At 41.1% G+C, this 248,947-nt stretch overlaps 2 protein-coding genes and 1 long non-coding RNA gene across 13 annotated transcripts; 1 reads left to right on the forward strand and 2 right to left on the reverse strand.

Annotated features, from left to right (window-relative positions):
* The first annotated feature begins 21,818 nt into the window (after positions 1-21,818).
* LOC137503134 (uncharacterized) lies at positions 21,819-48,435 on the forward strand. Its single transcript, XR_011019073.1, has 4 exons — positions 21,819-21,909; positions 21,994-22,045; positions 43,641-43,725; positions 48,025-48,435. It is a non-coding gene; the product is annotated as an uncharacterized lncRNA (long non-coding RNA).
* On the reverse strand, positions 26,476-183,391 carry LOC136886302 (calmodulin). Of its 7 annotated transcripts, XM_067159032.2 has the most exons (10): positions 183,364-183,391; positions 169,355-169,443; positions 163,228-163,336; positions 129,264-129,374; positions 69,024-69,092; positions 51,507-51,654; positions 39,373-39,626; positions 34,240-34,330; positions 29,234-29,290; positions 26,476-26,770 (listed from the first exon to the last, which is right to left on the reverse strand). In XM_067159032.2, exons 3-10 carry the CDS (start codon positions 163,228-163,230, stop codon positions 26,679-26,681), a joined length of 825 nt encoding a protein of 274 aa, XP_067015133.2. In that variant the 5' UTR covers positions 163,231-163,336; positions 169,355-169,443; positions 183,364-183,391; the 3' UTR covers positions 26,476-26,678. The 7 variants fall into 7 exon arrangements, with proteins under 7 accessions (XP_067015133.2, XP_067015138.2, XP_067015135.2 ...); XM_067159037.2 differs by lacking the exon at positions 129,264-129,374; XM_067159034.2 differs by lacking the exon at positions 69,024-69,092.
* Positions 183,392-197,219: 13,828 nt separating this feature from the next.
* Positions 197,220-246,692, reverse strand: LOC136886106 (rhomboid-related protein 3). 5 transcript variants are annotated; one of them, XM_067158846.2, is made up of 11 exons: positions 246,627-246,641; positions 235,834-235,911; positions 231,642-231,815; positions 231,422-231,436; positions 224,071-224,259; positions 222,378-222,563; positions 220,041-220,214; positions 213,681-213,817; positions 210,918-211,131; positions 202,605-202,718; positions 197,220-198,822 (listed from the first exon to the last, which is right to left on the reverse strand). In XM_067158846.2, the coding sequence occupies exons 5-11, from the start codon at positions 224,128-224,130 to the stop codon at positions 198,622-198,624; spliced, it is 1,086 nt and encodes a 361-aa protein (XP_067014947.2). In that variant the 5' UTR covers positions 224,131-224,259; positions 231,422-231,436; positions 231,642-231,815; positions 235,834-235,911; positions 246,627-246,641; the 3' UTR covers positions 197,220-198,621. The 5 variants fall into 5 exon arrangements, with proteins under 5 accessions (XP_067014947.2, XP_067014945.2, XP_067014944.2 ...); XM_067158844.2 differs by lacking the exon at positions 231,642-231,815 and having other exon boundaries at positions 246,627-246,692; XM_067158843.2 differs by lacking the exons at positions 231,642-231,815; positions 235,834-235,911; positions 246,627-246,641 and having other exon boundaries at positions 231,422-231,537.
* Between the last annotated feature and the right edge of the window lie 2,255 nt (positions 246,693-248,947).

The raw sequence follows: 248,947 nt of genomic DNA on the forward strand, positions 1-248,947 counted from the left end.
TATTAGAGTAGTCTCAGGGGAGTCCGTCATTATCTGTGTGATATCTGCCGTTGCTACGTTGAATAGTAGCGGGCTTAGCGGGTCTCCTTGGGGTACCCCGTTTGTTTGAATTACTTTCCCGGATGAGGATGCTCCATCTTCAATTTTGATTAGGTTGTAGTCTAGTATGGTCTCAACGATTCTCACGAGCGTGTTGTCACCAATCATTTGTTTCAATTTTCCTATCAGAATATCTCTGTCGATAATATCAAAAGCCTTCTTATAGTCAACAAAGACGACGTAGTACTTCCCTTTTGGATGCCTCAGTGCCTCTTCAATTTTTTCTTTCAGGTATGCTGCGGCTTGTAACGTGCTTTTTCCTTTGCGGAAGCCTAGTTGGCATTCTAGTATGAATGGGTCTATTTCGTTGTTCAGGCGATTCGCTACAATAGTTGCAAATGCTTTGTATAAGTTGCTTTCTAGAGCTATACCTCTATATGAGTCGGGGTTGTCCGTTTCTCCTTTCCCTTTGCACAAAATCTTCAGCGTTGCCGTTCTCCAAACTTCCGGTATTTTGCCTAAATTTAGACATTTGTTGAATAGTTCTGTCCAAAGCTGTAGTAAATGGTCTTGAGTACTTTTTAAGTGTTCTGTATATATGTTGTCCGGTCCTGCTGACTTCCCTTTTTTTCCTTTGCTGATTACCATCTGTACTTCCCCTGTGGTTAGTCTAATTTCGTGTTCTGGATCGATAGGGTGGTTTGCGGTGTCACCTTTTGCTCTGCTGTCCCTGTTTAGAAGCGCTGAGAAGTGTTTTTCCCATGTTTCCATTGGTATTTCCCTCGCTCTACACTCTTGCTTTTTCTTGAGGGCCCGAAATGGGTCTGTTTCTGCTTCGACTGCAATCTTCTTGGCTTCTGCTTCCAGGTATTTAGCTCGCTTCTCTTTTAGAAGTTTTCTGTAATTTCTTCTTTTGATGGCATATACTTCCAAGTAATCGGCGGTCTCCATTTTTCTGGCTGAGTATAACGCGCGTAAGGTGTCTTTTCGTGCTATGTAGCATAGCCTGTCAAACCACTTTTGCGCTCTCCTTTCTTTCACAGGCAAAGCGGTTTCCTGTATCAGATTTGTAGCAACTTCTACTGCTTCATCTAGGTGTCCTCGAGCTACAAGTGCTCTTGCTTTTTGTATATTCGGGTGGTTTTGCAGTTTCGTTCCATCAATATTTCTTGAAATTGTGATGCCTTTATCATCGGGTCTTAGTGTTTTCCGTGACTCTTTGTGTTCAATTTCTGTGCAGATGGGTATGTGTTTTCTGATTGGCGTTGACCCTGAGGACCATAGACCTTCCTGTTTCCTTATCATAAATTTTTCACCTCTGTAGAATAAAAGATCAATTGCACTAGAGCCATTTGGTGCAAAGTATGTTTTAAGGCCTTTTCTGTTTATCATTGTGTAACCTTCATCCCTCAGGATTTGAATAACTAACTCCGATTTTGCGTTCGGCTTGTCTATCCTGCAGTTGAGGTCACCCGCGATTATCACTTCTTCCGCAGTATTTACTTTCCCTATTGCATTAAGTACTGATTCTACTACATCTTCTATTGAATTATCTGGTGCGATATATATTCCTATTAATGTTAGGTCAGTGGTCTTAACTATGATTGTATTTTCACTTCTCTGGATTTCATGTACTCTTCCAACAGTTGGTTTGAAGAAGCATGAGACTCCTCCAGCCGGTCGACCTCCTGTTGGCGTTTCAAATGTGTGATATCCATAGAATTTTGGTAGGTCTGTTGGTTCTAAAAGAAAAGTTTCCGTAGCTATGATGACATCGAAATGTTCCATTGTCTTTGGGGGTATTAATGGTAAGACGTTTTTTAGTCCTTCGATGTTCCAGAGAAGAATCTTGATTGTTTTATTATTCGAGGAACACTCCAATGTTGCGTCTTTGGCCTCGAAAAGAAAATCTTCTAACTACAATACCTTTAGGCCAGAAATCTGGTTTTTCTGTTGTTTGTAGAAACTCAAAAGGAATTCCCAATTTGCAGGCTTTCATGGGCCCAACTGTATTAAGCATCTCACAGGCTTTTATCTCTGTAATGCCATTTCTTAATAAATAGTTTTTGATGTTATCTTCTGTGGTTCCTTCTTTTATCTTTCCCACATATAGCCATGCTGTTTTGGCTGCCGGTTGTAGTTCTTCGTTGCTTTGTTTCGTCCCGATGATGGTCCTACGATGCTGTTTCGATTTCTTCACCACTGTGTTCCAGGGTGTTTTTTCATCGGATCCTGCGTCTTCGGTCAGTGTTGGTAGGGTGGATTCATTAAGATCACTCGTTTTCTCCTTGTCTCCGAAGTCAGTATACGAGCAAGTTAGAGGTCTATAGTTCCGGACTTGTGCTGTTCCATCCACGCACTTTTCTTTGGAATTTTCTTCCTGTCCAATCAAGTTGTCCGTAGGTGGATTCTTTTTTGAGGTTTTTCCGGGTCTAGTAGTTGAGTTCTTATTTTGGATCGGTATATCTGAAGCTGTACGATCTTTAGAGGAGTCCGTTTTCTGTTCTTCTGGTGGGGTCTGTGGAGTTTGGTTTGATTCTACCTCTGGAGATGTCTTTGATGTCTGCTCTTTGTTGGTTTGATTGTCTTTGCAGGTGAGGTTTTCGACGAATTTCCTCATTTCTTCTCTGACTCCGGCTAGGATTGTTTCCTGTAATGTTTGCATTTCTCTTCTGATATCTTTGAGTTCGCTTCTGCTTCTTTTGAGATATTCTAGTTCTCTTTTACACGGTTTACAAAGCCATAACAATGTGCAGCTAGGTTTCTGGAGAGTAGTATAGTCTCCAGCGCTGATACCGACACAGTCTTTGTGAAACCATTTATTACAGCTATCTATACAACAAACACCGGCATCGCTATCTGTTACTTGTTTGCCGCATGTGCCGCACGGGGCGTTGTTGTTGCCTTTCCCAGTCATGTTTCTTTGATTCCTTCTCTTTAAATATTATGATAATATACTCTTTGTTAGCACCGAGCAACAATGGCGTTGAGTTCACTCACCAAATGATTAATGACTATATCTTATATAGACTACCTAATGTCCCAAACAACTCAATAATTCGTTTGCTATAAATTTGTTCACAGATTAGTGAAATATACAAATCATTTTTATATATAATTCTTTTCTAAAAATGTATTTAAGGTTACTTTATCGTGGAGTTACACCACATCTGACAGTCACCATTTTCTTATCTAGTAGGCCGTGATTTCAAGTGTTCAAATTTTAACAGTCACTATCGATTGTTCACTCTCTTCACATCAACAACAACGGCACAGAATAAAAGGTGGCTTATCGAAGTAGGATACGTAGTATACGTAAGGCAATAGTTAACGGTTTCAAAAACACAATATTTACACTGATTTTTCTATAACTAATATTGCTTGAGGTGTTTCTTTTTATGCTAATATTAACTATTTCACTTTCATAACACAGCACTCGATATAAATTTAGAAACACTTCACTTTGTAACTTGCATTGTTGTGATGACGGTTACACTGCATTTTTTAAAGAATTCCCTTATTAGTGAGAGATACACTGTTTAAGCACAGTTAGAATGCACTGTTATAAATTAACACGTAGCACTTTTCACTCTTAAAACACGCAATATAATTTATAACAAATTAACTAATCAGTTCGAGCATTTGGCAGTTTATATAATGTCGTATAGAAGAGATTTTAAAGACACAAAACCAGAACACTAGGTGACTCAACAAAAGATAGTTGTATACAATAGTTGTATACAAACCAAAAAAAAAAACACCATGTATTACTTAAACATCAAAACATGATCAACGTCAAACCATTCAGAACTTCGCGGCGGAAATCTAACACGCAGTTCCTACGAGATATGCGGTTCCACGAGATATTATTTTGTTTTAGAGATGGGTAGTTCGTGAACGAGTAGTTCAAATCGAACTAGTCGCTAAAGTGAACTATTGAACTGTTTATACTGCTTATACTGCCTGCTCATTACAACATTTTAACATGGCACTAAATGAAACACTCTCATCATAGTATTTTATAGCGACTTAACCTAGACTCAAGAGACATCTGGTGTTTTTCTCAAGACACTTAGTGCAAAATTTAAATAAATAGCGCAATGTAAAAACATCTGGAGCCTTTTGAGAACAAACGTGGAAGAAACGTATTTCTTTCTTTCTTTCTTTCTTTCTTTCTTTCTTAATCCGTTTACCATCCAGGGATGGTTTTTCCGTCGGACTCAGCGAGGGATCCCACCTCTACCGCCTCGAGGGCAGTGTCCTGGAGCGTGAGACTTTGAGTTAGGGATAAAACTGGGGAGGAGGACCAGTACCTCGCCGAAGCGGCCTCACCTGCTATCCTGAACAGGGTCCTTGTGGAGGATGTGAAGATTGGAAGGGATACACAAGAAAGAGCGAAGGAAGCGGCCGGTCTTAAATTAGGTAGCATCCCGGCATTTGCCTAGATGAGAAGTGGGGAAACTACGGAAAACCACTTCGAGGATAACTAAGGGGGGAATCGAACCCCCCTCCTCTACTCAGTTGACTGAGTGGCCCCCGTTCCAGCCCTCGTGCCACATTTCAAATTGTGTGGCAGACCCGAGAACCGAACCCGGGCCTTAGGGGTGGTAGCTAATCACATTAACCACTATATAATTTCATTATATTATTGCCCAGAATAAGGAGTGTCGGTTCTAATCCCAAATGCGCAATAGTGCACGATTCCTTTTCATTTATAGCAAGTTTTCGTTCGCATTAGTGCAGGAGAATATAAAACCACGGAAAACCATTCTCAGTACAATTTACGAACTTCATCGTATAGATCCGTATTGATACAGTTAAAACTAAGAAACAATGTTAGGTTTTGGTCCACCCAATCAATACACATCACTTTACAAGTGAACTATTTAATTAAAAATCATATTAAATATATTTAGGGACATGTTCGTCTCTATTTGAGACTTCATCAGCCATAAAATCACGTGGTAGATTACAAAACTTAAAATTCAGAAATAGAAAAAAAATGGAAGAACCCAATGCCTTTTTAAGGACTATTTGAGAAACGCACGTTTGGCTTTGGTGGCCATGGCTTTAGCGTGGCTTTACATCTCTACACAAACACTACATGTGGGGTGGTGGTGGGCTAGTCCCACCATCATCTGTCCTGAGAATGGTTTTCCGTTTTTCCTGCTCTAATGCATATGCCGCGACAGGTTCTTTTATAGGTCACTGCCGCACCCACCTTACGTTCTTCGCACCTCAAATCACAGCATCATTCTCCTAGCCCTCTAAGAGGCCGGTCGTACCCCATCAGGGCAAGGATTGAAAATATTTTAATGATAGTAGTAGTACCGGTATATTAATGAATGGGTACGGTAGAACTTTAGTCCATTTTTATTCAATCTATAATTAAAATATATACTGTATAATATAATTACAGTATATTATAATATAATATTATATACCTGTAATTTTAAGAAAATAAATTTGCTCACTTCAAACACTGATGTAGGAATTAGAAATACTTTTCTAAAGACTTTCATCTGGAGCGTGGCATTGTATGGACGATAACCAGCTCAGAAAGAACGAGAATAGACGCTTTTGAAATGTGGTGTTACAGAAGAATGCTAAAGCTGAGATGGAGAGATCGAATCACGAACGAAGGGATACTGAATCGAATTGGTGAAAGGAGATCGATTTGGCTACATTTTGACGAGGGAATCTGCCACCTGGGCGACTGCCCTAAATGCACATCAGTATTGATTGATTGATTGATTGAATGATTGATTGATTGACGAGAAGAAGAGAGAGAATGGTAGCACACATCTTAAGACACCCAGGACTTGTGCAGTAGGTTTTTAAGGACGTGTAGGCGGTAAGAACGGTAGGGGTAGACCAAGGTAGGGATATGACAAGCAGATTAGAGCAGATGTAGGATGAAATAGTTACGTAGAAATGAAAAGGTTAGCACAGGATAGGGTGGCATGGATAGCTGCACCAAACCAGTCTATGGACTGATGACTCAAACAAAAACAACAACATGTAATTTTCTCCATTACGCGTTTCTGAGACTTCCTTCCATCGTCAGGTAGTGAAATAGTGAGACATATATTTGATGTTTTACTTCATACACAATTGTTTTCAAAGAATATTACACTATTGCATTTAAGAGCAGAAGCTACGTGCATTATGATTGTACGCAGTTGTAAACCAAGCTTAATATTGTTTTTAAATATAATTTTCAGTGTTATCATTGAGTATGTGTTGTTGAGTCCGCCTCTGTGGTGTAGTGGTTAGTGTGATTAGCTGCCACGAAATTTGAAAAGTTGTACGAGGGTTGAAACGGGGTCCACTCAGCCTCGGGAGGTCAACTGAGTAGAGGTGGGTACGATTCCCACCTCAACCATCCTGGAAGTGGTTTTCCGTGGTTTCCCAATTCTCCTCCAGGCAAAAGCCTCCTGGAGCGTGAGACTTTGAGTTAGGGATTCAATTGGGGAGGAGGACCAGTGCCTCGCCCAAGTGGCTTCACCTGCTATGTTGAATAGGGCCCTTATGGGTGGATGGGAAGATGGGGAGGGATAGACAAGGAAGAGGGAAGGAAGCGGTCGTGGTCTTAAGTTAGGTACCATCCTGGCATTTGCCTGAAGGAGAAGGGGAAACCACGCAAAACCACTTCGAGGATGACTGAGAAGGGAATCGAACTCAGGCCTCCGGGGGTGGTAGCTAATCACACTGACTTCTACACCACAGAGGTGGACATTTATAAACCTAAAATTGTATACATATTCTATGCTGCAAATTACATTCATCTTCTGCCAGCTCGTTCTACTGTTAAACACTGAACAGTTTATTGTTTTTATTTATGGTCTTCGTCCTTAGGCGTTTGGCCTTCAACAATGTACGATGATTAATATATGACAGCAGAGAGAAAACAATTGGATAGCAAGAAAATGCATGAAAGGTCATAGAAAAGAAAGACCCCTCCCCTCCCACTTTCGTTTCTTTAAATATTTACACCAGTTTTCTTCGAGTATGTTGCTATCGCTCTGTTCACACGTTGTCTCCAGTTGCCATTGTAGAGTTCCGCAGCGGATAACAAGCGGCCGCTCGCCCAACAGATGAGTCATCAAAACTGCCTGGCAGGCCTGGTGTATGATCGCGATGGCAGTGTATTAAAACTCATTAACTGAATATGAAGTTGGTTGCCCTGCACCAAACAGTCAAACAAATGAAGAAAGAATTGCATGTTTTTTAGACCAGCGGTGTTTATAAACTGTGCTTCACTTCGCATGTAAGAAGGAAGTGAAAAATATTCACAGCAACAACTATTTTTGTGGTCCATTTATAGCCTTTAGGCAGAATTGGTAAGTTCTGAAATTACTGTAAACATATCTGTAAAAGCATGTAGCAGATGTAATTAGCCATTTGAGACGTAAAGCAAATAACATTATGTTATTAATTAGCCATTCTTATACTGAAAATAAGAGGTTTACGATACTTATTGGACAAAACCGGTTGTTACAAATTTAGTGCTTTTTAAACGGGGTTAAATGTCAGGTTGTGAGTTTCAAAAATAGGAAAAGTCCTCTCACTTTTAATTACTGCGTTGATGAGGTGAAAGTTCCCTTTGGGGATCATTGTAAATACCTAGGTATTAATATAAGGAAAGATCTTCATTGAGGTAATCACATAAATGGGATTGTAAATAAAGTATACAGATCTATACACATGGTTATGAGGGTGTTTAGGGCTTGTAGTAAGGATGTAAAAGAGGGCATAGAAGTCTCTGGTAAGACCCCCAACTAGAGTATGGTTCCAGTGTATGGGACCCTCACCAGAATTACTTGATTCAAGTACTGAAAAAATCCAAAGAAAAGCAGCTCGATTTGTTCTCGGTGATTTCCGACAAAAGAGTAGCGTTACAAAAATGTTGCAAAGTTTGGGCTGGGAAGACTTGGGAGAAAGAAGACGAGCTGCTCGACTGTAAGTGGTATGTTCCGAGCACTGCCTGCTCGATCCGCATCCGATGGCTGACGAATAAGTTTGAGTGGCGTCTTTAAAAGTAGGAAAGTTCACAATATGAAGGTAATGTTAAAATCTAAGAGGACAAATTGGGGCAAATATTCATTTATAGGAAGAGGAGTTAGGGATTGGAATAACTTACCAAGGGAGATGTTCAATAAATTTCCAATTTCTTTGCAATCATTTAAGAAAAGGCTAGGAAAACAACAGATAGGGAATCCACCTAGGCGATTGCCCTAAATGCAGATCAGTAGTGAATGATTGATGAAGACTTTAGAATTAATATTTCAACTCTAAATCTAAAGGCGATATGTGAGTTTCATGATATTGTCTGACTTTACGGCAGTTTTCCCTCGGCAGTAAACACATATTCCAACACAGTGGTTAGTGGTGTTGGTGGTGATTATTGTTTTCAGAAGAAGTACAACTAAATAGGCAACGGTAACCATCCTGTGACACTAACCAGTGCAACAGTGCAAGTGCCGGAAACGGTAGGAGCGGGTGGATCAGTTGCGTTTGTTAAACCCTGGGAGGTCTCAGATTGGACCCCTCCTGTGGGCGAGGGCGGTAGAGTAACACCCACGGTAATCTCTGCCTCTCGTAGAAGGTGACTAAGAGGCCTCAGGGGCTCCTAACTTGGGACCATGGGTTGGCGAACGCAGTTCTGCTTGGACCAGCGTGCGTGCAAGTCAGGGCAGCTAGTGAGCTCTCGAACTGAGTGTACGGTCTAACGAGTCTGTTTTTACTTGTGTATAAGTGACTATCTGATAAACTCTTGACAGTGGTGACAGATAGGGTTGTTCAAGATATCTATGTGTTCATAGTTGAAAGATCATCATGATAGTGGAAAGGAAGAATACGATTGTGATCAACTTCACCGACAGAGACACGCCCCGACCAGCCCCATACGAAGTGCATGACTGGATTTTTGACACCTTGCACCTAGAAGAAAGTGACATCGAGATGATCCAGCTTAATGGTGTATCGCGGCAAGTGTACATAAAATGCAAGAAGCAGGAAACAACTGAAAAACTGCTACAGGATTATGCAGGTGAGCACTCCTTCTTGCACAGTAATGGGTTCCGTAGCAAAGTGACTATTGATTCTGCGGGTCTTGGTACAAAGTTGGTGAGAATCTTTAATCTTCCGATGGAGGTACCTCATAGAATAATTGTGGAACAAATTAGTAAATATGGGAAAATTTTTTCGATTCAGGATGAAACGTGGAGCTCAGGTTTCCGGTACAAGGTTCTTAATGGTGTACGAGCAATTCGACTAATGTTAAAGCAACATATACCGTCTTACTTAGATATTGGTGGGCATAAAGCCCTGATCAGTTACGAAAATCAGCCTACTACGTGTTCGTCTTGTAATGCAGTGGGCCACTTACGGGGTCAATGCCCACGACGTAAACAACCTGTCCAGCTAAGCGAACAGCCTGCTAGTCCTACCTGGGCGACCTTGGCCAGTGGGAAACTGCCGACACAGCGCAGTCCGCTGCAAGCTACGCAGTTGACTCCTGAAGACAACTTACACAGTTCATCACCTAGTGACTTACATGAAGCTACACAGGAAACACAACATGATCACCAGAACACGATGCCGGCCACTTCTGTGACGCACAGGGAGACAGAGTTATTAGGCCCACAGGTGGGGGATCAGATAACTGAGAACGACAATTCTGATAATAGTCATCAAATACCGCAACCGGAAAGGCTAACTACGCTCGAGTCAGATGCCGTACGGCCAGCACAGCTACCCCAAGAAACAATTCATAACCAGTTACCCCCTCCAATAACTCCGGATATGGAAACAGAGGGCGGAGATGTATTGCCACCGCCAACATCCGTCAAAGACAGTAATATGCAAAGTAGGGAAGAGCATAATATATCACCGACCTTCGAACATGAGGGACCCCCGTCGGTGGAAGAAATGGAAATTACGGAAACAAAACTACCTCCAGTTAGCCAACGGGATCCTAGGTTAAAGCGGCCGGTAGATGACACTGGCAAAAAGAAAGTCACTAAAATTATCAAACATGTTCCGAATAAATAACTTAAGCACTCGTCTCCATCTTCAAACACATCATTATGATTGGCGCTGTGTTCTTTTCCTTTAGCATTCTACTTCTTCATACCGTAGCATCACTTAATGTAAATTGCCTGAGAAGTCGCAGCAAACAGGTCCTCTTACAAGAATTTATTAGAGATTATGACATCGATATCCTCTTTCTACAAGAAGTTAACGTCTTTACTTTGCCTTACCTGGGGAATAATTACCAGTATATTGCCAATCCTGGGGAAGACTCGAGAGGTACTGCAATTATATACCGATCTGGATTACACATTAAACTTTGTGAAACACATCCTAGTGGGAGGATCACGTCGATATTAACAGAAGATAACACACTGTACATAAACATCTACCTGCACTCTGGAACACATCGTCGTCACGAGCGAGAGGAATTTCTGACCACACACTTACCATTCTATTTACGACATAACTACAAAGACTTAATTTTCGGTGGGGATTTTAATTGTGTTTTACACGCCAAAGACCAGAGAGGAGAATTCAACCCTTCTCCTGCACTTGAAAGGATATGTCAGGCCTTAGAGCTTCGTGATGGATGGGAAAGTAAACATGGCAATTTCGTACAATTTACATTTTTCCGAGGAACAGCGGCTTCGAGAATTGATAGATTTTACGTTAACAGAGACCTAGAACCGCATGTACATGACATCAGTGTTAAAATATTACCCTTCAGTGATCATCACGCTGTCCTACTGAAGGTTCGTACCACTAGGAGAATACCTGTTATCGGGAAGGGATATTGGAAACTAAATAATGCGTTGCTTGATGACGAGCAAGTGAAAGAGAGCTTTCAACAGATGTGGTCAAATGTGCTCAGTCGTCTCACCCAACAGGGACCTTTAACTGTACACAAGTGGTTGCATAAGGTTAAACCGGCGATTCAATCCTTCTTTAAGAAACATGGAGCAGAAAAAGCACGTAACAGACGGAAAACTCTGCACTCTTACTACACTATACTAACTGACCTTCTGGAGCGTCAACAGGCAGGCTACAACGTAAACAGTCACATAGCCGCAGTTAAACGAAGAATAACAGCTATTCAGGAGAACATCCTACAGGGTTCCTTAGTTCGTTCGTGTTCTAATTCACCCTTAGCAGAAGAAAAAGCTCAGCTTTATCATGTAGCCCATGAAAAAAGGAACGGGAAGAGCAAAGTAATTTCTACTCTTCATACAGACGACAACAGACGGCTCTTATCTACTAAAGACTGTCTAAATGAAACTGAGAAATACTTCCGTGAAACGTTCCGGGACTGTGAGAATTCCCCGCTAGATCAAACGAACATTCTGTCTTTCGTCGATCAACAACTCAATGATAATGATAGGCAACAGCTCCTCCGTCCAATTGAAGAAAGTGAACTATTCGAGGCCCTACGATCGGCCAGTAAGAGATCAGCTCCCGGCCCTGATGGTCTGACTTACCTTTTCTACAAAAAGTACTGGAACATCCTGAAAACACCCCTTTTAACACTAATGCAACTATTGTTCGCCAATCTACAAGATTGCACAGGCGTTAATGAAGGCATTATAATCCTTATACCCAAAGTCGCCGCACCACGAACTGTATCGGATTTCCGCCCGATAACACTCCTCAACACCGATTACAAAATCTTCATGAAAATACTGGCGAAAAGAATACGTCCCTACCTTAATAACATCATCAAAGAAGGGCAAACATGTGCTATACCCGAAAGGAAAATTACCCACATCCTACAGGCAGTAAGGAATGCAGTGTTACACTTTGAAGCAGAACCAACTGAAATGGGCGCGATTCTAAACCTGGACTTCCGAAAAGCTTTCGACAGAGTGCATCATGGGTACTTGTTAGCAGTGCTGCAACGCTTGGGTCTCCCAACCGCAATATGCAATCTTATTCGAAACCTGTATAGTTCGGCGCATTCTCGAATCCTTCTTAATGGACTCTTTTCCAGACCAATTCCCATTAAGACATCGGTACGACAAGGATGTCCCCTCTCAATGACTCTTTTTGCTTTAAGTATTGAGCCCTTTATTCGGGCAGTCCACTTTGTACTGTGCACGATTCCCAACCCCCAGAGCCTGTTCACGGTTGCAGCCTATGCTGACGACGTCACCATATTACTGCAGACACCAACCGTTGCCCCACAGTTGAAGAGTATAATAACAACTTACGAGAAAGCCTCTAATGCCCAAGTCAGTTATCAAAAATCCGAGATACTACCGCTTGGTAGCTGGTCACAAGAGATGACAATTGCGTCCATACCAATGAAAGATAGAATTAAGATTTTGGGATTAGTGTTTACCCCTAATATGTCCCAAAATATTGACATAAACTGGTCAACCATAGTTTCGAGTGTACGCGCCACATTGTCAATCAGTTTGAGTCGAAACCTGAACATCATCCAAAAGGTGTGGCATATAAACTTGTATGCCTTGTCTAAATTGTGGTATGTGGCACAAATTCTACCCATGCCGGTAAAAATAAGCCAGCGAGTTGAACTCTGTATTAGTTATTATTTGTGGCGCGGATATATGTTTCGTGTAGCAAGGTCACAAGTGAGAAAACCCGTAGCGCAAGGAGGACTGGGTCTCATAGCAGTCGGCGAAAAAATGCCAAGCGCTTTTAATGCGAGAGATAATGATTGCGAAGACGGGAGTAGGAGCTGCTCATAATACTTACTTTTGGAATATACATCAGCAAAACCTGAAGTATTTAGTGCCGACTCGATATTTTAGAAGAGCGCTGCAAGCGATAGATACGGTACGAGTGACAGGAAACAACGTTCCTCCTACACGAGTAATATACAATCATCTATTACAGAAGAACGACACACAACCCCAGATCACGGAGAAGTACCCAAATCGGAAATGGAATGAAATCTGGAGAAATTTCAAAGATCCTCTTATACCAACTGACTGGAAAGTAGCCGCATATAAAGCTATAAACGAAATTATTCCCACAGAAGATAAAAAATTCCGTCACAACATCACCCAATCCCCACTTTGTAAAAAATGTCTGGAGGTGGACACACAGAGGCATAAACTTACTACCTGTGGAAATGTCAAAGTTATCTGGAAATGGTTTTGTTCTGTGCTAAGACAGATGACAGGATCGACAAATCCTAATGCAGCTTACAGAGCAGCCTTAGAGCTCGATTTCGGTACGCAGCACTTGAAATTTGCGCAAACCTGGCTTGTCATGGGGTATCTTTATTTTGTCCAGACAAACGAACAGTGCTCCCTTAACACGTTCATTCGTCTTCTAAAAGATGCCAAACGAACATTACTGAAACGTGTGCCATCGAGAGAGAAACATCATGTTCAGGAACTCGAGAGTGTTTCATTATAACAGTCGACTGGTCGTGTAGTGGATAGTGCAGTGTTTTTTACGCAATGTGTTTTGTGCCAATGGCTTTTTTTTTTTTTTCCTCTCAGTTGAAATGACTACTCTCTAGAACAATCAGGACAGAAGGACTTGTGACTAGTGCACATTATACTGTAATAAGAGATTCAGTGCTTTGCTTGATGTGTTACTTTTGTATGTTGATACTGTATCTTGTTATTTGTGAGAAATAAATGATTAAAAAAAAAAAAAAAAAAAAAAAAACACGGGGCCCTTTTAAACATACGTCTAGCAACGAAATGATCTGTTAAAGACATTACAACTGATAGTTTAAATTTAAAAGAAAATACAATACGGAATAATAATAATAATAATAATAATAATAATAATAATAATACAATGGAGCTGTACATCATTTTGGCGTTGAGATCATATTTGTCAAAATACGTACCGGTATTTTGCTTTTAAAAGGAAGTGTTTTACTGTTTCGGAACCTTGAAATAGAATTGTATAGCTCTCTGATATCAGTGTTATATTTACTCTACGGTAAGTTTACAGAATTATATTTTAATGTTCCACGTCAAGAGTGACTAAAATAGCTGAATATTTTTGCATTCACTTTCTTGTCTGTGAAGGGTCTTCAACACGATACTCGGGACGTTTCAAAGTAACAAACGGAACAATTGTCAAAATGGGAGACCTCAGAAAATCATCTTCAGGATTCCGAATGCAAGCAAACGGGCAAGTCGCTCGTACAGCATGTCAGTGAGATACGAAGAAAGAAGGGCGAGAACGAGACATAATAACTTACTGCCTGGATAGGAGAACAAGTAAGGTCTAGAACAGGGGTTTCCCATTTGTAAGGAAATCTTAGGCATAATAGCGGGTCGTACTTTAATAATAGGCCAATTTTCGGTAAATTCTGCAAATAGTACAGAAGTACCATTATAAATAATGTGCATAGTTCAATTGAAATGAAGGTTTGATAATTTTAATTGCTTGAAACATTATTTTACAATTACATAAAAGAGTGAAATTTGGAGCCGGGTTAAGTGGCTCAGACGGGTGAGGCGCTGGCCTTCTGACCACCGGTTGGCAGGTTCATTCCTGGGTCAGTCCGGTGGTTTTTAAATAATACAATTATTGGCTGTACGTCCCACTAACTATTTTTACGGTTTTTGGAGACGCCGATCTACCGGAATTTAGTTTTGAAGGAGTTCTTTTACGTGCCAGTAAATCTAACCGACACGAGGCTTACGTATTTAAGCACCTTCAAATACCACCGGACTGAGCCAGGATCGAACCTGCCGGCCCGGTGGTATTTGAACGTGCTCAAATGCGTCAGCCTCGTGTCGGCAGTATTACTGACACGTAAAAGAACTCCTGCAGGACAAAATTCCGGCACCTCGGCATCTCCGAAAAACAATCAAAAGTACTTTTATTATTTGAAATTCGGAGTTTACATTTTTTTTAAATAAAACATCATCTATTCAGACCAAGTGAGTACTTAAAAAGACGAAATAATATTACAGAATTAAATTAATTAATTCATTAATTATTGTATAAAGTCCGCCTCTGTGGTGTAGTGGTTAGTGTGATTAGCTGCCACCCCCGGAGGCCCGAGTTCGATTCCCGGCTCAGCCACGAAATTTGAAAAGTGCTACGAGGGCTGGTACGGGGTCCACTCATCTTCGGGAGGTCAACTGAGTAGAGGTGGGTTCGATTCCTACCTCAGCCATCCTGGAAGTGGTTTTCCGTGGTTTCCCCACTTCTCCTCCAGGCAAATACCGAGATGGAACCTAACTTAAGGCCACGGCCGCTTCCCTCCCTCTTCCTTGTCTATCCCTTCCAATCTTCCCATTTACCGGGCGAGTTGGCCGTGCGGTTAAAGGCGCGCGGCTGTGAGCTTGCATCCGGGAGATAGTGGATTCGAATTCCACTGTCAGCAGCCCTGAAGATGGTTTTCTGTGGTTTCCCATTTTGACACCAGGCAAATGCTGGGGCTGTACCTTAATTAAGGCCACGGCCGCTTCCTTCCAACTCCTAGGCCTTTGCTATCCCATCGTCGCCACAAGACCTATCTGTGTCGGTGCGACGTAAAACCACTAGCAATATATATCATTCTTCCCATCCCCCCCCCCCCACAAGGACCGTGTTCAGCATAGCAGGTGAGGTCGCCTGGGCGAGTTACTGGTCATTCTCCCTAGTTGTACCTCCCGACCCATAGTCTGAAGCTACAGGACACTGCCCTTGAGGCGGTAGAAACGGGATCCCTCGCTGAGTCCGAGGGAAAAACCAACCTGGAGGGTAAACAGATTAAGAAGAAGAAGGGGTATAAAAATGAATACATTTTTGAGCGAGCTATAAAATATTTTTTGTAACTTTTCTTCGCATTATTTCTTAAAAATGCTGTCGCAGGCCGCCATTTGGAAACCCCTGGTCTAGAGTGTGGCTGTGGTTGAAGTCGAGGAGACGGAGAAGTATGCGCTAGTTTCATCAGTATTCATTGGAATATATTGCAATCGTCACCGCATCATGACTTGCCAAGTTAAATTGAGTTACGACCGTTAGTCGAAAGAGAAGCTTGACATCTGCATTGCGGCGAGTCACCACTACGATAAAGCAACTCTACTCTTGAACGCGTCCTCTGTGAATACAGTATTTCTGAATATGTCATCTTTTTGTCCCAGACATGTCCGCTTTTTACCTTCAAAATGTATCCGAGTAGATATATGGGGAAATGTCTTTTAAATTCTCAGGCGAAAAGCACAACTCTCCAATTTTTTTTAAATTAAAAAAAAAAAATGAGGCAGAAAGAAATGATGAATGTTGTGATACAGACACCAATCGTTCATTGTTGGCTTGACCAGTCACGAAGCTGTTGATGGTTCTGTCATTGTTTATTTTCTTGTAGATGTGTTTACCAAATTCTTTTCACTGAACGCCCCTCTTTTCTGGTATTTGTAGACTATGTCTGGTTAATGGTTCGATCTCGGATAAGGTCTGTCAATTTTTGAAGAGTGAAGAAAAGTCCTACTGAGCTCAATAGCTGCAGTCGCTGAAGTGCGGCCAGTATCCAGTATTCGGGAGATAGTTTGTTCGAATCCCACTGTCGGCAGCCCTGAAGGTGGTTTTCCGTAGTTTCCCATTTTCACACCAGGAAAATGCCGGAGCTGTACCTTAATTAAGGCATGGCCGCTTCCTTCCCACTCCTAGCCCTTTCCTGTTCCATCGTCGCCACAAGACCTATCTGTGTCGGTGCGACGTGAAGCAAATAGGAAAAAAAAAGTCTATTGGACACTCCGCGATATTCGATATCGGCGTGTAAAAGATCTGTGTTCAGTTAATTGAAATTGAGCTACAGATCACAAATCAGAAATCAGGTTCATTCTAACATATGATAGAGTAAAACGGATCATCGAAATTGCCACGCAGGCAACCTTAATTGCATCATATTAAATCCCTGCACACGGTAGCCGAAGCCATTAGATTAATAATAATAATAATAATAATAATAATAATATCGCTTTTGATTCGTGAATTTTTGACAAACTGAAGACAAATCTGTTTTCCCATCCTCCCTACTCATCCCCCTGTGGGTGGGGGCGGTAGAATAACACCCACGGTATCCCCTGCCTGTCGTAAGAGGCGACTAAAAGGGGCCCCAAGGGTTCCTAACTTGGAAGTGTGTGGTGGCGACCACGGGGCCCTTAGCTGAGTCCTGGCATTGCTTCCAATTACTTGTGCCAGGACTCCACTTCCATCTATCCTATCCGACCTCCCTTGGTCAACTCTTGTTCTTTACCGACCCCGACGCTATTAGATTTCCGAGGGCTAGGGAGTCTTTCATTTTCACGCCCTTCGTGGCCCTTGTCTTCCTTTGGCCGATACCATCATTTTTGAAGTGCCGGATCCCTTCCATTTTTTCTGCTTGATTGGTGTTATATAGAGGATGGTTGCCTAGATGTACTTCCTCTTAAAACAATAATCACCACTACCTCCCTACTTACCTGACTTGGCCCGGTAGACTTCCTTTTTCAATTTCCAAACTGCAATTCACCCTGAAAGGACGATGATTTCTTTCAGCTGACGATATCAGATTGAAATGGCAGCGGGAACTGCGCGCTGTCCCCCAAATTGCCACCCAGGAGCTTCCAATAGCAACTTGCCTTTATCACGTTCAGCCCATAGCAACACCGTTACACGGGCCGGCTGGTGGGTTTCTGTCCCTGCGCGACATTTCCAGTCGCCAAGAATATGAAACAAGCGCTCTTTAAGAAATGACGACAGCGGATGGCAGTGCTTTACGTTTCTTATACTGTCATCCGGAATTCGATATCTTCTTCCATGCTATAATCTTTCAGGAGTTCACTGTTTACTTACGTCATCAATTGCGGATCTTCTGTCTGTCGAAACTACATTTAGAAAAACCTTCAAAATATATCATTTCATCGAAACCAGAATGGTTCCCTTTTTATCTACCCTGAATTAGTTTGGACAGACCGAACAACCTCACAGTACATAAAGAGTTGAAGCTGAAAACACTGGGCGAGTTGGCCGTGCGGTTAGGGGCGCGCAGCTGTGAGCTTGCATCCGAAAGATAGTAGGTTCGAATCCCACTGTCGGCAGCCCTGAAGATGGTTTTCCGCGGTTTCCCATTTTCACACCTGGCAAATGCTGGGGCTGTACCTTAATTAAGGCCACGGCCACTTCCTTCCCACTCCTAGCCCATTCCTATCCTATCGTCGCCATAAGACCTAACTGTGTCGGTGCGACGTAAAACCACTAGAAAAAAAACTGAAAACAAATGGCTTCCACTATAACAAAATACGATTAGTGTCTCGTAGAAGCCTCCGTGGCTCAGGTGGCAGCGCGTCGGCCTTTCACTGCTGGGTTCCGTGGTTCAAATCCCGCTCACTCCATGTGAGATTTGTGCTGGACAAAGCGGAGGCGGGATAGGTTTCCATCCGGGTACTTCGGTTTTCATCTTTCATTCCTGCAACACTGTCCATTTCATCTGCCAGTCATTTATCATTGCCCCAGAGGAGTGCGACCGACTTCGGCAACGGGCACAGTTCCTATCCTCGCCGCTAGATGGGGGCTTCATGCATTCCATTCCTGACGCGGTCGAATGACTGGAAACAGGCTGTGGACTTCCATCAGTGTTTCGTGTTATCTACTCTAGCTAATAAGTAACTATCATACAGAAAAAACAAAGTTATCTTGTGTCATTTTAGAAAAGTGGCTCATGTGAACAATAAAGAAGTTGGTGATGACCAGACTGCGTCCAACGTGCAAACACAAGCGTCTCTGGAACCACATCTCTTCCGTGAAGTTGTCAAAACATATATATCTCCAGTTAATAGGGAATGGGACAAGGTTTGGTTACGACTAATCTCGCAGCGTGCAAATATTGCAAACAGATGCCGTCGAGTATTCGTAGCAGCAGGCCACGACTGTCTCTGGCTCGTTTTAAAACGAACCCTTCGTTTTGTACAAGGCTAGGGTCACACTAATGTGCAGAGGTGTGACAAACAGTTATTTTTGTGTAACTGCGACACACATCACTGCTACAATAAATAACGAACAACGTCACTCACCTTTTATTGGTCACAGCCTGGTAATGGCTTCAAGCTTGTCTCCTCACAGGTGTGTTGCGAAGTTCCATTGATTCACTCGCAAATGCGCGCACACATCAGTACACTGTTGAATGTGGGTGCAGCAAAACACGCATTCCTATTTGCTATAAAGTTAACGAGAGGCAGACAACGTATGAAATGAGAAGACAGTATAGCGTCTTTTATGAAATCTAGAGGAGTGAGTTTGACAATGCCCCGATCAAGGATAGAAGACAAGGAATCATTATGGTCTGTCTGCCAAACCTCGACACAAACCGGTACAAGAGGATTGATTAAGTAAAATGAGGATCAAGGATAGAAGACAAGGAATCATGATGATCTGTCTGCCAAACCTCGACACAAACCGGTACAAGAGGATTGATTAAGTAAAATGAGGATCAAGGATAGAAGACAAGGAATCATGATGATCTGTCTGCCAAACCTCGACACAAACCGGTACAAGAGGATTGATTACCGGTAAGTAAAATGAGGTAATGTTATGTTATCTATAATATCAATACGGATAATTAGCATACTAATTTATTTATGGTACAACAGAAATAATACGGGTGAAGCTTATAATAATATTATAATGTAGGTAGCCCTGCGCGATGTCTTACTCAACGATTACCCCTGAGCAGTTGAATGTCATAACAGTGTACACTTTAGTTACCAGATGACATCAAATACACTATAGAGTACACTGACTGACAGAGCAAATGCAACACCAAGAAGGAGTGGTCAGAACTTTATGCCAATTGCAGGGTAGACTGACGTCACTGAGGTATGCTCATGATGTGAAATGCGCCGCTGTGCTGCGCACGTAGCGAACGATAAATGGGACACGGCGTTGGCGAATGACCCTCTTCGTACCGTGATTTCTCAGCCGACAGTCATTGTAGAACGTGTTGTCGTGTGCCACAGGACACGTGTATAGCTAAGAATGCCAGGCCGCCGTCAACGGAGGCATTTCCAGCAGACAGACGACTTTACGAGGGGTATGGTGATCGGGCTGAGAAGAGCAGGTTGGTCGCTTCGTCAAATCGCAGCCGATACCCATAGGGATGTGTCCACGGTGCAGCGCCTGTGGCGAAGATGGTTGGCGCAGGGACATGTGGCACGTGCGAGGGGTCCAGGCGCAGCCCGAGTGACGTCAGCACGCGAGGATCGGCGCATCCGCCGCCAAGCGGTGGCAGCCCCGCACGCCACGTCAACCGCCATTCTTCAGCATGTGCAAGACACCCTGGCTGTTCCAATATCGACCAGAACAATTTCCCGTCGATTGGTTGAAGGAGGCCTGCACTCCCGGCGTCCGCTCAGAAGACTACCATTGACTCCACAGCATAGACGTGCACGCGTGGCATGGTGCCGGGCTAGAGCGACTTGGATGAGGGAATGGCGGAACGTCGTGTTCTCCGATGAGTCACGCTTCTGTTCTGTCAGTGATAGTCACCGCAGACGAGTGTGACGTCGGCGTGGAGAAAGGTCAAATCCGTCAGTAACTGTGGAGCGCCCTACCGCTAGACAACGCGGCATCATGGTTTGGGGCGCTATTGCGTATGATTCCACGTCACCTCTAGTGCGTATTCAAGGCACGTTAAATGCCCACCGCTACGTGCAGCATGTGCTGCGGCCGGTGGCACTCCCGTACCTTCAGGGGCTGCCCAATGCTCTGTTTCAGCAGGATAATGCCCGCCCACACACTGCTCGCATCTCCCAACAGGCTCTACGAGGTGTACAGATGCTTCCGTGGCCAGCGTACTCTCCGGATCTCTCACCAATCGAACACGTGTGGGATCTCATTGGACGCCGTTTGCAAACTCTGCCCCAGCCTCGTACGGAGACCAACTGTGGCAAATGGTTGACAGAGAATGGAGAACCATCCCTCAGGACACCATCCGCACTCTTATTGACTCTGTACCTCGACGTGTTTCTGCGTGCATCGCCGCTCGCGGAGGTCCTACATCCTACTGAGTCGATGCCGTGCGCATTGTATAACCTGCATATCGGTTTGAAATAAACATCAATTATTCGTCCGTGCCGTCTCTGTTTTTTTCCCCAACTTTCATCCCTTTCGAACCACTCCTCCTTGGTGTTGCATTTGCTCTGTCGTTCAGTGTATATTGCACTATAGTGAATTTGACCTAAAGCGACCTCCTACGAAAGCGTTCTCACTTGGAAGACATGCGTACTATCTGAACTCTGAAGGTCACATTCTGTGTCTGTAAGCTGCTACTAGTGACAGTTCCCAGTTACTGTTTTCACTAGTACGTTATTCTGTTGTCGTTACTCGGTAACCTGTTATTTTTTGTAACAGTGACAGGTATGTAACTGCGACAAAGTAACTGCTACGTTATTTTCCAGCCATCTCTACGTTGTGTGGTTTTACGCTGCGTTACACGTAGCTGGACGACAGGGCGCGTGGCCACATTTGCGTAAGTAGCAAAACATCGCCATTGCTCTGCACATAGAAGGAATTGCATTATGTTGTTCGTCGTCAAAGAAAATATTGTATCCATCCACTTATAAGTGACAGGTCATCAAGTGCTCCTAGACAATAAACTAAAAGGCAACTAAGATACATTTTTGAGTACCGGTACTGCAGAATGTCCGTGACTTTATTTGGAATGCTTTTCTGTTTGTTATAAAATGCTATCAGCAAAAGAAACACAAGGGAATGAATTGCTGCGGAAGAAAAACGACTGCAGATGGCCACGGGCAGTATTCAAAAAAGGACACAATACCCGGCACGCAAACAAATTGGACCTCGGACCATTCTGGAGCGGGCGACCTTGTGCCGCGGCGGGAAGTTATGCTGTATGTGGCCGATCCCGTGCAGGTTAGTGCTGTCCATTTTTTGATGAGAGATTTCATGCAGCGTGTTGTTCATCAGATCGTCATCTGCTCTACCTCTCTCTCCCAGAATCTAGCAACCGCGCTCTCTTGTGTGGTAACATCGGCGTTCCTCCTGCAAGGTAGGCATTCTTCTCTTCTTCGATTTTAGCCTATACTGTCAAGTCTACGTGCCACATCGCTTGTTGCAAATTGTCGCGTAACAAGCAAGACTGCGAATCTTCCTATCAGTTATTTCCCTTAATATATTGCTATGCTGTCCATCAGAACAATTTTCGTTATGTTCATTTCCCTATACTTACGTCTAAAGGAAAACGAACCTTAGCTTACGGTTCTGTAGGTTTGCATGACGTGTTTACTCACTCCTCCAGTATGCTGGATGATATAAGGTTTCACATACGAAAATAAACACAACGGAAATTGTTCTGATGGAGTGCCCTGTCCATATGTGGCTGGGAGGCGTGACCAGTCATAATGTATACGAACACCATTCTTAGATACGGGGTATTGTATTTGGCTTGTTTCAAATTCCCTTTTGTTAAGTAAATGTTCACAACACTTATTTAAACTTTGGGATTTTAAATAGTAACAGAATCCTTCAAAGTTTAGTAACTTTGTCAAGTTTAAGTCAATCAGTCAAGTCAATCACAACTGTGTATTTCATGAGAATACTTCAATGATCACAAAGACTTCTAGTTTAAACTAGAATTTTAATGTTTTCGGAATTCGTAATTGGGACCTTTGATGATTGTGAACTGTACATACGAGCGGTTAGGCAGGTCTCCCGTTCCTCTCCGTTTGTGCCTCAAGTTAAATGCTTGCATTTCTCTCTTGGACTTAGAATTTTGCTAATTAGTTAATGCAGCGCATGGTATCTTACGAACCCCCTCCCCCTCCGTTTCCTTTATAAATTGTTTGTTTAACTTGTTCTTCGTATACATCTCGTTTCCCTTAGTTCAACTGCGCTTTCTGCGCCTCATCGTTGGTTGGCCTATCGCTATCTCTTAGTCCTGTGTTTAAATTAAAAGGATTTTTGTTTATGTTTTATGTGTATGCAATCTTGTATACCTGCAACTTCCAAACAGAGGAATCCCGAATTTTCCTGCGCGAAAATAAGAAAAAAAAAAAAAAAAAGCACAACAAAAATATACAGTTAATAAAGCCATGTCACAAAAACATATTTCACTCTGCACTTTAATAATTTCGTGTGGCTATTTCTAGCCAGGTGCAGCCCTTGTAAGGCTGAGGGTGGGCGGCATCCGCCATGTGTAGGTAACTGTGGAGGATAGTGTTATGTGAGTTGGCGACAGCGCAAACACGCAGCCCCCGAGCCATTGGAATTAACCAATGAAGGTTAAAATCCCCGATCCGGGACCCTCTGAACCGAAGGCCAGTGCGCTGACCATTCAGCCAAACAGTCGGACACTCTGCACTAAACAGGCAGATCTTCGTGCCACCACAGCGTATGTTTGGGAATTTCTGAAGATGCAGATATATTCCTTAATAATGCACCCGCACAATCGGCTGCACTTATTGTGTACAACTCCAACCAAGAAAAATCAGTCAAAATCAGCCCCACAATGAATAAAAGAAATGTTGATCTTCTGATTGCTTTCCTCCGACTTCGTATTAGAAGTGTGTTTAATGTATTTCGCATTGTGCTATGCTGATTGTTGATATCACACACTCAAGCAAGAAAACACAAATCTATCTCCTGTCCTCGACCGAAAATTACTGATGATGTACTCTGTCCAGATCAAGATTTTACTTGACGTTTAATGCCACGCCACGTTGGAAAAATGAGCAATCCTATTGGCTCAGACGACCCTGTATAATGCTTACAGCACGTGGCTTTGTTTGTGTGTATGGTTCTGGCATATCATATTCATTGTGGTTGACTATACGGTGTAACCTTGTTCAAATATTTCCTCACCACTTACATAGTAAATAGACATAGTGTAGACTTAATGTCTTGGTACACTATGTACATTTTGTAAGAATTTTAGGGTGGCGTGCACCAACCAAGAGTAAGTTCTACTTCCGTAGAAAAGTAGGCCTACTCTTAAAGTCAGCATTCGGCGACTTCCATACGAGAGTAAATTACTTCCGAAGTATTTTAGTCCTTTCAGATACTCCTGGACTAAATTACTACAAGAGTAAAATGTTGAAGAGCACCATCTTGTAGTATATTACTAAAGAAGTAAATAACGTACGAATATAGGTTAGAATTCACTCTCACGTCGTGCCTGGAGTAAGCTAAGTTTAGACTTGTTGACTAATGATAATATCGTGCCGTGTATGAGAGGAAAGACGTTTCAAACGTGTTTATGGATTACTTAGATTATATTGACGATCTCGGCGCAGTAAACGATGGGAAATATAATAGTGCGTAGGCCTACAGTGCGTGAAAGGCGAGAGACGTGTAATGTGAACACGGCGAGTTGCAGGAACGTTTTTGGTCTTAGGAAGGAATCCTTTACTTTCCTTCTAAATCTACTTGGAGATCACTTACAGCTGAATTCTTGTCTTAATTTTGTTGTATCTCTCAAATTACAGTTGCTGTGTGTCCTACGAGTGTTTCGTACCGGAGCATTTCAGTACAGTTGCCGGTGATCTAATTAACGTTCACCGTATCATTCGTCGTGTGGTTAAAGCACTAGTTGAGGCTAAGAGGGAGGTGCGCCTGGAAATGATGATGATCGTTCGGAAAATAAAAGGATATTCTTCACGTTGGCAGGTTTCCACACATCGTGGGTGCAATTGACTGTGACTGCGCGCATATTCCCATTTATTGCCCTCTCGGTGACAACGGTGAACTTTTCAGAAATCGGAAGAGGTATTTTTTTGTTTTTTTTTTCAATTTGCTTAACGTCGCACCGGCACAGATAGGTCTTATGGCAACGATAGGGCAGCAAAGGCCTAGCCATTGGGAAGCGGCCTTAAGCTAGGGCCTACAGACCCAGCATTTGCCTGGTGTGAAAATGGGAAACCACGGAAAACCATCTTCAGGGCTGCCGACAGTGGGATTCGAACCCACTATCTCCCGGATGCAAGCTCACAGCCGCGTGCCCCTGACCGCACGGCCAACCCGCCCGGTACTGTTTCTTAGTAGATTTAATAATATCACTTACAGTTACAAACAAAATCATCTCAAGAACACACGCTAAATACAACCGCGAACCACAATACCACGATAAGCGACGCTAAAAGCAGAAGTTTACGAAAACTACCATCGAACGATTGACCATTCGAGTTTAGAAAGCAATGAAAAGTTCGATTAGTAATCGAACGAAAGAAACGAGCGATTATCGAATATAAAATAAATCTTTTGAGATAATTGATCACCATCTATGGGCGGGATGAAAATGAAAATCCACAGCCTGTTTCCAGTCATTAGACTGGGTCAGGGATGGAATGAATGAAGCCTATCGCACTCCTCTGGGACAATGATTAATGAATGACAAATGAAATGACATTGGAGAGTGTTGTTGGAATGAAATATGACAAGGGAAACCGGTGTCCCACCTCCGCTTTGTCCAGCACAAATCTGACATGGAGTGACCGAGATTTGAACCACGGAACCCAGCGGTGGGAGGCCGTCGCCCTGCCCCCTGAGCCTGGAGACTCTTATGGGCGGCATGATAAAATATGTTTTAAGTCAGAATATTTGGAAATCGTATAATAACACAGCTCATCCGTACATCCGTAAAAGACACCAAAAGCTCGAGTATTTTTACGAATAGGTGTCAGGTACGATTTGCTCTTCCTCATGCACAGTATATTTGTTCCAAAGCTTGAACAGGCATTTGTAAATTCTGTGTAACGTACCTTTGTGTCTTGTCTGTTTTATGCACCTCCCGCCCTCATTTCGTTTCTAGTTGCGTGATTGAATTATTTGTTTAATCTGCCTTAACCAGGATGGTGTCCGACTCGTTGGCTGAACGGTCAGCGTACTGGCCTTCGGTTCAGAGGGTCCCGGGTTCGATTCCCGGCCGGGTCGGGGATTTTAACCTTAGTTGGTTAATTCCAATGGCACGGGGGCTGGGTGTATGTGCTGTCTTCATCATCATTTCATCCTCATCACGACGCGCAGGTCACCTACGGGTGTCAAATGGAAAGACCTGCACCTGGCGAGCCGAACCCGTCCTGGGATATCCCGGCACTAAAAGCCATACGACATTTCATTTACCAGGATGGTTTGTGTGACAAGATAAGCTGGTCACTGTTCTCCTTTACGCACAAACGTGAATACTTTTCACAGTATTTTGTAAACTGTGCAGGTGTTTAAATAACATCTAATTTGAAGTTGCCTGTAGGTCTAGGGTAATATGACACCACGGGGCTTGCCCTTTCTCTGTTCTGTTTTCAACTGAGGTAAGTCAATGATACTAATACCGGTACTCACCGATCCATGGTCAATTGCGGGGCTAGCTGTCTGATGGTGAAATATGTTGGTGGGAGGGCCTGGAGGCTCGTATGGCTACTTAACATTTCATGACCTGGCACTGCAGCATATGAGAGGAGATGAGAGGAGCACTGATCAACAGCACACTTTACTTATGTAGAGTATTTAATGACAACTAATTAAAATCTTGACAGGAATATTAACAACATTGAGATAGAAAATATGAGTGCTCGAAGCTCAATGTACAACACAATGGAACAAGCGTACGTACATCATTGAAGATTTAAAAGTCTGAAGTTAAAATGAAGGAATATTTAAAAGAGATTCTCTTGAACATGAGTGTGTAACATTTAAGCTGAAGTTGGCACTGGAGACAGATCCTTCTCTTCTTCCTCGTCATCTTCCTCGTCGTCTCCGGGCTCTCCCAAGGCGTGGACGAACTCTGCAACAGACACACGGCATCAGATAACCTGTATTACGAGTGTAGAAACCGCTCGCACAGTAAATTAAGAGTTCAAATAATTATTAGAAGATGAAAACTTGGGAATGAACACAGTAGGAAGCTGCAGTGAGAAGAGGGAGGAACAGAAACAATCTCCACATGCTCCTCATCAATCCCAGTTCTTCTCAGACCTGTTTCCCAGCTTCGTCACGAGGGTCGACTTCAACTCACCGAGGAACCATCTTAACAGACCTTCAGTCTTCATGTTGGAAGTGTGGGACAAGAAGAAAGCTGGATAAACACAGGAAAGGGGAAGATAAAGATGAATACAGGTTGTAAGAGACTGCAAACACAGAAGAGGAAACGGAACCCACCACGTAGTAGAAAGCACCCTATCACAAGAGCTGAGCAAATACGGGAGAGAGTTAAGGCCGCCACGCACAGAAGGCTTTATGTACTGTCGAGGTAGATGAATAAAGAGGAGTCGTGTAATTCGAGGAAGAGAAGAAGAAGAATGCATCATTTGATTCAATCATTGTATTTGTATGGAAAGAATGAAGAATTTAACAGTTACTTTCATTTAAATTAGGAACAGTTTCATGAACTTCTTTCTATTATTGGGGAGGATATTAACAAAAAATAGGTACGCCGGGGTCGGGAATTAGCTCAGTGGCTTACCTACTGACTTCCCAACCGAAACGATCCTGAGTTGAGATTTTCATTTTAAAAATCATGTGGCGTCAGAAGGGCATCCTCCCTTAAACCGCCGGCCAAAACCACGAACAACTGGGATAAGCTGACGAAAGAAGTAGACCATCCAAATTTTAGAATACTAGGGGACCCTTGCGAGAAATCTCGCATGTTCATACACAAATCAGTACAATATTACACAGTCTACTTACCACTTAATGTAATCTTTGATTTTTTAACATTTATGGTATCCACTTGAACGGAAGCAAATGGAAGTGCATTATTAAACTGACGAATGTTCCAGAAGTAAAGTTTGGTTTTACTATCATTCTTTTCTTAACTGATAATTACAGTAATGGAGACGTCTCAGCGGCCAAAATGCGAAGTGGACGGCAATGACGGCGCGTATTTTCCTACAGCAACAGTATGTGTAAATCGCATACTTTGTACATTTTTTGAAACTCATTTTAAAAAGAAATTATCGATATTTGTGAAATGAGAGTGTAATTCGTCACTGCTAATGTCTATTCTCTTTGTTTTGAATGATCACTTATCACGATCGGTTACTTGTGAGCGGCGCAAAACGGATCTATACTACTGAAATAATATATATGATGATAGAGTAAAAAATGTCTGTAAAATCAATTTCGAGAGTTTCACTTATTTCTTGCACAGTTTCTTTCATGATTATGTTTGGCTTTGTATCGTACAGACAAGGATATCTTTCTATCTCTTCCGACTTTATTTCGTGATAATTAACAAACACAGAAACAATTAGGGAATACAGAAGTTAACATATAACATGACTGCTACTGGCTGTGCGTGGTGGCTGGTCAAACGCCCACGTTGTACGAATGACGAACTTGGGATATGCTGCTTGTATTTCAAGTGCAATCGCAATGAACGACAAGCAGACCTGAACAGTATGTTTTGTGGCAACTCGTCCTTTCTGGGAATACAGTGGTAGAAGCTGTTGCACACATTGAGAATACATCATGTTAAACTGCACAGAATGATTAAACTCTGGCGCACAACACAAGTCAGCTCCTACAACCAGGTGGCCGTGAACTTTGGGAAACTTCAAGCGAGTGAGTTACGTTATAACGTAAGTGTTGGTAGTGTCTCGTGTTGAACGTGCGCAATGATGCCCTTGTGGACAGACTATTCGGGAGCACCACTGTGGTGTTGACACTCCCCGTAAGGAACTGGGCGTGACCATGTCATCGGCCCCTCAATACTTCAACGACGGTACTCTCAGCTCACGATACGAGTGTTGTGCTCTGCACAGACTGAACTCCACCTTATCACGCAGATCTGAATATTATCGGCACACTTTTTCTGGATAGATTTACACCTAGGTAGTGCTGAATCGATAGACGTCGGCAATCTTGGAGATTCTAAGAATCGCTTATGCATCGTGGTGCGGCATCTAGCGTACACTTTATGTACTAGTACTGTTGTTGTTTACACAGCAAAGCCAAACTATTGAATGCATGCTAGGAACAAGATTCGCATCGAGAAATGTTATATAATGTGTGTGTGACACAGTTGTTGGCTTAAGATAATAACGGTTTAGAAAGTTTATATCGATCAATCAGATTATCGATTCAATTCAAGATTTCATTTCCATTCAGTTGGCAGCGCTACCGGAACCTGAGCGCCGTACACAAATCTATCGAGAAAAAGTGTGCCGATAATGTGTGTGTTTCATGCTAGAAGTATACATTATAGTAACATACTCTGAACAGTTATTGCATCGAGAAAGACTCTTACCGTAGAAGTCAATGCGGCCATCTCCGTCCACGTCCACCTCCTTGATCATGTCTTCAACTGAAAAAAATAAACAACAAACACATCAGTCACTAGTTTTAGTTCAATTCTTATCAGTATTGCCCCTGTTGGGAGTGATGAAACTGCACGTTCTCAACCGTTGAAAACAGTCACATGCTCAAAACAGTCAGCAAAGTTTGTATATAACAGTTGGGAGATTTTTCGGTGCTAATATAAAGCTAATCTATAATAATAAAAGGAAGTGTTTGTCTGTCTGTCTGTGCGCGATGCCCAGAAAAATCTACAGCACACAGAGATCTGAAATGTTGAACATAGGTAGATGGAAGGGGGTCCGAATGCACCTCGAAGCCGGAATTTTCATTTTCGCTTTCGTTGGTGAGTTATGAACGAAAAACCATCGGAAAACGTGTATTGGGATATGACTATCCAACATGCTGTTACCAAGATTGTATGCATAGAGTCACTGTCGCTAGGCAACGTACATAAGGTAGAGAACACAATTCAAGGACCCATTTTACGTCCATGGGGTAGGAAGCTGTTTTTGTTTTGGTCTTATATGGTGTGAGGGCATATGACGCTGTTGATGGTGATTCGCCCGTCGGATGGGGACGTATAGTGTTGAGCTATTCGAGAGGAGTCGGCTATGTGCCGGCGCCGGGTTTCATCCTCTTCATTCTTACTATCATACAGTATGTCTGTGTCTGTCTGTCTGTCTGTCTGTCTGTCTGTCTGTTAGGTCATCAGCCCAGAGGCTGGTTGGATCCTCAAATAGCATCACCAAAGGCTATGCAGTTATAGGGAAACCACAAAAACCAATGGCAGTACCAAAATGAGGCGTACTAGGCAAGATGAGGAGTGAGGTAGTTTGCCATTGCTTTCCTCACTGGGCCAGGCAGAGCTATTGTAGCACAACTAACCCTATGAGCAACACCTTTCATGACACTCAGACACACTGGCTGTGCTCTGAATGTCATTAATCAGTACCACCCATACCCCAGCAGCTCCCATATTGTCACAGCCATGGATGAGACTGGGACTTCAGTGGAAGCTACACTTTGCTCTGGCCTGTGCCAAGAGATGGATGCAAAAGTACTGTATATCATGTCATTCTTTTCATCTCACTAACTCATCTGATTAGGTTGACGTCATGAAAGATATCCGATCGTAAAAGCTCGCTACGAAGATTCATCTCACTTCACATCCAAACCCCGTAGGGAAAGCGTACAAGGGTTGGAGACATATATATTTAGAGGAAATTTATAGGACACAAGATAGATGATAAGAATAAACAAGGAATAATCCATATATCAGTCAAGATGCTATTTTAAGTCCGTGGATTAGGAAGCCATTTTCCTTCGGTCCATGATGTCTGTCTGTCTGTCTGTCTGTCTGTCTGTCTGTCTGTCTGTCTGTCTGTCTGTCTGTCTGTCTGTCTGTCTGTCTGTCTGTCTGTCTGTCTGTCTGTCTGTGTGCATGTGTGCGATGCCCAGACAAATCTACGGCAAACAAAGATCCGAAATGTTTGTCATAAGTGGGCACAGGTTTTCACCTAAGACGCATGGCTGTGTCCAAGAGCAATTCTTGTACCAAGACATGAAGCTGTCAACGTCATCAATAAGCAACACTCACAAGAATTATCCGGTTACCATGTTTTCTTTCAACTAACTCAATCTCATGTTTTATTATTTCATTTAGAGAAAACATAGGCTATAGTAAAGAAGATTAGATTATAATAAACACACACAGATCTGAAATCTTTAACATTCGTGGCCACAGCATTTCACCAATCATGCATGGTTATGTCAAAGAGAAACTTTTGCTCCAAGAAGTGAAGCTGTCAACGTCATCAACAAGCAACTTTTACAAGAATTAAGCGATGTTCTACAAAGTTACAAGTCTATCGACTACACGGCAGAGCTTTTGAAAGACTTGGAGTCATCTGGAATACCCTCGAACATCTTAGAGCCGACGATTGTGGCACCGATTATCCTTCTTAAGAACAAGAATCCTGCCCCCTGCAATGAACACGACTCTGAAGCTGATGACTAATATTTTTGAAGCCATTCTCATGATTGGGCATGCCGCGAGCGAAGTAATATTCATTCCTCGGATTCGAATAATTTATTCGGGTATACAGTTTAAGTTTAGATGTCTGCAGTTCCCCGTTTGTTTCAGTTTCGCTATGAACATCAACAAGCCATAAGAACAATCTCTTAAAGTTGTAGGACTCCATCTTCGAAAAGGCTGCATGTCCCATTGTCAACTGCACGTGGTTTGTTCAAAAGTTGGAAAGGCAAACGTACTATATATATTTTAGCTCCACCTGGAAGGGCACTAATATAGTTCAACCGGAAGCTTTATAAGGAAAAAATAGTTTTTATTATATAAAACAGTTGAATTAATAAACGCGGGCAAAGCCGCGGGCACATGCTAGTACTGAATAAAATTCACTCCTCAGAAAAATAAGACTATGGACATAGATCGGAAGTGTCCCGTATTTTTGTTTCGGAAATCTGGCCAGTTTAAATAAATACATGCATGCAACTTGCGCGGCATGAATTTGTTTGTACTCGAAATTCAATCCACATCTTTTCCACTTTACGCACGAGTTGCAGAATAGGCAGTCTTGTGTACAGCTGCGTGACGGGCAGTGGAATTAGAAACGATGTCGGGTTCCTTGGGCTGTAGAACAACACGCACGGCAACCACCACCACCTCCCCTGCCGATCGTAATAGGGGACTTAAAGGGGCCCAGGGGCTCTTCAAGTTGGGAGCGTGGGTTCGCGACCTTGGGGTCCCATTAGCTGAGTCCTGGGATTGCTTCCACTTGTGCCATGCTCTTGACTTTCATCCATCCTCTCCGTCCTCTCGTGATCAACTCTTGTTCTTTTCCGACCCAGACGGTATTCGGTATGGAGACCTAAGGAGTCTTTCATTTTCAGGCCTTTTTGGCTCTCGTCTTTCTTTGTCCGATACCTTCATTTTTTCACAGTGTCGCGCCCCTTCCATTTTTCTCTCTGATTGGTTTTAACAGAGGATGGTTGCTCAGTTGTACTTTCTCTTAAAACATTACCATCGCCTTGGCTGAATGGTGATCGTAGTGACTGGATTGGACTGGGTGTCCTCAACATCGCTGCCTTCACTACAATAACACACGACAGATACCGCCCATCCTGGGTCTGCCTTACAACAGCTACACGAAATTAAATTAGAAATGATAAAGAAGTTCAAATTTTTACCTCGTTATTAATATAAATTTGTATTTGAACCATGTTTAGCAGTTTATCAACATTTCATTGAACAATATGCCGTCCTTGGGGACCCGAGTTCGATTCCAGGTACTGTCAGAAATTCAAGAATGGCAGGAGGGCTGGTTGCAGCTCTCCTCCATTGGGGGCGTACCTGAAAAGAGCTGGATCACATCAGAATAAGGACACGACTTTCTTTATTTTATTGAATAATATTGTTTCACTTGTACAAGAGGCCAGCAGACGGGTTCCCGTAGTCGTCTACTTCGTTCCGCAGATGAACTTATCGAATCCTTGTTGAGTCTAATTTTCTCCCGCATACGTTTTATACAGGCTTTATCCGATTGCTGTCTTACATTTGGATATTTTTGTGAAGAATGCCAACAGTTACAAAACATTCAATATTTTCTTTCTGCTAGAGCTCGCGCAGACATCTACACACTAAGGTACTGCCATCTCGCGATAGTGTCGACTCTCCACATCATCTCGTGCCTTCATCATTCTACTTTAAAATGTTGTATCTTGACCAGGAGAGAAATATGTCTGGTCGCTGTCGCTCGCTTAGCAGCACGTGTAGGGTACTTTAAGGTTAAACCTACGGACGTGAGCAACAATGTGTTGTGTCTGTAAAGCCATACGCTAAATACATACTTTAAAATCATATATGAAGCGCTCCCTTATATAGATTATTTATTGAACTATAATATTTTGAAGTATCACATCGATAGACCTGAACCCCAAGTGAAATAAGTTTCATGTAAATAATGTAGCAATAGAAGAAGTGTAGGCTACTTGACCTCTTAGGATTTAAGAGAAAAGTGCTCCTAAAGGATGATTAATATGTCACTTTCAGAAATGTAATGTTGGTAGAGTGCCGCCATATTTAAATAACCACATACAGCACACTTGTGTAGCAGGATCATGCTCATATTCTATGTTTTTGTATTCACGACAGCTTATTGAAATAAATGAAAAATCCACAGTTGTAGCCCTTCAGGCAAGCATCCTAGGGATATGAGCTACGAATTTTACGTAAATAAAATATAATAAAGTATGAGAATATATTCTTTATGTATTCCTAAAAGTTACAGTCGTTTTTTACATCACCGTTTAGGTTAGCAGTTTGCTTTTTTTTCTACCACTACGAGCGCTAATGTGAGTCATTGGAGAGTTTCACTGAAATTAAATGAAATGGCGTATGGCTTTTAGTGCCGCAAGTGTCCGAGGACATGTTCGGCTCGCCAGGTGCAGGTCTTTCTGCGCGTCGTGACGAGGATGAAATGATGATGAAGACGACACATACACCCAGTCGTCGTGCCAGGGGAATTAACCCTGCCGGGAATCCAAACCGGGACCCCTGTGACCAAACGCCAGCACGCTAACCATGGAGCCGGACAGAGTTTCACTTAAGCCCTTACAACTACATTGGGTGTAGACATTTTTCGAAAAATCAAACAAAGCCTGAGGGTATTGAAAACACATTACAGGACGACTTATGTAAATAAGTTAATTTTGCTAGAATTGGAATAAAAAAGAAAACGAGTAAAGAAACAAAGGATTTTATGCATTTTTTTCGGAAATGCGTTTAGGCCGGACGTGATTTTCAAAATTTGTTTTGTTTAGTTTGATAGAGCTATCCAAGACTAAGAATTTGCAATCTTTGAACTTTCGGCACAATTGAGCAAACTGCTTATGAGGACCGCTACTTTGTTTTCAATGTTAAAACCATGCTCTACTCACTCTCCTCCTCGGACAAGTCCTCCCCCAGGCACTGCAGCACGGCGCGCAGATCAGAAGCGCTGATGTAGCCACGGTTGTGCTTATCGAACACCTGCAAACAAAACACAGTTATAAAAGTAATTACAACATTGTGCTGTATATCCCTTCCACAGAGATGAGAGGCATTCGCAATCGCGATAACTGCCAATTGTACGTGTTTTCACGAAATACAAGCACAGTTACATATTCTCATGTTTACTAAGAAACTACCCAAGAGGTAGGAATATCTCCAGCAAAGAGGTGTGCACTGTTTGCATCTGCAATAGGCTTGAGATCAGAAGTTTGACGCAGATACTTAAAACTTTTAAAAGCCACAAGTTTACTTGATCAGTTTCCCCTTTTTTCACTTTTATTATGCACATTTATCAAAGAATTAGATACACTTAAAGATAAGTGACAATTTTGCAGAGATAATAATAATAATGAGCGAGTTGGTTCATGTATCCGTGAGATAAGATTCCAACTCCATCGTTAACTACCTAGAACCTGTGACACGCCCTACAACCTGTTCGCATATTTTTTCCAAATGTCATTAGTAGGGCTCGGATGTTTAGAAAAGTCATTTTTTCTGTGTCTCTATTTTCTTGTCTGATTGGATTTCGGTGCTAATCAGGTGATTATCGTCACAATTAAGTGATTTTCATTTGTCATATAAATGCATATTTTGGCTATTTTTTGCCATAAGGTCATATTTTGAGCTATTTTAGTAGATACGTCATATTTCGGCGGTTTGACGACAGCAGTAGGTGTGCAAAATCATCTTCAACTTACCGAATGCGAAGTAGTGTTCAAAAAACTGCTTCGCGGTATCACGCTCTTGATATACACGCTTTGTATACAACGAAGATGTCAACCAACCCGCTGTACTCGGCAACCCGGTCTCCCAGGTAGAGGCAGAAATAATCCGGAAAATCCCTTCCCAGCAGTGGGGTAATTACTTATGGTAATCGCGCACTTGTCTTGGTTCACATATTAGAATCTCAACTTCCTTTCACTTACACAAGCGTCAGTTTACAGTAAATCGTATCCCAGCATACATTCAAGTATGCCTAAGGGAAAGTCTTCTACTAGTGTTAAGTTACCAAGCTTTGTTAAGGAATTTGGAGAAGAATATTTCTATACAGACGGTTTAGTTCTATTTTGCAAGTTGTGTGAAGTGAAAGTCGTGGCAGCACGGCAAAACACAGCAGCAATGTTAAACGCCAACATGTCGATAAGAAGAGGCTGTTACATCTTCAGTGATGGACAGATGTTCGGATTTTTCAAAGGAACTTTGTGAGATGATGGTGGCTGCAAATATTCCTCTAAACAAGGTGAACAATCCCCATTTCAAGAATTTCCTAAAACATCTGTTCCTACAGAATCAACACTGCGAAAAAACTATTTATCGTGTTGCTATGAAGATACTCTAAATCGAATACGACACAATATAGCAGACAATAAGATTTGGATATCTATTGATGAGACGACGGATACTCCAGGTAGATATATAGGGAGTGTAATTATTGGAACACTCCGTCTTGATCGCCCTGGGGACATTTTACTACTAAGCTCAGAAGTTTTAGAGAGAGCAAATCATTCAACGATTGTAAATTTTGTGGAAGGATGAAATTAAATGGGAAAACGTTCTTCTCTTTGTTACTGATGCTGCTCCGTACATGGTGAGAGCTGCTGAAAGCCTCAAGCTGTTTTATCCAAGAATGATTCACGTCACTTGCTTTGCGCATGCACTGCATAGGGTGGCAGAAGAAATTCGTGGAAATTTTCCTGAAGTCGATAAATTAATACCTAACGTCAGAGAAAATAAATTTGAAAGCACCACTGCGGGTTGCGACTTTCAAGGAGTTAGCTCCTTCGACACCACTCCATCCACAGCCATAGGTGGGGGGCGTGGCTCGATGCTGCCGCGTATTATTGCGAAAACTACTCTTACTATCAAACACATTGTTAACGGCTTCAACAAAGATGATGCCTCTTCTATCAAGATTGCGCAGGAATTGTTTTTCAACAGTTTGTCAGGCAGTCTGGCATATATTAAGTCGAACTTTGGAATTTATCGAGTGCAGTTACTCGTTTAGAAGCTGCTAGCTTAGAACTTCATGCAAGTATTGACATTGTGAGAAGTGTTGAACTTTCACTACAACAACCACGTGGAATAGTTGGTGATAGTGTAAAACGGAAACTTCAAAATGTGCTTAATCGAAATGATGGTCTTCACCGTATGTGCAAGATAAATGATGTTCTTAAAGAAGAAGGTACCAGTACACTTCAAGATGAGTGCATACTCGAGAGCAGTTATTTAACATTCTTTAAATATGCATCAATAACGTCTTGTGACGTAGAAAGAAGCTTCTCTTCTTAAAAGAATGTGTTAAGTGATAATCGGAGGTCTTTCGCGCCTAATGCTTTGAAGATGAATCTTGCACTTCAATTCCACCCGCGGAGAAGAATGAAAAAGGTATGTGAGTTTGCACTATAGGCTCTGACGCCCTATCATAATGTATTGTCCGGCTCCATGGCTAAATGGTTAGCGTGCTGGCCTCTGGCCACAGGGGTCCCGGGTTCGATTCCCGGCAGGGTCGAGAATTTTAACCATCATTGGTTAATTTCTCTGGCACGGGGACTGGGTGTATGTGTCGTCTTCATCATCATTTCATCCTCATCACGACGCGCGGGTCGCCTACGGGCGTCAAATCGAAAGACCTGAACCTGGCGAGCCGAACATGTCCTCGGACACTCCCGGCAGTAAAAGCCATACGCCATTTCATTTCATAATGTATTGAAAAACATCTACTTAATTCGTTTCTTGGTGCTCAATTTAAACTTTAACGCATTTCAATAATCTTAATGAAATCTGGGCTTAAACGTTCCAAAATATATATTTTTAAATATATTGATTTCTAGTTTTCTCGTATTTCGAACCACCAATGCAGGGTGCAAACATGTTTTGACTTTTAAAATGTTGTGTGATCTGATAATCTTAGCGAACTTAGTACTCTATAGGCATGTATTCACGAAGGTTTGATAAGTGAATCAAGGATAATAGACTGAATAATTGCTGCACATGTATATTCAGAAAACTAATATTAAAGTAAGAATAATGAATTTATATAACAAATATGTTTCAGAGGAATTGACGTTTCGATTTCTAATTTATTTTAAAATGTCCATATTTTGATTAATCGTTTTCGGGTCATGTTTTGTAATTTTTACGTGCTATTTCGTCACTTTTGAGGTCATATTTGCTTGCTTATTTGGGCTATTTTTAGGTCTTACACATCCGAGCCCTAGTCATTAAGTTAAAGCAAGACCTTAATTCACACGCTAATCGGTAAAGGTTTACCATCCGTGGCCTAAAAGATGTGTTGCGTGGATGTGTTTCCATTTCACTCCAGCCAAATGCACCTTAACTAAGGCCACGGCCGTTTCCTTACCTGTCCTAGCTTCTTCCTTTCTTCCGTCGTCGAAAACCTCTATTGTGTTAAGCCATAAACGACTTGCAAGGGAAAAAAAAAATGTGAAATTCACTTCTTCACGGCGCTGGCCTTCTAACAACAACTTGGCTCAGTCCGGTGGTATTTGAAGGTGCTGAGATACGTCAGCCTTGTGTCGATAGATTTACTGGCACGTAAAAGAACCCCTGCGGGACTTAATTACGGTATCTCCGAAAACCGTTAAAAAGGAATTTAGTGGGATGTAAAGCCAATAAGAGAAAATCTTCAGGTAGTACCTTGTTGCCAGAGAGCAAGTTGGCGAGCGAGAAGGTTCGGGTGACAGTAAAATTGTAGATGTTAACATTAAATCAGCAATGAGGAAATAGAGGTGGTTAATCTTCGTTGGCTCTAAAATTAATCGCGAAAGCTCTGTACCGTTGCAGTCATACACGAACATCAGTGTGAGAACCAAATGCTGTCGTTGAAGGAGACCGACAGGAGGAGGACCGATGTATTTCAGCTTTGGTGTTGGCGACATCTCCTGAGAACACCCTTGACAGCCAGAGTTGGTAATAAGAACATCTTAGTCAAGGGAGTGTTGTGAGACGTAATGAAAAGTCCATCCAGATGGTTAAATACTGGCATGACTATGACTGAACTGAAGGCAATCATACCACTTTCGCACCTTCCGTCGCCGAAATCTTCGATGTGTTAGTGCGACGGTAAAAAAAAAGTAGCCTGAATGGGGGAGAAATGATCCATAGGGTGAACGAGAGCCGAACTGAAAGGTGGTGCCATACGCACCTCCTGCTCACCAACTCAACCTCCTCTAGACACATCGACACCAACTCACCCAGAAGACTTCTGCACACAGTGTGACCAACTCACCCAGAAGAACTCTTCACACAGTGTCACCAACTCACCCAGAAGACCTCTCCACACAGTGTTACCAACTCACCCAGAAGACATCTACACACGATGTTACGAACTCACCCAGAAGACCTCTACACATAGTGTTACCAACTCATCCAGAAGACCTCTGCACACAGTGTTACCAACTCACCCAGGAGACCTCTACACACAGTGTAACCAACTCATCCAGAAGACCTCTGCACATAGTGTTACCAGCTCATCCAGGAGACCTCTGCACACGGTGTTACCAACTCACCCAGGAGACCTCTACACACAGTGTTACCAACTCACCCAGGAGACATCTACACACAGTGTAACCAACTCATCCAGAAGACCTCTGCACATAGTGTTACCAACTCATCCAGGAGACCTCTACACACAGTGTAACCAACTCATCCAGAAGACCTCTGCACACAGTATTACCAACTCAACCAGAAGACCTCTGCACACAGTGTAACCAACTCATCCAGAAGACCTCTGCACATAGTGTTACCAACTCACCCAGGAGACCTCTACACACAGTGTAACCAACTCATCCAGAAGACCTCTGCACACAGTATAACCAACTCACCCAGAAGACCTCTGCAGACAGTATTACCAACTCACCCAGAAGACCTCTACACACAGTATTACCAACTCATCCAGAAGACCTCTACACACAGTGTTACCAACTCACCCGGAAGACCTCTGCACACAGTGTTACCAACTCAACCAGAAGACCTCCACTACTGCAGTGTGACCAACTCACCCGGAAGGCGTCACGCAGTTCCTTCTCCTCCTCGTCAGCAGTCTTCTCGGTGGCGGCCCCCATGTTAGCCACGATCTGTACGAACTCCTCGAAGCTGACGTTGCCATCACCATCAATGTCCACCTCATGTAACATCTGCTCCAGCTCGTCCTCGCGAGCGAACTGCCCCAGACTCCTCATGACGCGCCCCAGCTCGTCCTGGGTGATGCTGCCGTCGTTGTCCTTGTCGAACAGACGGAACGCCTCGCGGAACTCTGCAACACCACAAAGCATTCTTCCAGGAAGGATTTTTTTCTTTTTTGCTATTTGTTTTACGTCGCACCGACACAGATAGGTCTTACGGCGCCGATGGGACAGGAAAGGGCTAGAAGTGGGAAGGAAGCGGCCGTGGCCTTATTTAAGGTACAGCCCCAGCATTTGCCTGCTGTGAAAATGGAAAACCACGGAAAACCATCTTCAGGGCTGCCGACAGTGGGATTCGAACCTACTATCTCCCGAATACTGGATACTGGCCGTACTTAAGCAACTGCAGCTATCGAGCTCGGTCCAAGTAGGATCTGTTATCATAACCCCCTCCCAAATGTGACTATGGACTCATTTCAAAGTTCTGTACATGGTAGTTCAACATAACACAAACAACGCTTAGTTCGTTGTGGAAGACGCCAAAGTGATAATTTTTGTTTGCGATACTATCAAGGCTATGGTGTACGGGACTCCTTGTGGGGTTGAACGTTTGAACTTCCCTTTTTTCAGTTGAAACATAAAACAATATATGGGGTAAACAGTAGCCACGGAATATCGCTTTTAACTTAATTTTGAGATTTATAAAAAAATGTTAAATACTACAGAACACCGGGCGAGTTGGCCGTGCGGTTAGGGCCGCGTAGCTGTTGGCTTGCATCCGGGAGATAGTGGGTTCGAACCCACTGTCGGCAGCCCTGAAGATGGTTTTCCGTGGTTTCCCATTTTCACACCAGGCAAAGGCCACGGCCGCTTCCTTCCCAATCCTAGACATTTCCTTTCCTACCGTCGCCAAAAGACCAATCTGTGTCGGTGCGTAGTAAAAAAACCACAGAACTCATTACTGATATTAGGAAACGTTTACTCGGTTAAAGGCGTCACCCATAACGCGCATGCGTGTATTTCAGTCAATCAGTCACCACTGATCTGCATTTAGGGCAGTCGCCCAGGTGGCAGCCTTTTTTTAAATGATCGCAAAGAAATTGGAAATTTATTGAACATCTCCCTTGGTAAGTTATTCCAATCCCTAACTCCCCTTCCTATAAATGGATATTTGCCCCAATTTGTCCTCTTGAATTCCAACTTTATCTTCATATTGTGATCTTTCCTACTTTTAAAGACACCACTCAAACTTATTCGTCTACTAATGTCATTTCACGCCATCTCTTCCCTGACAGCTCGGAACATGCCACTTAGTCGAGCAGTTCCTCTCCTTACTCCCAAGTCTTCCCTGCCCCAACTTTGCAACATTTTTGTAACGCTACTCTTTTGTCGGAAATCACCCAGAACAAAACGAGCTGCTTTTCTTTTCTTTTTTTTTTTTTTTTTCAGTTCTGGAGTCAGGTAATCCTGGTGAGGGTCCCATAGACTGGAACCATACTCTAGTTGGGGTCTTACCAGAGACTTATATGCCCTCTCCTTTACATCCTTACTATAACCGCTAAACACCCTCATAAGCATGTACAGAGGTCTGTACCCTTTATTTACAATCCCATTTATGTGATCACCCCAATGAAGATCTTCCCTTATTAACGCCTAGATACTTACAGTGATCCCCATACGGAACTTTCACCCCATAAACGCAGTAAATAAAACTGAGATGACTTTTCCTATTTGTGAAACTCACAATCTGACTTTTAACCCCGTTTATCGTCATACCATTGCCTACTGTCGTCTCACAACATTATCGAGGTCATCCTGCACCCGCTCACAATCTTATAACTTATTTATTACTCTGTACAGAATAACATCATCTGCAAAAAGCCTTATCTTTGATTACACTTCTTTACTCATATCACTTATATATATAAGAAAACATAAAGGTCCAATAATACTGCCTTAAGGAATTCCCTTATTATTTATTACAGGGTCAGATAAAGCTTCGCCTACTCTAATTCTCTAACATCTATTTTCTAGAAATATAGCCACCCATTTAGTCACTCTTCTGTCTAGTCGAATAGTACTAATTTTTGACAGTAGTCTCCCATTATCCACCGTATCAAAGCTTTAGACAGGTCAATCGCGATACAGTCCATTTGACCTCCAGAATCCAAGATATTTGCTATATCTTGCTGGAATCCTGCAAGTTGAGCTTTACTGGAACAACATTTCCTAAACTCGAAATGCCTTCTATAGAACCAGTTATTAATTTCACAAACATGTCTAATATAATCAGAAAGAGTGCCTTCCCAAAGTACAACGCATGTCAAACTGACGGTGTAATATTAATAAGACAGAGGGCCACTTATGTGGGACATAAATACACTTTTGAATAGATGGTACTCTGAACAAGTGAGAGTTTCTCTAAGAAGGGGTGAAAAAAGTCGTATAATAGAATATTATAAGTGAAACATGTACATTACATCTTTATGTCGTTTCGTTAAACTTAATAAAGCGTATAATATGCATGATATTTTTATGAAAACTGTTGACGGTATTGTTTAATCATGGGTAAACATTTTATCGCACTCCTAATGCGAATACAGTTAACACACAATGTTTTCTTAGGCACTGAGTATACTGCGCAAATGATAATATCCTCTTATAATTTGCTATTCTTTCAGAAAGGTACAGTAAGCCCATTCAATTTTTTCATTAACTTCTCTCAGATTCGTTCTATTTTTCCAATCACAAAATAAATTATACTCATGTAACGAAGCAGACTTCTTTGGAGTGAATGAAGAGGTAACCATTTTAGCATTTTCAGGTGTGAATATATCATTTTGTTTTAAAATTCCCACCTCTAACGTTTACACGTCCACGAACATTCAAATGTTCCATACATCTCCACGTCAACTCGCATTATTGGCATCAGTAACTAGAGTCCCGTTGACAAATGTTTCATTGAAATAAGTTGTGTAAATATTGCCAGTAATGGATGTCTCACTCGTAGAAATTGCCTCGGAGGCTAAACATTCTACTGAGAATTAATTCCTAATTTGCTGTCTTATAACTATTATCATGACAAATATAAGTCCAAGGGTGAGAACTCAGCCAATATAGCATGGTAGTTCGTGGTCCCGCCACTGCAAGCACTGCCCAACACTAGTTCCCGCAAGCCGGGTATAGAAAAGTGCGGGAGACGTTACTGTGCGAGATATTTCAGTGAATAAGATTAATTTTCTTTGCTTTCAGTTCCTAAACTCAGTGTTGTGTACTTGAAGCATGCATCTTATATGGCTCGATTAATTTATTAGTTACCGGGCGAGTTGGCCGTGCGCGTAGAGGCGCGCGGCTGTGAGCTTGCATCCGGGAGATAGTAGGTTCGAATCCCACTATCGGCAGCCCTGAAGATGGTTTTCCATGGTTTCCCATTTTCACACCAGGCAAATGCTGGGGCTGTACCTTAATTAAGGCCACGGCCGCTTCCTTCCAACTCCTAGGCCTTTCCTATCCCATCGTCGCCATAAGACCTATCTGTGTCGGTGCGACGTAAAGCCACTGGCAAAAAAAAAAAATTATTAGTTCAGCATGCCGTGGTGTTTTGTGCCTGGCTTGGTAGAGTAGTTGATGATATGCGATTTGTTCACCACGGAAGGATAGTGAGTTAACGCGTAATAGCAGAATTTGTCATGTTCATTTTTTGTTGATTTGACAGTAAAATAAGATCATTTTTAGTGAATGTTGAAAAAAATGGATATCTCTCGTGTGAGATGGAAATTACGTCCAGGAGCAGTGCCTCATCACTCTTCTAAATTTAGTGAGTGTTCGCCCTGTGCCCAATCTCTACTTGAGAATAATCAAAGTACATTTTCAGTTTTCACCGAAATAAGACTATGGTTCCAGCAACAATGAAGTGTTTTTAACACGTCCTTCGAAAAGTGCATGCGACATTCTTTTCCAGGTCGAGAAAGTAATTAATGGAAAACTGAACTCAAAATCGATGTGGGCGAAATTTTTTTGGTTGTATCGATTCCATAGAAAAAAAATCAGTTGATCCTTCAAGAGCTGGCTGTTGTCCTCAACATATTATGGATATAATCCACAGACTTGTTTATCATTATCTGAAGTGCCGATTTTTTTTTCAGAACGAAGGTAATTCGGTGAGATTTACAATCTTGAACATCTTCATACGGAAGCTTTTGAAAGTGCAGTAACCAACAAATTGAGTTGGTAAGTAGAGTATTACCTTTATTTTAATATGCTGTGAGTTAGTCTGTGTGCTAGTTATGTACACGCCAGTAACCTGCCCTGTGATGATGAAGGCCGTAGCTGTTATTTCCATACCGAGCTCGACAGCTGCAGTCGTTTAAGTGCGGCCAGTATCCAGTATTCGGGAGATGGTAGGTTCGAACCCCACTGTCGGCAACCTTGAAAATGGTTTTCCGTGGTTTCCCATTTTCACACCAGGCAAATGCTGGGGCTATACGTTAATTAAGGCCACGGCTGCTTCCTTCCCACTCCTAGCCCTTTCCTGTCCCATCGTCGCCATAAGACCTATCTGTGTCAGTGCGACATAAAGCAACTAGCAAAAAAAAAAAAAAAAAAATTACTCCATATATAATTTTTCCATTGTACCCTGCCGTGGTATTTTAATTGTAATGTCCCATTGTTTTTTACAAGATAGTGTATTATATTTATCAGTTACGGAGTAATGAGTTTCCCAAGACGAGCTGATCGGTACTGCGGACTTGCGGAGTGTTGCCTGGCGGGGCGCGCTTGAAGTCCAGGAGTCCTCACACTTGTTCTTATAATCTTCGACATGCTATTGCGCTACCATGACAAGAAAGGAATCTTTTGAACTTACTGTACGTACGTAGAGGTGCCTTTGTTTATTAAAATACGAAATATTGAAACAATAGAAGAATTCGGATCTTTATTTCAAGCCATGCGTCATGTCTTGTGTATTCTGTGAAGTTCTTCAAAGCTATATTGTTCGTTCTTTAGTTATTAAGGGTTTAATGAAAATTCAAATCCTCGACCCGGCCGGGAATCGAACTCGGAACTCTGTTTTCTAAAGGCCAGCATTGTAACCAGTTAGTCAATAGGTTTATGAAGATGATTATTTATTTGGCATATTCAGGACATAGAATTACAGAATGTCATGAGTGAAATAATAATAATAATAATAATAATAATAATAATAATAATAATAATAATAATAATAATAATAATAAAATCGTAGCAATAGTTATTTAGCCACGGAAAGTGATCTTATACGTTACTAGTGAGATGTCGGAGTTTCGAAACGAGAAACGTAAATTCATTTCTTTAGTGACTGTTGCGTACAATATTTTATTTCATGCTGGGATGAATTTACTTAATTTAAATTAAGTGAATGATAATATTGATAGTTGGCATGCAATTCATCCATGTTTGACTAATGCAGTGTGTGTGTGTGTGTGTGTGTGTGTGTGTGTGTGTGTGTGTGTGTGTGTGTGTGTACATAATTAAACATCGAAATGAATGTTATTTGAAGCAGTGAACAGTTCACTAAGCTATCAGACTGTGAAGTGTGAACATCTTTGTCCAGTGTCTCTTGTTTCAGCTTCAAACGATTTTGATCTTCTAGTGTTTCATAACCCCGACCGTTGGCTAGCCCTCGACCAGTAGTACGAGATAGACAGGAATCGAACCGATCAACCTCCTAATCAGTTCACACAGAACAATATTTATGACAATGAATTTTTTATGCTATGTTTTATTGTTATTTTTCTAGCAAGCCGTCTGTACAGTTCGAGTAATTAACAAATTATAACTGTATCGTAGTCCTGCATGTCGTCATTTCCAGAGTCGATTAAGAAAACTAAAGCAAAGAACTTCATAAGAGACAGACAATTAAATCTTGCGAAAACTGTAACAAAAGACATGATTAAGCGCATTGCTGTAGTAAAGAAAGTCATTGGTATATATTAATATTATATGTATTTATGGGTACCAAATTTTACTCTTGATTCAGCTTCAACCCATTATGATGATCTATTTAAGACACAAAGTCTGCGTAACCTAATTGCCTTCTTTAGCGGACTGTGATTCCTTACCGCACTCTTGTATTAGAAGTCGTCTGATTGATTGAACTCCACTTCACAATAATGTAAACACGGTGAATAAGCAGACCCCAAACTTAACCTTGTTGAATTGTTTCTCGGCCTGATTACAGCGCTGCGCCGTGGTTCAGCACCCAACTACAGCAAATTGCCTAGGTTAATCCATTTCCGACCGTATATATGACAGTACCGAACATCATGAAGTTCGTCTTACCTTCAATAAGGACCATGTTTACGACTCTAATAGCTTAGTTAGTTAAAAATGAAGCCATTTTTTCAGAATTAATACTAGACATTTTTTGTTATCAGTTCTGGACGTCAAAACGTAACAAAAGACGACACGTTCAAGCGCAGTACTACTGAAGAAAGTCGTGGGTGTGTGGACCCGTGCTGCTCCGTGCTTCCACCATTCGACTGTATCTGTATCTTAACATTTTCAAACGATCTTGATGCAACATACTGTTTCGGGTAAGTAGACACCCACGTTTTCAAGATTTTGTCCCTGCGCTTTATTAATGGTCATACAGAAGGCTAGTCGCTGTACGTACGTAGAGTGTTTTCCCTTAGCAGCATATACATCAGGAACGTTCTGCCAAGGTCAGACAATCAGAGTATCTGCCAGAGAATAGTATTCTTCCGTCATTACAGGCAGTGTATACCGTTCTGGCTTCACAGGCTGCATGCAATGAATTTACTTAGGATGAAAATCACATAATTATATCAGAATAAAAGTGTCAATCGCATAGCAACCTGCTAAGTGCAGAATTAATTGCGGGTTAGGGTAAGCCTTCACCTGCAATTATTGGAGTGATCATTTTATGATTACTCAAAGAAGGCTGAACTAAGAGACCTATTCACGGGCAGGTAATTTCGGAGAGAGAAATGAAGAAACTCGGTCCAGTAGACCGGACGGACGGACGGATTTGGCAAAGCTGATTTTAGTAAACTCTTTTAATTATAGATTTACTCATGATTACCAAAATTAATGTACTCTCAATTTCCCCGAAAGTTATTATGATGTTCTATTTAAGAGGTAAATAAACATAAAATTCCACCAATCATTTGCGTCTACATAATTGGTAATTAACGTCAAGTACAAATAAACCGTACCTGATCACTGCTGTCATCAGTTTCACGCTTGTTCTGATGTCATATGAGCTTGTAGATTCTTCAGTTTCCTCAAGGTGTAACTTTGATTCTGTTCTACATTCATGTTTGTACAGAGTGATTTTCCACACTCATAGTCACGCTCTCGCGTGCAAAAGAACCACACTCGTTGCATAAATATTCAACTTTCGTAACCAATGTCAGAGAGAAAAAGGAAGCGTGTGTCAAAGCCTGCTTGATCGTTTCGTATCGAGTTCTTTGATGAGATGAAAGTGCGATAAGGCACGGGCTAGAGACAGTAGCGTCCTCTCCCAATCGATATATCGAAAACGGGCCGGACGCGTCTCTTTTGTGAGCAGTGCTTTAAATACCAACCACGCCCGTTCGTACTACTGCCCCTGGATCCGGGGGGTTCACAGAACGAATAAGAATAATGCGTCTGGCCTGCGGAGAGAGTTGACGCCTGAAGCGCTTCTGTGAGAATGAGGCCCTACCTGTGATCAATTCTATTGATGAAGACAGGGCACACACTCACCACCGATTCTCCTGTGGGTGGGGGCGGTAGAAAAACACCCATGGTATCCCCTGCCTGTCATAAGAGGCGACTAAAAGGGGCCCCATGGGTCTCAACTTTGGAGTGTCGGTTAGCGACCATGGGGCCGTTAGCTGAGTCCTGGCATTGCTTCCACTTACTTGTGCCAGGCTCATCTCTCTCTCTCTCTCTCTCTCTCTCTCTCTCTCTCACACACACACACACACATCTATCATGTCCGACCTCCCTTGGCCAACTCTTGTTCTTTTCCGACCCCGACAGTATTAGAGCATTCGAGGCCACGCCCTTCGTGGCTCTTGTCTTTCTTTACCGATACCTTCATTTTTGAAGTGTCGGATCTCTTCCATTTTTCTTTCTGATTAGTATTAATAGAGCATGGTTGCCAGTTATACATCCCCTTAAAACAATAATCACCATCACCACCACCACGACTTGGCTGAATGGTTAGCGTCGCGCCCCGGGTTCGATTCCCCGGGCGGGTGAGGGTTTTTAACCTCCTTTGGTTAGTTCCTGTCGCTTGAACTGTATCATTTTGATGGTCTTGATACATATTTTAACATAACACATCACAGAAACACCTAAAATTGTAAATACACCCCTCCCATAGGACTGGCGTGAGGAAGGGCATCCGGTCGTAAAACTGACTGTCGACCCGGAAAATGGCCAGAAAAGAGGAAGATGAAATGAAAATATTGTACTTCTGAACACGCATCAAAATAGCTTCAGTGTTGGTTCTTCTTTTAACAATGAATGTGTTTTATTTAGGTGCTGCCATCTATCGGGGATGAAGAAGACACAAAGCACGCGTCAGTCACCAGGCAGTTCGTAACCATGACGACTGGAAGTTCGCCGTTTTTGCACTTTGAAATTCTTGAATATCTCCATTAGTATGGCTCTTACGGTGAAACTGTGTCACATCTAAATTATTGTGAATTAGAATTTCTTTAATAATTATGTACGTATTTTAGATGGAATATAATCGCTATTATATCCGTTATTATTGTGCGGTGAAGGGCTTGCAAGATAAAATAAAAGGACTTATTTGTTATGCGACTTTTAAAAAAAACACCCCTTATACTCTTTAAAATTATCTAATAATGAAAATATTGTTTATGTTTATAAATTCTGTGTAACGTTTGGCAATGCACATTCAATAAAGCTCAGTAAAGAGGCCCAACCCCCTACCATCTCCTCTATTTCTCACATCCTCCTACCCACCTCCCTCATCCATCAAACCTCCGCAACCCGCCCGCAACTCTTGGCCAGAGCGAGGGCGTCACCCTCTAGGTGGCCCGCCCCACCCCTTCAGGGTGGGGAATGAAAACGAGTAAAGTAAGTAAGTGCGACTTTTATTATGCACATTTGTTGTTGCAGGTAATACAGTGTGAACGGAGAAATTTGACATTTCCTGCTTTAGCCCGTCCTTTCTTAAGATCCACCAATGATCGACCCTCCTTTCCAAAAAGCCTGTGAACACGTTGCCGATAAATCTGAACACTATAAGATATGCTGTGATTTGCAGGGGCTGAAAAATGAAATTGATCCAAAAGTAATGGGTAACATACAGCCAGTGTAATTTAAGACTTGGCACTTCTGGTGACAGGCCGCGGGAATCTACAAGCCAGCGCCGCATGGCTGTGTCAGCTGACGCGGCAGGTACTTAGTTCGCTACCAACTGTTGTACTTTTAAGGTGTGTTCGAGCACTACAGCGCAGAGAATACGAGTGTTCTTTGCACAAGAAGGAGAAACCAGTTAAAACATGCCTTCGAAAAATCCGTAGACAGTGCCATCCTCGTGCAACAAGTGGCGTAGTACTGGTTCCGTAACTAATAAGAAGAAACAGGGGAAAAAGTTACACAGGAGAAGTTAGAAGATATACCTACTGCAAGTCACTCCGGAGAGCAGTTCAGGAAACTGGTATTTCACATTCGTCAACATCGGAGAGTTGGCCGTGCGGTTAGCTGCGAGCTTGCATCCGGGAGATAGTGAGTTCGAACCCCACTGTCGGCAGCCCTGAAGATGGTTTTCTGTGGTTTCCCATTTTCACACCAGGCGAATGTTGGGGCTGTAACTTAATTAAGGCCACGGCCGCTTCCTTCCCACTCCTAGCCCCTTCCTGTTCCATCGTCGCCATAAGACCTATCTGTGTCAGTGCGACGTAAAGCAACTAACAAAAAAAAGTCTTTCCTCACTGCATTGCCATTTTAGGACAAACGAACGTGTGTAATACAATGTGGAGTAAGGCAAAAAAGAACTCGCACGGGCACTCCGCACCTCCTCAAAGCCTTTTTGACGAATGACCGACAACCGAGTACTAACGCAAGAACATAGCCCAGTACACAGCTACTTCGAGCCCTCTGTAAAGGATACGTTTTTTTCGATTTTTTTTACGTCGCACTGACACAAATTGGTCTTATGGCGACTATGGGATAGGAAAGGGCTAGGAGTGGGAAGGAAGCCGCCGTGGCCTTAATTGAGGTAGAGCCCCAGCGTTTGCCTAATATGAAAATGGTAAACCACGGAAAACCATCTTCAGGGCTGCCGATAGTGGGGTTCGAACCTACTATCTCCCGAATACTGGATACTGGCCGTACTTAAGCGACTGCACCTATCGAGCTCGGTGGAGAAGTTATGGGGAACCTTCCTAGGCACTCCGATATCCCCTTACCTCGTCGCGGTCGTACCAAGATATCCCCGGCGCTAGACCATTGCCGCTCAAGCACTGCCTGCAAGACTTTGAACGTGGAAATTGGGAAAGTTAATGAGACCACTGACACCAATAGGCAGCCAATGAACAAAACATTTGACGCGCGGTCAAGAGCGAATTCATTTTGAAAAATAAGGTAGTCTTGCACACGCCCATGTGGATGGCCGGTCATACGAAAGCTCTTCCCTATGGAGCTACTTCGCATACCACCTTCAAATTAGGGTATCATTGGAGCCACCTCTTGTGACATTAAGGACGGATGGTGCCGCACTATTGTTGTCATACAAGACAAGTTACAACATTAGCAGAGTTTTCTGTGTTGCGTCTGCTAGAGGAGAAATGACTGATATGGTGACTAAGCATTCAGCTCTAGTCTTCTGGAGGTAATTCCCCGTAATATTCACATAGTTACTGTTGGATGTTTGACCAGCAACTCCCGAATGGCACAGGGTAACGTATAAATCCCCTTTCACTGCCAGAAGTTCAATCAATTCTCGTAAATAGTAGTGGCAAATGGAGTCAACTGAAATGAAGTTGAAATAAAGAAACGTTGCGCGGCATAAGTGGTCGTACTGATGGCGAGGAGCACAACTACAAGTAAGGGGCTGTATCTCCACCCTGTGTCCAGTCAACTTGTACAGCCGTACATACGGTATGTGGTGGCAACGCAACGACACTGAAATGGTTGTTCAGGTTCCCCTAGCAACGAAGTATATAACAGCTTGACATATTGTGAATTCAGTGTTGTACTGATTTGTGCAATTATTTGCGGTCATACGAAGTGAGCCGTTAGAATGGGCGGAGTTCGCTTCACGTTAGAGATCAGTAGGGGAGCGATTTAATAACGAGGTATCAAATAACAGGAGAATGTTAGCTGTCGCTGACAAGTTCCGTCATACTGGAGCAGTCTTATGTGAACGAAAGGTGAGAACAGGGCGCCCAAACGAGAATCAAGGACGACTTCTATAGCAGGTAGTCTACGACGAATATGGCTAAAACTCCAAGCATAAAGGGCTGCATGCCGCATTCAGGTTGTTCAGTGTAACAGAAGAGAATGAGCGAGCCCGATTACACTACTGCGACCGAGCGTATGAGGATCCCGATTTCCTCTGCAGCATATTGTTTTCAGTTGATGTAGTCATACACAACTACACAGTATACGGGTGCGCCGTGCCGGTCATGGAATACTGGGGCCTTATTTCGTCGAGGATGCTGCATGGAATCGAATAACATTGGACCAGGTAGTCTACAGAGACTCAGTTTGTCGCGTTAGAAACTTAACCCTCCAGAGCTATGGGGTTGCTTGTTTACCTTTCTGCAAAGACACTTTGAAGATCGGCTGTTTTTTCGTACCCGTCCTGCTCCCCGGACGTCACGGCCAAGATGTCTATATATGTGGCACGTTGAAATGATCACTCTTCCACCTACAATTATTTCCGAATTACCCGAGAATATAATGTCATTTTTACAGCAACATGTTCAGTCACTTTGAGAAACGTTATGAAGAGTTCGTGGCCAACCAGAGGCAGAAGGTCTCACCTTTCATCTGGGAGCGGGACACTCGGTGGGTCTTGTCCCCCACACGTACGGTGTGCACGGGGGTCGAGCGGGGAGGAGTCGACGTCTCCGTCGTCCTCGTCGTCGTCCCACTCTGCTGCTGCTGCTGTGGGCCGCCACTTTGCCTCGTCTGGAACAAACAGGACGTAGCATAGACATTTACAAACAGTGGAGACAACTCACTTCTACAAACAAACAAAAGTAAATGAAGCGGTTAATTTTGTGAATCTCTCCTTTAGTCACGCTTATGAGAGTTCTTGCATTTAGAACTATCAGGTGTTAAGAAATTATCTTAGAAATCAATATTTAGTAATTACAAAATTGCAATTTCAAAATTTGACACGATTACAATTTCAGCTCTTTGGTGATGCAAGGCAGTGAAGAAGTGCAGATATAGTTTAAAGGTATAGCTGCTAGAGATATTCACGTGAATAGTCTATCGTAAGAGAGAGCTGGCGGCATTCATTCGAGAGATCGTGGGATCGTGGTTTACCATTTTTTTTTTTTTGCTATTGGCTTTAGGTCTTATGGCGACGATGGGGCAGGAAAGGGCTAAGAATGGGAAGGAAGCGGCCGTGGCCTTAATTAAGGTACAGCATTAGCCTGGTGTGAAAAGGGGAAACCACGGAAACCATCTTCAGGGCTACCGACAGTGGCGTTCGAACCCACTATCTCCCGAATACTGAATACTGGCCGCACTTAAGCGACTGCAGCTATCGAGCTCGGTGGTTTACCATTTTCACACCAGGCTAATTCTGGGGCTGTACCTTAATTAAGGCCACGGCCGCTTCTTTCCCATTCCTAGCCCTTTCATATCCTATCGTCGCCATAAGACAAGCTCATTACTCTCGCACTTCACGGGTAAGCATAGAATTGTCGCCATGAACTCGCTATCTCGTCTTCTAAACCCCATGTCGGTGGATACGATAGAATTCATCCACGGTACCCCCGGCTGTCACACGAGGTGACTAAAAGGGGCCCATAGGCTCTCAACTTAGCCTGGGTTGGTGACCACGGGGCCCTCAGCTGAATCCTGGCATTGCTTCCACTTGTGCAGTCTCCTCACTTTCATCTACCCTATCCAACCTCCCTTGGTCAATTCTTGGTTTTTTTTTCAACCTTGGCTGTATAAAATTTACGAGGCCTAGGGAGTCTTTCATTTTCATGCCCTTCGCGGCCCTTGTCTTCATTTTTCGAAGTGTTGGACCCTTTCCATTTTTTTCCCTCTGATCAGTGTTAGGCCTAATATGTTGCTTACCCGGTTGCACTTCCTCTAAAACAATAATCACCACCACCATCTCGTCTTCTAAGCAGAAAATACTATCAATGACTTTCATCTTTTCCGTACAGCGTAGAGAATGTTTCTTTTAAATTAATACTTTTAGGATCATCGTATCAGGTATCGTGCAAATAGGAATGACACCGAAATGTTTCAATGAGCCATTCTGTCACATCAGAAGACATTTTGTTGTAATTGAATAGCCCATTTCAAATGTAAATAAAAGTTTCGGAAAGAGTTAGAAATCGTAGACACAGTCAAACAGTTTGTTTCCTCAGAGGCCAACGTGTATTGAAACATTCCCTGGGCTAGCGAAACTCGCTGTATAGTGTAAACATAACCTTTTGATTATCGTACTGAATTGCCAAGTTACCGATAATAACGAACATAATACTTTACTTTGGGTAATAGACCAATACTCTCTAGAAATAGCCTATATTTAGATAAGCAATATGTTGAAAATTCAAAATATGTCTTTTCTATGAACTAGTATGGTCCAGGATTGCATTTGAAAATAACAGTCCTGATGCGCTTCAAAGTGTGACAGTTTGAATTCAATCAATCAATCAATCAATCAATCAATCAATCAATCAATCAATCAATCAATCAATCAATCAATCAATGATCTGAATTTAGAGCTGTTGTCCAAGTGGCGCGTTAAGTTTGAATTGTTTACCTAGTGTTGTCTTAAATTATTTCAAAGTTGGAAATTTATCTACTTGATGTAGATATAGTAAATTATTCCAGACCGTAATTCTTCTTCCTATAAATCAATACTTGTTTTAGAAATACATTCATTTGAATTCCCTTTCTATTACCGTACGCTTTGAAATATTATAGCCTACCTCGTTCAAGAAATGCATTAGAAACATAACCTTTTCACGATTTTCAAATCTCTCATAACAACAATTCTGATAATGATTCACTAAACTGCTATACTATATCTGTTTCATTTCAGGTAATCAATAGGAGAATCGATTTGAGTTCTCTGGTGCTATATGCATTTTCGTATAGACCTAAAGCACTTTAACACCCAAATCGTTGGCAACGTAAATACGTACTGGAAGTGACAGTATATCAGTTGGTCGGTAGATGCAGAGTGGGTTGTTGTCCCATATGCTCTGTACTCTGACCGGCCAACCGAGCAGAGGAAAGTTGGCCACGGCTCTACCCTGGCTCTACGCCTCTGCGTTCGTGAGACGGGCCTGGGGCACAGTGCCGGACTTCACGCCTAGCCCCACCCGTCGGCTGTCCTGAGAATGCTTTTCCGTGGTTTTCCATTCTCCTGCACTAAGGCGAATGCAGGGACAGTTCGTAGTGTAGGCCACGGCCGCCTACCCCGTCACCTTCTCCGCACTTCTCCTTCACCGTAACAAATCTCCCGGCCTGAGTGACGGCGTCACCATCTAAGAGGCCCGCCTCCCCCTTCAGGGGAGGAATGAAAACGTTTAGTAGTAGTAGTAGTAGTAGTATATCAGTTGATACCTTGTCCTCTAATTTAACAAAGAGGATACAATCTTCATTCACAAATAAAATAAATATTTTATCACTGTTTATAACCTTACTTTTAAAACTGTCAAAAGGTATACAAAGGTATACTTTGGCCTTATCCAAAAAACAAAAAAACAAAAAAAAAAATCTCATCAAGTACACGGAAAACATCCTCTCTATTGACATATTTATCCTCGAATATTTTAATGCACCCTAATAAATTATTTGTACCTACGAAATCATCACGATGCATTAAGTACACTTGATCGGAATGCGAGTTCATCTGCTGTAATATGAATTACATCCAGGCACATAATACGCTCGACACACTCTAATATAACAAATAGTTTTAAAACCAAATTTCAATAAAAACATCACTATCTTGCCAGGGTACTCCAGGAGTGGAATTGTATTGTCAGACTGGCTTACTCAGGCAAGCAAATCTGGGACATGGGTTACGTTGTGTAACCCTAGCGCAGGGCCTCTCAGGGTGCATGCACTGTGCACGGTGCAAAAGACGACTTGGCTTGGTTGACCAGAGTGCAGACCCCCCACTCCTCGATTTGGAGCAATAGCGCTGTCTCTCTCTTTCCTCACGCCTGTCTCGCTCGCTCCGCCTGTCTCCCTCTCCCCCACTTGCGCCGTAGCGCTCCAAATCCGGGCTGAGTTGAGCCGAGTATAGCCGAGTAGAGCCGAGCATAGCCGAGTAGCCCAGAGACGAAGCGTTGATCCGAGCCATACCGAGCGGCACCGAGCGGCACCGATGCACAGTGCACGGAGCTCTTGCGCCTCGCTCTGCACGCGTGAGATTTTGGGCGTTTGAGAGGCCCTGCCCTAGCGGGTGCGCAGCCTTTCCAAGTCATCAGGTTATCAGCATCAGTTGCTCATTAACATTTCATTTTGCCTTTATCACTGGCGCATTTCATTTTAGTTTGCCTTATTTATTTTGCCATTTTAATTTTGGCTGTTTCTCATTGTTCATCTCATATGCCGTTTGCCGCAATACCATGGCCATTGGTCCTCCAAGAAGGAGTTGTTCAAGGGCCATATCAGTATCAGTTGTTCATTCCACTGTAGTTTGTTCTGGCTTATAGGCTGGTTATTAATATTTTTCTTATTATTTTTCGCATTTAACAGGTCAAATGGGTATTTGTTACTGTAGATCTGGAGGAAAATAATAAGGAATACTACTAGAATAAATACACGACTACACCAACGTTTCCTAATCAAACCAAACGAGCAGAAAGGACCAAACTGATGCTTCAGACATGCTCATGTTTACATTTGAACAAACCAATCACGGCGCCATTTTAGCTAATATCGATAGCTGTATTAAGGTCTGATTGGAGTTAGTCTTGTTCCATCATAAACAACGCGTGCGATTTTATTGTTTTCTCGGCGCACATGATTACAAAAGCGTCTATATAATTCACTTCTGATGTTGAGTCCTAAATGACAGACGTATGGCTAGTGCACTGTTCTAGAAGGCAGTATAGTCCTCGGCACGTAAGCATAGCTACTAAGGGAACACTGAAGGTAGTGTTGCATAGTGATTTTCTAACTGCTGGGTTCAATTCAGTGTCGCCAACCATACAGTTTAGGGAGCATAATATCGTATAGCTATCGTTCATCTAGCATATTGGCCCTTATTAGTCGTGACTTGCGAGGATTGCCACTGCCGTACTGTGAAGTGTTCCATTCACGAGTATAAGTAAAGCATATTTTATTTTTCTATAGGATTATAAATCTGTTTGAATAATACCAGGTAAATAGAATTGTGGCATTTAATGTCGTAGTTGCAGCAGTTCATTAATGCGCTCTTATTTCGTCCAATTCTTATCTATACATTTTAATTACGATGGCAAGAAGCAAAATGTCCAAGAACTTGTGCGAAAAGGAAAGCAGTACATAAGTTCTAGAACTTTTGAAAAGTACACTAAAAAGATCTATTAAATAAATATCATCGTTCAAGACGTATACTTCTTCTCAAGAATACGTGTACCAACATAAACATTAAACTGAGTGAGGGTGAGAGAGTGTTTCTTTGAACTTGTACTTGGGTAAGGGAACCTCCGTTATCGATGCTTACATTCAGGTTATAGTTCCTTATGGTTATAACTAGTCAAGTTGGCTGCAGTGATGAGGCATTAAAAAGGAGAATAGGTTGACGATATTTGTCTTTTTAGTGTCTAACTTTACGTGCCGAGGCTGCAACAGTTACGTCCGCAATACGTGGAGTGAATAATAATAATAATAATGCTATTGGCTTTACGACCCGAGGTGTCGGAATTTAGTCCCGTGGGAGTTCTTTTACGTGCCAGTAAACCTACCGACACGAGGCTGACGTATTTGAGCACCTTCAAATACTACCGGAGGTCCGAAGCTTCGAAATATGAACATATCGCCCAAGCAAAGAACGGGGCAGGTAAAGACTCCCTAGGATCGAACTTGTCAGAAGGCGCGTGTCCGCACTACGATAGCTGTCGGACAGTGATTCTTCCCTGTTGTTTGACGGCACAGAACGTTCTCAAAGTACAGTACAGTGTTTTAATATTCTCTCTTCTATGCTAGGCTGTGTGAAGAAGTGTCTCCAGCTAAAACCTGCACCACGTCCGAGGAAGTTAGAAATCGATGATTTTATTAAAGTGATGTGCGTGGTATTTTGAAGAACCGAACTAGTGCCGAGACCCGTTAATAGACAGCATAGAGATAGGCGTTGGTTTGAAAAGTAGTCATCAAAGTGATGTAATATTGGCTAGTATTTTAAACGTATTTCTAGGTGCCGATTTTTGATATTTGAAGTCGGTTATCTCGAATGAGAAACACATCGCCGGTTAGGACGGACGTAACCTGGCTGAATTCTGTGGCAACGTATGTGCTAAGCTAATCAAGTTTGAAACATTTCGTTCCGAACTTGTTTTATGTTTCTTGTTCCACACATAGGGTTGCGGACGTGTTCTCATTTCGAGTAGAATAATACTGTCTGCAAACAATTATGAAAATGGTTTAATTTCTTCTCAATGTGTTAGTCGCACACGTTCATTTAAATATCTTGCTCCCACGTACGGCCGTTTTTTATGTTAAATCGATAATACGATCTAGGAGGCAGTGGCCTGGAAGTTTTCATTGAACTGGCAACACTTCTTCTGCCAGCGGCAAGTAATGTGATATCTGCTTGTATCCATCCCGTCCTGCTGTCGGTGGGGGCGGTAGAATAACACCCATGGTATCCCCTGCCTGTCGTAAGAGGCAAGTAAATGGGGCCTCACGGGTTCTTCACTTGCGAGTGTGGGATGGTGACCACGGGGCCCTTAGCTCAGTCCTGACATTCCTTACCCCGCACAGTGGGTAATTTCCAGCATCCAGCCGGCCAAAAATGATATTTTCAACCCTTGTCTTTGGTGCGCATTTTCTGTGAGTCGTGTTTATAAGACTCTTGGGTACAGTAATTAAGTACTGAAAAGTCGCGCTGTCTGATTATCTAATCTCAGCGAAGGCCTAAAGTGGCTCTCCTCCGTTAGGGCATCATTCTGGCGAGGCAAGCGCGCAGTTATTATTATGTGAGGGCTCAGTAAAGACGTCAGAACTAAATATTTATTTAGCTTGCAGTGTGATTATATTAGAAGAAGGTTTGTGTTTTGTGTAGTATGTAGCATTTTCTGAAAATTACTATACTGTTGTCCGGAGTATGCACTTAAAATTCAGGTACACGGTGTCCAAGCGCTATCTGATTATACAAATTTGAGCTGACTTTCAAAATGGAATGCCTTTGATTTCCGCAATGAAAGTCTTTTGGATGAGTTATCTATACTTCAAAGAATGGAAAACTGTGACCAGGCGCGACCATGAGAGTAATAATTTTTTTTCAGAAGCCATGTACTGTGTAACCCGGAGGTCGGTTTTCGAGCTGTTGAGGAACAGCAGGGAATATAAGCGGAACGATGATATTGCGAATGTTGTAATTGAACATTTAGGCTTTGGGAATTGTTCCGAGGATATATCCAAGTCAATAATGAAATCTGTCAGTATTTTGTGTGCTAAAATTCGATCACGCTGGACAAAATATTGTAGAAAAAGGGACAAATTGCTGGAGTACAACAAAAGATGGTTCGAGCAGAGAATGAGCCTTGCAGAAGGACGTGCATCACAACAATGTCAGGATGAGCCTGCAATTAGCCTACTATAGCTCATTCCATGTTCAGAAAACAGTATTGCTCTTATGACAACAGGGTTGCTCCGCTCAACGCCATCACGGGAAAACGGCGGCACTTCACTAGGCCCTATGTAAGTTCAAGACAAAAGGCTGAAGAAACTAAGCTACAAATTACTTTTATGAACTAAAGGGGACGTGGGGTTTACAGGGGTCACTTTTGGTTTGTACAGTATCGGAGGTAAACCACGGCACATAAGAAATCTCAGCACTGAAATATAAGGCAAATTGCGAGAGAAAATAGACAAATAATTTTATGGGCTCGAGGAGCGGGGGATGTATTTATTTAATTCCATTTAACAAATTTATCCAGACAATAAAAGCTAGAAAACAGAAGCAATGACTACAAAAGATCACAGTATTAATGTTAAAGAAATAAATTACACACCTGGGCTTATCGCATAACTCTCATTCAACACAATACATTTACGCACTTAAAGCCTAAAATACACACGCAATAAATAAATACTGTAGATGACTTCACTACAGAAGTTCAGGGAGGAAACGCTTCTATTGGTTGGTATCCGAAACAAAGTGCTGGCAATACCAATGATGGAAGCCGCTAGAATATTCTTCAGAGAGGCTTCCACTTCTACGGATATTATTGGAGTAGACATAAATTTACGAGTAATAAACCATCTACGTGCCCTCGTAGAAACTCTTTCGTGTGGGTATGCCATTGATAAAGTATCATTTGACATGCACGTAAAGGAAATTATACAATTATACTTACAAGAATACAAATCGTACTACATGCCTGTAACTTTGCACAAACTCTTGGGTCATGGAGAGGAGGTCATTAGGCACTGTATTATACCTGTTGTACAACTCTCCGAGGAAGCCCAGGAGACCAGGAATAAAGATAATAGGAAACCTTCCAGAAAGACACAAATACTGACCTTTTCCATAGGCTGCTTTTATCGTCGGATCCTTATATTACCAGCTTAGGGAAATCAAGGAGGAGGAAGTTGATTCCGCTTTCACGAGAAGTGCTCAACTTACTGTCTGAGCCTCCTGTATCTGGTTCTGCCGAAGGAGATAATGAAAGTGACGATAGCGATACTGATGTAACTGCTTCTAATGAATAAATTGTTTGGCTAGTACATGTATTCCTGTATCTGTTTTTAAACATACTAAAAAGCATATCCCACTATTAACATCTATTTAATTTCTTAAAGCTATAACAAAAATGATTAAAATTACAAAGGTTACTAATTCTATTCGTGGCGAAGTAATTTATTCTTTGTGCTTGATTGACCACACACTTAATTCTCTCCAATACTAGCAGTTACATACTAAGTTTTAAGTAAATCGGTCCATTAGTTCCCGAGATACGATTTTTGGCCGGCTAGATTCCTGAAATTACGCACTGTGCCTCGACGGTATTAGCTTTGTGAATCCTAGGGAGTCTTTCATTTTCACGCCCTTCGTAGCCCTCATCTTTCTTTGGGGATATGTTTATTTTTCGAAGTGTAGGACCTCTTCGATTTTTCCCTCTGTTGAGTATTAATAGAGAATGATTGTCAATTTGTACTTGCTATTAACATAATAATCACCACCACCAGCGCACAACTAAGTGGAAGGAATAGCAGACCTAGCTCGCCAACCCACACTCAAATATACAGCTCTAAGGGTTACCTCCTGTGATCACGTATCTCGCAGTGCTCTTCCTGCCCTTAACCCTTTTGTTTTTCTTGCTAATCAGCCGGAGCGAAGTGGAAACTTTAAACAGTTAATGTAAAAGATGTAAAATATTGTTTACCGCAGAAAATTCGTGAGCTAGGATATCCCTAAGATTGAAGTGTGGTATTAGCTTCAGTAACCGCACCGCTTTGCATATACCGGTACGTAAAACATTCAAAACTTTTAACATTTTTACTGATTCAAATAAATTAAAAAGATTTATTTTGACAAATAATTTTTTACGATAATAATGTATTTTTTTGGAATGAAAAAACATTTAAAAGAAAAAATAAAGTGCGCATTTAAGGGTTAAGACTAGTGACGCCTGTCAGCCACACATGGATATGCATTCCATGAGAACAATGTTCCTTGTGTTCATTTTCCTGTGCTGCTGTGTAGAGGAAAATGAATCTTAAAGGCATTATACAGCAATAAACACTCCTACTTGTCCTGTACAAACTGGCACAGGAAAATGAACACAACGAACATTGTTCTGTTGGACTGCGTCTCAATATGTGGCTGGGAGGCGTGATCAGTCTTAAGGAAAGTAATGGATATGAAGAGCACTTGCCTGTACGGCGGCGATACTGTCTTGTCAATATTTAATGAACACGATTTTTATATTTATATATTAAAAGAGTTTACTGAAAACAGCTTTGGCAAATCCGTCCGTCCGTTCTACTGGACCGATTTGCTCCATTTCTGTTTTATTGTCTCCGGAATTACCTGCCGCTGATAGGACTCTTAAGTTCAGGCAACTTTGAATAATCATAAAATGAAAACACTCCCATAATTGTAGACGAAGGCTAACGCTAACCGAGTTGTTTGCTAAGCGACTGACTCGTTCATTAATATTCTGATATCCATAGTAATTGCATTGCATACAGACATGTTTCATTACTACCTGTCGAGTCAAGGTGTATATACATCCTCTGATCATGGAAGAATATTATTTTGAACATCATACTCTCGACCTTCCCCAGCTTCTAAGTATACTGAATAGATGGCAGGACTTTCCTAATAACTTGCATGCTGCTATTAGAATACATCGACGTAGGCACAGAACGACCGTTACCAGTAATAAGGCGCAGGGACATCCTCTTGAAAAGGTGGGTGTCTAGTTACGCGAACCACGGCCAATTGTATACTGCACTATCTCGGGCAAGATCGTCTGAAAATGTTAAGATCCAGATAAGATAAGCACAATGGATACTGTATGGAAAAAGTCTTATAAACTACATTAGGAATGAATTAGTTATTATGTACCGATATTAAATGTTCATTAAACTATTGAAAAGGGCAGCAGAACAATAAGACTACGACAGGCGTATCAAGACGAGTTATCTGACCTATTTATAACGAATGTTGCGGGGCAGGGCGGGTTCTCTGGTTATTTATTATTTTTAATATAATTGGTTTAAAATATTACAGGTCTTTATATATAATTACATATATACACACGAAATACATTTACGTAGTTAATATACTTCATTCCATACTACCGTTCATCGAATTTCTTTTAAGACGAACACAGGGCCCATCCTTCAGTCGCTAGATGTATTCACTCCCCACATAAACCTGTGAAGCCACTGGTATCTATCAATTGTCTCCAGTTGCTCCTGGTCTATGAGGCCAATATTAGAAATGTACAGAAAGAAAGGTTTTATTTACATAGATTGTGACCACATAATGTGACTGTGTACACATATGAGGGATATTAAAGCCATCAGTAAATACATCAGCGAACAGTAAACAAGAGAAAGTAACGCTTCGTTTGATGTTCATTTGTTTGTGTATCCCCGCATGTGCTGCCATCATGTATTATGCATGAGAGAGAGAAGTCTGTCGCGGACCTGCATGTGCTATTGTAGCTGGTGCCATCGGATTTGACGACGGATATAGAAACCAAAACTCATCGCAATATTAAAACACTGGAGATTTGGCTCCCCTAATTCACAAGCCTTCATGTTCGTAGACCTGGGAACATTGTGTATCACAGATGAGATAAATGTGTGTTCTTCTCCGGAAGTGCTCTGTTCCGATCCTTAGAAAGTGCCCTGTCCAAACCAATAGCCTCCACGTAGTTGAAAAACGTCTTGGCTTTCGAAGTATTCAACCTCTTTGCTTTATGATGGTGATTATTGTTTTTTACAGTGAATTAGGGGACGCTCACTATACTTCAGTACAAAACATTTTTCACTTTCTGAAAGACCCCCCTGAAAAAATGAAATGGCGTATGGCTTTTAGTGGCGGGAGTGTCCGAGGACATGTTCGGCTCGCCAGATGCAGGTCTTTTCACTTGACTCCCGTAGGCGACCTGCGCGTCGTGATAATGATGATGAAGACGACATATACACCCAGTCCCCGTGACAGCGAAATCAACCAATTATGGTTAAAATTCGCTACCCTGCCGGGAATCGAACCCGAGATCCCTGTGACCAAAGGCCAGCACGCTAAGCATTTAGCCATGGAGCCGGACAAAGTCCCCCTGTGGGTGGGGACACTCACGATATCCCCTGCTTGTCGTAAGAGGCGAGCAAGGGATGATACTTGAGACAATCTGTGATTACTACTATTTCGCGGTGAACAGCATGGGTCGGCTTTACTTGCGATTAGCACTGGTTGTGCTCCCTCTTAGAGCAATAATCACTACTATCTGAGGAACATGTACCGCTACTGCTGTCATTGGCATCATCGGGGGAGGAGTAGTACCATTATATGGAGAACCCTAATGGGTCTGTGTTGCCATAATGTGTAGGTCTACATTCCTATGATTAGTACCACTATGTGAGGGCCACCATGTGTCTGCGTTGCTTGTGAGTAGTACTCTCATGTGATGTGGGTAGGGGCAGTAGAATAATACCCACGGTATCCCCTGCCTGTCGTAAAAGGGGCCCCAGGGGTCTGAACTTGGGACCGTAGGTTGGCGACCACGGGCCTCTTAGCTGACTCTTGGCATTGCTTCCACTTACTTGTTCCAGGCTCCTCACTTCCATCTATTTATGCGATGTCCCCTGGTCGACTCTTGTTCTTTTCCGACCCGGACGGTATGAGATATCGAGGCGTAGGGGGTCTTTCGTTTTCACGCCTTTCGTGGCCCTTCAGACTCGACCCGGCCAATGACGCCTTAAAGATCATGGCTGCCCAGCGGGTTCGGTGGCAGACATTTGCTGTGGTATTTAACTAAACTGAAAAGCGAATTTAGTAAAGATACTTTCTCCTGATAGAGTAGAGGCAGTTTGGGAAGCAATGCTGGGCTGCATCGTGCGCGCGGTGAAGGGGCTGTGTCCCTTGACCTGCGGCGGAATTCCTCTGCAATAGTTGACAAGGATGTGTGGCTCGTACGGTAAGTTTCAGAGTTCCGCGGTTCCTATCAGTTAATTTTATAGGCGTACTTTGGGTTAACTGTTCCCTGACGTTTAAATTTCACACGAAACTTCTGTGAAACTTCTCAGACAGAACATTCCAAGTCGCTCATTGACTCATTCTGACAGATGTGTCGTGTTTTGCCTGGGATGAACAGCCGGACGTCACTTCACTTGACCGCAACGTTCGGTTCGACACGGGTCAGTCTGAATGACACTGGTAGAATAGAGTACCCCCATCCCTTCGTCTGAAACTAGGGAGTCAGTATGACCACCACTCCAGTGATATATGGTCTAGAACAGGCGGCCCGCGAGGGCTTTAAGAAATGCGAACAACGTTCAGAAATGTATTCATTTTTATACACTTTATAGACCCAAGTCGAAAGTAAACATTTGAAATCCGAACTTCGGCGGAAAAAGAGCCCTCACGAATGCCAGTTCTGGCTTAACCATTATAGAAATGGCTATGCTATCCATGCCAACCTCACTGTGGACAGTTTACTCAACGTAGCATGCAACGAATGCCAAGATATACTTCAATTCCCATTGGTGTAAGTAGCGGTTCTTCTCTCATTGGTACACAGTGCTGCACACTCCTGGAATTACATTACTGGAATTTTAGGCTCTTACAACTGTATATCATTGTTCCCTGCACACTTACTTTCTGGTCAGCGCTACAGTCCTTGGCCTCCTTAATCACCTGTCTCCACTCGTCCGCTTTCCTTCTCCAGCATTCGCTCAATTCATATGCACTTTAATCATCAAATTAAGGAAGAAGGATAATGGCACTACAATTTACATATTACTTCTTCCTTTGTTAATCCGTTTACCTCCCAGGATTGGTTTTGCTCTCGGACTCAGCGAGGGTTCCCACCTCTACCGCCTCAAGGGCAGTGTCCCGGAGCGTGAGGTGAAGAGGGGCTTGTGGGTGGACAGACAAGGAAGAGGCCGTAAGGTACCAGAGAAGAAGTGGTAAACCACGGAAAAGCATTTCCAGGATGGTTGAGGTGGGAATCAAACCCGAGCCTCCGGGGTGGCAGCTAATCACACTAACCACTATACCACAGAGGTGGACGTGAAATATATTACTACATTTAATATTATATTTAACCTACTAGTATTCATTATTCTATGACAAGCACGTCTCTTATCCTTGTTATCCTTCACTGTTTTCGTTATGTTTGTTTTGTTTTTTCTTATTTTCTTTTGCCACATACTTTTTTTAAATACAAAACCAATTTGCTATTCTTCCCTGCGTAATCCACTCTTTATTTACTACGAACACTAGTAGGTTCTCGTTGTGGGCTCTTCTTACAAACTGAGCTAAAGAAAGCGGAAGCGCTGAACCCCATTTCTACGTAACTGGATTCTAGTGGTCATCAACCACGTAACTATCCCCATTGAGTGTTGTGTTATTGCGGTGTGTGTAATTTAATAATTGATGCTTTCACGACTGATATTAACAGACATGATAATCTTTGGGTTCTTGCCGTATGGCAGAAGTGAACTATCGGATTTCTTTGTAAGGATGTAAAGGAGAGGGGATAGAAGTCTCTAGTAAGACCCCAACTGGAGTGTGGTTCCAGTGTATGGGACCCTCACCAGGATTACTTATTCAAGAACTGGAAAAATCCAAAGAAAAGCTGCTCCGTTTGTTCTAGGTGATTTCCGACAAAAGAGTAGCGTTACAAAAATGTTGGAAAGTTTGGGCTGGGAAGACTTGGGAGAAAGGAGACGAGCTGCTCGACTAGGTGGTATGTTCCGAGTTGTCAGTGAAGAAATGGCGTGAAGATAAAGTTGGAATTCAAGAGGACAAATTGGGGCAAATTTTCGTTTATAGGAAGGGGAGTTAGGGATTGGAATAACTTAGCAAGGGAGATGTTCAATAAATTTCCAGTTTCTTTGCAATAATTTAAGAAAAGGCTAGGAAAACAACAGATAGGGAATCTGCCACCTGGGCGACTGCCCTAAATACAGATCAGTAGTGATTGATTGATTGATTGATTGATTGATTGATTGATTGATTGATTTCGCGAAGACTTTGCTCAGTCCTTACAGTTACTTGTTTGATCCCGAGGATAGCCTAATACATTTGTGAGGCCTCACAAATCTACCATCTTCGGGGTTGGAAGAGAAGAAAAGTTCACCAAGAAAGGTTAGATAGGTAAATTAAACAGAGGAGGCTGGCAAAGGTGGTTGCCAGCCCACGAACAATGTTCAGAATATTGTGGTCTATGGCTGCAGATAAAGTCTTCCAGCAGCTCTAAAAATATCCCGGTCGCCCCCGGCTATGAAGTTTCAAATATTGACATTCGTTGGTCGTCGTTCCAATATCGGAGAGAATCTCGAAGCGGCGGTAACAAAGTTACTCTGATTAAATTACTGCGAGAGGAATCTTAACAATCTTTGTCGACTTTGACTTGGCCTGCAGCGAGCTTGTGTATCATTACTGAAGAGGGAGCCGCAGATGCTCTCAAGGTGATTATATTGTTTTAAGGAGGAAAACCACCCTGTATGAACACCATTCACAGTTTAAACAAGGGAGATACCGTGCTACCGTTCTCTCGCCATGGTGACGAACTGCTCATAATACTGCTTGTTGTTGTTGTTGAGAGAGTGACTGCAGAGGAGACCCAAATAACGAATCATCAGTGACGCCCCATTAACATCTGGTGGTTTTGCCTGCCCATTTCATGGGAAAGTTTTGTTTGTATGTCTTGGGCAGGCATTCCGCTGTCGTTGGAGCGGTAAAATAGCACCCACGGTACCCCATTAGCATTAAATGTCTAGGGGGCGGGGGGTGATTATTGTTTTAAGAGGAAGTACAACTGGACAACCATCCTCTATATAACACTAATCAGAGAGAAAAAACGGAAGGGGTCGAAACATGAAGATATCGGCCACGAGTGCTCTAATACCGCCGGGGTCGGAAGAGAACAAGAGTTGACCAAGGGAGGTCGGACAGGATGGATGGTACAAGTAAATGTAATCAATGTCAGGACCCAGCTAAGAGCCCCGTGGTTGCCAACCCATGCTCCAAAGTTCAGAGCCCCTTACGACAGGAGGGGATCCCGTGGGTATTATTCTACCGCCCCCATCCACAGGCCTAGGGAATCACGTCCTTCGTTGTCTTCCCTCGTGTGATTAGTGTTAATAGAGGATGCTTGCTCAACCACCACCTTTTAAACAAGCTTCACAAGATCTTATTCAGAATAATTGTTGCACTAGGATTGATTTTGTAGATTTTAAAGTTCTTGTTCACTGTCATATCCAGCATTTGTTGTGGGCCAGTTGAATATCTCGTCATATAAGTTTTCGTAAGCCGTTGCGTGCTCATTAAACTTCACAAGGTTTCCAATATTCCTTGTACTCGGCCATTAGCTGCATTACAGAGGAGGAGAGTTTTTAGTTTTCACCAGATGTAAGGTACTTTCCATCGAACCGCCCACAAATAAAGGAAAAACAGCTGAGTATAAATGAGGACAGCCAAACGTTTCAGTCATAGTTTACCTGTATTGCAGAAACAACGCCAAACATTCCACATGACTATGTATTCTATAGTTGACACGTGAGACAGACAGAGGGTTTTCAAAATCAACTCCCCCCTGTCATCTTTCCAGTGATCGTTGGTTCATGTTCGTCTTCTCATCTTCCTTATTATTGCTCGTATTTAGATTTAACTAATATTTCTGGAGTTGTTGTACAACTTTTAAAAAATGTCACTATCACTATTATCTGCGTTACTGATTATCGTACGTTAATATGAATTAAACATACACGATCGAACATGGTATTGTCCACAACTTTTATTACTTAGAGCTAATATGAATAGACACATTTGACATTTCCTGTTTCGGGCCCCTTAATATTGCTATAGTTTTAAAGTAATGAGGTTACAGCAATTCTTTTAAGTTCTTTACCCGTGATCTCCGCACAGACAGACTAAAACCGAACTTTATACACCTGACCTGAGATAAAAGCTAAAAGATGTTAAGTTTCCACACAAATTATAATTGTGTTTGTTTGGTTATGGTTTTATTTGTGTGTGTGTGTGGGCGGGGGGACGAGTAAATGGAGAGTCCCAGGGCGAAAACTTTTCCCTGTTGCTCATCTGTTTCCTAGAATTACCCGATGAGTCTGAAAAAAATCTCTTTAACTACACTGGCGGGGGAGAAAGGTAGCTGGCTCGGAGTTAGTATTTTCCTCCAGTTGAGTTGAAATCCCTCGCTCTTCGCTGACTTGAATTTGGAGTAGTATGAGGAGGAACGTCCGCCTCTGTGGTGTAGTGGTTAGCGTGATTAGCTGCCAACCCCGGAGGTCCGGGTTCGATTCCCGGCTCTACCACGAAAATTTGAAAAGTGGTACGAGGGCTGGAACGGGGTCCACTCGGCCTCGGGAGGTCAAATGAGTAGAGGTGGGTTCGATTCCCACCTCAGCCATCCTCGAAGTGGTTTTCCCACTTCTCCTCCAGGCGAATGCCGAGATGGTACCTAACTTAAGGCCACTGCCGCTTCCTTTCCTCTTCTTTGCCTGTCCCATCCAATCTCCCCATCCCTGCACAAGGTCCCTGTTCAGCATAGCAGGTGAGGCCACCTCGGCGAGGTACTGGTAATTCTCCCCAGTTGTATCCCCCGACCCAAAGTCTGAAGCTCCAGGACACTGCCCTTGAGGCGATAGAGGTGGGATTCCTCGCTGAGTCCGAGGGAAAAACCGACCCTGGAGGGTAAACAGATTAAGAAGAAGATGAGGAGGAACCTGACTACCGAAGAAACGGACCTTTACATGGTTAATTTTGATTTATTTAATGAGGTAGGGTGTAATAACTTGGAATAAGTCGAAAGGGAAACTTACCACCAGGTCATAAAATGAGCCAACGGCGACGTTGTTCGTACCGTGTGTTCAGCTTCATTATGACCTGTTTAAGAACAGAGATGCCCTGGTCGCTTCACTGAGCTTGGAGTATTCCAGATTAGGTCATCTTGTTTACGTGACTTCTAATAAGAGTCCGAATACCAACATGGGATCGTATCCTTTTATTAGATCTCAGGATTGGGGCTTTAGTTTATTTTGGAAAAATTCTGATTTCGAAAAGGGAGTCTTGGGTATATAGCACCAGGCCTCACAACCGTACAGCTGTGCGGGCCTAACACATGCTAAATAAATATAAATAGTTATTATACAGCAGACGTTGCTCGTTGCAGGGGCTGTTCTCCGTGTCAAACATGTGTCCACTGTTAAGCCGAGATAGTTAATACAATGGCCAACTAGGCCTTCTTTTAGAAAATAAAATTGCCTGTGATTTTGTAGCGTTGATTTTGATTGTGTTCTGACGGCACCACTTCGAGAAGAACGAGATCCAAGATTACAATGCGCAGATGGCATCTCAGTGGACTTGCTGTAGAGTAAATAGTATCGAGCTTGTTGCTATAGAGACCACCACCACCATGACGACACAAATAAACACAACTTACCATCCCGCTTGCGTCGACTGTCATGTGCAAACTGGCGCGATGTTGCAGAGGTGGACGCTCACTTGATTTCTGTGGAATGAAACGTTAGCTTTTGTAGCAATTACAACATGTACTGAAGACAGTTATGTTAGTTTACATTCGCTCTGCTAAGTAAAGTTATACATTGAGTTTCAGTTTGTTTATGTCAACTTCGGCTGACAATGTGCAGCCACTCGAAGCAAGTCGGCTAAGTTCGGTCCGTCACCTACGAAATGCAATATGGCAGCTGACGGTAATCGGCAAGCTAATTGTTCGACAATCACTCACTAGGTTCACAGTTAAGCTCCCTGCTTCCTCAACTTTCAAATTGCTCACAGTTCGTACAAATTAAGTATTTTCAACTTAAATCCCCTCATAGCTCACAACGATATTTACAAATCTTAATTTCTACACTACATTGAACATGTAACTCCAGTATGCCAAGGTTTTTGAAAGTAGGTAAATAAATAAATAGTTGCCACATTAAGGCCGTATGTTTCATAGATAGAAATTAAGTAGCTTTCTTGGTTTTGTCGTTAAGATTTCACTGAAGTTTTAAACCTTCCTGTTTCGAGGTTTCTTACTGAGCTTTATAAATCGCTCCCACTTCTGTAAATTATTTGTGACAATACCACTTAAAAGTGGCTTTAGAAATATTTGTAAAAACAGCAGTGGAAGCCCATCATTACAAGTGTCATATTTTATTTCTCTTTGAATTTGTGTTTCATGAGATTGGAATTCATTTCGAAGAAGGTAATGCAGAGCTGCAATAAGAAAATCAGAGACAATTGTCAGACAATGACAAATAGCGACATTTCATTATCAGATGAATGTATTATTTAATACTTCAAAAGTACCGCTCCCCCACATAATGTTTTGAACATTGAAATATTAACCTGGTAATTATCGGTTACTATTCGAGTTTGCCGTGCGATTAGGGCGCGCAGCAGTGAGCTTGGGTTAGAACCCCACTGTCGGCATCCCTGAAGATGGTTTTCCGTGGTTTCCCATTTTCACATCAAGCAAATGCTGGGGCGACGTAAAAAGACTTGGGCACACTTGAAAGTCATTTTCTTCGATTGCTTCAATGGCATCTAATGTAAATTTTGCCAATTGCTTTCCAGTTGGCGATTAAGTGAAATATAATGAAACCAGTGGACTATTCTATGAAAAGTTGGCAAGCCCTTGAATAGAATACACAGTAGTTTGTTAGCCAGTTCGACTTTCACGCTCAATGCATCCCTGTCGAAATTTTCATGCCGAAACATGTCTCAAGTGTCTATGATACTGTAGTAATATTAGAATACTGGTGTCCCATTGCTATCGAAAAGTTCAATATTACAAAAGTCATACATAATATACTAGTTAGTAATTATTATTGCATTTAGTAACACCTGACCGTAATCCATTGAGCGATCTCAACTTGCACAATGTGAAGCCACTCTGCTGCGCTCGGGTGAGATCTGTCGACTATACTTGTGTCCATTCCTATCTGAGAGTTCAATATTACAAAAGCCATACATAATACAGTAGAATGGCGGTACTGATATTCCATTACTATCTTAAAGCGCCATAGTAGAACGTAGCCGACAAATTTCACCCGAGCGCAGCCGAGTGGCTTCACATTGTCAGGCGCTAGACACAAGACCAAGCTCGATAGCTGCAGTCGCTTAAGTGCGGCCAGTATCCAGTATTCGGGAGATAGTAGGTTTGAATCCCACTGTCGGCAGCCCTGAAGATGGTTTTCCGTGGTTTCCCATTTTCACACCAGGCAAATGCTGGGGCTGTGCCTTAATTAAGGCCACGGCCGCTTCCTTCCCACCGGGCGAGTTGGCCGTGCGCGTAGAGGCGCGCGGCTGTGAGCTTGCATCCGGGAGATAGTAGGTTCGAATCCCACTATCGGCAGCCCTGAAGATGGTTTACCGTGGTTTCCCATTTTCACACCAGGCAAATGCTGGGGCTGTACCTTAATTAAGGCCACGGCCGCTTCCTTCCAACTCCTAGGCCTTTTCTATACCATCGTCGCCGTAAGACCTATCTGTGTCGGTGCGACGTAAAGTCCTTAGCAAAAAAAATAGCTTCCTTCCCACTCGTAGCCCTTCCATGTTCCATCGTTAAGGAATGTTAAAAATATTATTTTTGCTATCCCCGCGCTAAATGACCTTAATTGAAAAGGAAATATCGCATATCGCCTTGTTATTTCGAGAATCGAAATCAATCGAAATCGAAAACATTCTTCCGGTTTGCGGGCAGCATGGATATACGGTATTCGTTCTTGTTCTTTCTTTGCTCACCTTGTAACTGTATATTGTTCCCAGCTCTAGTTACGTTTCATCTGGATTACCCTCAATAAAGAGTACTGTTGTTCGTTGATTTAGATAACTGCCTGTGTTTGTTGCATTCTCAGCCGTAGTTTGTACTACTTCTTACGCGGCAATAGACATATCCTAAACCTGTCGACCATGAGGCGAGAATGAAAAGAATTTCAGAATATTTAGTGTGCCTACCATCAAACGCAAAAATTGCCCAAGCAGTTCGTCAGTCCATCAAGCTGGAGTATCATCAAAATCAAGTGTGGAACTGGAAGCAACAGATGTGTCGACGGTCTGTAAAGTTCAAAGTGAATTTCATAGTCTGCGGCCTAGTTGTTGGACTGTAGAAAAAAGAACAATTTTGTAAAGAAAAACGATTGGTTGTAATTTCATGACGGCAAGTTACGTTGCTCAGTGTGCAAAAATGTTGGAAGTTTAGGTGTACAGTACAGAAGAATGTGGGTATGCGACTATCAAAAGAGTGGATAAACTGTGAAATTGTGTCTTATGGAGAAAATCGTAAACAGAAGCTAACATCTCTCAGGAAAAAGACTTTTGACCACAAAGAAAATGCTGGACATAAAAGTGCTAATAAAATAACTGAAGAAGGGAAGAAGGGAAAAAAGGAAAACTTGAGACAGCATGTCTAAAGTCATTAGAGACAGAGAAAAGGAAATTACTTGTAAAGTTTTTCGTACTGCTTAGAAGGTGGCAAAAAAAAAAAAAAAAAAAAAAAAAAACAACAGTCTTTCTACAATTTTGAAACTGAAATTGATTTACAAGAATTGAACGGGACTGATATGGGGAGAATTTTGCATTCAAGTAATGCCTGTATAAATATAGTAAACCACATAGGCAGTGAAATGAGAACAAGATTGGTAAAAAAAGTACTTGATTAAAAGAGCAAGTCTATTCTGATAGTATATGTTCGCACCTACATTAAAGAAATAAAAATGGCAGAACCGGTCAGCCTTTTCATTGAGTTAATTGAGTTAGATGACGTAACAGGAAACTGAATTTACAAAAGCTTGATGTCTTCTATAGGAGCACTAGGGGTCACAGAAGATTTTCTAAAGGAAAATTTAGTTTCACTGACGTGTGATGGTGCCGCAGTAATGTTCGGAGTGCGTGGAGGAGTTTCAAAACTTTTCAAAGACAGATTTCCTGCCATTGTTTTGTGGCATTGTGCTAGGCATAGACTGGAATTATCAGTACACGATGTTGTGAAAGAGGTTTCTGGCATCAATAGATTTAAGAGTTTTATGGACAAATTATAAAATATAAAAACATCTAATCCTTTAAAAAAATTAATTGACAAGGGTAAATAAGCCTTTCATGCCAAGTATATTAATTTATCGTATCAAAATCGAGGAAAGGTTCCTCGAACTCAAATAAATATAAAAGCTAAAAAAGTCAACTTAATAAAGAAATAAATTGATAAAACATCACTTCGTAAAAATCATACAAAATAATATTCTTATAAATAAAATACTAGTATATTCAGCCAAAAAATCAAAGCGAATCCACTTCTTCTATATTCAACATTAAATCCCGAAACCAATTCCGATTCCCCTTCTGCAAAATCGAAGGGAGTTCGGTTAGTTTCAGTGAAACATGACGAAAATCACGCCAAAATGAGAGGGAGGGTTAAAAATATAAATCACACTTATCCTTGGAGACTTATAAATCTTATAAGACAATATTGACTCCAGAGAGATCATCTTTGTCAGTGAAAACCATTACCTCATTACTGTTTATAAGAATTGTTGGACCTCCTTTGACGGTATTCGATGCAACGAAGTATGTGAAAACTTGGTTGTTACAAGGTCGTCATTCAGCCATGGATATAAAAAGCAAGACCGGAAAACGAACTGAGGAGGATGATGACATGTCAAAAATTTGGAAATTGTTTTGAATTCAGTGTAGGTAGGTTTCGATGAAAATTACATGCTTTCTTAAATTTTCGGTAAATCCCACGTCTTCTTCCCTCCTGTGAGTTCCGGCACCTAAAAGCCCTGGTTATAAGATGACGCTCTTGCTGACTGACGCGCTCAGCTGCCGTTGTGAATACATCGCGGTCAGTTGTACAGAATAACACATTTAATAGTGGAATTACTCCCGAACCCTTAAATTATGCTTCTCATTTCTCATGTCACAGAACCATACGATACTTGTCACGCAAGACTATACACTAAAAGGCCGCCCTATTCTCATTCGTTTCAATATCTCATCACTGCAGCCAAGTTGAATAGTGACATATTGAAATCAGGAAACATAACCATCAACAAACTAACCTCAATGTAACTATCAATTATGGAGCTTCCCTTACCGGTACCCTAGTAAATGATTATAAATAATAACTGAAGATATTTCAATCTCACTGTTTTCTGAAATTTGCAGTGCTGATGTGAGATTGAAATCAAAGAACCCATCATGGAAATTAGGAGAAAGGCTTGCTGAATCACATTTTAATCTTGATCAGACTTGGAAAGAAGAATGGTCTTATTCAAACCCTGATCAGCTGGGTTTAATTAACGATCCATGTAAAGTTCCGCCTGGTTTCAATTTACCTAGAAAGGCATGGATATCTTTAAATAGGATTAGGACAAACCACGGAAGATGCAAATTCTGGCTTCACAAGTGGGGAAAAGCTGAAAACTCATGCTGCGATTGTGACAATGTTCCCAGGCCATCCAGCACGTTGTTACGGAGTGCCCAAGAAGAGGATTTGAGGGAACTCTTCAGGATACACACAGTGCCACCTATGAAGTTGTGAACTGGCTGAATACACTGGACATTACATCTGTAACTGTATATAGCTTATTGCAATGTATCCTACTTTGTCATACGAAATAATAAAAATAATAATACTGAAGATATTCATTCATCGTCGTTTGTCAAGCTTAATGAGGAATTAAGGAAATACACACTCAATTTAATGTTACAGTACATATTTCTGCCTTTATTTTGATATACGCGTTCTTCGGTGTTTGCCTGGTTTTCTGCTCCCTTCTTGAAATGTGCTATTGCTTAAAGTGAAACCACGCTGTAATAATACACACAAGCATGTAAGTCAATAAGAATATAGAAAGGCTAAGTTTGCAAACAGGTTAGGTTAAGTTACGTTGTAACGAAATTTCCTTCCGTTTGAACTGAACTGAACTTTAGAGGAGGTAATGTTGCTCTCCTTTTGGGAGGATTTCTTACTTCTTGGCCATCCTGAGCGAATTCTATACGTATTGGACGAAATAAAACGGTAAGTAACAAAATGCTTCGTTCACACCATCTACGTTATTAAATACCGTACATTATTCGAGCATGCCTAGTATTACCCAACAAGATTTACAGTTGTACAACAAAAGCTTTAATCACAAAAGCCTGAATTAAATTCTAAACCTCTCCGCAGTGCTTATATGGAGCTGTTGATGGTGATTCGTCCGTTGGATGGGGACGTAAAGCAGACCCCTTGGTGTAATTCGAGAGGAGTAGGCTATGTGCCGGCACCTCGTCAGGAAGGGAGCCCGGTCATAAAAACTCGCCTCATAGCCGACCTTTCGTCGCCATAAGACCTATCTGTGTCGGTGCGACGTAAAGCCCCTAGCAAAAAAAAAAAATAGCCGACCTCGCAGAGAAACGGGACAAACAAACAGTGTAAACACGCCGTTCTAATGAATACAATTACGTCTAGCAAAGCCTAGTGACAGCCTACTTGTTGCAGCACAGTAACTAGGCGGCGTAATAAGCTGAGAGAGCGTCTCCCAACACGCATAGCCTACAGTAGTAATTGAACGGCGCTAATCTACGTTTATAATGCAAAGACAGGGAGTGTGTCAACACACAAAGATGAGGGAAGTTTGTCCTCAAGGAAGCATTAACCCAGTTCCGCCGGCCATAAAGGGGATTACTTCGTACTATGACACACACAGATGGTCTGGCGTGCCTCTTGCTGTCCGCTACGTGGTAAAGGTGAGTATGTTTTTAAAAATTCCTCAAATTGTTCAGAACTTATTAAAGGGAATGAAGCTAACAGTTGGCTAACTGCAGCACCTGTCGTACAACTCCCCAGGTACTTTCCGCCAATATTCAGACAGGCTTTACATCGCATCTGTCGGAGATGAGTGGTAGCAGAAGAGGCAAATCACATCACAACAAACAATGGTCAATGTAGTTTTATTGTTTATAGGATTGCAGGCCTTCACATTTCGTTTTTTTCTGACTGTGCGATATTAGAACATAATGTAAAGGCAGTCGTTCTTGTCTTATTCTTCAAGCGATCGTTCCTTCACGATTTTTTCCAATTTGTTTTATTATCATCTTCACAATTTTTCCTTGTCGATACTTACCGATGACCATGCGGTTTTACATCTTCAGACAAAAAGCATCGCCAGTTAACACTTTTAAACAGTGTTCCCACGCTCGGCGTTGATATGCACTAAGCAACAAAAGTCTAAATTCATCACTTCTATTATCGCAGCCGCTACGGTATAAGGCATAGATTATCAGAAATTATATTCTCTATAACTTTTGCTGTATAGTACCAATAACATGGAGTTTGAAAATAACATGGAATTTCAAAATTACATTTTAAGCGCTTATACTTTTTTGCCCGATCTGGGAATCCAAAAATAACGGTCGTGCTGAGCAGCGGTCAGGGCTGCAGTGCCATGGGGTTAGGTTACCTTATACTTTATTTCCCTCCCATTAAACCACCATTTCACTCAGCTTGATTAAAATTATTTATAGTCTACACTGTTGTGCCTTACTCCCTGCCTTTACATTCCAATTTTCATTAAATCATGTTCCTATTTTTCGAGATTAGCGTTCATATGGACTTAAAAACAAATATCAAAATTCATGAATACCTCTTATCATAGCCGGTACGGTAAAATTTGTAAAACAAAAATGGTGCCAAATTTAATTCTATGTAACTTTAGTTATGTATTGTATAGAACCACTAATACCCTAGATATTTGATAATTAAATATTAGGTATTCCCCTAAACTACCATTTCACTCAGCGTGAATAAAGTTATTTACAGCGTAGATTGTGGTGGCTCATTCCTCGACTTTACATGGAGATTTTCATCAAAATGTCTTCACTCATTTTCACGTGGTGCGACAACAGAGATGACGGTAAATTAAAAAGTGTGTTTCCTTGTTACTGAGCGACGTGCAGACAACACTCTTGTTCAATGTACATAGATATCATGATCACAGCTTAAAACCTCGAGATTTATTAATGTGGAATCCGATGTACAGAAGCGCAATTCTCTATGTGTAACTATCTCTGTGACCTCGTATAGTTCTATACTTCGTATCATTAAATAATTTTAAACAATCGCGTTCGCCCATTGTCAGCTTGTTCTCCCTCCATGGCCTAGGCCATCCTCTACTCGCCTCGTATGACCCTATCACCGAACAGCTTCATCCATATAGTTATTCCTAACTTACCCTTCTCTTCTCCCTCCTTTCAAAGTCTGTTACTTCCAGTTTATGAATGATATATATCCTGACACATTCGGCGTTCATGCAGATACAGCGAAATCTGCCTAAAAACAAACCGGTGTAAACATAGTTTCGTCCGAGAGCTGACTGACTTCCTTCTGCCAGAAACCGTTGATCGTAACTGCGAGGTCACTGCACACCTTGACCAAGTCATCGGCAATTGTTTATTACATTTTCACCACCCCCTGAGGGTGAGGAACGCAGATGAAGAATACACCCGCGGTATTCCTTGCTTGGGGTAAGAGGCGATTAAAAGGGATGATACTTTTGGAACCATGAGACAATCTGTGATTACTACTATTACACGATGAACAGCATGTGTCGGCTTTACTACTACATGTATCTGGTTGTGCTCCCTCTTAGAGCAATAATCACTACTATCTGAGGAACATGTACCGCTACTGCTTCCAGCTGGGTCTGTCATTAGCATCATCGAGGGAGGAGTAGTACCATTATATGAAGAACCTCATGGGTGTGTGGGTGGTGCCATAATGTGTGGTACACCGTAGGTCTACACTGCCTATCACTAGTATCAATGCGTGAGGAACACCATGAATATACGTGACTTGTGATCAGTATCACTATGTGAGGAACCTCTTGGGTCTGTGTTGTCTGTGAGTGGTACCATTGTGAGGGGCCAGTGACCTGCATTTTGGTCCCTACTTGCACAACCAGTAAGACATTGTGAATCGCATTCACTGATTATTTTGGATTCATGGTCATTCGTTTTAGATCATAGTCAATTGATACATTTTTAACTTTAAATTATCGTTTCCTTACGTTGCACCTCGCCGATGACCCACCTGTTAGGTCCCTTTAAACCACAAACATCATCATCACACTAAGGCCAAATGAATCTTGACTCATACTGAAAGCACTGCTTTTTATCCAACTTGCTCTCTACCATTGACAGCACCCTCGTTTCCAAAATGCCAGTCAACACCTTGCCTGGTATATTGACCAACGAAATACCTCAATAGTTGTCAAAATTCTTCATTTCCTTGCGTACAGATAGGCGTGGCTGCAGCTTTCATCTACTCAGAAGGTACCTGACTAACATCCCATCACGTCTAATTTCATCAATTCCTATTGTACTTTATGACAGTAAACTTTATTCATCTTCTTGACTTCCTTAAGTTCCTCATCACGACGCGCAGGTCGCCTACGGAAGTCAAATCAAAAGACTTGCACCTGGCGAGCCGAACCCGTCCTGGGATCTCCCGGCACTAGAAGCCATAAGCCATTTCATTTCATACCTCCAAGTGTAATTCTAATCTCTCCCTTTTCCTTGAACTCGCTTAATGGGGGTTTAACAGAAATATTTCCTTTTATATTGAGAAAATGTTTCTAATATTCGTTTCATCCGTCCAGTAATTCTCTGAGCGCACGTGATTAGCCCAAACTGCTCATTCAGAATGAACAACATCCCATTTGTGGTCATGTTGAAATACGAAGGCAGTGCTGCAGCAGAGATAGTAAAACAAACGCGAGCGCACACGCGACCGGCCAGCCATGTAATTGGCCCTGGGATATAACGTGCCTGCCGCGCCACTAAAATGTCAGCATATCGCTTTGCAGAGAGCTGGAATACACTCAAATTATACTAATTATGATCCCAATCAGGGGTATCCAATTAAAAATGGAAGGACACATTTGATACGGACAGAATGGTCAGAAAACAAACACACCCTGCTTTTGGTTCACACTACAGCTTCACCGAAACGTTCGGTGGTTTGCCTATACAGCCGGGGTTCAGATGGTTTCATACTTTGTCACGCAGGGCTCTAAATCGAATACAATGCAGTCGAGAAATTTTGTACTCGAAACCATCTTCTCGAGTGGTATATATCTTGAGTGATGATACATTATTTGTGTATATGGGACAAGACTAGAAGAAGCAATAAATTATAACGATAACCAAATGACAAGAATAAAAGGCATTTTGCCGTCGCCTTGGATCGAAAATTAACGGATTGTCTTGTGGTTCGTTAGGATAAGAAATAAAACCACAAATTACGTTCACATCGCACATGCTCAGTGTGAAGACCACAGTGTTGTTGACAACATATTTCCTTTTTAATTCCTACTACGGTAAGGAAATAATTCTATACATCAGCACAGGTCCCAGCTATCACGGATTTCGCCTAACGATTACAATCAAATGGGAAATTATTACCGAAAAGCGACATTATTTCGAAAAAATAAATAAAGGAATAAAAATAAAGGTAAGAAGGAACATGTTCAATTATTTCAAGAATTACTGTTCAACCCTCCTCGTTTCAATGCTTTTGAATTCCCAACTAAACTTATTCGATTGTCAGTTCATTTTGCTATCCGTGAGTGTAGTGCGTCACTGAAATAAGATTCCTATTATGATAAGTTTTTTATCAACATGAGTCAACAAAAGTGGAAACTTAAAATGTACGAGAAAGATAGTAAAATATGTGTTTGCAAGAACAGGAGGAAATGAAATTGAAATCATGAATTGATTTTTTAAAATATTGAAGTAGTTGTCATGTCCCGCAACTGAATTGTACCCAAATTTTGCTAAACGCAGACACATAACGAAAGCACTAACAGTATTCTTGGCGACCGAATACGTTTTGCCAGCACGGATCGCGGAGAAGCAATGCCGTAATCATTTCTTTACAAGGCGACGATATTTTATTTTACCTGAAGACGCCGTCATGTCCCGAAGATGTATGAATCGAACTTTAAAGAATCAAAGTCCTTGACATTTTGATACTGAATACTCTTATTGCTAACGAAAACGCCGGAAGCACATGAATTGGACGATTTTGAGACTGCCGAGAGAAGGCTTTCCCTTCAACTCCTCGTTTCCTCAGAGGAAATAGCCGCTGTCAAAATATTTATTGGAGTCTTCCATCAAGCGATAGCGGCAGACAGCTTCCATTTGCAAACTGTCACCAGAAATAAACACTTGGAGCAAGAAAAAGTCAGCCTCCTTGAGAAAGTCGCAGCCATCTGGAACCCTCGGTGAGTACAACACCATGGCTGAGCGCTCACACTTGTGGTAAACCGCTTGGAGTTATAAAACTTATCGGAAAATTTTAGGTGAAGCAAATGTTTCTGTCACGAAAAGAATGCTGAATGCGAAATATGAGAACCAGATCGACCAATCGATGTAATTAAATAGTCCAATAACTCGTATAGGTCATAGCTTCAGCTACCGCGGAGAGGCATTTACATTGCTTGCGTGTCAATTTATATTTCGGTTTGTACATGCGGATTGTATTCTTGTGTTAATCAGCGTCGTAGTAACTTCAGTGGTGCAGGGTGTTTGCTGATTACCTTAAAGTTTGTTTTCTGATCGTTTATTGTTAGGCCCAACTCCTCGCTTGCTTCGTGACAAGAGACGATGAACGTCATCAAGATGCTGTATTGGAAAGATGATCTGGAAATCTTAATACGGCGACTGATCTGTTTTTCAAGATTGTTTGTTGCGTTGCTTCCAAACTGATTTACTCGTTCAATATTTTGATTATTTAATGAAATGGGGACACCTTCTGTTAAACACCATGAGCTTGGTTTCTGTGGTATTGATGTTTAGAGCATAAGTCGTCCCTATGCCAAAATCACGAACGTGACAGTGTTCCTCCTACCCACAGACTGGTCACGCCTCATACGCAGTTCATCAGAACAAATTTCGTTGAGTTCATTTTTGTATGCTCAAGTGTAAAGGGAAATGAACCGTACTGCATGACACATTTACCCTCTCCTACAGTATGATGTATTTGAGGTTCATTTTCCTTTACACACACCCGTAAAGTGAACTCAACGAAAATTGTTCTGATGGACTGCATATCAGGCGTGACCAGTCAGGATAGGAAAAACATTGTCACATTCGCGGTTTTGGCATAGGAGCGACGATGCCTTGATCCACTGAGCAGTCATTGAAGATCTTCAATGGTGTCGCATATAGGAGCGGTGAAAGTATGCAATCTTGGCGTGCTCCTCTTTTGATACTTATCTCTGAAGTTCTTGTTCGTCCAATCTTCACTGTGGCTCGCTGATTCCAGAAAAGATTTTGTATGATGCGGATACCTTCTGTTGGAGAATCTCAATCACTTTTTCGTGATTGGCTCTGTCGAAAGCCTTCTCATAGTCAATAAAATGTGGAAATGCATCTTTGCGTTGTTCTCGAGACCTCTGAAGGAGAATTTTGACACTTAACAATGTCTCTCGGGTACGGAACCCATTTCTGAACCCCATGTCTATTTCGCACTTTGATCGTATGCGTTCCTCTACAATATGCAGAAATTTCTTCAGCATGTGGCTCATTAGATGTATAAGACAGTAATCAATGCATTTCCTTGGGTGTGACTTCTTTTGTATGGAAATGAATATCAAGCAGTAATTAGTCTTAACCAGCCTCCGTGGCTCAGACGGCAGCGCGTCGGCCTCTCACCGCTGGATACCGTGGTTCAAATCCCGGTGACTCCATGTGAGATTTGTGCTGGACAAAGCGGAGGCGGGACAGGTTTTTCTCCGGGTACTCCGATTTTCCCTGTCATCTCTCATTCCAGCAACACTCTCCATTCTCATTTCATAGCATTTATCACTCATTAATAAATCACCTTGGGATTGGCGACCCCATTGTAATAACAGCCTATATACGTTTTATTCATTATATCCCTGACCCGGTCAATGACTGGAAAACAGGTTGTAGGTTTTTCAATTAGTCTTAACCATATGACGTGAACTTTATTTTTTTAAATTTTTTTTTTTGCTAATGGTTTTACGTCGCACCGACACAGATAGGTCTTATGGCTACGATGGGATAGGAAAGGCCTAGAAGTTGGAAGGAAGCGGCCGTGGCCTTAATTAAGGTATAGCCCCAGCATTTGCCTGGTGTGAAAATGGGAAACCACGAAAAACCATCTTCAGGGCTGCCTGCAGTGGGATTCGAACCCACTATCTCCCGGATGCAAGCTCACAGCCGCGCGCCTCTAACCGCACGGCCAACTCGCCCGGTATTTTAATTTATTAATAACTTTATAAATTATAAACAGCTCACTATAGATAAACAATATCATGATTATCGGAAAATCTAGTTTATAGCGAATTTATAGTTTGAATGCAAAAACTTGTTTAGAAGAGTAAATTGGTTTCAGAACTGACGCTAAATTCAGACGCGCTCTGTGGGCGAAACGAATTTGCCTTTAGATAGCATCACATCCCGCTATTATCATATTAATCTCTTCTGGCAGAGGACGGTTCAATCTCTCCAGCAATGAATGGGGCCCTGGAATCAATGTTGCCATGGCGACAACAGGAGACACAATCTAGATACACGATTCCAGGAGGCCAAGACCAACAGATTGTTCATTCCCTCCACACGTATAAACATGGACATCTTGTACTTTACAGTGCAAGAAGTATTTGACATCTGGCCATGATTATCTACCATTTATAAAATTAACCGTAGGCTCTGACCTTTCCAAAAAGTTTAAGATATGGAATATTCTTTAAATCTGCAAACACAATATCGTCGGGTTCGGAAGGCGATAATAATAATATAACAACTATAGAGGTATACGCCTTTTGGCAATGGCTTATAAGATATTTCAACAATATTAGCGAATATGGTAGAAGCGACTCTTGACAGTAATTTGGGTAAATATCAGAGCGGATTTAGAAAGGGCAGATCTTGCTTAGAAAAGATATTCAACGTGAAGTCCATAATCCGTTACAGAGTAATGAACTCCAAAGACATAGTAGTAACATTTATAGATTTTAAAAAGGCTTTTGACTCTGTTGATAGGGAAACTCTATATACAATAATTCCACAGTTCGGAGTTAAAACCAAATTGGCTAACCTAATCCGTGAAACCCTCACAGACACCATATGCAAACCATTCAGAATAAATACAGGTGTAAGGCAAGGTGATGATGGTTTATCTCCACTCCTATTCAATTGCGTCCTAGAGAAAAAAGTAAGAATTTGAAATCAGAAACTGAAAGAACACAGGCTATCACCAATAACACTGCCAAGAAAGAACAGATGTGTTGAAATAAACTGCCTAGCATTTGCAGGTGATTTTGCCATGTCTTGGAAGATTTACAAGTTGGTTTACAATGCACCGACACAGATAGGTCTTATGGCGACGATGGGAAAGGAAAGGGCTGGGAGTGGGAAGGAAGCGGCCGTAGCCTTAATTAAGGTACATTCCCAGCATTTGCCTGGTGTGAAAATGGGAAACCAGGGAAATCCATCTTCAGGGCTGCCGACAATGGGGTTCGAATCAACTATCTCTCGAATACTGGACACTGGCCGCACTTAATCGACTGCAGCTATCGAGCTCGGTCTTTTAGAAGAAATAGCGAACAAAACAGATTTAAGAATTTCTTAAAAAACAAATTGATGACAAATAAAAAATGATCCAGAACTTCTAATAACAGAAACATAAGTAAGGTAAAGAAATTTAGATATTTGGGGCGGGGGAGGGGAGAATTCAAGAAAATGAGTTGGAGAAGTCCAGTATAGAAGAAAGAATGCACAAGATGCAAAGAGCGTACAGTATAACTAGGAATATCCACAACAAAAAGTGTTTATCTAAAAACCTCAAAATACAACACAGAAGTCAACCCTATACGCAAGTGAATGTCTAGTACTGAATTACAAGCTGAATAAATTAGTGGAACTGGAAAGAAAAATTATACGAAAAATACTCGGGCCGCTAAGAACTACAGAACTCTGGAAATCAAGAAGTAATGATGAAATATACCCGAACATAAGAGATACAATGCGGAAGAGGCGATTGATATTTTGGGTATTTATACAGAATGGATGAGAACTGTTCAACTAAAGATATGTTCAAATATCGTTGGCACAAGGACAATCTAGATTCATGAAGTCAAGAAAGGTTTGGAAAGAAACAGTATAAGGGAAGAAGCAGCAAGAGAGAGAGATTTTTAGAAATAAAGTGTTCAAAATGGAAGGATTCCAATGTCCGTTGGGAAAGAAAACAGGCTCAACATGGTTCGAGGAGAGGAAAAGGTGACATAGTGAGCAGATAGAGGAGTATTGGAGGAGGAAGAAGGAACAACAAAGGATGAAGCATTGAAATTGTCCCTAGAAGACCTTAACAGAGAAGAAGAAATAATAACAATAATAATAATAATAATAATAATAATAATAATAATAATAATAATAATAATAATAATAATAATAATAATGTTCTTTCTGGCATTTACTCCAATTTCTTAGTGCCGGCAAGTCGTATGGATTTGAATTATTTTTACGGACGGATGCCCTTCCTGACGCAACCCTATGTAGAGGAATATATTCGCTCTGTATGTTCCTGTTGTAAAGTAAACTCGTGTCCTCATCCTGAATCCTGTTCTGTGATGTATTTGTATAACGAGATGCATATTGAAACAAACACAAACGCCCAGTTCCCGAGCCAAAGAAATGAACCAAGTTATTTGTTAAGATTAAATGCATTCCTTTCAGTCTCTCGAACACGAAATACAAACTATATGAAATCACTACAATGTATCTGTAAAATGAGGCAGTTAATTATTACATGTTCATCCCCAGATAACATTCACACAATGTGTGTCTGCATATACAAAATTGTTTACGTCGCATAAACTTGTCAATGATCATGAATGGGTGATCCTTTGAACAAGTGTAAAAACATTTCATGATTGCTGAAAATCTGTGCTGAAATTCGAAAATGTTTTATGAACTTATCAGCCTGACTTCCATACGCGTGCTTGCCCAATCAGATACGCATATTATAAAAATGAGTTGGTAGAATGTGAGGACGTTCTTGTGGAACAAAACATTCCATAACATTATTAGCCGTTATGGTTCCCTACTTGAAATTCCACTAAATCGAACGAATTCGTGTAACCATTCTTTTCCAGTTACTGCATCGAGACTTCGGAATACATTCCAAAGTACATTCGGCACTTGATTCTCTCTCATATATTCAAAGCTGCATGCCGAAACTTTTTCCTGGGCGCATATAACTGAGTTGTGTGAATGGGTTTTGTAATTATCTATTATGCACTTCCTTAATTATTATTCCACTTCTTATTGCTATGATTAGTATTATCACTTTTATTGTCTTACCAATTTGTAACCTGATCCTAATTGTTTATACTTTGATCATATTGTTCGCTAATTAATTTGTAAAACTGTAGTAGTTTATACTTCCTGATATCAGTTATAAGAATATTATTATAAATTAATATCACTTGAACATTTGGCGCAGGTATTTAGATAGTATTATACAGGATGATTAATTTAAAAGTTCAAAGCGGAGTGCCGAGGATTAGGCGCGCTGGGAAGCGGAGACAGCGACCGCAGCGCCCGCAATGACAAGCAGGCAGAGTCGGCTCAAAGAAGCGGCATGATTACGCCTATAGAAACTAAACGAAACTGAACTCGCCGGCTACATAGATGCTCTGGACAAATAAGTAAATGAATAAACAAATAAATAAATAAACTAGGAAATTAAACTGAACTCACCAGTAATAAATAAATAAATAAATAAACTAGGAAATTAAACTGAACTCACCAGTATTTACAGACGATGCTGAAAGTGATCTCCTTCAGCTGCAATGCAAGCTTCACATCTTGTAATGACATTTCGAAACACACTGTGTAGTTCATGGACACCGATAGAACGCACAATGTTTCTAATTTCAATTTTTAATTATTCTGCAGTTCAAGGATTATTCCTGTAAACTTTTCCTTTAAGATTTCCCCATAGACAAAAATCACATGTGCTTAAATCAGGCGAACGAGGGGGCCATAATCCTTTACTGATGATCTGATCATCATCGAACATTTCCCGTAACCGTCGCATAGAGCGACGCGCCGTATGGGCCATTGCACTATTCTGCTGGAAATAGCCGTACCTTTTCTCTTCTTCAGTGAGTTCAGCAAAATGTGGTTCCAGAATGTTGTGAATATAACGGTCAGAAGTAATCGTGTCCTGAAAAAATATCGGACCGATAACTCGTCGGGCACTGATAGCGCACCACACACCCACCTTCACATCGTGCAGAGGTTTCGGCTGTAAAATGTGCGGGTTGTCTGTATCCCAGATTCTATTGTTCTGTGAATTGACATATCCACTCAAATGAAACCAGGCTTCGTCGCTCATAAAAGAAAGTTTGGATCAACAATACCGTCGTGGACACTATTCATTAGCCAATTGCAAAATCGTATTTTTGCATTGAAATCTGTAGGCAGTATTTTATGGACTGAATGAGTCCGATAAGATCGTAAACGTAACAATTTTGTTGCATTACCTGCTCAAGAATTTTAATTGTACTAATATAGCAATAGCTGCGAACACAAAACTAATGATACAGGAAGCGTGAGAAAAGTAACTGAAAATATACTGAACTCCGGAAGGCCTTTTATTTGCCTTTAAACTTACACTTCTGCGTGACTAGACATATGGAATTTTTGAGCCTTTGCAATTTATAGAATTTTTACAATGAATTGCTTTGGCAAGACTTGAATCTATCACATAAAGCTGGCAATTTTCAGTAGACAGTAAATATGAAATGTATCTATGAATCATCCCCTGAATCTTGAAACAGGAAGGACTTAATATGGCTACGGTTAGCAGAGAAGGACATTGCACTGCCTTATATGGTTCATGAAATCATTATCATGTAGCATCGTTTACTGGAGGTTGTGGAAAATAAACCAAACCATTGTGGCAACACGAATTAAAATGTCCATTTAACATTTCCGCAGCAAAATTTCGTGCTTATCAGTGCATACAGATTTCATTTAATAACCAATATAAGTTTCATAATAAAGGCCTTTTTGAGATATAGAATAACTTGAGATGGATTTCTTTCTGTTTCTTGTTTATAAGAACCAACATGGCGGAACAACTAATATTCTGGTGAAAACTTGATTTCAAAGAGCCATCTATAGGACTAAAATAGAAAGTTCTGCATAGACAACTTTCACAGAGCCCTCTCTCGGGCTGACATAGAAAGGTCAGCGGCGACAAGTTTCGTAGAGCCATCTACCGGCGAATTAAGTTAACTGCAACAACCTAAGCATCGTATTGTTCGAATAAATTACTATAAAGGACTTAATGCAATAACTAATATTTTTCTAGTTATCCTGAGATGAAAACCTTTCTTTTGATACATAGGTGTTAATATTGCATTTTTCTCACAATGTTGTGTTACACGTTCAAATTATATACAGTACATAGGTTTATCTTATATCAACAGTATTGCGTGCCTGTCCACGGTATCTGTAGAATTAGTACAATCCAGCTTTATTATTGAAAGTGGTTAACACTGTCACAAATGTAAGTCACAAATAAATAAATAAATAAATATTCTGTTAATTAAATGTATTATTTTATAGGTAGGTCATAATGATTCTATACATTTTTGTAATTCATGTTCGACAGACAAGGAGTTTATATTAATTAACCAAACTAGGCAAAACTCTGAAACCTCACGTGGAATCGAACTCATGGCCGAAGTCCGGTATGCTAAACAGTCACCAAAGAACCGGACGGATGGTTATCCGTCATATTTCCACTTATTCATCACCACCACATCCAATACTGAAGAAAGTAAGCATTAATCGAGGAAAGAATTGCAATTCTGATGTAGGCCTACTAGAGGGTAGTAAAATATGTCGATTTCTGTATGCTCGGAATGCAGAGCGATGACCTCATCATTTGAGTGTAGCCGTGTGGTAATTGGAAACCAATGCGGCGTGATATGTGTCTGCTCCCGCATTTAATATCCTCCCCGTCCCTGGATCTGAGGGATCAAAAACGACCCGTCAATATACGTGGTCGTTCAAAGCTGTAAGTCACAGCTTTTGGGTAAAGCTAATGCAGTTCCACTTCACCTATTTATAATACATTTTGTTTGTATTCTACTGCAGAAACATCTGTATTGGAAGCATGTTGGAACTACGCTGTTGTATTGCTAGAACTTGCTGTTTTCCTTTCGTGCCGGGAGTGTCCGAGGACATGTTCGGTCCCCCTGGTGCAGGTCCATAGGCGACCTGCGCGTCTGGATGTTGGATGATAATGAGATAGGGAGATGGTGAAATCCGGTATCGGCACGTAGGCTACTCCTGTCGAATAACACCAAGAGGTCTGCTGAAAGCTTTACGTCCCCATCCGACGGACGAATCGGGATCAACAGCATCACATGCCCTCACTCCATATGAACACTGCAAAGAGGTTTTTGGCACGCAATCTAGTGATTAGAAATTGTATACCACAACCTTTGCTACCCTGCCGGCCAACATTCTGATGGTGACCAACGGGACTCGAACTGGTTAACGATGGTGTCAGACCGTAACGATCATGACCTCCAGGACAAAGTTTCTTCCAAGGCCGCCGTGGACAGGTGTAGTTGGTTTCCATGACAATCAAGTAGAGTTTATGAGAAGTACATTGTAGCCTCCTTTGGTTGTCTGGTTCATTGACACGGCCATCCCTTGCCTCTTCCTGTTGTAAATATCTTATTCTACCGTCGGTATTTTCGTTCCGTGATTTTCTTTCGACCACAGCGGTTAGTTTTGTACTTACGAGTACAGTATATTATCGCTGCCTAGGTTTAAAACTACCATTATTTCGTGGATGTAGTTAATGACCAAGATTATTAACAATTCTTTCTTATCATTACCTCTTAGCTTCCATTTGATGTTTAGATATGTGCAGAATGTTAATATCCGCTACAAAATTAATATAACTTTGTTGGATGTTGCACACAGTAAAAGTACTTTTCTGCAAAATGATTCATAGGGGATTTGTTTCATTAGGTTACATCGTTTATTTTTTAATTGTTTACGAAATTAATAGTTCACATTACAATTATAGCACATAAATACATGATTTCACACGCATGCAGATTCGTGCATGTAAACTGTAAATCAGCAAGTTACTTCTTTAATGTTAGCATGCATTAATGCAATAATCTGTCTGGTGGGAGGGAGAATAGCAGCTATAACTTTGAAATGTCAGAACGCGGTCCAGTAGTACCAAAATCTCATTTTCACGCATTGCTGCACAAAGGAAATATTTCCCGGCAGCGACGATTTGTTAAAATCAGCTATTGCGTTCTAAAGTTCAAGTGTCTTAATTACGGTTTGGCAGCGTGGACGGGGAATGAATATGCTGAACGATACAGTAGCGTTGTACGTGATTTCTATGCCATATAAAGCAGAACATCGCGGAACACAAACTCATCTTTATTTGCGTGAATTCAGTCGCAGAATCTCTGCTTCTGACAGAACTTCACCTATGGTTCAGCCAAGGTTTCTGCTTGTGATCGTACTTTTTTCAACACTGATAAAAACGTATTTGAGTCGCTAGGTGCTTTTTACGTGGAAGTTTAAAATACCTGGAGGTTAACAATTCCGTGCTTTACCGACAGGAGGCGTTCTGTTCCGAAATAAAATACTTGCTTGTGCGCCATCATAGTGGCAAGACAGCTGTTGAGTCAATCAGTTAATGAAAGGAGGTCGGACACAAAAGATGGAATTGGTGAGCCTGTTGCATGTAAGGTCAGACTCAACTACGAGCAGATCTCCGACACGAGCTGCCCGGAGAGGCTATGCGATGTGAAACATCCCGTACTTTATGTTGAGACAGCCACATTCCCAAACAATTGTACCGTCCGTCAAGTGCTGTACACAAGAAGGGGCTGAATAATGACTGCCATTGTTGAGCGCTGGGGGAGAGGATATTAGTTCCCCAGCATGTTTGTGCAAGACCGAGCCCGTTGCGCTCTATACAAATTGTTTACTTAGCTGATGGTTTTTATTTCGCTTTATTAATCTCTAGAATCCGAATAAAGCTGACTGTTTCCAAAACTCTACTCGTATTTATTTTGCTAGAAAAATATAAATGGTATTCTGACTCTAGTGAAAAAATATTCTAATAAAATCCTGGACTACTAAATACAAACCTAGTTATTTATTTTCTTCTACGAAATTCTCTCCTCTCGTAAAAACAATCGCTAGTATATCTTACTTCTCTTTCTAATCACTGCTATCTTGATCTTAGATATCCATTGCCCTAAACAACGTCAGTATGCACACTCTCTAATTTCATATATTGAACTACACCACGATAACTGCAACGACTCCTGGGCAACGAACTAGCGAACGTCCTATGTCTGGTGCTGCATGGCAGAATCGTGCGAAGCGCTTATGGTGAAATCCACTGCAAGTCCCGTAATTTCAACATATCCGAATACCGTAGTTTTTATAACAAAAATCAATAAATAGCAGGCATCACATTTCATTTGCTTAGATCGCTTATTTTCATGTCATGGACAAGGCTATTGTCTAATGTCTACTCGGTTACGAGTACACGTTTGTGATGAGTGTTGATAAGACACGTAACTCGATTTATTACGATTACACTTTTGAGAAACATTCAGTGCAGGCTGTTTATAAATATTGTGAATATAGAGTTGGATCAAGACACAACTGATGTTCCAAAAGACATATTTATATTCGTTGGACGAATAAATGCCTATGATGATGATTTATAAAGTTCGACTTGACTACTTACTTGGCCTCCATCTCGTAGGATTCTTGACAAGTATTGGCATTTGGATTTGCGTATGCCTTCTATAGTTAGATTACACAGAAGGCACCTGGCTTTGAACAACCTCGGAAAGTATGGTCCAAGTTAAACCGGATCTGGACTAACCATGGTGCGTGTGCACATCTGCTGTATAAATGAGGGAAAAAGTCATCATCCTGCTGCGACTGTGAAGCACATCACACAAGAATGCCCACTGAGACGTTTCAAAGGAGAAACGAGTGAATTTTTCACAGGCGATTGTATATGCCATACGATAAATAAACAATTAAATACTTACTTGGCCTATGTGTGTATTGTTTTACCTATGGGAATTAAAATGCACTAATAATAATAATAATAATAATAATAATAATAATAATTATTATTATTATTATTATTATTATTATTATTATTATTATTATTATTATTATTATTATTATTATTATTATTATTATTATTAATCGATACGGCCACCTGTGGGCCACGTTTACACAATCTTCCTTCTGTCACGCAGACTGATACCCTTCTCTTTACACTCTCGCCAAAGATTCTTGAGTCTTTGACTTCTTCTTGCTCGTTCTTCCACCACAGGTGGCCGTATCGATTAATAATAATAATAATAATAATAATAATAATAATAATTATTATTATTATTATTATTATTATTATTATTAGTGCATTTTAATTCCCATAGGTAAAACAATACACACATAGGCCAAGTAAGTATTTAATTGTTTATTTATCGTATGGCATATACAATCGCCTGCAGAACGTTCATGAGCACTCCACGATCTATGGAATCATATGCCTTTTTGAAATCAACGAAGGTTATGATTGTCCTCTTCTGATTTCTCATAGATCTTATTTTTATAAGTGATTTTAGAATATAAATCTGCTCAGCACATGAACGCCCTTTCCTGAACCCTGCCTTGTATTCACCAATTTGTTTATCTAGATGTGTTTCAAGCCTCCGCTGCAATGCTTTGGATAGAATTTTGTATGCTATAGGAAGAAGAGAGATACCTCTGTAGTTGTTGACGTTAGTTTGGTCCCCTTTTTTGTGTAAAGGATGAATGAGTGCATTTTTCCAATCACTTGGTATTTCTTCTTTTTCCCAAATAAAAGCGAATAATTCCTCTAGTTTTTCCACTATATTTTCACCTGCAAATTTGAATAACTCTGCAGTAATTGAATCTTTCCCAGGAGATTTGTTGTTTTTTAGTTGCTTAATGATGTCCCTAATTTCTTCCTTATTTGGTGGTAATGAATCCTTCAACTTGAATTGAGGCTCTCCAAATAGCAATCCATCTTCGGGAGGTTCACAGTTCAGAAGATTCTGGAAATAGTTGGCCAGATACTCGCAGTTCTTCTTGTCACCAATAATGAGTTTCCCTTGTTCACTTTTAAAACATAGATTACCAGGGGAGAATTTTTTGATTTTGTTTTTAAACCTTCTATAGAAATCTCTTGTGTTGTTTCTCTTGAAATCTTCTTCTATGTTGTGTAGCTGTTCTTTCTCGTACTTTCTTTTCGTATTCCGAAGAATTTTTGCTGTGTGTTTCCGTTGTTCCTTGAAGTCTTCGAAATTCTTGTGATTAGTACACCATTTATTCCACGCTTTAGACCTTTCCCGTAAGGCTACTTCACAATCGTCATTCCACCATGGATGTTTCTTCTTTTTGGCGATCATTATAGTCTTTTCAGCTGCTTCTTGTATCCTCCTTGCCATTTCGTCCCAATTCGAAGATTCCAAGACCTCAAGCTCTCGTTTATAGTTCTCAACAATCTCTTGGTTTATCTTGAGTTCATCAGTTCGATATTTCTTGATTTTGGGTGAAGGTCTCTTGAAGGACTTTGGAATAAATCTTATCTTGACTCTAACAAGGTAGTGGTCAGAATCTATGTTTGCACCCTTTTGCACTTTAACGTTCAAAATCTCTGCAGGGTTCGATGTGGCTACATGGTCTATTTGGAACTCCCCTAACATGGGATTTGGTGAACGCAATAATAATAATAATAATAATAATAATAATAATAATAATAATAATAATAATAATAATAATAATAATAATAATAATAATAATAATAATAATAATAATAATAATATACCCAACGAGTTGGTTGCGCAGTTCTGGTCGTGTCGTGAAGCTGTCGGATTGCATTCAGGAATGGTAGGTTCGAATCCCACTGTCATAAACACTGAAGATGATTTTCCGTGGTTTACCATTTTCACATCAGGCAAATGTGAGTCTGCAGCATCACTGTGTGTACAGTTCATGATGCTCACTGCCAACACACGGGAAAGAACGTCGCGCTTCTTAGTTCTTAGTGCAAATGCTCTCACTGTATTGATTAAAGAAATACCTGAGAGATGGTGGTGAAGATTACTGTTTTAAGATGAAGTAAAACTGAGCAACACAATAATCAGAGGGTAAAAATGGAAGAGGTCCGACAGTTCGAAAAATGATGGTATCGGCCAAAGAAAGACACGGGCCAATAAGGGCGTGAAAATGAGATTCCCTAGGCCTCGAATGCTCTAGTTCTGTCGGGGTCGGAAAAGAACAAGAGTTGACCAAGGGAGATCGGTTAGGATAGACGAAAATGAGAAGCCTGACACAAGTAAACGGAAGGGCTCAGCTAAGGGCCCCATGGTTACCAACCCACGCTCCCAAGTTAAGAGCCCCTGGGGCGAATACCTCCCTATTCCGTTGTTTATAGAGAGGTGCAATTTCTGCTTTCCTCCAATGAGTAGTAAATTATTTGATCGCTGCCTGTCACGCACTGATTTAGTATTCCCGTTCAACATTAAACGAACACCAAATAAGTGATGCGAGACATTCCTTACTGTACCTGCACCTTCAGTCAAGATAAACATTCGACTCTTTGAAGCAGGCGAAAAGTATCTTCTGGGCAATAGCACGAGATGCTCCCGACAAAGCACTGACCTTATTATGTAAAAAATATCAGTTGGTCGTTAAACGCACAGAGCTCGTAAAACTTGATTCAATCCTGATATTATAGAGATCCTTTTACACAGATGTAATAAGCAGGCTGCAGTCTAATATCTAGGAGCATGTAAAGAGGTGCATTGAGTACTTTCAAGACCAAACTGATGTCAGCAGGGAAGGAACCGAGGAGAATACAAAACCGGAACAGCTAGATCATTTCAGGTGCCGCGTTTAGGGATGTAAGAAGACTAAGGGCCGATTTTATAAAGAGACGAAATTGATCTCGGAATTTTTTGTTGTATAAATGTTATTTTGAGATCAAAACTAAACTACGATTCGTTGATCCAAGATTGGTGTTATGCAACACGATGCCGATCTGATCTCAGCTCATTTTCTGGAATTAGATCAAAACTGATCTGCAGTCAGTGATGAACCATAAATACGCTGAGCTGGTTGTTGTGTTTGGTACTGATGGTCGGTACGACATGAGGATATGGCCAAGTCGTATAAATGATAGGCGTTTATGATTTATGAAGTTATGAAGTTGAACTGTGAGGAGAGTTATGATCACACGACTCAGTCTTGGTTGAATTCCTCATTTTAGTGGTCAAGGAAAGGAACATCGAGAAGCCTTCGATAGGTCAATAGTAATGAGAGTTCGAGATAAACTGAGTAAAAGGAATGGGGTTACGACAACAGGGTTGCCATATCGAACGGCTTTGCTCGACACCATCACGGGAAAACGGCGGCACATAAATTTGTGAAACTCAGTATTTAAGTTGAAGACAAAAAGCGGAAGAAATTAAGCTACACACAATTTTTATGAACTAAAGGGAACAGAGGGGTTACAGAGGCTATTTTTGGTTTGTACAGAATCAGAGGCAAACTACGGCACATAAAAAAAACGTCTACACTGAAGTGTACAGCAAATTGGGGGAGAAATTAGATGGGGTGGAGAGGTGAGAGATGCATTTAGTATGTCTCCAGGCAATAAAGGCTAGAAAATCGACGCAACAAATAAATACTGTAGATGATTTCACTACAGAAGTGAGCTGCCAGCGGTTCACAGAGCGAGGCTTGTACCAGAGCAGCACAGAAGAAGGAAAATGAAGGAAGCCAACCAAGCGATGGCTGTTCTCATTGTGGTTCCTTCCTGCAAATGCATTTGTGAAAAATAAGATGTTATGTATTTATTTAAATAACCAGCGGGCAAAAATGCCTCATTTTTTATCTATCTTTCATAATACATTACAAAGTAGAGTATAATATCCGTTAATCACGAGGAAGTATGGGTGTGTTCACTCCTTGTAAGAGCAGTACAGTCTTCTTAACGTGGAATGAGCTATAATTGATATACATCACAGAGAAGCAGGATCCGAGAAACATTAAGTAATGAAGATAACTTGTTCAGTTCTACTACAAGAACTTTGTTACCTCTCTTGTACTCTCAAAGACATCATTTTTTTCCGACGAGAGTCTTAAAATTAAACACACGTATAAGCACCCCGTAGGACGCCTTTACAGGCACCCCCTCCGCCCGACACGACATCGAGGATTAGAGATGAGAAATTCAAGATACAATTTATTTGTAAAGTAAGTGGTAAATTAATTGAAATTTTAAAAGTCGTTAACCAAAATAAAATGATGGGGAAAATATCACTTCGAAAGTATTGAGGTGTCAGGTTTAGTCCCCCCTACTGATGGTAGCCAGTCCAAACTGTTGTATTATTCCAGCTCCATACTTACATACATACATACATACATACATACATACATACATACATACATACATACATACATACATACATATCATCAATATAAACCGTTAGTGGTGGTGGTGGTGATTATTGTTTTAAGAGGAAGTACAACTGGGCAACCATCCTCTATATAACACTAATCAGAGAGAGAAAATGGAAGGGGTCCGACATTTAGAAAAATGAAGGTATCGACGAAAGGAAGACAAGGGCCACGAAGGGTGTGAAAAGTGAAAGACTCCCGAGGCCTCCATACGTAATATCGTCGGGGTCTGAAAAGAACAAGAGTTGACCAAGGGAGGTCGGACAGGACAGATGAAAGTGAGAAGCCTGGTACAAGTAAGTGGAAGCAATGCGAAGACTCAGCTAAGGGCCCCGTGGTAGCCAATCCACGCTCCAAAGTTCAGAGTCCCTGGAGCCCCATTTATTCGCCTCTTACGACAGGCAGGGGATTCCGTAGGTGTTATTCTACCGCCCCAGGCACAGGGGGATTTTGTCTTGAATGATACCAAACTTTTTTTTCACATCTGTCGCGCCGCGGCCCTGTTTTACGACCGAATGCTTTTCCTGACGCCAACCCCATATGGAGCGATGTAATCTCTATTGCGTACCGCTGTGCTGGTTGGTAGTGTGCCGTATTTAGAGGAGAATTTTGGGACAAACCCAAACAACCAGTCTCCGATGCAGAATAATTATTTAGAAGCCGACCCAGCCGGGAAACCCTCTGAACCGAAGGCCTCAACGCTGACCATTCAGTCAACTATGATGGTGATTATTATTTTAAGAGGAAGTACAACCATCCTCTACTGTATGTAACTATTCAGAGAGAAGGAATGGAAGGGATCGGCCAAAGGATGGCAAGGGCCATGAAGGGCGTGAACATGAAAGACTCCTTAGGCCTAGGACCCTAATACCGTGGGTGTGGGGAGAAGAACAAGAGTTCACAAAGGGAGGTCGGATAGGCTGGAGAAAAAGTGAGGAGCCTGGCACAAGTAAGTGGAAGCAATGCGAAGACTCAGCTAAGTGCCCCGCGGTCACAATCGACGCTCTCAAGTTAAGAACCCCTAGAGCCCTTTACGACAGGCAGGGGATACTGTGGGTGTTTTTCTACTGCCCCCTCACACAGAGGATTAAAACAGAAACGTCCAAAGTAAATATGACAGAATGACGAGATCTAGCCATATAATATACTGTAGTGGCTCCGGAGCTAATCACTTCTCTTTGCTGAAGCAGCTCCACTTGTATGAATAAATCAATAGAGGCCTTGTGTCTCCCGCGCGACCAGGTCACATACGTCAAGAAAGAGTGGAACAAGTGACCGGGAGTGGGAGGAAAAACATCTTCTGCCCATCGTTAAAGCGAACAATCTAGTAAGGCCCAGTTGCATGAAACGTTAATTCGAGTTTAAGCAACGAAATGCATCTTCAGTACAGTCTAACACGAAATGTATCTGTCAAATCGTGTCAACTTGTCTGAACTTAGGCTAGTGAAAGTCACCCTTAAAGTAACGTGCAATGTTGACAATTTTAATGATATGTGGAGAAGAACGTGTGTGGATATTTCACACTATAAGTATTAGTTAAACTATACAATATCCCTTCAGTAAACTTCCTAGCAAACTAACAAATCGTATGTATTCATTGTAGGAACCAAAGGACATCGTTATGTGGCTCCGTGTGTATTGTTTATAATAGAATGAGGACTGTATTTTGTTGTTGGTTCATACGTTATGGAGAATGGTTACGTGGTTGTACTTCCTCGAACACAAATCACCATCACCCATAGGTTATGCTATCTTCAGATTACTCGATCAATCGGTCGTGATTTAGAACTGTTGCCCAGGTGGCAGATTACCACTCAGTTGCTCATCTAATCTTGTATAAAACATTTCAAACAACTTGGAAATGTATCGATTAGTCCTCATCTTATGCGGTAATTTGTCGTCTTGAATCCAGACGTTGTATGTTAGGTATTCAGCCCGAAGGCTGGTTTGATCCTCTACAGCTCCACCAACAGCTGTCATAGATAGCCTAGGTGTCACTGAAGAGATGTACTAGGGAAATGAGGAGTGAGGTAGTTTCCCGGTGCTTGCTATTACATATCAGTCTGCCAAGCCCACCAATCCTACGAGCGATATTTTCACACCATTCATAACAGGGACTGGCTGCATAAGGAACGGTATTACTAGAATCGCTCATACCTCAGTCACTTTCATATTGTCAAAGCCATGGATGAGACAGAGACAGGCCAATGAAAGTAACAAATTTGATATAGCCCATACCAGAAGACATAGTGCACTGTAAACACTACATCCTGCCAGCAAAGGCATTCCATATGTTATCTTAATGTTATTATATTTCGTACTTATGAAAGTTCCGCTCATCCTTATGTCATTCCACGTCATCTCTCCTCTGACAGTTCGGAACATACCGCTTAATCGAGCAGCTCGTCTCCTTACCCCCACGTCTTCCCTGGCCAAAGTTTGCAACATTTTCGTAACACTACCCTTTTGTTGGAAATGAAAAGCAAAGCAAAGTCATCTCCGTAGAGTCCATGGAGGTCCTTGGAGGGGTGGAGGGTAAAGGCTCCATAACCTCGGCACTTGATGGGGTAGAGTGGTTAGCTCTACGCCTGGCCGCCTTTGCCCCCAGGAATTCACCTGGTACTCATTTTTGGTGTAGGCTGAGTGAACCTGAGGGCCATACGCACCTCCGGAAGTGGAGATCTTATTTCTTAAAATTTGCGACTTCTTGACGGGGATTCGAACCCACGTCCTTCCAAGCGAACCGAGCACGCCTTTACCGGCTCGGCCAGGCAGCCCCTTTTGTTGGAAATCACCGAGAACAAATGGTGCTGCTTTCCTTGGGAACTTTACCAGGAATCCTGCGGTCTTACCAGAGACTTGTGCCCTCTCCTAAATATCCTCACAACCATGTTATTTTTTTTTCAATCTTGTTAATGTGATTACGCTAATGAAGATAATAACACCTCGATACTTGCAGTGATCCCCATACGGAACTTCTACTCCATCTTGGTGAGACATACAGCCCATCATACCAGAGCCTGTGTCTCACAATCCTCTAACTCATTCCACTTCTTTGCTTACGGTATATAAGAAAACAGATGTTTGTTTGTTTGTTTGTTTGTTTGTTTGTTTGTTTGTTTGTTTGTTTGTTTGTCCCGTTTCTCTACGGGCTGGGGTAGGTGAGGTGACATGAATCTGTCGTGGCGGGTTTTTATGATCGGATGCCCTTCCTGACATCAATATTACAGGAGTTAATGCGATGAAACGAATGACGTGATTTATGATAGTAGGAAGGGAGAGGATAAAACTCGGTGCCAGCACATAGATTATCGTATGGTGACTTTATACACAAGGCAAACTCAACCTTTAAAGTCCATCCTTCTCAGCGATTCAGTTAAACCGGGTGTGAAAGCGAACAAATCGTCAGGAGTGCCAGGGTACGAATGAAGAGGACAGCGTTGGACCAGGTGCTCAACCGTCTGTTCTTCCAGGTTACAACCGCACATTGGTGTTGCAACAACCATGTCCAGTCCTTAATCTGTTGATACGGCATCAGAGGTTTCTCGGTAGGTCAAAACCGTTTCGCTTCTTTGTGGGATCAAGATGGTGGGCACTTGTTCCCAATGTTTTTGTTGACCACTCACGCTTCTAGCTTTCAGTTAGGTCAAATCTATCTGCAATGAGTTGCCCTGCAGTGACACTTACTGGTCTTCTTGACTGCAGTCGCTGCAGTGACGGATGACAGAATTCTTGGTGCATTGGCAAAGAGGGTGATGCAAAGATTTTCTTAGCTTCCCTTCTGGAGTTCATTTGATGGTACCAGTAATGCAACGCATTGTATCGTTCAATTTTGTGTCCACCTTCTTCCCACGTACCCTCTTCAACCAGACAGGAGGACAGTACTCAGCAGCCGAGTAGAGAAGCGTAGACAGTCAGCAGAGGCTCCCCAGGAGGTACCACAGACCGTATGCAGCATGTTGTTTCTTGCGGGGACTTGTGATGGGCTCTTACTCCTGTCGAATAGCATCGAGGGGTCTGCTCAAGGCTTAACGAATCACCGTGTCCTCACTGCGGAGAGGTTTGGAATTTAACCCAGTGATCACCACCACCTCCCGTACTCTGCCGGCCAACATTCTGATGGTGAAAATGTTTTCGATCAATAGGAATCGAGACTTCAACGCCTTAACCATCATGGCCAGTGGGAGTGCTATATATAAGAAAACTTTAAGGTCCAACAATACTGCTCTGACCTCCTCTTAATCGTTACAGGATCGGATATAACTTCGCCTACTTTAATTCTCTGAGTTCTACTTTGAAGAAATATAGCCAAACATTCAATCATTTTTTTGTCTAGTGGAATAGTCATAATATGTTTTACAATAATCTCCCATAATCTAACCTATCAAAAGCCGTGGATAGTTCAATAGCGATACAGTCCATTTGACCTCGTGAGTCTAAAATATTGAATATCTCTTGCTGGAATCCTACAAGTTGAACCTCACTAGAATAACCTTTGTGAAACCCGAACTGCCTTTTATCAAACCAGTTAGTAATTTCGTAAACGGGTCTCGTATCATGAGAGAAGCTGAGTTGCCCGTAATTATACGCTTTGTGTGTATCACGCTTTCCCTTGTACTACAGCAACTCTCCATTCATTTGGTATCGCTCCTTCATGCAAACGGTAATTAAATAAGTATTTCAGATATGGCACTATATCCCAAGGTATAGAATTTAATATATGCCCAGAAATGTTATACATTCCATCTGCTCTTCTGGCTGTCAAAGTTTGTATCTTGTTTTAAATGTGTTTGTTATCATAGATAAATTTCAGTACTGCGTTAGTATAAGACACCTCCTCTGCCTGGGGGTTTTTCTTTATATCCAACCACCTTTACATACTGCTGACTGAATATTTCTGCCTTCTGTAAGTCCTTGTTCATAAATGATCCCTGGAATATCCTTCCTGGAGCCTGTTTCTGCCTTTAAGTACTGTACCCATACATGTATGTTAGGTATTCAGCCCAAAGGCAACAGCTCCACCAACAGCTGTCACAGCCTAGGTGTCACTGAAGAGGCGTACTAGGGAAATGAGGAGTGAGGTAGTTTCCTGTTGTTTTCCTCACCGAGTCCGAAGTTACTATTACATATCAGTCTGCCATGCCCACTGAAATGCATGCACCAACCGACCCTATGAGCGATATTTTCACACCATTCACAGCAGGGACTGGCTGCATTACCAGCATCGCTCATACCTCAGTCACTTTCATATTGTGGAAGCCAAGGATGAGACTGAGACAGGCCATAGAGCACTGTAAATACTACATCCTGCCAGCAAAGGCATACCCATACATATTCTTCAATTTTTCCCTAAAGTTCATGTGACTGCCAACTATGTTTGCCATCATGTTATCCTTACCCTACTTTTTGGTAAATTCAATTTTAATATACTGATTGTTTGGGTGTCTTTATTAAATATCGCCCCTAAACAGTCTGAAAAGAACTGAACAAGTGTTGCTACCGTTTGATCACAAACAAACAAGTGACATGCTGTTTGTGCTAAACAAAAATGTTCATTTTTACTCATGTAATTATTTAATTCTTGTTGATTTTCTTATCATACCCGGTTATACAGAGAGCTTTCCTTTGTCAAACAAAAAAGAAACGTTTGCCTTCGCGAAAAGGCAATGATCATGAATATGTCTTTCAGTAAATGAAACTCTGACAACGTTATATCGAGTGTAGCCGCGGCCTAATGTGACGTCACTTGCGCCACACATTTTGTCGCGGTACGTTACACAAATTTTCGGGTGACCCCCAGCCAGAAGTCATATTCATGATTGTTCTTTCGTAAATTGTTACCCGTGCGCTAATTTATTTTGTTATTTCTTTTCCTGGCAACCAGAGGGGTTACACACGAGAAATGAGAGAGAAAGCTCCCGTCCTGTACGAAACTTGACGATGTACCTCCATTCCAAAGCCCCCGATACTCTACAAGAGCGCGCAATCAGCTTCGTTTGTTCCTCAAGAGGATGGCTGTCTCGCGCTCAACTGCGCCGTGAAAAGAGGAAAGCAATTCTCTGAATTTAATTTAGAACGTGAGAAACTTATCTCTTTTCATCACTTGCCTCCTCAGATTGTTATTCCGGTTGCTAGATTGCCTTTCACAAAGATAATCCGAGCTCCACACGATGGATGCTTCGTTTAAAGACGAACAAACTTATTCTCAAAAGGAAACAGTTGGAACCAACGGATCGCTCAATATTCTTTTCACGGTTTTGTAATTCGGGGATGTAGAATTTAATAAGGAGCGGAAGGATGTTCACTTTTGTATTAGTGATCGTGTTTCTTGAACAAAGTTAATACACACATACCGACTGGGGAAAAGGGGCCACGAAGAAGAAGAAGAAGATCTTATTGGAATGTAGCACTATGCGGTGGTATTGTCGCCAAAGCGCCCGGATAAGAAGAGCAGCGCAGACATACAGAGTCATTGCTCGAATATTGTTACGTGCCAGTCCGTTCCGGTACTTCGTGGAAGGGGCTAGTGACTCATCCCTCAGGCGGCCAGTAGAGCGGGACCGACACTTCCTTGCATTGTTCTCTTTGGCTGGTTTCCCCGAGAGTTTCTGAGAGATCCAACTAGAATGTTCCGATACACATCACCGAGCTATAAAGGAGAGGCTAGCCGCGGACAGTCGGTCAGTGTTGGAGTCTGAGTTGGACTGGGTTCGGTGGCCGGGCCACTGTCCTACCGAGGTCTCAACGAGGAATTGCTGTTGGCTGCCGTCAGTCAGCGTACGGAACGGAATACTGTCTATACTTCTGTGGACTGAGTCAGTGGCTGTCGTGAGTGTAATTGGAACACTGTGAGGAGTATTATCCTGCTGCTAGAGCACTTCACTACTGCCTTAGCGGAAACATCCCCCGTGGCAGGGAACATTGCGCGATCTTCACTTGGGTTGGCTCGTGATTTGTCTTGCGTGGAGGAGGGCAGTAGGGCGTTGTCCAGCTCTACGAAGAGCAGACGTGAACATTGTTCCCCTCTCAGATGGACTCGCCCACATACGAAACTCATTTTATGCGCAGAAAGTAATCTACCTCTACTGTGTGATAATATTCCCATTCACTTTGCAATCCAGCCTCTTCAATTTTCAAAGTATGGGTGTGAATTACATATACAAGTCTACAGTACATGAAAATACGCTGTTCGACACTCAATTCAGAAGCCGTGAATTGCAATATACCCATCAGTTACTACTGTTTTTACGCTGTAAGGAAGCTTATCGCAGACTAGCTGAGACTATGATTCACTGCTCACCAACTATCCACTCGCCCAGACACGACACAGGCAACTAGATTTTTTTTTTCTATTTGCTTTACGTCGCACCGACACAGATATGTCTTATGGCGACGATGGGACGGGAAAGGCCTAGGAAGTGGAAGGAAGCGGCCGTGGCCTTAATTAAGGTACAGCCCCGGCATTTGCCTGGTGTGAAAATGGGAAACCACGGAAAACCATCTTCAGGGCTGGCGACAGTGGGGCTCGAACCCACGATCTCCCGATTACTGGATACTAAGCAACTAGATTGAGATTGGCGCTGTACATACAGTGTTGTAATATCTGACCTTTATTCTTATTCTTATTCTTTACAGTTATACGTGAACAATTCGCGCGGTTGAAACAGAAGCCAGTGACATGGTCTCGAACGATGCCTACGATCTGCTTGTTATTTATGAAGCTAAGTAAAAATGTAGCGATTCTTATTGATTTTCCCTTCCGTCTGCTCCTCGGCGAACGAGTTTTGATAATCAGTTGTGATAGAGTAATTTCCCCCCGCCCACAGTTACGTTGCGGTAATTAAGCCGCAAAACGCCTTATAGCCTAGGAAATGGAGGAAGCCGCAACACACGAGAGCAATATCCTCTGCGGGAACAAGCTTCCAACAGCAGCGGAGCCTACTTGCGTGCTACGTGAAATTGGGCAGCAAACTAAATATGTAGTTGGAGATTCTTATTTCCCCACAGTATCAGCCTTCTCTGTTCAACAATCTTCATTAGAATAGTAATTATATAATCCACGGCCCCATACATTTGATATCACTGGCAGGCGGTCATTTCAAATGTATAATGCAAGGTACCTAGCAACCGTTGATGGATGGCCATGACTGACAGAAGACATATTATTTGTGATCATTCTATTTTCACTCGACTTTTTTTTCATTTTGCATTAATAAATAAAATTAACGTTGTAAGGATTATCCCAAAAAATTGTCTACATTTATACAGTATTCAAAAAGCGTATATTATATCATTATGTCTGAAAACCAAACCTCATTCAATTTTCCACCTCTTAGGGTAAGTAAAATATGAGCCTCGGAAGTTACGAAATATTGTATTATGCGATAATTTTAACGACTCTTTCTGTGAGTGCCATTTCAATTGGATTTTTTTTTACGTAAGCTTGATACTTTGCTACATCTATTCTAAAATATTCGAAATGTTTAAAAAACAATTTTTTTGGCAGTGTTTTGTCGGACTTGGCATGGAATGTTCAATATGCAACTCGCCTAGTTAGGAATCCTGTGGGAAAGATACGCGTCAGTCATATGGAGACAGATGGCTGAGAAATGGCAATGCATTACTGCCAACGTTAGGAAATAAACACCTCGACAGTACTTGACAAGGACAAGTCAGTATGTTAGCAGGTCAAAAGTAATTCCTTGGGGAGTAAAGCAGCTTACATGTACAGCATATTCCACTTATTGTATATTCGTCATTTCAACGTGCGCGTTCTTCTTCTTCTTCTGGAAAACCGCAGAAACATTAATACTAAAGTAGAAACTGGCTGTATTTGCCGAGACTGTCGGCCGTGTATAATATCACTTCCCAACCACGAACTCACGACTTTACTGGGAGTGAAACAGGATCAAAGAAAACTAAGTACACAGTTTCCTTATTACTCAAGAAATAAGGAAAACTCGTACACAAACGTCCTCTCACTGTATGCAATACTGGCGAAAGTTATTTTCAAAACAGTTTACAATTACGATATTTGTTTACATTATGACGCTTTACGATTCAATTCATAATACATATTCACCAAAGTCCATACATGTGACACAATACATTCTCAGTACACATAACAATAACTTAAAAAGAGGTAATCTGAACATTGCAAATTTATCTAAATCGCGTCTCAATGCGACATGGAGCGCATTTCATTTAATGATGAAATATTTCTGTGTTTGGCGAAACTATATCATGGCATTTTAACTACCATGTGCAAGCCTAGGAGAAAGTCTTTCAACAGTTCTTGTCGAGATATATTTGTTTTTGTTACGTCATTAGTATTGGCATAAATATGTCTCATGACTGAGATTCATTCGAAAATTTGTGTAACGTGACGCGACAACATGTGTGACGTGGGTGTAACCATAGCAACCATGCAGGCTGTGATGTAAGGTACGGATGGATGGTCAGACAATGTTACCTAGCAACCGTGCAGGCTGTGATGTAAGGTATCGTTACCTAGCAACAGTGCAGGCTGTGATGTAAGGTATGGATGGATGGTCAGACAATGTTACCTAGCAACCGTGCAGGCTGTGATGTAAGGTATCGTTACCTAGCAACAGTGCAGGCTGTGATGTAAGGTATCGTTACCTAGCAACAGTGCAGGCTGTGATGTAAGGTATGGATGGATGGTCAGACAATGTTACCTAGCAACCGTGCAGGCTGTGATGTAAGGTACGGATGGATGGTCAGACAATGTTACCTAGCAACCGTGTAGGCTGTGATGTAAGGTATGGATGGATGGTCAGACAATGTTACCTAGCAACAGTGCAGGTTGTGATGTAAGGTACGGATGGATGGTCAGACAATGTTACCTAGCAACCGTGTAGGCTGTGATGTAAGGTATGGATGGATGGTCAGACAATGTTACCTAGCAACAGTGCAGGTTGTGATGTAAGGTACGGATGGATGGTCAGACAATGTTACCTAGCAACCGTGCAGGCTGCGATGTAAGGTGTCGTTACCTAGCAACAGTGCAGGCTGTGATGTAAGGTACGGATGGATGGTCAGACAATGTTACCTAGCAACCGTGCAGGCTCTGATGTAAGGTATCGTTACCTAGCAATAGTGCAGGCTCTGATGTAAGGTATCGTTACCTAGCAACCGTGCAGGCTGTGATGTACGGTATCGTTACCTAGCAACCGTGCAGGCTGTGATGTAAGGTATCGTTACCTAGCAACAGTGCAGGCTGTGATGTAAGGTATCGTTACCTAGCAACCGTGCAGGCTCTGATGTAAGGTATTGTTACCTAGCAACCGTGCAGGCTGTGATGTAAGGTATCGTTACCTAGCAACCGTGCAGGCTCTGATGTAAGGTATCGTTACCTAGCAACCGTGCAGGCTGTGATGTAATGCATTGTTACCTAGCAACCGTGCAGGCTGTGATGTAAGGTATTGTTACCTAGCAACCGTGCAGGCTGTGATGTAAAGTATCGTTACCTAGCAACCGTGCAGGCTGTGATGTAAGGTACGGATGGATGGTCAGACAATGTTACCTAGCAACCGTGCAGGCAGTGATGTAAGGTATTGTTACCAAGCAACCGTGCAGGCTGTGATCTAATGTATCGTTACCTAGCAACCGTGCAGGCTATGTATTATGGCTGGTTGCCATCTGAAATTAGGAGCCATTGATGGATGGCCAAGAACGTGAAACCTAATTATGATCTTTTGAATTTCGCAACAAAAAATGTGGTTTCTTTATTTCGTAATAGGCAAGCTTCTCTCTGATGCCTACGTGCTACTGACTGCGAGAGAGAATTCTATTTTTTTTTTTTTTTTTTTTTGTAAATTCCCTTTGTCGAGCTCAACCCGCTTTCAATACTCTATTTGGGTTGGGTGTTAATTCTGCTATACGCAACTCATCTAGAGGCTCGTGAAACAACCGAGTTTCAGGCAGCACAAAGCGCTCGTTGTATATTCACTTTCGTTTCCCTGTAACGCGCTGCTCAAATTTGAATTTGGGAACAAAATGTATCCTCATAGTGAATTTATGCCAGGTTTACAATAATTACAAATTTTCATAAAAATATATTCAGTGGATTTTGTGTGGGGATGGAACAAGCAGATACACTTTATGAGAGACTACCATCTGCCATAAATAGGTCTAAACACAGCCACCTTGAACTATCTATCGAGTTGGCCGTGGTCTGAAGCATGAAGTGACGCAAAACAGATGTTATGAGTTGCAAGAAACTCTGTTAAGCCGTTTTACCCTGATGTAAACAGACAAAAACTAAACTAAACATTTCGTTTTTTACCTAATCCGACATTAAAAAATGAACGAAGCATGAGAAATAAATGTGAAGCATAGGAAGAAAATTATGTCTTAATTAATATTGATACCAGTAACTAGTGATGGGTTGCGACTGGAATCGCGAAGAATCGATTCCATATGCCTGGGGAATCGGGTACCCGATTCCGGAATCAATTCCGAGGAACTAGTAGCACCATCTATGATGCAGATACGTAAACACGTGCAGCACGAATGTGTTCTGTAATGTGAGTTCGTTTTGGTTTAAAACCAGGTCTGTTTACAAGCCATGCCTGCTTTTATTGTAGTTTCCTGGAGTTATATACTCTAATGCGACTGTAGTTTCATCAGAAACTATGATCCTCTGTTTGAAACTATTCAAATTGTATTAAATCAAAACTTGTACGGGGATTATGACATAATATAACAGTACTCTTTCTACAAAATACAATTGTACTAAGGAGACAACCTTAACTAATGTTAAGCAGTGATGAAAAAAATAAAAAATAAATAGTAATTCTGAGAGTTTCTCATAATAATATTTAGTAGTAGTATGAAATGTTCTTATTTTTCTACAACTTTTCCCACACCTATGGGGTCGCGGGTGCGAACTGTATCGCGCATGTTGATTTGGCCCTGTTTTACAACCGGATGCCTTTCGTGACGCCAACCCTATGTGGAGGGATATAATCACTATTGCGTGTTCCTGCGGTGGATGGTAGTGCTGTCTGAATATGAAGAGGAAAATGTTGGGACAAACACAAACACCCAGTCCCTGGGCCAAGAGAACTAATTGGAGGCGATTAAAATCCTCCACTCTGCCGGGAATCGAACCCGGGACCCTCTGAACCGAAGGCCTCAGCGCTGACCATTCAGCCAGTGACCCCGACAGTGGCACGGTATGTTCATTGCAAATTAAATGCAACGGAAGCCAGTATGTTAGGAAACAAGTTGTATACTTATTAAAAATGTGACTTAATTCCACATATTTTGTACGTTTATACTAGCGATAATTGAAAACCACATTAGGAAAATACAGTATGAGCATAATAACAATGCCGATTGCTACACCCAGTGTCGAAATTTGTAATGTGATTTCCAGACTACCAGGGTAAATTGTTATTTCATTATGTGGCATAATTCATTCACGACAACCAGTTACACATTTCACTGTATACAAAAGAAATAGTAAATATTACACGTTAGAATTTACTCCACTTATATACGGAAGACTCACTCTATTGAGTGCGACCGGAACACTCTCGTGACGTCATCGGGAACCGATTCCTCGCATGCGACATTGAGTGCGACCGCGGAGTCGTGGGAACCGATTCTCGCGATTCCATGCGTCATTCGCGCACATCACTACCAGTAACCCCTAGGCATTTCATTGTCAGAAAATAGTTCGCGATGTTGTTAAATATTACTTAGTGACGAACAGATACCAGATTCTTTCCTGAAAATTCCAAATACAACTACTATCGTTTTAAAAAATAGTGGGAAAAAGTAGGGTTTGAGTACTTAAAAGTTATCTTCTCAATGTTGGAAAGTCTGATCGAGAACGTGATGTCATATACCGTGATCCAAGAGTTTACAGCAGGAAGTGGAAGTTTAACTACATATCCAGGTGGCTTAGGAAGAAACTGCGAAGCGATAACACACGGCTTGCTATAATCTCTGTGATACAGCTAAATTACCTAAGTTAGTTTTTGAAGCGAAGTCTTGAGATAAGCCAACAATGACTGCACCTCCGAGCACGCGGCGGTCATAAAATTAACGACCACATCACTTGTCGACATGCTGCATAGGTTCTCTTGGAGGAAGTGATTCTGTACTCGAACGAGAAATGTCTCGCGCCTGGATTTAGCATGCTAGTGGCTTCAGGGGAGTAATAAACCTCGATATTTAGTTGAGTAATGACCTAGAAAACTAGCATGTGTAAGGTTAGATTATGAAGTGAATTCTTAAAGACCTTTTAAAAACATTTTTGGTACAGTAATATATTATTAGACTGCGTGAAAGTATTGGATTGGAAATATCTTCTAAGATCTCCGTGCAAGCAGCGTAAGAATAGTGCGCCTGAATTTGTGTTGGGTCTGGTAAAGAACTGACTACTAATATGTGGTAAATAATTAATTATATAACAATATAACAATATGTGTTTACCACTCTACTGAAAATGATTGCAAGTTCCATGCCCTATGAAAACACGAGGGCAGACATTAAATACACACTAATATTTTTATCCATATTATAATATTATAAAATTGTAAATGATCAGGATAATATTGAAAAGTTAAAAAAGAAACGGGTACAATGAAACTCTACTTAAGGGGAGTCGGGACTTAAATGTTGCAATTATTGACCAAAATATAGAATTTTCAATTTTAACCTTAAGATATCCCCCAATTATTCCTCTTTCAAATCCTGTTATCTGCTTTTACTTAACGTCAAAATCAAAGCTCTAAATTTCGCATTTACAGTGTAGCGGCAAACCCACGCTTCTTTCTGTCAGACAAAATTAGCTTCAAAGTACTTTCGGACTGATACCGCTGGAATATTTGCCTTGTAGTAGGCCTGCGCTGTGAGTGAAAGGAGGGAGTAATTTACAGTCCAGGTATGTTTCTTAAAACTTTGAATTGCTTTTCAGCTCTTCGCCAACCATAAAATGCTTCTGAAATAGCACGAAATTAGATTTTTGCCTATTGAATCAATAATGAAACATTGAAAAATGGTATCTGCAGTGGTTTATGTCTGTAGACTTCTTAAATATTCCAAATTGTAGCAAAAACATTTGTGCCATAAGTTGCATTTCCCATGCGACATATCAAAATAAAAATTATTTGTGAATAACTTTGCAACCATTAATTCATCATCGCCAAATTTTGTGTCGCCCTATATCTTATTCATAAGTGTTCGTGTATTAAATTTAGTCTTGATAAGTGGTAAATTGTACAAGTTCAAAATTTCAGTCAGTACCAAAGTATAATTTGAAAAATGTGAAACCTTTTTAATATGATAATTATTGTTTTCATTGCTTATTTATAAAAAAGTAACTATTTAATTTCAATTAAAAAGAAAATGCATTAACATTAACATAGTACATATAAATTGTTAGGTTTTGGCGAACTTCCCGCCCTTCAAACACCCCGGCCCACTTGGCTCGTTTACAAATTCGGCAGTTAAGACGTTGTAAAATGTAACAGGAGAAAATGTGTTATGAAACTAAGCTTACATTACACAATCAATCAATCAATCAATCAATCAATCAATCAATCAATCAATCAATCAATCAATCAATCAATCAATCAATCACCACTGGTCTGTGGCAGATTCCCTATCGTCCTTTCTTAAATGATATTAAACATGTTAGAAATGTCTTCCTTGGTAAAATATTGCATTTGAAGACGAATAAGCTTGAAGGGTTTTTTCAAAGGTAGGAAGATAAAATTGAAGTTCAAGAGGAAAACTCAAACCCGCTGATTAACGTCCCCATCCGACGGACGAATCACCATCAACAGTGTCATATGAGTGCCGGTCCCCATACTAGGAAAAAGGTAAAGTTAAGTATTTTCCTCAATTGTGGCGAAAATTGAAGGGGTAAAGGGCCCGGAAACGTTACACATTATGAGTCTTGGATGGCTCTATCAAAGTAAACAGCAAATTACGAAAATCACCTTCGCCCTAAATGCAGTTGCGGAAAAAAAGCCTAAAATCGCGTGTTTCTTTACTCGTCTTCTTTTTTTTTTTCAAATCCTAGCCAAATTAACTTACTTACATAATTCTTTCTTTAATACGTTCCTTGGTTCAGTACCCTCAGGCGCTTTCTAGTTTTTATTTATATCCACACCGAATGTAGTTATAAGGGCTTAAGTGAAACTCTGCATTGACTCACAATTGTATTCGTAGTGGTGCTTAAGTGAAACTCTGCATTGACTGACAATAGCGCTCGTAGTGGTGCTTAAGTGAAACTCTGCATTGACTCACAATAGCGCTCGTGGTGGTGCTTAAGTGAAACTCTGCATTGACTGACAATAGCGCTCGTAGTGGTGCTTAAGTGAAACTCTGCATTGACTCACAATAGCGCTCGTGGTGGTGCTTAAGTGAAACTCTGCATTGACTGACAATAGCGCTCGTAGTGGTGCTTAAGTGAAACTCTGCATTGACTGACAATAGCGCTCGTAGTGGTGCTTAAGTGAAACTCTGCACTGACTGACAATAGCGCTCGTAGTGGTGCTTAAGTGAAACTCTGCATTGACTCACAATAGCGCTCGTAGTGGTGCTTAAGTGAAACTCTGCACTGACTCACAATAGCGCTCGTAGTGGTGCTTAAGTGAAACTCTGCATTGACTGCCATTATCGCTCGTAGTGGTGCTTAAGTGAAACTCTGCACTGACTCACAATAGCGCTCGTGGTGGTGCTTAAGTGAAACTCTGCATTGACTCACAATAGCGCTCGTAGTGGTGCTTAAGTGAAACTCTGCACTGACTCACAATAGCGCTCGTGGTGGTGCTTAAGTGAAACTCTGCATTGACTCACAATAGCGCTCGTAGTGGTGCTTAAGTGGAACTCTGCACTGACTCACAATAGCGCTCGTGGTGGTGCTTAAGTGAAACTCTGCATTGACTCACAATAGCGCTCGTAGTGGTGCTTAAGTGGAACTCTGCACTGACTCACAATAGCGCTCGTAGTGGTGCTTAAGTGGAACTCTGCACTCAAGGTCTGTCTAGGGAGGTCTGGTCACGCTACCACAATCCTTTGCGGTGGCGGCCATATTGGGTCTCAAATATCGTTGTTATGTGGGCGTGCCCGATGTAATGATGCGAGTTATTACGGGTATTTTGAAGGAAAACGGGATACTGCACCGCACCAAATGTCTAAATAAGACAACTGACGGAATTAGTGTTTCGTGTCCCGAGAGATAAGCAGAGGAGAGCTCAGTGGGTACAAAACTGTAGGCGTGACAAATGTCAACCTACAGATACAGTAATTCGTCTTGTGCTAGGTTAGTGAAGTTATACATTCGTATTATTCCTGAATAATAGTATGTTTATATGGACGATGTTTTATATTTATAGGTCTTATGTATTTTCTTTTAGCATCATTTTGAAGAATCGCAATTTGAACTAAAGAGGGCAGATGGACGGAAACTACTCCAGTGGAATTCCATCCCAACAATTTTCAACGTCCCTAATCCACCTAATTCTTTGACATATAATAGGAAACCTCCCAAAGAAAGAGAATTGTCTTTCAAAACAAGCAAGAAAAGTAACAGGAAGTGTATAATAGTAGTATTGATGTTTATGAAAATTTCCTTTTCATGTATCCGGCTCCATGGCTAAATGGTTAGTGTGCTGGCCTTTGGTCACAGGGGTCTCAGGTTCGATTCCCCGCAGGTTCAGGAATTTTAACCATAATTGGTCAATTTCGCTGGCACGGGGGCTGAGTGTATGTGTCGTCTCCATCTTCATTTCATCCTCAGATTGCCTACGGGAGTCAGATCAAAAGACCTGCACCTGGCGAGCCGAACTTGTCCTCAGACGCTTCTGGCACTAAAAGCCAAACGCCATTTCATTCCATTCCTTTTCATACAAACTACAGACAGTATCATTCTAACCCTACATGCACCGTAGAAATGTTTCACAGATATTTGAAATGCTTGTTCCTGTTCATTTACCAATTATAATCACAACAAAGAATAAGCCTATCACTTCAAACCAACAATTTATGTTCAGCTGGCCATCATTACAACAACTTTATTGATAATAGCAGTCTTATACTTTACTGTAGTTATTATTTACAGCTAAATTTCATTAATCTTAAATGCTCTATAGAGTACATTATATGGCTGGACAAATACTTAAAGATCACAACACTCGCTTCACTCGCACTAACCAACTACTGTAATTTAATGTACTGTAGCCTAACATAATATCCTAATGTGATCCCTGAAATAGCCTAACCTAGGTTAACTCAACTTAATATCAATTGAATTTCTATTTCTGATGGAATCGTGTCTACCAATGGCTTTAATTTTCTTAACTATTATTATTATTATTATTATTATTATTATTATTATTATTATTATTATTATTATTATTATTATTATTATTACTATTATTATTATTATTATTATTATTATTATTATTATTATATGCATGAATATTAGGACTCGGCTAAGAGCCCCGTGGTCGACAACCCACGCTCCATAGTTAGGAGCGCCTGACGCCCCTTTCAGTCACCTCTTATGACAGGCAGGGGAGACCGTGGGTGTTGTTCTATTGCCCCACCCAAGGGGGAAAATATATTTTGGGTTGTGATTACGAGGCCCTTAGCTGAGTCTTGATATGGCTTTCGCTACTCTAGCCCTTCCGACCTCCCCTGGTCAACACTTGTTCTTTTCCGACCGCGACGGCATTAGTGCATTCGAAGCCTAGGAAGTTTTTCATTTCCACGCACTTTGTGGCCATCATCTTTCTTTTGCCGATACCTTCATTTTTCGAAGTGTTGGTCCCCTTCCATTTGTTTTCTTCTGATTAGTGTTTATAGAGGATGGTTGTCCAGTTGTAGTTCCCCTTAAAACAATAATCACTACCACCACTTTGTACTATATAGCTGCATGGGTTATCAATAAACTAGTTAAGAGTAGCTAAGAACATCACTCTTGTTGCATATGTGCAGAATACTTTTGCCTTAGAACCCAAAGAAATACCATATGAATGGATAATAACAGTTACCATACATAATTTAATGCACTCAACTCAAGAGGCATTCGGTGTTTGTCAATATACTGGGGTAACCTTTTAGAAACGCAGTAGATATCGGAAATTACTTTCTTAATAAAGAAAACCGTTGTTTAGTACTTTAGGGTGGCGTGCACCAACCAAGAGTAAGTTCTACTTCCGTAGTAAAGTACTCTTGAAGTCAGCATTCGGCGACTTCCACACGAGAGTAAATTACTTCCGAAGTATTTTAGTCCTTTCAGATACTCCTGAACTAAATTACTACAAGAGTAAAATGTTGAAGAGCACCATCTTGTAGTACATTACTAAAGAAGTAAATAACGTACGAATATAGGTTAGAATTTACTCTCACGTCGTGCATGGAGTAAGCTAAGTTTAGACTTGTTGACTAATGATAATATCGTGCCGTATATGAGAGGAAAAACATTTCAAACGTGTTTATGGATTACTTAGATTATATTGACGATCTCGACGCAGTAAACGATGGGAAATTTAATAGTGCGTAGGCCTACAGTGCGTGAAAGGCGATAGCCATGTAATGTGAACAAGGCGAGTTTCAGGAACGTTTTTGGTCTTAGGAAGGAATCCTTTACTTTCCTTCTAAATCTACTTGGAGATCACTTACAGCTGAATTCTTGTCTTAATTTTGTTGTATATCTAAAATTACAGTTGCTGTGTGCCCTACGAGAGTTTCGTACCGGAACATTTCAGTACAGTTGCCGCTGATCTAATTAACGTTTACCGCACAACTGCTAGCCGTATCTTTCATCGCGTGGTTAAAGCAGTAGTTGAGGCTAAGAGGGAGGTACGCCTGCAAATGATGATGATCGTTCGGAAACTAAAAGGATATTCTTCACGTTGGCAGGTTTCCACACGTCGTGGGTGCAATTGACTGTGACTGCGCGCATATTCCCATTTATTGCCCTCTCGGTGACAACGGTGAACTTTCAGAAATCGGAAGAGGTTGTTTTTTTTTTTTCAATTTGCTTAACGTCGCACCGGCACAGATAGGTCTTATGGCAACGATAGGGCAGGAAAGGCCTAGGGATTGGGAAGCGACCGTGGCCTTAAGGTAGGGCCTACCTGCCTCGTGTGAAAATTTAGCTGTGGATGTAGGCCATCTGTATGAAGAAGCCGCCATCAGTTTTAACTTTTCCCGCGTGTCCATGACTTTCTGCTTTGCTTCCGTCTTCGCTTTTAAGTCCTTCTACAGAATCTTAACTTGCTTTTCACTGCGTTTTCCGTCACTCGAAGCATTGAATTCTTTCGCCACGACTTTCCATGAATTTCCTTTCTTATCCAGCATCTTTCCGCGAGTAACGAACGCTACTTCTGTAGTAGTAACTAAAAGAGTAAATTGTACTTCAACTCTCCGACGTTACTTCCGGAGTAAATAACTCCCGTAGTAATTTACTTCTGTAGTATGGACTTCTTTAGTAAACGCTACTTCCGTAGTAATTTACTCAAAGATGGTGCACGCCACCCACTATACAGTACTTCAAGTTCAGTATTTTATGTACCGGTAATCATAATATGACACAGGTACTGTACAGATTTCTATGTTTCTGTCAATAAGATTACATATTTGACAGATGATATTAATAAGAAACACAGCAAGACCAAATTGTAAGGAAGTAAAAGAGAAGAACATGAGCTTTTCTGTTGATTCTTGTTACTCAAAAAAGAATTTCACGCTCTGTTAATTATCTTCCTATTGAAATAGCTGTGAATGTATTCATATCATTTAAGTATTATACAGTTATATATACATGACCAGTAGATGCTCAATTCATTTTTTTATGAAAAACAGTTGGTATTTTGTTTTTATTTCAATGTACGGTACCGAAATCCTCTAAATTCGAATACACTTGCCTTTGGTTACGCTCACTTAAAGACCCAATATGGCGGCTCCATAAGTAGCATTCGTGACTTGACCTCCCTAGACAGACCTTGTCTGCACTGACTCACAATAGCGCTCGTGGTGGTGCTTAAGTGAAACTCTGCACTGACTCACAATAGCGCTCGTAGTGGTGCTTAAGTGAAACTCTGCATTGACTCACAATAGCGCTCGTGGTGGTGCTTAAGTGAAACTCTGCACTGACTCACAATAGCGCTCGTAGTGGTGCTTAAGTGAAACTCTGCACTGACTCACATTATCGCTCGTAGTGGTGCTTAAGTGAAACTCTGCATTGACTCACAATAGCGCTCGTAGTGGTGCTTAAGTGAAACTCTGCATTGACTCACAATAGCGCTCGTGGTGGTGCTTAAATGAAACTCTGCATTGACTCACAATAGCGCTCGTGGTGGTGCTTAAATGAAACTCTGCACTGACTCACAATAGCGCTCGTGGTGGTGCTTAAGTGAAACTCTGCATTGACTGCCATTATCGCTCGTAGTGGTGCTTAAGTGAAACTCTGCATTGACTCACAATAGCGCTCGTGGTGGTGCTTAAGTGAAACTCTGCACTGACTCACAATAGCGCTCGTGGTGGTGCTTAAGTGAAACTCTGCATTGACTGACAATAGCGCTCGTGGTGGTGCTTAAGTGAAACTCTGCATTGACTGCCATTATCGCTCGTAGTGGTGCTTAAATGAAACTCTGCACTGACTCACAATAGCGCTCGTGGTGGTGCTTAAGTGAAACTCTGCATTGACTGCCATTATCGCTCGTAGTGGTGCTTAAGTGAAACTCTGCATTGACTCACAATAGCGCTCGTGGTGGTGCTTAAGTGAAACTCTGCACTGACTCACAATAGCGCTCGTGGTGGTGCTTAAGTGAAACTCTGCATTGACTGACATTATCGCTCGTGGTGGTGCTTAAGTGAAACTCTGCATTGACTGCCATTATCGCTCGTAGTGGTGCTTAAATGAAACTCTGCACTGACTCACAATAGCGCTCGTAGTGGTGCTTAAGTCAAACTCTGCACTGACTCACAATTCTATTCGTAGTGGTGCTTAAGTGAAACTCTGCATTGACTGCCATTATCGCTCGTGGTGGTGCTTAAGTGAAAGTCTGCACTGACTCACAATAGCGCTCGTAGTGGTGCTTAAGTGAAACTCTGCATTGACTGCCATTATCGCTCGTAGTGGTGCTTAAGTGAAACTCTGCATTGACTCACAATAGCGCTCGTAGTGGTGCTTAAGTGAAACTCTGCATTGACTCACAATAGCGCTCGTGGTGGTGCTTAAGTGAAACTCTGCATTGACTGACAATAGCGCTCGTGGTGGTGCTTAAGTGAAACTCTGCACTGACTCACAATAGCGCTCGTGGTGGTGCTTAAGTGAAACTCTGCACTGACTCACAATAGCGCTCGTGGTGGTGCTTAAGTGAAACTCTGCATTGACTGACATTATCGCTCGTAGTGGTGCTTAAGTGAAACTCTGCACTGACTCACAATAGCGCTCGTGGTGGTGCTTAAGTGAAACTCTGCACTGACTCACAATAGCGCTCGTGGTGGTGCTTAAGTGAAACTCTGCACTGACTCACAATTCTATTCGTAGTGGTGCTTAAGTGAAACTCTGCATTGACTGCCATTATCGCTCGTAGTGGTGCTTAAGTGAAAGTCTGCACTGACTCACAATAGCGCTCGTAGTGGTGCTTAAGTGAAACTCTGCATTGACTGCCATTATCGCTCGTAGTGGTGCTTAAGTGGAACTCTGCACTGACTCACAATAGCGCTCGTGGTGGTGCTTAAGTGAAACTCTGCATTGACTCACAATTCTATTCGTAGTGGTGCTTAAGTGAAACTCTGCACTGACTCACAATAGCGCTCGTGGTGGTGCTTAAGTGAAACTCTGCACTGACTCACAATAGCGCTCGTGGTGGTGCTTAAGTGAAACTCTGCACTGACTCACAATAGCGCTCGTAGTGGTGCTTAAGTGAAACTCTGCATTGACTGCCATTATCGCTCGTAGTGGTGCTTAAGTGAAACTCTGCACTGACTCACAATAGCGCTCGTAGTGGTGCTTAAGTGAAACTCTGCACTGACTCACAATTGTGTTCGTAGTGGTGCTTAAGTGAAACACTACCTCGACTCACTTTAGCGTTCGTAGTGGTGCTAGAAAAAGGCAAACTGCTAACCTAATCGACCAGATAATGATGATTTATAGAAAAGGATTGTAATTCTTAGGAATAAATGAAGAATATATTCTCATACTTTATTATATTTTATCTACCTAAAATTCGGAGCTCATATCCCTGGGATGTTTACAACATTGAGCTGCTTGCCTGAAGGGCTACAACTGTGGATGTTCGTGATGTTGCTGAATTTGTTCCCTCCAAATAGTCCTCTATAATCCTGTAAGTGAAGAACCGTTCATATTCAGATAGATCATGCTGGTACAAGCGGTGAAGTGGGCCTTAGTTTCAAAACGAGCGAAGTTACTATTTCACTTGCAAAAACAGATACACCAGTGAGAAGGCACTTCACCCATTGTCAGCTCTTTAGTCTGACTGTTGTGTGCTATTGTAAAGACTGCCATCCAGTTGAAAGTAATGAAGAAATGTGGAGTAGAACAAGACTGTCTGCATGGCGTGTATAATGAGGGCTACCACGGCTATCGGTGAAGCCCAAACCTCAAATGACAACGATGGAAGTCTAAACCACATTATAATGTAAGCTTCTGACGGATTGTTCCATTTACAAAAATTGAAAGCAATGAGGAAAAACGTCCCACGTATTTCTGAGAGCTAGGCACCAGAGGCTGATATTGCAGCCCAGGCGCTGCGTCCCTCTCCCCTCGCCATACCGTGCGCGGCATGCTGCTTAATGTTCGATAGGTGCGGTTACCGACGGGGGGGGGGGGGGGGACTGTTATGAGCATCCATGCGTTCCTCATCGTATATAGGTACTTCCTCACCTCATACTTCTGACTAAAGAGTGCTAGTATTTCACTCCTCTTTACTTCTACATCCTTGTAGGAAGACACTGCTGTTATAGGAATAATATAGTTTTCCTTTTTTTATTGGTAATCCTGCTCAATTGAAATGCGATCTTTAAGGTTTGGTGTTCTCTTTTGTTGGTTGGAACATGTATCGGACAGCACCACTGATCTCCCGAGGAAGCTAAGAAACCACTGAACGATGGGTACGACCGCTGGTAATGCTTTAAAATTCAAAATTCTAATTTAATAATATATATAAATACTGTATGGTATCTGCATAGGCGTAGTGACCTAATGAGGATGGAATGACGTCATAAACAGCTAATCCCCAAGTCAGGGTAATTAAGAGTTCGAGGGTTTGATTCCAATAATTGAACCGGGGTCATCGGACCAAAGGCAATCATTCTATCCATTTAGCCACAAAGCCGGACTTTAATTTGCTAAACTTTACGCTATCATTCCATTGATCAGTTGTTGAGTATTGACAGTAGCAGAGGCCACGGCAGTAGCTTCTGAAGCAGCATTGACAACAGAGCAGGCTTCTCCGTTGGCCATTGGCTGCAGCTCAAAACGCTGAAGGCTTGACGTTCACTAAATCAACTATTGAAAAGGGGTAACCAAGTCTAGTGGTAGCCCACACCTTGATCCCAGCATACGCCACTGACTGCCTGTCAAACATGATCATTCCAGACAGTATCAAAGTAGATCGCTCACATCACATGGATGCGGGGGACAGAACAAGAACATTTTCATGATGATCGTGGTAGGTGTATGCTTTTTGAACTACGTTCTTCAGATTGTTAGGAAAAGATAAATTTGTTTTCCCAGTCGCGAGGCATTCTTTCCTTCCGTCCGACCGTCTTTTTGCGAGCATGGACAAGAGGAGTGATACAATACTCTGTCCACAAGAATACACCAATATTCTTCCCAGTTTGGAACGGTTATTGCTCTCTCAGGCAAGGTCTTCGACTGGAAAAGAGTGATTACTAATACTTTGATTGCAACTTTCAATTTAATCCCTGCAAAAGATTTTTCTTTAAAAGAAACGGCAATGAAATTGATGTTCGTTAGACGTTAGAGGACTGTAAGACAGTCAAAGCCCAGCAGGTGTTGAGGTGTCTCCACTCAAAGTCCGTGATGATTCGCCATTACTCGTAAAACATTTTGGTCCCGATTTGTGTAGGCTAGTAATGGCCAAGAAATGTGAACAAGCACAGCCTGACTGTTCTGCAAGTTACATTTCACGTTACTACCTAAATGTTCATGTTTCGACAAAGGTAATTATTAAGAAGGATTTATATTGTTTTTTTTTCTAGTTGCTTTACGTCGCACCGACACAGATAGGTCTTATGGCGACGATGGGACAGGGAAGGGCTAGGAGTGGGAAGGAAGCGGCCGTGGCCTTAATTAAGGTACAGCCCCAGCATTTGCCTGGTGTGAAAATGGGAAACCACGGAAAACCATCTTCAGGGCTGCCGACAGTGGGGTTCGAACCTACTATCTCCCGAATACTGGATACTGGCCGCACTTAAGCGACTGCAGCTATCGAGCTCGGTGATTTATATTGTTTGAAAACTTGCTTGTAAACCAGATACATGCAAAAATAAATTGCCAATTATTTACAAAACTATAAAGTAATGATCGTTTGTATGTGAGGTATGTATGCACTTATCTCATGCAAATATCTTCTCAGAGTTTTAAGGTTTTCTTCCTTCATGCAGCAGAGTCACGGTGGCTTTTTATGTCTGCTGAAACATATCGTATTTGTCACTTGTCTGCTTTCCAAACTAAACGACTCTCCATATGAGCTCTGCGGAGAGGTTTGGTACGCCATCTAGTGATTACGACCACCTGTCTTTACCAACATTCTGATTGTGAACAGCCGGACTCGAACCGGCTAACGACTTCACGCCTTAACAATGAAGGCCTCCAGGCGGGCTAGCAATAAACTCGAAGCTACGAGTTTTATGCGCTGACGCAATCTTTACTTCATTCCAACTTTATTTGCTCCTTGCAAGTAAAGAGCAGCCGAAGCAAATTCACGTGAAGGTACGCTAGACATAAATCTTAATGTATGTAAAATGACCAGAGAGAAACAAGTTGTTTAGATTTACGAGGACGCGCGAGGCCGTCGCCAAGGTAACCAGTTCACAGGAGGCTGAGCGTAGTGCGTCGTCTGGCAGAGCAAGTCGCGCAATTATAGACATTGTTTCTGCTGTAACTTTATTATCTATTTCCTTAAAGATTTCGTGCTCAGATTATAATCGGTATCGGATGATACGGCTGTCTTTTTTCTGCACGTTGTCGGGTATCTCCTCGTAGAGACTTGAGCGGAGACCGACGAAAAGTGAGTCTGGTACCTACTAAGGCCGGTTGAGTTGTATCCGCGCCATCCCTTGCCTGTCGTAAGGGGCGACTAAATGGGGCCTCATGGGCACTTGCTTGCGAGAACGCTCGCACAACTACAGTAAGTGGAAGCAATGCCTAAGGTCGCCAAGGATTCTCTCTGAAATGCTGCAAATAAATCATTCGTTATCAATATTTGATTTCTTTTTTAAGAAAGACACGTCCATGATCATTAGCTTTTCGCAGAATAAAAATACACATGTTTAGTGCACAAAACTTTGAGCCCTATTAACCATTAAGATTCTGTTAAGAATGGTTGAAGATTCACGAGCACTTGTTAATATGATAGCTTTGAAACAGAGCTAACGTACATTGTGTGAAGCAACACAGAATGGAGTGCGGTGTTCGTCCCTGGCTGTTACACCCTACGTTCATCGCTGGCGTACAGTAGACACGGAACTAGCCGGCGATGGTGTTCATTATTCTCTAATGATCAGGAAGATAACAAAGAAAACTATCGAATTGACAAGAGAAGTATGAAGGAACCATCATCTGGAAAATGAGAGGAAAGAAGGAATCATAAAAATAAAGGAACTTTTCCATTTGCGAAAAACTAAAGATCATGAATATGTCTTTATTGATAACGAACTATTTATTTCCATCATTTCACAGAGCATCTTTGGCCTATGGTAATGACTAATGTGACGTCACATTTTGTCGCGTAAGGCTGGTGATACACTGTCAAAGAATATAACTGTCGGAGAAAGGCGTTCAACATTCATCCAAGATGGCTATCTTCAAAGTTCTTTCATCAAATTTCTTTGACCAAAGTTAATTTGATCCGAGTTCTTTCATAGTGCAATACCGGTCTTAAACAACGGCCCGTCATCAGAGGACCAACACTGAATATGATGACCTACGCTGTTCTAAGCCCCTAAAAGAGAACAGTCTCCGCTAGATGGCAGTTATGTAGTTTCTATATTTCTTGAGACAAAGCCTGGTCGAGATTTAGGTGCAAGTACTTCACGTAAGACAGGATATCTGTTAGAATCCTGTTTTGCTCTTGCTCACGGATGTGGTACAGGATGAAATCAGAAAACATTTCCAATCACAGGATGTTGCTCTGTCCCGGATGTTCCTGCAGGGAAGTGGTCGTGCTTGTAATTGACACCTCCATGTATATCTTATGAATACGGACATTAAAGATGTCTGACTTCCGAAAAGACGTCGCGTCTAAAGTTTGCACGAACTGACACACGAGTGTTTTATCTGTCTTGTGCGATTCTCCTTCTTAACGAGATGTGTGCTGCGGGTTAGTATTTCTCCATTACAGGCGCAACACGATATACTGTATTAGATCGCCGAATAACATGTGCGTGCCCAACCCTTGTTCCATTTCTCTGTGGGGTTGGGTAAGAAGTATCTACGACTGGATGCCTTTCCTGACGTCAACCTCATTAGAGGAGTTAATGAGATGAATGACGTGATATGTGATAGTAGGAAGGGTGACGGCACATAGCCTACTCCTGTGCTCAAGGCTTATCATCACCATCAAGAGAGAGGTGTGTGATTGTACACCACCACCTCTCGTACAACAGTCATAGACTTGACGCCTCTACAATCATGGTCGCACAGAGGGAATGCGCTTTACGTTTCTTGTTCTTATTATTTCGAACTAGCAAAGTAAGGACTACGACGTTCCTGTGTTGTTCCTTTTAGCTTTTGCCACGGATGTGTGATTTACAACCAGAATGTCACAGACTTTACTATATTTTAAGGTATCGTCTGTGCCATTTATTTCTTTTGTAAATCCTATTTAATTTCTTCCCACCAGTTGATCTTGACCTTGTTTGAACTGATTGTAGTTAACAGTTTGTTATTGTCCATTCTACAGATGTGGCCATAGAATTTCTCCTTCGTACGTCATCAGTACTAAACTTATCTGTTGCTGTCTACAGATCTGAAGTTTTTCTTTTAATTCATATGCCATTCAGAAGAGTGGGACCATATATTCTTCTAAGGATTTTTCGTTCTTGCTTTCCAACTTAATCAATTTTAGAGTGGCCTCATAGAGATAGTTTCTGAGGCATATAACGACAAAATAACTGTCATGTAATTAAGCAGCACGCGATATCGCTCTTTCATCGTAGTGATTTCATGTTACGCTATACGCTTTCTGAAGTCCGGTGGCTGTTGGTACTGTCCAGTCCAGATGGTAGTATGGCTTCTCCGAGATATTTGAAGGAAGACACATAAGAAATTATCCCATATTTCGTCTGTAGTGAGGATCTCCTCATGTTTTGATGTTCATTTTCCATACAATGAGCTTTCTCATACTATATATGGAGGCCTGTTATTACTGACATACCTGGTTTCTTCACTATTCTTAAGGCACTTCACCTTGATTCTCTGTACCGAAGACTATGTTATAGGCCTATCTTCGATTATTTTTTCGCATTCTCTGATTACTTTACCTAACTCTGAGTTAAACAGAATCGGGGAGAGGCCTTCTGCTTCGCAAACTGCTGTACGTACTTCAAAACGCTCAGATAACTCACCACAAAACTTTACTTTAGATTATTATTATTGTTATTATTATTATTATTATTATTATTATTATTATTATTATTATTTGAAATACAGCATATGGTTAAATATGCCAAATATTGTTTTCCACGTTTATCTCTGTATTACATGATTGCGTTAAGAGTAAAGCCTGTCATAACATCAGTGGACACATGACGTACTCAGGTTATTGTTGTCTAATTACTGGCCTGGGGGATACCCCTCAGTGCCGGAACTTCAGTAACCTCATATTTCCTTATGAACTCATCTTCTGTGTTGAAATCCACTGTCATCACCTTTCCTTGTAACTTGTTGCGGGGAGAGAGAATAGAGCTTCACCAGGGCTTACACATGAGCCAACTAGCTGTTCAGTCTATGTTCTTGCTGGGGCTGTACCTTAATTAAGGCCACGGCCGCTTCCTTCCAACTCCTAGGCCTTTCCTACCCCATCGTCGCCATAAGACCTATCTGTGTCGGTGCGATGTAAAAGCCACTAGCAGACTAGGTTCATGGGAAACCTGACCCTCATATAACTCGTCTATTGAATAAACGTGACGTAACTTGCACCTTCACTTGTGATGCTAATCACTATTCCTTATGAATAATAAAAGCTGTTACCAGTCACAACTTATACTCCACAATCAATCAATCAATCAATCAATCAATCAATCAATCAATCAATCAATCAATCAATCAATCAATCAATCAATCAATCAATCAATCAATCAATCAATCAATCAATCAATCAACCAATCAATCAATCAATCAATAAATCAATCAATCAACATTGATTTTCATTTAGGGCAGTCGCCCAGGTGGCAGATTCTCTATCTGTTGTTTACCTAGTCTTTTGTTAAATAATTGTAAAGTCGGAACATGCCACTTTCTCCCAGTTCTTCCCAGCCCAAACTTTGCAACATTTTTGTAACGTTACTCTTTTGTCGGCAGTCACTCAGAACAAATCGAGCTGCTTTTCTTTTTTTCCAGTTCTTGAATCAGGTAATCCTGGTAAGGGTCCCATACACTGGAACCATACTCTAGTTGGGGTCTTACCAGAGACTTACATGCCCTGTCATTTACATCCTTACTACAACCCCTAAATACCCTCATAACCATGTGCAGAGATCTGTACCCTTTATTTACAATCCCATTTATGTGATTACCCCAATGAAGATCTTTCCTTATATTAACACCTAGATACTTACAATGATCCCCAAAAGGAACTTTCACCCCATCAACGCAGTAATTAAAACTGAGAGGACTTTTCCTATTTGTGAAACTCACAACCTGACTTTTATCTTGTTACCACACCATTGTCTGCTCACAACATTGTCTAGGTCTCTTTGCAGTTGGTCACAATCTTGTACTTATTACAGTATTCTATACAGTATGACATGCGCAAACAGCCTTACCTCTGATTCCCGTTCTTTAATCATAGGCTACAAGGAAACATAAAGGTCTATGTCAGATGGTGAAAATGGTGCCATATAATTGTTGCTCTATTTGATTCACAATATTGTGCGTTGTGAATTTATTACATCTCTGAAGCGCGTAGCAGAGTAAATCATTGATAAAACTTGTAAGAGTTTCTATTATTTCATGAAGAATGCTTGCAGTCACGGACAACGCGTTCCTTAAAAAGCACGGCTATATTTAAGACTAACCACTACTAGCAAACTTTTGACATTGTTGGACGATACAGTTGAATCGGTCATTCTTAGAAGGCGCTGACGAAAATTACATTAGTGTGCCCTTTCTTTAATGGTAAGACTAGCAGCTGAATTTAACGTTGAGTACCGGTATGCTCTGAGTATGGAAAAGGGATCTCAGTGGCAGTGAACAGGTCAAAGAAATCACATAAAAGCGGATACAATGATACCATTTCAAATAATGAGTATTTGTTCAGATTGCAATGGATAATTATTTACGTACCGATTTTAACTATGTTATTTCTTATTTAATATCACACATTTCTGTGCATGAGCAACCACGAGAAGACAGTTAACAAATAAATCAGTCAGCTGAATCAATGAAAAATGAATCCAGCGAAGCAGTGAATCTGTCGTAATTCAGACAAGAAACAGAAAGTTGCTGGTCGTCCGTGAAGAAGAATAGGACCAAACAGCAGCGTTTAATAATGCTTAGTTTGATGTGGACTCAGTGAGGTGCGAGATTGTCAGAGTTAATGGAAGGCAACAATATACTGTAATTGTAGGTTTCGATGAAATACCGGTTTTCTTCTCTCGGCATAGACTTTCTGATTCACTACATCGAAAAATTATTATATGGCTTTCTTCTTATTGTAACATTATTATTACATGTGCATATAATTATGTCTCCATTATAGACTTTCAGAGCTCAGTCTGCAAGCCTCTGTGATTTAACTATCCGGCCTCCTTGAGTTTCATATCCCTTAAGACTAACCGCTGTAACCTCTGCTACTCTTACTCTTCACAGCCCAGTCCGTTATTCTCTTAGGTAACCTGGCCTCCTCCATTCGCCGCACATAAGCCGCGCACAGCTTTATCAGTCGACTTCATTGCTAGCTTAGGCAATTCAAACCGATTACTATCGCTCACAAACTCTGATCGGATAATGAGGGTTAACATTTCTTTTCAGGGTTGAAATATTTCCCACCGTGGATGGGGGCGGTACAATAACACCCCTTTAGAGGCGACTAAAAGGGGCCCCAAGGGCTCTCAACTTGGAAGCGTGGGTTGGCGACCACAGGGCATTGCTTTCCCTTACTTGAGCCAGGCTCCTCACTTTCATCTATCTCATCCGACCTTCCTTGATGAACACTTGCTCTTTTCCATTCCCGACGGTATTAGGTATCGAGTCCTAGGGAGTCTTTAATTTTTCACGCCCTGTGTGGCCCTTGTCTTTCTTTGGTCGATACCTTCATTTTTCGAAATGCCAGATCCTTTTCCATTTTTTCTCTCTGCTTAGTAATATGTAGAGGATGGTTGCCTAGTTGTTTTTCAGTTAAAGTCTTCGAACATTTTTTGTTTTATTAATGGTAACCTTCATTTTACCAAAGTGGATAATGAAACAGTTGGTTATAAGTTGCGTTTAAAAACTCGGAAGGTCACAAACTAGCCTTTGTTTAGCCATCTGAAATATAAACATTGTTTTAAGAGGAAGTACAACTGGGCAACCATTCTCTAAACATTAATAATGTTATTGGCTTTACGTCCCTCTTAACTACTTTTACGGTTTTCGGAGACGCCGTGGGTGCCGAAATTTAGTCCCGCACGAGTTCTTTCACGTGTCAGTATATCTACCGACACGAGGTTGACGTATTTGAACAGTTTCAAATACCATCGGACTGAGCCAGGATCGAACCTGCCAAGTTGGAGGGAGAAGGCCAGCGCCACTCTGCCCGGCCTTCTAAACATTGTGGCCTCCGTTCAGAGCATGTACAATAAAGAGGTGTATGAGCTGATTTCTAAAATAGAAGGAACGAGACGCTAATTAAAGTTGATGTGAACCGATATTATTTTAATCTAAACATTTGTCAATGAGGTCAGTAGGTACGAAATAATAGTTATACTTCACGAAAACTGGTAACAACATCAAACTCCAGAGATTCTACGAATGTGTCATCACGCAAATCGTTCGGAGCTTATACATTACCGCCAATATGTTCTTCCACATGTTTTATTTCCAGAACATGTTTGATGTATCTGTGATGATGAAGATGACTGCTCCACGTGGCACGTCAGCCAATGTTTTAACATGTAATAAATAGCTCTAGCATACTTTAACATTACAGAACTACATCTCAGCAAAATAAAGGGTCATTTTCTTAGAAATTTTAATTGGAGGGGGGAGACCCAGCTTAACAAAGCAAAAAAGAAGGTTAATATTCATTCGATTGTTAAATATGCTACAATTGTTGTTGCCAATTCCTGCACATATCCCAGTGTTGGCATGCTTTCTGGTAACCGGAAGCAACTTCAATGATATCAGAATTTTAATAATTTTAATATTTTAAAATAAAATGTTCAAAATTTCCTGCCTTTTTAACAATATATCACTTGTTTCCCTTATAAATTCCAAGTTTATAAGGATTTTCGTACTTTTCATTTTTTAAAGTGTGTATCAAACCTCCAGCTACAAAATGAACCTCAATCATTAACATAGACTGTAATTCGGATTTTTTTGTTGGGTTTTTATTCCCAGTACCAGAAAGTATTAATATTTTTGTAAATAAATATGTTATATAAAATCGAATTTCAATCCCGTTCATGTGAATGAGGTACAGATTGTAGTACAACACTATGGGAGGAAATTCTGAAAAATCATCATTATCCGTGAAACAGTAAGGGAGTTATGAAGGAAACCATTAAAAAGGAGGACAATTTTGAATATTTTATTTTGAAATGTTGTAACTAGAATTTTGACATTATTGAAGTTGCTTCTGATTGCTCTGAAGCATGCCAATACTGGGCTATGTGCAGCATTTGTCAACTACGTTTGTAGCATATATAACAATCGAATGAATATTGGCCTATTTTCCCTGTGTTAAGCTAGGTCTCCCCTTATTCCTGAAATTTACCTGCTTAAAGAAATGTAATTTTCAAGTGATATTTGCAAAATAAAATCATAAAGCATTCAGGCTAATGGATTTATGTGTAATGCGAACTAATACCTAAATGAAGCCAGGTGATGGGTTTCATGAGTATTTTAAAGAAAAACAACCGATGGCACACCAGGCAGTAAAAAGTCATAAACAAGACCTTAACTGACACGTTGCCATCCCTGTCCTAGTTCATGGCATTCTTTTTAGCAAAACTGTATGTTGTGTACTATCCGCGCGATCGCCATTGTCTGCACTCAGTCTGTTCTTTCAACAAGAAATGGATGTGCCTCTTTTAATAATAATAATAATAATAATAATAATAATAATAATAATAATAATAATAATAATAATAATAATAATAATAATAATAATAATAATAATAATAATAATAATAACGGTTCACGTCCTACTAACTGTATAAACTGTAAATTATAACTTAATATAATACTTGATGCGTCTAACGCTGATTTAAGTCAATAACAAAAAATGGATATAAAATTAAATGTAAGCCTTATAACCTCGTACTTATATAATAACACAAGTTTACTCTTGCAGAAAGAACAGCCACCTACCGGGCGAATTTTCCGTGCGATTACTGGTGCACAGCTGTGAGCTTGCATCCGGGAGATAGTGGGTTCGACCCCCACTGTCGGTAACCCTGAAGATAGCTTTCCTTCGTTTCCCGTTTTCACACCAGGCAAATGCCGGGCTGTATCTTAATTAAGGTCACGACTGCTTCCTTCCCACTCCTACCCGATTGTCGCCGTAGGACCTATCTGTGTCGGTGCGACGTAAAGTAAATTGTACAAAACAAAACAATCACCTTATACAATCGATAGCAATTGCTAAAAGGAAGAAGCAGAACATTACGTCATTGCAATATGATTGAAATCCTTTGATTTATCCTGCTAAGGCAGGAATGGCAAACCTTTAGCGACTAACGTGTCAGTTAAAGTCTTCTTTATGACTTTTTACTCTCTAGTGTGCCATCGGTTATTTTTCTTTAAAATACTCATGAAACCCATCATCTGGCTTCATTTAGGTATTAGTTCCCATTACACATAAATCCATTCGAGTGAATGTTTCGTGGTTTTACGTTGCAAAGTTCACTAAAGTTACATTTTAATAATAAGACATTTTTGCTTTAACCTAATACTTTTTTTTAAATATATGGGAATAGAATTAATTCTTTATTAAAGCGTAGTGTTAAAATATGCTATGTTGCTAGATTTTTGACCTATTTGTTTCATGTTAAAAAAATACAAATATGTTAGTTTGTTGTCTGACGTGTTCGCGTGTCATAGCTTCGCCATCCCTGCTCTAAGGTATCGAATATTGATTCATGGAATTAATTTCGGTGACATCTGTTAGAAATAAAGTACCTACAGAATGCATCAACATTTTATGTCGTTGCTTGAACACTTTCTTAAGAATTACTAAGAAGTTATAGGAATACGGGGCGCTTTTTTTACAAGAAAGAAAGAACGGGGCATGCAGCGTCCCGTATACACATTTCTTGGGACAGGGTACAAGGTCCTGAAAAAAGGGACGTCTGATCGTACTAACATAAGCTTAGGATACACAGTTTCCTTTCGAGATTTTTGTACCTACTAACTTCCATATGCGAACCTTATGAATAATAATCATAAAGAGAGTAATACCTCAGATTGTTGTTGAACGTGCCTGAAAAGTAGCCTCTTGTCGACGGGCGTCGCTGGCGTATCCTTGCGTGAGCCAACAGCCTCGAATTCCGCCACCCGAGCTTTAACAGACTTCAGAGAAGAGATGTCTCCTTAGCACATGACAAAAATTAAACTGCAGTGCTGTAGTTGAACTGGCAAAACAATATTAAGTGTTCTTTACCCCTTAGCACTGGGGTAAGTTATGTAACTCCACAAGTAGGGTCGAAAGTGGAGTTTTGCCCATGGCTTGAGATGTTTATGAAGGCCTAAATCATGAAACCCTTTCACCCTTGTACTGTGCAGTAGCCTAGTCCTTGGTCCCTGCTCCTCTTCTGTCACTGAGCAACTGAGACTAACACATCTTTAGAAGTTCTACTAATTGTGGACAGAAAGCAGTACATGAACCTTATAAAATGTTTAAAGCGTCTCGTTAAGCAATGTTTAGCCTGCAAGACTTATACCGCAACGTAGAATCGCATTGTGCTGGCGATATTCAGGAAGAAATAATTAATAAAATAGGACAATCTTTTCTGCTGTCAGTGAAAGACTTCTTCAACGAATTGGGAAATTCTTTGATTATAAAGAGGAAACCTTCCACTTCCATTAATTCAAATAATAATCTAAAATGTGATTCCAACTACAGCACTGATTTTATAATTTAATTAATTTAAAATTCAGCTAATGTGGACAAATCAACAAATGGAGAATATGATTACAAATATAATTTGTTATTACTTAAAACAAACATTTCCCATCACCACCATCACCACAAGATAACTATGTAAAATATGCAATTTCTGGGAACAAGGAAAGTATCGAATGGAATTTTTAGTTTGGTCAACTGCTAACATGTGAATGGAGCATGAACTACAGGAAGTATTATATTCAAGTTCCATGAGCTAACGAAAATGTTAGTTGCCCACGATTGAAGATCAGCCACGCGGAGGTATCGCGTACTCTTTGCACCAGCCATGTGTTGTTAGATACGACCGCCATTTTGTGCGTTATGTAATGGGAAGAAACCGGAGCAAAATGCTTTCATTCCTTGCGAATTTCCTCCGTGTCAGGGAGTAAGAGGATACTGTATGCCATGTCCTCATAGCACAAGTCCCTGATTTCATTTTCAACAGTTACAAGAAGCCTGTGGTTATTCAATAACTTGTCAACACAAGGTTTTATATGTCTCATGGAATACAAAGTAACAGAGTAAAAATGGCTACGCTATATACAGTCGATGGAATCTCGAAGTAACTTAAATTTGCTGGCCGTTTGTCTTATTCTTCACGTGTATTTATTTCTCTATTACTAGAAATTCGGTTGCACGAATTTCTCGAAGCAAACATTTCTTCCCTTGAAGCAAAAAATACACTGTAAGTCGAATTTTGTGAAACATTAACTGGTTTGTGAGGAACAGAAAACAAGTAAGGAAAGGTTTACGCTGATGACGGGAACCGAAAAACTAAAACTTCTAATCATCAGAAAATCGGCGAATCCTCTCTGTTTCTCGGGTGTGAATTAATTACCGGGCACGTACGAAAACAACCCCCGAAATCGCGGATGACAAGCTCGGCTGCGTGGTATTGACGAGAAGTAACAAAGAGAAGAGATTAACGGATGTTTTCCAAAGGTGTTAACGGAGGTATCTTTCTTGTTTCACTACTCTATGTACTGTATCCTGTCTTCTACAAGTTTCTATAATAAGGGCCATAATTAAAGTGATACCGTAAAATAGAGTTTGCTTGTATATTTTTAAATACTGTTAAAAGTAATGCCCGTAGATGCATATGATTCAGTTATGCTCAAAAACGGCATTCTCTATATCTCGAGATTTCGATAACTCGAAATAAAGTTTAGCTCCCGAGGTTCCACTGTACAACACATTCTGTTCTTTTTATTGTTATTATTGTACTGTGGATCAAAGCCAGACGTGGAAGTGGAGTGAAATAAATAAAGGCAAAGAATACTATTATGTATTTATTTACATAGGTGACTAGCGCCTACCGGAACCTATTTAAAAAGTGAAAATACCATTTTCCGAAAAGTGTTGGCATAGGCCTATATATTTCAAACCCTCTACCCTCTCTCTGTTTTTAAAATTGAGACTTATGTCCTGAAATCAGCTACTTTTGACTTGTACTCCCTGGCAGGAAAGATTTAGCGGTTGAATTTGATTGTTCTGACGAAAGAAGATGTGTAACTGGAACTTGACAAAAAAATATAATCTGGTTTCGATTAGCAAGCGACAGTGATCCTTCATACCGTATCTCTGATGGACGTTGGCCAACCAGCGCGAAAGCCTTAACATTACAACGTGACGATGAATTCTCTTGCCGTTGTTCTTAGCTTTCTAGACCGGGGCCACTACCTCACCGTCAATAGCTCCTTAACTGTTCTGACATAGCTGAGTGAACCCTTCACACCTGCCTGGAAATCGAAGTCGGAGATTCTGGGTAAGAGACAGGCTCGTTAACCGCGACCGGCATTGCCAAGCAAGATATACACACGGAAAGGTCGAAACATGTATGTTATACTGACGATTGGTTCTTATTATGTATGAATGAACATGTGACAGCGGGATAGAGTTTTCACTCATCTTTGTATATAAAAATTTATCCTGCTTACGTTTGTGATCGCAAAACTCTAAAAGTATTCGGTCGATTGACTTGAAATTTTGACACAGCGTTGCATTCGAATAGGCGCGTGTTTAGGAAGTGGTTTGAATGAAATCGGATTGGTATTTTTTATAATGAGTAATTTTATGGAATTAATTTAATTACAAAGCCGCGCCAAGATTGGATCGAGCTTGGTTGTCTTACTCTGTATCATCCTAGTCCGTTAAGAATTGCTGTATATAGGGGGATGAGGACACGCCGCCATGTACCTTTCTTGCGAGGAGGTTCAAGCCTGTTATTGTAAATGTGTCCTGTGCTCGCAAAACTCTAAGAGTAGCCGATCGTCGTCTGTGTTTTCGCTAGTTGTACGAGTTGAATCGAGAAGAAGGAGAGCAGCACAATCGGCTCAACAACGCCAAGAACAATGATATCAACAGCTAAGACGTATAGAGTTGCTAGGTGTGAATGATCAAGCTTCATATCTTTAAGTAATAATAAAAGAGTCTTAGTCATAGTACACATTCATTAATCATCTGTAATGCCTCGCCCACGTTCGAACATAGGCCGCCATTTTCAACACGCAATTACAGAACTTCAATAGATATCAAACTCAACCGCACGAATCAAGAACGTTTAGACGACAACGAACGTGTTAGAGCCAAAACTTCTCAAAGGCGAGGAGTTATCCATTCATTTCACATCAGACGGAGCCACAGTGGGGTTAGGTTCTGCTTTACCAAGCCAGGATTTTGATGTCATCTCATCATACACATTGCTAACTTATACATGAAACCTCACCATGGCCCCCTGAATACAGAAATACGAATTTATTAAGTCTTTTTCGTCATTATTGCTATTTCTTCCTCATTATTCTTGTCATTTTGAGCAATTTGTTACATGTATTTCTTGTTTTAAAGTAATGTATCTTCGTTCTGCGTTATTATTTACTCATTTTATGTCTTTACGTTGTGTAATCAACATAGTCTATCTGAGTATCATTCGAGCTTTCAGTAAACGAGAATAAACATTAAAAAGTCGAGTACTCGGTTCAAAAACTGTAACTAACTTAACCTTTTACAACCCTCATAGGAAATCGCCATGTCTAGACAGCGGCTCTATGTAATGTGATGAGAGGGGAGATGTCTCATCACATTTAAATCAGCTTGTTGAAGTAGTAACATACATATACGTGTTGGTTAGTTTCGTTTTATTTATTTGTGTGCCATTCATTTCAGACGTGTGTTAGAATACAAAACATAAAGCCATATAAACTGTCCATTGAAAGAAAATTACTCTGTTTCGAAATTCGGCGAATATATTTTTTCTAAAGACCTTTGTGAGAAATATGTGAAATGAAAAGGGCAGCGGAATTACAATTCAGCAACTTGCAGAAACACGTAGCTTCCGGAATATTAGTGGAGTGCAGATATTACACAATATAATAATAATAATAATAATAATAATAATAATAATAATAATAATAATAATAATAATAATAATAATAATAATAATAATAATAATAATGAGTTAAAGGTAATATGGGCAATGCAAATATTTACTATTTTGGGTAAATACATATTTTTCTTCATATTTTTGGGTCATTTTCTCGCACATTTTACGTCATTTTCGGCATCTGTTAGGTCATCAAAGTGATAACCACCTAAATAAGCTTTTCACTCATCGGGAACTGCAAAGAAATAAACAGGTCTACTTCTGCGTAACAAATGAATCTTCCGGCTCCACGGATAAATGGTTAGCGTGGCGGTCTTTGGTCACAGGGGTCCCGGGTGCGATTTCTGACAGGGTCGGGAATTTTAACCGTCATTGGTTAATTTTGCTCACACGGGGACTGGGTATATGTGTCGTCTTCATCATCATTTCATCCTTATAACGACGTGCAGGTCGCCTACCAGCGTCAAATCGAAAGACCTGCACCTGGCGAACCGAACTTGTCCTCGGACACTCCCGGCACTAAAAGCTATACGCCATTTCCGTTTCATTACAAGCGAAATGAGAAGTTTTGCTCATATGAAATTAAAAGGATGTAAGTACGCTCGCGGAAGTACCTTTGTCAATCCTGTCATCTCTGTCTTGAAGTGGGAGAGTTTCATCCACGGCCTCCTGTACATGTCGTGACAGAGCTTCAGGGCTTTCTTGATAATTGACTGTGTGACAGTACGTCTTCTAAAACCATTTGCATTCTTGTCCTAAAATAATATCACAGGAAATCCTTTTGACTGTAGTGTATAACTAACTTTCTTATGTCTTGGTCATTAACTTGTTCGTTGCCAACTGTGCTACAGTTACGTAAATAATTCCAGGTCTTCCTTACGTACAGCGCGAGAAATCGCAATGCAACTAGCCTTGTTTGGAGAACACCACGGGCTGAGTAGGTCGGACGGTAAAGCGCGCGTCTTCTGACCCCACCTTGACCGGCGGTAAAACCTCCTTACCACGGCGCCTCCGAAAACCGTAAAGATATTTTGTGAGATGTAAACATGTAGTTATATGGATATCTAGCGGGCAGTTACGAGTCACGACGCACACGTAGTTGTGGGTGCTGCGCTGCCGGAAAGGCCCGGTGCACTATCGGAGCCACTCATATTATCTGACTACATTCAGATTTCCTCATCAGTATCAAAATCCATACACAAGCACCGGAAGAACTATTTGAAGGCAACATTGGCAGACAAGAACAGTTGCTGCCAACATTCCACCAATATACAAAACCACCACTGTCCTGTGGTCCCACAGCTCCAGGGAGAAGACGACATTGTGGTATTTCAATGTACCTGTGAGTCTAAAAGCCTCACGCTTTTAAAAACAAGGCTATGCCATGTGTGCCAATATGATGCACATGGGGCTGAAAGTGTTAAGATTATGAAAAACAGATCTGGAAATTCTATTCGACTCTTTTTGTACAAGGATGGTGAAATATCGCTGGCTATGTTCCCTCTGCGCTGCCTGACAATTAAACCGAATACACTCATTGAAGGCTTCGTCGTCTGCTGTGTGTGGTGTTCCGTGAACTTTTCTTATCGTGTTCCTTATTATACATTAATTTGTCCAATAAACTACTCTAGCATTGTGCTTTTGTGTTAGAAAAGTGATAAATAGTGTTTATTGCCAATGTTCTCATTTAAACTCGTCCTAAAGTCATTGAGGTGCTCCTTTTATTGTCAAACTGTACATAATCCTCTGTCTGTTAACTATGACCATATAGCTCCCGGCAACAGTGATGAAGCTGGTCATAAGGATACCAGGAACTTCAGCCAATCAAACTGTTTACTTCGGAGCCATGCAGTGGAAAGAGGTAGCTGTTGTGAAGCGTATCACAGCAAGGTTAACTGATCAAAGTGCCACGCGTAGAATGACCAGTCATTACTGTTTGTTGATGTCACAACACTATTTGTTTATATTGTCTCGAAAGAACGATCTTATATTCGTTTTGAATTCCCGTTTCGTAGGTAAAGAAATTAAGACATCCATTCTACCATTTCTTGTTTCCTCCACTGAACACAAGCGTACGGTATCGTGTGAAACATTCACTGAAGAACCCTGCGTATTGTAAGGATCACTTTAGAGGTTCATATGTAAGCAGCTATTTATTCCGAGACCTACCAGGCTATACTCATATTTTAACATCAAGTAGAGCATAATGTGAACTATCCGTCTCCCTTAGCGGATAGAAGCAGCAACACATATATGTGCCACAACTTGAGAGTAAGTTAATAAAACCGCAACAAAGTAGTTTAAGTTATTAAATGGGCTCTCAGAAAGAAATGATTTGGGGTGCTTAGTTCCGTACAGAAATATTTTTGTTGTAGGTCTTCCTTGTAGCTTAAATAAAGCTACTTTTTCCTTTGCTAAAATCAAATGATCATAAATATATCTACCGGCCATGGCCATCCATCAACGGCTGTTAATTTCGGATGGCAGCCAGCCATAAGACAGAGCCTGCACGGTTGCTAGGTTACACTTCGGTCCGCTAACTTCCGTAACAGAGATTTTCAGATGTCCTCCAGTCATAAGAGATACAATATTTTTGTAAAAAAAGACTGTTCTGAGCTGTTGTGATTGCTGAGAAAAGTGTGCCTAAGGGTTTAAAAATGTCACTTTCGAAGGTGTAATGTCAGCTGAGTTCCGCCATGTTTATTTAAAATGCACCCGTGTTGCAGGAACATGTCCGCCTCTGTGGTGCAGTGGTTAGTGCGATTAGCTGTCCCGGTTCTGCCATGAAATTTGAAAACGGAAAAGTTTGTACGAGGGCTGGAACGGTGTTCACTCAGCCTCCGGAGGTCAATTGAGTAGAAAGGGGTTCGATTCCCATTTCAGCCATCCTCAAAGCGGTTTTGCGTGGTTTCCCACTTCTTCTCCAGGCAATTGCTGGGATGGTACCTAACTTAAGGCCACGGCCGCTTGCTTCCCTCCTCCTTGCCTATTCCGTCCGAACTCCCCCCGCCCCCTCTGGGTGGGGGCGGTAGAAGAACACCCACGTTATCCCCTGCCTGTCGTAGGAGGCTACTAAAAGGGGGCCCAATGGCTGTGAACTTTGGAGCGTGGGTTGGCGGCCACGGGCCCTTAATTGAATCCTGGCATTGCTTCCACTTACTTGTAAGGCTCCTCCTATCCGACCTCCCTTGGTCAACTGTTGTTCTTTTCCGGCCCTGACGGTATTAGAGTACTGGAGGCCTTTTCACGCCCTTCGTGGCCCTTGTCTTTCTTTGGCCGACACCGTCATTTTTAGAAGTGTCGGATCCTTCTCATTAGTGTTGTACTTCCTCTTAAAACAATAATCACCACCACCACATCATTGCTGCCCGAAAACAGAAAGATCTGCTACTTACATCAGACTTCATTACAGACTGTTATGCCTTTCAGTGTCCAGTCTGCAAGCCTCTGTGATTTAATTAAGCGTCTCTAAACTATTATAGTTCTGTACAGTCGTTTAGCTCCCCGCCTCTTATCATCGAATCGTTAAATCCGCTTTTGTCTCCCTCTACTTCTCTTATCCTCCATTCGCCTCACATGACTCTACCACTGACGCTGGAATATCGGTACAACTTCATCCATCGACTTTATTCCCAACGTAGCCTCCATCTACTCTTACAGAGTACTCCGTCATATTAAGTAAATAAAAACAGGCATTTTTAGGATTTAAATCCTTAAAAATAGATTACAATCTGCAATGTAGGCATTTCAGCTTTTCTCGCTCTTTTTTCTTCGTCCCACTAACACACATTATTTTGGCAACAATGGGCTAGGACTGGGTTGAAAATGAGGAAACCACAGAAAAGCACCTTCAGGGCTACCAACAGTGGGGCTTCGGACCCATTATCCCCCGAACGTAAGCTAACAACTACGTTAATTTGAAAAGATCAAAGCAAAGCAGCTCGATTTGTTCTGGGTGATTTCCGACGCAAGAGTAGCGTTACGAGAATGTTGGGCTGGGAAGACTTGGAAGTTAGGAGACGAGCTAGTTGACTAGGTGGTATGTTCCGAGCTGTCAGTGGGGGATGGCGTGTAATGAAATTAATAGACGAAAAAGAGAGGAAAGATCATAAATGAAAATAATATTGCGACTCAAAAGGACAAATTGGGGCAAATATTCGTGTATAGAAAGAGGAATTAAGGATTGTTGGCAAAGGATATATTCGATTAATTTCCAACTTACTTGAATCCCAACTTATAAATCTCATTTTTATCCCGTATTGACATGAACTCAATTAGGTTGAAGGAAGAATCCCACCTTCCAATACTTATTTACCATTTTGCACGGGAAACGTGACGTCGTGGTGTGTTCGTAGAATTAGCCGAAAAAGTTAGTTTTTACAGTGAGTTTCTAGAGTAGGCTGCATGGTTGTAAATTATTGTTCTTGTGTTGAGTCTAAGACAGCTATCGCTCTCTGTGACACCGAGCTCGATAGCTGCAGTCGCTTAACTGCGGCCAGTATCCAGTAATGCGGAGATAGTGGGTTCGAGCCCCACTGTCGGTAGCCCTGAAGATGGTTTTCCGTGGTTTCCCATTTTCACACCAGGCAAATGCCGGGGCTGTACCTTCATTAAGGCCACGGCCGCTTCCTTCGCCTTCCTAGGCCTCTCCTATCCCATCGTCGCCATAAGACCTATCTGTGTCGATGTGACGTAAAGCAAATAGCAACAAAAAAAAACCTCTCTGTGACAAGTTATTTTAAAGTAACAGTGAAAATTGGCTCCAAAATAGCAAATTTTAGACCTAATCATTCCTGTTGTTTCTTTCGCAAAAGATCTCTTTTCAAAACTGAAGAACTCCCTACGAAATGTTATGGCTCATGACAGACTTTGTGAACTCAACCTCGTCAGCATCGAAATTGAAATCGCCAATGGGTTTGCTGCCAGTTTTTTACAATGTTAACACAAAAGATATAAACCAATATTTACGTTCTTCTTCAATCCGTACGAAATATTTAACCTTTAAAATACTGTATAATCTATTAATAAATTACTTGTTTATTCTTATAGAAAATCCTTTATATATATTGGATGGATATAAATTGCACTAAAGTATCTGTTGTAGTTAAATGTGTGTTGCTAAGGAGATTAAATTTCGTTTCCTGCACAGGGGCGCGTGTCGTATTTCGTGACTGATGAAAATGAAATCGAAGTATTTGGTCAGTTTACCGGGTACGTAACCTAAGCCTTCTAGAGCGATGGACACAGCCAGATCACACCGGGAGTATGGAACGTGTTTACAGTTGAAATAAACAAACTTGAAATACCGTACACATAGAAAGCAAGCCATGGGAGAAGCAGAAGCAACGAGGCCTTGACTTTGTGCTTACCATGTTCGCAGCCTTGAGATGAAGAGACGTTGACAAGACCAAGTCCAGAGCAGAACTAAGTGATGTGGTGTCGCGAGCGAGTCTTTCTTCATCCAGGAAATGTCAGTGCGATAAGAAGGGGAAAGCCCACTCCGCGGTGGGCAGAACAACGTCACTTATTTATAGTAAATACCAGAGCTATTAGAGTGTTGTTGTCATCGCTTCTATGAGAACAAGGCAATTTACTAATTGATTTGCTTTTTAAACCAACTATCTTATTTGCTTCCATTTTACACGATTTATTTCTCCCCGTGTTAATATTTCCGTCCGGAATGAACCAGGCTTTCGAGACAGTTTTCCAGGAAACAGTGAAAAATCCAGTTACATCGTACTCCTCTATCATTTACGCCTAGTTTCTTTTTCCCTAATTCCTCTGCACTGCATCACGTATCTTTAACGTCTTTAATCTTCACCGTTTCGCAAGTAACACTAACTGTACCCAACTAAAGCAGTTCTTAACATCTATCTTTCTGGAGGAGTACGCAAGAGGCTGAGATCAGGCATTCTTGTGTCGAACAATCAGGAATATGTATATTTCGAAGAAAATTGTTTCTCTGCTTTAGCTTTATATTCTTTAAACCCATGTAGTCCAGAATAACAGAAGGGCTTAATGATTTACTTTCTTACTTATTATATAATGTATGTCTTAACCTTACTGGATTTGGTATCTGTATTTTCATTTTTTTTTAAGTTTCTTGTTTAGTTTAATACTTTAATATTATAAAAATGTAGTTACTGTTTTCATAAATCTGCATTGTATTATAAGAAGACGCTGCATAAAGGGGCTTTTCAGTCTCAGTGGCATGTAAATCATGATCAATAAATTCAAATTCAAATTCAAATTCTCCCTATAAATGAATATTGGCCCAATTTGCCCTCTTGATTTCCAACTTTCTCTTCATATTATGATCGTTCCTGCCTTCAAAAGCTCCACTCAAGCTTATCCGTCTACTAATGTCATTCCCTCAAGCATTCCACAAGACGAGCAGTTTGTCTCCTTACTCTCAAGTCTTCTCTGCCCAAACTTTGCAACGTTTTCGGAAATCACCCAGAACAAAACGCGCTGCTTTCCTTTTCATCTTTTCCAATTCTCATATCAAGTAATCGTGGTGAACATGCCATATTCTGGGGTCTTACCAGAGACTTGTACGCCCTCTGCTTTACATTGCTTAAACACCCTCATAACTATGTGAAGAGATCTGTACCCTTTATTAACTACCTCATTTATGTCACTTCGCCGATGAAGATAATAATAATAATGTTATTTCTTTTATATCCCACTAACTAATTTTACGGTTTTCGGAGACGCCGAGGTGCCGGAACTTAGTCCTGCAGGAGTTATTTTACGTGCCAGTAAATCTACCGACACGAAGCTGACGTATCAAAGCACCATCAAATACCACCAAACTGACCCAGGATCGAACGTGCCAAGTTGGAGTCAGTCTGAGCCTCTCAGCTCGGCCCCTATGAAGATGGTTCCTTATAATAACACGAGAACCCCATCAATACAGTAATCAAAACTGAGAAGAGTTTTCAGTCGCGTTTACCGTTATTCCATTGTCTGCTGTCGATCCACAACACTGTCCGGGTACTTTTCCAAGCGCTCACAGTCCTGCGACTTATTTGCTACTCTGTAATATCATCAGCAAAAAATCTTATCTGTGACTGCAGTTGAATACTCATACCATTTGTGTATATAAGAAAAACATACAAGTCTAGTTAAATTGCGCTGTGTGACCCCGTTCTTAATTGCTAAGGATCGGATAATATTTCGGCTACTCTAATTCTTTGAGAAATATAATCAGCCATTCAGCCTCTCTTTTGTCTAGTCCAATAGTCATTATGTTTAGCACCACTGTCTAGCACAAGCACGATAGAGTCCACGTGACGTTCTCAATCTAAAGTCGCTGCTGTACCTTGCTGGAACCCCACGAGTTGAGCCTTTTCTAGAACAGTGAATGTGGTACGATACAAGTATGCTGCCGGTTACTGGCAGAGGATGCAGTTCCTTGCAGCTCAGTGACGTCTCTCGCTGCGCCGCACGAGGGTTCCTGTTCAAAAAGATTTTGAAGCTACCCCATGGTTTAAACATAATCTATAACAAAGTACACGTCAACCGAATATTTAATTAAGGTTGTTGCTGCAATTACATGCGAGATAATTATTTCAAGGAAAATAAAACAAGGAATATTGTGGTGCACAGTGATCCAGTGAAAGGGTGGGTTTTTGTCGCCTGTATGTTTACCCAGTCGTCGGTCGTCAGAAATATTATTACCTGGGGGTTTCTTCGGATTTCAGATTAAAAACAGCATTGTAATCTACTGTTGATAGATTGAACTAGTTCCTGACTTCTTGATCTCCTGATGTATACGCCGCTTGCTGTATGTACTTAACAGTGGCCAAAGCTGAAACACCATTTTCTGAATTAAAACTGATAATAATAATAATAATAATAATAATAATAATAATAATAATAATAATAATAATAATAATAATAATAATAATAATAATAATCGTACGGCCTCAGCTACCGTGTGCAGACATTTCGATTTGACGCCATCTGCCTGTCTGCTCGTCAATTTCGACGTTCCGTTTTACTCTAGGTCCGCTAGATGGCAGACAGAGTAAACCGGATCTCTCTTGGGCGTCTATGGCTGAGATTTAATTAATTTTGTCGGGTGAACGCCAAACGTGTCACCAGAGATCTTTTACATGCCGACATCGTACGACATGGAGTGTCGAATGGACTTCAAAAACCCGACTACCTCAAGAACGTCTAAGTGCTTTGGCTCTGTTGTCAACTGAAAGTGAAGGGCACAACAGATGAAAGTTGATAAAGTCATGGAAATATTTTGAAATGCGGTGTTACAGAAGAATGCTGAAGGTGCGATGGATAGATCAATTTACGAATGAAGAGATACTGAATCGAATTGGTGAAAGGAGATCGAGTTGCATAAATTTGACGGGAAGAAGAGATAGGACAGGGCACATCTTGGACACCCAGGTCTTGTACAGTTGTTTTTTCAGGGAAGTGTAGTTGGTAAGAACGGTAGGGGTGGAAGAAATATGAATATGACAGTTTAGAGTAGCTTACGATGCAGTAGTTAGGGTGACATGGAGAGCCGCATCCTACCTGTCAATAGACTGATGACTCAAACAACGACAAATAATCTGTAAATGTTCAGAAAATACGTAATAAAAAGCGGTAAAGAAAGTTAGTACTGCTATCTTGGCAGCATTGCTAACAGATTTCCGATAACTTTAGCGGTTTATGAGTTCTTTGAGGCGAACATCACAGCTGTATTTGTAAACAGAGAGAGACATTGGCTACTGTACGGTATCCCGGGGGCCCGTGCGCAGTGAAGTGCGGACCATATTACGAACTCAGCTGAAGATCGAGCAGCAATATGAGCTATCGTAAGCCTCTCTCTCAGACTGTGTACACTACAACCAGCCGCCTGCCTTCAGACAGACGTTAAGCTGCTTTACGGTTACCACTCAATCTCGTGTTGGCTCTCCATTACGGCTGTAATTGGAGGCGAACAGCACTCCACTAGTCGCAAGCTCGCAGTCTACATTACAACTTAAAAGTTTGGACAAAGAAACGTGCTAACCTAGTTTTAACATGGGCATGGAATCAGAATGATCAATTTCCCGACACAATTGTAAACATGGCAGCCAGAGTTTGTCATCCACACGAGCTTTAAGAACGCTCTCTCCTCTTCTAAGCCCTGTGTAGCGGAGGACTGACTTATGGCTGGGGTCATCCGAAAAATTGTGTGACTTGACGCTGCAAAATGTGGTTATAAAGGCTTAAGTGAAACTCTGCATTGTTCCATACTTGCGATTGTAGTGGTGCTTGAGTGAAACAATGCATTGAGTCACACTAGCGCTCGTAGTGGTGCTTGAGTGAAACAATGCATTGCCTCACATTAGCGCTCGTAGTGGTGCTTGAGTGAAACAATGCATTGTTTCATACTTGCGATCGTAGTGGTTCTTGAGTGAAACAATGCATTGACTCGCATTAGCGCTCGTAGTGGTGCTTGAGTGAAACAATGCATTGACTCACACTAGCGCTCGTAGTGGTGCTTGAGTGAAACAATGCATTCCTCACATTAGCGCTCGTAGTGGTGCTTGAGTGAAACAATGCATTCCTCACATTAGCGCTCGTAGTGGTGCTTGAGTGAAACAATGCATTCCTCACATTAGCGCTCGTAGTGGTGCTTGAGTGAAACAATGCATTGCCTCACATTAGCGCTCGTAGTGGTGCTTGAGTGAAACAATGCATTGACTCACACTAGCGCTCGTAGTGGTGCTTGAGTGAAACAATGCGTTCCTCACATTAGCGCTCGTAGTGGTGCTTGAGTGAAACAATGCATTGCCTCACATTAGCGCTCGTAGTGGTGCTTGAGTGAAACAATGCATTCACTCACACTAGCGCTCGTAGTGGTGCTTGAGTGAAACAATGCATTGCCTCACATTAGCGCTCGTAGTGGTGCTTGAGTGAAACAATGCATTGACTCGCATTAGCGCTCGTAGTGGTGCTTGAGTGAAACAATGCATTGCTCACATTAGCGCTCGTAATAGTAGAAAAAAGGGAAACTGCTAATCTACTGCGACCGGATAACGATCATTAACAAAAAGGATTGTCATTTTTAGGAATAAATAAATAAATAATATATTATCATTTATTATACTTTATTTACCTAAAATTCGTAGCTCATGTCCCTGGGATGTTTTTAACAGTGAGTTGCTTCCCTGGAGGGCTACAACTGTAGATTTTTAGTTTGCTTTGACCACTGAGACTTCTGTATCTAGTCCCTTTGATTTTTTATTATTATATGCGAATAAGCCCATTAGGACTACGCCAAGTACGTAGAGACGGGCATATGCGTTCCCTTCTGTCTTTTGACCAGGTTGTTCCAGTCTTCTTTTTCCTCTTGCCATTCGTGAATTTTAGATCTGAAGATGACCCTGTTTTCGACATCTGCTGGTTTTATTTCGCCAATCCATTTCATTGTGTCTGTTTTAGCTTTACTCCTCTTCTCATAGAATTCCACTATTTATTTTGCAAGTCTGTCTGGATGCATTCGTTTAATATGTGCTCAGAATCTTGACCTGTTAATATTTGTGTATTGTTTTATTTCGTGTCCGTCGGCGAGTTTTGGACCTGGAATTTTTCTTATGATCTTACGTTCGTTTTTTCTCAATATTTTGAATGTCTACATTCCTATTCAACATTAGTGTTTCTGACCCATAAAGACATTCTGATTTAATGACTGTATTGTGATTTCCTCTTGTTCCGTCCAGCTTCTGTGGACTTGGATATTCACTCAGTACTTCCGTATTTTCTCGACGTTGTTCGTTTCTTTGGTTTGCCCAAACCTCGGCTTTTCCTGCAAACCACGCCCGACGTATCCGCTGTTTGTCGTAGGAAGCGACTGAAAAGGGCCTTTGGGGCTCTCAACTTCGCGACCAAGGGGCACTTGGCTGAGTCCTGCCAGGATCCTCACTTTCATCTATCCTATCCAACCTCCCTTGGTCAACTCTTCTTGTTTTCCGACTCGGACGGTTGCCAGTCCTAGGTAGTCTTTCATTTTCACGCCCATCGTGACCCCCTTGTCTTACTTCGGAAGAAATCTTCTTTTTTCGAAGTATGGGATCCCTTTCACTTTTTTCTCCCTCATTTGTGTTAATAGAGGATGGTTATCCAGTTGTAGTTCCTCTTAAAACAATAATCACACGGCATTCTTGAAGCTGCTCGACTGAGTGGCATGTTTCGAGCTGCCAGTGGAGAGATGGCGTGGAATGACCTCAGAAGATGAATACGTCTGAGTGGTGTTTTTAAAAGTAGGAAAGATCACAGAAGTTGGGGCAAATATTCGTTTATAGGAAGGGAGATGTTCAGTAAATTTCCAATTTCTTTGCAATCATTTAACGAACGTCAAAGAAAACAACAAATTTGGAATCTGCCACCTGGGCGACTGCCCTAAATGCAGATCAGTAGTGATTGATTGATTGACTGACTGATTGATTGATTGATTGATTGATTGATTGATTGATTGATTGATTGATTGATTGATTGATTGATTGATTGATTGATTGATTGATTGATTGATTGATTGATTGATTGATTGATTGATTGATCGATCGATCGATGTGATTGATGTAGCTTTGCAATGATTTATTTTGTGTCTAAGGATGTGTCTTTCTAGAGTATATATTGAACTTATGTTTGCGTATGTGAGGTCCTTTCGAAGTTGGTTGAGCCAAGGTGTTGCGGTGACTCCTTTTTGTCAATTGGTTTTCTAGTAATCTTGTGAGACGACCGAAGGATTTCAGTCGTCTTTTCCTAACGTCAGTTTCAATTTTTGGGAAGATTTTTGTTATCATTGATTGAAACCGTCTTGGGTGGATCTTGCTCTCTTCTTTTTTGATTCATTCAAGTTCTTGTTTTCTGTTGAGTGCCAGTATTTCAGTTCGGTTTACGACTGTGTTGTAATGCCCAATTTTTGTTGTAGATGTTTTGGACTAACGCTGACGCTCTTTTAATTTTTTGGAGACGAGTTTGTTGTGAGATCTTTTGAAGGTCTGTCGGTTCGATAAATTCTCCGATGTATTTAAAGTAAGGGACCCTGTCAATGTACCATATTTTCTTATCAGGCTCTTAGAATTTCGTTTTCTCGACCAATATCTGCACTTCATTTATCTCGAGCTGTTTATTTCCTCACCCTCTGTTAGTTTCGCCAGATCAGCTGCAGAAGCGAGGTATGGTACATAAAGGTTATCTTTGGGAAAGATCTGTCGGATTGGCTTCCAAAAGTGAACCGTTTGCATCCTTGAGCTTTAATTCTTCCCCAGTACTCACGCATTCTCGTTCTGTGAGCCTCCCTTCTTTCATCAGTCCACTTCTTGCCTGTTTTCAACGTTGGCCTTTCTTGGAACCTCTTGTATCCGTGGAGCTTTTTCTGGAGAGGAGCACGTTTCTGGATGTCTTCGAGTGTGATTTCTTCTTCTTCTTCTTCTTCTTATTCTGTACGAGGCATAATTTCAAGCAACAATGATACTACTTGAGGCTGATCTTTATTTACGTGAATTGAGTAGGTGGGGTCGCGTCGCAACATCTCTGCTTCCAGGAAGAGATTCTTCCTGTGTTAGCGCGATGTTAGAAGCTCTCCCCGGGCGTGAGCCCTGCTTTGAGCGCCACACTGAGTAAGTGTGCCAGTTTGGTAGCAAATACACATAAGTAATGTGTAATGTTCAGTCGTCAGCCCGAAGGTTGGTTGGATCGTCAACAGGTCCACCATTAGCGCTGTCATAGATGGTCTAGGCATCACTGAAGAGGCTTACGGGGAATCTGACGCGCGAGGTAGTTTCCCGTTGCTTTTTTCATTGAGCCAGAAGTTGCTATTGCGTATCTGTCTGCCAAGGCATTTCAAATGCACGCACCAACCGACCCTATGAGCGATATTTTCACACCATAACAGGGACTGGCATTACTAGCGTCGCTCATACCTCAGCCAAATCCAAGGATGAGGCTGAGACAGATCACGAGTTAGTCAGAGCTCAGTCGTGTGGAAACTATCCTACTGCATTTACTGCAAGTACAAATAAGACATTAGGGCAGTATATTAAATATTTCCCACTTATACAAATGAAATGACGTGCAGAAGTCTGAAAGATCTGTAGTGTATTTTGAATTGTATTCACAAACGTGTTTAAAAGTACGTGTAACTAACATCAGACTGATTTTTTAATAGATGTAATCCAGTGTGATGACTCGATGTAAATGTATAGTTAATAACGATTAAAATCTACATTATTTTCCCCTGATTCCGTGAATCGCTGTCCCTTTTGCCAACAAACTCAATATTTCATGTTTGTAAAACATAATTTATTGACGATGTCGACAACTTCTCGCATGACCGCGTTACTGGGCTGACGAAGTAATGAGGTACTAGGTCCCCGTTAATAGGTTAGAATAGTCTACGCTGCACAACGGCTATGCTATGAGGTTTGCATATTAGAACTCGTTACATTGGGGAAGAGGCGGCCAGTCTAACCTGTGTATGTGCTCATACTGATAAATAATATTTTTAAAAACAGTTCGATATCTCGCGCTTTTCTTATTTTATTACTTTCTGAAGTTAGCCAATCAGTCACCTCGTGGGCGAATCACATGGACTTTGTAAGGTAGTGATGGAATAATCGAACAGAAAATAATCGCCTATTCGATTATCCCATCACTGTTGTATGGACATGTTGCTAAATCTGCACGAGGATTAAGGCCGAGGTGAGAGCCATGCTGATGTTGGGAGGTCCGTGTTTCAGTTCTTCGTCGGGACGCAACACTGCCTCACAAGTGATCTGATTGACTAACTTGAGCAGCTGATAAAGTAACAACGCCGTGCAATATCAAATTATTTTTTTCAAATTACTTATCAGTATGACCAACCCTCTAACGCAAATGCACCTCGTTCACATTGTTCCCCACCACCCTGTATATAGGTCAATGTTTATCATCAATCAGATCCGTATGTCCACACATCCTCCAGTCGCAGCAATGGCAATTTCATTAACGCTTTTCACGGCCAGCTGAAACTATTTCCAGAATTTTATAAAGAAGTCCTTGTTAAACGAATAATTAAATATAGGTCTAGGCTAAACACGGGGGCAGGGGGTGAAATTCTAAGGATAGCATACCGGCACTAAATGAAGCATCAAAATGAGGGTTACTGGGTGCATGGACTGAAGAGACTACTGGAGGAATGGGTAACTAGCTAATATACCCGTGCGTCGCTACGGAATAATACATTGTACACATTGTGGCGTAGCTCTTAACGTTAACCCACAAACGAACGGGAAAGTCACCATACGCCTTTCCTCATGTGAAGACTGGCTTAGGGAATTTCCATTATTATGGCAAACACTCGCTCTCCACCTACCTTTTTACATCCTCAGAAAGAGTGGCTCAGTGATTTTCGCAACTGAAATCAACATAAGTAATTAAACGACGTCAGTAGGAATGCCATCATATAAAATACTCGATCAAATGGAAAACACACATTTTCTCATTTTTAACGAACAGTACTACGCTGCCACAGACAGCCGTACTACTACTACGTTTTCATTCCTCCCTGCCTTAATTGTGCACACTGCTCATTTCAATCAGCGCGTCAGAGTGTGGCTCGAACAGCTGGAATACTATGATGAACCACTGTGGTACGTACCAGCAGCCCTGAAGTAGGCTGGATGATTGTAAATGATTGTTCTTGTGTTGAGTCGAAGACAGCTATCCCTCTCTGCGACACCCAGCTCGATGGCTGCAGTCGCTTAAGTGCGGCCAGTATCTAGTAATCCGGAGATAGTGGGTTCGAGCCCCACTGTCGGCAGCCCTGAAGATGGTTTTCCGTTGTTTCCTATTTTCACACCAGGCAAATGCTGGAGCTGTACCTTAATTAAGGTCACGGCCGCTTCCTTCCCACTTCTAGCCCTTCCCCGTCCCATCGTCGCCATAAGACCTATCTGTGTCGGTGCGACGTAAAGCAACTAGCAAAATAGAAAAAAATTAAAAAAGAGGAATGGCATGCTAAAGAACAAAGTTATCTAATTCGCCAGCTATTTCCCGCCAATATTTAGGCAGATTGTTATACTCGGTACGCAGCAGTAATCCCATCTATCGGAGAAGAGCGGCAGCATAAGAGACAAAGAACATCACAACAAACAATGCTCAATGTAATGGTATGAAAATGTTATAGAAATCATTTAGAATCCAAGTGATAGTTTTGAGATGAACGTAGGGAACATATTCAGAGCATGCAGATATGGAATACACTGATATTATAAGATTGGTTACGGGGTATTGGAATGTAAACAGGTAAGATGAATGTTATGACGAGTTAAGAAGATATTGATCCAGTGTTAAAGATTACTCGTTCGTCCAGGGAATATTTTATTAGGAAGAGGTAATGATAATAAGAAGAAATATGAGTTGAAATGTGTGCTTTATAAAACTACGAAGTGGATATGTCAACTAGAAATGGAAGATGATTTAAATAAGAGTATATTCTACGTCGAGATTGAAAGAAGAAAGGGAATATTTAATGTAAGGAATATAAATACCGACGCAAGCTATGATCACATGTGTTATTAATGGAGTAATATGCTATGCAATCAAGAGGTCACATACTCTAACCTCATATAAGACAGGACAGTACGTCATGACCATCAAATAATATCCTTACTATCAATAAATATGGGTTATACTCGGACATGAAAGTAGAACTACATACATATGGATAGCTGCATACACTTAAGTTGATCTTGGCGTAATTTGAGTAATAAGAGAGGATCATTGCTGTTGAATGTGAGAACGTATATGAGTTATTGTTGTTTTATGCCTTCGTAAATGAGTTTTCCCTAACTGAAAGTGATATGTGAGATCTTAAAGTCTCATTTATAAGTAGTTAAGGTTGTATATAACATGCTTGATTCTATGATTACATTAACTTAGATAGGAATGTGAATTTGAAGCATATTCTTGAGTAGTAAGGTAGTTTCTAGTTACTGACAGCTAATTTATGGCTAAGGCAAACAAGAAAGTCGTCAGTGTTCCGAAGGTTTAAGAGAACGATAAAAGAATTCATGAGATAATGCATTAATCAGGCTAGAATTCAGAAGTTGTATTCAAATGTAAAGCTATGAAAATTAATGTCACTGAGCTGTTGTAAGAACAAGTTCCAAATGACAACGTCTGTTAACTGAAAGTAATCTGATTTCACTGCAACGATATTTGCCAAAAGGAGATTATAATTATTTAGAATGTCATTTAAGGAAGGTTGTAAATAAGATTTTAGCCAATTTCAATAGTGATGAAGTGAAGCATAACAGACTAAATGTGATCGTTATAAAAATCAATTTATCAATCCCGAGATAGAGAAATCAATCAATTTCAGATTTTAATTGTATTATTGCTACCTTCTTCTCTTCCAAGATTCATATACATTTTACTTAATAAATAATGGTAGTTAAAAATTACTCGAGGTCTTATTTATAGATGTTTGCTATAGTTTAAGGTATCTTAGACTTGGATGCTCATGTCGACTCATTAACGCGTCCGATGGAGACGTCCATCGAGCCCTCAGGTACTTAGATAATAAGACTCGGCGTATCAACTTTTCTTTGACCCTACGTAAAACAGCTTATACATTCAAATACCCTAAGAAGCTGGCTGGGATTCGTTTTACGTACACCTGGAGGCGGGAATGATGTAATACAGACAGACAGACAGACAGACAGACAGACAGACAGACAGACAGACAGACAGACAGACAGAGATGACGGAAATTTAAAAAGTGAATTTCCTTGTTACTGTGGACGTGTCCGATGCAGAAAGACCATTATTTTAAAATTCGGAGCAATGTACAGAGAAACTCTTATGTAGATGGTAAGGGATCGTTTAAAACGGTCGTTGAAAGAGTAAAAGACAAACAATAAGGACAGCCTGTGTTAGCAAGAGAACACTGGTTGAATTTTGTAAAATTAAGTGAAAATATGACAGTAAGGACTCAAATGTTAAAAAAAAAGGGAAATGAGAGGGATAATTTGGTGGCTGATGGAAGTATATAAGAATAAAGCTCTAAGACTAAAAAACGAGAAAAATCTCTTCATATTGTTCAATAAGTACGTGGAAATGGCTCACTTACTAAAAGACTGTAAGGAAACGAGAAAGGTAAGAGAGAAATATATAGATGGAAGGGAGATAAGTAAAATCGAAAATGAACCTGAACTTTGCACTATTGCTAATTTACTAAACACAGAATGGATGGCACTGGGAAAAAAGCAAAATTTTGTAATATTATAAGAGGAATGTGGGAAAAGAAATTAAAAGAGGATTATAACAGAGAAACTTCATGCAGTTAGTAGAAAGAACACGTATGTGGAGGTATTCTAGACTCTATGACTTTGTTAAGGTCTAGGCAGTACCTCAAATGTTAAGTTTATATAATGTACTGTAGCAGTAAATGGTAGTGTTATCACGTGTTAGGACAGTTTCTTAGTTGGAACAAGTTTGGTATTTCTTGTTACAAACAAAGCCATTTGCATATGATTGCTGTTGGTGGATTTTCTCTTGCCCAGTTGGTGGTCATTCATGAAGAAGTCCGGGATGGTACCACCTGCTCCAACCATCAACCCGATGACTTTCATGTTGTCAAGATGGTACTTCTCCGTGTAGAAGGGCATTGCTGGCTCCAACTGCCCGGTGTGGAGCTCCAATCGCACAGTCGGATCGATAATGAATGAATAATGCATCCTTCCTTGTTATTTCTGCGAGTTATCTTGTCGATTCGCTGTGTGCTGCCAGTCAGAGATATGCTGTGCGGTTCAAACTTTACACAACCAGAAAGAAAATGCTGTTTGAATTTCACCACTACGCTTGACATCTCAGAGCGAGGAACTCAACCATTTCCCAAAGAATTCCACGAACGAACTCCACCTCAAAAGTGACACGAAATACTATCCAAATTTTACACTCATGAAACTAGAGTCGCTGAAAATCCTTTCGACATGATCAACAAATGGCATCATCACTACTTTTATTTTTTCGTGATCATCACCGCTTTATGTCCTACACTGTATCTGAAACCGAATCTTTCTAATTGTTGTTATCTACTGCCATCAGGATTCAAATAACTTGTCCATCCTCTAAGAGGCATAGGGGAAGACGGAAAAGTAAATCCAATTAATGTATTAGCGATGCTTATGGATAGTTAACGTACGACACCACAAATACACCTGAAATTGAAGGGGTGTGAACATTTTCACTTCTAAGTCTGTGATTATTGCCTAGTATCGTCGTGTTTCTCTCACTGTCATCGCTATCAACATTATGAACGTTCATCAATTAACCCTACAACTGGCAATGTTAATTCTTGTGTTGACAGCTATACGTGGCAACATTTACTCGTCTAAACGAAATACAAAATATCCACAAAATACGAAACAAATCTATGATTTTTTATACATATCAGTAAAGCCAATGCACTGAGAATTGTCGTGGTGACACTGAATTGCATAATAGTTCTGACTAGAAAAGTGCACAGTCTGTTCAACAAATGTAATTCCAAAATTCAAAATAATAATAAAACTTTCGATCATATATACACAAAACTGGAACAAGTCAGAAACAGACTGAGATATACAGATTGTCAATAATGTACCTGTAATGCACTCTGAGAGGAATATTCTTGGAGATATTAGGGAAAATGTATTAGCATGCAATCATTTGGAGGCGCGCCCTTACACCTCATTCTTATGATAGGTTATTTTATGAGAGTTTCGTCATCACTTTCACTTTGCGATGTGTGATGCGAATAAATTACTAAAACGTTCCAAATGTGAGTCTGAATCTGTCGGTTCATTCTTAATAACCTCAAACTCAAAAGCGTCACTTTCATCTTCGAACAAATTTCGCACCACTTCATTACGAGCTTTCCGTGAAGAGGCCACATTTAGACACACACTGTATTATCTAACAATATTTATACACAAGTGAATAACTTGCACCGATTGGAAATAAAACGAAAAAGAATAGAGAAATGGAGCTCAGGTTGTCGTAAATGTGCGCCCAAAGAGCTTGTAACTAAACTCTCGCGGCTGAGAACGACAAGAGGTGGACTATCATGACATCTGTCGAAGACATAAATTACGAGAACAAATACGAACATGTCCAATATTCTAGGGTTAATTAAACTACATTCTGTCATGTGCATTGGCATTTTTTAATTTACAAAAAAATTCTACATTTTTTGCTGTTGAGCATTGATGATTGCCGAGTTAGGCCGTAATGAGTTCGAACACAGTTGGCCGCTGTTAGCGATGAGAGAAGGTTGTCTGCTCTGCATTCTCCTGCTAGTCGCTCGTGTCACAACAGTGTGCTTGTTAAGAAAACTACGAGTTTGTTTCGAGTTCTACTTGTGTGAATTCGTTTAATTGTGTTTTCAGTGAAACAGTGAAAAGATAAGTAATATCATGGCAACAAAATTTGTACGGAGGAATACTCTGAAATGCATATTTGAACGTGAGAATAAGCCTTCGGCGTGGGATGTACATAATTGGATCCAGTCACTGCTGAAACTCTCATCAGATCAAATCGACATGATCCAGCTGGACAATCCGGAAACCGCAGCATATATTAAGGTAATTTCAACAGTGATTTACGAACGTTTGATATGTCACTATTCAGGGATTCAGAAAATAATGTTAAGTGATGGTCGTATAGGAAAAGTTACTGTGATGCCAGCCGACAGGGTACAAAAGAATGTTCGAATACTAAATGTTCCCCCGGAAGTGCCTATAGAGTCCATTGCATTAGTATTAAGTAAATACGGGAAAGTGGTAGAACACAGGGACGAGGAGTGGTCACAGCAATACCCCTTCAAAGTACGCAACGGTATACGTGCTATTAGAATGGAGTTAAAAGACCCAATACCTTCCTTCTTATATATTGCAGGCTTTCGTGCACAGGTTATTTATGACGGCCAAACTAGAACATGCCTTGCTTGTAATTCGCCCAGTCACTTTTTTTTTTTAAATAATCATTTATTTCTCACAAATAACAAGATACAGTATCAACATACAAAAGTAACACAACAAGCCAAGCACTGAATCTCTTATTACAGTATATAGTGTGCACTAGTCACAAGTCCTTCTGTCCTGATTGTTCTAGAGAGTAGTCATTTCAACTGAAAAAAAAAAAACATTGGCACAAAACACATTGCGTGAAAAACGCTGCACTATCCACTGCACCAATCGACTGTTATAATGAAACACTCTCGAGTTCCTTAACTTGATGTTTCTCTCTCGAGGGCACACGTTTCAGTAATGTTCGTTTGGCATCTTTTAGAAGACGAATGAACGTGTTAAGGGAGCACTGTTCGTTTGTCTGGACAAAATAAAGATACCCCATGACAAGCCAGGTTTGCGCAAATTTCAAGTGCTGCGTACCGAAATCGAGCTCTAAGGCTGCTCTGTAAGCTGCATTAGGATTCGTCGATCCTGTCATCTGTCTTAGCACAGAACAAAACCATTTCCAGATAACTTGGACATTTCCACAGGTAGTAAGTTTATGCCTCTGTGTGTCCACCTCCAAACATTTTTTACAGAGTGGGGATTGGGTGATGTTGTGACGGAATTTTTTATCTTCTGTGGGAATAATTTCGTTAATAGCTTTATATGCGGCTACTTTCCAGTCAGTTGGTATAAGAGGATCTTTGAATTTTCTCCAGATTTCATTCCATTTCCGATTTGGGTACTTCTCCGTGATCTGGGGTTGTGTTTCGTTCTTCTGTAATAGATGATGGTATATTACTCGTGTAGGAGGAACGTTGTTTCCTGTCACTCGTACCGTATCTATCGCTTGCAGCGCTCTTCGAAAATATCGAGTCGGTACTAAATACTTCGGGTTTTGCTGATGTGTATTCCAAAAATAAGGATTATAAGCAGCTCCTACTCCCGTCTTCGCAATCATTATCTCTCGCATTAAAAGCGCTTGGCATTTTTCGCCGACTGCTATGAGACCCAGTCCTCCTTGCGCTACGGATTTTCTCACTTGTGATCGTGCTACACGTAACATATATCCGCGCCACAAATAATAACTAATACAGAGTTCAACTCGCTGGCTTATTTTTACCGGCATGGGTAGAATTTGTGCCACATACCACAATTTAGACAAGGCATACAAGTTTATATGCCACACCTTTTGGATGATGTTCAGGTTTCGACTCAAACTGATTGACAATGTGGCGCGTACCCTTGAAACTATGGTTGACCAGTTTATGTCAATATTTTGGGACATATTAGGGGTGAACACTAATCCCAAAATCTTAATTCTATCTTTAATTGGTATGGACGCAATTGTCATCTCTTGTGACCAGCTACCAAGCGGTAGTATCTCGGATTTTTGATAACTGACTTGGGCATTAGAGGCTTTCTCGTAAGTTGTTATTATACTCTTCAACTGTGAGGCAACGGTTGGTGTCTGCAGTAATATGGTGACGTCGTCAGCATAGGCTGCAACCGTGAACAGGCTCTGGGGGTTGGGAATCGTGCACAGTACAAAGTGGACTGCCCGAATAAAGGGCTCAATACTTAAAGCAAAAAGAGTCATTGAGAGGGGACATCCTTGACGTACCGATGTCTTAATTGGAATTGGTCAGGAAAAGAGTCCATTAAGAAGGATTCGAGAATGCGCCGAACTATACAGGGTTCGAATAAGATTGCATATTGCGGTTGGGAGACCCAAGCGTTGCAGCACTGCTAACAAGTACCCATGATGCACCCTGTCGAAAGCTTTTCGGAAGTCCAGGTTTAGAATCGCGCCCATTTCAGTTGGTTCTGCTTCAAAGTGTGACACTGCATTCCTTACTGCCTGTAGGATGTGGGTAATTTTCCTTTCGGGTATAGCACATGTTTGCCCTTCTTTGATGAGGTTATTAAGGTAGGGACGTATTCTTTTCGCCAGTATTTTCATGAAGATTTTGTAATCGGTGTTGAGGAGTGTTATCGGGCGGAAATCCGATACAGTTCGTGGTGCGGCGACTTTGGGTATAAGGATTATAATGCCTTCATTAACGCCTGTGCAATCTTGTAGATTGGAGAACAATAGTTGCATTAGTGTTAAAAGGGTTGTTTTCAGGATGTTCCAGTACTTTTTGTAGAAAAGGTAAGTCAGACCATCAGGGCCGGGAGCTGATCTCTTACTGGCCGATCGTAGGGCCTCGAATAGTTCACTTTCTTCAATTGGACGGAGGAGCTGTTGCCTATCATTATCATTGAGTTGTTGATCGACGAAAGACAGAATGTTCGTTTGATCTAGCGGGGAATTCTCACAGTCCCGGAACGTTTCGCGGAAGTATTTCTCAGTTTCATTTAGACAGTCTTTAGTAGATAAGAGTCGTCTGTTGTCATCTGTAAGAAGAGTAGAAATTACTTTGCTCTTCCCGTTCCTTTTTTCATGGGCTACATGATAAAGCTGAGCTTTTTCTTCTGCTAAGGGTGAATTAGAACACGAACGAACTAAGGAACCCTGTAGGATGTTCTCCTGAATAGCTGTTATTCTTCGTTTAACTGCGGCTATGTGACTGTTTACGTTGTAACCTGCCTGTTGACGCGCCAGAAGGTCAGTTAGTATAGTGTAGTAAGAGTGCAGAGTTTTCCGTCTGTTACGTGCTTTTTCTGCTCCATGTTTCTTAAAGAAGGATTGAATCGCCGGTTTAACCTTATGCAACCACTTGTGTACAGTTAAAGGTCCGTGTTGGGTGAGACGACTGAGCATATTTGACCACATCTGTTGAAAGCTCTCTGTCACTTGCTCGTCATCAAGCAACGCATTATTTAGTTTCCAATATCCCTTCCCGATAACAGGTATTCTCCTAGTGGTACGAATCTTCAGTAGGACAGCATGATGATCACTGAAGGGTAATATTTTAACACTGATGTCATGTACATGCGGTGCTAGGTCTCTGTTAACGTAAAATCTATCAATTCTAGAAGCCGCTGTTCCTCGGAAAAATGTAAATTGTACGAAATTGCCATGTTTACTTTCCCATCCATCACGAAGCTCTAAGGCCTGACATATCCTTTCAAGTGCAGGAGAAGGGTTGAATTCTCCTCTCTGGTCTTTGGCGTGTAAAACACAATTAAAATCCCCACCGAAAATTAAGTCTTTGTAGTTATGTCGTAAATAGAATGGTAAGTGTGTGGTCAGAAATTCCTCTCGCTCGTGACGACGATGTGTTCCAGAGTGCAGGTAGATGTTTATGTACAGTGTGTTATCTTCTGTTAATATCGACGTGATCCTCCCACTAGGATGTGTTTCACAAAGTTTAATGTGTAATCCAGATCGGTATATAATTGCAGTACCTCTCGAGTCTTCCCCAGGATTGGCAATATACTGGTAATTATTCCCCAGGTAAGGCAAAGTAAAGACGTTAACTTCTTGTAGAAAGAGGATATCGATGTCATAATCTCTAATAAATTCTTGTAAGAGGACCTGTTTGCTGCGACTTCTCAGGCAATTTACATTAAGTGATGCTACGGTATGAAGAAGTAGAATGCTAAAGGAAAAGAACACAGCGCCAATCATAATGATGTGTTTGAAGATGGAGACGAGTGCTTAAGTTATTTATTCGGAACATGTTTGATAATTTTAGTGACTTTCTTTTTGCCAGTGTCATCTACCGGCCGCTTTAACCTAGGATCCCGTTGGCTAACTGGAGGTAGTTTTGTTTCCGTAATTTCCATTTCTTCCACCGACGGGGGTCCCTCATGTTCGAAGGTCGGTGATATATTATGCTCTTCCCTACTTTGCATATTACTGTCTTTGACGGATGTTGGCGGTGGCAATACATCTCCGCCCTCTGTTTCCATATCCGGAGTTATTGGAGGGGGTAACTGGTTATGAATTGTTTCTTGGGGTAGCTGTGCTGGCCGTACGGCATCTGACTCGAGCGTAGTTAGCCTTTCCGGTTGCGGTATTTGATGACTATTATCAGAATTGTCGTTCTCAGTTATCTGATCCCCCACCTGTTGACCTAATAACTCTGTCTCCCTGTGCGTCACAGAAGTGGCCGGCATAGTGTTCTGGTGATCATGTTGTGTTTCCTGTGTAGCTTCATGTAAGTCACTAGGTGATGAACTGTGTAAGTTGTCTTCAGGAGTCAACTGCGTAGCTTGCAGCGGACTGCGCTGTGTCGGCAGTTTCCCACTCGCCAAGGTCGCCCAGGTGGGACTAGCAGGCTGTTCGCTTAGCTGGACAGGTTGTTTACGTCGTGGGCATTGACCCCGTAAGTGTCCCACTGCATTACAAGACGAGCACGTAGTAGGCTGATTTTCGTAACTGATCAGGGCTTTATGCCCACCAATATCTAAGTAAGACGGTATATGTTGCTTTAACATTAGTCGAATTGCTCGTACACCATTATGAACCTTGTACCGGAAACCTGAGCTCCACGTTTCATCCTGAATCGAAAAAATTGTCCCATATTTACTAATTTGTTCCACAATTATTCTATGAGGTACCTCCATCGGAAGATTAAAGATTCTCACCAACTTTGTACCAAGACCCGCAGAATCAATAGTCACTTTGCTACGGAACCCATTACTGTGTAAGAAGGAGTGCTCACCTGCATAATCCTGTAGCAGTTTTTCAGTTGTTTCCTGCTTCTTGCATTTTATGTAGACTTGCCGCGATATACCATTAAGCTGGATCATCTCGATGTCACTTTCTTCTAGGTGCAAGGTGTCAAAAATCCAGTCATGCACTTCGTATGGGGCTGGTCGGGGCGTGTCTCTGTCGGTGAAGTTGATCACAATCGTATTCTTCCTTTCCACTATCATGATGATCTTTTAACTATGAACACATAGATATCTTGAACAACCCTATCTGTCACCACTGTCAAGAGTTTATCAGATAGTCACTTATACACAAGTAAAAACAGACTCGTTAGACCGTACACTCAGTTCGAGAGCTCACTAGCTGCCCTGACTTGCACGCACGCTGGTCCAAGCAGAACTGAGAACACAGGGACGAGGAGTGGTCACAGCAATACCCCTTCAAAGTACGCAACGGTATACGTGCTATTAGAATGGAGTTAAAAGACCCAATACCTTCCTTCTTATATATTGCAGGCTTTCGTGCACAGGTTATTTATGACGGCCAAACTAGAACATGCCTTGCTTGTAATTCGCCCAGTCACTTGAAACCAGACTGTCCGCTTCGCCAGAATCGCTTGGCAGAGCGAAGAAATGTAAACAATGACACACTCACACCTGTTAACTCCTCCGTCAGTGAACTAGACCCCACTATACCAGTTTCTCCATCGCTAAGCGAGCCACACAACAACGCCAGTAAACAAGCCCCGTGGGCAGATATACACACTGAGGAAAACACAGCACACAACCCGGCTATTGATAGGAATGAATTTCCTTCGGTCACGGAGAGTCAGAATAAACGTATGAAGACTGAGCGGGAACATAGCATTTCCAAATCCCTACCTCCTGAAATCCATGAACAAATTAATGCAACTAAAGACGTGCCTTCCATATCCTTGGCCACAGTGAACTCCACGCCTGCCCAGGAGTCTGTGAATTACATGATAGATACTCCAAGTACCCCTTTAATTCTGGATCTTAGCCAGACCACGAACAACGCATCTCTCCCCTCTAGGATGGAAACCGAAATTATGGGCAGTGCAGATACACCCGATCGGGACTTACTAGATACAGAAATGGCAGAGGAAGGTGTGAAAATTGCAGCGTGTATTGGCGAAGAGAAGCAAAGTAAGATGTCTTCACCTCGAATGAGAAACATAAATAAAACACACAGTACGTCATCCACGGCGGCCAAAAGCTTGAAGGACAGTCAACCATCACATACTTCCTTAAGCTATAGGGACCCACGTCTACATACAAGAAAGAAGAGTGCCGAGCGGAAAGGGTCTAATTCTAAAGCGTCTGTACCTAACTGACTGCACCAACCACTACCTGTCGTATCTATAAATAACCGTCTACGTAAACATGAATACAGCTTCTTGGCGTTTTGCTTTCCCTCTCTGTCTTGTTATGGTGAATCTTCTTACAACTTACGCCACCCTTAATATTAATGGAGCAAGGAGTGTTACAACTCAAGCGCTGCTTAGTCGGTTCGTGAAGGAATATGATATTGACATCTTATTCCTCCAGGAAGTTAATGAGACAAACTTCCATTTCTTATATAACTATGACTATATAACGAACGTAGGTGATAACTTCCGAGGAACTGCCATAGTATACAAGAAAGGAATTCAGCTCACTGATGTCATCCTGGACCCTACGGGAAGGTTTCTGTCTGCCACCTATAATAACACACGATTGATAAACGTATATAGCCCATCCGGGTCACAGTACAAACAGGACCGAAACCTATTATTTACAAATGAAATAGTGCCCCATTTAGTGACACCTGGTCCAATTATTCTAGTAGGTGATTTCAACTGCACTCTTCACCCACGAGACCAAACAGGTACTTTTAACTTTTGTCCAGGCCTTCAGACACTAATACAGTCTATGCAGCTCAAGGATGTGTGGCAGCAGCTACACGGCTCACATGTCGAATTTACATTTTGCCGTGGGGAGTCGAAATCCAGGATAGATAGGATGTACGTATCGAAGGCGCAAGTACAGGTCCTCGATAGCTGTAAGGTGATTCCCGTCGCCTTTAGCGATCACCACAGCGTTCTAGTTATGATGAAGACAACAAGGAGTGACAGATGCATCGTGGGGAAAGGAATATGGAAGATGAATAGGTCTGTTTTCAACAATACTGAGGATGTCCAACGTTTCACGGATTGTTATCACCAATGCAAATTAGCGCAAAATCGCTATAGTAGCGTGATGGACTGGTGGACATATAAACTTAAACCTGCCATTAGAGCTCTCGGACGGACAATAGCGTATGAGCACAACCAGGATACAAGTAGGAAAATTGAATTCTATGACAGAGTTATGTTTGATCTGCATCACAAGGAACAGCAAGGCCAAAATGTCTCTTCTGCATTAAATTCTATTAAGAGAATTATTTTAGGTATTAAAGAAAGCAGCCTAGAACAACTCCATCAGCACGTAAAAGGCACTTCCCTCATCGAAAGAGAGAAAATCTCTCTCTACCACATTGCCAAAATTAGACGGTCAGCCAATAAGCAATTTATTAATCGATGGGATAATGGTAAAGGGACAATATTTACTACAAAGGAACAGCTCCTTGCAGAAAGTGAGAGATATTTCCGTGAAATGTTTGCAGAAGACAGCATCTCAGAGTTCGATATTGACAGATATCTTCATCAACTCCAGAGTCATCTAGAAGGAGATGATATCGCACATCTTACTAATAATATTTCCGAAGAAGAAGTGAAGCGCGCGTTAGACCATACTGCATCAAATAAGACGCCAGGCCATGATGGGATCCCGTATGAATGGTATAAGAAATTTTGGAACATTATTGGTAACGACCTGACACAAGTTATTAATTATGCCTTCAGTCACAACATAAGTGATTCATTTGCAGAGGGAATTATCATCCTAATTCCCAAACTCTCCAGTTGCACGTATATCAGTGACTATAGACCTATTACAATATTAAACACCGACTATAAACTACTAGCCAAGATTTTAGCGAACAGAATCAGAACTATCCTCCCTTCATTAATTACTAATGGACAGGTTTGCACTATACCTGGAAAAAACATCTTCCATAATCTCCTGGCAATACGTGATGTCATCATATATCATTCAGTGTGTGACACTGCTTCAGGAGCTCTGGCTAGCATTGACCTCAGCAAAGCCTTCGATAGGATAGCACATTCTTATCTTTGGAAAGTTCTACGAAAATTTCGATTTCCAAACCGTATCATAGAAACAATACAGCGCATATACCACAAGGCATCCTCCCGAGTTATGATAAATGGATTTCTCTCAGCAAAATTTTCGATACACAAATCAATTAGACAAGGATGCCCATTATCAATGGCACTTTTTGTTTTAGCAATAGAACCCCTGATTCAAAGTTTGAAAAATTCTTTAACCGGATTAAGTATTAACAACGAATGCTTCACAGTACGCGCATACGCGGATGACATTACCCTACTGTTGACCAGTGACGAAGATGCTAATCATGCGCAAGAGACTCTCGAGGCCTTCTGTACGGTGTCTGGGGCACAAGTGAATTATAGCAAATCCTCATTATTGCTGTTAGGTTCAAATGCCAATCGACAAGTATTTGCCAGCTCCCGGATTCCAATTGTTAACCACTGCAAGATATTGGGCATTACCTTCAGTAACGATATTTCGGAGACGACAGAGTCTAATTGGACTTCTGCTCTAAACACCCTACGCTTTCAGCTAAAGGAGGAACTTTCAAGACGACTCAACATTTTCCAAAAAGTTTGGCATATAAATATCTTTGCGCTGTCGAAGCTCTGGTACCTTGCCCAAATTCTTCCCGCCTCACGTGTCATTTGCCAACGTGTTGAAATGGCAATTGGATTTTATCTATGGAAAGGATACAGATACAGAATAAGAAGAGATCAACTTCATCTTACTGAAAAGGATGGTGGCTTGCGCCTAATTGCAGTCGAAAAGAAATGCGCGGCACTCTTTTTGTCTCATATCATTAGAGCATTGTACTCAAGAGGAGATGTATTTGACAGTGCAGTGCTCAATTTGTGTGTAACAACAAACCTGCAACAACAAGATCCCTTTAGAAGCTGCTTCCGGAACGCTCTCTCCATTCTACAGCAACTTCCAGAAACAGAAATTACAGCTGGAAAGTTGGATAAAGCTAAGAATATATACAACTTCCGATTGAAGCAATCTAAATGTATTCCACTCGTACAACAGAAATACCCACATCGTGACTGGAAGCAGATCTGGGAAAATATTTGGAACAAATGGATCCCGATTGAATGGAGGGTATCGCTCTACATATACACAAATGAAATCATCCCGACGGGTGAGAAATTGAAACGGCATGGACAAGTATCTGATGATAAATGCCTGGTATGTCATCAGACGGACAGTCTCGTGCATCGAGTTACCACATGCGGCAATGCGGCACTAGTTTGGAGATGGACACTGAACGCTATCTACAGGATATCAGGGACAACAACAACCAGTGACAGAGTGAGAGAGATGCTGAATCTGGAACTAAATCACGCACAGAACGAGAGTAGAAACGCTTGCATATGGATAATAGCCGGAGCCATTCACTACAACATCAAGGCGTACGCTCAGCATACAAGTGTGACTTTACCAGGATTTCTGGATCATCTCAGGAAAGAACGATGGAAGATGGTCAGACAGAAGTGTCTTCAAGAAGCTTTTGGATCACATCTTTTTAAATTCTGAGTGCTTCCTGTTATGTCCTTTGTGTAATATCTGCCAATTTTAGGTTAACTGCAGGGTGTTTTGTGGTGATAAAACTGTGTACTGTTCAAGGATTTGGATAATGAATGACAGGCATAATTAAGTTTGCTCCTAGTGTGCAAAAGGAAAAAAAGTTTTTGTGTGGTTTTTTTTTCTGCTGTGAACGACTTGATGTTCTCCTGTCTTAAATTTTAATTTATTTGTTTAGATGCAACTTATCAACGTTCTGTTTGCCGAATTAACCTAAGTTTGTTTTAATATTTTTGTTTTAAAAAACAATAAGAAGTTTGTGTATCTCGTTTAGTATGTAAGTAGTGTTTGATATTGTCAATAAAAAGCAGATTTAAAAAAAAAAAAAAAAAAAAAAAACAAACTCATTGCAGGTCGCTCTTCGGTAATGTAGCGAGAGTAACATAAGTACTGGGGGGTTCTAACAGTCCTACTGGTATTTATGCAACTCTCATAACAGAACCGTTGTACAGGCTAGCCTATACTTGTTGGCTGTGTACTCACCATGAAATCCCGGAGCTGGTTCACGAGAGGCGAAGTGGAGAAGAAGTTCCCAACGGCTGAGAAGATTTTCCCTTCCAACTTGGCGCGGTGCGGAGCAGCTTGGTGGCACCTGCGGAACGCACGCACTCGGCTACACTCCCACCATCGAGCATATCCAACTAGCAAGAGGCTTTGTATTCCCCAACGCGAGTAAAAGCTTTTATATTGTTTTAAAAGCTAAGAAAATCGAGCTAATTGTTAAATTTGTATTCAGCAACAACATTATCTCATGTTACCGGATAAAGGTAGGTCCGTAACATAGGAAGCTTGTAGACGATTGGGATATTTAATTGAATGAAACAATCACAGTGACGAGTAAAATGACCAGTATCATCACTAGATTGGGAAAAGATTCCGGTACATACTTTTTGGACTACCATGACACTGATTTTGAAACACAATTTTGGTTATCGAAATCTTCGACACTATCGATGATCGAACATAACCTGGAATTCCGAACACCTAACACGTAGGTCTAAAATGAATTGTCGATTACATCTCGTATGACTGGGTGAGTTTTAACGAATAACTAAGGAAGATACAATGTGTAGGCTCTTATTCTCTAGGATCTTAATGCTGTGTCACCGAATTCAACAACAATTCCTTCCCTTGGAACGTCATATTAGGCTTCTGGTCAATAGCGGCCATAACTGTAGTACCCGGTGTATTAACTGTTTCAAGTCTTTTTGTTGTATATTTATTCTACTGCGATGTTATGTGTTTAAATTTTAGTTTCAGATTATGATTTCGCGTTGAATTATTTCTTAGTAGGAGCCGAGATTGTCAGGTAAGTAGCTGATTCCTTCAATCAAGTAATAAGAGTAAGTCATTGACGCCTCGCGCGATGTGCACGTTTCCAACTATCAGTGGTACTCTCAAGAATCAGGCTACGAACCCCGAAAATCGCTTGTTTTCCACGTACTCTTTTTCACCAGTTTTCTACCTCCATGCCGATGGAGGCTCAACTTAGACTTTAAACGGCACCCAGACTGTCACCTACACCAGTATCAGTCGTTTTCGCTCCCCTAGGGGTGTTAGTGTTGTCTTACCCCCACTCCTCAACTTCGTCTTACACGTCATCGTTCATTTCAGCGACCCCAGAAACACTATTCGAGACTATTTTCGATTATTTTTAAAAGCCACCCACTTACTCCGCTTGTCTACAGATAGTAAGTCATAAGTGTACCAAGTTTCGTTGTTATTGCGCCAGTAGGAGATGTGGAAAGCTACTTGATGAAACATGGCGGTGTGTTCTCATCCTCCTATCTACAGGATTTCTTACCGATACAGAGCAAGTCGCTGTCCCCTAAAAACAATCTGTCCATCTCGCTGAGACCATGTAATTACATAGAATTATTCACGATAAAAAACTAGCAATCAAATTTCGTTCAAACCAGTTTCTAAATCCTGTCAGGAGTAATAAACACAAATAGTGAAATTTTCAGCGAAACCGGTCCACTAATTTTTGAATCCATTCGATACGAACAAATAAACATTCATATGTTTACATTATTAGAGATTACTTGCAAACACAGAAGGTAATTAAAACTTGTTTACATTTCGATAGTAGCGGCAGCACGTAGTCATTTGTTTTCCCTGCGTCAGCATGAGAAATGTAAGGTTCAAATTCAGTGTTGAAACGAAAACTTAGTTTTGGTAAACCGAGATAGTAGATAATAGCGTTACCCGAGTTTTAGAAATGTTGCTGCTTGCTCACTGTTACATGACCTAATGAATGTATGGTGTAAAGATTCTAGACAAGAATTCCTAGTTCAATGCTCACGATAGAAAGATGGCAATCTGTCACCTGCAGTAATTAAACGGTGTCCGCTCAGCCTCGGGGGGACGGTTGGGTGGAGGGGGTTCGATTCCCTCCTCAACCATTACCGATTACTCGCAGACACCAGTCCTGAATTCTAAATAGAGTCCTTAGCCTGTAATCTCGTTCCCCTTTGTACTTTTCTCCTTCGTTTATTCATCGAGTAAAAGTTAATAATCAAATTCCTGTATCTCAATAATATTGCAGTTCAAGCCCCCGGCGTAGTTTTTACAGAAATTATTGTAGACAACCTCTTATTTTTCAGCATTTTTAGCATATTTAGATAGTACAATATCTTGCCTACTATAATATTCGTGTGTATCTATTAGAGCATAGTACTAATAATATTAATGGATCACTATTATCTTCTTCTATTATTGTAAATTATTTGTGTAGTATAGTGTTGTAATTAGGATAGCAGGAAAACAACAGATAGGGAATCTGCCACCTGGGCGACTGCCCTAAGTCGGGATTAGTATTGACTGATTGACTGAAAAACAGAATATTCCAATATTTGGTGTTTATGCTGCCCCGCGTTATTCCGGGCAAGTCCCTCGCAAGTGTTCCGGACCTGCTCGTCTGGATTCGTTCAGCAGGTTGGCTCTTCCTATAGTAAAATGCTATGTGGTACTTAAAATGCTCGTTTATAGTTGTCATGATGGCAAACAGAAAACTACTGTAGCTTGCATTTCACCCCAATGAACACCTGTGTAGTTGTATCCTTCGCTGTAATGATCTCGGCAACTCCTCTGGCTCGGCTGTGTAGCGGGAGTGTATCCAGATCAGCTACTTCCTCAGGCAATGCACACCGGCGTTCTGAAGAGCGGGGCTGCGACGTTCGCCCGGTTCAAAACTTTAACAAGTGGAAGGAGGCTGTGTTCGTGTCACGGCCCCAGGACTGTGATGGATTTGAAATATACTGTTCATATTCCTAAACACATTCACACACCTTTAAGACAATGAGTAGATGTGGTACGCTACCACTGAATTATTATTATTATTATTATTATTATTATTATTATTATTATTATTATTATTATTATTATTATTATTATTATTATTATTATTATTATTATTATTATTATTATTATTATTTCTTCGTAGGGGAAATCTGTGATCCCTTTGAAATAACGAAAACGTGGGAAGAACCTCCGAAATTGGAAGGAAAGAAAATGGAATACACGCGGGTAGGAAAGGACAAAACCTAGAAATGAAGTGTTTACCTTTTGCCGATGATCTTGCGGTGCTGGCCAAAAAGTGACAGGACGATCAAAATATTTCATTTTCATACCAGCCGAATGTACCTTTATTAAGGCCACGGACGCATGCCATAAGACCTGTGTGTGTGTGTGCGACGTAGAGAACGTTCTTGTGACGCTCAAAAGAGAGCCTGCATGAAATAGGCGAAAAAGCGCGTCTTAAATTATCTTATGAAAGGTCGGAATGTATGGAGTACAAGCAGCAGGCATAATTAAAGGGATAGAGAAGTTAAAATCCCTGGCAGAATGGATGCAACCCAACGGACTGGATAAAGACGCAAATCAGGCAAGAGGCAGGAAATTAGATGTGGCGTACAAGGTAACACAGAACAGATAATACAAACGGGCAATATCCCACAAGGTCAAAATCTAACATTAGAACTCAGTAATAAACCCGGAAGGATTGTACGCTTCAGAAGGCCTGGTTTTAATTTTTTTTTAAGGGAGCTGTAAGAACTCCAGAAGAAGGAAAGGAAGATTCTGAGAAAAATTCTGGGGCCGTAAAAGATGGAAGAAATGGAGAAATGAGGAGCTCTACAAGATCAGGGACATCATGGAGTTAGAGGTGGGTTGAAGAGGTCAACAAGTTGCAATTACACTACCTAGAGTCGACAGTCTAAAATCATGTGAAGAGAAGCCACTAAACGGAGACCCGAACGGATCATTTCCGAAGAGGAGAGGAGAGGAGAGGAGAAAAGAAACGCTAAGAAGAGTTCAGTTCTGTGCGGTCCTTAATTGGCGAAATTCGGAAAGAAATTATTGTTATTATTGGATCATTTGTATTCTGTGCCGCGGCGCGGCATGGTATAGGTAAGGCAATAATCAAAATTTGTTTTGTAATGGTGGTATATTCTAGAATGAGCTTGTAAGTTTTCAGTTGATTACTGACTGTCTGCGGATACTTGCGTTAAATAACATGTTGTGGATGTAACCTTTACTGTTTGCGGCCGAGTGCCTCCCCCCGCCTGTGATTACCTGTTATTTCATCACTGGCTCATTTTATCACAGATGTTATCGACCGGCGCGCGAACACTGCTGCCTGTGTTACATACCAGCTACGGGACGCCAGCGATGGGGCACACTTCTATAGAACTTTCTTATTTGTACAGACAAGCCTCGACAACACACTCCTGTCAGGGGGAGGGTAGAATATATCCCCCTATCTTAAGAGGCAAATCAATCAATCAGTCAATCAATCAATCAATCAATCAAACAATCAATCGCCACTGATCAGAATTAATGAGTATCGATCAGGTGGCAGAATGGCTATCACTTCTTCTTCTATAGTAATGATTTCGAAGAAGTTGGAAATGAATCGCACTACTCCCTTGGTAAATTATTCCATTTCGTAGTTCCTCCTCCTATAACTAAATACTTGCCCGATTTTGTTTCATGAACTCCATGTTAAGATCTTTCCAACTTTTAAAAGCTGCACTCAAAGTTATTCGTCTAGTAATGTGATTCCACACCACCTCTCCACTGACACCTCGGGACGTAGGCCTTACCTCACTCCCAGTCCAACGTTTGCAACATCTCCTGTTTTGCAAACCACCCAGAACACATCGTCCTGCTTTCCCTTGAATCTTTTCCGATTCACGAATCAAATAATCTAAGTGCGGTCTTACATCGTTACTACCCCCATGTGACGAGTTTATTAAGAACCTCGTTAATACCATTCTCTTACATTAACACCTAGCTCCATTTGTGGGTAGGGCGGTAGAATAACACCCACCGTATCGGGCCCGCCTGGGTTTACTAAGTCGTGACATTGCTTCCACTTACTTGTGCCAGACTCCTCCTATTCGACCTTCCTTGGTCAGCTTTAGTTCTTTTCCTACCCCGGTGGTATTAGAGCACTCGAGGCCAAGGGAGTCTTCATTTTCACGCCTTCATGGCCCTTGTCTTTCTTTGTCGGATATCTTCATATTTCCAAGTGTCGGATTCCTTGCACGTTCTCCCTCTGATTAATGTTAATAGAGTTGGTTGCCCAGTTGTACTTACTCTTAAAACAATAATCACCACTACTGGTATAGTGTGTGCCTCCGTAATCCAAGACAGCGGATTCTAAGCCGAGTGTTTGAACGGCGGTAGGAATCCATTGGACACTCCATGTGGCACGATGTCGGTGTACTGAGACTATATTATTATTATTATTACGTGTACACGGTGTAAGTGTATGTCATAGCTGGAGAATGCTTTTTTCACTGAGGACCGCTTAAGAGCAGATTGAGAGCGAACTTAGACTCATGTTGCGAGGCAATCCTTGTTGTATTGATTCTTTCAGTCTTGTGTAAATTTAGCGACAGCGCCGCACAAAGTCCGTTTGAATTCGATCGCGAAGCAATCTGATTGCGTAATTGTTTCTCGAGCTGATAAAATGAAAAGGGCGCAAAATGTTGAATAGTTTTTTTTTTTTTTTTTCAAATTACTTATCACCAACTCTTAAACGCTTGTGTACACGGTTCTCCTTCTTTCTCTGCTGTGTTGTCCGAATATTAAGAGGAACTAATGCAAAGACCTCGTCCCCGAGGCGTAGCAATTAACCATGGACAGCGCTATGAACCAGTAGACTGACCATTCAGCCAGCCAGGCGGACTGTATGAAAAAAATGATTGGCAAAAGACGGTTTTTCTTAGCAAAACCCTGCCACCCCGACGTAATTTCACACCCTTTCCAGGATCAGCTACTGCTTGCTGTCGGAGTATTGGCCTGCTACTCACGTAAGGGCTTAGCATTCGTTTCGGCATGTCTATTAATTTATATCAAGACTGCTTTACGAGTTTCAACGTGCCCCAGTTGATAATGAAATTGTTATATTTTGAATTATGAGACTGACGTCATGTTTATCAAGCGCAGTCGCAGTTCCGCTGCGGTGCAATGCGGACAAGACTGAAATTAGCCACGAGCGAGAGACAAAACTGGTTTCTTTCTTTCTTTTAATGTTCACCGACCCAACTACTATATGTTAGTGCAGCTCGATGGTTGAGGAGTGTAGCCCACGACAACTTACGCTTTGACAACGCTACCCGCCTCGGCTCAAACTTCATGTAAATGTGAGCGGCCGTTTGTCCGACGTTGCTGGCTTCTTGTTCGCGGAGGCTGCAACAAAACAAATGACATTTCTTTTATCTTCTTTTTACACCCCAACCAGCAAAGCAATAAAAAAATAAACACATGTAGCACTGACATGGTAAAGACATTTTACATTTCTTTTAAATTGATTGGGAGACTTAGCCTATGTTATCTGAGTTCAGCTGGGAGGTGGATGCAATTCCTGAAAAACAAGTCTTGAGACTAGATGAATCCTAACGACCAGTGTTTTTGTGATTGGTGTAAATCACTAGCTACACTGGTAGGTGAAAATAATGTACTCTATGAGTGACATAATGTATACACATCAATACGCCTACTGTTTGAATGGTTACCCAAAGAGTGCGTCTCGTAGCTATCACCTTGCAAATAGTGGGTTCGAACCCCGCTGTCGACAGCTTTAAATGTGGTTCTATGTGGTTTCCCATGTTCACTCCACAATGGTAGAGGTGTATACATTAAGGCCACGGCCACTTCCTTCTCACTCCTAGCCCTTTCCTGCCCCATCGTCCCCATAAGACCTGTCCCTGTCGGCGTGAAGCTGAGATTATTCTCACCAGCCACTTGTTACTAACGGATGTCCTTTCTGACGTTAACCTCACCAGAGGAGTTATTAACAATAGTGGTGGTGGTGATTATTGTTTTAACAGGAAGTACAACTACACAACCATCCTCCATTAACACTAATTAGAGAGAAAAATTGGAAGGGTATCGGCCAAAGAAAGACAAGGGCCCTGAAGGGCGTGAAAATGAAAGACTCGCTAGGCCTCCAGAGTTGTAATAGCATCGGGGTCGGGAAAGAACAAGAGTTGACCAAGGGAGGTCGGATAGGAGGAGCCTGTCACAAGTGGAATCACCTAAGGGCTCGTGGCCACTCACCTACGTTCCCCTGGTGCCTCTTTTAGTGGACTCTTACCACAGGTAGGGGATACCGTGGGTGTTTTCTACCATCCCCACCTACAGGGGGTTTAATGCCATGAAATCAGTGACGTGATATATGACAATAGGAAGCGAGAGGATGGGACCCGGTCTGCTCCTGCAGAATAACACTGGGGGATCTGCTGAAAGTTTAACGTCCCCATTCCATGAACGAATCGCCATCAAGAGCGTCATATGACCTCTCTACATAAGATCACTGCGGGGAGTTTTGGAAATGAATTCCACCTTTAGTGATTATAAATTTTATTATTGTATTAGGATGAGTTGTTGGTCCAAGATACTTACACGCTGCAATCCCCAGGGGCTCTGAACTTTGGAGCGTGGGTTGGCGACCAAGGGGTCCTCAGCTGAGTCCTGGCATTGCTTCCACTTACTTGTCCCAGGCTCCTCACTTTCATCTATCCTATCTGACCTCTCTTGGTCAACTTTTGTTCTTTTCCCACCCCGACGCTATTAGGTTTGGGAGGCCTAGGGAGTCTTTCATTTTCATGCTCTTCGTGGCCCTTGTCTTTCTTTGACCGATACCTTAATTTTTCGAAGTGTCGGATCCTTTCCATTTTCCCCTCTGATTAGTGTTATAGAGAGGATGGTTGCCTAGTTGTACCTCCTCTTAAAACAATAATCACCACCACCACCACGGCTGCAATCTTTCATCTCTCATACCCTTAAGACCAACATTCTGTTAGTGAAATGTTTTTCGACCAACGGGACTCGAACCAGCTAACCCGAGTGTCAGACCAAAAGGACAACATTCAGTTATAACATAATACGTATTGCCCCTTTTTGAAGAATTTCAGGAATTTGAAGTGGTTCGCATGGGAACGTTTTTCCTGTGCTCCCATGACTTCCATTAGATTTCAACTCTGGCCACTGAGCAAACCTTAAATGAAACAAATAAATACTAAATCAGATTAACGTCATTCGCCAATACTACTGGTCGGATCTAGGATATTAAGTAGGCAAATCAGTATAACTTTAATTTTGGGCTAAATGGTGCTACATTAAGACTATTTTGGTGTATTATTAAAAGGGGATCGTTTGACGGGGAGTTTAAGGTGCCAAGAGTACCTAAGTTAGTATGTATCATTCTTCCCTACAGCGATCAAATGGTAAGTTTTGAATGTCGCAAGGTGGGTTTGTAAAAAGATCTTGTAATAGTTTCGCTGGAGCAACTCTCCCAAGAGAACATTACTGTTATACATGTGACTGAAAATTATAATTGAAGGAGTTAGTAAAAATAAAGCGGTACATTTTTCCTTGCTTTCACGCTTAATTCACTCAGCCCTGCCTTTTAAGACCAAGATTAATAGAAGCAATCAAAGGAATTTTTGTAGACAGTTGGCTGCAGTGACAATTGATGACAGTATGAGTTCTTGGTTCAAGGTTCTTATACGAGTCCTTCAAGGCTGTAATCTTTCAGCTTTGTTGCTCATAGTTTAAAGTGGCAGGGAGGGATTCAGTTAGGTGGAAACTGCAGTCTGGCCTACGCTGACGACTTGCTCACAATGGCAGCCTGTAGTCTAATATCCTGGAACTTGAAAATAGGTGCAATCAGTATGGTATGAAAATTATCCTTTCGAAGACTTTTCTTTCTTTCTTTCTTTTTTTTTTTTTTTTTTTTTTTGCTAGGGGCTTTACGTCGCACCGACACAGATAGCTTTTATGGCGACGATGGGATAGAAAAGGCCTAGGAGTTGGAAGGAAGCGGCCGTGGCCTTAAATAAGGTACAGCCCCAGCATTTGCCTGGTGTGAAAATGGGAAACCACGGAAAACCATTTTCAGGGCTGCCGATAGTGGGATTCGAACCTACTATCTCCCGGATGCAAGCTCAGAGCCGCGCGCCTCTAGGCGCACGACCAACTCGCCCGGTCTTTCGAAGACTAAATTGATGTCAGAAGGTAAGAAATCAAAGAGAATTGAATGTCATATTAAGGATACAAAGCTGGAATAGGCAGATAATTTCAAGTATTTAGGTTGTGTGTTCCCCCAGGATGGTAATATAGTAAGTGAGATTGAATCAAGGTGCAGTAAAGCTAATGCAGTGACTTCGCAGTTGCGATCAACAGTAAGAAGGAAGTCAGCTCCTGGACGAAACTATATTTACATCGGTCTGTTTTCAGACCAAATTTGCTTTACGGGAGTGAAAGCTGGGTGGACTCAGGGTATCTTATAAGTTAGAAGTAGCTGCCTCTGTGGATCAATGTCAGCTCCTGGATCGCAGGGTAGAGGGTTGAAACCAGGCAGAGGTATTCGGAATTTTGGAGGGTGGAAAAAATCCATTCGCCACTCCATGTCGGGAAGTAAAAGACGTCCGAGAGAGATTCTGCGTACTCTGCCATCTAGTGGGCGTAGAGTAAACCGGAATATTGAAACTGACGTCAAGTTAAAATGTCTGCACACACTAGCATATTATTATTATTATTATTATTATTATTATTATTATTATTATTATTATTATTATTATTATTATTATTAAGAAGTAATATACGTGGAAGTAGTGTGAATGGTCGCTGGAACAAACAGGTGGCAATAATGTCAGAATGTTAAGTTAGGAATGAACTCAACTGATGAAGCTGTACGCATAAATTGTCTTTGGTGCTGCGGTCATGTGAGACAAATGGAGCAGGACATGTTACTTACGAGAATAATGGACTCGCTCATGGAGGGTAAGAGAAGTAGAGGGAGACAAAGACGACGATGGTAAATCTCAGTTTGTAATGATTTAACGACAAGGGGTACACACTGAGTAGTCAGAAGTCACGGGAAGCGGTGTCCCATAAGAAAATGTGCCGTGTATGAGTGTTGAGGCTAGCAGCAGTCTGCCACAGACACCAGTGTCGTGAAGATGGCAACACGCCGCGAGTTCATATTCATCGGCGCGCGGGAAGCCCACAGGTGTTTAAAGAACAGACATCACAGAATCACACTGCGCGCTCGACGGGCTACTGTGAGTCAGATCACCACCCAGTTGAACGTTGGGAGTCAGAACCCATTTCTACCAGGACTGTAAGGAGGCAACTACACCGCATAGGCTGACGATCAACTCGTGTCCCTTTGCTAACACTGGCAATGGACCATGGAACAGTGTGGTATGGTCCGATGAATCCCGGTTCCAGCTGTATCGAGCGAGAGTGTGGCGTATGTCCCATGAAGCTACGGATCCTGCGTATGAGGTGGCTCAGTTCTGGCCTGGGCCGAGTTCTCATGGTCACAATTAGGCCCCATTGTCCGGCTACAGGAAGCGCTGACAGGTGCACGTTAGGTGGACATTCTTTCAGATCATCTGCATCTCTTTCTGATCCTAGAGTACCCTGATGGAGATGCCATGTTTCAACAGGACCAATGCACCATGTCACCGCTCTGTGGTGGCACGCAGGTGGTTGGAGGAGCACTGCAGTGCAGTTACGACCATGGATTGACTCTCCAGATCTCCCGATCTTAATCCAATCGAGCATTCATGGGATGCTTTCGATGCTGGCGTACGCACCATGAACCCCGCACCAACTACAGAAGACCAATTGTGGGTAGCAGTGCAAGATGCGCGAGACCAGATCCCTCCAGAACGACTACAACACCTTGTAGAGTCGATACCTCACAGTCTTGCTCTGTTTTGAGGGCTCTCGGAGGATCAACTCGTTATTACATCGCATTGACTGTCTTCCCATGACTTTTCGCCACTCAGTGTAGAACTAAAAGAGGCCATAGGACTAATTACAAATGGAGGATTGTGGAGGCGGCTAGTAAATTCACAGAGGCTTGCAGACTGATCACTGAAAAGCGTAAGTCTACAATGAAGTATGTATGTATGTATGTATGTATGTATGTATGTATGTATGTATGTATGTATGTATGTATGTATGTATGTATGTATGTATTATTATTATTATTATTATTATTATTATTATTATTATTATTACGAGGAGTGCATAAAACTGTTCTTGGACTTCCTCATCCCCGATAGTGTAGACGCATGGAAGACCAGACTTCTGCTCTGGAATCAGAAGATCCCTTTTCATCCAGAACGCTTAAAATTGGAGGAAAAGTTTCCCCCTGGTCATGAAGAAACCTGGACTACATGGAAGGCACTGAACAGACTAAGAGCAGGCGTTGGAGGATCAAAGGACAGTATGAAGAAATGGGGTCTCCTGAAGGGCGATCAGACCCTATGTGAATGCGCCGTGGTACAAACGACAAGGCACCTTATTAATTGCCCTCTGTGCCCTGTTAAATGCACAGAACTTGATCTGGCACAGGCCAGTATCAGTGCTGTTAACGTGGCCAAATTCTGGGCCGATATTTTGTAAATAACTGTTTAATTTTATGTAATATTTTAATTTCATATATTTAATCTAATTTGCATCTGTAATCTATATTGTGTCCGCCTCTGTGGTGTAGTGGTTAGTGTCATTAGCTGACAGCCCCCGGAGGCCCGGGTTCCATTCCCGGCCAGGTCAGAGATTTTTCTCTCGACCTGAGGGCTGGTTCGAGGTCCACTCAGCCCACGTGATTAGAATTGAGGAGCTATCTCACGGTGAGATAGCGGCCCCGGTCTCGAAAGCCAAGAATAACGGGTGAGAGGATACGTCGTGCTGACCACACGACCCCTCGTAATCTGCAGGCCTTCGGGCTCAACAGCGGTCAATGGGCAGGCCAAGGCCCTTTCAAGGGCGTTAAGTGCCTTGCGGTTTGGTTTTTTGGTTTTGTAATCTTTCCTCGATCAAAAAACATACAGCAGGTGATCCTGTAACCACGCAGCTCCTACCTATGAGTGCCCCGCGTGCAGTAGTGATGAATGGGATGCCTAGTCGCTGGTTTACATAGGAGCGTTACAACGTGTTGTGTTTCGGATATGAAACATATGGAAGTTATTTTACTACACCCAGTACAAAAGAAGTTTATCGTACGTGGTATCGTGCTTGAACGATCCACAAATTCCTAATTGCAACTCTGTTCGGCGAAATACGTGTACAGAGAGCAGGCAGCACTCGTGCGCATACCCAGCGTGTCTTACGACCCACTGACTACATGTACGGTTTTCGGAGACGTTGTTTTGCGTGCCTGTAAATCTACCGACACGAGGCAGACGTATTTGAGGACCGAACTGAGCGAGGATGGAAACTGCCAAGCTGGGGTCAGAAGGCCAGCTGTCTGAGCCACTCAGCCCGAATAGATTAACATTGTGTGTGTATTCGTCGTTGCCGAACTCACCAGTCATTGTCAGTATGTTGACAGCAAGTGTAGTATCAGGCTACCAGTGAGTGTTCGAAAACGAGGCTTACTAACGAAAGGGGGTAGGGCTAAGGAACATGGAGTCAACGGTCGTCCGGTTGTTATCTCATATACTCTGCAGGCAGTAATACCCCTGTGGAAATCAGTCCCATTCACCTGGCATAACGCACAAGAGAGGCGCCTCCCAGCTGGGAGCACTAGAAGGCGGATGTTTAGGTTTTTAAAGGTTGGAATGCAAACTGAAGCGACTAACAAGTGTACACTAGCCCGGACAACAGTTCTGATGTGAGATTTGCATAATGAGTAGGGGCGCGGCCTCACAGCACGCCTAACAGTTATGTTACTCTCGTTACATTACGGAGAAGCCGGTAGAGGGCAGTTACTAATAGCACCAATTTCTGCTTAAAGATCCGGACAGCTCGTATTTTTAGCCAGTATCAGCTTACATTGGAATCTAACTTTTTTTAAAGTAAAGAGTAGTCCAATCCGTTTTCCCACAATGTAGCAGAGTAACATAAATTGCAGGATTTATCTTGACCGTACCCTAATATGCATGCAAATCCCCACAGTATAACCGTTGTGCAGAAGACTTGTTTGCATTATAAGCTATCACTGGCTGAACATCCCAGCTCTGCGAGACATCTTTAAGCAAGACTTGCAAAAAATATAAGTAGAGTAGCACGAAAGAGCTCCTTTCTTTTCGGTAGCCCGCTTTAACAGGGTAAAATACGTACTGCTGTTACTAACACAATAGAATGAATCACAAAGTAATATTATACCTGGATGTGATTCTTGTTCTGTTCACGAACCAAGGCGGAGAGAGAGTTCATGTTTAAAGGTGAGCCAAGTTTGGTCCACTGGTAGCAAAAACATTGCGTGTGAACCTACAAATCTGACTCGAAAACATGCACGAAAAGCGTCAAGGTGTCCTTAAGCTTGCAAATGCTCTTATTATTTTTATTTTTTGTTTTGAATGGCCTTTTAATATTTGCCTTAATAATCTCGTAAGCTTTTTCACTCTAACCGAATGGGGGAAGCACAATAAACTACCGAGCAAATCCCTCGGCATTCTGGAGATAGTGTGTTCGAACACCACTGTCGGCAGTCCAGAAGATCGTTCTACGTGGTTTCCCATTTTCACACCAGTCCTTATGACCACGGCCGCTTTCTTCCCACTGCTAGCCATTTCCTATCTCATGGTCGCCATCTGTGTCGGTGCGACGTAAAGCAACGTGTAAGCAGAATAACAATAGAGTGTGCTAGCTGCGATTTCTACCGGTAATACGCACTTGAAGTTGCTGACTGACGAAGCTCTAGTGTGCAATATGTATGTTACAGGAGATGAGCCATTCTATTTTAAAATACTGTTCCTAAGGAAACAAGTGGTGGGAAATTAGTTCAGTGTCTTACGGTTGCAGAATTTTAACACTCGTTATTTACTGAAGAATGGAAAGAAAATTTCAAGTTGATTTCGGAAATAATCTCGGTTTCAGTAGAAATATACTAACGTGAAATCTTGACTTTATGTCTGACCTTAGAGCCCGCGCTGGCATTGTGACCCCAACTGCGCTGGTTTGAGCCTGGCTCAAATACGTCAGCCTCGTGTCAGTACATTTGCTGGACATAAAAGTAGTTAGTGGGACGTAAAGCCAATAACATTATTTGTCTCTTTCTCCTCTAGTATCGGCTGGCTAACGACCACGTTATCTCAACTGTCTTCTCTGCCTAGTGTTGCTCCCCTCTTTCCTCTTCCCCGTCCTTAACTTTCACCTTTCCTGAAAACCCTCGTGGCCTTTAAGTTTCTTGTAAGTGGGTTGCGTTTTTTAATATCTTCATAATTGATTCCCATCTCGTGAAGTCCCTTTCCACCTCCTGGAACCAAGTTGGCTGGGTCTTCTTATCTTTAAAATAGATCTGGTTCGATAATCGTGTGGCTTTCATTCTTAGCAAGAGGCCATAAAAGGCAATTCTCCATCTCCTCATGGCATCAGAGGTCTTCTGGACATGAGCGTTGAGCGTACGTCTATATTCATCTTTGTCTTTAATTGGGCCAAGAAATTATTATTATTATTATTATTATTATTATTATTATTATTATTATTATTATTATTATTATTATTATTATTATTATTATTATTGGTGGTGGTAGTACAGGATCGAATTAACAAGGCCAAGCGCACGTAAGTCGCATTGGTAGACGTGGAAAGGGCAGATGATAATGTTGATTGGACCAGACGATTTGAGATTCTGAAAGCGATCGCGATCACACAGCGAGAAAGGAGGATTCTCTCTACAACAGTGATGAGAACGGAGGGCAATCCAGCAAGGAGTGAGGAAAGACTGGAGTTTGTCTTCTCTCCTTTTCATTGTTTATATAGAAGAGGCTGTACAGGAAACGAAAGAGGAATTTAGTAAGGGAATCACAATCCAACAAGAGGAAATCAAAACTCTGATATTGTTTATTTTATCTGAGACTGCAGACGATCTGGAGGAATTCTTGAATAGTATGGACAGAATCTTAAAAGAAATGAGCCGGAAACAAAAGTAATGGAGTGCAGTCGGGTGATGTAGGTAAAGTCTTGTAGAAGAATATTGTAAGAATGACATAAAACGCAGACTAGCACAGAAAAGGAAGAGGTTTCTTAAGAAAATAAACTTGCTCACTTCAAACCCTGATATATCGAGCGTGGCATTGTATGGAAGTGAAACATGACGATAACTAGCTGACAAAGAAAGAAACTAGAAGCTTCTGAAATTTGGTGTTACACAAGAAGGTGAGATGAGTCGATGTAATCACGAATGAAGAGGAACTGAATCGAATTGGTAAGAAAATAAGGGCGTCTGTGAGGCTGGACGCCGTATGGTCGACCTGCGTGTCTACAAGGATGGGGCTCTGCCTACGTTGAATTCTAATGACCGCACTCGAGCTCAGGACCCCCTGGTTAGCCATGGAGATGGACAAATATTTGACGAGAAGAGATCGAATGATAAGACAGCCAGGACTTCTTGAGTTTCTTTTCTTTTTTTTGAGTGAAGTGTAGGCGGTAAGAACGGTAGGGGTGGACCAAGGTATGAATATGACAAGCAGATTAGAGCAGACGTAGGATGTAGTACAGTAGCGGTCAAAAGTTCAGGAACTCATAAAGAAATCATGAAACGTCATCTCAAGCCTAAACTTGTGCCACTAGAGCCTTGCAATTTGTATTCTGAACTCTTACATCTAACAGGATATATGTCACCTGATTTCACTGAGTTTTAACTGTCTGAAGGTCACACCAAAACATTTTTGGAAATACGTACTGTGTATACCAATTGCCTGAAAGTATTACCGCCCAGACGTTTTTGTAGTCTTAGCAATAGGTTGGAGTCATTTCGGTACAAATATTTTAAAAAATCCGAAAAAATGCAGCCCCGTTTATTTTTTCAAAGCTATGTCAGGATCGTCGATTTTTCCTTGTTTTTGTCAGAGGTTAACGGCGTCATAAATGTGTCCCACGGTTCCAGCAGAGCGCAAATGAGACTATCAGGACAGATGAGGCTCGCCCTGACATACATTAAACAAGGAAAACTCGACCTTCTTGGCGCTGTTTTGAAAAAATAAACACGCAAAAGAAACGGTGCAGAATGTTTATATTTGTACTGAAATGACCCCAACCTATTGCTAAGTCTGCGAAAAAAGTCTTGATGGTAAGACTTGCAACCAATTAGTACACAATACATTATATTTCCAAACATGTTCATGTTTTGGTGTGAGCTTCAGAGAGTTAAAACTCAGTGAAATCAGGTGACATATATCCTGTTAGATGTAAGAGTTCAGAATACAAATTACAAGGGTCTAGTGGCATAATTTTAGGTTCTATATGACATTTCATGATTTATTTATGTACTCCTAAACTTTTGACTGGTACTGTAGTTGAGTAGAAATGAAAAGGTTATCACAAGATAGAGTTGTGTCAAGCCAGTCTGTGCTGATGACGCAAACGTCGACATGTAAGATCATTTAAGCTAAATGCCTCCAGGCTACAGCAGGTAATATTTTACGAACATACATTTAATTTTGAAAAGGAATTAAATGAATCCGAGCCAGTTCGGCTAATGCAGCTAGTACTTTGGGGTCGTTACGAGATTGAGTCTTCTTTAATGTGAACAATTTGCAGTCTAAGTATCAATGAGTTTATTATACATTGAAATAAAATATACGGGATATTATTAATAAGAGATGAGAGCGGTACAGCCTAGCTCAGCATTGGGCAGACAAGTGAGATGCTTGTTTCCACAAGGTACCATATCACAGGAGAGAGGAGAAACGCTCAGAGTGCAAAGCTGCAACTGAAAATTCATGTCACCGCTTTCATTATGTTCAGATGCATTAGGGTACAAAGTATTCCTGTTAAAACGTTTGAACTTACAGAAATATGGAAGGAAAAACTATGAATTTGCAACTGAAACTGTAAATAATTCCCTCTAAAAGTCAAATTTCCCTGCTGTCATCAGAAAACTGACTGCATTTAAATATTCAATGATAAGTTCTTTATACTGAAGGCGCAGATCTGTTTACCCTCGAACGTTGATTTTTTCCTCGGACTCAGCGAGGGATCCCACCTCTATCGTCTCATGTGCAGTGTCCTGGAACATGAGACTTTAGATCGGGGTTACAACTGGGGAGGAGGACCAGTACTTCGCCCAGGCGGTCTCACCTGCTATCCTGAACACGGGTCTTAGGGGATGGGAAGATTGGAAGGGACAGACAAGGAAGAGGGAAGGAAGCGGCCGTGGCTTTAAGTTAGAAGAAGCGGGAAATCAACAGAAACTACTTCGAGGAAAGTTGAGGTGCGAATGGAACCCCCTCTACTCAGTTGACCTCCCGAGGCTGAGCGCACCCCTTCCAGCCCTCGTACCACTTTTCAAATTGCATGGCAGAGCCGGCATTTGAATCCGGGCCTCTGGCGGTGGCAGCTAATCACACTAACCACTACACCGCAGAGGCGGACGTCAAAACAATATTAATTTCTGATTTCATACGTTTTTCAAATAAGCTTGTCAAGTCGCTTTCCTGAGAATACTTGTGCAGGCAAATCCCGGGACAGTTCCTACTCCTTCTCACTGAAGTGCATTTCATCTCCATTAGCTCCTGTACACAGGTTGGCGTCAGGAAGGGCATCCGGTCGTAAAAATGTCTTATAATTTAATTCCAGCTCATCCCCGGCCTAGTCACAGAAAATTCATTTTTATTAACTAAAACGTCCTCTCTTTCAAAGACATAAAACGGACATATTTCTCCAGCTGAAGTTCTCTGGACTTAACGTGTGTGAATCAGGCGAACATTGCATTAAACACAGCATTCCCACGGTATCCTCTCTCTGTTGTAAGCCCCAGGGGCTCTCAAGTTTAGAGCGTGCGTTGGTGACCACGGGGTCCTAAGCTGAGTCCTGGCATAGCTTCCACTTACTTGTGCCGGGCTCTTCACTTTCATCTAGCCTATCCGACCTCCCTTGGTCAACTCTTGTTCTTTTCCCTCCCCGACGGTATTAAGTTTGCGAATGCTAGGGAGTCTTTCATTTTCACGCCCCTCTTGGCGCTTATCTTTCTTTGGCCGATATCTTCATTTTTCGAAGTGTCGGACCCCTTCGACATTTTCCCCTCTGATTCGTTGCCTAGTTCTACTTCCTCTTAAAACAATAATCACCACCACCACTCTCCATATTTTGTTTCATTGCCCGCGCCCTTCGCCTTAAAGTAAGAAACACCCAGCTGGTTTGAAAAAATCGACGTTGAGATTTTTGCGTTTTGTGTATTTACAATGAAGAGAACACAAAAACGATGAAGAACTGTCATTATTAGAGCGGGGAGTTTTATGCATTACCAGGTTACAATGCAAACTTACTGAAGCGAGCAGCAAGTATAGTCTACCTTCACAACGACTATGCTATGGGGTTTGCATAAACATAAAAGGGGACGGCCCATCAGAAGCCCCACAATTTATGTTACTCTTGCTACATTATGGAAGAGCGGGTGGTCGACACTTCCTACTCACCAAATTAGTTTGCAATCTAACCTGTTACTGCATAAAAATCCAGGCTTTAGTCATTATAATGAAAAATGAGTATTTGAGGAGACTTTAGACACGAAGGTGCCCTTTGGAAGGACACGCCCATTTTTATAGAGTTTCACATTTGAACCTATAATTTCTCAACTTTCGGAAACAGAGTTCTGAACTCACTTCCGTCCTACTCAGTGAAGGACATTTTTTGTTGATAATTATTGAATGTGATATCGTTTGTTTGTGTTTACAAAATGTGAATGTATGTCGTGAAAGTAGCTCCTGACAGAGAGTATAAAATGACTTGTCGCCATGTGCTTACCACATGTCCAACTTGAAGATGACGCAAGTCCATCAAGTTCTTCAAAGAAAACCTTTAAAATGTATTCACGTGGAAATCTGTATGTGTGGAAATGGTAACGTTACTTCCTGTACTGTGACAGTTGACATTGAACGTCACCTCACAACCGATCTTTAAAACATAGGCTATGTATATATGGAAAAACTCAGAATGCTAACGAATCATTCGATGGCTTTCTGAGGTCAAGAATTCGATACATAATCTGTATATGTTCTGATGCACTTCAGATAGTGCTGTATTATGCTGTGGTTGTCAGGAATCGAGTGCTAACCACAAAACAACACAGTGAACATTCTGAAAGAGTCGGATGGAATTTGCTTGAAGAAAGCAGACTTAGTGCTGAGAAATAGCGTCGGAAGAAACAATAAGAACCTAAGATTAACCAAATAGGACAGAAGTAATCCAGAGGATGACGCAGGAATGTTCGAGGAATTGTCTGAGATGAAAAATTAGTCTTGTGAAATTCACCATTGTACTTTCGCGCAATTTTCAAAAAAACTTCTAATGTTGGGCCCCTGAATATCTTCTCCGCATTAACGTGGCCCTAATTAAAAGTAATAAGAAGGGTTTTTCTCTAAATATTACCTAAAAGAATACAAACATTTTTGCACCATTTTAGGCAATAAATGGACCTAAGAAGGTGCGGTGCTGATTGTTGTTTTACAACTAAGCAACCATCCTGTATGAAACATTAATCAGAGACAAAAAGTGGACGTGATCTGACACTTCGAAAAATGAAGATATCCGCCAAAGAACACAAGGGACACGAAGGGCGTGAAAATGAAAGACTCCCTACGCCTCGAGTGCTCTAACACCGTCGGGGTGGGAAAAGAACAAGAGTTGACCAAGGGAGGTCGAATAGGCTACAGGAAAGTGAAGAGTCTGGCACAAGTGAGTGGAAGCAATGCTATGACTCAGCTAAGGGCCCGGTGGTTCCCACCTATGCTCCCCTAAGTTCAGAACCCCTGGGGGCCCTTTTAGTCGCCTCTTACGACAGGCAGGGGATACCGTGGGGGACTGAAAGAAGAGGTTAATAATCGTAAGTAAAGGTGCGAATAATAAGCCTTTTGAATTTTTCAAGTGGATAAGTGAAATCGATTTTTAGAAAACTGCACCAGAATTTTGAACATTTAGAATGGGCGAGATGGGCTGAACAAAATTTCTGTTCTGGAGGTTAAAGGTATAATGATCGTTGGACTTCAGGTGTGTCACGCCAGAAACGTTCAGTTAAGAAATGAAACCGTAATTATCTGACAAAGTGTCGGCATACGGATATTCTAAATCCTCCATGTATGACCAAAGAGTGTAGCAATTAAAGTATGCAGAGGAGTTGAGACGTGAGACAGCGTACAGACTCACCTGCTGCAGAGGACCTCGCCAAGCGCTGGACCACAACTGATGCTCCCTCTATCGACGAGAGACGAACCCGACTGCGACATAGAACACTAGCGCCGCGCCCCGGCACAACCACTACACTACAGGTAGCCGTTATTATCAGAGCTGGGTGTACAAGAAACCCCATACTTTTCCAGTAAATTTTACGTGCAATCCTTACTTTTTACAAAATATAATTTTGACTCGTAATTTACTCACTGCCCGCCTCTGTGCTGTAGTGGTTACTGTGATTAGCTGCCAGCCCTCGAAGGTCCGGGTTCGATTCCGGCTCTGTCATGGAATTTGAAAAGTGGTTCCAGGGCTGGAACGGGCGGGGTTTACTCAGCCTTGGGACGTCAACTGAGTAGAGGGTGAGTTTCCGTGGTTTTCCACTTCTCCTCCAAGCAAATGCCGGGATGGTACCTAACTTGAGGTCACGGCCGCTTCCTTCCCTCTTCCTTGTCTATCCCTTCCAATCTTCCCATTCCCCCACAAGGCCCCTGTTCAGCATAGCAGGTGCGGCCGCGTGGCCCTCCTCCCCAGTTGTATCCCCAACCCAAAGTCTCACGCTCCAGGACACTGTCCTTGAAGCGGTTGAGGTGGGATCCCTCGCTGAGTACGAGGGAAAAACGAACCCTGGAGGGTAAACAGATTAAGAAAGAAAGAAAGAAAGAAAGAAAGAAAGAAAGAATTTAGTGACTAAAATAAAATTGTAATAATGACGTTCTACCTGTTCGTGGCATGGAAGGAGAATGGGGGAAAATAAGTCACAATGAAGATAACTTGTTCCGTTCTAGTACAACTGCTGGATGAGGTATCCTCCAATGACATCAAACTTAAACCTATAATATTCATCGCTGCTGGGGTGTTCTTTTAAACAAACACAGGTTTTCCTTCAAGTGCCGCTGTAGAACATCTTTTCTACAAATCCAAATATCTACTTCGCCCTAACAAGTGGAGGCTTAGCGGTGAGAATTTTAAGAATCAGTTATTTCAAATACTTCGTCACTTAATAAATAACTATGGGAAAACATTTTGACATTTCCATGGTAGGCGTCATAGTGAATGGCGTTCAGTTTGCAACTCACGCTTCTGCGCCCTCAGCATCGCGCAGCTGTCCCATATATTAGAGAAATAGTGGGTTCGAGCCGCACTGTCGGTTTCCTATTTTCATATCAGGCAGATGCTGGGTCTGTACCTTAATTAAGGCCACGGCCGATTCCTTCCCACTCCTAAGCCTTTCCTATCGCACCGTCACCATAAGACCTAGGTAACCTATCGCCCTCCATTCGCCTCACATGACCCCACACTGAAGCCGGCTTATGCGTACAGCTTCATCCATAGAGTTTATTCCTAACTTATCTCCTATCTCCTCATTCCAAGTACCCTCCTACCATGGTACCCGCGATCATTCTCCCTACTTTCATGTCTGTCCACTCAGGTTTCGCTCCAGTAAAGCGAAGTTGGTCTGAAAGCAGATCGATGTAAAGATAGTTCTGTCCGGGAGCTGCCTTCCTCCTTACAGAATACACCTTGATTCAGTCTCACTTACTATACTACCATCAGCCCCTATGGGTGGGGGACGCACATGACTGTCGTAAGAGGTGACTAAAAGGGGTCCCAGGGGCTCTCAACTTGGGAGCGGGGGTTGGCGACCACGAAGCCCTTAGATCAGTCCTGGCATTGTTTCCACTTGTGCCAGGCTCCTCACTTTCATCTGTCCTATCCGACCTGCATTTTTCAACTGTTATTCTTCTCCGACCGGGACGGAATTACAGCACTCGGGGGCCCTTCATGGCCCTTGTCTTTCTTTGTCTGGTACTTCATTTTTCGAAGTGTTGGATCCCTTCTTTTGTTTCCTTTTTCCCTCTCTCACTATCCCTTGTGCGTGGGGGACGCAAACGTAGACTACACCCACGGTATCCCCTGCCTGTCGTAAGAGACGACTAAAGGGGGAGACCAAGAGATGATGACATTAGAACCATTCCGTGCGTTGCTTGTTAATGGTGCCATTGTGTGTGACATACCATGGGTTTACATTACCTGCGATTAGCACCACTCTAAGAGAAACACCATGATTCTGTTTCGCTAGTGATTACTACCATTGTGAGGGGTCGGTGACCCGGATTTTGCACCCCTTTAGATAAGAAGATCACGAGGCCACTGCAGCGTAGACACAAATAAGATAATATCAGTGTGAAGTATTCCAGACTCGCCTAACACGCTGTAAGTGTGTATTGATCATCAACCACCGCCTGGTTGTTTTCAAAGGAGGCTTGCTAGCCATCAGGCTTTCATCAATTCTCATATTTCTCCGTCCATAGATTTCCATATGAAAAACTCTCTAATTTTCTTGCGGGTCTTAAAAGTCCTGGGTGACCTCATATGGGAGTCGCACTAAGACAGCCGTGATTGCCATTTTCAGCCTTTAATCTTGACGAGACGGACAAGAAAGAACAATGTCCCGAGCATTGGGTCATGATATAACTGCGAGAATGAAGAAACAGCTATTAGAAGAACTATTAGGACATTGTCAGGGACCACATTCTCGGATCTCCGAATGTGGCGCACATCAAACTGAAAACCCGAATTTCTAATGGCACAGCGAACTACACAACACCCAACTTAACGCCTGATTACCTGTCTCCAGTACATGTTATTGTAAGAGGAAGTACTTCCGGGCAATCATTCTCTATTAACACTAATTAGAGGGAAAAATAGAAGGAATCCGACACTTTGAAAAATGAAGGTATCGGCCAAAGAAAGACAAGGACCACGAAGAGTCTGAAAATGAAAGACTCCCTAGGCCTGACAATATAACAGAACAAGACTTGACCAAGATAGGTCGGATGGGATAGATGAAAGTGAGGAGCCTGGCACAAGTAAGTTCGAGCAATGCCAGGACTCAGCTAAAGGCCCCGTGGTCGCCAAGTTAAGAACTCTCGGGATACCGTGCTATTCTACCTGCCGCCATTCATCCTAGACGACTAGTAACTAGCTCGGGCTTCGCACGGGAGGCAGGTTTAACTCTTTGCTAAATAGTTAACGTAATGCCTTTGGGTTGAGTCAGGTCAGGGACTGTGTGTTTGTGATGGAGTTAAAACACACCTTATTTCACATAAAACACGTCAAGTACCACAGACAGAGGCGATAGTGAATGTATCCCTCGACGTAGCACTGGGTGTAAAACGGGGCCTAATGCACATTGGTGGCCGGGTTAAAGGACCAGGAGGTTTTACTCCTCTGGATACGTCACAGACATGCAGCGCAGTAGATTAGGTGAACTACTTCGTCCACTGCAGGGGCTTTATTACCATACACGAAACGACTTCGGGCAACAACGTAAAGTCGGAGAGGTTGCAGAATATTACAGGGGTTGCAGACTGGCCGGGAACTAGTTGTGAGAGCTCTAACGCCTAAGGTGAGTCAAATGTTTAGCTACTGAATGGCGAGGCGACCCTGGTGAATTGTGTCATCAGGCAACATCCAGATTGCAGATTGTTCCAGGATGAAGACTCCGACAGTATGCGGTCCAGAGGAAGTTAATATGACGAGAGAAGAACCTCTCACAGACTGAGAATAATATAATGTTGAAGTGCATAGAAGTATGAAATGTAATCATCTCTGGCAATCAATACCGTGCCTGCATATTACTCGGAGGCCCCGGGTTCGACTTCCGGCCACGTCAGGGATTTTTACCTGGATCTGAGGACTGGCACGATATCCACTCAGCTTACGTGATTACACTTGAGCAGCACCGGGGTTTAGAAAGCCCCAGAGGATTCGTGGTGCTGACCACACGACACCTCGTAATCTGCAGGCCTTTGAGTATTTCTGCCAGTGGATCGCTCACAAGACACTTGGATATTAATGCCGTTGTTACTAAAATGTACGTATGTAGAGTCTCGTGTTCTTTTTGTTTACCTCCTATAACTTTTTACGAGGTTATTTGCGTGATCAAGTTTATGTAGCATTGCCTGGACTGTGTGTCGAATTGTTGCAGGAGGAGCAACTAGCACACCGGGAAAGAGCATAGCGAAAATGTGCAGAGCGATGGAACGTGATTCATGTTTACTTGTTGTCCAGTGGCCACTTAGTTAATGTTATTTGAAAAACAAGCTAAAACATATACAACACTATACCATAGCTGTAGAGTCCAAACACAGTTACGCAGTGAGTATAGCCCTGCAATTGTATTCTGAGAGAATATTGAGAATCAGAATTGACGGGAAATTGATATCAGGCCAGTGAGTCTGTATTATAGCATGCTAGTATGTATGTGAGTTTCCGTGCAGTTGAGGAAGTATGTGATCGCCTTGCAGGTTTACTTATCAGCCGTGTTTACATAGACAGCGTGAATGAGATGTAGTGACCAAGCCTCAGTGCAGTATTGAGTTCTAACGTTTCTTTTCAGCCCACAGCAAAGCAGAAAATATGTGACAGATGAACGAACTTTCTGGTGCGCAAATGCAGGAGAAGAACGCAATGTTGCCCATTGCTTTCCACATGTTTAATAAAGGATAATATATGTTTTCTCTTACAGGATGGTGTTTTGTGCTATTTCATGTTGTTTTGATATGTTGTCTTGTTGTTTAATGGGGAATAGCCCGAGTGCTGATTGAATGTTGGTGGTCAATCTAGTTCTCACTAGATCCTTTTGGTGAACCGCGTTTCACGGCGAGTCAGTGTAGTATGTAAGATTTCCCTTTTCTGATCCGATGTAAATGTTTGAGATACTTTGCTTATATTGTGATCATTGTAAATATAGCGTAGGGAAATGCCACTAGTATTTTTCATAATTCATATCATGTCCCATTGCGTCTTAATTTTCTTTTTATGTTAACTTTTGCGACGACTGTCCGAAATTTAAATCCGTATCATTGTGATACTTAACATCGTGCTACCCTATGCGAATCAGATACGTATACTATTATGAACATGAACATTGGACAATCATGCGAAGAATATATTTAAGTTCACAAGTATTTAATGTTGTGTTTGAACTTTTCTTTGCATTTAATTATTTGAGTAATTAACGTTTTAATGTCCATTTCTTTTCAAGTTTATTCTTGAGATAATGTTATTATCATTTTTATTATTTGATTTTCATTTTATGTTAGTATGATTGGGGATTATTTTATGAATAAACTCATCCTACCCCATATTATTGTTTCTCCTTCGAGTCATACCTCCATTTTACTGTCATTTACTTATAATTAAGCGATAAACTTCGACTTTTAGACTTCCCCATCGACAACCAACCAACCTCTCTGCCCAAACCTGAGTTAGTTGGATGTTTAAACAGGAATGGAGGCATCGTCCTAGAGGGTTATTACCCCTGGGTACGGTACAATACTCTGTAACCGATGCCGAAGTCTCGGTTATAATAATTTATTCGACTGCAACATAGAAAAGTATACCGGTACGAACAAAATTAAATCAAAAACTGTTCAAATGAAGTTTATAAAACCGTACAGTTACAAACCTATTATTATCTTCACGCGAAGAGAGTTCATTCAAAACTGAGTTGACTGATTGTTACTATGCCGACTTCTTATTGGCAGTTGTTGAATAAATGTGCGACAACAGTTAAATGTTCTACAAAATTTGTGCCTAATACGATCTCAGGTGCAATACACAACAAGAAAGTAGCATTATGTAACGAAAATGTGATATTTTGGTATCCAATTGATATTGTTAATTATTATCTCTATATATAAAGTAACATGTCCTGACTGACTGACTAATTCATCATCACCGAGCCAAAATTACTGGACAGAATGAAATAACATTTTGGGGATATATTTATATTAGAGTGTAGGTGCTCGCTAAGGAAGGATTTTTCGATATTCCTTCGATAAGGGGGGTGAATTGTTTAAATGAGTATATTCATATCTCAAAAATAAAATTTTTTACACACGGAAAAATTGGTATTTAGAATCTCCTTTAAAAATGAAGAAACACGTATTTTTATTTTCGGAAAATCCCATTAAGCGGGCTGAAAAAAAGGTGAAAAGGGGGTTGAGTACCTTTTATGAAGATACTTATATCTCAAAAACTGAAGATGTTACAGACGTGAAAACTAGTATTTGGAATCTCCTTTGAAAATAAAGAAACATGTTTTGTTTTTTTCGTCTTGAGAAAAGACTGATTCTCAGATATATGCAGTTCTCTGTCGCATTGTAATCTTAGCGCCAAAAGGCAATACCACAAACGTGGTTTACAAAGAGGTTCTGGCATAAATGAAACTCAATTTTTCGGTAAGTTTTAATACTTTAGGGATTCTCAGATAACGATTACTGTTATCAAATTACGAAATCCACGCGGGCGAAGCCGCGGGTAACTGCTAGTGTTAATATAAATTGGTGTAGGTCTTTTCTGAGGAGCCGCATCGCGGTGTTGCGAGAGAAGACAGCAAGGGCAAGCATTGTTTACAGCTTTGCTGTGTTACACTCAACTGCTGCTAGATGCAACCGAGTGTAATTTACTCTACGCACAAATTACAAAGAAACAGAAAATAAACAACCATTTCCAGTGATTCTACAAAATCGCCCTTATCATTTCCGTTCAGAGTGGCATGGGCTAGTACGGTATAGTGATGGGACATTCGATTCATTTTACTGAATCGATTCATTTGATTCCGTTCACGTTACTGAATCGATACAGTGATCCGATTCACGGCTCATTGGTCACCGCTCCTACTGCATCTGTGTAGTATGTGCTGGTAAGACAGCAGCAACAGCATTCAGTGCTCGCAGCTGCCATCTGGTCTTCATACTATGAACTCCATTCTTAGAAAAACTGCTAGTTACTCTAATACATCGAAGGTGTCCGGTGATGCAGGGTGGGAAAGGTTAGGATTAGGAAGGTAACAGCCATGACCTGAATTAAGGTACAGTCCCAGCATTTCCTGGTGTGAAAATGGGGAAACTACGGAAAAACCATCTTAACAGCTGCCGACGGTGGGATTCGAACCCACCATCCCCCGAATGCAAGCGCATAGCCACGCGATATTAACCGCAGTATTTTTCTATCAGCTGAGGATTTTTTAATAGTCATATTTTGTATAGGCTACCCGAGATGTACAGTAGCCCGCTGGTTTTCTGATTCAACATACTGTTATTGCGTCTGTCCACATATGATTGAAGTCTTGTGCAACGACGTGACATATGAACTGAGAGAATACTGAGCCGTTCTTCCCAATATAAAACAGGTACTTTTGAGTGGTCATGAGCATGACTCAGTCATAGGGCAGGCTAGAGTCGAGTATAATTGTCAAATGTCAACTAAGTTATAATACTAAGATTCATTAAACTAATAAATAGTATAACCTAATAGCCTACCTACTTACTAGCTACTTCAGAATTATGTTGTGACTACCTTTATAACACTGCAAGTAAATCCATCTATTATTTAAACTTCCCTCTAAGAAGAGGACAGTGAGTGCAAATGGGTATTATTTTCAAATGAGCTGAGCTCGAGAGTCCATTATAGCATACGATTCTTTCAGTGTAGCATGGCTCACTGTATGTTTCGCTGCAGTGAGCCGATAAGGAGCCGTGCGTATCTTGTGTCTCACTGAGTCTCACTGAGCCGCGCTCGTTCACGAGCCCCGGGTTCGATTCCCAGCCGGGTGGGGATTTTAACCTTAATTGGTTATATCCGCTGGCTCGGAGACTGGATATGTGTGTGCCGTCCTTAAGCAGTAAATGAAACGAAAACAAGGAAATAATGAGAAAAAAAGAAAATGTCGGTTAAAAAATCATAATGCGTGGTTAATGCTCTAAGTTGCGCACTATCTGTGTTGAATTATGGGAAAGACGCCATATTGAACGATTCAGCCAATAGCAGCGCTCGTTCGTATGGCGACTTTCGAAATCCTCGCAGTTTGGTTATATTTTATTATACGAAGACTAACTATTTAGTGCTAGGACCTGCGTCCCCAGTCATGGCAATGAACACTTCTATCTCCTGTATGTATTACGCAAGGTAAGATTTATAAGCTTCCACATCCTAAGTTTCTAGATAAAGTGTAAGGACAACGTTACTGTGCTGGGTGCTCTAATAGACGTAAAGATAGTGTACCAGTGTGAACACAGGTCTCGTTGCCGAGGATAATGACGCTACATCTGTCACACCCATTCCCTTAGAGCAGGGGCGGGCCGGACGACGGATTTCTTAACGAACCCTCCTCCCCCACTCATCTCCCAGTGGGTGAGGGTGGTAAAATAGCACCCGTGGTATTCCATGCCTTTCGTAAGAGGCGACTAAAAGGGGCCTCAGAACTTGGGAAAGTGGGTTAGCCACCACGGGGCTCTTAGCTGAGTCCTGGCATTTTTTTTCCACTCACTTGTGCCACGCTCCTCACTTTTATCTGTTCTATCCGACCTCCCTTGGTCAACTCTTGTTCTTTTCTGACCCCGTCACCATTAGGTTTACAAGGCCTCAGGAATCTTTCCTTTTCATGCGCTTCGTGGCTCTTGTCTTTCTTGAGTAGATACCTTCATTTTTTGTAGTTTCGGATCCCTTCCATTTTTTCTCTCTGATTAGTGTTATATGGAGGATGGTTGCCTAGTTTTACTTCCTTTTAAAAGAGTAATCACCACCATCACCACCTAACTTACAAATACAGCAGCACACCCAGCTGTCCTCAGGAGCTCACGAGTTGAGAGGCTGGAGTGCATCACCGAGCCGGTGCATGCTGTTCTTCCCTTGTCTTTGGGTATGCGCCCCTGCCGCTTTTCACGTCTGCCTTATTTGATCCTTCCATTATTCAACGCGGAAATATTCAGCTTTGGAGACGAGGGTGCAGGGCTATTTCTTTAAGTCAGGGAATTTAGACCACAACATAGTATTCCCCACTTCCCCTCTATTCAATCACCAACCAACCTTACACAAGGCTATTTTGTATTACGATTAATAAACAGACACATAATAGAAAACAAACTGAGAAAAGTAAAAATACTCATTAACTTTGGATAGATAAACTTACAGATTAGTGAGATGCCTGGTCCTTCACTTGAAGTGACATGTCTTGAGATGGCACTGAGGTAAAATCAGTGATGTGGGAATGTAATTTTGATTTTATCATCTCCATTCTTGAAAATGTTTTCTTCCAAATTTTGAAAAAGTCAGTAACATTTCACTATTTAGTTCTTCTTCGAATACAAAACATTGGCAAATTGTACGGAATGTACAGAAAACAACAATATGGTTCAACCTGGAAGAAGAACTACACACTGTGGAAGCTCACTTCTTTTCATTACTAAGCACCCTGCAAAAGTTACGATTTTCACCTACACGAATTTGTCCTCAAGTTCATGTGACTCCAGCCATCTGTAAATCTGAGATCTGTAAATAAAGGGTACAGATCTCTGCACATGGTTATGAGGGTGTTTAGGGGTTGTAGTAAGGATGTAAAGGAGAGGGCATATAAGGCTCTGGTAAGACCCCAACTAAAGTATGATTCTGATGTATGGGATACTCAACATGGTTCGAGAACTGGAAAAAATCCAAAGAAAAGCAGCTCGATTTGTTCTGGGTGATTTCCGACAAAACAGTAGCATTACAAAAATATTGCAAAGTTTGGGCTGGGAAGACTTGGGGGAAAAGAGAGGAGCTGCTCGACTAAGTGGTATGTTACAAGTTATTAAAATCATTTTGGGTCCGTATTGAATCTCAGTATACTTCTTAAAATATATTGTTAAACAGCCACCCATTCAATACAATTCATTCATACATTTAGAGCAGTCGCCCAGGTGGCAGATTCCCTGTCTATTTTTTACCTAGTTTTTCTTAAATAATTCGGATATTTATTGAAGATCTCCCTTGGTAAGCTATTACAATTCCTCATTCCTTTTCCTATGAATGTATATTTGTCCCAATTTGTCCTCTTGAATTCCAACTTTGTATTAAAATGCATAGCTAACGTTACCCTAGAAACGCGACGGGGAAGTCACCAAACGTCTTTGCTTATGTCACAATCAGGTAGGTCAGTTTTCGTTATAATGGCAGACACCTGCCTTTTTACATCCTCACAAAGACTGTCTTAATGGTTTTCCCAACTGAAATGATCATAGGTCATTATAATGACGTCAGTAGGAATAGCGCCATTAAAAGCAATGCTTTCATATGAAATACTTGATTAAATGAAAAACCACATATTTTCTCACTTTTAACCAACAGTTCTACGCTGCCAATCTTAACAGTCCAAGGTTCCAGAGCTGGAATGGCCAAGTGGTATGTTCCGAGCTGTCAGCGGAGAGATGGCGTGGAATGACATTAGTAGACGAATAGGTTTGAATGGCGTTTATAAAAGTAGGAAAGATCACGATATGAAGATAAAGTTGGAATTCAAGAGGACAAACTGGGGCAAATATTCATTTATAGGAAGGGGAGTTAGGGATTGGAATAACTTACCAAGGGAGATGTTCAATAAATTTCCAATTTCTTTGAAATCATTTCGGAAAAGGCTAGGAAAGCAACAGATAGGGAATCTGCCACCTGGGCGACTGCCCTAAATGCAGATCAGTATTGATTGATTGATCTTGAAGCTGCAGACAGCTGTGATCCGTGAATACTCTTCGTCTTTTTTCGGCTGGGGCGTCGAATAGCAGGGAGGCCCAGGCTAAAAACTATGCCCTTTTACTAATCTGTTTCCTAGGAGTACTCGATGAGTCGGAAAATCTCAATTCACTACACTGGCGGCGGAAACATCTATCTGACTTGGAGGTAAATTTTTCCTCCAAGCAAGGGGAGAAACCTGCTAATTTGGAATAAAATGAATGTACAATTTAATTAATGTGAAAAGGAAGAAGCTTTTATTAAGAAACGGCTCTTTTCAGGGTTGAATTGCAGTGCTATAATTTGGAATAGGCCTAAATAGTAATTCTAGACCAGATCATACTACTACTATTAAGTGAGCCTCTGCCTTACGCCTAAGTGTGCACAACTGCTCATTCAAAAGAGCGAGTCAGAGTAGGGATCGAATAGCTGGAATACTATGATGAACCAGTGTGTTACGTACCAGCAGTATCAGAAAATTTATGAACCAGAGGAATGGCATGCTAAAAGAGAAAGTTTTCTAACTCCCCAGCTATATCTTGCCAATGTTCAGTCAGGCTGTTATACTCGGTACGCAGCAGTAATCCCATCTATTGAAGTTGAGTGGCAGCATAGGAGACAAAGAACATCACCACGAACAATGGTCAATGTAATGTTATTGTTGATCAATGTTATGCGCTTTCGATATTGTAGGCCTTCACATTTAGTTTTCTTCCGACTCTCAAATACCACTCTTATCACAGTCGGTACGGTAAAACCGAATAAAATATAAATGATTTGAAATTATATTCTCTATAACTTTTGTTATGTAGTACTTTTCGATAGAACCAATAACATAGGTATTTAAAAATTAAATTTTAGGCGCCTTCCCCTAAACTACAATTTCATCCAGGGTGAATAAAATTGTGTATAGCTCAGACTGTAGTTTCCTATTCCTCGACTGTTTATACCAATTTTCATTAAATTCTGTTAACCCATTTTCTCGTGGCTCGGTGTTGATATGGACTTAGCAACAAAAATACAAATTCGTGAATGTCTGTGTTATCATAGCCGGTACGGTAAAAATGTATAAGACATAAATGATCGGAAATGTAATTCTATATAACTTTACATATGTAGTATAATATAAATATTTGAGAACTAAATTTTAGGTCTTCCCCTAAACTACCATTTCACTCGGCGTGAATAAAATGATTTATAGCTTAGATTGTAGTGGCTCATCTCCCGACTTTACATACCGATTTTCATTCAGTTCTCTTCAGCCGTTTTCTCGTGATGCGTGTACGTACATACAGACAGACATACAGACAGAAATTACGGAAAAGAAAAAAGTGCATTTCCTTGTTACTTTGGACATGACCGATACAGAAATACCAGTCTTTTCAAATTCTGAGTAATCTACAGGCAAAACTCTTATTTTATATATATAGATTGTTATCTTTTCTACTTTTAAAACCTCCGTTCAACTTATTTGTCTACTAATGTCATTCCACGCCATCTCTCTTCTGCTCGAAACGTACCACTTATAATACGAATATAAATGGTCCGTTATTGGACATTATAAATTTTTCAACTAACTCGTTCCTGGTTCCCAGTGTGCTAAGTTGGTCTCATCAGTTGGTAAATAGCACACCCACCAAGGCGCATGTCTCATTTACATTCCTACTTATCATCATCATCATCATCTTCATCATCATCATCGTCATCATCATCGTTTTCCAGCTCCAGTTTTCTGGGTGTGGTGTACAAGTGCTTGCCACTTCTTCCTGTCAAAGTATGGTTTATGTTTCTCTATGTCCTCCCTCTCGGCATTCTTCTTGCTGACCTTCAGTTTCACTTTGTCTGTCTATCCATCCATTCCTTGGCCTCCCCCCTTTCACTTCTCTGTCAAAGTAATTCCTTGTCCATCCTCATAACATGTCCAAACCATTGTAGCCTGCGTATTTTGATGCCAGCCTCCTTCCCGTTTGCTTCATCTCTAACCTTGTCCTTTCTGTTCAACTTCGGTTACTCTTTAGGAGTCTCTCCTGATCATAACATTCTAAAATTTTAGATTTTAAGTCTATCCTCAAGATATTAAAAGTAAATACTTCCCCAGGTTTTCAAGAAAGAAGATCCTTTATCATAAGCTCGAACATTGACTTGTTGAGGTTTTAACCCAACATAAAAGAACATTTTATTTTATCATGATAAGTGTTTTTTATTTTGTTTATGCCAATTTTTGTATTTTTTAGCTGAAGATGTTCACATTAGGAATGAAACATGTACTTTTTAAATAATGTAATTAGATTCTAAGTTGGATTATGTTACGTAAATACATAGACTAGCAGTAAAAAACAAACAAGTATTGGAGGGTGGGATTGTCCATTCAACCTAACCTTAGTTGAGTTGATGCCAAGAAGTTTCTAAATCGAGTGATCTAATTGGCCAACTGCAGCAGCTGATGACAACAGTGCAACATATCGAATCAGTATGACCAACCCTCTAACGCTCATACATCCGACCTTCCTGTATACGTTTTGTATCTTGTACATTGTTTGAGGGAGACTTACCTTCAGTCCTGTCCTGTCTCTCCCTTCACCACTCACACCTGTTAGATGTCATGGCACTTGAGAGAAAGCAACTGACAAGTGAGTGAAGTATGAGTTCATCTACTACTAAAGTTTACAACCCTAAGGTTGGGTGGCAGCAACTCTCCAAAGGTTCCTGTTTTGTGCCATTCTCTTCAGTTCTACAAAACATTGGCATCCCAGCTCCTCCACCAGTTGACCTGTATATTCCAGTGTAGCCCTTCCCGTACAATTTCTTCCTTCCACAGACCCCTCCAGGATGAAGGCTGGTAAACTCTCATGTCTGATTATATGTCCAATCTATGTATTTCTCCTTTTCTTCATATTCATTGACAAGCTCAGGGTTTCTCCAACTCTTTCCATTACTTCCTCATTAGTAACTCTATCTGTCCAAGAAATTTTCAGTATTTGTCTACAGCACCATTGTTCAAAGGCTTCCACCTTCTACCCTCTTACTCTCGGCCACCCCTATACAGATGTCTTAACTAATTGTGTCCTCAGTTTTAAGCTGATATCTTTAGATTTGAAGAGCTTTCCCTTTAATTGAAGGCTGTCTTTGCTGACCAGATCTCTCTTACTTCGGTTATCAGCTGTTACTTTGCGTCCAGGTAAGAAAACTCTGAGCTGGTTCCCACACGGAGCTATCTTTATTTTTCTTCATTGCTTGTTTATCACCATTACTTTCATTTTGTCTGAAATGTGTTGAACTGATCATGGTAAATGAACTGAGACCCATCCATCAGACAACTTTCTTTATTCACCCGCTTCCAGCTAATGGTACTGGAAGGGTAACAGGTACAATACAAACATCAAATAGCCCGCCTGGTGTCAAGTTTATATGGTCTGACACTGTGGTTAGCCAGTTCGAATCCTGTTCACCATCAGAACGTTGGCTAGCAGGGTACGAGAGGTAGCGGTATACAATTTCTAATCAGCAGATTGTGTTCCATAACACTGGGTGGGTTGACCATGCCATTATGGGCACACAGCTGTGAGCTTCCATCTGGAAGATAGTGAGTTCGAACCCCACTGTCGGTTTTCTGTGGTTTCCCGTTTTCACGCCAGGCAAATGCTGGGGCTATACCCTAATTAAGGCCACGGCCGCTTCCTTCCCGTTCCTCACCCTTTCTTATCCCATCGTCACCATAAGACCTATCTGTATCGGTGCGGTGTAAAGCAAAATAGAAAAAAATAAAATAAAATGTTCCATAACCTCTCTGCTATGGAGTGGGGGCATACAGCGCTGTTGATGGTGATATTTCCATCAGATGTGGACGTTAAGCCATGAGCAGCTCCCTCTGTTATTCGACTGGAGTTGACTATGTGCTGGCACCAGGTTTCACCTTCTTGCTTCCTACCATCATCTCATTTCATTTTGTTTAGCCTACTCCTTTGATTAGGTTGAACTCATCTCACCTCATACCCGATGCCATAAGGAAACAGGACAACAATATTTGAAGAGGTCAAATTGTATTTTCAACTAAATAGTCCGTCACTAGGATGAAAGCCACATTTGCGTGTAGTTTTTTTGTGGAAGAACTTAACCTTCTCTTTAAGAATGTCTCTGTTAATGGGTGGTTCCTGAAGAAGCCATGCATAGAGCACCTTCCCTGGTCTTCATAATCTGCTCCACAGTAGCAGTCTTTACAAAAATGTTGATTTTCCCCCATTTGTTTTTATTATTGAAGGTAGTTGTACTTCCAAGCTATATTGATTCACTAAATTATTGTGTGTCTCACCTCGATCCAGAATCTTACGGATTACTTTTCATTTAACAAAAATGAATGCCAACAAAGAAAGTAGTGGATGGAGATTATAATGTATTGCTATATTACTTCACTTGGAACTTGTCTATATTTGACGAGTGTCTGTAATTTTATAATTATTCCAATATTATGTCAGTTAGGACATAAAAATCACTCCATATTTGACGAGTATCTGTAAGGGCAGGTTTCACTGCATCTAATAATTTACAAGTTCATGGAATATTTTGTTACGGTTAACTTATGTCAAGGCATCTTGTAACCAAACGTTTTTCCACACAAGAAGCCATTCTTCAGCGACAATTTCTCTTGGCTAGTTTTGGTTCTGCTGTCCGAGAAGATGAACATCACGAGCTGTACTCTGGATGTGGAAAGTAGCTGAGAAAAGCGGCATTCCACGCGATGGCTGCCGAAATAAATCCGACGAAGACGAAGATGGACGCCCACCACAGGACTCGCTCCCACTTCAGAACGTGCAGGTTACGCAGCACACTGATGCCCAGGAGAAACCCAGCTAGAGCACCAAACAGATGGGCTTCATAACCTATCTGAAAAACAACATGGAAATAAGGTAAGGAACCACTGCATTCAAATATTTGTATCTCCACTTTCTGGGTCCAGGTCAGACGTACACATAAATGATCAGAAGTATTCGGACACCAACTTAACACTGGAACGCCCAACCACGTCTTTGTAAGTGATTTAAGTTTTACCGTTGACATCTCTGATTGTGAAATACTTCACGTCACCGCATTTACTGAGTCAATAATGGCATTAAATGCAAGAAAAGCAACAATGCTTCTATTTATTTGTTGTTGTTTAGCATGATTGTCTGCTTCTCTTGCAAGCGTGTTGTACAGATGTCTCGTAAACGTTTACATCAAGATGGAATCCTGGAAGAATGACAAAATATTATGGTGGAAATGTAAGGTCGGTTGAATCAGATGATGATTTTACTTCCAGTAGATGAAGCATCCAGATATTCTGAATGCAAGGAAATGGAAAGCACAACAAATGAATATAAATGTGTGTGTAGGACAATCACGAACGGTACAGAAATATAAAGAAATTGAAAAAGACATGAGTAAATCTCTCTCCCTCTCTTCACAGTAAATTCCTCTTTTTTTCTGTCCAATTCTTGGATTTAAATTCAGTATTTGCTGATTTTTTGAGAGGATTTCTAATATATTTGCATTGTTGTAATTGTAATTTATGAATAAGCTACTCATTGTGTCCCATATTGCTTGATCCCCAATAAATATTACTACTCATAATAATAGTTCTTTAATTAAAAATGATATTAATAATAAAATCATTATGCCAACATTTTATACCTCGGGCATTAAAGGGAAAGGCCGGGCATTGGAGCGTTAAAACTGTCCTCTTAAACGTACCTAAATATACTGCATCCTGCATACTGGGAACGTTAAATGGTCACTTGGTGGCAATTTTATTTGCTGAAAATGGAACATATTGTCGTATATTGAAAGCTGCGCACTATTGGTTTATTAATTGCGGCAACTTAAAAATTACTTCGGGCTGTATTTTGAAGGAGAGGAAATTGTAACCAGTAATCGTCAGTGTTGTTAGACAATGGGTAGGTCATGACTATGGCCCGGATTTTTAGGTTTTAAACTTTTTTTTCCCTGGAAAACTATTCAACAAATTTTGATACATATATTTATTCATTTCACACTTTCTGAAGCAGAATATGTGAATTTGTTGTACATAAAAATAACTAAATGAGGGGTTGACACCTAAAATGAACTAAATAGCTGTTTCTGTTTTCTTCAGGTGAAGAATGCAACTTTCCCATTGAAACTTATCATAAGATGATTTTCACCAGTCCTATAAGCACTAGGCCAGAGACGGTTCAGGTCACTGCCATTAAATGGAGCACGTCCCATACATGTGACACCTGGTGACATCTTCATGCAGCCGATACAAGGTCAGGAGGAGCGTAACGGATCAGCCTCCAGTCATCCATAGAGAATGCGGCTGGCAGAAAGCTGGTTGCTGCAATACTTTGTTAATTTTAATTGTTGTATATCAAAACAATGCTTAAATCGCATTTGTTGAACAAAATGGATTGCCACAGATTAAAACTTTAATTTTATTACAAATGATTGAGTAGTCTTCCATTTAAATAACTGACTGGCCAACACAAACTTCTGCAATCGAGTTCTTCGTCATGACTGGTTTCCTAAATATCTAGGCATAACCTTGGATCGCACTTCATCATTCAAGCAACATCTATTGAACTTATCTAAGAAACTGAAAACTCAAAACAATATTCTTCAGAAACTGTGTGGGACAGCTTGGGGATTTACTGCAAGCACTCTACAACATTCTGTGCTTGGTTTGGTTTATTCCAGTGCAGTATTGTTCTCCTGTATGGCTTAATAGTCCATATACCCAATATGTTGATACACAGCTGTACAACAGCACAATCACATCCACGCCATTCTATTGGGAATAATGCCACCTGATCTACGCAGATCAAATGTCCTCTTAAGAGGGTACTGTAAAATGTTCAAAAAGCCCCCAGCTACTGGTACAAGAAGACATCCCTGCGCTTCACCTATGCCAGATGTTGGTGCTAGAAGATATCAGTAGCTGCGTCCACGAATAAAAACCTATTTTAGGCATACAAGAAACCTAGAATGAAGATTTATAGCACCTAAAAATTCGGACCCTGGTTGTGACAATCTCGCTACAAATATTGATTAGGTTGACATATGTCATAAATGAAATTTGTAACTGACAGGGACCAAAGAGAAGGATATTGAAGAATTCCTGGAGAAACTACAAAAGGAGATAACTGGTGTGGTAACGATTATAATGGGAGACTTAAATGCACAGGTGGGAGGAAAGGAAGAAGTAAACAGTGAGTTAACACAAGGTGAGATACAGTATACCGTGTGATGGAGCTGCCTCTTCCAATGTAGATTTATGCAACCCGCAATATTAATTCCGTCCTGAAAACATCTGCCCTGCCGATATGCTGAGACAACACAACCGGATATCCTGGTATTTACCACCTCACCACGACAGGACACCGTAATATTATATTCATATTAAACACTGGAAAACATGCATGTGCTTTTTAGATCATATGAACATGACACGCTGGCAAAACACTAAATTGATATTGTGACCACAATAAACCTAATCCCTACTACATGGTGCACCATGTGCCATACAGAACCGTAGCATAGTTGGTAACTGCATGGTGAAGAGGGCTTACATCTGAGGTGGGAGGTTTGTGTTGGGGGAAAATTCTATGTTTTTGGAATATTTGTTTAATACGTACCGCACGTAATGTAAGTTCGATACCCACTTTCTTGCAAATTGTGTGTGTGATTGGATGTGTCTGTGGCTCTAAGAAGGGCCGATTAGTTAGCAGGCTGGACACACACGGACCAGAAATAATAGGAACACGACTGCCCTGTCAATGTTTTATCGCAGCAAATGCTCGATGTAACAGCCGTTTTGGTTTATGCAATGTGTTCCTCTGTGGGAAACATGCCGAATGTCAGCAAAGATTACATTCAGACCCTAACCAGCGGAGTATGCGCAGGGCAAAAGATGAATAACAGCATCGTTCTACTGTTTAAATGTAGTAAACATGGACCTGTATTTACGTATTCAAACATCACACCGATAGTTACATGATCAAAGAACGTTGCTACATGATTTCAAGGTGTCATGTTTTGCAAGCGGACGATATAACCTGTTGGTAGGGTTCAGAATCGTGTGCAAAATATGCTCACTGGACATTAGTACCATACAATACGCCTGCAGGGGAACAGCCACCTTATAAACATGTTGTACATTAGTTGGGTTGTATAAAACTACATTGGAAGGGGCAGCTGAATCACACGGTGTTGTAAAAACTAAGAACTTAGGCATTCTTATATGAGAACCCTATTAACCCTTCACATTATTAGCATAGGAGCCTCCGTGGCTCAGACGGCAGCGCGTCGGCCTCTTACCGCTGGATACCGTGGTTCAAATCCTGGTCACTCCATGTGAGATTTGTGCTGGACAAAGCGGAGGCGGGACAGGTTTTTCTCCGGGTACTCCGGTTTTCCCTGTCATCTTTCATTCCAGCAACACTCTCCATTCTCATTTCATAGCATCTATCATTCATTAATAAAAATCACTTTGGGAGTGGCGACCCCATCGTACTAATAGCCTATATATGATTCATTCATTTCATTCCTGACCCAGTCGATGACTGGAAAACAGGTTGTAGGTTTTTCATTATTAGCATAATAACAAGGTTAAATTCTTATGAACTTTTTATAGTTTGAAAATATTTCGTTACCCGATCGTCCTCGTCATTGATGTAGCGATAGTAGATATCCTTTCCTATTGTACTAGCAAACACAATGAGGAAGAATACAAACTGCAGGGGTGCGAACCTCATTTCGGACCAATTCTGAAACACAAGAACTTAAGAGATCAGTAGAGAATCAAAATACCTCTTTCACTAGTAGCATGCCACAGGAAACCCTCAGTATATTAACACATGTTGACCAATTAACATGTTCACTGCTAGATGACACAAATCTGATTCGCATCGTCGCCGCGTTACATTGTAAGCAGTCCGTGTTACATAAGAAAACTTATTGACTCTTGGGGGAAATTTATTGGTTTAATTAAGGTGGCAGTGAACATGTTAATAAAATTATAAAGTTAAATCAACCAATCAGTGCTTTGAAAATGTTATTTTGGTGTACAAGCCATAAGCCACCAAATGCACATGAAATTAGAGCTCAAATTATGAAACACAGTGAAAGGCAAGGATGAAAGGTATCTGCTGGTTGGATGAAACCAGTAATTGCACCTGTCTATAAGATAGGGAACGGGAAGGATTGCAGTAACTGTCGAGGTGTGTCATTGATCATTAAACCAGCCCTGGTGTTCAGATATTTTAGAAGGGGTGTTTTGGTCACTGGTTAAGAGCAAGTTGGGTAAAAACCAGCACAGTTTCAGACTACAGGCCTGTCAGGATCAGATTATCAGTATGAGTGAAGTAATTTAAAAAATGCTATGAGAGCAATAGACAGTTATATTTATGTTTCATAAATCTAGAGAAGGCATATGACAGAGTGCCGAGGGAAAAGAGGTTTGGCTTACTGAAGAAGTAGGGGATTAAGCCATTCGCATCATTACACGAGCTGCGGTCATGTGCTGTGTTTTCGCGCATGAATGAAATGACGCAGCGTCACGCTTATCATCGTCTATTAAATTCCCTTTGCAATATAAGCTCTTGCTGTAAGGAACTAGAGGCATGCACTGTTGGTAACACTGGGATTGTTGAACATCGACATTCAGTATTAATAATAACCCCATCTAGTGGCCAGGATTGTTAAGGTGTTAAGTCTAAACGGTCTGACACCGTGGTTAGCTGGTTCGAGTCCTGTTGGGCATAGATATCAAGGTTGAAAAAAATTTGACCATCAGAATGTTGGCCGGCAGGGTAGGCGAGGTGATGGTATACAATTTCTTATCATTAGATTGCGTGCCATAAGCCTGGATTAAATTCCAAACTTCTCCGCAGTGCTCGTATGGAGTGAGGGTATATGACGCTATTGATGGTGATTCGTCCGTCGGATGGAGACGTTAAGCCTTGAGCAGACTCCTTGGTGCTATTCGACAGGAGTAGGCTATGTGCCGGCACCGGGTTTCACCCTCTCCCTCCCTACATCACGTCATTCATTTCATCTTATTAACTCCTCTGGTGAGGTTAACATCAGGAAGGGCATCCAGTCATAAAAACCCACCAAGACAGATTCATCTCACCTCATACATGACCCGGTAGAGAAACAGGACAAGAGTTGGACAAATAAATAAACATTCAGTCTTAATAATAATGTTATTCCTTTTACGCCCCACTAATTGCTTTTACGGTTTATCGGAGCTGCCAGACTTTAGTCCCGTTAGAGTTCTTTAAAATACCAGTAAATCTATCAACACGAGGCTGACATCCGAACACCTTCAAATACCACCGGACTGAGACAAGTTGGGGTCAACCATTCAGCCTGGCATTCGGTATTCATTACGCAGTAGAATTGGCGACAAGAGTTTGAAAGCTCTCCTAAACAGTGTTTAAGATGGTGATTACAGCACTAATGACATTTTGGAAAACGAATACTAGTTTGAGGGCAGTGAAAGTTACTAGAATGCGAAGGGCATTGAAGAATGTGAGGCTGAAAGTGCTGCGCCAGGTCCTTCCAAACACGCACTGCCTGTGATGCAAAACACCCGTAGTGTTTGCAAATTTGAGAATAAAGACATTTCTTTGATACAGTGGTGTTCAGAAATACTTACGACAAAATTTAGCTTCCACCCACTGTTTGAACTTGCGATGTTTTTAGAGTACACGATCTGCTCTTTTTGGAATTATTTCAAATGAAACATTTGTTCCACAGCTGTTTATTGTGACTTGAACGAGTTACAGGTAGATTATTGAGAGCCAAGAAAGGCATTTTTGTTGACAGTTGAGAACTGATGGTAGAATGAGATCTCGGTTCAGGGTAGTTACACGAGTTAGACAAGGCTTCAGTCTTTCATCTTTGTTGTTCATAGGATCATCTACTGAAGGAAGGCAGCTGGATGATGACCTTTGGTCTTGATGGCAAACTGTGCAAGTGTAACGTCGCTCCACAGCAGATGACTGCTTGGCACACTGCAGCCAGCAAGCTGCAAAGAACAGAGATAGCGAGTGAGTTGCTGGGAAAAAGATGGAATACCAGTCACTGAGCAGAAGGCAGCCATGGTTAGGAAATAAAAGAATTTAAGATTCTCAAAAATTGCCTTTAGAAAGAAATGCATCTGGTTTTTTTTTCCTGGATTAAGGATGATGCTTAGCACTTCTTCCTCCCTGTGGGTGGGGGTGGGGTAGAGTAACACTCACAGTACCCCTGCCTGTCGTAAGAGGCAACTAAGAGGGGCCCCAGGGCCTCTGAACTTTGGAGCTTGGGTTGGCAACCACGGGGCCCTTAGCTGAGTCCTGGCATTGCTTCCACTTACTTGTGCCAGGCTCCTCACTTTCATCTATCTTATCCGACCTCTCTTGGTCAACTCTTCTTCTTTTCTGACCCGATGGTATTACGTATGGAGGCCTAGGGAGTCTTTCATTTTCACGCCCTTCGTGGCCCTTGTCTTCCTTTGGCCGATACTTTCATTTTTCGAAGTGTCGGACCTCTTCCATTTTTTCTCTCTGATTAGTGTTATATAGAGGATGGTTGCCCAGTTGTACTTCATCTTAAAACAATAATCACCACATTAGCACAAACTTAGTGATATCAGGGAAAATTGGTAGATCAGAATGAATATGTAACACTGCTTCCAGCACAGCAATGCGTGTCATACATTACTATGGCATATTGAACATTGTTGTTTTCTCTTTATTCTTGTTCAGGAGAGTTAAGCACAAGTTACAGCAAGACATAGGAATGAATGACTACAAAGTTCCATTCAACTGTATACCTGAGTGTTGATTAGCGACCCAACTCCCTAGCCGTCAAGCACTGTGTTGGAATGACCAGGTCAGTACACACTTCAAATGAACTCCTATCTTAATAAGCTAAATAATAATAAGTTTATTAAACATAATGTGTACATTAGTTGGGGTTTAGCTTTCACCAGTCTTTTGTCAATGTGTTTAAAGATCAAGTTCTCTTTCCACATTTCACCAGATGGGGCATGTTTAGTTGCCTAGTTTTCAGACTCAATCATCCTTGGATTTGTGGCAGTGTTCTCCCTAGGACCTCTCTAATGGGCACGCCGCCCAGCCGTTTTCACTGACCACCCGGCTATCATAACCTAGATATCTGCTAGTTACATAATATTTCAAGTTGCCTTACATGCAACGACACAGATAGGTCTTATGGCGACGATGGGATAGGAAAGTGCTAAGAGTGGGAAGAAAGTGGCCGTGGCCTTAAATAGGGTACAGCCCCAGCATTTACCTGGTGTGAAAATGGGAAACCACGGAAAACCATCTTCAGTGCTGCCGGCAGTGGGGTTCGAACCCACTATTTCCTGAATGCAAGCTCACAGATGTGCACTCCTAATTCGCTCAGTTTACGTAATATTAATACATATTTCAGTCATTGAAAACCTACAAGCTGTTTTCCAGTCAGTGACCGGAATGAATGAAGCCCCCATCTTGCGGCGAGGATAGGAATTGTGCCAGTTCCCGAAGCCTGTCGCACTAATCTGGGGCATTGATTAATGACTGACAGATGAAATGACAGTGGAGAGTGCTGCTGGAATGAAAGATGAGAGGGAAAACTGGAGTACCCGGAGAAAAACCTGTCCCGCCTCCGCTTTGTCCAGCACAAATCTCACATGGAGTGACCGGGATTTGAACTACGGTATCCAGTGGTGAGAGGCCGACGCACTGCTGCCTGAGCCACGGAGGCTACACATATTTCAGTCAGTATGTGTTCCAAATTAAAATGTAAACACTGTAAAACTGTTTATTTAAATGAAAAATCTTCATTATTGTCAACATAATTGCGTGAGTTACATCGGAGTTCAGCTTATCCCATAGTGTCGTGCACGAGCGGTGTCCGGATTAGCGTGGAATCACATGCAAGCACTCAATTCCACGGGACGTAACAAACCCGTCTAGCTCTCCACAGCAACCGAGTGATTATGAACGAGCAGTAGAACACTAAGAATTGGAGATGAGGAGATGGATATTGTAGACAACTTCCAGTATTTAGGTAGTGTTCTGTCATCAGACAATACCATAGGCCTACATCAAGAGATTAGGAACAGAATACAGAAAGCTTCCAAATTCTATCACACTGTACGTCAAATACTTTGGGATGAAACATTTCCGTTAGTTTCCAAAATCAGCTTGTACAAAATATATCTAGTACCTATGTTGACACATGGCCTGGAAGCAGCAACACTTTCTGGACCAACAAAGAGTCATCTTCAGGCAACAGAAATTAAGTTTCTCCATTCTTGTCTACAAAAAAACAAAAACGGATAAAATAAGGAATGTGGATATCCGACAGCAGCTTGGATTGCTGGAGACTCTGCAAGTGAAGAGATTGCAATGGTATGGTCACATGAAATGAATGAACCCTCACAGGACTCCTCAAACATACTTTGACCACAATGTTCCTCGGAAGAGAGCAAGAGGAAGACCTCGTGATGTTTGGGAAAAACAGATAATGAAGAACCTTGAAATTAGAGATGTGAACTGGTGTCGCATGTATGAGCAGCATCTGTGGATGGATATGACAAACTGGAGGAGGCTCGTACACAACCGCACCCGGCTTGCTGGAGTGAAGAAATAATGATGATGATGATGATGATGGTGATGATGATGGAGTAGAACACTAGTATTTCAAAATACTCTATTACGTCTTGTTCGTGATAACACTAAAATAGTTCATTTTTGCAGTTAATGTTTACCTGTCTAATATTATTGTTAATGGCCTGAGGGGAATAAGTTGAAATTTTATGCTATTCTTTTTCTACGTAGTATTCCCCGCCTGGCTACTCATTCCTGCCACCCAGCAAGCAAAAATTTCTGGGGAGAACACTGCGTGCTACGATTCATTCTAGCATATTTTCCCATGGAGACCGTGGGTGGCGAATCTGATGTAGAGATGGCGCTGCTCATAGTTCAGACCCGTCCAGGTTTCTGTTTTCAGCACTTCTGTGTCCATTATTTCTCTCCTCAACAATTTTGTATGCTTGCATTTCTGGTAACCTGAAGCAACTTCTTATGTCTTCAATAAAATTGGATTTTGGGGTATTATACAGGGTGGCCCACTTAAAAACTTTCTCTGCAAATATATGTGGAACAGCAAGAGATATTGAAAAATGGCTTTCACGGGCATGAAGGCAGGGAAAGGGCTAATTAAAGTAAATACTATGAGCCGGTCAAAAATGTAAGAAAATATTATTTTCAACATAAACTTACGTTTTTTTTTTAATGGACACACTGTATTATTTCTTGCACAATCATTAACATGAAAAATAGCATAAGGAATGGCGTTTGTTTCATCACAATAGGTCAATTACATCCCGAGATATTGCAACATAAAGTTGACGCTGGAGATAAACGAAACGCGCAATAGTTCGACATCTCAAGATTCAAGCGCGAACCTCACGTTCCTCTTAATCGCGATGTGATTGACATACTACGATGCGACAGGTGCTGTACTTAATGTTATTTGCACTGTTATCAAGAGGGATGAAAATAAGAAAAGGGTTTCCTTCCACAGCAAAGGGATATGTAAATAACGGTTTCTTATTTACCTACACAGTACAGTTCAGTACTCTGTATTGTACTACTTCAGAATGTACATCATTTGTACAGCAAAGTTACATGTTTGTGTGTTATTGAGAAGTTTGTTTGTTTTGTACGTATTACTGTAAAAACATACGTTTATGTCATCACTTCACCATGTGCAAAATTTTAATTTTAATGTAGTAATTAAAATGTTCAGTAACATGTCCTGTACTTGTCATGTAACATTATGTAATGGACGTACAGTAAACCAGCAATTGATTTTGTATTACCCCGACCAGTGATATTCAAGTTCGTTACTGTTGTAGTAGTAGAGATCAACAGAAAACGAATGAGCAAACCCTTCCTTTATTTTCCATTGTCTGTGACTGTTTCAAGCCTGTGCTGAGAATGGTTCCTAGTGTAGGCCACGGCCGCCAACCCTCTCACATTCTCCGTATATCTCTGGCCTGAAAGATGGCATTACCATGTAGGAGGCCCGCCGTCACCTTCAGGGACGGAATTCAAAACATTTCAGTGGTAGATAAAAAATGCGTTTTGAGTAGAAAGGTGATATTTCTATGACATTTGATAAACAATAAATGTATCGCACAGTAATTCAAGAAGAGCTCATATGACTGGAAAGTTCACGTCATAGGAATGAAAATACTCTATAGTGTGTATGTAGAGATTTACAGTCGACTTAAGGTCGCATCGACACAGATAGGTCTTATGGCGACGATGGGATAGGAAAGGAAGCGGCCGTGGCCTTAATTAAGGTACAGCCCCAGCATTTGCCTGATGTGAAAATAGGAAACCATGGAAAACAATCTTCAGGGCTACCGACAGTGGGGTTGAAACTGCCGAATGCAAGCTCACAGCTGGGTGTTCCTAATCACATTGCTCTCTCGAAGAATTTCTTCTTCTTCTCTTGTTGATCATTATTTGACTCCACATATATGGCCTCTGTCCAGCGACTGAGGCCCTTTAATGTTTTCAATTCTTATATTAATGGCCATACTGATTATCTTGTTATGATATTTAAACTACCTATCTATGAAAGTCGATTCCTGTTGATGGGATATATAGTAAAAGAGTATGATAAAAATATATAGGGCTACAGAGTACTATATCTTCTTGTCAGTGTGATTCATCACGGCATTCAACTACCAAACATACAAGACCGAATGCTAAAGAAGGTTGTTAGTTATATTAGTGTTATACTGTAAGTTTGGTTTCCTGAAGGAAGTGAACCATTGACTCTGCCACTTGAACTGTAGGATTATATTACAGGCAAGATACATTCAAAGACAGCGGGAAAACAAATTTCATTAATTTCTAAATAATTTTGTTCCGTTGATGATTTAATTTCTCACATTGGAAAACGATATGATTGGTTGTACCAATCAGTTTACCACATTCGCAGATATTCAATTCCATCACCTTTATTATAAATAAATGTTCAGGAGTAGGCCTACAGGCATGATTGAGTCTTAATGTTATCATGGTTATGTGTCGTGCTCGAAGAATTACATTTATCTTCCTAGATTGCGCTACACGGTGACAAACTCATTGAAGTTTTCCGAAGTGCTCCGATTACTTCCTTACAGCGCTATGTGGCAAAACACAAAACTATTGCTCCCTCAGGAGCTAGACTCTTGTGTGAAAGACTCCTCAAGTTGAACACCAAATCAGCAACCGATAAGTTGCAGAAAGAAACACCAAGTTGATGGCCAATTTGATTATTACCTAATCAAGTAGTACATCGTGAAAGCGAATCAATAATAAAAACAATGCAGAAAAGGAAAATTGCCTTCTTTGGTCACATATTCAGACTGCCAGAAACCCAACTAGTGAAGCAGCTATTTAGTTACCTCTGGAAAAACAAAACAAAGAACACTTGGTTCACAGAGATCATAAAGATTTAGAATAATTAAATTTATCAATGCTCCAAATTGAAGGCAGAGAAGAGAATTCTAAGGAATAAACTCTTGTGATTCGAACTCATAACATTTGAACGAAGGAAGTACACCATTACTGACAACCAAAGGGCAGCCAGGTCCGACAGTGTGAAGAAGAAGAAGAAGAAGAAGAAGAAGAAGAAGAAGAAGAAGAAGAAGAAGAAGAAGACGAAGAAGAAGAAGAAGAAGAAGAAGAAGAAGCTGAAAAGCTGAGTCTATTTTATACTATTAGACTTTAATGTATATGACTGATTAAAGTGCTCCAATGGAGACGTAAACTGTGGGGGAAAATAATTATAATAATAATAATAATAATAATAATAATAATAATAATCAGACAACAGTTAGTTCCTGTATAAGACCATGAATTCAAATCACGTTGGTGCAGTTAACTTCTTCCCAGTATACTTACCATAACGATGGAGGCAAGATGTGCTGTGACGAGGGCGTAGACCCCGCCGGAAGCACCTACAAGCCTCACGTAAGGATCAGATATGGACGTGCCCAGCGAACCGAACAGCACACCACCGAGGTAGATGATGAGCACCCTCCACCAGTGGTGCACCATCTCCAGCGGTATTCCAAGCAAGATCTGTATTACGAGGTTCACGATCAGGTGAAAGAACCTGCAAACACACGTCCTGTGTTTTATTGGACCACCATGGCAGATTTAAAACAAAATTTGAGAATTTTAATGAAAACATAATGCACATTGCCTTGCAAGTGCTACTTTTTCAGATGATTAAAAACGTCTCATCACATGGTCCTTGTGGATGGGGAGCTGTTTTACTATCATAGAACTGGAACCTACAGATCCCTGATGAAAACTAACAAGAATGTGTCGGCTATAAACCCTTCACCTGTTCTAAAGAACACTACTTCAGTCAACAAGAATAAAGTGTCAGATGTGAAAAGGTTCTTTGAATTGCACTTTGGCTCTGACTGGAAGTTGAGCCCATCACTGAAATTCTACGTTGACTTCTTTGACTCTTGGGAGTGTCATCAGTCGTCAACGAAAATCTTGGTAATGAACTTTACAGTGCAACAGAGGAAGCTCCTGAACTGTGTGTTTAAATGTCTACCCAAAGCACTCATAAACCATAGTGAAAGAAACATGGATATTATGTCTTGTTGTATTTTGTGCTTTTAATAAATAGTAGCAAAATGAGTAAAATCCATACAGTCTAAATAATAATAATACGAGTATTATTACTTGTTCTAATAATCAGTGAATTTTTTTGTGATTTTATGCTTAATTTTTGTAAGCAACTGCCTTAATGGAAGGTGGTAGTGGTTTTTTGCCATTTTCTCAAAATGTGCTGGAGTGGACTTTATCCATTTTGCTTTTAGGTGACTCAAATATTGAGTGTAGTTCACCCTTACAATACAAATGGAAACATAATTATATTCTAATTAGTAAATGTTTCTTCCCAATTTTTGAGACATCTTCAGCTATCAGAAGATTCCAAAACATTGTTTAGATACACATTTAAAAAAAAGACATGTGTTTAAAAAAATTGCTATACACTGTATTTGAGTAGCACTATTTATACAGATAAATAAAATTGAAGTGTCTGTTTGCAATGTCAAAATAACAGCAGTTTACTAAGTGTTTATTAAAGTATATATGGTACTTATAACTAAAAACCAGTTATTACAAATTTCATCTGTCTGTCTGTCTGTTCCAACTAATCTCCGAAACGGTTGCTCCGATTTTGATGGGACTTTCACTGGCAGATAGCTGATGGTATAAGGAGTAACTTAGGCTACTTTTAAATTTTCAAAACTATCAGAGGGAGGCAGCAGGTGGGGGGAATAAGCGAAATGTCAAATTTGTCGTACGGGGATGAGACAAAGCTCATTTTAAGCACCTTGACGCAAAGAACAAAACTCAGTAAGCCCTACGGGTCCTAAAACCAACTGTTATAGATATTGGCACCACACTACCCCTGCTCTAGGAATCCGATAAAGAAATGACCGGCTGTAACCATGGCAACGTCAGCTCAAGTATTCTTCAGCAGCGAGATTTGCCACCCAAAATTGGTACACATTTGTAATAGTTACAAAATGTCAGATCAAATAAGTACATTCAATAATATTTATATTTGTGGTACTATCTAGCGGAAGTATACTTATTACTCTATAATTTCAAACATGACAGATAATTTCTACGTACGTAAGTAAATACACCAGTAATATAAATATCTAATGAAGTCACTAAAGCCAGTTTCTGATAACCCGTACGAAGAATGGGTACTTCTGCTAGTTGTTCAATAAATATCCAGTATTGTGAGGGATCTGATTATATATAGCGACTGACAGTCGCAAGTAATTATTGTTGTTGATGCTGGATGTGACACTTGTTAGATCACATCTAAAATAGTTCTCGTTAAAAACATGATATCACATAGCAAGTGGCCGTGTGGTTAGGGTCACGTAGCTGTGAGGTTGCATTCGGGAGATAGTAGGTTCGAACCCCACTGTCTACAGCCCTGAAGATGGTTTTCCATGCTTTCCCATTTCACAGCACACAAGTGCTGGGGCTGTACCTTAATTAAGGCCACAGCCGCTTCCTTCCCGCTCCTAGCCCTTTCCTGACCCATCATTGCCATGAGACCTGTCTGTGTCGGTGCGACGTAATAGCACATAATAATAAAACTTGACGTTCTTGTAGTTAATTGATTATTGATAGACATAGTACTCGCACCATTCAACAGCACCAGTGGGGAAACTTCTTTCAGAAACACCATGCTTGCAACTTTACACGTTCTTCAAATTCACTGCCACTGTATCTGAGAACTATTACAACTTCATTTTGAGAGGGGTGTAAGAAAATAAGAAGCATTATACTTATAATGAAAGGGGTATCTTATTTCTAACAACATATGTCAACAACCACTACAATCTTGTTCCTTTCTCGAACTGCACCCATTCCCTTAAAACTCGGATTCAGTTAAGTCTTAGATAAACAGTGTGGAACAAAGGAACGTATTTTTGGCAGGGTTTTCTTCTTCTATTAGTTTTGCCCCAAATGTTTATGAAAACACAGCATTATCTAAATTTGTTGCAATTGAGACCTCATTCATTCATATTGATTTGATTTGTGCATAGACTAAGGGATATATTTATAACAGTGACTGCAGCACGGGTCATAAGTAGCAGAGCTCATTCTTACCCGGCGTGGACGAACATATAGGTCAGATATCTCCACCCTTCGTATCGTCTCTTGGGATCATAGAGCAGAGCCGTAGCGACAGGCCCGTTACCGTCGGTCTTACCGTCCTTGAAGGCATCCCAGGCGAACAAGGCTGCCTGAAGAGAAAAACACACGGGTCATGGGATATGAGAGTCTTTAAGGCTTGATCAGTCTGAAAAACTCAACAAGAGAAGGGAGATGCAATTTCCACTCGCTAATATTTCATAAGTTTCAAATGTTTATACAGTAGAACCTCATTAATCCAAACTAATTGAGATTCTAGGTTGTCCAGATTAAACAAAATAACTTATGATATGAGCCAAGGTACAATACTCTGTTCACTAAAAATAACTTGTACAGTATTTTAAATTTAAGAAATACAAAGGTTATTTCATAATGCAATACAGTATTTGGCTCTAGTGCAGTATAATATGGCAATCAAGGCACACCTTCATTGACCACACTCGACATGCTGATCTTTTCTCGTCTTCCTTTGACATTACTTTCTTTAATAATTAACTCGTGCAGATGCCTTTGTAATATGCAGACATGTTTTCATCGTTGTTATCATCAACGTATTTAATGACGGTGTTTAGATGTTCTTTAATTTCACCAAGTTTTGGATTAACTCCTTAGTGCATAGCGTCTGAAAAATCGGACGTCATTAAAAAATGAAATGTGTGATATTTATGCATGGCTTTAAGCCCATGATACTTCCTTGTGCTCAGAAAGGCTGTAGCTAACAAGAACCAAGAATACATCATTCTTCATTCTTACCATTCATTGCTGAATCACACTTATTGCGAGCATGGCGGTAAGATAGAACAGAGTTTTGAGCAACAGGTGAGATTTTTATTTTTGAATAAACAAATATTTCCGATAATTGTAAACTTTGGAACGGTTTATATTGTTGACAGTCCTATGAATCTACCAACACACAAATATGTCAATTCTGTCTTATTATTGACGTCACAGAGGCTTGTAAATATAGCTGTCCTGAAAATCAGACGCTATGCACGGGGAGTCCTACTGTCTCAAATATTGGTATTCCCTTACTAGTTTGATGGTGAGTGAAATATTGGAAGTTTTGGAGGAAGAACCGACATTTGGAGAGGAGCAGCACATCAAACGGTTGATGATAATGACAGGTGAGTATGAGGGTAATCTAAATTACCTTGGTACAAACCTACTTCTGAGTAAATATGAAGGGCAAATTGCTTCAAAGAATAAGAAAAAGGGAAGGCTAGCTCCTGTGGTAGTCAAAATATTACTGGAAGTTCTACAGATGGAACTGAAAAATCAGAAAACCATGGAAAAGGAAGCTGGCATATGAAAATAGTCATCCATAAGATTGAGCCAGTACCTCTGTTTCCAATATCCCTGATAGAAAATTCAAAATCCATAGTAGGTCGAATTGTAACACACAAGAAGCAACTCCAAAGTGGACAAGATCACAATCTACATCTTATTTGGTGACTGACTGTATTCCTGTCCCCTCCTCCCCCATCCCAACCCCCCTCCCCCCACACATACACACCAGATGATGCCCAAAATTGTGAAATTCTTCTAGAATTCTCTCTGCCAGTGGCTATGGGAAACCTTTCCACCTTTCCAAGTGAATACAACAATTTAAAATGAAAGGCTGAAAGAATTTGAACTTGGTGGAAGTGTAGTCTAGTCCTACCTCTCATTGATGCAGGTGGAACTGAATCAAACTGGGGGCGAATAATATTCTTCGACAAGTACTTTACATTCCTGAAATTGGTAAAACATCTGGCTTCAGAGGGAAGGAGCGCAACAGAGACATTTCAAGAAAACTAGACAGAGAAGTGTCCCCTTCAAACAAAGGCAGACAAGAAAAATAAGAAGGGAATCATGTGACTACAGGAGTTTTGGTGGTGCATCAGTGACGCGCTAAAATGACAACTGTGTTATCACTGCTGGTACGAACTAAAAACAGATGGAGATAAAGGGGTGCATCAAGGTGATCCAACGTAAAAAAAAAAAATGCAAAGTGTCTGTATCACAATGAAAGCTGTTTAAGTGGCATGTGAAGAGTGGGCCAGTTTCTGTGGATACATAAACGTAGATAGCGTACACAGTATTGTGATAAGTCTGTAGTGGAAACTTTCTGATAGTTGGAACATGTTTGTGCAAGTATTAAGAGTAGAAATGTATAGATACAATGAAATAAAACAAAAAAATGTTATACACTAATGGGTTAAGGTTAATATCACCTGCTTCATCCTGGTCATATTTTCAGAGCTTTGTGCAGCAGTCACACTTTCAACGATCTCCTCCTGCGTAGTTTACAACATTGTGTTTGTAACTCAGCTTTATACTGTAATTGCATCTATGTAGTTTACTATTAAATGGCTGTCTGGATTAAGTGAGGTCTGGATTAATGAGGTTCTACTCTGGTTCCAAAAACTACAAATTTCACTTAAATGGGATTCAGTGGCATTTTCAGTGGGTGGGCCCAGACCAGTCCAAAATTCTGAGATTTTCACATATTTAAACAAAAAGGCAATTTTAGGAAATATTTTCCACAATAGAAATTGGGCAGGGATGACACAAGCAGGATGAGAATGTAACAATGGTTTTCCACATTTGAAATAGGTAACATTTCTTCCCAGAATTCAAACATAGTTCATGCCATTTCTGCTGCTGCCTTCCTCAGATTTATTCACAAATTCCAAATTCGTCTGCCACTTTGCTGAATTATATAATAACCAAGATGTGGATACTATTAGGGGTACTCATGTAAATAGTCCTGTTACAGTATTTCAAATTTCTTCAAAATTAAACAATATGGAAGGGATTTTCAACAAGATGCAAGATTTATTATAATTTATCATTCTGTTAAATGTTCTGATGAGAAATATTGTGCTGCTTTTGAATTTGAACAAAATGAGATCTTACAAGCTTCTTACAAACTGTACAAAATGGTGTTGATTATCCTCGTGGTCAAATAATCAATATTACATCCAATAAAGGTGGAATTTTAGACAGACATGTTTCGATCTGGCATAAGGTCATATTTTATAACCTTTTTTTTTTATGTTCCAAATTTTTCAAATTTTTTAATATAGTTTTTATTGTATCTGTTCCAAGTAATTTTGTATGCTCTTTGAAGTTCTGCAATTCTTTGTTAGCTTGCTGATTTATCCCTGCTGGTTCAATAATTTCATCTAGATACTTAAATTTGTCTACTTGAGTGATATTTCCACATTTGATGATCAATAGTTCACTGATCTAGTCCCTTCCATATACTTTGTCTTGTTCTGGCTGCTATTTCTACAGACTGGATTGCTTCCTGTTTGTTGTTGGATAGGAGAGCAGTGTCTCAGCAAATGCTAGGCAATTAAGGCGAAATTTGTTTTGGATACATCTACCAATATTTATACCTTTAGTTTCATTTTGCCGTATCCTAATCACTTTTTCCAGAACTAAATTAAACATTAATGGAGATAATCCATCCCCTTGTCTGATTCCTGTTTTGATTCAAATGGTTCAGAAATTTCTCCTAAACATTTTACTTTCAATGTTGTGTCGGTCAGTGTTTGCTTGATCAGTTCCCTTGTTTTCTTGTCAACTTGGAATTCCTCTAGGACATTAAACACTGTATGTCGGTCTATGGAATCGTCTACCTCTTTGAAGTCAATAAATGTGACTACTATTTGTTTGCTTTTTCGAATTTGAAAAATGGTTTTATGGTTGAAAATTTGCTCTACAGACAATCTCCCTTTTCGAATGCCTGATATTCACCAGTTAAGTGCTCAGTTTGTTCTTCCAACAGATTAAGCAGGACTTTAGAGAGGATTTCATAGATCATCAACAGTAGAGAAATTCCTCTGTAGTTGTCCATAAGTGATTTGTCCCATTTCTTATGAAGTGGGGGAATTAGTGCACACTTCCATTGTTTGGGGATTTTCTCAGTACACCAGATGTCCTGTAATTATTTCGTGGAGGATCAGGGCCAATTTGTCATCACGTAATTTCAACTTTTCTGTGTTTATTCCATCTTCGCATGGTGCTTTGTTGTCATTATTATTATTATTATTATTATTATTATTATTGATGGCACATTCTTGTGTTATTTTAAGTATTATGCAGTCATGAAATCATTGTAGATCAAAGGGGAGAGCATCAGACAGAAAGTCCACTATTCCCACCAGGGTTACCATATGTTGTTTTTAAAACGGCATCCGACTGGGTTTTCTTTTCATTCAGATTAAGAACTCTGGGTTTTCAAAGTTTGCTAAAAATCGAAAAAGTTGAATACTGGAAACAGAAAATAATAACCGAAGTAAGACTCTACCCACTAGATGTCACAGATGGTCGATATTGCACAAAACAAATTAAAACCATGCTATTAATGCTATTAATCACCCAGAATTACTGAAACTTGTCTAGTTGCACCTCATAATGGCTGTGTCAAGAGGGTGCTTTCTATAATGTGACCATGGTGGCCCAAAGAAACAAATAAGATAACATCTGGTGATCCTGGTAAGAAGTTTTAATTCTTCAGTACAAATTTGAAGATATGTCTCATTAACAGTTTTATCAATATGTGAAAGGGATAAAAAATTGTTGAGTAAAATAGGATCATCTGATGAATGTGACCAGGGAAAAACAAAACATTAATTTGTTTATTTTGAGATTTAAATCATCTGCAGCTTTAACTTTAAGAGCAATGTTTTTAGCATGCATGGTATTGTGTAGGTTGTTAGATACAATTGACCCGATAGACATAATGTTATCTATATGAGAGGTGAATTATTATTTTATAATGATTAAGTCTGATAGAATATGAAATGCGAGGAACTTAAGAAGATGTACAATATTATAGGGAAGGATCCACCTTTCAATACTCCGTAGTAAAAAGTAGTTACAACCTGTTTATTGGGACCGGTTTCAACACATTTCAAGTGTCATCATCAGCCAATTAGCGAAGATCTTAAAACAACTAATATATTGAACACAGGCAAAATATTAACATTGTATCATATTGTAGCAACTATACACTCCTTTCTTGAAGTAAAAATCTTATGATAATTTATATCATTTTTCAAAAGTATCCTCTTTTTCATGTCAGGCAACGAGGTAAGGCTGGTTCCCACCCGTGTATAGTTGACTATTTACTTCTCTCCCTAACATCTCTTGTACTTGATATGGCTTGGTAAGCTGAAAGTTCACTTTACTTTAGATTAAGACAGCTCTTTGCAGGAAGAAGAGGAGTGGGGGGGAGGGGGGCTACTGCTACAAAAATAGACAGTTTGAAGTTTGAAAGCAACTCAGCATTTGTATAGAGACTGTATTAGTCATAGTGTGGAACTGGGACGTCCCAGAGAAAATTCAGGACTGAATGTATTAACACACCAAAGCCTGCCTGGTGGCCATTATCGTTAAGGCATTGAAGTCTAAACGGTCTCACACCGTGGTTACCCGGTTCGAGTCCCATTGGTCGAAATAATTTTCACCATTAAAATGTTGGTAGGAGAGGTGGTGTTATACAATTTCTAATCACTAGATTGCGTGCCAAAAGCATGGATTAAATTCCAAACCTCTCCGCAGTGCTCATATGGAGTGAGGGCATATGACTCTGTTGATGGTGATTCGTCCGTCGGATGGAAATGTTAAGCCTTGAGCAGACCCCTTAGTGCTATTCGACAGGAGTAGGCTATGTGCTGGCACTGGGTTTCACCCTCTCCCTTCCTACTATAATGTATCACGTTATTCACTTCATCTCATTAACTCCTCGGATGAGGTTGACATCAGGAAGGGCATGCGGTCATAAAAACCCACCACGGCAGATTCATCTCGCCTCATATCCGACCCATAGAGAAACGGGACAAGGGTTGGACAAACAATGTATTACACACTGATTTTGACATATGCGTCAGGCACATGGACAACATGACATGATGAAGGCAGTGGAGATGAAATTCCTTAGAGGAATAATATTGGCAAGACACTAAAGGATAAAATCAGAAACATAGAAATCAGAGAAAGAATTGTATTCCCTAACCTGCAAGAGAAGATAGAGACCAGTGAGCTGAAATGATATGAACACATGATGAGAGGTATTTACAGAGAAAATGATAGGAGGAGGAGAGTGTAGAGAAGAGAGGAGTACAAGTAGAAGAAATATTGGAGGAAGGAAGGGAGTGGTGAAGAGAGAGAAAACTGTGGATGTCCTTGTTTTGCAGCCTGATCCAGAAGACTGGAAATGGGAAATGAAGATGCGAAAGAAGAAGAAGAGGACACTGTGTTAAAAGAGCTGCCTCAGTGCTGGAGCAGATGGCACCACAGCTAGCAAGGAACAAGTTGACGTACCTCGACAATGCTGATGATCACCATACAAAGTTTGGGAGGACAGCAGCTGTATTGCTGCTCGTAATGCAGTCGCCCGTCCACTTCGTCGCTCTCCCTGTACCGCGGCACCACCACCAACCTCACGTACTTGTTCAGAATGTCGCCCATTATGACACGGAACTCCTTCATCTCCACCTACAACATATCAAGGATATGTAATTTCAAGTGTTTTGTTACTCAGGGAGCTCACGTTCCCTTTTGATTTGTTAATGAACTTTTTGGCTTAATACAATACTTTTTTTTAATTTTGTACTATATTTCAAAATTCCTTCATTGAATAAATAATTTTGTTTTCTTTTAAATTTGTTTTCCGCTTTATTTTTTCAAACACTGATTATTGATGATTACCTAGTTGTACTTCCTCTTAAAACAAATCACCACGACAGCCACAAGATCTATTTGAATGGCAACTCATTGTTTCTAAAGCTATCTTCTTTGTTGACATTCAATTGGATTACTGTTTCCACATATGCAGCTGTCAAAGTGAGAGACATGCTAGCACAAAACATTATAACTGAGGGAAAATTGTGATATCCTTATGAAAAATGGATTGCAAGGTGAGCAACAGAATGATTAGTGAAGCAAAAACTTTTTAAAAAATAACAGTTGGGTTCTTCAATCTGCCAGAACTGATGTTTGAATACTGTAAATACATTTATTAACTATTCGAAAAAGGAACAAGTTAATAGACAGCTATTTGAATGCTCATTAAGAACTCCTTTATAGCTTACAACACAATTTTAAGACAATACCTAGCCAGGGAGGGGCGCGTGGTGGCAGAGGGTTAATGAACTAACTAGCCAGCTGGACTCACACCAACGGTAATTTTTTTTTTACACAATTGGATTTACGTCACACCGACACAGATAGGTGTTATAGCGACGATGCAGTAGGAAAGGCCTAGGAGTGGAAAGAAAGCAGCGTTGGCCTTAATTAAGGTACAGCCCCAGCATTTGCCTCTGTGAAAATGGGAAACCACGGAAAATCATCTTCACAGCAACCGACAGGGGGATCGGGACACACCATCTCCCGAATGACAGAGTACCAGTGTTAACCTTGGTCGAGTGCGGGTAAGGAGGCAAGGCGAGATGAGGCGGGAGGTTAATCCCACCAACTTGCGCGGTGACAACGCAAGGTCCAAACCATCCCAACGTCAAAGGACTGTCATGTGTGTCACTTTTGCCAGCTACACACGGAGCACTGAAGCTCTGCCGCTGTCTCATAGAAAAGCAAACACGCACTGCTGAAAGAAGTTGATGCTTGGAAAGGTGCGGGTAAACAATAGTAATGGATGAATATCTGCAAGTGTTGAACAAATGAGCTGGACATTCACAAGACAGTCCTAGAGCTGTAAGGTCTCTGCCATGGTGTCCAGCCGCCAGCGAATATCACGTTCAAGATTGGGGTTGAAGAGATGATAGCACTATTGTGTATGTGCGGCATAGGAAATGAAAGAGACCGTCCTACGAATGTTAAATATACTCTGATTTTAAAGATCGTGATAAGTTCTTTAGCTGCCTGTTTTAAGTGGTGAGATGTGTACATTATATACATTTCTGAACAAAGAAAACTTAAAAATCAATTAGTCACATAGGAAACATATGGATCCATTTTTAAAACATGTTATAAAATAATTGCTATTTGCATGTATAAAGGATAAAAAAAAAAACTAATTCGTTAAATGTATTTGTATTCTTTTAATTTGAACTTATATTTTTTATGTTAGCTGAAGATGGTTCATACAAGGAGTGACATGTGTCCTAATTTAAGATTAAATTGACTATTTATTATAATAAAACAGTTGTATATTATTGAACAGATGGATATATAGTTAAATAGAAATTCTTTCATCTTAAAAAGGTGAGTGTATATAAGAAACGTGTTTCTCTTGGAGGTTTTCCCACTTCAACCCAACTTTTTTAAGAACCTGGGGGAAGAAACCCCTTAGATTACCCACAGGTAGAAGAGAAAAGAACCAAACAAGTTGCTGTGCAGTTTGGGTCGCGAAGCTGTGAGCTTGCATTTGGGAGATAGTGGGTTCGAAGTCCACTATCGACAGCCCCGAAGTTTGTTTTCCGTGGTTTCCCATTTTCACACCAAGCAAATGCAGGGGCTGTACCTCAGTTAAGGCCACGTCCGCTACCTTCCCACTCCTAAGCCTTTCCTATCCCATCATCGCCATAAGAGCTATCTGTGTCGAAGCGACGTAGAGCAAATTGTGATAAAGAGTAAAGAGCTCATGAATACTTCAAACAAGGTGGACATTGACAAGACAAGCTGCAAGAGAGGAGAACAAACCAGTTTCAAAAATTCTTCAAAGTCCAGACGATTGTCCCCATTGCCATCAGCCATCTTCGCCAGCCTTTTCTCCGTCGCTTTAGGGATTAGCCGCTCTTCTCCTTCCTGGATCATCCCAGATAACTCCGCCGGCGAGATTAGTCCGTCTCCGTCCCGATCGTACCAGTTGAACACCCTCGTCCAGTGCTGGAAAATACAGGTAGAAACAGCCTTGGTGCATGTCATAACACTTGAACCCTGATCTGGAAATCAAGAAATGTAGTGAAATGACAAGAAAATTAAATGCTCTCAATATAAAACTTAGACAGGAAATGGTAGAACATTATGGTTTATGGGGTTGAATGTTAGAGCAGAGCTCAGTTCAACAGCCGGAAGCTCTTGGGTTCAATTATCACCAACAAAAGCATATTGAGAAAAGCAAACAGTAAAAGGGAACCAGTGGAAGGGAGATTACCTACTCGGGAGAAATACAAGGTCTTACTGAAAGGAAAAATCTGTGGACAACTGACAAGAGGGAGGAGGCAAACAGCGTCATGGACTGGAACAAGAAGAATTAATAGGCAATGTGTGTGAGACTGGCAAGGCCTAAAAAGTAGGAAGAATGATTGATAGAGTTGTAATTTAGCGTTTTGAAGAAAAGGTAGACGTTATATTTGCAGAAAGACAAGATCTACCGATGGCCTTCTTGCACTTTGAGAAAGCATATGATTGTGTGTGCAGAAAGAAGGTATTCTCCATTACTGAAGGTTGGCCACAAACGTCCAGTTCCTCAGCCAAGACCGCGACCTGCAGGTTGTACTTTTCATTCCTCATAATATGCCCAAGGTACACTATTGTGCACATCAACATTTGTTCCCTCCTTGTCAGTCCGTAACATCCTTTGGAACACCCACATCTCTCAATGGTGTTACATTTCACAGTCCATGTTTCAGTGTCGTACAGAATCACTGAGTATACGTAGCATCTGACGAAGTTGTACTGTGTCTCAAAGCCTTACAGAAAAAAGGTGTCGAGAGGGAGAATGTCAGTTGTGTCAAGGTAGGAGGAGAGAGAACAGACTGGTTTAAGACAAGAAAGTGCTGGCACTTTTGATAATGGACGAGTTAATGATAAAAGTGGAAAGGAAAATTAGGGAAGGAAAAATGAAAGTGATGATGTTTTGGGTGCGGTGAGCTTATGTAAAGGGTCACAGCAAATCGGGACAAGGAGAGGCTGAGATGGAGGCCAGTGATCCACTGCCCGACCCACGAGCTTCATGGAGATTAGTGATAGAAGAAGAAATGCTATTTAATATTATAGGAGACACATTGAACTTGAATGCTTTCTCTTTTTCAGTATAGTTATAATTGCTTAAAATAAGACATTTATACACCCATCAGTATAATTTGTACGTAATTTGATTTGATTGGAGGATGCATAATGAGTGTGGTGCTTAGGGTTTCGTTCAAATCCTTGTTGACATTTTGATGGCATGCAAATGTTTTTCATTCCTTTTCATGATAAATTTTGACTCATACTTGTAAGGTATTCTTCTTTGATTTTTCTACCTTCTCCCGACGCTGACAGGAGGCACCGTATCACCGAAAGCAGAAACAAACAAGTGTATGGAAATGTGAAAGACAATTCAAAAATTGTAAACACAAGCAAACGATTAGAAATACATTTATGCAGTATAATGGAGTTGTGAACTCACCAGCCTTTCAAATTCTTTCAGATCAATGTAACCGTTGCCATCTAGGTCAATTTTCTGCATGATTCGGCAAACTGTTTCCTCCGGGATATCATTTTTGTACGTCTCGCTGAGGATCCTTTCCTTCAGTTCCCTCAGTGATATAACACCGTCGTTGTCAAGGTCGTAGCTTTGAAATATAGTTCTCCAGTCCTAGAATTTGAACAGAGATTGAATAAGGAACACAAAGTAAATTTGAGGGAAATGAGAAATATCTCTTAACAAGAGAAATATACCAGTTACCAACAGATTTTCCAGACTGTAAATTGTACACGGGAAAGAATTATAAATGCTTTGGACTGTTGGAAGAAGAATGGGAAGTCAATGTACGGCACATAAATGCCTGCAACACACTCACTAGGACTGTGTTTGATTACGTACTTGCAACTAGGGACCCCCCCACTGCTTGAATACACTCCGCATTCTGAATCCTACTCTTACGGTAAATCAGAAAACCAGTCTTCCTGACACCAGGTGTGTGTTTGTGGTAAAGAAAACACGTAATTTTCAAGAGAAATTCATTGTTTGTTTATTGGCCATCGGCTTGTACACACTTCGCTCATCTTCCACGTATATCATGAATATCATGCCAGAAAAACTGCTTGCCTTTTGCGGTAGTCCATTCGTCGAGCCATTTTCCAACCTCCTTGAAATTGCTGAAGTTCTGCTCTGTGAGCACGTGCCCCATTGATGCGAAGAGGTGATAGATAGTCAGACGGCGCCAGGTTGGGGGAGTACATTGGGTGCAGAAGGATGTCCCATCCAAGTGATTTCAAGGTGTTTTTCACTGGTTTTCCTGTGTGAGACAGAGGATTCTCGTGTAACAAAATCACTTTGCCATGTCTTCTGGCCCATTCCGGTTGTCTTTCGATCAATGTGCGATTTCACTTAATCATTTGTTGGGGATAGCGTTGTGCATTAACGGTTTTGCCGGGCTTCAAGAGTTCATAATACACAATACCACTCTGGTCCCACCAGACACAAAGCGTGGTCTTCTTGCCGAAGCGATTTGGCCTTGGTGTTGAAGGATCGGCTTCGCCAGGTGACAGCCACAATTTTCTCCATTTCGGGTTTTCAAAATTAATCCATTTTTCATTCCCCATCACAATTTGGTACAGAAATTATTTTTTTGTGGCATTAAAGCAGCATTTCACAAGTGACTTTGCGATTTTCCATTTGGTGTTCATTCAAATTGTGTGGGACACAGTTTATTGAACTTCCCCATTGGTCGTAAACGCCTGCTGATTGTTTGTTGTGATATACTTAATGCTTCTTCCAATTGCTGTTGGGTCATCATCGAGTAATGTCTGCAATTGCTCGTCTTTGGACTTTAATGGTCTACCAGAACACACTGTCTTTCACATTGAAATCACCCCATTTAAATTGTCGAAACCATGTCTCACGTTCTAATCGATGGAGCGTGTTCAGCATGTGTTTCTACCAGCAAACGATGACTTTCCACAGCCTTTTCCTTTTGATTAAATAAAAAAAGCAATGTGTGCCGCAGATGTTCTTTTTCAGGCACAAATGTCGACATGATCACTGAACAATACAACACAGGCGCTAGTGTTTGGCGGTCTCAACTTGTGTGTGTTGGTGGGTTAATGTCTGACATATGTGTCAAATTCATACGCTGTGCACTGTTCACTGGCGCCATCTCTTAGTGAAACCGGAAAATACTAACACGTACACCTGGTACAAGTAAAATACGCAGTGAACTCTGCGGAGGAGAATTTGTTAAGTGGTGTAAATTACCTCAAAAGGGGCAAGGAGTAGAGCTGTATAACACTGGAGAACCATCAAGGCCTTGCACGTAGTGAATGACGCGAGGCAGTGAAAATGACAACTAATGTTTCCACAGTTAAAAGTACCCCTGGGAGATATCGAGAGGACAACCTCCGTCGCGGATGTGGCAGAGAGAATGAAACACTGAGCCTCATCTTAGGAAACTGTGCTTATGGTGATACATTAAGAAATGCATGCCATCGTAAATTAAGATCATTCATTGCCGAAAAGCTTTGTGGAAACGGTTATACCATTTACAAAGACATTCACGGCATGACCAACGACGGGAGCACCAGCAAGAAAGGATAAATAATCGATCCCACAGTCGGAAAGTAGCATCACATCGGCCAGCCTGAAGAGGTTAAGCTTGAAAAGAGGAACGTCTACTACACACCTACAATTGAATTTTACAGGGGAAAGTACCACTTAGAAGAGCTGGAAGTATTTGGTTTAATGGTAGGGACATGTGGCACTATAAGTACGGTAGGTTTTCATGAATATCTCGAACAGATTCGGCTTACAGAAGTCCACAATCAATCTTTTGGTAGTCACCACTTTACGAGGATGTTTGTCTATTCAGTCCTAATAACGAATATATTGTTCTATAATGTTTTTTTGTATCTCCAAATGTTTAACGTTGTTTACTATATATTGTGGTATTAATCTTTGAATTTTTAGAGTTATTTGTCAGATGATGTTAATAATAATAATAATAATAATAATAATAATCGTATGGCCTCAGCTACCATGTGCAGACATTTCAATTTGACGCCATCTGGCTGTCTGCTCCTTAATTTTGACATTCCATTTTACTCTAGGCCCCTGAGTAAATCAAAACTCTCTTGGGTGTCTACGGCTGAGATTTAATGAGTTTCGTCGGGTAAACACCAAACGTGTCACCAGAGATCTTTTACATGCCAACATTGTACGACATGGAGTATCGAATGGACTTTTTTCCGCCCTTCAAAAATCCAACTACCTCTACTGGGTTTGAACCCGCTACCTTGGGATCCAGAGGCTGACGCTCTACCAGTCATCCACAGAGGCAGCTATGTAAATGTTCAAATTTATATTTATTAATTTTTTTAATGTAGGGAAAACTTTGTTCTTGTGGCAGTCTAAAATGTCTGGAAAGTCGTTAGAGTTTAAATCTAAGAATTTCATTTTTGTCCGTATTGAACTGAGAATGGAAGATAGGAAACTTAAAACGGTCCACCTTTTCAAGACAAAATTGTTATAGTTTATTACAACATATATTTACATTTGGAACTAGTTTCGACGCTGTTTGGCGTCATCTTCAGCCACAATGTGGGAAATAGGCTAGCATGTAGACATTTATATTACACAAGGCATTATATTAAACAATACACATCTTGCAAGGAGATAAAAATAGGGACAAATATAGAAACAAATGAATCGTTGAGAAAGCAAAAGTTATACATATTAAAAATAACCTTAACCACACATCTTGTAGTGCGAAAATATTCGCCTTGAATGATTCCTGAATACAAAACGCATGCGCACACATTTCTGAAGAGCCAGCAGGCAGGAAAAAGTAAAGTGAAACCTTAAGAGTTCTTCTGAGAAGAGTTCATCATTTTTTCTGTGTTCCGACTAACTAATGAAGTTTCCCTTGAGTTCCTGATAAATACACACAACAGGAAATTCTCCTTCACTCTCAACAATAGCTATAAAGACCAACGGTAAATTTCATTTTAAATATTGTGCAGAGACGTGAAGGCATGATCTTGAACATGATATAACTTCTTCATTTAACCCAATTTTTTACACAAGGTGTTACATTCAACAATACACATCTTACGATTTCTCAACGATTCATTTGTTTCTATATTTGTCCCTGTTTTTATCTCCTTGCAAGATGTGTATTGTTTAATATAACGCCTTGTGTAATATAAATGTCTACATGCTAGCCTATTTCCCACATTCTGGCTGAAGATGACGCCAAACAGCGTCGAAACTAGTTCCAAATGTAAATATATGTTGTAATAAACTATAACAATTTTGTATTGAAAAGGTGGACTGTTTTAAGTCGTTAGAGTTCTCAATGAATATATGTATATTGGTTTGCTTAATGAAAGAAATGTATGAGCACAGACAGAAATGCCATAGCACCGTGGAGAGTTAGAATGATTGCAGTTGCCTCAGACGAACCCCTCCAACATGAGATGAGAAGGAGCTGCCATTATGTAACCATAGGAAATTAAAATCTCTACTGAACTGTTCCACTTGAAAGATGACCTGAATTATGGAAACAAACTGAGAGTCTGCATGGCCACAAATTGTAAGACACTGAACCGTCTATGAAGTCAGGTTTCACAGAGCAGAAGGAGCCGTGAGGTCCCTAGCTGAATCTAACATTGCTTCGACTTGCGCCAGTATCAGATCGTTTTTTATGGAGCTTCAAAGGTGCGATTTATCCCAAGAATTGCGTATCTTACCTGTCTGTACTACAAATTAAATTATAATTTGTCTTTCCTGTTTCAGACAAGGGAACTGGCAACAAGCTCATATTCAACTGCAGACGAAACCATTTATTGCGACATCACTTTTAAGGACATATTTAATATAATGGCAAAATCTAACGGCCCAATCTTAATCCTATATAAACACTGTACTTTTAAAGTATTGCTTATTACGACATATGATATAAAACAGCATATTTTTGGAGAAATGTTTCCAACGTCCAGTGTTGATTTTTGTTTGTTTGTTTGTTGATTGCTGACAACAATGTAAACATTATTTTCAAACTCTTGTTTTCAGTGGAGTGTTGATTTTGAATCAGTCTGTCTGTGAAACAGTCAAGGCAAGCATTGCTTTGAAAATGTTGCAAAAAGAAGAAAAAGTGTTTAATATTGAAGATTTTAAAATGGGGAAACTAACATTGGCATTACAGAGCAATCGGGTGTATCACATTCAAGAATTTGTACAGTTTGGAACGACAGGGAGAACATCACTGTTATTAGTTATTTAATGGTGCATCTTGTCAATACAATTCTTCAAAATCTAGTATATTTACTAATACATCAAATACATAAATATATATATATATACGTATTAATATTCTCCTCTTCAGCTTACATTTTAAAATCAGTTGCATGTAAAAGGCCTTATTTAAAAAAGTATGCCCTAAGATAAAACTGGTTACAAGCGATATAATAAAACACATTAAAAGTTCGAAGATGAATATCATTCATGTTATGTTCAGTTTTGTCCTGTAAAGATTCATGTATTAATATTAAGTTAATTAACAATTATCAAATATTGTTGTGGTGTGGCATCTGTGTGACCTCCATAAACCAAACACCGTTCATGAGTCTCAAGTTGTTTTCTCGATAAAGCTGAAACAGTACGTGTCTGCTTATACCATAAACAATTGTCACGACGCATCCAACGGAAACGAATATATTGGTGTTTGAAGATCAAACCTGCCACGTTAAATTGCACTTTCTTTGTCTCGAGAAAAGGGAAAAAACTAACATGTAATGGTTCTAATGCAACAGAACTGAATGCAAAGGCCTGGAGATGTGTTAGCTCAATCGGCAGACTCTGGGACTGTTGAACATCTGGAGCAACGCTACTATGTTTCTCGAGATTCTGGTTTGGATTTTGGGAACTTCCCAGTTGAAATTTAGCAGCTAATTTTTGGTAAGTGAGCTTCTTACAGAACGTACATTATTTCAGTACACTTTTAAAGTAGGTTTCAATATGAGCTCATTGAGACTTCCTCTGTCGAACTTGATATAAGGTTGAGCTGAGTGATTGTTTGTTTGTTACATCATACAGAGAAAGTTTTATGAAATTCCGTATGAAGTACAAGTATATCCAGAGTATGGTAGATATTGTTTGACCAGGATACACTGCCGTGGGGGCATTAAAAGGGCCATGTCAAATTTCTCCATTAATATTTCTTGTATTGAAAAACTGTGCAAAAAGAAGATTTCCGATCTTTTATGTTCAATCTGTTTTTAATCTATGAGAAATAATAATCGAGATATTCTCCTTTTTTTTTTTTTTTCAAATTGAAACATTATTTAGCATTAGTTTACTTTTTATGCAGCATAGTTTTAAACCACAGTTTGGATTAAACCTGTGCCATTGCAAGTCGGGTTTGGACTTTGTGCATACACGCACACACTCTCTCTCTCTCTCTCTCTCTCTCTCTCAAATTCTGTAGTTTAATGTCAAGCTTAAATGTACACTGAGGGCCGAAAGTCATGGGAAGGGGTGTCCCATTAGAAAATGTGATGTATATGACCCCCGAGTGTTGCAGGTAATTGCGGCGTAGCTGAGCAGTCTATCACAGATGCCAGTGTCGTGAAGATGGCATCAAGTCGTGAGTTAACAGACTTTGAACGCAGGATGATCATCGGCGCACGGCTCATAGCATTGCGGAGAGTACACGTGAATTCGGGTTTCCGAGGTCAGTCTCGAGGGTGGACCTTCAATATTACAGAGAGACTGCACCATTCGCGTAATCCTCCACACGGGAAGACCCCAGGTGGCTAACGAACGAACATCACGTCACCTCCGCACAACCATACTGGGCGCTCGACGGGCTACTGTGAGTCCGTTCACCGCCCACTTGAATGTTGGGAGTCAGGAACCCATTTCTAGCAGGACTAAGGAGGCAACTCAACCGCACGACCAACTCGTGTCGCTTTGCTGACACCTCGACACAAATCTCACCGATGTGCATGGGCCCGCGAACATCAACAGTGTACCAGGGAATAGTGGCGGCGTGTGGTATGGTCCAATGAATCCCGATTCCAGTTATATCGAGTTTTTATGGGATGCTGTTGATGCTGGTGTACGCTCCATGAACCCCGCACCAACTATACAGACTAATTGTGGGTAGCAGTGCAAGATGCGTGCGTCCAGATCCCTCCTCGCCGTCTTGCTGCCGTTTTGAGGAGTGACTCGTTATTAACATCACATTCAGTGTCTTCCCATGACTTTTGGCCACTCAGTGTAAATACAAGTTGCATCTAAGTTTTTGGTGAATGCTACACAAAGAAAACAGATGTTACAAACAAAATAGCTTTCGTCTCCTTCAGAGCACTCTGCACTGGCCCCATGGGTCTCGGTAGCATGACCTTAAACATCATCTACATTTTTGTATCTGACCTAAATATTGTAGTATTGTTCTCTGTGTTTTTTTTTTTTTTTTCCATTATTAATGCTGTGAGCATTAACGTCGTGTTAATGTGTCGATTATAACAATTACTGGTTTTATTTTGTTTACTTTTTTTACCATTACCCCTAAAGATGAAGCCAGTGAAACCTAGTTACGAGTCACATTATGACAAGCATGGTAAAAGAGAAAGACCAACATCTTCAAACAGTATTTCTACAGAAACCGTGGTGATGAGCAAATTGAGCAAAAACCCCAGGATTTGTGTTGCAACCAGGCCTCCATAAGGTTGAGTGAGACGTGGGTAGGATGAGCTACTGTGTACAGTACTAGTCAGAAGCACATACACCTCCACCATCCAACAGATGAAATACTCACGTTGGGATCTCTCCGCTTTTCCGTTCCATTGTTGCACGACATGAAAGAAATTGAGAACAAAACAGATGTTTTAATTTTCATAAAAAATATATACATAAGAATTGTAGATACATACAATAATAATATTATTAATGTAAAGGAACAAACAAGTGATGTAGTTAGGCAAGTCAATAAGTACTGTAATTTTGCTCTAATTGTCTGTATGGCGTTGTGTGCTCACCAGCCGCTAGATGGAAGCGTTGTCTACGTCTGTGGCAGATCAGTACAGCTTGCGCTGTTGTGACGTAAAGATGGCCATGTCACTATCTGTTTGCACCTAGGAAGAACAGTGTTCCGTAATGTGGTCTGAGGGTGTACCAGGAGCTGAAATTCATGACCTGATTGTTTTATCCATCTGGAACAGTTTTTCAATCCTGACTTCCATCTAAGTGAAATTTCAGATAAATCAAACATTTTATTTGACCTTTTAATTCCTATCTCATCCGGTCCCGCAGTGTAGGGGGGTAACGCGTCCGCCTGACACTCGGCGGCCCCGGGTTCGATTCCCGGCCAGGTCAGGGGTTTTTAATCGTAAATGATTAATATCCCTGGCCTGGGGACTGGGTGTTTCTGCCATCCTTAACGTTCCTTTACTCACATTCAACACTCTACACTTCCGCAATTCCAATTACATGCAGGTTCATAACATATAGTGCAAGTAGGGGCAAAGGATCTTTATAGGTTGGCGCCCCGAACAAATAGCATTTAAAAAAAAATATAATAATTCCGATCTTTAGTAATCATACCTCAGATAAAAATAATTCTTTCTTTTATAATCTCTTAAATTTTCCTCTCAGCAGCAGTCTTTCTTTCCGCATCCTTCAGCCCCATCTTAGACACCTCTTCGCCCCCTCCCTCCCCTGCCTTCCCTCCCCATACCCCCTTCCCTTCCTCTCCCTTCTTTATCCCCTCCCCCCTTCACCCTACCTACTCCTTTGTTACAGCAAGTCAGTGTTTGTTCTACATAAGACATTCCACTGTACATTTCACTATAGAGGTGAGTCTCATAAATAATTTTTCTCCTTTTTAATTTCTTTTCTGTTCGTTTATTCATTCCTAATTCTGGCTATCATTTCCAGATTTACTTCTTTTCCTGAGTTCCTATTTCAACTTAAAGACATTATATTATGACAAGAAGATCGTAACCATAATTTTTGTAATTGTATGTATTTTAATGTTATAATTATTTGTGTAACATTATCTTTGTCTGGTAAACATATGACCGGGGAGTTGGCCGTGCGGTAAGGAGCGCGCAGCTGTGAGCTCGCATCCGGGAGATAGGGGTTTCGAACCCCACTGTTGGCAGCCCTGAAGATGGTTTTCCGTGGTTTCCCATTTTCACACCATGCAAATGCTGGGGCCATACCTTAATTAAGGCCACGGCCGCTTCCTTCCCATTCCTAGGCCTTTCCTGTCCCATCATCGCCATAAGACCTGTCTGTGTCGGTGCGACGTAAAGCCACTAGCAGGTATACATACATTTTACTTATCATAGTTCTTGTTTGTCTGAAGATGGTCACTAAGTGGCTGAAACTAGTCCCAACACTTATCTACTTGATATACTGTATTGACCCTCTTGTCAATTTATTTATTATAATTGCACTTCAATATGGAACAAAAATGAAATGCATAGCTTATAATCAGGATGTAATCAATCTGGGTGCTTTCATTCACTCCTCCTTGAAGCTGGGATCAGTTTTTGACCTTATATTTGACAAGATGTTTGTCCTACTTCTGAAAGTAAGTGTTCCCTGTTGTGTCCTAATGTGAGCTGCAGAATCTCCTCTGCCTGGTCACTTCTTGTTCAAAAACCCATTCAGGTTAGTCCCTGGAGGTATGTCGAACGTGGCCGTTCAGGTCGCCGAGTGTAATGACATGCAGAAAATCTTGCATCCCTCCCCAATCATATCTGACTGTTTATAACGGGTACGGCACCACCCATGAAGGAAAGGGACTGTCTGGCCAAGGTAGTAAAGACGTGCTTAGTTCACCCGGAAGGATGTCAGGAAGTCGATTTCTGCTTCCTGAGGTGCACATGGCCCTGAGGTTCACTCAGCCTAAACCGGACAGTATGATGGTGCACGGGATGAAATTGAGCTTGTGAGTTTCGCTAATAGGAACGTCCTCACGGTTTTAATTATTGTGTTGATGGGGTGAAAGTACCTCACGGGTGTTAATGTAAGGAAAGAACTAGTGAGGTTGTTAAGAAAGGTCTTCATATGGGTGTGCAGGAGCATGCACAGAGGGGGCATTGGAATAATACATTCCCCCCCACCACCACCTGGAATTTTGATGTTTAGAACCAGTGATTAATTGTGGCAACCACGTCAATGAAGACTTTAGGCGGCTCATTCTTTTGCTTTTAATGTGGACTACGTATTTGCCAACAATGTTTTGATGCTTCCATTAATAAACATTACAGTGAGCTTGATCTCGTATTTAACCTTCAGTCTGTGTTATATTCTGCAGTTGTTAATACATCGCAGTTCGCAGGTAATTCCCATTCTTCGTTAGCAAAATCTGAAAGATGTGTGATCTTTTGATTTTAAGAGAAGGGCTTTTACCCTTACCCTTACCCTTACCCTTACCGCCAGAGTTGAGTGACAGGAAGTGTGGCCCTGTGGAGAAAGGGCACAGTTAAGCCGGAACTTTAATAAGCGACACACAGGGCTTTGTGACACAAACTGGTAAAATATTTGTAATGTGACAAATTCAGAACTTCTGTGGAAAGAAATAGTTGTTGCTGATTTGATATATCGTAAATAATTTTGTTATTTTTATTTAGTTTAGTGTTTCTAATTTCACAATATGCTCCCAATAATATTTTATAGAAATCCTCAAATTTTAATATTTAATATCCCCTCCAGAAAATAATTTCTGTGTATGCCCCTGTGGGTAGGAGAGTATCTAGAATTGCAGTAACCAGAGGGCATATAAGTCTCTGATAAGACCCCACATTAGAGTCTGGTTCCACTGTGTGGGACCCTCACCACGATCACTTGATATGAAAATGTTGCAAACTTTGGGCTTGGGCTTGACTAAGTGGTATGTTCCGAGCAGTGAGTGTAGAAAGTATCAATTTTGAGATATTGGTGGATCCTTTTGTTTTAGCACCAACTGAATTAATTGGCGTAGTCAATATTTAGCTAAACTTCACATCTGGTGACGTAAAAGGTGAATGAAATTACGGAATTTTCACAAAACTTAACATCTACACTGCACTTACTGAAACTTGATATCTGTATATTTAAAACTAAATCTCATCTGCGCTGAACTGAAAGACAATCTGAAGTAGGAAAAGAACAATAACCTTGTCCTACGGCTCGTCTCACAGTATTGTCCATTCTCATGAAAATATACTGTTTTCAAGAAGATTCTCCATTTCTTTTTTCCCATCCAAAATCACAGTTACCTAATATCATGCGATATTAGGAAAACATGGGAAGTGGCTAATTCTTGGCAGAGACTGACACTTATTTCATTTTAAATCTAAATCTCAGAAAATATTTGAAGTGGAAGCTTCCATTCAAAATGAATGACGTCTGTGAAAATAAAATACGCAGGGTCCGGTACTGAAGTTGAAGTTCTTAAGCCAAGAATAAAGAATGTAAAGACCATCGATACAGCTGTGAAACTTCCATTCATAAATGACATTACTGAAAAAAAGAGTGCTGGCTTAAAGAAGTGATGTGTCTTCACAAGAAGACTGTGTCTGGATTGTCAGAAGAATGGTGAGGATAAAGCAGCGTCTGTGCTTCATGTGAGTTGATAATATTGTGCTTATCAGTGAAGTTCCCTGTTATTTTTAGGATTTTATTATTGACAATATTTTTGGACAATTAATCAGTACAACATCTGAACAAAGGTAAGTTTAGAAACTGATAATAGAAGTGTGTAGATGTTGACTTTTGTAAAAATTTGTTATTTCCAGGGTTAATTTAGAGACAGTTATAAAAACATGTAAAATATCCTCTGTCTATTTCATTTGCATATATCCTTTTCTTTAAACTGATATTATCTGCAAAAGTACTGCATTTCATTTGTGAGTTAATTAGAAAATCATCTCTCCTGAAGATTTATATTTTTGTAGAAATCAAGTTTTATGAAAGCCGCCCTCAATTGAAGAGGCCAAATTGCGGCAAATGTTAGGAATTAGGTATTGGTACAAGTTATCAAGGGAGATGTTCAATAAATTTCCAACTTTTTAAAAAATAACTTAAGAAGAGATGAGTTAAACAACTGATAGGCAATCTGCCACCTGAAGAATGGTACTAAATGCAGATCAGAGGTAAATGAATGAAATTATTGACTCACAACTGAAATGGTCAAAATTATTTGAACATTAAGTGAAGTGCGAAAGATTGGAGACTTACCAGCGTCACTGTAATCTCAGTTGGCGGTGCCTGCCTCGGACACCTTCTCCTCTCGGTGTTGGACGGCATGATGAGCCACTGAAATGAAAGAATATCCCTCACAGAAGTGCGAGACAAGGACGATCTCTCTGGTTCAGTGGTAGTGCATCCCAAGATCCCAGCAGAGGTCCCTCTGTGGGTGGGGGGCAGTAAAATAACACCGACGGTATCCCCTGCCTGTCGTAAGAGGCAACTAAATGGGGTCCCAAGTGCTCTGAACTCAGGAGCATGCGCTGGCAATTCATGGACCCCTTAGCTGGGTCTTGGCATTGCTTCCACTTACTTGTGCGGGGCTCCTCACTTTCATCTATCCTATCCGACCTCCCTTAGTCAACTGTTGTTCTTTTTCAACTCCAAGAATATTGGTTTTGCAAATCGTATGGAATCTTTCATTTTCACGCCCTTCATGCCCCTTGTTTTTCTTTGGCCGATACCTTCATTTTTTGAAGTGTCGCATCCCGTTTTTGCCTCTCTGATTAGTGTTAAATAGAGAACGGTTCCTCTTAAAACAATAATCACCATCACCACCTCTCAGCAGAGGTAGTCCATTCAACACTCCATATCGTACGATCTCTCGTATTTTAACTGACAAAATGAATTAAAACAAGCCACACATCAATATGGTTTACTCTGCTATCTGGTGGAGTAAAACGGAACATTCAAATTCATGCGCAGGCACCCGAGCTGCCATCAAGTTAAAATGTCTGCACACGTCTCTCTTCTGCCTGTCAGTGCCGGGCCTTCCGACCAACGCTGTTCCTTTCCTAGCCAATTCCCTTCCTTCATTTGGACCTTTTCCTCACAGTTTCACTGACCGTGTGATCCCTGTTCATCTCTTCTAGTTCCCTCATGGCTAGCCTCAACACTTGCTGACTTTTCCTCTCACCATCAACTGCAGATGTCACCCCAAGATCATCTCTTGCAGCTTTGTTCCCTATTCTCTCTCTCCTCGCCTCGTTGACAACTCAACATAGGTATTTCATTTCTGCTGTCATGCTTCTCTGCTCTAGTGCAAGTCTTAGAGCCATACAAGAAAGTGGGAAGGAAAAGACGTGGAGTCTTGGCAGGGTCACTTCTTTGTTGCTGGCTCAGCTGGTAATAGATGACATTGGTTTTCTACCCATGTTCAGTTGTATTATCTTCAGAAATTGCTGTGCTCAGATAGTCGTAGGAACTGACTTTCTCCCCTTGACGTTGATATCGTCTTCCTTGCCTCTGACCTTAGTCTTACTTGCCTGATTTATTACGGCCATGTGTACATCTTGAGGATTGTTGTTACCTAAAACAATGTCATTTGCAGGTAAACAGGGCATAACTGCCAGTTACCCACTTGAAATTACTTTGTTCTTCTGTTCCATTATTTGATCACTTTAACCATGAAATGAAAATAAGAGAGGACTTGGGCTATCTTCTTGTTTCATGCCCTTTCCCATCCCGAACATCTTACTTTCTTGTTGAATAATACTGACCATTCCAAAAACATTTTTATACATGCTCTGAATTACTTTAACAATCTTATCTAGAGTGTGAAGCTTCCAAAGGACTTCCATACCTCCTTTCCTTCACTGTTCATCTTCTCTATTAACCATTTGAATGCAACAGATGTGGTGTTGAGTTTGTCATCTTGTACTAAAACCAGCTTGTTCTTCATCATTTAACCATCTCCAGTCGCCCAGGTGTGGTACAAGAGCGCTCTCTATCTTTGTCTGTCCAGGTGCATTTCTTCCTTCTCAACTTGGTGCCATTCCACTCGTCTTCCTTCCAGGTCCTGCTTTACTTGACTGGTCCACCGTTTCCTTGCTCTGCCTCTAGGTCTTTTGCCTTTTCTAGCCATTTTCTTGCTGTTCTAATTTATCCATCCTTTTTACATGGCCATAACATTTGAATCTTGATGTTCATATATTTTCGCTTAGCGACTGCTAAGAACACAGTCTTCTGTTATTGCTTCGGAGGTATTTTTCTATTTCATTTCCAAATTCTTCCCTTGCCGCTTTCTTTGCCTCTTTAACAACTTCCTTGGCTTCATTTCTTGCCTCCACACAGACCTCCCAATCCTCACGTCTCTTGGTAGGGTAGAATTTCTTCCAAGCATCTTTCTCCTCTTTAACAGTCTCATTCCACCTACCACTCTTATCCCACGGAGCTCTTTGGCTGTCTGTAATATGGTTTCCTTCAATACTTTCCACAGTACCTCTACGTTGTTCATATCTGTAGTGCCTTCTGCCATCTTCAGTCAATTATTTACTTCAGTCACATACAATTCTCTCTCTTCTCCATTTCATAACACTTCAACATTTATTCAGGAAATCTTCTTTTGTTTGTTCACCTTTGGTATCTTAAACTGCGTCATAATCAGCAATTTGCTGTGTCCCGAGGTGTGCACTGCATACTGCTCTGTCATAAGCAACAAATCTCATTTTGTGCATGGTTTGTGTGGAGTGTTTCCAGTCATTAGCTGGTTATAGATACAGAATTCTGCCATTCCTGTTTTGGGTACCTTCTACTCCATGATTTCCCATACAGCCAAACCAAGTGCTGCTTCATTACCAATCTGGGCATTCCAATTTCCCATTACTATGACATGAGCATTAATGTCTCTTGCTTTCTCTACAGTTTTCTGCAAAGTACAGTAGAAGTTATCCTTTTCAATTCTTCCTTATCCTCAGTCAGAGCATATATGTGGATGCATGACCAGGAGCCGTCGTACCTTTTGCGCTGAAGTGCTGCAGCACATTGTCTATTTGAAATATAAATGACTTTAATAATATTATCTACAATCAAATACCGTGCATTGAAAAAGACGTCAGCCAAAGAATCGGAAATCATTCAGCTCCCATCAGAACCAGGTAACTAGCCAGGTGCTGTACAGATCACAGCTCAGAGAAAATTTCTTAGCTTTTTGCCAGAACTCTGGCTTTTGCACATGCATAACCAACCTTTTTTATGTGCTTTGGAAACAACAGCCAAGACATCACTTCACAGCGAGTCTTTGTTCGACCACAGAGAGGCAGCACTGGTCATACTTGCATTTTGACCAAATTGAGAACGTGGCAGGTGGCACCCTAATGACTCAGCGGGAGAGGGGACCGCTCAAAGCAAACGGGAAAACAAAATACTGTAGAGGAAGCCATCGCCTGTTCCTGCCAGGTCTTTTAATACTCCTAACTTGCCTGTTCCATAGCTATATTTGTAAATCAGTGAACTATAAAAATTGTACTTTTTATGTTGTCAAAATAAGGACATGATATTGTGATTTCCTTTAATTACAAAATGTCTAGTTTATAAATTTTACTATAACAACATAACAGGTAATTTTGCATTACAACATTGCTGGTTGTATTTCAATGATTTTGGTAACATTGAGGACTATTGTAATACAGTCACTATATCAGTGCCTCTGTGGATGACACTTTTGAGCAAGAAAGCAAAAAAAAAAAAAAAAAAAATGGGAAAAGGAAAATGCTGAGAAGAAAAGACACAAAATCATAAGGAAAATTCTAGGCCCAACGTTACAATTGACAGACAATTATGGTGACATGAAAAAGTTATATTAGAACTGTAATAGACACTGTGGAATAGATCAGCAGAATAAAATTCGTCCTTCAATTGACAGGAATCAGACAAGATCGAAAATTCACAAATGGTAGCTAAAGCTGACCCAGAAGAAAACGACAGTTCCAGTGTCTAAGGTCAAAGTTTTGATTTTTGTCTTTCATACTAGTTTATCCTTAGGTGAAATGAGCTGTTAACTATACTGACCATTTTAACCTCTACTAGCAAGTCTTCTTCTTCTTCCTGATACATTTCTGCTAGGGCAGGTCGTTCATCTACCAGTATGTATTTACTCAAAGTATGTGTTATTTTACAAATCATGTAAAAGAAGGTAGAGATCTCAAGGAACACTTCGTAAAGCTAATTTCTATTGAAACCTTATGTTATGGATTTATGACAGCATAACTTCAAACTAGAGACTCCTTTGGCTGTGAAAACTTTATTTTTGGTCCAGCACGGGATGTGTTCTAATGAAATCAAATCAAAATCTCTTTATTTGCAAATGAGGTGTCTACCTCGGTGGAAAATGGTACACTAAAATACATTATTGTCAAGCACTAAATTTTAAATTAACAAGAGAAGAAAATTTTCCTAGAATACAATATTATACAATTTATGCTAACATTTATTTCTATTAAACACACAGCTCATCCTTAATAAATTTATATTGTTTACAAAACATAGTCTTACAAATATAGTCAACTGATATACAGTATGTGGAATTATTTCAAATAATACTATACAACTGGTATAAGATTAATATTTACATTGCATTTATTTATTTATTTTTTACCCATTTTCGAACCTAAGTAGCATAACGACCTGCTGCGCCTTAACCAGATCCCCTTTTGCCAAAACTTTTCAGAGTTCCTGAAGGGCCTTCACAGCTACCGTAGCGGTCCCAGGGCCCTCGAAGTTCCCACTGTACTTCACCCCTACAGGCAGTCCCCTACTTTGGCTGTCCAAACTCCTTAGACTAGGAGATGGAATTAATTTATTCATACACATTTTTTATTTACATTAACCTGCACTGGTCGAATGCCCTCTAACATTTCATTTATTTTCTCTGTCGCTGTTTATTCTCTTTTTGAATATCTGTACAGATTTTGGAAAAGGATCAAACACTACCCCTGGTAAACTGTTCCACTCCTTCACGCCCTTCCCAATGAATGAAAATTTACCCCAATCATTTCTGCTAAAATCCCGTCTAATTTTATACTTGTGATCAGCGCTGCCGATATAATTATTTTCCAACTGAAGCCTCTCATGGATTTCTCCCCATGCTTCTTCTCCTGTATAGGCTCTATATAATCCTGTAAGTCTAGTTTTCTCCCTTCTCTTACTTAAAGTTTCCCACCCAAGTTCCTTTAGCATTTCTGATACACTACTCTTTCTCCTGAAATCCCCTGTTACAAATCTTGCTGCTTTCCTCTGCACACTATCTATTTCTTTTATTAGGTATTCTTGGTGAGGATCCCAAACACTGTTTGCATATTCCAATAATGGACAAACCATACTTAAGTAACTTTTTTCTTTTAATTCTTTGTTGCATCCTTTAAGTAGCCTCATTATGACATGTAACAATCTGTATGCTTTCCCAACAATGTCATCAACATGACCCTTCCAGTGCAAATTACTTTCAAATCTCACACCTAAGTATTTGCACTTGCCATCTTTTGGGATAACTACCCCATCCAAAGTATATTCAAATTCAGTTTTAAAGCTCCTGTTTGTAAATGTTGTAACTGTTGATTTGCCTCCATTAACCTTCATGTTATTCTCTTCAACCCATTCTTGGATACTCTCAAGGTCCCTTTGTAATTCTGAACAATCCTTAATGTTGTTTATTTCCCTATAAACAATTATGTCATCTGCATACAATCTTATTTTTGATGTTATATTGTTCCCTAAATCATTTGCGTATATTAAGAAAAGTAACGGACCGATTATACTACCCTGTGCAATTCCCTTCCAAACTTTCTCTTCCTGAGATACATTATTTCCTACTTTGACTTTCTGAACCCTTGAATTTAGAAATGTTCTTATCCAATGTGTAACCCTTACATCCAATCCTATTCCGTCCAATTTCTTTAATAATATTCCATGTTCCACTCTATCAAAGGCTTTGGAAAGATCTATGGCTATGCAATCTAACTGGCCTCCTGAATCGAACTGATCTGATATGTCCTGCTGAAATCCCACCAGTTGTGCCTCACAAGAAAAATTCTTTCTAAATCCATACTGGCTCCTCATGAACCAATTTTTATCATCTCATATCCCTCTGATGTACTTTGATATTAAAGTCTCCAGTATTTTACAAACTATACTGGTCAGGCTGATTGATCTGTAGTTCTCTGGTTTCCTTTTATCACCCTTTCCTTTATAAATTGGTATTATTATAGATTCCTTCCATTCCTTTGGTATTACACTATTATTTATGACATAGTCAAAGAGAAATTTGAAATAAGGCACTATGTACCACCCCATTGTCTTTAATACCTCCGCAGTAATTTGATCACTTCCTGCTGCTTTTCCTTGCTGAAGCAGTTGGATTTCTCTGAAAATATCTTCATTTGTGAATGAGAAGCTTCTTGTTTCCCTCTGTGTCTCTCCCTCTCTATCTTCTGTTTCCGTTTCCAACTCCTGACAATCTTCTACTCATTCTCTAAATTCCCTACTAAATAGGTTTGCTGTCTCAGTATCTGTTAAATAGTGTTCACCCCCTTCTCCCACCATTGTAGGAATTTGGATTACTTTTCCTTTTTGATTCCTGATATATGAATACAGCTTTTTCCATTTCCCTTTGTGGTCATTACCCTCTTGAAGTATGCCATTCATATAATTCTCTTTTGCTTCCTTTTACGCTCTATTCAGTTCCCTCAGCTGTTTTCTAGTTTCTCTACTCTCCCTACCCTCTTTGATTTTCCTGTTTACTATTCCACATTTTCTTTTTAATTTTCTTATTTCCCTTGTATAATAAAAAGAGTCTGAGGTCATTTTACCCTTCTTAACAGGTACAAATCTCTTCTTTCCTTCCCAAATGATTCCTTTAAGTTTAGCCCAAAGTGTATCCACATTACTCCCTTCACTTATCCAACAACTGAATTGTGATTTAAGGTAAGTCCCCAATTTATCAACTTTAGATTTTCTGTACAATTTCTTGTCTTGTGTGACCCTAGTGCTGAAACGTTCGATATCTCCGTACCTATTTACGATATCACCACTGCAATTATATCGTTGCAAAGAACAACTTTTAAACTACAATTTGACATTTAAAAAAATTGCGACGTCACCCTCCAAAGAAGATGGCCGCCAAAAAGATCCCATTTTGGCGGTACCGGTTTCGAGGACAATCGTTATAACTTCGCAACCGTTAGTCCGATTTCGAAAAAGAGTGTCATTTGGAAGTCTGTATAGTATCATTAAATATCATTTAATTTGGTGAAACAGTTAGCTACGGTCGTCTCTTTGAGAAAAATGTGAAATTACTGACAAATTTTCATATAAAGTCCAACTCTAAAACACAACAAAGGAAGGGAAAATGTCCGATTACTCCATTGCGAATAATGAGACTCAAAACAGCTCTGCAGGGTCAAAGTCGAGTGCACAGTGATGAGAAGTGGTATACACTCAATATTCACTAGGAACGTCCATGTAATGGCTAAACCTTATGTCTCATATCATTACCCTGCATGTAATGAATGTTGTTGAAATAAAATAAATTAAAATAAAGAAAAAGTAAATTAATGATATAGAAAAAAGATATGAATGTATGATGAAATAGAATTAAAGAAATGAACAAATATAAATATTTTGCTGTAGGTGTTTTCTCGCCTTTGAAGTTAACGGCACTGACACTGCCTCCGCCGATTTTTTTCTCCTCATCGTCCACTAAATAGCTGGTCTTTCAGACGCAGTCTTTTGAAATATATCAGTGTTCTCACCGCCTCAAATGAAAGTTTCTACGGGAGAGTGAGGTTGGCAAGGAACTTACCTTCCCCTTCTGGATGGGAGTCGAGTCATAAAATACATACCCTGCAGGTCGTAGCACGGGGCCCTAAGCGAGTCTGTCATCGCTTCTACTTATTGCTCGTGTATCTTCTGTCCTGTCCGACCTTACTTGGCCAACTGGTGTTCTTTTTTTTTTTTTTTTTTTTTTTTTTTTTTTGCCGATACCTTAATTCTTCTATTTTCTTTCGGGCTAGTTTTAATAGAGGGTGGTTGAGCAGTTGTACCTCCTCTTAAAACAATCAGCACCACCATCATTGTTGCTTCGCTCTTGGTGTTCGTGTACAGTTGCAACACACATCAGCCACTGGAAACCATTGCAGTGGTGGTGGTGATTATTGTTTTAAGAGGAAGTACAACTAGGCAACCATCCTCTATATAATACTAATGAGAGTGAAAAAATGGAAGGGATCCAGGATTTCGAGAAATGAAGGTATCGGCCAAAGAAAGACAAGCGCCACGAAGGGCGTGAAAATGAAAGACTCCCTAGGCCTCGAGTGTTTTAATACCGGAAAAGAACAAGAGTTGACCAAGGGAGGTCGGATAGGAGGAACCATTACTGTGACAAACAAAATGGATATGACCTTTTTGTAGAAAACTACATTTTAAGTTGACATGGCCTGCGCGAGTTCTACCTTCATATCTGACATACCGTACCGATAGCAAATTTCCACTCAGGAGTCATTTTAAGAAGCGAGCAAGCCAGTGATTGCGTCCTTTCGGCCACGAAGCTATCGCTGTCGGCAGCCCTCAACATGATTTTCCTTGGTTTCCCATTTTCACACCACGCAAAGGCCGTTTACATCTCGCTTCTAGCCCTTGTCCATCCCACCTATCTGTGTCCGTGCGACGTAAAGCAGCTTGTAAATAAATTGCAAGATATTACGGGATAATTTCGCAAATAAAGTTTTCAGCTTTAAAATAAAATGCAGTTGTGTGACAGTCTTGAAATTCCCCCACTCCAGCTGTTCAAATGTGATGTGGTTTCGGAAGACAGACTGCGTCATCTCGCGGAGGTGAGTATAATGTTATTGTTGATATTACAGCATTTGCTCCCCTCCCTTTCCCGTCATAATCTTACCACAGAGGAGCTAGTTGATTACTCCACGTCAAAGCCTGAGCGGTAACAATGTCCAGTATAAATGATTAGAAAATGGCGAATATCTCAGTTCTTATTATTCGTAAGGTAGACGTGCATAATAGATAAACGAGCGAAAAATTATGTCTTTCTAAAGTTTATGATTAACAGGGGTTTTCTTTTTGCAGTTAATACTGACGAAGAAATGCCCCGTTAATACTGCTACGCCGGTGCATCTTTCCTCAGATCCCTTTCCTCGTAGGAAGGGCATCCGGTCGTAAAACTGGTTTCATCCACATTATAGCCGACTGCAGATAATTGAAAAAAAACTAGAAAGAAGAAGATAAATGATCAGTTTCAAACGGCGAGGAAATGTATTATTATGCCACTCTGCCAGGCAGAGAAAGAATGAAAGCAATGTGACTACCTAAAAAACAAGACAAACAAACGCCGCGTGGTCCTAAATGGGCACATAGCAACCAGTCTGTAAAAGGTATCCCCACAATTAGGGTGAGTGGGCCACTACGGGGCCAGTTGCTGAGTCTATACCAATCTCCGTACTTTTATCTTTCCTATCCGTCCTCTCTTGGCCAAGTATTGTTCTTTTCCGACCCCGATGGTATTAGGTTCGCGACCCTGGAAAATATTTCCATTTTCACGCTTTTCATAGCCGTTCGCTTTATTTTGCCGATATCTTCATTCTTCCCTCTGATTAGTCTCGAGAGCGACACTTCCACATCAGGCACTGGCCCGCTCCGTGCCTAAGTCACATGCTGATTATTGTTTTAAGAGGAAATACAACCACCCTCTATTAACACTCATTAGAGAGAAAATGGAACGAGAAACGGAGGTATAGGCGAAAGACAGACAAGGGCCACGGAAGGCGTGAAAATGAAAAACTACCTAGGCCTCGAATGGTCTAATAACATCCGGGTCGGAAAAAAAGAAACAAGAGTTGACCAGCGAAGGTCTGATAGGATAGTTAAAAGTGAGGAGTCAGAATTCAGCTAAGGACCCCGTCGTCGCCAACCCACGGTCCCAAGTTGAGAGCCCCTCGGGCCCCTTTTAGGCGCCTCTTACGATAGGCACTGCCCCAACCCCAGGGAGAACCCTGCCCCTCCAGAGGTCACCCGCCGGTATTATGTGTTTATTGTCAGAGCGAACGATGAGACTGAGACGTGGGCCTTTCCGGAAGACAGACTGCTCTGTAAACACTACGACAGTAATATGGACTGTTTTATTAAAATTAATCGCTGTTTGAGTAGGCCTACAACTAGTTCGTAACAAACTCGGAATAGAAATGGAAACTTTATTTGTCATAAGTCTGTACAGAGTTCTCCTGCACATTCAACAGACACTGCATGAACTGAATAAATGAATGGCTGCATGAATGAATTAATTATAGCATGACTTCTCTCCCAGAAATGGGTAACCACCAACTGGGGAGAACACCCGGTCTGTAGCTACAGAGAGCATATCCCATTCTGAAGGAAGGAAAGGACAGAATTGATGCGAGCATGGAAAGCAAAGCAAACTTCTCTCCCATTCACGAATAACCAGTAACTGCGGAAGAAGCCCTCATTATTGCATGAATGTTCTCATCCTACAGCTGAGAAAGAAACATTGGATGACCCATTACATGGAGTTTACACCTGGAATACATTATTCTCTCCGGCTCTTTCTCCAATATATTTGGATCAGCACGTGACGTGGATTTGGTCCATTTCTACGGCCGGATGCCCTTCCTGTGTGGTCTTGGCGGCCTGCGGACCCCAAGATAGCAGGCTGAGACCTATCAGAGCAAACTCGGATTTGTATGATGTCGGCATCTAAACGATGTCTCTTGACACGTTTACTCTGCCATCTGATAGAGTAAAGCGGATCGTCGGGATTGACGCGCAGCGCCCAATTGGCGCCTGGCCACGTTGTCTGAGGCCATGGTGTGGACATCAGTCCCCTAGCAAGAGGAATTAACAGGTAAAATCCACGACCCGGCCAAGAATGGAACCCAGAGCCCTCTGAACGGAAAGCGCAGTCTGGCACATATAAATACTTACAAAAGAGCACATTTAACAAAGTAGGAAACATAACGAGAACAAGCTGAGTACATACCTACATGAGCTGGCGCGAGAGTGCAAGCAGCCGGACTGAACTGCACGGAGCAGCTCCGTTCACTACAAGATAAAACACCACACCTGCAGTCGAGATAAGACAACATTTAAGAGATGCCCACTTGAAGGCGGAAAAAAGATCGTTCACTTCGCGGAAACCTACTCTATATAATTTTGAGGAGAATTACGCAACACGAGTTGAACACGCTGTGCGATGGTGCAGGCTAAAAATTACGGGGGATTCTAAAGAACCTACTACTGTTACAGTCTCCATTCAGGAGCGTTGACAGCTATGGGAAAATCACGGGATGTTCCTGTAGCAGCTTCTCGGGTCGCAGGTGCACCGAGTTGACAAGGTATTCTGGTAGTCACGCGGTACGCAATCCATGGCCTTCTCAAGGTCCAGGGAAGCGAGACGGAACAGTTTCACGATGTTCTTCAACCAAGAGCTTGGATTGCATCATTGAATGAAACGAAGCAAAATTTTATTGAACGCGATCCTCCATTTGAAGAGCCATAGTACTGTATATTACAAGATACGGGCTACTTTGCAGGCTACGTTTGTTGCGTAAAGTGTTCTGATCTTAAAATGAATAAACAGTAGGCTATAGACATTTAAAACATTAAAGAAGTGAAAATACACAAAAGCTAATAAAACTGGGGTTAGTTTCACTTACCAGTATAAGGTCACTGCTGAGGATATTTTCTTCGCCCTTTCCGTTGGACATGTCATCATAGTGTGCACGCTCAACGCACGGAAGATGTAAGTCCTGTAAGCTTTCCACGCAATGACGAGAATGAACGTTCGGCTAAACTGTTGGATACCGGTACTGAGGTACAAACCCAAAATTACTTTCAAACTTGCAAACCCTTTTGTTGATTCAAAATGTGTGAAATAGAGGTCACTATTCTGCACCGCAATAAGAAGAAAGTTAGGAGTGTAAATTGTGCGATGCACATGAGTATAGTCTGGTCAAACCTCAGTAAGTTGACACGTTGTTTAATTAATTGAATACTCTTTGAAAATAAAACTCGAATGAAAGCTTGTGTCATAAGTGCGAATACTAAGTTTTTACATTTCGTAATTACGGCACAATTAAAAATTTTGATTTGACAAAATTGCTGCATGACCCATGTGGCCCTCGACGCCGACCATAACCGCGGTGGATATCGCAACTACAGGTGTTCACCCTCCTGATCGCGTCTCTGTTCGCAAGAACTTTCAAATGCCGTTTCACCATTGTTCTTTTGTTTTGTGTTGCCGTTTAGTTTTGTTTAATAATGTTGATTATTTTTGTGCCGTTATAGTGTTTTGTATTTGCCTAGTTTTTCTTTGTCTTTTTCTTTTTCTATTTTCTCCGTAAAGATTAATAGGTTGGAAAACTGTACAATCTGGAGAAAATAAAAATCTATTGTCACCTACAAAAAAATGCTGTTTTTAGAGGGTGGGGGGCGGTAGAATAACATCCATGGTATCCTCTGCATTTTGTGAGAAATAACTAAAAGGGACCCTAAACTTTGGAGCGTGTGTTCGCGACCACAGTACACTTAGGTGAGTCCTGGCATTGCTTACATTTACTTGTGCCAGGTTCCTGACTTTCATCTATCCTATGCGACTTCCCGTGGTCAGTTCTTTACTGATCCCAATGGTATTAGAGCATGCGAGGCCTAGGGAGTCCTTCATTTCCATGCCCTTCATGGTCTTTGTCTTTCTTTGACCGATACCTTCATTTTTCGAAGTTTCGGATCCCTTCCATTTTTCTCTCCGATTAGTGTTATGTAGAAGATGTTGCCTAGTTGCCAGAATTCTTGAGGTGCCACACTAACTGTAGTGTGAACTAGCCATCACATCACTTAGCAACACTTGAGGCAGTCATCCACAGTTTTTCCAAAAGCAAACAACGGGCAAGTCTTAATACGTAGAACTGCACGACCTCTAAATGGCATTATTATAATATATAATTTTGGGGATGTTTAATAGTTATAAGCTGATTATTTCAAACCTGCACCTAGGATCGTCTTCAGAGCAGTAACTCCATAGTAACTAGACTCAAGATAGAGAGACCACGTTAGAAATGCAGTTTATTCCCGAGCCTGTTCTGTCATTTTTTTTTTCCAGTATGCCAATTGCCTGTTTTTAATTATTATTATTTATTTATTTTAATTTTTTTTACAATCTGCTTTACGTTTACTTTACGTCGCACTGACACAGATAGGTCTTATGGCGATGATAGGATAGGATAGGGCTAGGAGTGGGAAGGAAGCAGCCGTGTTCTTATTTAAGGTACAGCCTTGTCATTTGCCTGGTTTGAAAATGGGAAACCAC

This window comes from Anabrus simplex, chromosome X, assembly GCF_040414725.1.
Source record: "Anabrus simplex isolate iqAnaSimp1 chromosome X, ASM4041472v1, whole genome shotgun sequence".
Taxonomy (NCBI): domain Eukaryota; kingdom Metazoa; phylum Arthropoda; class Insecta; order Orthoptera; family Tettigoniidae; genus Anabrus; species Anabrus simplex.

Excerpts from the sequence above, each read along its gene's own strand:
- LOC136886302 (XM_067159032.2), bottom strand. Across the intron at positions 34,331-39,372 it reads AACTGCGTGACGCCTTCCGG|GTGTTCGATAAGCACAACCG; the intron begins GTGAGTTGGTCA and ends TTTTGTTTGCAG. Across the intron at positions 29,291-34,239 it reads GGACTTGTCCGAGGAGGAGA|TTGAAGACATGATCAAGGAG; the intron begins GTGAGTAGAGCA and ends TATTTTTTTCAG.
- LOC136886106 (XM_067158843.2), bottom strand. The coding sequence starts at position 231,517 with ATGTATATATTTTTTATGAAAATTAAAACATCTGTTTTGTTCTCAATT. Across the intron at positions 224,260-231,421 it reads AAAAGCGGAGAGATCCCAAC|GACTGGAGAACTATATTTCA; the intron begins GTGAGTATTTCA and ends TTCAAATTCTAG. Across the intron at positions 202,719-210,917 it reads ATCTTGCCTCCATCGTTATG|AATTGGTCCGAAATGAGGTT; the intron begins GTAAGTATACTG and ends CTTGTGTTTCAG.